At 40.6% G+C, this 233,095-nt stretch overlaps 4 protein-coding genes across 5 annotated transcripts in view; 3 read left to right on the forward strand and 1 right to left on the reverse strand.

Moving 5' to 3' along the window:
- Positions 1-31,542: 31,542 nt before the first annotated feature.
- Positions 31,543-135,034, forward strand: col24a1 (collagen type XXIV alpha 1 chain). Its single transcript, XM_030083515.1, has 60 exons — positions 31,543-31,995; positions 41,111-41,181; positions 48,034-49,400; positions 55,499-55,552; positions 58,398-58,451; positions 65,363-65,416; positions 67,639-67,692; positions 69,804-69,848; positions 70,701-70,754; positions 71,239-71,283; positions 73,128-73,181; positions 73,846-73,890; positions 74,670-74,723; positions 75,410-75,454; positions 80,666-80,719; positions 82,024-82,068; positions 82,316-82,369; positions 82,938-82,991; positions 83,933-83,986; positions 86,178-86,231; positions 86,324-86,377; positions 87,138-87,182; positions 88,493-88,546; positions 89,976-90,020; positions 93,875-93,928; positions 95,531-95,584; positions 96,824-96,877; positions 97,529-97,582; positions 101,223-101,276; positions 101,490-101,534; positions 105,137-105,181; positions 110,119-110,172; positions 110,854-110,907; positions 111,006-111,059; positions 111,277-111,330; positions 112,801-112,854; positions 113,084-113,191; positions 113,683-113,736; positions 113,828-113,935; positions 114,623-114,676; positions 116,455-116,508; positions 117,046-117,102; positions 118,058-118,111; positions 119,092-119,145; positions 120,253-120,306; positions 122,116-122,169; positions 122,592-122,699; positions 126,295-126,402; positions 126,519-126,626; positions 127,920-127,973; positions 128,073-128,135; positions 128,395-128,448; positions 128,662-128,697; positions 130,493-130,528; positions 130,807-130,833; positions 132,594-132,659; positions 132,794-132,962; positions 133,054-133,163; positions 133,981-134,217; positions 134,547-135,034. Exons 1-60 carry the CDS (start codon positions 31,943-31,945, stop codon positions 134,691-134,693), a joined length of 5,166 nt encoding a protein of 1,721 aa, XP_029939375.1. The 5' UTR covers positions 31,543-31,942; the 3' UTR covers positions 134,694-135,034.
- Positions 135,035-138,536: 3,502 nt separating this feature from the next.
- znhit6 (zinc finger HIT-type containing 6) lies at positions 138,537-174,087 on the forward strand. Its single transcript, XM_030083516.1, has 10 exons — positions 138,537-138,693; positions 138,941-139,006; positions 141,299-141,405; positions 141,550-141,635; positions 146,142-146,245; positions 160,432-160,500; positions 160,629-160,709; positions 163,019-163,099; positions 170,348-170,472; positions 173,396-174,087. Exons 1-10 carry the CDS (start codon positions 138,578-138,580, stop codon positions 173,830-173,832), a joined length of 1,272 nt encoding a protein of 423 aa, XP_029939376.1. The 5' UTR covers positions 138,537-138,577; the 3' UTR covers positions 173,833-174,087.
- Positions 174,088-187,380: 13,293 nt separating this feature from the next.
- ccn1 (cellular communication network factor 1) lies at positions 187,381-190,274 on the reverse strand. The gene is made up of 5 exons (XM_030083531.1): positions 190,037-190,274; positions 189,566-189,800; positions 188,842-189,186; positions 188,519-188,721; positions 187,381-188,400 (listed from the first exon to the last, which is right to left on the reverse strand). The coding sequence occupies exons 1-5, from the start codon at positions 190,082-190,084 to the stop codon at positions 188,098-188,100; spliced, it is 1,134 nt and encodes a 377-aa protein (XP_029939391.1). The 5' UTR covers positions 190,085-190,274; the 3' UTR covers positions 187,381-188,097.
- A 692-nt stretch (positions 190,275-190,966) lies between these two features.
- ddah1 (dimethylarginine dimethylaminohydrolase 1) overlaps positions 190,967-233,095 on the forward strand; it is an 88,102-nt gene continuing 45,973 nt past the window's right edge. Inside the window, exons 1-2 of one of the 2 annotated variants that reach the window (XM_030083121.1) lie at positions 190,967-191,588; positions 197,241-197,515. In XM_030083121.1, the coding sequence (XP_029938981.1) occupies positions 191,522-191,588; positions 197,241-197,515 (342 nt within the window). In that variant the 5' untranslated portion in view covers positions 190,967-191,521. The remainder of the gene's footprint in view (positions 191,589-197,240; positions 197,516-233,095) is intronic. The other variant, XM_030083122.1, reaches the window with a different exon arrangement.

Raw genomic sequence — 233,095 nt, forward strand, 5'->3', positions numbered from 1 at the left:
AAGAGAGAGGGAAAGAGAGAGAGAGAGAGAGAGAGAGAGAGAGAGAGAGAGAGGTGGAATTAACATGTGGATTCATAACATTTTCCCTTTAGAAAAAACAAGTGCTGCATATTTTATAAGTGGAAGAGGAGTTCATGTCACAACATGCTTTTTTATATTCATACATAGTGTGAGTGTACAGGCATTAGTGGAATTTACATATGCAGTAACTTGTTGTACCATCAGTGTTTCTCTACTTGAGCTGTCAAATGATCTTTTCCCTGAGTTTTGGACATATAGCACCTTATGCCACACACATGCACCTTTCACCACTGTTTTTTCACTGGTCACTCACTTAACACATTGTGATTTCAAACCTGATAAGTGGCATTCTTTGGCTCGTTACATTAACTCGAGGCTGTGTTTGCACCGTGGCCTGTTGGGGCTCGTGGCTGGAGGCCAGAACAGGATCCAACTGATGTGGCAGGAGAAGAGAGAAATTGAAAGGGGGGCGGGTTGGGAGAAGGTGTGGGAGATCTGGGTCAAAAGGACAGTTCTTGGGTGAGTGGGGCGGGATGTGGCGTGGGCAGGGGTGGGTGTTGGGGTTGATCATCCCCATCACATGTTCCACGGTGTCCTGCGGTGTGGATGGCTGTGGGCTAAACACACGCAGCACACTCAACCCTGTGCCCTTCCTGATGCTCTGATTTTCACTGCTCTCCTTCCACTAATACCCTGCAACCTCCAGAACATGCCCGCCCACACACACACACACACACACACACACACACACACACGCAGATCACAATTTCACTTTTTAACTTCTGTACTCTGAAGTGTGCATTCATACAAATTACAGATGGACACTTGTTAGGATTGTGAGTGGCACTCAGTCTTTATCCTCTGCTCCACAGGGCAGGATGAATGTGAGAACGATGGGTGTTGTATAAATTTGTCCTCGTCCAAAGACACCAAAAGCAAGAAAGAAAGAAAGCTGTGAAGAAGCCAAACATTTTAGCAGCATGTCTAGTGTATGCGTGTGTGTGTGTGTGTACTCATTTCAAAGGCAGTGTTATGGTATCAATTTGAAAGCCAACCTGTATAAACTAGTACTTAAATTTAAAATGACAAAAAAATCTGCGTTTTTATGAGACAGATTCAAAAGTCTTCTTCTGTCAATTTTTTTTTTAAATTGCTATTTGTGATGTCTTGTCATTTTTAAATGTAATGCTGATGTGTTACAATGGAAGTTGATCTGAGGGATAAACCTACATCCTAGATTTTATTCATTTAGGTGAGCTAATGGATAATTCATTTAATCTTTGTCTAATCCTTTCTCATCTGATCAAAACTGAGGCTCAAAGTTTCTAAAAGCGGAGCAAACACAAGCAGGCTAAAGCGTCTTCTATGACTTTACTGATGAGTTAGAAGGCTGTCTGCAAAACATATTGGTCACTGCATGGAAAAGCCTCCCAGCCTGTATGTTCTGCACATGCCACAGAAGAATGCTTTGAGCAGAGGCCAGCAGCATCTACTCTCACATGCATAATTCAAATGGCTCCATTCAGCTCTATCCGCCAATCATCTCTACAAACAGGAGAGCAGGAGGCTCTGTATCAAAGGGCAGGTAGCCACATTTTGCCTAAATGATTCATGGAAAAATATCTGGGTACATAATGATTTATTTTTTATTTTTTTTATTTTCAGTTAATTGAAAACTGCCTGAAGACAATTTGAATATTTAGGTTCAAAGATAACAGTTCATATAAGAACACATACATTCTTTTTTTTTTTAAATACCTTTTTCATGGAACCACTGAAGTTACAGCTTGTTTCTTTCCTAAAAAGTATGTCCTCAAACCACAGCTGAACGTCAAATGTAAGAAATAGTTTTACACATATGAGTACCATGTGCTAAAGGGGTTTTCCTTTTAAAATAACAATAGGAGAAGGCTGAATTTCAGAAATAAATAGAAGTACTTTATTGTAATATTTTGTTTTGGATGTCATAAAGAAGAAAAGAAGAAACAAGACAATTCTCCTGCTCTTGTGACCTCTCCCATTTACCAGGCTGAGGATTCTGAGTCCCTCATCACTTCACCAATGACACTTCACTTTCCACTTGTGTGCTGTGCAGGAAAAGTGTGTCTCGATGTCCTGTTCCCGGTTTCTCCTTGTAGTGACTTAGGGAAGAAGCAAACTAGTGATTGCATGCTGCAGGCTCCTTATAGTCAAGTGCCTCCAGAAGAGGCAGTGGAGAGCGCTGTCCATGGGTATTTTCTTTAGGATGGCTTGTTAGTGAGAAAGTGGGTTCCTCAGGGGAACGGTTTTGAGGGTGACGAAGTTTGGCAGGTGGTTGTGTCTTCGTCAGTGGGACAGTCTGTGCTTGAGGTTGCTCATAATGGAGCAGAGGGTCATCTTGGAGTAAAGAAAATTTATGATAAAGTTGGGAAACATTTCTACTGGCCTCGGTTGAAGAGAGATATCTCGGCCTTCATTAAAACTTGTCAAACATGCAAACTAACTCAGAAGCTCAACCAGTCCATAAAACCTTCCTCTCTGTACCCAGTTCCTGTTGCTGGTCAGCCATTTGAACACCTTATTGATTGTGTTGGACCCTTGCCATGTTCCAAGGCTGGTAGCACATTTTTGCTTACAGTGATGTGTCAGGCTACCCGCTACCCAGCTGTCTAACCCCTCAAAAATATTGCCAGCAAATCCAATGTAAAAGCTCTGACACAATTCTGTACCATCTTTGGTGTCCCAAAGGTGACACAATCAAATCAAGGCTCTAATTTCTGCTACAACATATTTCCAGAGGTGTTAGAGCAGCTGATTATCAAACACTTCCAGTTGAGTGTTCACCATCCCTAGTGTCAGGGAGCTCTGGAGAGGTTCCATCAAACACTCAAGTCTCTTCCATGGTCCAAGTCATGGTCCAACTCCGTGTCTATTGCACTGAGTTGGACCATGACTGGGAGGAAGGGTTGCCCTGGTTGTTGCTAGCAGCTCAGGAGGTTTCCCAGAAATGTTTAGGCTTTAGCTCGAATGACCTGGGTTTTGGTCACACAGTTTGTGGCCCATTTGCCTCCTTATACAGTGATTGGAAAGTTGAAGAGGTCCCCGAAACCTTGATAGACTGTGTGAATGGTTTCAGACAATGGTTGTATTGGACAAATAAATTGGCAAGAGAAAAGCTGCATGCAGCTCAGACTGAAGAGTCTATGATCGCCATAGCGAGCACAGAGAGTTTAGCTCGGGGGATCAAGATCTTGCCCTGTTGCCTTTAGCTGGTTCTCCTTTTCAGGCCAAGTTCTCAGGCCCATATGTCAGGTCACTGAAAAGTGTCAGGTTTGAACTACTTAATCTGAACTCCGGACCAGAAGAAGTCCAAGCAGATGTGTCACTGGCTCTAATTTTTGCATTGAAACATTTCAAGTTTTATGTGAGCAGAGGGTGCCACCGTTAGTGTTGTACACTCATCATTTAGTTTTTATTTTTATTTTAGCCTTTATTTAACCAGGTCAATCCCTTGAGACACAATTAACTCTTTTCCAAAGGAAGCCTGGCCAAGACAGTAGCCTAAAGTAATATTTCAAGGATTAAAACAGTGCAGAGGTCACATAAAATACAAATCAGACAGATCACAGTAATAAAGTCAAATAATGGGGTTATTATGTAAAGCAGGAGCAAGACTGATATGACACAGATTCCAGTTCCCAACAAGGTTTTTGAATGTTCCAAGACAGACTAATTCCTTCAGGTTGAAGTTTTTTGGAGTGAATTCATAGAAATTCATACAATTCACACATCTTAGGGAAAAAGGGAGGCTGAATTGCCTACAAATAACTAATTTACCCCAACTGAAGTCTTTTAACAGTTAGTGATCATCTGAGCACCATGCCTTTGTTTTTAGCAGCACTCAAATCTTATGTCTTACCGTATACAGACCACCCAATCATTTTAACCTTTTTATCAGCAAATTGCAGAAATTTTATCAATCATTCAATCTAAGTATTATGGAATTTTAATAACTGTATTTTTTAACCTGCATGTTGACAATTCCTCGGACCTTTGACTGCCATTCTCAGGACCCTGGCCTGAGAATGGTTTTAATCCTTTAAAGTGTTTGTCGTGTCACACAGCCGGCTCACAACAGAGGACACACCCAGGACCTGGCTATAACTCATGGAATTTCTATCAGTGTGTCCTCTGTCTGTGTCTCACCACTATTGTGAGGTTTTTAACATTACCAGTTTCAATATAACCAGCAGGCGCCCCTGGTGAGAACGGTGAGGAAACCCAACTTCTGAAGTGGCAGCAAATTTTATTGAGATTTTACTGAGCTCTCCTGTGGAAATTTTATCTGCACTGTGTGACTTTATTGTTGATCATTATAACAGTAAGCTGAAGTTGACTCTGGACTCAGTAGCTCCACTTTTAACTAAAACAATAAAAAGAAATCTAATACCTCTGTGGAGAAAAACAAATAACACAATCATTAATTCACAAATAAACTGCAGGAGTGCTGAGAGGAAATGAAGGAAATCAAAAATTAACTATACACTTTGAGATTCTAAACCACCTCAATTTACAGTAATGTAGTCAAACCTAGTCAAACTTCCCATTTTTATCAACTGACCTCAGACCATAAAAACAACTCCAGTTCCCCTTCTCCTACATTTCATCAGGCACTGATTTTAATAGAGTGCATCTGTTGGCACCTTAAAAATCTTGTGAGAAGTTTGCAGACCAATTCAGAACTAAAGTCATGGACATCAGGTCCAGTCTTTTACCTCAACACGTTTTATCAGTGAACACAGCTGAACCGTTGTCCATGCCTGAAGAGTTTTAACCAAGATGTGTGGACTCTTCGTTGAGTTTTCTCCCAATTAAAACCAACAACCTGCCTTTTAGATCCCACTCCCACATTACTTTTAAAATCATTTTTTTTGTGGATTCTTTGAGCAACAGTTTTTAAATATCATGAATTGCTCTCTTCAGACAGGCGTCTTCCCCGCTGTCTTGCGCCTTCTTATTCGGTAGATTGCTTTTTCCATATTGGCCCTTGCGGACCCGAAGGTCCTCTGGCAGCAGTCTATAATAAAAGCTAGAACCAAGAACCATGGTGAGGCAACCTTTAGACTGTCCATATTTTTAAAGGAAGGTTAAAAGCATACCTTTTTATTCAGGGTTTTGACTGATCTTTTAAATTCTTCTTACATTTTTATCATTATTTGTTTTAGTCTGTGTTTTTGGTTTTTAACTTTATATATCTTGCAGACCTTTTAACATATCTTAAAGTTTCTAAGTTTTTAAACTCCAGTGTTTCCTTAGAGGAGTCCACCACACTGGGGATTGCATCTGCTTTGCTGCTGGGGGTGCTGTTAGGCGTCCCTTTGGCCCAGCCAGCTGGTTGGGGGGCTTCCCACCTCAGTGTAGGGGGGTCTCCCTGTCGGTTGGGGTTAGGGTGGCTAGTGCCAGATCCCTCGTCAGTCTTGGTCTGTGACTGGATAGCATCAATGGTGGCGCTTTCCACAAACTTCATTGCCATGCTATGTCTCCTCACTGTTTGTGCGTGTGTGTGTGTGTGTGTGTGTGTGTGTGTGTGTGTGTGTGTGTGTGTGTGTGTGTGTGTGTGTGTGTGTGTGTGTGTTCATCTTGTGATATTGTTAATTGCTGCAAAGCACTTTGTGCTCCTTTTTTCAGTATGAAAGGTAAACTACAAAAAACCCTCGATTGTGTTGTACTCTTTATATTTTCGATGCCGTTTTATTCCATTGGAGTTAATCCGAACTGAATATGGTTCAAAACTGAGTATACTTTCACACACACACACACACACACACACACACACACACACACACACACACACACACACACACACACACACACACCAAACTCATACCTACAGTAAAGTTAGAGTCAGCAATTACCCTTAAATGCATGTTTTGAGACTATTGAATGACACTTCAATACCTGGAAAAAAAAAATGCTTGCACAGCGTGAACATGCAGTTCCATATCTCACACTTCAACAGGGGACTCTCACTGCCAGGCATGAGTGCTAAACACCTCACCACCGTGCAACCAATGCTCTGGTGTTATCTATAAAAATTTAGAGGCAAATTACTTTTGCTTAGTTACCTGTGAGATGCTTTTACTGATCCTCAGATAATTAATTGGAGATTAACAAATTCACAAAGTTTTTCATTCCAAAAAATCTTCTTCTAGAGTCTATTAATGAACCTTTCTCCCGAGATGGCTAGATGCTGGTTCTTCTAATATCAGTCCTCTCCTGCTGTAGGTCTGCGGTGTGATGGGGCATGTAGGAAGGGGATTGGGGGCACATTTCACACCTTGGGGGCAGCTAGGTGGGGGGTTGGCAGGAGTTTGATGAAGTGGGTGCACCTGGCTGAGAGCTGAGGTCCTACTGCCTAACTGGTACAGACATGGTTTACAGATCAAAGAGGTAATCCCTACTCTGTCCAGTCACACACTATTCCTGCTCCTCCTAAGCCTTTTCCTCCCTGAAGTCCTTGTAGTGTTTCATGGAAGTACTCTCTATGAAACAGTCCTGTGCTTGAACTACCTGTTTCCCCTGATGCCCATGGTGAACCCTGGAGCCCTGGCTGTGGGATTTTCTGACTCATTAGCTCTGCTCAGTCAAGTGGAGCAGCCTGCAGATTCCTTCCAGCCAAGTTCATCAGCCCAGCCAGTGGCTCTCACTGCGAGGTGATAAGAGAAAGGAGGCTCCAGCCATCGGTCCCCGCCGTGACTTTGTTTAGTGTGAAATGAGACGAGGAAGAGGGGGAGCAAGGAGGTGCGGGACGGCAGAAGATGGGAGTGCTAATAAAGGTTTGCAGATGGGTCGTGATGTGGTCAAAGATGAGCAGCAGGGCAGCAATGCTCCCTAATGCAGTGCAGCGTATTTAACACAGCTTAGCAGTGTAGTTACGGAAGTGTTAACGCCTGTCAGTTACTCGGCTACTCGTCTCGGCCGCAGGTGTCTGTTTGACCCTGGGTCTCATGTGCAGACGGTGTCCTGTTGACCTGCACTCTTTAAAGGAATATGATGAATAACACGGAAGAAGAACACCTTTTCACACCAACGCTATCAAAATGTTTACTCTTGACCCAACCTGTTTAAAAGGATGATGGTGTCTCTCATCACATGCTCCCTGATATTTGAGCGTTGGCATTCATGACGGGTATGACTGAAACAAAGTCAAACAAGCTGGGAGGTTAATCATGCTTAAGGAACAGGGAAGTGTGCAAAGCTTTGGAGAGTTTAAAAAAAAAAAAACACTTACCAGGTTTTCTGTGTCTTTCACAATGACCGATGTTGCCCCTCTGGGCGTTTACACAGCAGATATATTAACCAGAGCAGTCCTAGTTGTCTCTCTCATGGTCTTATCTTCTGACCAGCCTTTCTTCAAACTTAGGTCGGAATGAGTGAGGACTTTTCATTAAAGTTTTTAGACTTTAACAAGGTTCTGCTCATAAGCTTTATGAACTGGTTGAAGGGTTTTCAGCACTGATGTGGGCTGTTGAAGGGATGGATGACAAGCGAATTTGGGCAACCATTATGAAGAACCTGCCTATGATGAGAAGAAGGGTGAATAAGCTTTGCTGTTGTGCCCATTTTCACATCTGATTTGACTTGACCTTACTAATGAGGGCAGCTAACAAAGAAGTCGCCTTTAAGTAATAAGTAATATGCTCTATGGACCACATGACAGTGAAGAGGTTAACTCTACCTCTTTATAGTAAGCGCACCTCATTCTGACACTTTTCAAAACCCTGAGTGTAATTAAAATGACCCGTGGCCCTAAAACGGCTATCAGATTTATATACTTGTCAAGTCACAACATCTCTCAGGATTTTCTACTTGATCTCTCTGGTTTCAGGAGATTTTCAGGTGAAATTTCACAGATATCAAATCTTTCATACATATGTCCCAACACCAAATGGACATGCTTTTACTGATGATATTAATGATGATCTGTGTCCAAACAAGTCACAGCAATGTGAATCAGCAACAAAACTGAGAATCCAAATTAAATTTGTGAATATTTGATGGTATTCTTCTTACTTAAGCTTTATTGTTGAGGATTGTTGTTTTTTAAAAGTTGGCCACACAGTAAGAGTGGCATACCAAACATGACCAAACATATTGTTATCATACAGTAAAAAAATGACAGACTGATGTTTTAAATGAAAACGTTTAATATTTTGATGCTTGAAAAAACAACACGATGACAAAATGTGCCAGAGGATTTGCGCTACTTTGTATTACTAACATGATGATACTTTGACATAAATTGCAAAATCCTTAAATCACAAAATGGTCTTCAGATAAATCTGAAATGAGCAGATTTGCCTAAAAGCCAGGCTATTGAAGCCTGCATCACTTACATCTCTCTCTCTCCCCCCTTTTTTTCAGAGTGAATGCAACCTTTTCTCCTTTTGCCCCTTTAAGTTGTATGAAACCAAATTCACTTCCTCTTAGGTTTCTGGCTGCACATCATAAAGCATTTCATTGACTAAGGGTGGGCTCAGAAACAGGTGTCTATGTTGCAAGCAGCCCTTGCAGGAGAGTTACGATCAGTTGAAACAAACAAGTGCATCACTGTTATTCTAAGAAGAATTTCTGCAGAAGTGGTTTAAGCATTTATGGTAGTCAGAAATCAATCACTTATATATTTTGGTCAATATATTGCCTATGATGGACATTTGCAGGCAGCACATATAGCAGCGTAGGGCCCTAAGACCTTTCATATTTACCAGTACTAGTTCAAACCATAGTCTAGAAATTATTTGAAAGTTCCAAGTAAAACCCTGTCACATTAGTAAAGTGTTTTGTCTCCAAAATATTTGAACTGTCTCCAGAGATTCCACATTGATTTGATGATTCAGAAACAAGAAGTTGATCTCTTTATTTTTAAAGTAGCAGAACCATTTCACAAACAGGACCAAGGTAGAGAAAACACAGAATGTCTGTTTCCTTAAGGGAATACCGCCCAGCTTCCTATTTTGTTTTACACACTTCAGAGCTGTTCTTGTCCACAGCATTGCTCACAAATGTGTCCCTTATTTGACTTGGCAGCGCAACCATTTTTGTTTGAGACAAAAACAACAGGGCTTATACAGATATAGCCTTGTGAAAGGGGAAGATCAAGTGTCCTTGTCTCTGTGCTGTAAATAAATGCTGAAGAATTAGGGTGAAAAAGCAACCACAGTCTTGATAATGATGGCCTGGTTGTTTAGCTTTGAGACACCACAATGAAAAAAAAAAAGAAGCAAAAATCATGAGACCAGACATCAAGAACCTGGCAATTATTTGTTTCAGACCACATTTGTATCACATAACAGCTGTAAAGACAGTCATCTTGTTTCATTTAGACACATTATCTGCAATTTAGCTTTCGTTTCCCTTTGTGTTCTCCAGGAGAGAGAGCACTTAGTGTGTAAATCCACCAGCAGGCACTTCGCAGGACATGCAGGAGGACACGGGATAACTGGATGCCTTCACTGCATTTGTGTGCTCACGCCACAGGCAGCTCATTTAGAGGAAATTGTTCACAGATCATACCCCGATTACGGTCATGTTCATCAGAAAGGTCTCTCCCCATTTAAATCCATTTTGAAGCTCGTGTTGTCAGTCTTTTGGCGTTACTGTGTTGTGTTGGGACAGGCCAGCTTTACAATGTCTGTCACACATTAATTAGTCATTGTGTAGTATGCAAGTCTCCTTGAACTGTGGGAGTTAGAATTAGAAAGTTACCAATTTTCACTACAATGAAGTTATCTGAAGCATGAAAATTACTTGGAAAATGAATTTGGCATTAGTTGAATTGTTTTATCTCTTGAACAAGTGGACATAGCTTTATTGATATACTGCTGTGTGACTCATTTGTTTAATTTCGGGTCTGTCTAATGACTGATTGAATTACTACGTTCAACTGAAGTTTGATCAGTGATTTGGAGGAAGATGTTTCAGAATGTTAGAGGTTCACCGAAACAATACAAAGTTATGAACTAAAAACCAAGTGAACAGACTGTCATTTTTTTGAGACCTACAAATCAGAAGATGTACAGAAAGCAGAACTGAATGTGTGTGTTTTATTGGGTAGAAGAAAGAAACTGCGCACAGGCAAACAATGTGGAAAGTCATAAAAGAACAAGTAAAGATTTTCCTGTGAAACAACTACGTTTACCTATTTCAAGGAGAATTTATTCAGTCTCTTCATTACATAATGCATCCCCATCTGACATAACTACTTGTCTTGTCTGGTTAATGTTTGGGTTTCCATCCTGTCCAGTGTCCAGCAGAGCCAGTCAGCTCAAAACAGTCTGGAAGTCATGATGTTGTTGACCTCAGTTCCACCTCTGTCTAGACTGCCCGGAAAATTCAATATTCATTCTCAGGCTTTCAACAGAATGTTCTACTAGAAAATATCCATGTTGTCTTAATCACTGCTCCAGTAGGAGGGAGAACCACAGCACACACACAAAACATGTACTCATCTGTTCATGCGATATAAAGACATGTCGGGACGTCCCTCTGAGCCTCAACACCACTTACTCAACATAAAGGCTGTGTTGTTCCTCATAGTGCATGAAGATGTGTTATAAGTCATGTGCTCAGAAAATGTTTCTGTTTGCTATGTTAGATATTCACGTCTTACATTTTCAGATAGTCATTCACGCAAGCATTCCTCAAATAATGCTTTTGGACGAAGATGTGTCCATCCATGCATGCCAGTTTATTTGGCTGGGTACTTACTCCACAAAAAACTAGACAAAAAAAAAAAAATCTGGCTTCACCGTGGATAAGCCACCACAAAAAGGCTTCATATGCTACTCAGTTAAGATCCTGTTGAAGAGTGGCAGCACAAACCACATAACCACCAGGCTACCATTAACATCCATTTATTTGCCAGTGACGTTTTGAATGTCATTTACCACTTCATTTAACGCAGGAAAAGCTCCAGTTGAACTGTGGTTTCAGAACATAAATTGGGATAAATTTGTTTATCTAACATATTTACTTTAGATTAGAATTACCTTTGTAGATATCAGTAGATATTAATAACTGCACAATATACTGATTTTTAAGGCGTCAGTTGGTCACTAAAGATCACAAGAAAGCAAAGAGACTTTCAAAAGGCAATTATTGGAAGACAATATTGTAAATTAGCACGATTTAGATTAACATAACAAAATTTAAATTTGCCAGTTTTAAGGCTGACTGTGGCTTCATCCAACCCGAGCTGACAGCTGACAGGGTTCAGACAGGCACCCAGGCTATAACAGAACTAACAAAGGAAGACACACACACATTCACAACAGTAGATAAATCAGAGTCACCAATCATGGTAATAATTATGTCTTAAAAAATGGAATTATGAATTATCCGTCTTTGTAATTTTTATTTGTCAGTCATTCTAGTCTGATGCAACACAGCGCTTCCCTTGTTCATATTGCCAATGTAGGAACATCCATAGTTTTCCAACAGAGCACAATGGCTCTTCAGGCCTATAGAAATCCAAAGTCCAGCACTTGTGTCTGATTTCTTTTATATGGGAAGTCCTTTGGGTATAATCCAAGTATGCACAATTTTGCACTTAAGGGAATATTGTCATTAAACATTTCTGAAAGACATTTTAATACATCTTTCTAGAATGTTTCATTTCATGAACAATGAAATAGAGTGCTTTTTTCATTTAAACATTTTGAACAAGTGTCTGGAATTTCAGCTTGGTAGTGGAAAAGGAAACACTTGGAAGGAGTACAGGTATTGTGGTAAAATTGTCATTTTTATTAGACTTATTTGTCCTTTTATTCGATCATTGACATGGGTGCTGTGGACCACTGACCCAGTGTTTCAGCTGTTCTTTCAATCATGGGATCATAGTTTGTTGAGATCATATTATTTAATTCAGGAGTGATCTTGACACCATTATATTTAAACCCTTCAGTAGTTGTTATGAATAGAGTATTTACTTTGAGATTCTGTCTTTCTTCTTTATTCAGAAACACGAGTACTGATTTTGAGTTGTTGATTCTCTACCCAGAGACTTGTCCACAATGTTCAATTACACTAATTAAACTGGGAACACGAACTTTGAAATTGGTCAGGAAAAATATAATATCATCCGCAAATAATGAAATGCTGTGTTCCCTCCCACCGATGGTAATGCCAGAAATTTCTGTATGTGCTCGTATCGTGCTAATTGCTAACAAGGGAGAGTCCTGTCAAGTGGATTTTTGTGAGTTAAACGGTTTTGAGATTGCATGATTGGTTAGGATTTCAACACTTGTATTTGTATATAACACTTGAATCTATTTCAGGAAAGTTTCACCCAGTACAGAGTAACTTAAAGAGATAGTCCCATTCTATTCAGTCACATGCTTGGGATGTATCTACTGATAACATCGCTGTGTCTGTTGCATTACGCCTCTCGTGGAGTATGTTCATGTCCCTTCTAATGTTCTAATATCCCTGTCTTTTTTGTGTGAAGCCTTGTTGATCATCATTAAATAATTGGAGGAGGTACTGCTTTAATCTTTCTGAAAGTGTTTTACAGACTATTTTTGTGTCACATCCCATTAAAGTGATTGGCCTGATGAGCAGTCAGTCAGAGGTTTGTTTAGTTTTAATATCAGGATTATTAAAGCTAGTCTTAATGAATCTGGGAGAGTTCCTTTCATAAAAGATCCACTATACATATCAAGAAAAGGTTTAACAAGCTGTCTTTAAAACGTTTTATAGAATTCTATTGGTAATCTATCCGGGCCTGGACATTTACCACTGCTGAGGCCATAGCTGCACAAAGCTCAGTTATTGTTAATGGGCTGTCCAATAGCTTTTTCTCTTCCCCTGTTATTTTCTGAAATTTTGATTGTTCAGTGAACTTAGTTATTCTCATTTTTCTGTATATTCTGATTTATATAGCATCCAATAGAAATTATGAAAAATATTGTTGATTTCCAAAGGAACTGTATAATCAAATTGCCAGTTGTAGATTTTTTTTGCTGGTAATTGTTTTTTCAGCATGTATTTTCTTAATTGTCCAGGCTAATAATTTACCTGCTTTTTCTCCTTGATCATAATATGTCTGTCTAGTCCATATTAAGCTTCTGGCTACTCTATCTGAAGATAATTTGTCATAACTGGCCCTCATGATTATCAAATTATGCAGTTTTTCAGGATCATGGTTATTGTATAACGCAGTCTGAACTGTTTTAATTTGATTTCCTAGTATTAGTAGTTCCTGGTTTAGCTTCTCCTCTCATTTGGCTTTGAATGCCTCCCACCTAATGCCTGCTGTGGTTTCATCTGTGTTCAGTTCAAAATATATATAATTGCATTTTTCTACATGTTTAACAAAAGTTGGATCATTTAAAAATGGAGTTTGTAATCTCCATCTCGAAAATTGCTTAATCCTGCCCATATCAATCCTCATAGATACAACAGCATGATCACTGATGCCAATACAACTGTACCAGCATTTTTGAACTTTAGTTTAGTTTAGCATTTTTAGAACTTCAGATGAAATTAAAAAAAATAATCAATCTGTTAATGAGTTTTGTGTGAACTTGAATAGCATGAATATTCCCTGTCTTTAGGGTTTTGTGTCCTCCAGATTTCAATCAATTCTAGGTCTTTAATGTAATTTATCAATTGTTTCCTGGTTCCCATATGGGTGGTGTCTGATTGGGTTGCTCTGTCCAGCTCTGGCTCAAGAGCACAATTGAAGTCTCCTCCAACAATACTGAGACCCTCCAAGGTAGATACAGTAAGAAAAAGTCTTTCATAAAAAGATGGATTGTCATCATTTGGGCCCTACACATTTATAAGATTCACTTTATGTGAAAAAAATCTCCCCAGATAAAACAATATACCTCCCAAGCAGATCTTGGATAGTTTTAGTAACTTGGAATGACATAGATCTATGAATGAGAGTTATAACACCCCTTACATGAATTTTGGCCATATTTTAATCAAACATAGTATTTCCATGGCTACTACATGAGATACTCACTATCTTAGATCTAAGATAGTTTATTTTTTTCATTACTTGCTTCAGTTTGGTGAATTTTCTTATTCCCCTGACATTCCAACTTGACACTTCAACTTCCATATATTTTGTTTTGCTTTATCCTTAAATTGCCATGGTATTAAGTTATGTTCTAGTATTGTAAGGAGCCAAAAAAGGAGAAAGAAGAAAAGGAAAAGAAAAAAATAAACAACCCCCCCCCCCCCCAAAAAAAAAAAAAAAAAAAAAAAAAAAAAATTGATGCAAGTGTCAAATGTACCCTGACCCCCTTTCCCATAGCAACGCAGGTCGAACCTCGTACCAGCATTTCTCCATCTGAAATGCATTCTCCTTCCCCAGGGGTATCATCTCTAAGAGACGTTGGTCCACAGCTGTTGAGAAACAACGAGTCAACACGACTCAACCCAAATTCTCACCACAAAACCTATATGCACTTTAAACTGTAGTGTTCCGCCCTTCTGATCAAAATATTTTAGTCTCACCCCAATACCATAACATACACTATTATTTGTAAAGTGAACATGTAAACAGATGAAACTGTCCATTTATTAGATTTTTATAAACACTGTGATGGTCTGTAATTGATCAGTTGGCTCTCCACTGGAGTTCAGTGCGTCTCTGTGGTGAAGATGTCTCCAGCGGTGCAGCGTCCAGATCAGGAAGTCACATACAAGCTGAGTTTACTTTTGCGGTTTGATGTTGTAGAATTTTTCAGCGTCTTGTGGTGTGGAGAAGAGATGGATCTTCCCATTCTCTGCAGAGAGATCCTGTACAAATGCGATCTTGACCCCGTCGTGTGTGTTGTCGTGGAGCCTTGATTCCCGATAGACAAACTCTTTGTCCTGAAACTTCAGGAAACGAATGATGACCGCTCTGCTTTGGCCAGGTTTCCCAGACATGAGTGTGGGGTCCACCTGCTCCAGCGTGAAGGATGTGTTGAGATATCCCAGCCACCGAGGTAGCATGTTGTTACTGAAGTCAAAGAGTGATTTTTGCCCCTCAGCTCCCTCTCGTATACAAAACAGTTGTAGATTCTTCCTTCAGCCACTGCTCTCCAGGTCATCTGTCTCACTTCCAAGGTAATCGATACACTTGGAGGCAGAGTGAGAGCAGCTTGAGATTTCTGGAGCGCTTCTTTAGCATCATTCAATGCCTAGTCAGTGTGTGTTGTGTTGAAGAAAACATCTTGTTTAACTTCTGCAACTGTGCCTTCTAATGTTGCCAATGTCTGGGCCATGCCGGTGAGACGAATGTCGATGCTGTCCGGCTTATTTTATGAAGTTCGCCCTAAGTGCCTTTAGCTCACTTAGGATCGCATCTGTATTAGCCATTTGGCTAGCTTCGTGATCCCTTGTTGAGCTCAGGGAAGTTGTTTTGGATGTTGTCTTGCGTGCCCATGTAAAAATGTCGCACTGTTTAGCAGCTCGAGAGGTAGACATCCCTTCACAGATGTTGAATTTCAAAAGTCAGCTTTTCAGGGAGTGAGAATGAATCTGCCATCTTGGTCATGGTCACGTGACCCCCCCAATAATCTATTAATGCTTTTGGTTTCCACAGCTCACGTTGGCAATGTTGGTTCCTTCTCTTTGATGAGTTTCTTGTGTTTATGAGTTTGTGTTATGATTTATCGAGCCAGAGCGTGGATAATGTAGTGCATGTCCAACCAGTGGAAGAATTGAATGAGAGCATGAAAATGATGCTATACTATAGAAGGAAAAATAAACTGTAACTTGGGATTTTGGAATCAAATTTTAAGGTGCAGACTTGAGGATTACAATTGTTTCAGTGACCAAACTACATGTTTTCTTTACATGCTACAGCTGCTGAAATGTACAGGGCCTTTTTTTTGAGCATGCAAAAGCATATTAGATTTTTGCACTCAGAATGGGAAACTATTTGATCGACTTCGTCACAATCTATTTGTGTAAAAACAAGTACCTTCATATATCGGCAAACAAAGGTGATTTGGTGATTTTTTTTTTGATTTTTTTTTTTTTTACAGAACTCTTAGAAAGAAAGCTGAATGAGTTTTTTCAAAAAGCTACTCAGACTAAATAATTCCAAATCTTGCGTCCTTTACATCCAAAAAGTGACCTCAGACTTTTTCCTTCATGTCGGTGTGGTTGTGCTCATGGCCGCCGGGACAGGATGCACATATGAGGTAATGATTACGGGGTCTTTTGCTGCCGCAGCCACACCAAACCTGGCTCTGTCCCTGACAGCAAACACATGAGGTAGTGGTGATTGTCCATCTGTATCTGGAGCCTGACTTTTTAACCTGTGTTCTGGCTGACAGGTGGCACAGCTTTCCCTGAGTGGACAGTGTGGCTGCAGGGCAGGAAGTCTGGGCTATTTTTGCCCTGGTGACAGTAGATGTTGATACGGGACAGCTGATGGATAGAAAGGCGTCTGAACTTAAACCAGGCCTGATGTTAAGGGAGCAAAAGGTCCTAACCACCCACTCTGTCCTGTTTGCTGGCAGTGGGAATTTATAGCAAAACATTACTGTATTCCTGTGGCCATATAGGTGTATTTTATTTCTAAAGCAAAGTTGTGAAGGTTTATGAAAACTAAATGTTCGCAACTGCATCTCTACTTCAAGAGTTACTTCCAATAAAATGTGACTTGTTAATCGGAAAAGTACATTTTTGGTCAGTTTTATTGCTATATTAAATCGATCTGTCTTAATTTATTAATGAGTGCAAAGCTGTATTATTGTAGTATAACTTTACCATATTAGCTGAGCTGTCAGAACAATGTGGGTCAATCTGACTGATTTCCCATGAAAGTCCAGTCATTACTTTCTAGGAAGATGAAAAACAGATTGGTGATCTAATTTGACTTGACCCGACACTGTAGCTTCGCTGCATCTACTGTACTTTCCAAACAGCGAATATACTTTTTTTTTCTCAACACACAATTCGAAGCACATTCGATAAGCTTTGTATGATCAGATTATATATCTGAAACTATAACGTTGAAAGGCGCATTAGGGGTTTAGAGTGAAATATGCTCCCATCCAGTCTGTTTCAGGGAAAGCTTTGCAAATTTTAGTAAAGCAATGCCTCCATTGGAGCAGCTTGTGTTCACAGTAGAATAGTCCACATTCAACCTGCCTGCCTGCAGTCCACACCTTTCACCAAAAGAAGAAATTTGAACCATCATGAAATGAAAAAAAAAACAAAAAAAAAAAAACCTGATAACAAATGAATAGGATTGTTGAGCAGCTATAACCCTACATCAGACAAGAATGAAAAATATTTCTCTCACAAAGCCCCAACAACGGATTTTCTCAGTCCCCAGATGTTTGCCGAGTGTTGTTGCGAAGGGATGCTACACAATGATAAACATTCAGATGCCCCAGTTTCTCTGAGTTGCTGCTGGCCTCAAAGTCAAAATGAGGCAACAATTTCCATGCAACAGTGAAATGTCTGTTTCAGCATCGAATGTGTTGTTTATTTTGTATAAATAATAACATAGGGGTTTATATTGTTTGCAAGTTAATGAAATCTGTTTTAAACAGAGCACCCCGTCATTTTGGTAAGTTTCATTGTATATGAGAAATACAGTTTTACAATAAAGGAATCTCTAACAAACCCACCTTTTTATAAATTACGACACTTAGCCTCATTTACATAATATATTTGCCTCAAAAACACAAGTATTTACACATGAAAAAGGACATTTACAGGGTATTATTATTAGTATTAACTTAACACAAAACCTGAGTATCACGAAGTTCAGATTTAACTGCTTTGCAGCAGAAACACAATTTGAAACATGCCATCTTTAAAGGAGGAATCTGAATCCTTAACTTTCCAGGTTTTGACTCATGAATGATAAATCATATTAATCTCACCAACATTTTATGTTTCAATTAGTTCTGGATTAATGAGGCTCTCCTCCTTCAGTAAACAGGGTGAATTAGTAACAACAATGGAGGAAAGATGAGCAATGGTGCAGATGCTAACAGTTTTCTAATTGACCAGCATAGAGGAGAAAAGCCGCTAGAACTGTTGTCACATGGGACAAAGCTAACAAGACTTCTTCAGTTATTGTAATGGCATTACAGATTTCATTACAATAATCGCTTTATAGATGCATAGCTATCACTGTCATTCATAATGCTGGTTATAAGTATAGTATGCCAACATTTTCACTCTATACCAGCGAACTGCAACCTCAGAGGCTCCCTGAAGCTTTCATAGAATTATACGTGAATAAATATCATACCCTTAAAGGTGCCTTAAGGAGTTTGCACGTTTTAAGCGAAACAGCGCCCCCTGCAGGCCTTGGGCGTAATGCAGCTTAGTGAAAAACTCGTCCCTGTGGCTCGCGTGCACGGAAGAGGGGGACTCCGTCTTCGCTCGTTTAGAAGTGCTCAAGTAAGATTTAAGTTTCTTTTACCTGGTGGAGTCTGTGTGGAGCTGTGGCAGTGCTAGAAGCCAGTCTTTTCTTACTTTCTGGAAGATCCTGCTCAGTTGTTGCTCACTAAGCATCTGGCGGAGTAATGGCGGACAAATCGAAACTTAACAAGCCGGAGCGCGCATTACGTCATTCCTTTCAAATTCTCCCCAAAAAAATGCTGGTGCCGGATCGGCACTGCAACTTTCAAGTGACAATTTAGCGCTGTTAGAGGTACTTGTAATGAATATGTCAGCGCACATTGTACACATCATTAAAAATGTGTAACATATTTATGGTGGAAAATAAGTATTTTTAAGGTTGTAAAACTCCTTAATGCACCTTTAAGATATATATATATATATAATTCTATCTATCGATCAGAGACAATTTCAAAATGACTCTCATCTTTCGGGTAAAAGGGGCTTTTAAAAGGGGCACCTCAACTTAAATGGGAAACTAGCTAAAACCACAAGAAATGGGAATGGACAAAAACAATGAAAGAAAACCCAAAATGACTGGGATTTTTATAACAAGTAAGACATGCGCTATTGATTTAGCATCACTACCACTGCTGCATTTGCATCATATTAAAGGTTGAGCATGTTTTGTGGCTCTTTTGGTGATAAAGGTCGCAGACCTCCGCTCTATTGACAAGCCAGTTAAAAGGTTTTCAGTATGTCTGCTTATATCTGGAAGATGCGACCCATGATTCGTAGTGTCTGGATCTGAAAAAATTGACACAATGGAACAACTCTCTTATTTATATCCAAATCGTCCTGAGATAAATCTTCTCTGTTAAAGTTTGGCCTCGATATTGATTCCTGTCTCTGTTTCCGTCATGTCTTCTTCTAATCTTCCTCCACCTCTCCTAAGGATGTTTTTGTGGAAACCAGGGATCACAGCAGGTCCTCTTCTCCTGCAGCAGCAAATGTATGTTATGCCCCTCTGAAACTGGGAACAATTTTCTGTGCAGTTGTTTCTAATCTGTGGCAGGACACATTGCTTTTGTGTGCTTGCTCTCCCACGAAATAGATATCATGTCTGTTTTTCATTGTTTTTGTTTGAAGTTTGGAGTGGATGCATTTGGGGCTTACAGCAGATTTGCATGGTTGCAGTTTTATGGACAGGTAGACAGAACTATCTGAGATGTCTCAAAAGAGGAAGATGAACCAAATTATGGCTTGGACACAGGCCTCCACAACATCATAGAGTGAGAGAATAACGACCGAGACACTCATGTAGAAGTCATAAAGTCTTTACTGAACGAAAAAAAACCCCCAAAAAACTGTTTTTTTTTCCTCTCTTCTCAGAGCACTCAACCACCAAAACCTCTGCCAGATAGTATTTTAACAGAGCACTTGTTTGAATCTATTTGGAGGGCCAGATGTGGAGTGTATATTCGTAGAATACTGTATTTGTTTAAAAACAGCTTTCCTCTCGGAGATCATCTGAAGATTTTTGGCAGTCAAACTCATCACATGAGTCACAGTAAGAATCAAAGTAAAATCAAGTAGAAGGCACTTGTAGGCGCTTCTTTTTGACAGACTCTGCAAAAGTGTCACGCAGGAGAAACCTAATGGGTCCTAATGGCGCCATTGTGGCTCAGTCCTGAGTTGTGACAGTTGACATAACTCTCTGAAAATTATTTATTCCTTATCGTAAAGGCCTTCTTTGTATCTTTATAGACCTCCTACTCTAGTGGTTTGCATTCATTAAATGATAGAAGCACACACAGCTTTTTGGTGAAAATGCACTAAAATAATGTATCACTGAGCCACTGTTTTCTAAAAGCTATAATTTATGTCATGAATTATTTGCAACAAGCCAAACAGAGATAGAGATATCTCAGCGGGTGATTGACCCAAAAGGTAAAGCAGGCCTGTGGTCAGAGCAGACATGTGAAATATTTCTGTTCCTCTTAAAGTGCGGGAGAGGCAGCAGCGAGTTGGTGTGAAGTCTTTTCTGGGTTGGACACATCCATCTGTGAACGAGGGACATGTATTGCTGAACCCCAGCTGCTGGTATCACCAAGGTCACTGTTGTGCAGCACTTCTGCACCCGTCTCCTGTTGTCACTCCGGCACCTGTGTCATCTCCTCTGACAGCTCCCGTCTGCCTGAAACTGGATCCAGCTACGACTGAAATCTACACTTCAAGTATCTCTGAGAGTTTTACTTTAACTTTTTTTAAAAAAAAAAAAACAAAAACCTCTTCAGATGCTTAAAAAGATATTGAAGTTACTTTCCGGGAAAGCTTTTACAATAATCAAAAAACACGTGGTCGTTCCAGCCACTTATACCAGAACTGATGAGTGTCCAGATAATACTTTCTTATCTCTTACCAGCTTCCAGCTGATCTTGTTCTTTGGATAGATGTTTAATCGGCCAAAACAGCTGTAGTAAAGTATGAGAAAATATTTTCCAAATCCTCCTTAGCATTTTATTTCTCTCTATATATTATCTGTACAATAATCATGTAAACTATGCACTACACTGTTTCCAAATGTTAGGTTTGTAAATTGTGTCTTGACAGGACTTTGACAAGGAAATCCATCTTGTCATTAGTAAATGCCAAGAGTGAAAAGAGATATCCCGTAGTGTCAAACCCAGGAATTACTAGGTCAGATGAAATTTCACAAACAGGATTTAGACACATGATAGATGCATCAGTCTGAACAAAATTACTCTCCCTTGACGGTGGGAGTCTCCATCGTGATCATTCAAGACATCATCCTCCATAAAGATTATCATCAGCAGCACTGGCTTCACTTCATACAGAAAATATATGGGATCAGGTCTAATTACTCACAGCCTAATGGTATCACTGGAGATAAGAGTGAACATGCCTTTCAAGCGGTCCTCTCAGCCCCCTCGAGAAATTAAAAGGGATTTTGTATGAGGAACATTGTAGTTAGTGAGCATAAAGCCACTCTCTGTTCCACAGCCAGCTCCTCAGAGAATTCTCGCCAGACGGAGGATCAGCTCCAGAGATGAAAGCGAGGTCAAGGTAGCTTTTTTCTTGTCCTCCCAAAATCAAGCTTCTTCTCTGGCTTCTCGTCTTCTCTCCTTTTTTCCAAAAAGAGAGCAGATGTGGTTCTGGAAAAACAGGGGTGTTGCTGTGTTTGCCAGTTCCTGGCTAAGCTAGACTAGATTGCTTGAACAAAGATATTTTACTACGCAGCATCACATTTGTTATCATGAACTCTAGTTCTCCAAGTGTAGCGCTTTGATCCTGATTTTTTTTTTTTTTTTTTTTTTTTGCTTGATAATGCTGACAAGCAGATTTCTGTGGAAGCTGAAAAGATTACACAACCAAGTAATAAAAAAACTGAATTTTTCTTTTTATAAAATGGCTTTTTCCCTGTATTGTAACGCTGAAATACTGTCAGATTAGTTCTGCTTTCTTTATATGTCTCTCAGACCTGAATTGGGTTCACATGCTAAAACCTGAAATGATATCACTTTCTCGGGATCTGTTTGGTACTCTGCATGATGAGGCATAGTGGTTAGGGCTTTCACCTGACAGCGAGAAAATGACAGGTCGATTCAAGCTGAGCACCCTTATAAACGGAGCTGGCTGATTCTTCCCTGTGGATGCATGGATTTTCAAAGACACCAGAGATCCTTTCTCCCCTCTGCTGTGACACTACAACCAGCTGCGCTCCAACAACATGCAGTATCCCCTCTCCAATATATAAATAAACAATTCCCAATTTCAGATTTACAAACATTCATTTACTCTACAATGGTTATTTATACCATTTCATGACATGTATGTATGCATATAACTTGCACTGTTTACAATTTTGATATCCAGACTTGCACTGCTTCTTAATGTGCTTTTTTTAAAAATGCAGTGCTTGCACGATTCTTTCTATGTATATTTGTTCATACTGATTATATATTTTTTTGGCATGTCTGTATCTCTGTCTAATAGCTGATGACAATAGTGTAAATTACTCTACCGTGAGATAAATAAAGGCACATCCTCATCATACTTTTGAAAACAGGTTTTTTTGGAAGATTTCTGATCCTCATCCTCAGCTTTCCATCAGGGAATCACCACAAGAACACACACACACACACACACACACACACACACACAGTCTCGTATTTCTATCCTTGTGGGGACCTTCCATTGACTCCCATTCATGTCTAGCCCCTAACCCTAACCCTAACCCTAACCCTAACCCAAACCACAACAAAGCCTAACCCTAAAGAAATGTTTTTGCACTTTTACTTTTTTCAGTAACAACAACATGGTCAAGAAAACACTGTTTCCCCTCATTAGGACCGGAAAAAGGTCCCCACAAGGCACATCGTGCCAGGTTTTCCTATCCTTGTGGGTACATTTGATCCCCACAAGTATAGAAAAACACACACACACACACACACACACACACACACACACACACACACACACACACACACACACACGCACGCAGATCACAATTTCACTTTTGCGCGTTTGTACTTCTATAGCTGTGAAGACATTCATTGACATAATGCATTTCCTAGCCCTTACCCTAACCTCAACCATCAAAAATAAATGCCTAACCCTAACCTAGTCTAAGCTTAATTCTAACGCTAATCAAAGAATCAAGTCTTAACCCTCAAAAGGGTCTTTTGGAAAGTGAAGACCAGCAAAAATGTCCTCTCTTTTGGTTTAAAACTCATTCTGGTCCTCTTGTGGTTAGTCACAAGCAATTGCAATAGTTTCAACATGCATCTTCAGCTTCATCAGGCTAGAATGGTTGGCTTTTTTTTTCCTGCTCAAAATGGTCCTGAATTCCAAGTACGTGTGGATAAGTTTTCACAATTATAACAAAAGACCCCAATGAGTCAGAAATTACAATATTTTTAGAAAGCTTCATTAACTGTCTTTATAACTCCATATGGCTCTCATCACCAGTTAAAACAGCTCTTATTTTAAAGCACGGTGATACCAGCATCATGCTGTAGGGTGACTTCTGATCAGACTCAAAAGGACAATACATGACGTAAAACAAAGGAGGATCCTTGAATTCCTTCTCCAAAAACCCGTTTGCCTTAAATAATGACAGGGACCCTTTGCAAACATCCACACTGGAGTAGCTTCAGGACAAGGCCAAATCCCAGACTCAACCAAACACCTGTGGAGAGACCTAAAAATGGCAATTGACAGATGCTTTCCATCTAATCTGACAGAGCTCTTGAGTCTCTGTCAGGAAGAATGGGACAAGCTGCCTAAATCCAGGCGAACAAGCTGACAAACACTTACCACAAAGAACATAAAACTGTTTTGTAACATAAAAATAGCTCTCTCAGAGAAGTGACCTCAACATTGTCTTTGGATAGCACATGTTTATTGTGGATGAAAAATTTTTCATCTCTTTCCTTTAAGATGAAAGAGGAGAGAACTTTCAGTTCCTTGGTATGGAGCTCTCTCATTTCAAAACAGGTGAGTTTATAATTACTAAGCAACAACAGCTGCTAAACACAACAGCAGGATGTCAATTACTTTCACAGCATTTGGTGCATTAACTCTACATCTGATACAGTTTCTTGTTTCCAAGTTCTCCAAGTCTTTCCAAAGAGCTTTTTTTCTTTAAAAACTCTTCTGGATATAGTGAATTCAAGTACTGAACTGATTCCCTAAGAGCTGTTAATTGTGGATGCGAAGAAAACCATAAATTATTTCACATTCACCCTCAACTTTTGTAATTTATGATGCTACAACATGTGATTTTGGTTGCATTCAGAGGATGTTATTTTTTTCTTTTCTTTTTAAGTTGACAAGCAGGGTTGTTTTTGTGGGCTTGGCTGACTTATGCTCAGCATATGCAATCCTAATTACAGACACACCAGCCCGTCGTCTGGTGCAAGCTTACAATCAGAAGTGAATGCGCAACCCTTTGAGGTGAATTCCTAACCAATAAATAACCTGTTTACACTTAATAAAGAACTATGAGTTCATCGGTTTTCTGTGAATCAAAATCATGTTTTGGGAAAGTGTTCCAACAGCCCATCAAATGAAGAGACATTATTTCAAAAGTCTCAAGTATACAGTCCATCTGCAGACTTCACAAATGATAATTAAAAGCCAAACATGAAACAGCACCTTCCTTTGCTATGTGTGTGTTCCTCCTCCGTGCCCCTTTCCCCTCCACATGACCCCCGAAGGGACTTTCACTTTCCATGCACACTCTGAAACTTCCTCCCTGCCCAAACACCCCCTTCACCCTGGACTCCCCTGGCTCCCCACTTCCCCTGCTTTCCCATGATCCCTCAAGCAAACCACCTCACTACGTACAAACTCTCACGCGCTCTTACATGGAGCATTGTTTCATCTATCAGCCTCTGCTCTGTATTTCACCATCTGTTAAGCACTCTCCCAGCTGTTGCCCACTTTCTCCACACTCGGCAAAATAACAGCCCTGTGAGCCCATGACATGCACACAGGACAGAAATTACACCGTGTCAGATCTGCTAATTAGAGGCCAGTGGTGGCCCTGAAGTGCAAGCCATATCGACAAATCAAAAACACAACAGCAAATAAAAAAAAACACAACAGCAAATTTAAAAACATGACAAAAAAAATTTAAAAATGCAACAACAAATGAAAAAACACAACTGCAAATCCAAAAGCACGACATCAAATTCAAAAACACAGACATTTGATCTACTGGAAGAGATGGGAACCTGCTAAGACAGAAATCTGGATGCTGACCCGACATAAGCATTGTCACTCCTGACTACCGCAAGTGGCTAACTGTTCTCTTTTCACGACAAATGGATCACATAGAAGCAGTCAATAAAAGCATAGTGTTTTGTCCTAATTGTGGAAAAATCTGTCCAAAAACCTCGAACTACCCAACTATTGCAGTAGTTGTGGCAAGAGCCTTTGAGAGATTGATGGCAATAAACCAGCTACCAGCGTTTCATCAGGTAAATTGGTTGACTTTGCATCATCCCAGTTGGACAAGTGTTTATAGACACCTCTCAGATCGATGGCTCCAACATGGAAAACATGTATTTCAGAACAAATTCTGGTCAAGGAATTGTAGAGTTACATTTTTATTTGCACAGAAATGCTGGATCTTTAAGGCCATTACCATGAAAGTTAAAAGGCCATGATTAAATATTTTTTTCCTTAACTCACGCTCTCCCTGTGCCTCACAGCTGGAGATGCTCTAATGGCAATGGAGACTGAAGGGGCTTGGGGCTCTTCCCACTAGTGCAGCCGAACACGTCGTGTCTGGGCTTTGTTCAGAGGCTGACAAGTTGGAGGTTTCGCGAAGAGAAGCCCTGGTGGGGATAAGTCCTCACCGGCAACAGTCAGTTCGGCCAGCTCGCGGTCACAGCTGTGATGCCATCAAGGCTTCTCACCTTAAACCTGGTCTTAAACCTGGTACCTGTTCAGAGTCTCCTGGAATTGGTACTTTTCACAATGCTGCCTTGTAAACATGGATTTTCACTGAGATGTTTTGACTAGAAAGCTTGTCCCAGAAAGGTTGAGAAGCTTTGCGGTGTCTTCAAGAGTCGTTGGTCCAGCAGAACACTCAGGTCTCTGAACTGCAGACTGGAGGTTTCTGATTCTAACATCTGTTTTGATCGTAAATCACATTTTTTTTTCAGATTGCAAGCCAGAGATAACATTCGAGCATTTAATTCACATTAAAGGAGAAAATCTGGTCATAAAGTTCAAGTTGAAACAAAAAAGTCAAACATTTTCACTCTTTGTTGTATCAACATGTTGGCATGAAACTGCGATGAGTCACTTCCTGTCACACTCCTTTCTCCTACTCTTCCTTCTCTCTCCTACTCCTTCCTCCTCCCCTTCTTCCTCTTTCCTGTTCTTCCTCTTCCCCTTCCTCCTCTTCCTCCCCTCTCCTACTCTACTCTTCCTCGCCCTCTTCCTCCCCTATCCTATTCTTGCTCCCAGTTCTCCTACTCTTCCTTTCCCTCGTCCTCTCCCCTCCTCTTCCTCCTCCAACTTTGCAAGAGGAACAGAAAACACAAGAAAGATTTAAAAAACAGGTCAGGCAGCTTTTCTCTGAAACCTAGCGATGTCCTTCAGAGCAAAATACTGTTCTGAGGCTGCAGTTGTATTTTGTTGCACGGGAAGTGGAGAGTAGTTGTGTGGTTTGTACAGTCCAGCTTCTTTTAAACATGCCTTCATTGTACTGAACATACTGATTGAAACTCCATGATTAGTCCTGAGTATATCCGGTATCACCTTGTACGTATGTCCTGCTTGAAAATATTCCTGGATTGTGGGAGGTACGTTTGGTTCACCGGTAATGGTCATGTTTGGAAATATGCGTGACAGAATAATTTTTTCTTTAAATGATGAACAGCAACATCGTCCAGTCAGCATCCAGATCTTGAATTTGCAGTTATGGTTTTTGTTTTGTTGTTGCGTTTTTGAATTTGTTGTTGTGTTTTTGAATTTGTTGTTGTGTTTCGTTATGATTCACAGTTAAATTTTGATGGGTAACCTTTATTTTTTGGTGCCATTTTACTTGCGGTGTCACAGTTCAAGTAATATTGGTCTGCCATGTTACCTGAGCTGCATTCCATGGCCATACAGTGACACCTAGTGGTCCCAGATGGAATATTTTGAAATAGAAGCTGCTCTTAATACATGTTGCATGACCATATAAACAACTTAAATAAGCAGCCACATGTAGTCCAAAAAATACAGCTATTGTGGCTGAGTTAATAATTTCACAGTAATACTGTTAATTGAAAACTCAGAGTTCACAACATGTAGCTGTTCTTTCTATTATTTCTGTTGTTCAATGGCCATCCTGACTGACCCTGTGCTGATGGTCCTGTGAGGATCGAAATTTCCATTCTCCCCACGTATACAAGCTGAGACTGTAAGATGGAAATGATAACCTGAAAGACAATATGTGCTTCCATCATCTCAAGAGATTTGGATAGACGACTTCCAATCGGAAGCTCTGCAACAAAAATCAGTGAGGAGACATGAGGGTGCAGGTAGGAGTATGCACATGCAGCTCCTGGGAGTCAGACCAGCGTGGTCTCCAAATGGAGCACAGACTCAACGATATGTCATCTTGCCAACAAGTGCAAGAAATAGAAGCAGACTCATAACTTTATGAAATTCTAAACAACAAAACTGTTTCTTATCGTGTAAGTGATGTTGAAGTTGTTGTAAGCTATTATCCTTTTTATGAACTTTTTTTTTCTTCTAACAACATAGAGTCAGCATACAATAGACATGTGCTCTTTGTACATTATGTAATATGAGATCATATGGAAGAACTTTGTCTGTGTGCACATGCTGCTGTAATCTGAGCGATGTCTGACCTGTGTGTATTTCTACACCTCTGCAGACACTCTCCAAAGGCACTGGTCTCTATTGCAATTTAGACTTCAGCATAACACATTCACTGCACTGGACAATTTGCTGGATAAGTTATGAAACTGCTGGAGGGGAATACCACATGTTTGGGTGTGGGGGTGGGGGTCAGAGGACACTCATCTGCATCTGCCCATTTCTTAAGCGAGAGATAAAGGAGAAGTGATCTGATTCTGATTATAGGACACCAGTCATTTTTCTGGGGTTTACATTTAGCTATTCAGGGCATCATGAACTTATTAATCGACATCTGGACATGTGAAAAAAAAAAAAAAAAAAAAAAACAGAAGAGAGATGATTAATCTTGAAAAGGTTTACTGTAACTCTCAGCATATTATGCTGAAGACATTGTAAAGGGCAGATATGTTCTGCAGGACATGGATTCAATGATTTCATCAAGGTTTTAAACACACACACACACACACACACACACACACACACACACACACACACACGCACAGTCTCGTATTTCTATCCTTGTGGGGACCGTCCATTGACTCCCATTCATGTCTAGCCCCTAACCCTGACCCTTACCCTAACCCTAACCCACACCACAACAAAGCCTAACCCTAAAGAAATGTTTTTGCACTTTTACTTTTTTCAGTAACAACAACATGGTCAAGAAAACACTGTTTCTCCTACTTAGGACCGGAAAAAGGTCCCCACAAGGCACGTCGTTCCACGTTTTGCTATCCTTGTGGGGACATTTGGCCCCAACAAGGATAGAAATACGAGAACGCTCATATGTGGGTGTGTGTGTGTGTGTGTGTGTGTGTGTGTGTGTGTGTGTGTCTGTGTGTGGACAGATATAGATAGACATTTATAGATGCAGATATAAATCCAAATTTTACCAAGACGCCTCAGTAGATGGCAAATGCTTTTCATCCCCACACCCCATATGAAAGATATTATTTAAGACACCAGTGTCTATGCCAGTTCTGTGCCACTGAGCATTCATGTAATTATTTGTTCACAATGTTTATTCATTGTGTTGTCTGAGAACCAGCATCTCGACATTTTTGTTTCCTGGAAGTGGAAGAAAACATCTGGTCAAACTATCCCGAGATGCTGGCTGATGGCAAAGCCAGAGAAAGAGAGAGAGGAGTGCAATCCGTGCACATGCTTCCTCCTTGGAGACAACTGTGTTTGATGAAGAGGGGGAAGAGAGTTTGACCCACTGCTGCAGACCCACTCAGAACTTTGGAAACCTTGTTTGCAGGCATGAAAAAAAAAAAACCCTCTATTAACCTCATTGTTTATGGTGGCTGGCAGTGCTCACTGAGGGTTTCCATGTAACTTTGAACCTGTCTTACATTACTTCTACTTTGTGCGGTGTAACTGTTCACTGTAACTGTCTTTTATGTTGTTTTCAGGTTAAAAAACACAGTGAGCACCACCACCTGGGAGTAGCGGCAGGAACTGCTCTGTCTCCTAGTGGTGTCCCCCCAGTTCCCTAAACTGCAAACCATATGGAAGCCCACTCCAGTCTGACTGGGCCGAGGTTGTGGGGATCGAGAGGAGGATTCTGGGGTGTGTGTGGGGACGGGCGGGGGTCTGAGGGACCTACAGAGACTGGTTTGTTCTAGGTTAATGGGTTAGTCTGGATAGGGGATGGTGGAAGTAGGCTAAAGCCTGTTTGTTGGTGGAAAGACAACAAGAAGAAGGAAATGTCATTTTGGAGGGAAAAGTGTTGCAGTATTGTATTACAGTATAGTCATAAAAAGTCTTGTCCCCACATACATTCAGTGTAACAACAAACATGATAGACTCTGCTAGAGTGCATACACCCAATAAATGTTTCTGTAAAACTCTGCAGATGGATTTGATGCAAAACATAAAGCACTAATCTTGTTGAGATAAGTAAATTAATAACTAAAACTCAGATTTCTTGATTTTAGATCCATTTGTGGTCAGAAAAACAACCAGTTTTATTTTTGTAGAAAAGACTGAAAACAGCTGTAGCAGTTTTGGCGTTTCTATCAATACCTCAAAATTTAATTCAACAAACTAAGTGTGTAGTGTTACACAAACAAACAAAAAAAATCACAGTTCAGCCTCAGTTACAAGAGTTGAACTCTTAAAAGTGTTACCACAGTTTTGTCTAGATAAGTTGTTGCAGAAATTCTATACAAACGTAACATTTTGGAAATTTTCGTTTAAAAAAAATTCACACAGGGTGGGCCTTCCTGGTCCTGGAGGGCCGCAGCCCTACATGTTTTCCATGTCTCCCTGCTTTAACACACCTGAATCTCATGGCCAAGTCCAGCAGAAAGCCAGATAACAAGCCACATTGCAATCAGCTGTGTTGAAGCAGGGAGACATGGGCTGTGTCCGAATGTCCACACTCTGCCCTAACCCCTCAATCACTATATAGTGCTGGACTACATGTTGGACTTTACAGTGCCCTGAATCTGTTGGCGATCCGGACACGCAGCTCCCTACTTTTTCCCTCAGCGCTGATCACGTGACCATCGGTTGATACCATGGTAACCAGACGCACCGGCTCACGAAGACGTAATTCTATGAAACAAAAAACATTTGCAATTTTTTTTTTAATGCACTCTTATTCTGCATTTTAATTTCCATGTCATCTTTCTAATCATTGAAGAAATTCAATTCATACATTCATCCATACTTAGATTCGCAATGCCGATTGAGCCATCTTGGGACCATCGATGCTCACTACTTTTCAAGATGCACTGTGGGAAATTTCAAGACACACGTGTCTTGTGCGCAGATGCGTGTGGATTTTGGCCTGTGGGTTGCATATTTGATCTCTGATCTACATCGACAGACATAGAGACATATACTGGAAGGTTAGGATGTATATCTTCGGAGCTTTAAAGGGTTAACATCCAGCAATCCTCTCCATGTTTAGCTCAATCTTGAGTGGACTGTAAAATGAGATCAAAGTGATGACTGCGAATTTTCCAATTGTTTTACTGCAAAGATGTATAAGGGCAATATAAAATGTTTTGTTTATTCTATTAAATATAGCTTTAGTTTTTTAGGACAAACATAAAAATTGTATTTCAGTGATGCCTTCAATTTAAACGTGGTGCAATATCACACAAAAAATGTGTGTCCAAGTCTGCTGAAAGACCTAAATTTGTCTCCCAAAACATTTCTCTAATTTAGACCAATAATAATTGATAACATCCATTAAAGCTGTTCTTCAGGAAGGGGAAGTGCATTTACACCACTCTCTTGATAGATAAAACTAGCCTTGATATGAGCTTCTTTATTCTGGATGACAAATATTGGCAAAACAGAAGAGTCTTGAGCTGCAACACCTGTAAGATTTGCATGTCAGCGAACAGCTTGAACTGGAAGCAGCTTATCTCCTCCATTTGTTTTTTTTTTTTTTCTTCTTTCTTTCTGGCATTATGTCTGCGTGCGTGTGTGCGTGCGCATCTGTGTAAGCAAATTTTGTGCTGCCCTTTTCACATGCACCCAACAATGCTAAATATATTGTGCTGCCTGGCACAGCACCAGCAGCAGAGTAATCCAGTAGTCAAAATAGACAACAGGCAGCGGAGGGCTCGAGCCAAAACCCCGATCCGTGATGTCACGACGAAGTAAGTGGTGAAATCCAACACCACCAGCTGGTAGGAGTTGTGATGGGGTGAATGCGGGTCCCCTTGCATCAGTGCAAGTCAAGGCACATAGCAGAAACCACCGCCTGGAGGTAAAGACGCACAGAACTGTTGTGTTGGAGACTAAAGAGGAAGAAGAAGAAGAAGAAGAAGAGGAGGCAGACTGCTAATTCTCTGAATCCCTCACAGCAGAAACTGCTGCAAACTCTCCAAGCCGCTTCTTTTCTCTCTCTCTCTTTCCTTCTCTCCAACTGTGTGCAACAGTTGCGCGTCTCCACGTTGGATAGAAATAGCCTGATCACTGCGCGCCGCAGAGCGCAGAGGATCCGAGGCTCAGGTTTGAGAGAGTGGGAGAGATCCCTTCTTCCAACGATGAGGAAACTCTGAGGTGGCATTACGACTTGTCCACTCCGTCCACTTTGCGCGTCCCTTGGCTGCTTACCAAAGGGTTAGCCCATGTGCAGGTACCCCCTTGAGTGTGATTCTGTTTTCACCCAGATCTCTGCTGCCTGGACAAATGCATACAAATGCATTTAGGAGCTCAACGGACAAGGAGTGGACACGTTTCCGCGGCAGCAACGTAAGTGGACATTTGGTTCATACTGTGTGCAGATGTCAGGAGCGACTATGCGCCTTTGCGCCGGTGGCGAGGCTGCTCCCAGAGCAGGGTTTCACTTGAAATGGCTTCAGCGGTTACTGTGGAGGTTTTTCAGCGTCTGTTCCTGACAGGGGCGCCAGTTTGCAGCTGCAGGTCTTTTTTTTTTTTTTGGGACCAAAACTTAACAGAAACTATTCACCACTGGAAGACACGAGTGGTCTACTTCGGAGATTTCTACTTTTATTGTTTGCTTCACAGGATGCATCCATTTTGAATTTAACTGCAATCAGTCTCAGTTCTGCAGACGTCTAATTTACGCTGCTTTCCAGCTGTAATTTCCTCTGAAATTTTGCATCTGGACATTGACCGTGCTGAAAATATTCTTGTCAGATTTTGTTTTGTACATGACAACTGATGTCTTGGTTATGAACTCACCACGTGAGCATGTAGTTTGATATCTCCCCCATTATTGTTTGAGCACCATGTGGTCTACTGTGGAACCACCTTCTTTTTATTTATCTTTCACTAACATAAACACTGCAGCATGAAGAGAGGACGAGAGAGAGAGAGAGAGAGAGAGAAGTGTGTTTGCGTGAGAGAGAAAGAATGAATGAGGATGTCTAGAAAGCTAAGATGCTTATTCAGCAAGTACTAAATCATCATATTGTAAAGTGATTCAAGCAGTTAAGCAACTGTGTTCTGTCCAAATACTAGTGAGTGTATCAAACCAAGTATCCAGGCTCTGAATGAGTAAAATCTAATGAGCACCATTAAAGCTAAACATTCCTCATGGAAGTGTGCATTATTGGCCACTAGCATGCAGGTTTTGTTGTCTTGCTAAATTCAGCTGGGTATGTGAACATCAAAAAATGTGCATACCCTCAGAATGTATTTAGCAGGAATTATCATTTATTTTCTTATATCAGAAGTGAGTCCAAGTTGTCTGCACTCTATTATGAATCCCTTCCAGATAAGATCTTAAAAAAAAAAAAAAAAGTTGAGATCACAAAGCATTCTGTTGTTTTCTGCTGATAGTGTCTGTTCAGTGAAAAACAAACCTAAGACTCTGAGAAATTCGTTTTTTTTCCCCCCCACATCCTTGAAAGTAAAAGCGAGCCTTATGGGAGAAGCGAGTTGACAGAGAATAAACGTGGCCTCCCCTGAATTTGCAGGCAGAGTTAGAGTGAATGCATCAGTGGTTAACTGGCTCCTCAGCTCCAGACAATCACCCACTGTTGTAGACATTGCTGGCAATGTTTGAACTGTATAGCTGCAGAACTAAGCGCATGCCGTCCCCTGAACAGCTTGAAAATGCAAGTTTCTTAGTATGTGGATTCTCCACGTGGGATGTGTTATGTAATATAAAGTCTTGTTCAATATGCCGGTGACGCTTATCTTTTTGATAGCAATGTTCAAAGAGATGTCTGTTGTCGCCTCATGTTCATGATACACTTGGCGTTTCCGACCATATCCCAGGATGACTTTGAGTCTGATTGTTTAACTACAGCATTTTGCAGATCATTAAGTATTGTGCAATGATTGTTGTGCTTCCATAAACCTGCTGAAGAGATGCACATGTTTTCCGAATATCTCTCAGCAGCTTTCACATATGAGAGCACATGCTTGATGAGTACAGTCCTGATTATATGGTCATATTTAATCAATACACAAGGGATGATTCTCTTTCTGTGTTAGTTTTACTTTTTTTTTTTTTTTTTTCAAAACATGAACAGATGATGTAGCTCTCCCTGGGGTTACTATCACATTCAAGTATTATAATTACTTTAACATGGCATAAAGCTTTTGTTTCCTCTCTCTTCTGATTAAAGTACTGCAGAAAAAAAAATCTTAGTAATAGGTTACATGTTTACAGCAGTCCCATAAAAGTCATGCTAGGTGATGTTATGGGTTATTGATATGCTGTAAATTATATCCTTTTGGTTTAACGTCATAGAATAACCATAATAATGATCTATTTTACTGTGTTTTTTTTCTCCCCGTTGAGCTGCTTAGACTTAAATCTGTGACGATGCAGCTGAAGTGATTTTAAAGAAAAAGAGTAACACTTCACATGTAGTTACTCATTTTGTGAAGATGTTGTGTTGAAGACTGTAGCTAAATAGTTGCTGCTCCTGCTGAGAAATGACAAATTATTGGCTTTCGGTGAGGTCCATCAGGTCAACTTTTGTCCCTTTCCTTTCATTATTATTTTGTTGTGAGCTCCCTCACTAACTGTGACTGCACCATAACCTCTCTACCTGTTACTGTAGAATACTCCCCTGTCATGCCCCTCATACTCATCAAACTCCTTCCTTTGGCCTGTCTGCGTGAGTGAGTGTGTGTATTAATCTCTCTCAACATCTGTAGGTCCCTCCACATCAGGAAAAGGGCAAACCAATAAAGGCCCGTGGAAGTTTACTCACAGTCCTTTGTCTGCTCACTGTCTTGTGGACTAAGTCAATCTTTACTCTGGTCTGCAGTGACCTCTTGACTCCGAGCACCAATTGAGTGAGCTGCTAACGTTTGCACTATGTCCAAGAAAAAGCAGACAGACAGGACATACCGATTTGGAAAAAAAAAAAAAAGCTTAGATTCATATTTTTCATTCTCGAGTCACTTGCAGTAGTTTGCAGTAGTTTCATTCTTTTAAGCCGTGCCAAATGAATGATTATAAATAGACACGTGAGTCTTGGAAAGTTGCTGGGATGCAAATTTTTGCTGCTGGCCATTTATCAGAGGAGGAAACAACCTCACTTCGTTCTTTCGTAATTAAGTCATTATGATCTGAATATAGGTACTAAAACTGAAACGCAGCCAGCAGCAGCAGGTATTGGCAGTGGATGAGTCAGATTTACCCATCCAAGAATGTTTTTGTTCAGATTTGGAAGCAAAGCATGCAGGAACAAAACACCTGATTAGCAAAAAAAAAAAAATGTAATGTTTTCATTGAGAGGGTTACCTTCTGGGTTTCAGCACGACGAAATGTGTGTGTTTTGTGTGTGATGCTGTGACTTGACATGACTCAGCTGATATTTATGAGATGCACAGAATTGTTCAGATGTCTCATGTGCCTCTTTCAAGCACCATGTGATTTCATGTGTGTCCACAGTACTGCTTTCCTTCTGTTGTGAATTCCACTTTTTCCTTTTTTTGTTGCCAAGGGGGCATTTAATTGAAGAGGTTAGGAAAATGTTTCAAGGTCAAGCTCTATAAAGAAGTTTCGGGGCAATGACTCCACGTGAGAGCACTGCATGCAGCTTCCTGGTTTCCTGCTGGCTGACGCAAACATCAGCTTGTAGTGGGGGCGAAGTGAGACAGGTCAGTCAAGGTGACTCCCATCAGGTTTGGTTAGATGGTCCAACATGTCCTTACAAATCAGAGAACCGTTTTTGCCAAAAGCAAAGAAAAGACGAGCAGCTGTTACTTTTACACATTTTTTTTTTTTTTTTTTTTTTACCCCAACACAGTTCACAGTAAACGTGCAGGTAGATCATTCTATGTAATCCAAAAGAAGATGTTTAACTTTTCCTGAGCTATTTAGATAGATTAACAGCTTAGTATGCTTTGTTGCAACTAATGGACTTGGTAAGAGGCCTGTGAAATTAGACTTGTAAACGGTGTACTGTGAATGCCACTGTTCACAAAACGACCTGAGAGACATCAGCGGTGAACGTGGGGAAATTGTTTCCCCTTTCCTTATAAGGACTGTAAATGAACTTAAGTGAGTTTGTTTCTATTTGCCAAGTCTAATTGAGCACTTTGCCTCTCCGTTTGCCGCTCAGCCTTTTCCTCACTTGAATGAACCATTGTTAGCGATCCAAGCTAATTTTACGGGGAGAAAGGCAAGATCTGTTAGAGCGGGAGTGATTCATTGCAGAGGGGAGTTTTAAGTTGTGATTATTTATAGTCTTGACATGACACCCACTCCCCACATAGTGGTATTTCCCTTAGTCAACACAGCCCTGTTTGGGGAGCTTTGTCTTGTGTTCAGCAGTCTCTTCCATTAACTGCTTGGACTGAGAAACATGTCAAAGCATACTGTCACTGTATGCTCTGAATTACTTCAAAATCTAATGAGGAAATTGTTAAAAACTGTTTAATCTACATTTAGTGTATGCTGCCTTAGATCGACCACTCTCACTCGTTTGTTATTGGAAAATAAAATGGTTGAAATATTTGTTTTTAAAAATCCAATGCTGGGATGGGAATCTGTGGAATGGTTGGAGTAAGGTGCTGGAAAATTCCCACCTCTCACCATAGATGTGGTGCGTCAGTGACCTGAGTCCGTTTGGTGGCCGAGCCTGGGGGTGCTTTAAATAACCCACAACAGGGAGACTGAGAGAAAAAAAGAAGCGGTCTGAATCAGCATCAGATGGCCCCACACACTCCAAATGGGAATGTTAAGTGTTATATTTAGTTTAGTTGTTTTTTTTTTTTTTTTTCTTCCCTTTGGTGTACTTTTAAAAGCTGCCAGCCTCTAAGCAGAACCAGCTCCTCATTGGCCCAATAAATGTCACTTTTATTCCCTCTCTGCAAATCAGTGATTGTATTCCTGCAGTATATTCCCCCACTCATTTCCCTTTATCAGTTTCTCCCGCTTTGGACCTACAGTATGTTCACGGCTGAGGAATGTCGCACCACTTTCTCGATGGGGAACAGGTGACAGGCACCGTTCAATGTGTTCCAATTTAGTCCCAGCTGTCTTTTCTTGTTGTCCGCCTAGTTTTCCTCCTCTCTGCCTTTCATTATATTTTTCCTCCAGTCTGCGTTATTGCGCCGCGAAAACAAATCTCGACTGAGACTAGCTGGCAGATATGGGTCTACAAAACACTTTTGGAAGTGGTCGTCCCTCCCCGTTCAGTTAGTCCAACGCTCAGAGGTCACAAAAAGATGTTTGTAGGACATCTATCATGCTGTGTGGAGCTATCACACTGCACACAACAATCCCTGAGGGTTTGAGGTGTGACAGCAGCCTTTGATTGATGGCACTCCTTTTAGTCTCACACAGCTGCATATTAAAATAGCAATAGACTACTGTCTCCTCGTGCGCTCTGTTGCAGCCACCAAACAATGTAAGTGTTGAAAAATTATGACAGTAGTCACCAGAGCTACTTCAAGTGGTGGAAGCAGCTGCTGCTTCGAACAAGGCTGCTGATGTGATTGATTTGGCCTGAAAATGCAGAGTATGCTTTGAAGCTTTACTGTAGATGATGAAATACTGTGAAGTATGCTGCAGAGTACATGTACAAGTAGTCTGGAGTACTTTTTTTTTAATGTGATACTAAAGACAAGTTCTGATATTCATGTAAGAGAGAATATTTTGGAAAAGTTTTTCATTAATATATTCATTCCAAAACCAATTTGCATTCATCTTGAACTGTTTTCATTGACTAGATTGTCGCTAACTTCAGTATTTCACAGAGACAGCTGCCAGTTTAAGCAATTCTTACATTGTATAAACAAGAACGACACTATAGACAATGACAGCTGAAAATATGGAGGCCACAGCATCTTCTAGACATGAAAATTATTACATTTTGTCCAAAATGCTAATGTTAAATTCCGAAAATTTGTGAATTGTTTCAAACAAGGTAATCTGATTTCACCGAGGGATCACTCCGTGACTAAGATAAAACATAGCACATTAAACAAACAAAAAAGCAGACCTCATCTACAAGACACACAAAGACAATACAGGAACAAAACTGTCACATCATTCATGTTAGCTTCTGAACACCACACATAGGTTAAGTTTAATATGTTCTAATGTATTTTCTTCCCATCATGAAAGCTGGAACAACCTTTCTTTGGCCTGTCTCTGATCCTACAAAGAACTGTATGTCCTCCCTCTGCAGCTGTAAGGTGGGCAGTGCCACCTAGAGGTGGGGTCAGTCAGGGTCAGAACAGTACAGCTGCATACATTTATGCAACCTGCAGTGATGCTGACGTGCAAGTACATGCTGTATCTCACTGTGAGATTAGAGGATTTTGAGCCCGAAAAACAACTATGAGGAAGAAAGCATTAAAAAAGTACTTTTTAAAGACTTTAATTTTTTATTGTTTTTTTTAATGATGACCATATTGTGTTTTACACATACCCTCTTTTTGCAGTTTGACCATTACTTTTGTGTAGACAGTGTTTGTGGCTTTCAGATTATGTAGGTCTTTTAATGCAAGAAGACCTTTGGGAATGAAGAGCCATTGCTTTACATCTTGGGAAAAAAAATCCTAAAAGACAGGGGGAAACACTTGTTTCTGTAAACTTTAGCTGGGGCTTTTCCCTCTTTGTGGTCATAGCTTTGTTGAGGCATGCTTTCATGGACTGCATTAAATTGTTATTAACTGACTATGCCTTTGAGACAAAATCCATCACAGTCTGGAAACAATAAAACATGACACAGAAATGCTCTCTGCTTGGCTTTTCACTACATTTCAGGACATAAAAATGTCAAAGTCAAATGCCTTCATAAACACAGAAGTCAGGTTGTGTTTTAAAGGGCTCCAGGTTTCCCTTTTAAATGCTCTAAGTGCGGGTTTCAGCTGTTAGGGTTGCAGATAATGACGATTCATTCAAATGACCATTCTTCAAATTGTTTATCTGATTCACTCTTCAATTGTTTATTCAAGTCAAAAGTTCTAGATGTTTGAAAAAAGTCTTTAATTTTGACTTGCCAGCTTCATGTAACTTTAAAATAATTTTAATACCCAATTATGGTCAAGATGCTTCATAATCCATTTGCATAGTTATAATATGCACATGTACAACTCCACTCTTACTAACATTTTAACTAAAAAAAAAAACAAAACAAAAAAAACTTAAAATAAATTTATATTTCTTGAGTTTTACAATTTCATCTTTGAAGACAGTTTCCAGTGATTTTGAAAGACCTTTAATAATCGATCTGATCGTTAGGTGTTTTCTAATTGGTCTTGCTTCATGATGACCTGTGACCTGTGATGACCACATCTGGAAACGTTTACATTTCATCTGGTCTCTTCTCAAGTTTTTATCCATCTTTTATATGGCCAGACTCAGGGAACATCCTGGACTGATCAATACTTCGTCACAGGACAAACACAGACGGGAAACTCAGTATGAAATTTAATCAATCTCGTCACAGAATTTCCCTGTTTGAGACCAATAAAGTAACGCTCTACTCAAACAGGCAAGACTAATCCATCCCATAAGACTGGATAGAAACACCATATAATGCCTAGTGCAACACAATGACTGCTCTGTTTAGGATATCTGGATTTTGATTGATTAATTGATTTTCATAATAAAAAAAAAGATTAAAATTAAGATGAGTTCCCAAAAATTGTAACACTGCATTTTTCCATGTGTACATTGTGTTCATAAAATTAATGACAATGATGGTTTGTCTATTAATGTATATCCAGTGTATACAGAGGGTTGTATTTAGATTTCTTTTTTGGGACGAGAAAATAACATTAGATACAGGACAGTGGAAGCAAGGTAGAAAAAAGGATATAATCTTTTATTTCTGTGACTTGATGCCATTTGGAAATAATTTAAAACCATAACTTCTGAAATACATTAATTTATGATTAGTTTTGCATTCTCCTGAAGATGCTATTTGTAACTGACAGTGATGATGATGGTGATTATGACATTTCAGATGCTTAAATTTAACAAAATTAGTCTTGAAAATGTCTTCAACGTGGTTTAGTTAGGTAACCATTCATTAACTATATCTATATATATATATATCTATATATCTATATATATATATATCTATATATATATATATATATATATATATATATATATATATATATATATATATATATATATATATATATATATACTGTATATATATATATATATATATGTATGTATGTACACATATGTATATGAAATGCATTTCTTTAATGCACTGAACATTTCTAAATAGAGTTTTGAACAAATTGAATATTTTGTTTTCAAGGAATCCTTTCTGAATAGTAGTAGTTGTTTTGTTAACAGTATTTTTAAACACTGAATGAGATCAACCTTATCTGAAGGGATATGAGGAAAATGTTCTATATTGTGCTTGATGAACCTAAACACCTAATCTAAACAGTTATCATTAGTAATTGAGTGCATCCATGAACTTTCTGTCTTGGCAGAGTCAATTCAGATTGTTTCACTGGATGGTTTTTATGTAATTTTGGCTTCTCTCGTGAGTTAAAATGGTTTTAATTAATTTTTTTTGGCATTCAAGTCAGAAAGGATTCTAGGATAATACAGAAAAAGGAAAGCATCAGTACAAAGCTGTTATATTAAAATATCAGTTGTGTGCCTGAAAACACGGCCGTTAAAACCTGTTGTCCCAGGGTAAAGTTTTTTTTTTTGTTCTCAATAGTAGAAAAAAACCCAAACAGATTTTGTGTCTGAATGTAAAGAGACAGCCAGCTCGAACATGAGTTGTAAAAAATTGTGGACAAATGCACAAAGTTGTTAATTGAAGAGTTCACATGCATCTTCCTGTTTCTTCGCCTCAAGGCCTTCGTGACAAATAGTGTAGCCTGTTTGAACTCCGGCTTTGAGAAAGACAGCCTTCTAAGGTGGATGTATGTTCATTGTGAATGACTCCTTTTCCAGTCACATTTATCCACATATCATACTGAACACATTTCTGTCCTCTGTAATTCACCGTATACAGAACCTCAACCGGAGGTTTGCATTTGGAAGGAAGATTTTCTTAATGTGTGCGCTGTGATTACACTCCTCGGTGTATAATAACTGTGTAGGCAGGGAGCAGCAAACTGAAAATATGTCGTTTTACGTTGTGCACTATGTGAATGCTTGTTGTTTTTTGTATTGCTTAGCTCAGTTGTTCAATTTAGTTTTTTGTCAATGATAAGTGATATACTTGAAAAACTAATACATATCACGAGTATTGGTGTAGTTTCTCTGTGCAATACAAAAGGGGAATCAAGGTTCTTCGACCTACATGAGATTTTGTGGTGGCCTGAAACTTGTCTTTCAACTACATTTAAAGTAAAATCATGAGCGTTGCACAGCTGTTCAACAGTCTAGCTGTCAAACTTTGCTAATTGCTGATCTTTGATTTTACTTTGTTTGTCCTTTCAGGTGGAACTTTCTCCTGCTCCTGTCAGTATGCTCAGCAGTACTCAATGGAGAAGAAGACTACCTAACTCGAGGTGAACAGCAAAGTCCTGATGCGTTACTTAATGCCATTATGGAAACTGATTGTTCTAAATCATGATCTAAGATATGTTTTGCTTTGCCTGTATCATTTGCTAAGAAAAAAAACCTGGGTGAAAAAAAACCCAACATAATGATATACATAACGTGAAATAGACTCATGAAACTTGTTCGATAAACTTTTTGATGAATTGCATTCTCCCATGCTTTTACAGAAAATGCAAATAGTCAATGACGATGAGAGCCATGCCAGGTTAGCACACAACACAGTAGCAGTAGTTACTGTCTGTACTGTACCTCAGCAGTAGGGTGACTTCCTGTCCCAGTGACGCCTGAGCACAAACGAATTGTCCAAACCCAGCCAGCCAGCCTGCTCGTGGTTGAGTTGACCCGCTCACACTTGAACACCACCTGGCGGGACATAGTTACACCCCCAGGGACGGTTGAAAAGAAACCAAGATGCTGTCCGTCCTGGACAGAACTGACAGGTGGCCACCCCAGTTGTGCTACACCACTGAAAAAACAAAAGAAAAGAGGCAAATGAGTGGTTCTTAGGAAGTAATGACAGAAGAAGCAGGTTTCTTTCTTTTTAAAAAGTTGAAACAGTTGTATAATGTTTATCGAAGGCAGAAAATAGATATTCCCATAAAACTTACCTTCTGCTATCTTTAAATCTCACTCAAGAGTAACAGAGAACTTTCAAAATGGACAAAATAGTGATTTTTTTTTTAAATGATATATATATTGATGACTGAAAATAAAAAATAATGATCTTGACAGGACTTTTTCCATGTTGCCCAGCCCTTTTTGTTAGCTTTAAGATATGTGACAGTTTTATCGTGTGTGAGTTCTAGAATGCTGGAGAGTTTCAGAACATTTGATAGTTTTAGAATGTGTGACAGTTTTAGAATGTGGCTGTTTAAAAATTTGTGACAGTTTATGAATGCGTGACAGTTTTTAAAATGTGTGTGACAGTAAGACAAGGTGTGACAGTTTCAGATTGTTTGATAGATTTAAAGTATGTGAGTTTTAAAAAGTTCGGAGACCCTCTTTATACTAAACTGCCAGTAAATACATTTAAAGCACACATATTTTTGGTGAATGGCACAAATAATTAATATTGCTCATTTTTATAAAGAATGAAATCATAGGGAAAGACTTTCCTTTTTTAATAACCTTAAATATAATTTTTTAAATTTTTTTTCCCCACATATATGAGCTGCCATCTGTTCTGTTCTTAGCACGTCGTCTGTCTCAAGCCTGACATCCATAATAAAGAAACCATTTAGTTGAGCTTCAGGTCGTGAGCTATACAGCTAGTAATTATAGGCAATCAGGTACAAAGATATATTGGAATGTTATAGTGGCACTGACACAAAACTTGAATTTATTTTGCTCCTCCTCTTCAGATGGTAATGTTGCATACTTTTGGAAAGAGCATTTTTCAGGGTGACATCCAAACAGTTAAGTTTGTTAGGATTAATAAAATATGTATGCATATATAGAGAATTAGTTTCTGCAAACTGGAGCTTCCCTTCCTTACAGCCTTTGTTATTTTTACCGTTTCTCCCAGCGTGCCTGGTCTTGCCCTCTTTACATGCATAAACAGCCTCTCAACCTTTGTTGGCTCACTCTTTACTTGTCTCACTCTGGTCCACTGGGGAGGACTGTAAACATGTCAGCTGCAGACATAATATGAGACCCCATGATTAAAAGAGCAATACACTGAAAGCTACACCAATCAGCCAGAAGAGTAGAAAGAGGAAAATATCACGTAAGGCAGAGTATGTTTTAGCAGCTGCACTTCAGCTGGACAGATGCTGACGATAAGGTGATGCATATCTGTATTCTTAAGAAAGACATGAATGAGAGGAAGCAGAGGTGAGAGGAGCAGATGCAAGGAGGCGATCACAGGTACTTTATTTACTAGGAGAGAGAGTTTCCTCACAGCAGTTAGATAATTATCATCACAATGTCATTTTGCTTAATGCATAAATGGATTCAATGAAAGAGTGAATTTTGTGTAGTTATCTTTTGTAGAAGTGACACATTATGCAGTCACACATCATTTGAGCGGTATTGAACACTGCCAGTCTGCACAGAGAAAGTGGAGCGCCTCAGGCGTCCCTTCTTTTCTTCCAGCATGCATTGTCGTCTGCTCATGTATCTATAGAACCGATCGTACAGAATAAATCCATCATAATGAGGGGAGGAGGAATGCACACAGAGAGCCGGAGCAGCTTGTCTTAACATATGAGACAGGTTAATTGGAATCTGGGTTGATGTTACCGCAGGCAAAGAATGTCAAGGACATCTCAGAGCGTGCTTAGATCAGCTGCAGATAGACACTTCTTCTATGACGGAGGAACGTTTGGAAAGGAGGAAAAAAAAACCCTGTGAAAGTTCATTCAGAACAATATACTCTTCTCATTTAAATTTATTTATTACTCATCAATTTGTTTTTTTTTAAACCTCTCTAAATCCAAACACAAAAAACAACAAGCAAGCATACTTAAAACTGCAAATGCTGTAATTTCCTCAAGAAGCTAAATTGTAAACCTTTATAAATTTTGCAACTTTGAAGTGTGAATAAACTGACATTATTGACAGTATTTTGCAGAAAATACACCTGGTTTAGATGAGTAACTCATTAGCTATATTTAAAAGTTTCTGCATGAAAATGAGCACCACCCAAGATCCTATTATGTAATGTGTTACTAAAAAAAGTCTCCTAAATGTGATAAGTATTTTGGACACTTGAAAGAGAACAGTTGAATTAGATTTGTGTGCCAATGAATACTTTTCTTATCATTCTTTCACATTTTCGAGTTAGATGCATCAGTGCATGAGCACTGACAGGGAGGAAGTCATGCTTAATGAAAAGCCGAGGGGCAAAACAAAGCTGCATCACCTTTCTCAAAGTTTAGTAGAACAGCTCTGTTTTTTAGTTTAGTTGAACTTTTTCTGTAATTTGGCACATCTTTACAGTTTTTAATTCATATGAAATGTACAAGTCATCAAGTATAATCAGTTTGCCCAGTAAAGCAGTAATGAATTATTCCATTAACCATTGTTATATGGCAGGAAGAACATTTACGAGCCGAGGTTGCAAACCAGATGTTTTACAGGTGTACGGAAGTCAGAACGAGCTTCGCAAAGTTAACATAGCATACAAAACCTGTGATGCCACATCTGAGGCAGTTGTTGATATTTATCAAAGTATATTTATCTAGATAGGTATTTGCGATAATTGATTGTGATTCGTGTGCCTATTAGCTGTGACCATCTTTTGGACACGTGGCGTATGATCTGCAGTTGTTGGATCGGCTGCTCCTCCGCTGAGCCAGAACTGATCAAAGGGAGGCAGATATTTATCTGATTTCAGGCCGATGTGTCGTGTGCGTCGACGTGATTCTGTATTTTAAATCAGCTCAAGCCACCATTAGGTGCTACAAACTGTTTGTCATCACTGACAAATAGTTGGGAATCAAAGATTTGAAGTCCTCCTCCATGGCCGAGAGTATTAAGTCAAGAAACATATGTTACAGTTAGGAAAGCAGACAAATGATGTGACATGCTCTTGTTTGAAAAAGGTCGTCCATAATGGCAACAGAACAGCGTCCCCAGGATGTGAGTAAGAGAAAGGCAGCTGCGGCCCAGATGAGCATCATACTAAACCGGGATACAGGAAATCAGTCCACACAGGCTTTTTGAATCAATCTGCCACCAGAGATTCATGAGAGCAGCGGTCCTGTCCGGGTTTTCTTCTGCCTGGACACAGGTAATTTTTACAGGATTTATGTTGGCTCGGCTGCCGACGGGGGCTCGGTTGGACAAAAACACTAAAACATGAATAAGAGAAAAAGGATATTCTGTGCAGATTTAACTTTTATTCCAGATCAGTAGAAAGACCACTGGCCAGAAGGGCAATGTGTCTCGTCCATCGTGTTTCAGTCCTCAGTCAAGACTGCAAGGGAAAAGTGACAAAAGACAATTTAAGTAATTGAATTATATGAACGAAACAACAAAACTTGACGTGGTGTAACTAAATGCAGAGCACAACACAATTTTGTGTGTGTAAGTGTGTGTGTGTGTGTGTGTGTGTGTGTGTGTGTGTGTGTGTGTGTGAGAGAGAGAGAGAGAGAGAGAGAGAGAGAGAGAGAGAGAGAGAGAGAGAGGGTAAAAAAGTACAATGTGAGTAGATGTGACCATATGTAGGTGCGTCCACAGGTGTGTGTGTGTGTGTGTGTGTGTGTGTGTGTGTGTGTGTGTGTGTGATCCATTTTTGTCAACATTAATCCAGTTTACAAGCACACTCCAATTGTGATATTTTTCTGGTTTCTTAAGTGCACTAATCTTCAGAATATTCAAATATAAAATCAGTTTTAGTATTATATAAGATATTGGCATCATTTGAATAAAACAAATAAAATATCCATGTTCATGTTGAACAGGAGAAGAGCAGGTGTTTTGACAATGATGAGAATTTTCTGTACTTCATACATAGTCAGAGTCAGACCAAAATCAAATAATGGACAGAAACATGTGAGACAGGGTTTTACATTCATTGCATTTGTAAATGCATCAGATTTGATAATTATAATTATATGATTACTGCCATCTACCTGATCTTTATGTCGTTATGAATGACCTTACTGATGCGTTGTCTTCAACAGAGTGGTGTGGTTCTGCAACGCCCCTGCTTTTTGCAATAATGTTCTACTGAATTGTTATTAATGTAAAATTAATAGTGCATTTTAATTCACTGAAGTTTCAGTCAACTCTTTTTGACCTACACAAAAGGAGCAACATTCATGTTGTTTCTCTTTTTACTCCCTTCGCTGTCAGATTTCGATTTGCCAAAGCATTTCTCTCACACTGAACTCCTGCTGACTGGGGGTGGAGTGTCTCTTAAATACAGTACTGAGTCAACTCATGCTTCCCAACTGCATCCTGAGTCAAGTGTGTCACTTGAGTGTTCTGCAACATTAATATTAGCATGTGTCCACTGTAGGTGTGGTGCGTTCAAAACCTGGGATAAACTTTAGCTCAACTTTATGGGTCTGTCTGCATGTTTTTCCGCCGCTTCCTCCCACTTCGCTTCATAAATCATGTTCTTTAAAGAACATCTGTTATGCTCAGTTCCGCATGACTGCCAGGATTTGTTTCCACACTTACGGGGGTGAAAATAGTGGACTTTAATAATGACTTGAGATTTATTGACAACAGATTAACTCAAATACACCAAAATTAACCTCTGTGCTACTTGAACTAACTTCAACTGAACTTAATGAGTGGATCAGTCTCAAACTGAAGCACACAGTGCTGACAGCTCAGCTGATGTGTCACAGAAACACTGTAGTACAATTCCTAGAACCAACCAGCTGAAGTGCACATTTCATTTTCAAGTAAGATACTTTTTTTTTTTTAACTTGTAGAAAACACTCAGTACTTTTTTTTAGTAAGTAATGTCATCAGGTACTCATCTTCTGCACAGCACTGGTCTTTAACAATTTTCCCATCTATAGAAAGTGCTGCGCAATTACATCCTTGTACTATCTGAAATAGATATTTATATACACTACTATTTAATAGATTTATTGGTGGAGTTATTTTATACTCTACACAAAATAGTGATCTGTATACTAGAAAAGATTAATACATTATACCCGTGGACATTTCCAGATACTTTAATCACAGCCTTGTGGTTAATGCCAACAAAAGAGTTGTGTTTTTTCAACATTATTTCTTTTTTCTTTTTTCTTTCCTAGAGTTGGATCTCTATCTGCTCCTACCCATGCATTGAAATATCTTTAGCCAAGACACTGAATACTTCAAGTCTGATCCACTAAAGTGTTAAAGCGCCTAAAAAATGGGTACAAATGTGATCCTGCGCACAAACTGTACTCTCTAATGATCTTTTTCATTTTTAATGATCTTTTGACTCAGCTTTGCGTACTGACAGACATGTGTTGACACAAACAATATCTATTTAGTGCACTTACCGTCAGGAAAATTCCCACATGTGAGGAGTTTGTGTTTTCATGTTCATAGGATTGTATATTATTTCTCAATTCATGGACATGAGCTACACTGCAGGTTGTTTCTGGCAAAGTGTGTTTGATTTCATTCATTCATACTGAATATCAGGTGTGTGCTCCAGACTGCTCAAACAATACTGGGATACTATTAACCAATTAATGTAGAATGCACATTGTAATTGTATCTGAAAACACCTATTTTGGTGCAATTGAAGAGATGATGCAAGCTGGTCAGCAAAGATTCTGCTGTTGTGGTGAGAAACATTATCTCGGCTGGCTTAACACAATTTTTATTTGATATAAGAGATTTTCTGTGCTGTACCTCATATTTGCAACAGATTTTCTCTGAAGTTATGTATTTTCCCTAACACCTCAGCACTTTGTGCATTTAAGTTATGGCTAATTGTTCTTGTGTGAACACCAACTAAAGTATGCAAAACCCTCATTTAAATAGTCATGAGATCATTCTGACCAACTCCTCCTCAAAGTAAAAATGTAATGTATTTGGTGTGCCCTTTAGCATGGTTTGTATATGATCTTAGTAGATTAAGTCCTTTGCTACTCCCAGAAGTGGCCAACCACCTTCCTTTACTATTTCTCCCGATTTCCTGTTTTCTTTTCTGAAGTGCAGAGACGATTTGACGTGGACATAATCCAGTCTTTTGTCAGTTTTTCTGATGCTGAACACAAGCTCGATCATTTCACAGTTATAATGGAAAGCTTTGAAAGACGGATATGACTTGTAAATTTCAGCTTACCTTCTGTATGTTTAATATTAACTTCATCCATGTGTCCTTTGTCCTTCAGGAGTGGATATTCTTCATCGACTGGGGCTCACAACTCACAGCAGCTCACACAATCCTTACGAGAGGACCAGTTCGCCTCCCACCGCTCACACCGACGCTCCCTCACCTGTGGACGCTGTTTCTGGATATGGGGTGTTACTCGACTCAAACTCCCTCTATGAGGCTCCAGCAAGCAGTTTGTTCCCACCTGAGTTTGGCGAGGAGTTTTCCGTTGTGGTCAGCCTGAGCTCCTGGCGAGCAAACAATGCCTTTCTTTTCAGCGTTACAGATGGCAGGGACAGGCTGCGTTTTGGCATTCAGCTGTTGCCACGTCGCGTGGTGGTGTACACCGCCGAGAAGGCCTCTATCTACTTCACTTACAACTGGCAGGATGGGCGCCAGCACCCTTTTGCCGTCTCCGTTCGCGCACGTTCAGTGTCTTTCTTTGCGGACTGCGGAGCGGTGCATCAGCGGGAGCAGACTCTGGGCAGATCTCAAACACTGGGGGAATCTGGGGGTCTCTTCTCTCTCGGGAGGATGAACTCCAAGTCCGCGCCGTTTGCCGGACAAGTCTGCCAACTAGACATCTATCCTTCGGCCCACGCTGCCACACATTACTGCAGCTATCTTAAAAAACAGTGCCGGCTGGCCGACACTGACCGATTGCCTTCACCACACTCTGGTTTGGATATTGAGGCCAACGACCCCCCTTTAAGCCATTCGACAATGCCCCCACCTGGAATAGCAGCTACCCATCATGCACCTGTTATATTCACAGCAGTTTTGTCTCAAGGTAGTTCGGACACACAATATTCCACACTGAGCCCACCAATGCAACCTCATCTGGGGGACCAGGACTACATCTCCACATTGGACCCCCGAGCCCACCTATCCGCATCCTCGCTTCGACCTGAACACTCGACCCTAGCTACACCGAGCACGCCGTCAGCTCTGGATCTCGCCAGCAGCCCGACTGTCACCACTAGCAGTGACATGTTGGCAAAAGACAGGCGTCCTCAGGGGGACACTGACCACTCAGAAAACAGTACCGAGAAAGAAAGCAGCTCTGGGAGTCAGCAGACACTCGATGTCACCCCAGGCCTGATTTCCCCAGTCAGGCAAAGTCGAGTGAAGGAAGGACTCAGGAACAACTCCAACACCAGCTTTACGGACTCTCGCTCAGGCCCTCATGTCCCGGAAACTCATGTGAGAGCCAACGGCACCACTCTGTACAGGGAGAACCAAGTTGACACTTCAGAAGAGCATGATTTAGATGGCAGCTATGAAAACGTCGACATCGGAGGATACGATTATGGATATGAGGATCCGGACTTCTTCTACGACTACGAAGACGGTTTCCGTGGCCCCAAAGGAGAGCCAGGTCCTCCGGTAAGTCACTGTATCGATGAATAACAAGTAGAGCCCTCAGGGCTTTATAGTGGGGAGATGCAAGTCAATGCATTGGTAATCAGAACTAATTTATGGCCGTTAGGCTTTGATGTTTTGTGAAATTTGGCTTCCTCACATATTCCGAGGGTATATTAAAAAAGTTTTGGCAGTCAGTGTACGGTAGTGATTTAACGGTGGCGACATGTCCAAGCACTGTTCCTTTGTCGTGTATCTGCAAGTTGTTAAAATAACACGTCATTCTCTCACTGAGAAGCTGCCAGCCACTTATGGGAGAGCGGAGAGCTCATCCCAGGTCTGAGGATATACCCTGGAAATAAAAAAAACCCAAAACTTTCATTCAGTCCTTAGATGTAAACTATCTGTCAGGAGATCTTTGACTCTGTGAACTCGCCTTCACAGTTTATAAGTATTGCTTATGTTTCCACGAGTGAGATATGTCAGTTTGTTCCCCTCTGATCTGTTTAAAACTGAAGCGTCTATATAATGATGTAAGATGTCTGGACTCCTCTTCTAGTTTCCATCGTGCTTCTCAGTTTTCAAGTATCTGCAGGCCTGTTGTAAGGCCATAGTTACACCTGCGTTGAATTATTGCTTTTTTATGTTCTCATCCCAAAGCCTGCCATACTGCAGTCTAAACCACTGGTTCTATTCAAATAGATCACCGTTTGGCAAAAATGAACTGTATCTGTTCATGTAGAATGTTATTTTCAACAGTTTGTATGTCTTAACTAATCTGACCCATTAGCCGCTTCCGTGATTTGAATTTTGGGTCAAATTGGCCAGTGAAATAAACTACTTCATTGTCTTACAGCAACATAAACAAAACAAATACACCAGTTGCCTCTTGTCAGAAATTGTTCCGTCATTAGTATTTATATTTTACGCCCATTTAAATTAATGTGACCCAATGCAGCACCATAGAGAAAGTATTTCAGCCAGGGAACAGGACTGACCTTCCCACTGTGCTCTGCGGAAACTGAATAAAGCACAGGAGGGAGCGTCTCATTTTTCATTATCTAACTCAACATTCCTGACGGCAACATAAAATTGTCCGAGTAACAGTCGTATTAACCTGTGTTCATAGAATAGACGATGCATTAGGAGCCTCAATAAATGCCGTCCTACCTTCTATTGTCTTGTCTTCTGCCGTTTGCATGTTTATAGTTGATCTAAATTGTTTAACTTCAGTTACTTCCCATTGTTTTTAGTTCATAAATCCATTTTGTTCAAGAATCAAATGATGCGTGAAACACAGAGCGTCTTCTTTCAACTAACTGGTGTATCTTTGGGTCAACTTAATGCGTGAATCTGATATTGGAAATTTTCTATTTTCACATTCAATGATGTGCTGATCAGTACCCAAATATCGATTAGTTTCATGAGTGTTTTGGGATTGATTTTCAAGTTCTAATGTTGATCTTTAGAATTCCATTACTATCTATAGATACAGATGATTATTATGGTAGGTTTGTGTTCCTGAGTGTATAGGTATTTAAAAAACATATAGCCAAAGGAGCTTTTCCAACCGAAACAGATTATAACATGAAGATTACAATGTCAAGACATCAAATGGGCAAAATTATATCAATAATTACAGATGTTATCATTTAGTTAAACATTTAAAGAAAGGGATCGAAAAATCAGCACAGTGTGAGATTTACCGGGATATCTTCATATAATTACAAATATTTTCACAGTTCTTCCCTGAAAGACGCCACAAAAAAATGTAGCATTTTGGTATTTTCAATGAAATTCATGTTGATGTTAAATTGTTTATTTCTGTGGCACATTTACTAGTTCAGAAATGAAAATGATGATTAAAACATGAGGAAATCTATTAATTGCTTTGCTGTAATGTGAAAGAAAATGGCATTAAATCCTTTCTATAAACACATAACCTTTGGGTTACCCTCACCTGTACAAAGTACCAATAGCATTGGTGACAGTGATAGCTTCTCTGGTTTTTCTTGGTATTGGATCTGAAAGCAGATCATATCACATCATATCACAACAGTTGTACTCGTGATTATGGCGCAATTTACTTCAGCTAGTAGACCAAATGTTGGAGGTTGAATCCCCCTTCCTGTGCATTTGTCAAAGCACCCATGCTTCAGACACTCAAACACAAATTGCACCCGCTGGGAGGTCAAGCACCTTGCATATGAGCCATCGGCATTGGTGTGTGATTGTGATTGAAAATGTAAAGTGATCTGAGATGCTAAGGCAGTATGTGGCATTTTCCGTTCATCACACAAATGATGAAATTGAAAGTCTAAACTGTTAAGAAGGACTGCTAAAGACCTCAGACAGTCAAAGCTACTTGATCTGCAATTATCAGCTGTAGTGGATCACATATAGTTCCATGGGAATGGGGTAACAGTGCATGGGGTGATTTAGCTTGACACAGTGCAAAAATGACTCATTCTGTCCCTGGATTTGAAGAATTGACCTCTGTCTTTTTAGCATGAAACATGTGAATATTATCATTCTTCTGCATGACTGCTTTGGCGTGTTTAGACCCTGCTGTTGTGGTGAAGGCGGTGGTGTGCTCACAGTTTCCATGTGTGTGTGGGAGTCCAGAGGAACAAACAGATGTTTCTTTATTCATGTCCCCCTCTGTGCCTACTTACTACTCTGACAGGGGATAGAGATGCTCCACAGCACCCCAGCATATTCTTCAGCAAATATCAAGGCCTTTCTCTGGGGACGGCTTAGTGGTATTTGACGATGGAAATTGTCATTCAATAATGCAAGCTGTAGTCCATCTCTGTCCTCGTGTGATATGATATAATAAAAACACAGATCCAAATATTAGCGTCTGTTTTGGGAATTAATCACGTGTCCAAATATTTTTCTCAAACACTGGAGGTTTATCTGGATTCCTCAGCTTCCTGCTAAGTGTAACTGTCCACTCATGCAGCTAGGAACTTGGAAAACTAACAGGAGAATTAGATTTTTTATTTATTAGCATTCACATGACAAAGGGGAAAAGACCAACAAGTCACACCTGCAGATGTGCAGATAAATGACTCCAGTGTCACTGCTGTCATTGACCTATACACACCAAAATACGAAACAAAGTTACAAGAGATGGAAGTGCACATTTACACAAATAGATTACATTTTCAGTTTACATGTGTTTTGTTTGTGATCAGCTTTCACAAACACAGAATGAAATCTGATGCTAGAATGAAATGGATGATGTTCTGTTACAACACATAGATCTGAATTTGGCTAAAAGTGTGGTTCAGATATTTTTACTCTGACCTCCAGTATGTTTTCTGATTTCAAGTGAGTTTATTACTGTTATCATTAGTGATCCAATAAAGCAAAAGACATTGTTAAGACATGAATGTAAGTAAGAGATATCGTTTGTAATTGCGGACTCATGATTGACTTATCTTTTTCAACTACACATGCATTAAACACATGTGGCTCTGGCTCAGTTTGTTGGTCTGATCTTAGCGTATTGAAGCTTTTCCCAGTGGTGTGTGAGTTTAATGCATTTTCTTTGTGGTCAAATGGGCGAATGAAAATCATCTTGTAAATTGTGTGTTGCGACTGCAAAAGCAGTAAAACTGCATGCTTTAAGAACAGTCCACTGACCTTTTATTAGCCTATTCAGCATCTCATTTCCAACATGATGAACTCTGCTTTAAAAAGTGTTAGTGATTTATTGTTTGTTTTGTTAACTTTTAACTGGTTGTATTTGAAAGCCTTTTTGAAAGGCTTCCATTGTCCCATCATTCTGACTTTGGATGAGAACAGACATGCCGGTGCATTTTTAGGAGCTCTTCAGATAAACTTTGGAAGCTAACCACTTGAGAGACACCTTGTAAAATGTTTATGTGGAAATGTTCTGGTGAGTAAGCCAGATTTTGTCAAAGTACAAATGAAGTATCTGGCATTTACCAGTCGTTGAAACGAACATAAATTATATTTATTTACTATTGTACCTTTGTGTTTTCACAATGAAATATGTTCATTCGGTTGACATTTGGGAAGAGAATGAAAATAGGTAATGCACATTTACTCTGTGGACTTTAAAAAGGTTATTTCTGTGGATTCATAGATTTATTGAGAGTTATTAGAGAGGGATATTAGGTAATAACCTCAGATCTGAATACATATGGATTCATCACATCAAACAAAGGCAACATATAAAAAAAAAATAAATCATATGAATAAATGCGGACCAACCAAATCATTGACCAGTGACAGTTGAAGAACATCACATCTCAGTGGTATATCTTTACTAAAAGTTTGTGGGGTCATGTGGGATTGTGCTAATTAGACAACTACGCTATAACGTCTGTGGAACTGTAGCTTCCGTGAGGCTTTTCTGGTGTGAAATGGCCAAAATTGATTAAAATGTAAGTAAAATTAAAAAAGACCTGGTGACAAGATTGTAGGAGGCGAGGTTAATAATATCAGTAAAGAGGGACCAGGACGCTGGAATTATGTTGAATTCTATCAACCCTGGAGTCTGCTCTCGGTAAGTATTCAGATATTAATCATTTCTGTAAGCTGTAAAGAGAATGGACATAAACAAAAGGAAATGTGAAAACAGTAACATACCCGTAGCCACACGTTTACCAACAGACCGACAAAGCTGCTGTTCAACATGATTCATTGTTATATTTAAATCATTGTTAAACTACAGTATTAAAACAAGCTGGAAAATTAATGTTACAAATGATTTAGCTTTATCGGGATATCATAATGAAACTGAAGGTTGATCTTTATCAGTTGAAATATAAAAAAGTCTGAAAATGCCAAATCAGTGGTGCAGTGGATGAGGTACCTCCAGAGACCCCATTGTGGGTCAACAGGCTTGTGTACAGTGATAGATTGTGGTGTTGCATTATTGTATTGTAATTGTCTATTCATGAGGTTTTCTTCCTAAAGGTTTCCTTTTTTCGTTTTGGTGTCAGAAGATTAGGTCTGGCTGTTAATTGTGAGACTCTCTCTGCTCCTCAGATGAATAAGAATAAAACCCAGTGCTTCTTGTAACTCGAATGTGTGTATCTGGCAGAAAACTGGTTGACTCATATCTTGTCTCTTGTGATAACATTTTTGAAGAAGTCCAGTCCTTCAGTATTGAACTCATCCAAGGGTCACTTCCTCTGACATTGAACATTTCCATCCGTTTGGAAAATCCACTAGGCACAAACTTTGAGATATCCCTCTTGTAATATAACATAGTCAGTGTTTCTACACTGTTTAGGCACACGCCTTAATACTGAATTTAATGCTTCAGTCCTGCTTTGGTGAAATAAAAGTCACTAATACTTCCTCTTACCATCAGTAGTCATTCAAAGGAGAAACAATAAGATTTTATGGGAATAAATTGGATTTAAACAGAGACATTCAGACAACTAGAGACAAACAGTCAGTTTTGGGATACGGTGCATCTAAGTAACAAACATGAAGACCAGAACAACCACAATGCAGCATGTGATTTAAAAAATACAAAGCAGGGTCTTCAGGTTTACAATACCTGACAAGTATATTATGAAGTCTGATGGCAGAACAAATACACGAGTCAGCAAATCGTCCCACTGAAGGCGTCAGCATTATTAAGACTGCTAATATGAATGCTCATTTATCTAATGAGTTGTGTTTATGTTCAATAATAAAAACATAATTAAGGTTGAGTTGTAATAGTATTAGTACATGTAATCCACAATCCACCATATTATGTCCTTTTAAAATAACTGAATTAATTGCACAGGTTGAGCAAAAGGCCGCTGGTGTTTGCCTTGTCCTAAGAATGTAACTTGACCCCTCAGCTCAGAGCTTTCTTAATAAAGCTTTTAGCTGAAAACACTTGGCTGCTTTCTTTGAACTCCATAGCTGTTACATAAATATAGCACATACTCATCATTGCAGAGGCCTGGACAGTGAACTACAAGTTATTGCTTGCCATTAACATACTTTATCTGTCTTTCCTTTTTTTCCTCTTTCCTCATGCTCTCTCTCTCTCTCTCTCTCTCTCTCTCTCTCTCTCTCTCTTTCTCTCTCTCTCTCTGCAACATTCCCTTCTTCCTCTCCTTGTCCCTCTGTGTCTCGTTTAGGGTCCTCCTGGTCCCCCTGGCTTACCTGGTCCTGCAGGAAAAAGAGGTTCTCGGGTGAGTAATCTCTACAAAGGCGATGGTTCACAGGCAGTATGCCATAAAGTGGGTGTAATTCTTCAGAAAGCACGTTTCTCCAGTGTTTGCATGTATTTTGCGATCGTGATACTGAACATGCCAATAATTAAGAGCAACTGCAAAATTAGTTTTATGTTGAAGACGTATGTTATAAAAGTGACTGTTTTAAGAAAGTGGAAACATAATCTTTTTAAAAGTCATGTAATGTAAACAAAACTTTTACCAGTATCAAATGGATGAATAAATGGATGGATGGATGGATGGATGGATTTCCACTTTAAAAACCTTTAGATACTCTGTCTCTTATGTCAAACATCGCTCATTTGTGTTTTACCAATATGTATACTCCCATCAGAGACTGCTGGGAGAGATGCTCTGATATGTTTGTGGTTAGTGTGATTAAACCCAGGAATAAGGATTTGTTTGTGAAAGCATACCGCTATGAGATAATTTTCTTTGAGAATGGTGGAGATATCACCAAATTGTTCCAGCTGCAAACGGCAGCAGCCATTGATCGCACCGGGTATGTCTCAGCTCTGATCTGCAGGCTGCTCTGACTGCAACCGCCAAGCCTGTCATGATGCAATGCTGCGATCATGCCACAAGGCCTCAAGGCATCTTTAAACAGAACAAGACACATTTTATTAAATGAATACACATACCACATGTGTTAGAGGGGCTGTGTGTGTGTGTGTGTGTGTGTGTGTGTGTGTGTGTGTGTGTGTGTGTGCATACGTTCATTGTCGTGGCTTTTATGCTCCCTTCACACCAACACCACCACGCCTAATTTAACTCAGGGAGTGTAATACCCCCAACATTTCAATGAAAGACATACAATAAACCTGATTATGCATGAAATTGTAGGTCTGAGAATGTCATCCCAGAGCCAATCTTCAGTGTTAGTGACAAGTGATTATTAGTAGTGTGGCAACATAATGGTTTACTCTCTTTGCATCTTGGAAGCGTTTTGTATTGGGCACCAAAGTAAGAGAATATGTTTTTGGTAGATTACTGTTTGATTGTCAGGATTGTCTCTAAAGTTCTGCCACTGTAGTGTTTCGTGATGTTCAGCAGAGAAGTGTTGTGCTTAAACTTCTGGGCCAATGTCATGAGTTCAGTCTGCAGATTTCTGCATGGTTATGTTTGTTGAAATTGGTGATTTCCTGTCTTTTTGTCCTCTGTAAACCTTTATATTGTCTTTTTTCAAAGTGTGTATTGTGTTGGCTCAAAGCAGCATGCAGATGAAGCTTTTAGTTGTTTTAGTGTTTCTTTCCTTGTGAATAATCAGAGCCCTTCAAAGCAGAGGAGGTTGCATTGTTTAAAGTGCGTGTGAAGAACCAGTGAGACAATATGACGATGATCCAGACAAAACAGAGTAATTTTTTTGTTAATGATCATCAGATGCTTGAAAACCATACAGTGGTTTGCACCAGACAGGATTTAATGATTCTGGTAGACAAGGATTGCAACGTTAACGGGAGAAAATGTGATGGTCCCTGTGATGGTGTTTTATTGCTATTGGGTTCGTCTTTCTTTTACTTTTTTTTTTTCTTTCTTTTAAGCGAGATGACGTCACATCAGCTGCAGAAAAACTTGAGCAAGATTTATGCTCATGTCCAGCTGACCCTGTGTTTTTAAGCCCTTGTGCTCGCTGTGCCAACAGACTGGTCCCATTAAAAATAAGAGCACGGCTGTCTTTTGTTTTCTTTTGTCCATCTGCCTTGTAACAGAGAACATGACAAGCATGCTTGAAGGCAGGCAGACAGGCTGGTAGACAGAGAGATGTGGCATACGGTAAAGCGTGTCTCCTAGTAAAATGCTTTGGAAACACATGACTCTTGCAGAACATAATCTTAACCCCATCGGCTAAGTCATAAAGTGGAAACAGAGTCAGGCCTGGGATTATTATGTGGTGGAAAACTGAAGGCTGGTGAACTGGGGCTGTGTCTGCTGTGTCAGCACAGAGCAGCAGGCTCATTATGATGCTTTAAATTGTTATTATTATCTGACTTTGATCCTTTAAACCAAGGGCCCATCATTTGATGTGAGACAGACAGCCTTGCTTTGAACGTTATTTGACTCTGTATCTGGTGAAAGCGGCAGAATACATACAGCGAAACCCTTCATGGAGGTACGAGCTGCAGTTGAACTCTGCTTGACTATGTTCACAATTCACAATGGAAAAAAAGATGATTAAATATCTGTCAACCACAGAGATTTGCTCAAGTCAAGTCAAGTCAAATTTATTTACGTAGCACATTTAAAAACAACCAAGGTTGACCAAAGTGCTTTACAGTTCAAATAGGAAGGAAAAAAGACTGAAGACTGTTACATCACACTTGATACCGTCTCTACCAACACATTCGAAAATGTGAATTTTTTTTTTTTTTTTTTTTCTCTTCCTGAAGGCAATTGGCTCCAATTTCTGACATTTAAAGTGACAGTGAAAGATTCTGAAAGTTCTCGTGGTGCAGAGCTTGCTTGGCTGGCGAGCTGCAGGGATGCAGTTGTGCAGGAACGCAGCAGATTTATGGCATGTGTTTGTATGTTTGCAAATGCCTTTGCTCAAGTAGGTGTAGGCATGTGTTGTACATTCACAGCTTGACTGTGTTGCTCACAGGTTTTGCATTGGGCGTAAACGTCATACAATAAAAACACACTTCATTGTGAAGTCTTTGTTTATGCAATCCAAAAGGATGCTAAATCTATAGCAGCTCTTGCTTCACCAGGATGCCTCCATTTAGCAGTTTTATAATGGATCTTAAAAGATTCCAGAAATCTGTGAGCAGTAATTTGACATGATGTGTTTTTGCATGTCTTGTAGGGTCCCCCTGGTCCCAACGGAAACCCAGGACAGCCTGGACCACCTGGGCCAAAGGTGAGTGTCTGCTGATGAAACATAACCATCTCCTATTAGCTTGTGTTTGTGCAGTGGTCAGAATCTGAAAGCGTGCCTCAGAAAGGCTAACACTGGTCAGGGGTGATACATTGAAACTTTTCTTTTACACTCATTTATTTTTCGGATCAGACTCTTTGTTGGTGTGAGTGAACATAGGTGCTGGATAAGACTGAAAATCAATGATAAGCTGCTGAAAAGCGTTTGCCACACCTGTACTGTCAGGCTGATATTCACGGCTACAACTTTCCATTCAAGCAGTATGCCCCCCCCCCCCCCCCCCCCCCCCCCCGCTCAGACGGTGTGCTCGTCTTGGGCTCGAGTAGGGCGCCTAACAAGCCCGGGCCGGCTCTGAGTTGTCTTAATAGTTGCTGTAAGTTAATATTGCTTGTAAAATTACTGTCAGCTGACTTTGCATTGTGTGGTTCCAAGGTTCTATACTGATATATCTTGTGATATATTAACTAAGCTATCCACACTGTGTCTGCCAGTCCAATGAGTCCAATGAAGGAAGATGTGTGAGAGAGAGAGAGAGAGAGAGAGAGAGAGAGAGAGAGAGAGAGAGATGCTTGTTTACACCTATGAGAAATTGTGCAGAATCTTACCAGGAATCGTCCGTCCTTACTGCCAAACCACCATACAGTGCCTGAATAAATCTAAGCTTTTGAAAATGTCCAGTGTGAGTAATGGGACTCCAGTGGAAAAAGAAGGAAATCATTTCAATAAGTAGTCATAAAAGAAATCTTTCCTTGTTGAATTTATCATGCATCGACCTCTGGTGCTGACATGCAGGCATAGTTGTAGACCACAGCAAGAAGCCCTTACAGCTTGTGTTTGTCTCCTGAGTCAAATATTTCAGTGATGCCAGCAAATCATTGAATAATCCCTGAAATCTCTGCACTCTTACAGCAGTCTTTTGTGTTGCAGTAAAGATGTTTTACTGGATGGTAAAGGGCTTCAATTAAAGCGTCTGAAGACACTGGTGCTTTGTGCCGGCAGCGTTGAATCAAACACAGCCAGATGTAGGTGGCGTTTGATGATAACGGGTCAGGAATTTGTCACAGTGCAACTCGAATGGGCAGGAAGAGACAAGGGTGGTCGGATTAAATTATATACCCCAAGCCTCTGTTGTTATGACCCCGGCCGTCACTACAGGGCAAAAACATGCTGGTCTTGCGTCATTAGCCCTGATGTTGATATCATAAAAGGCGGAGAAAGGAAGCATTTAGAGAGCTTTTTTGCAGCAAGGTACCAGATAGAAAATGGGAATCTGTAAGTGACGTGGAGACTCTTCCCCCAACGGGCCTCATAGGACACGTAATCAACATGCTGTTCGAGCAGAAACAAAGGACAAGCGAGTGTTCAACTTTTTCCCCGTCATGATAGGATGTGAAACATGTGGATACCCACTCAGATTAGTCATACAGCACACTGACATGGGTTTGTTCTCCATCACCCCTGACCCTGTTCATATTTCGCTGGGGTTCACAGCTTGGCTGTTATGAAATCCTAAGCTGCCTATCTGTTTCTTCAGGCTATACACCCACAAACATTTGGACGAAAACAAAGTGTATCTAATACTGCAGTGACCTGTCGGTGAGTCAGCCTCAGCCCCCAAAACCCTTTGTGAGGGCAGGAAAGGGATTGAGGGGCTTTTTGTCTCAGTTTGGGAAAATAGCTCTTGTTGAACTGTTTGGTTTCTAGGACACATACAAAGGGATATAGTCCCCGATACTGAGCCTCAGCTCAGCCTGAGATGTTATGACGATGTGCTTGTTACTTTTAAAGGACCTGCCAATCTGTTCCTTGCACCGGTGACTGTTATTTCAAACAGGAAGGGACTTGGACTTTATGTTGTGGTTAAATTTCTGCTCTCTCACCCTTCATCCTTAGCATGCCTTGCTGGCTGTCAGTCAAAGCTATGGAAATATAATGCTCAAAATACCAAGAAGCAGTACCTGTTTGGAGTGAGTATGGACAGCTGTTAAAGAGAATCTGTCAAACATGCTTAAAAATTCATTCATCAATTCATCTCTTTTCTATACCCGATTCATCCAAGTTTGATCCTCAAGGGCTGAAATTTGTTTCGGCAGATGGACAGTACTAACGACAGACAACTCAGAGACAGAAAGCATGTGCTTGAATTCAAAATATAGAGAAAAGAAGGAGTCTAGCTTAATTTTAGTAGGTGTCATGCAGTGTAGTGACAGACAGAAATCACACAACACCATTATAATGTGAGGAACAAAAATCACAAGTGTTCATTATGTGTTTCTTGGAGATTTTTGAGGAGATGTGAAACTGAGGTGTCTAAAAAGAATGAACTATAATAAAAATATGAATCCTGGGTTTTATATAAAGCTGTCTGCTCTGCAACTGTTGTGATGAATTTGGAGATTTTCATGGTTTAGCGTCTCTTCTTAATGTCCAAATCCTAAGCTTATTGAAGTTTTACTGGATGACATACTTTTTCTGGCCCCTCCTTTTTAACCGCTGGCATTAGGAAACTGTTCCTCACCACAATATTTAGTGTTGACAACAGCGAGTTTGATCACCAGATTAAGCAGCAGTGCTGAAATTATTTGCCGGTCTTCTGGCAGCGTGGCTTCGACACTCCATAAAACTGTGGACGCTGCACTGGTTGGAGTTCAAACTTTATTTTTAGCCGGATGATAGCGGAGAGGATTTTTTGTTCCTGTGTTCGATGTTTTATTGAGGAAAAAATGTCTTTCCTCTGGATGTTATAATGTATTGATAGTCGGGAGGAAAAATAACGTGGAGTTCAGCTTTGTTCCAACACTTTATTTAGTGGTATCACCTTGTTTCTCCAATAAAGAAGATTGTTTTTCCTCTTTTGCAATTACACAGGTATTATGGAAAAAAATCTTAAGAATAAAGAAAGAGCATGACAGAGATAGTATCTTAAAGTCCAGATATAATTGTTGGTGCCGGCTGAGGAAACAACAGCCGCAGCTCTGCTATAGTCTGAGCTGATTCACACCTCCTTCTCAAATGTGTTCTCAACATCGCTGTCACATTTTCCAGTGTTATAAATGACATTCCACATTTCAAATTGACATATATTTCTCCAAGTAGTTTTAAATAATCTCGTAGATGCAGCCGATATTCCATTTTCATGAAGGCGGAAGCACTTCATGGATTTTGGAGTCGTTCTCTAAGCGCCTCAATTTCCATTCGTGTTTGTGTGCAATACCAAGTTTTTTCCTGCATGTAATGATATTCTTATTAAAATCTGTACATTTACAGCTATTTTTCTATATCTGCAATACAATTTGCACATATACATTGCTATTTAGTAACATTTTCAGCAGGCATCCAAACTTTTGAACAATAGACTCTCAGGGCTCTAAATTGACGGCGCAACTTGGCGATGATCAGCGGCGGAGGCAGCGCATTCCTATTTTCGACAGGCGCAGAAGAGGGTGTCTGGCAGGTCCGCTGCACTTGCGCCGAGATGGGCGTGGCGGCGCACCAGGGGGAGGGGTCGACAGAATCAGCTGGGCGCAGTGATAGTTTCGTGCAGAAGGTGTGAGCAGGCTGGGGAGTGGAGGATCTAATGACACTGACAGCTTGTCAGTGTCATGAAAGATACACACAATCACTCATGAACCACATAATTGTTTTTATTATCTTCTTTAGCACTAGAACATCCAAGACAATCTGACAGACCATTTGGGTTTTTAGAATTCAAATAAATCTGTTAAAAATAATTCCCCTGTCCTCTAATTCTTTGACTTTTCCTAAATATGTGTCTTGTATGTTTTTCTGAAGCAAATAAGGTCCTAACAATAACACAGATAATATTACAAAGCATTTATACCTCCAAAGGCCAACAGTGGTCTGTGAGACTTATTATTTATTTATTTATTTATTATTATTATTATTATTATTATTATTATTATTATTAGACTGATTAAAATGATGCACTTCACGGGGCTTTTTTTTCTTCTGTGATTGATTTGTTTTGGTTCATGCGCGCATCTGAACAGGGGGCTAGCTCTGACAGCAGACAATCAGACAGATGACCAAAAATATCAAGCAAATCCCAAAAGAAAGATAGTAAAAACAGGCATAAATAAGAGATATAAGGTGGAAGAAGCTTTAGCAATGATACAGGAGGTCAGTGAGGGGGAATCGGATGGCGGAGACGTGTCGGACATCAGCGATCTTGACTGGAGTGAAGAGGAGGAATGTTCTGAATCAGAGTCAGAACAGTCGCGGGACAAACAGCGAAACAAATATAATGCTGCTGCCCCAAAAATACCCGACCGACCTCCAGCTGCTGTACAGTCCAGCGTAGAACCTGCAGTGGCGCATGGAAGCGCTCACGCGTCACCTCCAGGTAGAGAATTACTGTAGGCTGCTGTCAGTTTACAACTAAATAATAATAACATAAAATGGTGTAAAATTATTATTATTATTATTATTATTATTATTATTATTATTTAAACTAATGTAATAAATCTGAGCACAACAGTGAACACGGTATTGACAGCAGGGGCACTGCAGCGTCTCCAGATGTGCCAGTTACAGATTCAGGTAAAATATTATATCCTCCATTAAAGTACAGCAAACCATGTATTTTTCGTTTCCAAAAATTAATTTTAGAACGAACATATTTTCTGAATAAATACCTTTGTCCTGTTGAGCCTGCAGTCCCAGAATAAAATGAGCAGGGTGAGGACGGGTCGGTGTGGGAAGGTGTCCGTCCTGGTGCGCAACCGGGGAGACTTATTTTACTAATTTTAATATGTTCTTGATTATTATTGACAGTTAATAATACAACTATTTTGTGTGTGTTGGCGTGTGTGTGCGTGTGTATCAGGGAAACGAGTGCGCGGAGTGTGAATGAGAGGTACGCTGCGCAAATGCGCACTGTAAAAAGTTCAATACATTTTAAAACCTGATTTTAGGCATTAATAAAGCAGATATGAGGCAGACGTTTTGCTGATCCACTTGATTTAATATTTTGTTTCTTTACCTTAATTTCTAATGCATTAGATTACAGAAAAGCAACCTGTTGGTGTGCTCCTGCGCAAAAACACTGCATATGACAGCCTGGCTGACCATAGTGGCCTTTGGAGGGGGGTAAGAATGCTGGCAACACGTGAAGCAGAGTGGAGGACGGAGCAGATAGCAGATGTCGCCACCATTCTCTCATAAATGATTATCCTTCGTCTGGGATGGCCGGAATGCCATGTGTGTGATAGGAATTACAGGGAATCATTTCAGAGGACATCGATCTGATGACAACTGAACCAGCAGTCCTAAGTAGACTCACCCAGCTCCGCTGTGCAGCTGCGCTGAGTGATTGGCACCTGTAATTCTTTGTGCTTTCCCAAATGTATCTTTAAGAGTTATGATGCACACAAATAAAAACAGATTTTCCCTTTCCCTACAAAGTCTGTATGTAGCCGCTAAATGCAGGGTGTCTGCATTTTTATTTCATTTGTCTGGCTCCCCAAGCTCTACAAGAGATTATTTATTTCAAAATGCAGTCATATACATTGTTGCTTCACTATGGTTTAGTATTGAGGCCAGGAAATAAAATGTATTTCATCATGTTAATGTAGCAGTGTCCTTCTTTGAAAAAAAGGAGAGGTGTTCATTTGATTGGTCAAATTGCGCTCAGCTGGGTTAAACCCACTTTCTCTCCTCTCTCTTGCGCCACCTGCGCCGGTGGGCGGGATGGAGGCGTGACTGCGCCTGGTTCACGAAATTGGGACAATTTTCTGGACACGCCCCGTTGACTTTATCCGCCGACGGCGCACTTTGCGCTCCGCTGACAGCGGGCGGATTCGGCGCAGTCAGCAAAGTTAGAGCCCTCAGTCTGCTCTGCACTCCCGCTGTCAGGGCGTAGGCTCTTCACTCACTATCATACTGCTTGTATTTATCATTCTTAATCTTAAGTAAGTCTCATTACATCAGTTTAATTCTGTTCTAGAGTCTCACTCTTATATTGTATTTGTGTTTGTATTTTATTGTTTTTAATTACTCATTATCAATGATCGAGCGCTCACGAGAACAAAAGAGTTCCTGTATAGTTGTAACACAACGTGGTGAAAGAGGAATCGTGATCTTTTGACTCTTGGTGTGCATAGTGAGATTTGTGTAAGAATATATCGACCTGTAAGTGTCTTCTGTCTTCACCTCCACCTCAGGCGCCAGTCCCTTGTGAGGCTGAAGTTTTCCAAGTTAATTTAGCTTCTCTTCCCCGGTGACAGAGCTTTGTTTGTAACACAGGTTTTATTGCTCTAGGAAGATCATTGTCATCAAAACTAATGTTCTGTTTGTAATCACTGAGCTCTAGTACTCATAAGGAATGCTTAACTAGTGAGACCAAAGAGCGTATAGCTTTACAAGCAGGAGCCTTTCCGTCTACATCGCTGTTACAGGAAATCCTACTTTTAAATGAACCTCTGTCATCACTGAAGTGCAAAGTCAACTGAATGAGAGGATAGTGTAAAGTGAGTGGCGGACAGGGACGTACAGATTATGGTAGGCACGCGCATGTTTTTGATATGCACACATCAAGTAATGTAGAAAATGTATTTTACGCATCATGATTCTGATGGTCCGTTTGTTAATGTGTTCATTGGATAAATTAATTATTTCGGTGTGACTGTGATTAGGAGATTCACCTTAAAGTTCAAATTAAAGATAGTTTTTTTTCTTTGCAAAATTCACGTCAAGTGAGAGTGTGTGATGTCTGTTTATACAAGTATTTAGAAATACCTGGTGAAATAATGCTGCTGCCAAACGAATAAACATCCTGATGACGATCGACACGTCTACATGTGTAAGAACAGACAGTAAAAGTAAAAGTACGTTTTTTAGGATATCCTGACGTAGTGACTCTGCTTGTATTCCAGGGTTCAAAGGGTGACCCCGGACTGTCACCAGGTCAGGCTCCGCCAGGAGAGAAGGTAAGAAAGCTGAAAGTCTGGCAGCTCTGTCTGGCTTCCTGCTCGATGATTTTCTCAACATTTTTACTGTATGTATGTACTTTAGTCCATTACACTGCATCTGTCCTGTGGTGCTCAGTAAATAATTGTACTATTGTTGTATCTCATTTATTTCTTGCTGTCTGGCAGAGGTTTGTGTCTAATTTAGTTTGCAAATACTTTCAAAGGCTTAATAAAGGTTTACTATAATCCATACAATATAATAGATATAAATAAGTGATGGATTATTATTTCGTTGTCTTGAACTTGTTAGTAACTTAACAATGGAAAATTTATATTTTGATTTTCACTTGGAATTCTTTTTTTTTTTTTTTTTTTTTTTCCAAAATATGAATCTTTTACGGTGCTTTATCAATAAGCTGCAGGGTCCAGAGGTTGGCCTCCCTTTCAAATCCTCCAGAATCTCCCCCTGAATATCTTCTATTTAATTCTTACCCCTGCCATTGTAACTGAATAGCTTGGCAACACAACAGCTGGTCTCCTTTTCTTTCAATCCATGCCAGGGTAATGATTTTCATGAGCCACACTTTTTACAAACTCTTGAACTAATTAAGAACCAAATGTGTAAGTTTGATACACTCTTAGGAATCCTCAAAGAAAAACATATGAGAAAGTAAACAGCCTTCAGATGTTTTCTGAGTGCAGCACATTTAATATTGAAATTCTCTTGGACTCTAAACCATTTGTGTGAATGCAATATGCATCCCGAGGTTACACGTGAAAGTGACCGTCGACCTGGTGCCGCTTTCCCTCATTCGCCTCTTTATACAAATATGGAAAATACCTTCATAAGATCTAAAGGACAAATACAAAGTAACAACAGATTTGTATTTAAACTAAATTATTTAACTAAGCTACTCTGAGAATATAGACACATGCTGCTCTCACATAAAGACAAAAAAGAAAACAAACCACAATTTTTCTCAGTTTGCATGATTTGACTTTGCCATAAAACTTCAGCCTCGATAGAATCAGCAATAATATTTTAGTCCAAGCATGTGAAAACTATTTTGAAGGTGTGCTCTTCAATTAAAATCACAAAAACAAAACATTGTTCCCCTGAGAATGCATTGACTTCTCTGCGCTGGAGTTGTTAACGGCATGAAATAAACTTTCTGGTTTTGTTTTTTCGAAGTCGTTAATGGGGAAAGGACTATCATCCAGGTTAAAATAGAAAACAACAGGGATTTTTCCTCACTACAACAAGCGAATTGAAAAAGTAGCAGAAAGTCACTGGACGTGGAAGGGATCAGGAGCACTCATAATATGAAACCCCAGAGGAGCAACAATCACTTGCTACCAAATGAAAAACACGTTGAAGCACATATTTCAAACCAGTCAGTCGTCTTACTGTAGTAAGATAGATGTGAGAAAATGTACATTTATTGTACAACATGTAAAATTGGGGTTGCATCTGAAGCAATTCAATTTAGTTTTATTTATATAAAACGAGGTACAACAAAGTCATTTCAAGCCACTTATACAGAGAAAACCCAACAGATCCACATGAGCAAGCATAAGCGACTGTGGAAAGAAAAATCTCCCTTTTAAAAGGAAGAAACCTGCAGGACCAGGCTCAGAGGTGGCGGCTTTCTGCTGTTCCGGTTAAGGTGAGGGGACAGAAAGAGAGAAAAGGAAAGGACCAAAAAAACAGAAACAATTAATTTTTGAGAAAGCATATAATGTATTTCAGTATTAACGCTTTTAACACTGAACAAAAAACGTGTTTTCTTATTTTATGTGAATAAAGTCAGCAGTCAGCAATCACTGGGGCTTCTCAGCTTTTTTCATACTGATTTCTGTCACGTCATGACTTTTCAGTATACATAAATATTGTTCTATGTATTGTTTTTATTTAAAAGAGTAATTTTTATTGTAAATGGATTAGTTAAAGGTTAAAAAAGCCTTTTGACGTCTCATCTCGCTCGCCTGCTCTGACAAACGTAAATTGTTTTTTTTAACCTTTTGAATCATTGCTACTCAGTAATCATCTGAGATAGACACAAGAGGAGAGTAACTTGGTGTTAAGCGAGTTACACCAGAACACTCTATTACCATCTGGTTTGTAATCACCTCCATGTGCCCTCATTCATCAGAAGATAGTATTGTAGTGGCTTTTGTCGCCTTCATTTTACAAATTAAATGTGCGTGAACATTTCTCTCCCACATTTTTGTTTCTGTAGGGTGATAAAGGCCCACCAGGTCTGACTGGACCGGACGGGTTTCCAGGTCTGCAGGTAAGATTTTGCCTGTAAAGCTGCTTGATAGAACGATATTCACCACAACACAGAAAAAAGAGACGCATCGTGAGTTGTCAAACCAAATTAATTAAGTGTTTTCAAATAAAGATGAACCAATACAATAATCATAATTTCTTTCCTTCCTTTTAAAAACCTTATAATGATAACTGTGTAGATATAAACCCTACATATTATAGATATGCTGATGTGCTACCTGATGGTGCAGTGGTTAGCACACAGTGAGAATATCCTGGTTTGAGCTGAGGCCGCCTTTCCGTGTAGGATTTGCATCTTAAAGTAATGGTGAAGTCAGCCGTGTTTGAGCTTCAGGAGTGAAAGATGTTTATGCAGGTATTATGTCAACTGATGTTAACATGCGGCTGTAGAATCATTTCATGTAGTGAGGCAGTGTTATGCTTTTCCTTTCGCACAGCTGTGAAGCAGTCCGTCTCCATTCAGATTTCACTAGGAAAGGTTTCTCTATGTGGGCTCTAACTGGTGATGCGAAGGGGTTTAAAATTAAAGTATTCCAGTTAAAAGAGCAATAAATGAATTGTGATCAAGCTTCTTGAAAGACAAAGGTTTACAATTTTATATTTTCATGGAAAAATATTGAAAAAAATGCAACAGTATCATGAATGTTGCGTAGAAGTAAAAGCACGTAATTTTTTTTTTTTTGCACGATCAGCCACTACCAAAAATGCATATTTTCTGAAAAGATGGAAAATACAGATTTTAAGTAGAATTTACTGTCTGACGTGAGGCACAGTGTGTGTATGTGAATAAATCAGTGTAAGTCATGTTTCTCCATCGATTTGTGTGTAATAGTTCTGGTTTAGTCAGAGCTGCAGGTTATATTTTTCTGATGCTTCGTTCACTTTAATCACAGTATCAGGAAGCTACATTTTATTTTCCCTGTGGTAGAGCTATAGAAGGAGCGGCGTCCAGCTCAGTATGGCGGCATTTCCTCTCTGTCCACGGAACGGTCACTGAAGAAACCTGTTTCTGTGATCGGTTTCACTCACAGTTAGAGATCAAACTTGCATACCTTCATCTCTTCACTTTGTGTTACTGCACCTCTTCTCTCACTCCGAGCGTCGTAGCTCATGTCTGAGATGTGCCGCTGCTTTGCTTAAACCTGATAGGCTTTCAGGTCAAGGTCAAAGGTCATCTGAAAGTGGAAACCCCCCCCCACCCCCACCCCCTGCCTGGGGTCAGGGTGTCAATGACGTGTGTAATATCCCATGCCTCCTCTGTCACACCAGCAATTGTCATGCCTATAATAGGAAAATTTCATGGACGCTGCTTCCAATTAAAGAAAAACCGGTAGCTTTCCCTCATCCATCAATATAAACGCAGACCCAAATCTTCAGGACCCCTGACTTCTTGCCTCACATTTATGAGGCTCGCTTTTTAAAGGGCCATGCTGCTATTTGATATGTGTCGAGCTGTTTCACTGAACTCATGATCTCGGCTGAACTTTGCACTAAAAACAGTATCGACTTCAGTCCGCCGCGCGCCGGCTCCAGCTATACAGTTGTCCTCTTACTGAAATTTTTTAGTCTGGTATCCACATAGCTGACCTTAACCTTGCCTCCCTGGAGGCCACGCTAGTGTTTGCAGTAGCCGAACATAATTTACCAAGCGCATGAACTGTGCCCCAGCAGGTATTTTCAGAGGAAATGACTGGCTCAAGGTCTGTGCTCTTTACCCCCATGTGGGCCTTTTATTGAGTGTGAAGGTCCATAAGTCACAACCTCGGAAGTGCGAGATAGAGTCCGCGGTTCTGCTGGAGGAGGTCTTGTGTTGCCTCCCCCCAAAAAAAGATGCTGACCAGGCCCTGACCTAGTTTTATAGTTGTAAACATCTGTTGTTTGTAATCACGTCAAAGCGAATAATAGGAGCAGGTAAGCACCACTGACACGCTTAATTAAGATGGTGAATGTGGCGCTCGCAAGACCTGCTGAATGTCAATATGCTTGCATCCGAATAGTAACAATTAAATTTTCGGCACCACCTAAAATTAAAGCATTTTAATTTCTTCGTTCTTTTATTATGTTACATATGATCAAATGTACTAAAAATGTTTATTTTATTAAATTCTGAAGGGAGCCAAAGGTTATCCAGGTCCACCAGGACTGCCCGGAGATCCCGTAAGTTTTTTGTGTGTGAATGTGTGTTTGTGGCCTGGTTTTTCTCTCTGTCACTTATCCTATTTTCCTGAACATTTTGAGTTGCCGATAAGGAGAATCTGGAGGACAGCGTTTTAAGGGAAGCTTAGTTTAGAACAGTAGCAGTTGCTGCTCGTACAGAGTTGAAAGTAAGTCTGTAAGAAACGGATGTAACTGATACAAAGGCATGAAAACACAGTGCGAGTCTGCTAATGTGTGGCCCAGTTTACCTATACTGTTGTGGAACTGAACTTGATTGATGGGATTGCCTCCGGGGGGGACAAAGATGGCGATTCCTGTGAGGAGAGTCAATACATTTTTAGGTAAAGACGTGTTTCAGGGTCAGGCTGTAGTTACGTTAGTGTTGATTATGGGCAATGGTTGGGCAGCCAGTAGTTATGGTTGAGTTTGGAGTAAGTCTCCACATTTTGTGGTATTGTAGTTGCACACATGCTTGTACTATTTGCACCCAGAAACAGGAGCCAGATGGACGTTAGCTGTCCTGTCTGGTCTCTGGGTCCTTGTCCGTTGGTCTCTCTCGGCTTTTTGAAGAGCTAAAGAGTAACGAGTCGCTTTACAGTGGGCTAAAACAATGGGTGGGTTTGGGTGGTGCAGAAAGCCACAGTTAGTGGACAGGGTGGACTGGAATGAACAGTGGTTGTTTTATTCCTCCAGCAGTGCTGGTCGAAGTCTGAGTTTCTCCTCTTTCACTTTATCCATCCACCTAATCTCCCTATTCACTGTTCATTCATTCTCTCTCTGCCTCTGTCTCTGTCTCTCTCTCTCTCTCTCTCTCTCTCTCTCTCTCTCTTTCTCGCTCGCTCTCCTCTGCAGGGCATACCAGGATCTCCCGGGGAAGCTGGGACTGCAGGTTACCCTGGCAGGCAGGTGCAGTGAAAAACACAAAAATAATTTCTCTGACATTTTTTTAATTGACTCTCAATTGCTAAGAAAATGAATAAATAAATTAAAAAAAAACTTCCAAAAAAACAAGAGCGTGCACAGCCAATCATCACAGTGCTTCCTGCTGTTGGATACACACACATGCTCATGTTTGCTTTGCATTTAACTGGTCAACAGTTGCCAACCATCCTGTACTGGAAACTGAGTTTGCAATGAAGTGCAGTTCAGACTAAATCAGGATATAAAACTGTAATTGCATTTTTTTTTTCACTTCTAATAAAGTCAACAGTGAGAAAGCAGAAACAGTAACTTCAAGTATAAATGCAACATACTTTCTGTAAAGCATCATTTGAATACATGCGGCCAGCGTTTCCTCTAATCAGGTCTGAGGAGTTCAGTGTGCAGATTGGATATTCTGCTGGATGCTGTGTCAAAGGTCCTCCTCACCTGAGTCTCTCCTTTCTCACAGGGCTCAGCTGGACCACAAGGCAGCCCAGGGCCTAAAGGTGTCAACGTGAGTAGATTCAACTCTCCGCTTTCATTCTGCCCAGTTCTCATCAGCAGCGCTCGGTGGAACGCTTTATTTTTCCTGAAAGGGTTGGAACAGCAACGGGTCTTCGGCCTCGCTGCAGAGAGCGTAATCAGGATATGTCAGGATATGACTTGTATTTCTGACATGCTGCCTCACGGGAGTCTGCTTGTGGGGGCTGGTCCAACTCCGCATTGTCACAGAGAAGGCCGACTCGTTCTTCTCACCATGGTTCATTCCTCAGCAAAGGAATGCCCTAAAACAGGCAAGCAGAGGAAAGAGTGAAGGATGAAAGAAAGAAAAAAACACAGGCGAGAGAAAGTATAAAAGGCGAAGGTTGGAGGAGGTCAAATAAGTTATTGAGAGAAGGGACTTAAGTGGAGCATTGCAGCTGAGAGAAAGAGGATAGGTGGGATTATTGTGTCAGACTGAGGCTGGCGGGGTGAAAAGGAGCTACAAAGACACACAGTGTACAGCAGCAGGCCGAGTGTGTGAGAGAAAAAAAAGTGAGAGAGATGGAAGGAAGGACAGAGATGCACAAATGAGTCATACATACCTTTACTACAACTCACCTGAATGCAGTCAGTGTAATGCTAACCAATACTGGAGCCTGCATCCTCTGGATTTATATATATATATGCATAAACACACATCTAAGCATGTAACAGAGTATGGAAATATGCAGCAGATTAGGGACCTATGAAGTAAACAAAAAGGTATCAAACAAGCCAGAATATGCAAGAAATTAAGACAAGAAGTCGAGGAAACAACCTCATGGAGCTGATTGAGAAATGGAATGAGTAAACACAGCTGTCGTCAAAGCAGAACATCTAAAATTTGGAGAAAAAAAATGGAGTAACACTTCCCCACTCACCACATCATATATATATTAATTATTTATTCAAAGGGGACAATTGTGGCATTCAGAAAGGTTTTGGCTTTGATATGTCATCGATTTTAGAATATGCATCACGTACTACCTGCAAAGTCGTCTCTCGCTGTGTAGATGATTTACACTGCAAGAAACATCTCTGAGGTTAGATTTGCAGATGCTGACACCATGAAGAGAGGTGATCAACTTTAAGTTATGCTGGATAACAAACAACTCCACGCCACAACACTGCGTTCTACATTAAAGCTCTATCACATAGGTGGAGGAATAATGCTTGAATCATTGAATGAAGGACGTAAATTCATTGGATCGGAACTTATGAGTCCAGTCAGCGACGCCAAATCTCTATCCAGCGGATCCTACACTTTGCCTCAGTCATGAATGTGGCAGAAATCCTTCAAGTGAAGAGCACAGGCAGTTTCCTGTAGTTTAACTCACCATAGAGCGAAAGGATCTGTTATTTCCTTTGTGAGGCCTTCACATTAAGAGTACGCTACTGTTGGCCAGATCGCGTTAACATGATAATGGAAAACACTCAGTTCCGACCAGTTTTTAATTGTGAGTCTTTTGTCCAGCATTGTCAGTTTCAGGATGCCTTTTCATCTTAAATCTACATCGATTAATCATGACAGATAAATAGAGCATCCATCAGCTGTTTGCGCCAATCCACACTGGTTCACAGCTGTGCTCTTGTGCTTGTTCCTATTGTTGTGCCTTTCAGTTCTTCCATGTTTGCATTGCAAGAGTTTAGAAGGAAATTGTGTGATTGCTTTGCCAGCATAGGGCTAAAACTTACATACCTAATCTCAAGTTTTGGAAAAAAGATTAAAATAAAATGAAATGCTGTTATCCTCTGAAAAAAATGTTGTTCTCTTTATTTGTTTAGACAACATGATATCTAAATCTTGTTCTTGAATATAAATATATTTGTTCTTAGGGTTTTATTGGACTACCTGGCGTTGCTGGGCCACTCGGCCTGGAGGGCGAGCGAGTGAGTAATGTTTATTGATATAAAGTTGATATGACATTTGAGCTTGGTTATTTATTTTAATAATGCTCATTATCTAAAGTCGGCATTTTTTTCTTTTTGCAATTTACATCAGTGGATTTCCCTATTCTTTGGTAATTTTGTGTCATTATTCCATGCATTGTTTGTGTGAAGTTTGATACCTGTAAGTTTTGTTTCAGCCCTTTGCAGTAATCAACATCTGTCAGTCTGGTGTAGAATTAACAGCTCATACTGCAGATGTACATCAGAAGCTTTTTCACTTAACTTAGTTTTTGTAAAAAAAATTCACTGTCTACAATATTAGATGGTCCTTGACTCATTAATATGAGACTATTGTCTCAAAGAAGGATATTCACTGCTGTATTTGAGCCCAGGATGTAAAAGATTCACAACATAGAAAAGGTTAAAACAGCCAGATAACCTTGGTTGTGTGACAGGTTGTAATGAAAACCTCTGTACTATTTTGTAAGATTGCAAAACAGCTAATATTAGACACTTTCTGAACTATTTTCAGAGGAGATTTTATAACTTGTTACTACTCTACAAATGACTCTTCAGAGTTTAAACTTGCTGAATTGTTATTTTTTTCTCCCCCAGTATGACATCCCATATCTGAGTAACCTACCCACTTGTTTTTCTTCTTTAGGGCATTCCTGGCCCCAGTGGAAAGCTTGGCCCCAAAGGAAGACATGTAATAATTAATCCCTTTTGGCTCCTGCTTGAATTCAGAGTTGGCTTGATATGTTTATTTATCCATATAGGGCTGAATGTGTTGTGGCTGAAATATGTTGTTCACATGGTGAAATATAAGGAATTTTATACTAAAAACATTTTATACTCATATCTTAGTAATGTAGCACTTGTTTTGCTCAAAAACTTCATCAGTAACATGCTGTCCTGCATGTACTGCCGCAGCAGGACCATGACGGTCCCTGGATGCATTTTTTAGAAACCAATGATAAATTAGACATATTTTTTACGTAATTCCCTTATATATTTTGACACAAGTCCTGCTGAGTTTGCTCCAGGGTGGCACTGAAAAAAACTGGTAGTTAGATTAGGTAGAGACAGAAGGAATGTCTGGGTCAGGCCCCCACACTGTGAAAAGTTAATGTTTTAAAAACAAGTCTTAGCCTCTCTGTGTTGAAGTTGCCAAATGGGCAGACAGCCCACTGTCTGTTTTGTTTAAAACATATTATTTTTCTTGTTTGGAGAGCACTGTGACTGATCTGTCTTTAAAACATTTTTTTTTTTTGTATATTCACATGATATTCATGCTGATATTAAATTTGTGTACTAATTTGTTAAAGCAACACATAGATTGATATCAATCATGTGAAAACTGTCTTAAATTCTAGACAAGTTGAAAGAAGTACAGAATGAAAAGGTAAATTGTGCCATAGTTATGTTTACATGTGAGATAAAGAATGTAATTATGTTCCTCGAGATGAATATACACTTTCCCCGCAGGGTGTGGTGGGCGATGCAGGGGAGAGGGGACCTCCTGGTCCAGATGGCAATGAGGTGAGAAGCTTGTCCATCTCCTGATGAATATCGTTATACCTTTGTTTTTCACTAATCTGTCTGTAGTGGAACCTCTGGACACACTGTTAGCGATAAGCCACAAAATATTTAATGTCTTTAAATCTGTATCCTTATGACGACACATGGCTCATGTTATTGTTTTTTTTTCATCAGCAGTAATCTTTAAAATAGCTTGTAAATATGTCTATATTGTGGAATGTTTCAAGCACAGTTAACAGTTATGCTGTTGTTTTTAATGTAGCTGTGAATGTTGGTTTGTGGAAATTGAATGCAAATGTTTCTGTCTTGTGTAAAGCAAAAAGAGGGAGAAAATAATGAGGACACTTTTACAACCAATCCCATGCAACTCTTAAAATGAACATTATTATATTCCTTTAACATTACAGGGAAATGTGATTTATGTATTTAGGTTCTCAGTCATATCAGTAGGTGTCATATTATTCAGCTTTTTATTTCATGTTTTACCTTCATAGTCACATTTTATTTATGCATTTGTTTGGTTTGTTTTATCAGCCACATTAGAGGGTTTATGCATTTCTATGTGGATACAAAGATGTGCTTTATGCATCACAAATTCGCATTTGTCCTCTTCATCCTTGAGATGTAGGAATTTCCTCCACTGTGATCGTCCAGTGTACTCAGGATGCTGCTGTGGTGTTTTGCAGGGACCTGTCGGCGGGACTGGCATTGGCGGCTTTCCAGGTCTGAGGGTGAGTCTGATATTTTGCGGTGGCAATTTTTTTAAGTTTTATTTTTTTTTATTGGTGTTACATCTCCCAAGCCCATTAGGGCACTTTGTTTGATGTGTCATTCACTTGGCTCACACCTCTGCCTCTGTCTGTTCCTGTACTCGATTCTGGAGTGTTTGTCGGCCGAGCCTTCATTCTGCCTGTTCGTCTTTCACGGTTAAATTGTGGTTTGGATGATTGATCACAGGCTGCACTGTGTTGCTCCACAAATGATGAATGTGATTTTTTTTTCTGCTGTCGTTTATTCCTCGTTATAATTTCCATGTGACTTAACCCAGCATTTTGCGTTTTTAATGACAGCAGTGTGGTTTTTTTTTTGTTTTGTTTTTTTGTTTTTTTCCTGTTGACTGACACTTGTGGAGTCCGGGGGCTGTGCAAAGTATTTTCTGAGTTCTTGTTGGCCGCTGGTAAGGGATTCACACAAAGATTTCATAGGAGGACATTCAGGAACTAAACAGGTAGTGTGTTATATGAGTCCACACATTAGAAACAATTCACAAAGACACGCAGAAACCAAGCGGAAGAGGATGAAAGAGAGCTTTAAACTGTCAGTATATTGCAGCTGCTCCGATGTCTGACAATAAGTGGGTCAAACTTCTTACCTCCACTAGGTTTTACCTCTCAAGTCCATTTCACTCCATTATTAATCAGACAAATTCCTGGTGGTACACCAGGTGGCCAGTCCAAAAATGGGACCGTATGAAGACAGGCAGCTAACATCTCAAGTGAAACCAGACGCATTGATTTGATTATCTGAAGTCTGCATTCTTCCTTAGAAGAACATAAAACCCCATGAAAACATGAAATATATCTCCAAGGAAAGCAACACCTTTTAATCTTGCTTTCATTGGCTCTCTCCACGCTTTCTTATCACTGGGCAAGCTGATGCTGTTGTGATGATAAGAAAATTTGACGTACAGTTGGACAGACGCATGTCAAGAGTGAATTGTGGAATTCAAGGAGAGATTGCAAAGCTACACAACTGTGTCCTTCAGCTTCAACACACAGGCAGAGTGTTTTAAAGCCGAACAAGAATCTAACCTTATTAGCATAACCACCTGGGAGGCTGCGTCTCTACACCACTGGATGTTTTTTTTTTTTTGTTTTTGCCAGATCATTGAATTGTCTAAACCCTTCAAAATAAAACATCAACAAAAGTGATACAACTGTGCATGGCACTTTCACTGTGCCATCCTTTGAAGCATTGTTTACACGGCATTGTGGTCCGATAGCAGTGGATTTATTGGGGTGTCTTCGGGGGTCACAGTCTGACACGATGCACATCTGGAAATATGGGATTCCCTCACCCTTCACCTCACATTGAGGCTGTAAGTCTTCAGGAATACTGACTGTCAGATAAGAAATAAGCTGACTCTCTTACATTTAAATTTCTTTCTTTTGTTTTTTTTTTTTTGTAGCTTGTCTCTTCAGAGTTGCTAACAATGCATTGATTCTGTTGTGAATCAGAACCGGCCATTGTAGCTTTCAGCAAAAAGCAGTCAGCGTGTTTTTAATTTTGCAGTAAAGTGTGTGTTGGTTGTCAACAGTTCAGCATATCTGACTGACACTCTTCAGACTCAATTCAAATCACTGTAAGGCAATATTGGTTTCTGTCCTTGAGTCCCTGCTGGGGGTATCAGAGGTCACAGGGAGCTGCGCAGGTCAGTCTGCTCTCAGGTTGTCAAAAGTAGATGTACACATGCCAATAAAAACCCAGGTTTGGGCTTAGCATCAAAATAATCTTTGGGCTAATCAGAGAAGTTAATTTGAGGAGCCTCTGGTCTGTAGAGAAGCGGCATGTTTTTGAGCACTACAGTGAAGATAGTGTCTTAATGGCTTTGTTCAGCTCATAAACTGAATCATATGTCAGAAGGCACCAAAGCCGCGTGTGCTCAGAGTCTGCTTTGACTCACTCAGTTTTACAAGTGTTGTTGTTCAAGGCATGTCCATTTTTCTTCTTTTCTTTCTTTTCCTATGATTCACAACTTTAATTGACTCCCCAAAACATCGTGAGATGTTTTGAATATGTAGGTCAACCCCAGAAAGCAGGAGCGCAGGTGGCTTGCAGCTGATTGTTGAAAAACAGCACTCATTCAGTTATATTTGATTTATGTGTATTTTTAGAGTTTTTGACATGCCTTAACAATCTGAAACTCCCCTAAACAAGCACTAATGATGGGGCTTTTATTCGCATGTTATTTCCGGTAATGTTGAGTGACAGTGTCAATTATTATATCACAATATTTTCTTCCTCTTTAAACAATGAGTAATAAAGAGATTTTCAAAATTAGAGACTTTATCTCAGTAAAACATGATCCATGTAATATATTATTGCTTTACAGTGAACACTGAGTCATATTATATAATCAGTTACTCAATTTGCTTAAAACCAAGTTATTGTTGGGTACCAATTAAAGTAATATACTGTAATCAAAATTATTGATGGCCTTTCAGATTTTTATTCAGTTATTTCAAAATAGTTTAGAAATTATTTGATAATCTCACCTGTGAAGCTAATATTCCTAACTGACAAAATCACATTCTTTATAGAGATTGTCTTTGCACATAAATCATCAAATCTTTTGGATAAAGGAAATAGCTGAAGAAAAATGAATGACTTATCCACTTCTTGTCTTGTTGAAGCTGCTCATAGTCCGTATGCGAGTTTAAGCGATCAAAATAAAGAGCTAAAATACTCATCACACCTCTCCTTACTCCGCCTCTGATGTAATCCATGCTTCAGTCGGCTTTCCAGCAGAGTGATTTTGACACCGAGTTGGTCTCACAGTGACGTTTAATTTGGCACCAGAGCCTCGTTTTCGCTTCCCGGTGTCAGTCACACTCCTGAGGCTGGAGCGGTGCGCCCTCATTTACTGAAAGGCGTTTACGTGAGATTAGACCTCCAGTGGAGGAGTCAGAGACGGAGCCGACGCTGAAAGCGTTCGTGCTGGTTTGTCTCCACCAGTTGGCGACTCAGCAAATTGTGGTGCAGCCAGACTTTTTCACAGCCTTGAAGTTTAGTGAAAAACCAGACCTCTATTGTAACTTTATTTTTTGTTTGTTGCTTCTAGTGTTTTTCGTCTTTTTTTTTTACGTGTTCACAAAGTTATTATGGGATCTACACAAACTTACAACCCTTGTTTGTTAGTTTGTTGTGCCCAAGTGGCTTATCTGCGTTACTTATAGTGGACTGACTGGTTTGGTGAACCCTGATAATCTCTGACAGTCAGCTGGAATCAGCTCCAGCTCCTTGTTACTCTTAACTCACACAAAGTGCTTAAACAGGAAGGATGGATGTTTATTGTGATGTGAGAAGATGGTTGAATTGATTTAAAAGTAGCCAAATAATGTTTCTAGGGTTAGATACCGTTCTACTGATGAGAGGACATTACACTTGTGTTTGGATGTGGAACCTTTATGCTGGACTGCAGCCAGAGAAAAGATATGCCATGTCCAGCATTCCTGATGCAGAATAATGCATTTATAAATAAAATATATGTTACATAACTAGCATAACTTTAAGTTTTTGATGCATTTAATGTGAGGTTGTGCTTGTAAACCATGTAGTCATTTTACCATTTCTATTCATGGTTATGCACTTCATTGGAATGTATAAATAGTTATATTCACCTCAGAACAAAATATCAGCATCAATATTCTATGAGCCAGTTTTATCCTACACTTATTCATTCATTTCCTCTTGAAATTTAGAGGGACAGAAGAAAAGCCGGACAGAAATCTGATACCTGAACAGTGTCTCTTTTAAAGAGAGACAACCTTCTCCAATGATTCCTGCAATTAAACCAAACTATATGGCACACTCTCAGTTGGAAAATCTTTTTTTTTTTTTTTTTTCATATTATTATATCTAAAACTGAAAGCTGCAAGCTTGATTGGACTAATGAGAGCATCAGCAGCTCATTTTTGGGTTGTCTGAGTCCACAGTGGTTGGGTTGAAATGATATTTACGGGAATATACCAATCTGTTTTTTATCAGGTCTCGAGTCATTTTTCTCCTCATTCTTCTGGCAGAAAATGGTTTGGGTTGACGTCTCAGCACCTGGCAGTCAGGCCTCGTCCTGACAGTCTCTAATCTGACAGTGGGCTGGTGGAGGACCAGATCCCCCCAGCTGGGCTGGCGGACACCAGAGTTTTAGGGAAAATCTTTATTTCTTTGCTTTTCTCTTTGCTTCTCTTTGTTTTTGTTTGTTCAAAGCACTTCTTTGATGCACGTGATTCGTTTGCATGCCGCTGCAATGCCCCAATAGACACTTTGCATCAGGCATGGACCTTGGAAGGTTCAGATGATCTTCCAGTCTGAGCCTCAGTCCCTCTCCTGCTTCTCTATTCCGTTCATTGGACAGTTGACAGATTGATTGTTTTTAAGGTTTCTTAAATTGTAAAAGTATTAAAAGCAGATGTATTATTTCAGTTGGTTTTTCTTTATATGCTTGGATTTTAACTGTTCCTCATTGCTTCATTGTGCCTCCATATGTTGGGACAAATTCTGACACTTTTAAACACTCGAGATATAACGAGTTTTGGTCCCTTTAAGGTACATTTGACTAAACAGTACCATGCCTTCAATTAGGACATACATAAACAAACGTTTATGTTACGTATCTTCTAAACTTGAAACCTCACTACACTGCTTGTAGGTACAAACACACACCTATTATAGCTATTAACCATTACTATTACTTCTATTAGTATTACTTCTTTCCCCACACACACTCATTGTTGTGGTAACAACATCATTGCTACTGACAGTTACTACAGGCATGGTTTTAAAAAAAAAAGAAGAAAAAAAACCCCACCTCCTCATCGGTGAACCTGTCAGCTTGCAAAGGTCCAGCCACACTTTCTGGCCAACCTCACCTCGCCTTGTCAATTAGCGAGGATGTTGTGAGCTGGCAGAAGCTGGCAGGACAAAGCTGATGCAGTCAACACAACTGGATGCTCTGTCAGCACCACTTAGTTCAGCTGTGCGGTTGTGACCAAGAGGAATGCTCCGTGCAGCAAATCTACGTCTGGAAAACGTCAAGAGGAGATTGGAAGTGTTTGGTGTGAAATCTTCTGGTGTCGGGGGACAAACCATGGAAGAGAAGTGTTAGTAGACGTGACTCTGCACATTTCTGAAGCATACATTCCACTGTGCTCTGTTGTTTTCAGGGGGAACCAGGGCCTGAGGGGCCACGAGGACTGGCTGGTCTGGTGGGGCCTCAGGTAGGCTAGCTATTAGCTAATTTTATAAACAATGCTGTTAACTCATGTGACTGAACCAAATATGATAACTACCTTTGACTTTCAAGTCACTCACTTAAAATCTGAACAAATTCATTAGTTTGCTAATGATGATTTAAAGGTACAATAAGTAAGAAATTTCCTACAAAATTAGTTAAAATCATTCCCATTTTTCACCTTTCCTTGAAGAATCATGAGTATGTTATGTGATGTAATACTACGTATTGCAACTTTAATATAAAATGGCATGATTAGATAATGAAGGCCCATTAAGTCTCCTTTCGTGGATGGGTGTTGGTATTCCCAACTCACACATCCAGGAGAGCATAACGCAATTCAGGGTCGTGTAGACGATCAACGATCCTCCCAACTGTTTTTATGGTTTCTTTGTCCCGATGTCCAGGTAACATTGTAGGTCTGCTTGTAAACCTTGCAGTCACACCTTCTTTCCCAATATGTTGCTGCTTTGTAAATTTCACTGATTGCACTGATATGCTGTGTTACACTGCCCCCTCTGGCCATCAGTGGGATTACTCTGCAAGCTCCATGAATAGTGTCAAAGTACATAATGAAGTCGGAAACAGGCAGATTGAGTTTAGATGAGTCTTTGAGGTGGGAATTCCTGAGTAGGTGGAAGGAAAATTACTCACCTTTGGTCTTCCTCTTACGTATTTTCACTGCAGTGGGAATAAAATGTATTATTGGTGCAGCAAACTGTAATCAAAACACACGAAGAAATATATTTTAAGGTGTAAGTAACCCAAACGTCTATTTGTCGAAAGTTAAACTCACTTCAGGCTGCAGATCATTTGCTTCACAGCAAGTTGTGTATTTCAGTTGAATTCCTGATTGCCTGCATTTTAACATTTAATGATAATGTAGTGAAAAACCGAGCCAAAAGTTAATTATATATATTTTCTGTTGATGAGTACAAGTTGAAGGCTTTCCCTTTCAAAGTGTATCCCACAGTAAATCTCCACAACTTAGACTCCTGAAATGCTCCTTTGATATAGTCCTGCATTTTATTTAATCTGCAATTAAAACACGACATTCAAAGCACTGTTGTCTTTGAAATTGTTGTGAGGTCTTACAGCTTTGTGTTTGTCTAAATTGCTCTTTTTTGTGTTGTCCTGATGTTGCCCTCCTGCCACCATACCAGTTTCTGCTTTACTCAGAATCTGTTGCCTGCACATGTCTGCCACAACAGATCAGATTCTCACATTTCAATCGGCGTCCTTTTTCCCATTCTCTGACACTCACTCCTTCCTTTTCTGTTCCTCTTCTAGGGCCCAGCAGGACGAGCCGGCCCACCTGGATTGAAAGGTGATAAGGTGATCTAAATATTGTATCTCAATATATATTACAGTGAATCCATTTGAAATGTGTAGATAATAAGACATGGCCTTATAAGAAAGCTTAACATCAAGTGGTTGTTTAGAGTTTCGATATCAGCTTTTATGACAGTTTGGAATTTGTTGAAATTCTTGTCGCATGTAGAGATTCTATATATATTTACACAGTGATTTCTGGAGCAAGGTGGTGTTGTGTTATATTTCTGTATGACTCTATGATATTTAGGGTGACGTGGGACAAAGGGGCGAGCAAGGAGAGATGGGGTACCAAGGTGATAAGGTCAGTCTCCTGTCTCGGCAGCATCACATTCTATCTGAAACATCTGCTGTGAAGCAATAGTCTAAATGCAACGGCACTGATTTCCCCAGATCAGAAACTTTGCTTTGTGAGTCCCCGCACAATATGAAACAGGTTTTATTGGAGACATACGTGATCTAACAGTGGCTGTAATTTTTTAAACGTGTAGCAGTGGTCTTTGTTTTTCCTCCTATGAGGACAAATACATGGAAAATAGCAGCAATTCTCAAAACAAGATTTGTCTCAGCTAAATCGAAAAAAGATGACTCGACATAATTACACAGATGCAGTGTGTGTGTGTGTGCGTGCGCGTGTGTATGTCTGTGTGTGCGCGCGTGTGTGTGAGTGAGAGAGAGAGAATAAATGCAGATTCTGGGTCATTAATCCCAATAAAGTCACCACATAAAGCTTGTGTAGTATGAAGAAAGGTTTGCACACATATGCACTTCCAGACCTGCATTCTGATATCTGAAAATGGATTTGATGAATTTAAAAGAAGAAGAAGAAATGCACCAAAGAAACAGGATACCAGTGTATTTTCATCTTTCAGGGTGCTGTTGGAGCACCTGGTGTTACCGGGCCCAGAGGGAAACCAGGACCACCGGTATGTTTGATTGTCTGTGGAAACATTTTACTGGGAGTGTTTTTATATGTGCATTTGTGCTTGTCTAATATTGTAGTAGCAGCTTTGTGGGGCTTTTATAGATAAAGCCAAGTAAACAGAGAACGCAGTGACATCTGGACTGTTTGGGCTTGTAAACTAAAAGCAACATTCCAGTTTTTTCTTACAAATTGTGGGTCTACAGGTTCTTTGGAAAGAGGGTGAAGTGAGACAACGTGTTCAGACTGCTGTTTGTTTGCTTATCTTCGAAGCTAAACCAAGATTAGGACGACAAGAAAAAACAAAAAGAGATTGAACATTCAAAGCTCACAAAAGAGGTTAAATGTTCAAAAATCTCCGACTAATTCTAGGTGAAGTGTCAAATAAGGAGTTTACAGATTATTAACATAAAACTAGAAGAAAGAAAGAAGCTTCACAGAGAGTCAAATCACATTTGCTTCACCAAACTACTTTCAGTTTACCAATGCAGTGTGCAAAAGAAGCTCCTGCTACATAAAATGCTACCAAAGCTTTTGATCCACTGAGTGGTACCTGCTCCAGCCTGCACTGCATGTGGCTGCTGTCTTATTACGCTGTCTGTCACTTCAGATATTTAGAGATGAAATCCTGACTGGGCTGCCTGAAAGCTGACATTTAGTAGACTTAAACAAGCCTTATGTAGTCATAGAAGAGGGATCTCAGATGTTTGCATTGATTTTGTAGTTTGTTGAGTCATACAGATTTTTTTTTTAAGTAGGCATAGTTGAAACTGGAAAGTCTTATTTAACATGTCCTATTTGCATTACTAATTTAACGGTATTTATTTTTTTATTTAACTTTACCTGATTGCACAGCTTCGGTTCAACTCAGTTCATAACATGTTGCACTCGTATAACTTGTGAGTGAAAAATAAACCTCTTGAATCTTCTTTTATTTTGAAACAGGGTAGAATTGGAGACATGGGCATGCAGGGACCACCTGGGCCGCCAGGACCAGAGGTAGGACATGCACATAAACATTTTCCACTTCTATTCATTGTCGGTCTTTGTGTCTGTAATTTGTGGTGAACTATTCTTCCTGTGTGCAAAGAAACCTGAAGAGAAAACATTACAAGAACAATAACCGGTCATTTTTACTGAAGAATTTAAAGCTTGGGATTTGGTTTTAAATGAAAACACATCTTTAATGCTATTTCTATCTGTAGTAAATATATGAGCTCCAGTACATATTTTCTGAATATCAGTTCTGAAATGTGCAGGACTAGTTCTGTTTTAATGCTTCTGTTGGTCGGCCACACTTTAACGCTGAATATGCTGTATATCAAATTATTTTTCCCTTCACATTCAGTAGTGTCAATAATACATAGATTAAACTTGGTCAAGATCTCAGGGAAAGAAAAACTAAGTCATTACTCTAAATAAAGTCAGAGACTGATGATGACACAAAACCTGACTGAAAAGTCGAAAATTCGAAAAAATAAAAATGAAGTGATGACGTCTGAGGACAATATTTTGGGCCATAAAGTCGAAGGAGATTACAGGTTGTGACTGTAATTCACATTAGAATCAATACTGAACATATGCATCTAATTCTAATTCATGATGCCAACAATAAAACTGAGGAGATTATTTATTTATTTATTTTTACTTACATGGCTGCAAACGTGATTGTTTTGCAGAAGCGTGCGACCGTGAGGCGGTAATTATAGCTTGTTTCACTGTTTTACGTGTTCCTCTTGGCAATTTACTGGTGCGGGAAAAAATCTGAAATTTACTGATCTTATGTGTAGCTGCACAGAAGCATGATTCAGTAAAAAGGTGAGATGGTAGAATAAAACTTTTATATAATTTTTTTTCAGAACATTGTAGTAAAATAGAGAAGGATGGAGCACAAGCACACTCCTATAAAAGATAATCATCTTGCTGGTGTTTACTTTTCTATACGAGTGTGTAATATGTGGGCACAAAACCAAGACAGAGCTTCTTTTGTAGCTGCTCCCAATAAAGAATATCATCAAAGACATTAGTTTCAAACTCATGGTGGGGGTGGTAAAGTAGCAGATAGCAGCTGAAGAATGTAAATTTCACGGTGCTGCACATTCAGTGATTTAGCTGTTGGCTCGGCTGACTATTCAAAGATGACGACGAACACATGGGGACTAGTGGATTGCTTCCACCAAGGCGCACTGACATGGTGCACAGTCAATATCATTACAGTATTATAATTTTATTGACAGTGATGCCATCAAAATATGCCTAATATGCACTATTTGTGTGTCGTCATTTTCTAAAAACAATAATAAACCTTTTGTAAATATCACTATCTTCAGTATCTGTGATGCACACTGATCCAAGCATTTATAGACCTTCACCTGTTCTTTTTATAACGTCCTAAATCCACTTGATCTTAGCTTTAATCCATGATCTGATGTCTTGGAAAGCAGAGGAGGAATAAGCATTGCCATTTACTATGGCTGTAGACGTCTAATCTTAGTGATTTGTCCAACATCTGAAAATCTGTTGGATGAATAACAGTGAAATGTATCGTCTTTTAGTTTTCTAATAAGTCGCTACTGACCTTTAACAGGAGTGGCTTTTTCCTTCTTTTGCTAATGATGTCTCATTTACCCAAAACTTTACAACGCATATCTGTGTCATCAAAGCTTCCTGCTCTGTCATATTCATCCAGCAGTGTGTGTTTAGAAGTAGAGACGATTTCACCTTGTGGCAAATGAGTTGATGCTGCTGCGAAGTACGTAAAACACATGGAAAATGTCAACGGCGCTGCTCTCAGGAGTGCTGGTTGATCAAAGGTCACACAGGCCACAGCCAGCAGGCATGTTTTCTGAAGTGAATGATTGTGTCGTGGCAGGCAGGCCTGAAGGTATTTCGATTTTTGGAGCTTGGAAGCAATCTATCACTAGTTTTACATAAATTTTCTATAAACCCGCCTTCACTTAAGAAAGGTTCGGTGTCTCTCTGATACAGATTTATGCAGGAGGCCTTCAGTGATGTACAAAGAGATTGTGCATCAGAGCACAAGCTGGACAGTTGTTTGCTGCCATCCTATCTCTCTTACTTCGTTCCAGGAAATGTATAGAGTCAAAAAAAAAAAAAAGAAGAAGAAGAAGAAACTTTTAAGAAGTGATAATATCACATCATACTAATGAACCTCTGCTGATTTTGTAAGGGGTTTCCTGGAGACATTGGAGTGCCAGGACCCAATGGCCCACCAGGACTAAAGGTACAGCAGCATCTCCACCTTCCTCTCATTCCATGCATTTGTCCAACCATTTGCTCCATGCAGCTGAGATCTTGTCTCTGATTGTCTTACAGGGTTTGCAGGGTGCAAGAGGACCTCAGGGTCCACCAGGGCCACAGGGACCACAGGTAACTCAATTTCACACCCAACTTTCTTCCAAGCGTCTGTGCAGTACTTGGTCCACAGATACTGGGAAGTGGAAAATATGACTCATTAAGGGATTTCCATTCCATCGTTTGCACAAGACCCGCTTAATCGTCGCCGCACCTCCCGTTTCACATCTAATCTTATCTCAAACAGTTGCAATTCAAACCCCAGTGGGATCACCCCCCCCCCACCCCCCCATCCCCTCCCTCCCCTCCCTCCCCTCCCCTTGCCATATCTCTTGCGGCATGTTCCACTGGGTGAAGTCATGATTCACCATTGGGTGCTTATAAAAACAAGACTGAAAGTTTTCCAGCCATGGAAAAAAAAAAAAAAAAAGAACAGGAGCTTTTGGAAGGCGTTCAATTTTTTATTGTGCTGAGTGTTACAGGATTGACTGTTCTGGCACCTGTTCAAAAAAGTGCAAAGTTGGACAACTTACTCAGTTTTCACACTTCAGATACAAGCATTGTGATTGTGACGCCCAAAAGTCAAGAAAATTGACAAGGCACATTTATACGTTCAGATATTTTTATACATGTACATCACTAGTTGTGTTTCAGAAACTTGAATGCAAAATTAAGTTCTGTCTATCTATCTATCTATCTATCTATCTATCTATCTATCTATCTATCTATCTGTCAGTGTTTGGGTGTGTGTTGTTTGATGTGGCAGCTGTATTTACTTGGCGCTCAGGATTTCAGGTTTTGTTGTTGTCTGATGGACTGCTGTGCATTTTTTCAGGGTGATGAAGGACCGCTCGGCCCACCCGGCAGCGCTGGCCCTACTGTAAGAATTCCCGGACGCGTATACTTCAACATACACAAACATACAAAGACAAACATGCACATGAGTTGGGAGTCCTGCAGGTTGTTTGAACAGTACGAGATGTGATAAACACGATGTGTCTGTGGAAAGCTGCTCATTTGATAAACACAGATTTCTATCTCTGAGTTGACAGAAGTCACAGATTTTAGCTTCAGAAGAGCGTTCGTTAACTAGTTCATTCATCTCTCGGTATGTTCACTCAGATTTATGCACATGTGTGAAGACTGTAATAAATCTTTCATCAATGGAGCGCCATTACTACGATTCACCATGGCAACCGCCACCCCAGCTGGAGTAACAGTTTCAATACATGTTTATGGAGAGTATGAGCCCATTGACAGAATAAAAAACAGCTGCAGCAGCAGAAAAAAAAAAAAAAAAAGGGGGTGTGGGGGTGACTAGTGTGGGATAGTATCACAGCTCCAGTTGATGTTAAAACTTTCATGTAGAATTAAACAATTTAACACTCTTTCTTGAGAGCATGGTCGAAAAATATTGAAAAAGAAGCTATTCAACAAAAATGTGTTTTCTTTCATCAGATTAAAGGCCATGAAAGTGAAACATGTATGGAAGGATTAGTGCAACTATCACAAGGTTAATCCATGAGAGAGAACAGCAGTAATTGTGCGAGATCAGTGATTAAAAGTCAGTAGAAGTGTTTTTGTTGTTGTTGATCATTTTTGCTGGGTGTTGTTGTGGCCTCGGGGAACAAAGTGTGAGTGAGTGTAGAGGTGCAGGTTTGACTGACCTGTAGCGCCTGCCTGAGGTCAGCAGGTCAAGCAGGTGTTGAGCTGGTGGGGAGAGGTCACGCAGCCTCTGGTCCTCCTGGGAAAGCCAGAGAAGTTTATATTTCTTCACATATTTTCTATGCAGTTCAGAAAAGCAGAAGTAAGCCCAACAGCGATCTATTAGAAATACTGATTTGTCGTGTAGAGGGCAATAGAAAAAGAAAACTTTTATTCCAATGACCAGTTCATTGAGTGCTTATCAGAAGCTTACAATGGAAAACAATTGGGGTATTATAACACATTTGATGGAGTTCTCTATACTGAGCCTGGAGCTGTTTGAAGGAAAACAGATTCAACACCAAGCAGATTAGAGACGGAGCGACTGACAGCTCGTGTCTGACGGCTGGTTCAGTCTGTTGCTCAGGAGCAAAAGAGCAAAATTAATGAGTTTGTTGACTGCCTCATTCACTAAAGAGGTTTCAAAGAGGTTTTGTTGCCTTTTGATCATTACTAGTGTGTCTGTGCTTGTATTTGTTTCTGTAGGGGAGACCTGGTAGAAAAGGATACCTTGGTGAACCTGGACCCGACGGCTTAGAGGTGAGTCCAGTTTACAAAACGTACTCATTGCATGTGTCAGTACGGTGCTGTATGATCACTAAATATAAAACATATACTTTTAAGATAGTTTTTGACATATTGAGCAGACAACTTGTTTATTTTCTGTCTTAGAGTTCAGTGAAAGGTGTTTGCATAATTTACTGTCCCCATCAGGATACATTCTCTGTTTCAAAACCCGGGCTCTGCCTCCTTAACATCACTTATGATTCCTTAAAATCCAATTCTTAAGTCTGTCCTCCAGGACAGCATTACCCTTCACGGCCATCCATATCCCAAAATATGATTTAGTTACATATTTATATTGTACTCAAGTTAATTTTTGTAGGTATTTGAATTTTAGCATTTTTCCACTTCAACTCCATTTATTTTAGCTCCAACATCTGTACTTTCTGCTTCAGAGTTACAGTGAAAGGAACAGGTTATCTGCAGTTATTGATACTGAAGCTGCTTAAGTTATTCAATTCAAAAGTGATCAACTTACATCGATCATGTTGTAATACTTTCTTTTTCCAAAAAGTCGTCCCGCCTCAGAGCGGTGATTTGCATTCTGATAGTATTACATAAACAAGAGCTTTGCTGTTTGCATGTATGTGCACATGACTCCTTCCTTAATTTCATACTTTACTTTGACTTATATGAACTTTTACACAGTTAATACTCTTTTGCTGAAGTAGTTTGAGCACTTTTGCAAACTTTTGAGGGTCACCAAAAAGACATTACATTCCTCTGTTCTCAATTTGGGATATGAAAAAAAAGTTTTCTTGGGGACTTGTCTGAAAATACAGTGTAGGTCATTTCATTACATTAAATTACTTTTTAAAAAAAACTGTTTTATTCAAAGTTGTGAAAGAAATACACCCTGACAATGTGTTAACTTTAAATGTCTTTCTTTTTGCAGTAATTAACATTTCCTTCTCAAGCATTGGCTACATTTTAGTAGTTACAGTAACTAACTACAGCATTTCACTTTGAGTGTAAATCTTGTTTTTTCTCACATTGTCAGTGTCATCTTTCAGTTTTCACTTCAGGTTTTCTCTGGCTGTAAGTGGCCTTTGAACTCACCACAAATGCACTGTCATGTTTCAAGAGTTTATTATTCTAAATTATGGCTTAGTGCTCACCTCTGAGCACCAGTGCCTGTATATTAGCCGCCCTGTTATTGCGTCGACTTACTGTGTTGTAAACATGCTCCCAATTGGCAGAGATATGTATTTTGTTCACAGCCATCATTATACGTGGTTAAAAGCCACACTAACAAGCAGCTCCAGAATAATCCCATCAGTCAACCATGTGTGTGTTCCTTTTTACACTTGTAATATCCTGTCAATACTGGGGGCTTTGTGGTGTCTGAGACCTCTTTAATTTGAGGAAACTAACCAGCGCCCTGTTTGATGTGTACTGTGTGCAGGGAGAGAAAGGGGACATGGGAAACGTTGGAAAAAATGGACCACAAGTAAGTTTCTTTTACACTTCTAATGATGAGAGCTAACAGCTGTCATTCTGCGGATTTGTAGCTTTTCATTAAATCCTCATCTTTCTGTGTTAAAGTAGATCCTGTGGCGAGATTTTAATGACCTCCAGTTCCTATCTTTACATGCTTAAAATATGTCAAGAAATTGAATTAAGCTACCGATAGGATGCTTAAAAAAGGCAATGGAGCTGCTGTACTTGTGGAGGAAGTTACAGGAGCACCTATACTGACGTCTTCCTGTTTTCCTGACCCACTTCTTTTAAGTTAAGAGAAATCTGGAAGATCTGCAACCACCGAATAGTGTTTTAATCCCGGAATTGGCAGAAGATTGCAGCAGAACAGAAGGAACACCAATTATAGGTCCTCTGTGGAAGTGACCTCATTTGAGTTGCACATTAGTTTATGGCTTAAGGCCTGCAAATGTGCTGCACAAGAATCACACTCACAGTGGCATGCTATCAGCGCTGCTGCAGGAAATGCTGATTCAAAAATATGACAGTTTTCGTCCTTTAAGTGACCTCGCAAATACCCCAAAACATCTGTCTTGAGATTGTTGCTGAGGCAGTCAATTCACGGTTTTATATGTCTGTCTGTATGTTTTATGCATCGCTTAATGCTTTTTACCCATAACAGATCGTCCGGAGAAATGCCGGGATATGTATCCCCTCTTGTAAAGTCCTCTCAAACACAAGTGCTTTGAACATCCAAAGTATGTCTATCCTTCCCAGAGGCCCCTTAATGCTAATATTTGCATTCTGTGCATAGTAGAGGCAACCAAGTGGGCCTTGTTGAACTGCAGTGTTGCTGCAGTGCACATATGAGAGGCATTAAGCAGTTACTGAGTTGAGGGGCCTTTGAAGCCAAACAGGAACCATGGGGCTATGCAGAGGGAAAAAAGAAGAAGGAAAAGAAAGACTCCGAAACATATGGAGGCTCTAATGAACGCCATTACATCACTGTTCAGATAAATTGAAAGTGTAAGAAACAGTGAGACTCCTGACCCCGGGTTGACGGAGTGAGCCCTCTGTCCACCTGCCTTCACTGAGTGCCCACCTTGAGGCCTCTCACAAGCTGTTACAAGTAAAATTTTACTGGATGTTTTAAGAGTCTAGGGTATTTTACCCAATTTGGATTAGCCGCGGAGTGCTCCATTTCCATGTCACCCTCCAATCTTCAGCTAGTAAATGTCAATCTATATGCTTTGATTTTCATGTCAGGGACTTAGTGTGTGCTTACGCCAGTGTAGGAAAAAAGAGACATGTGAGGGAGTGGCTTCATACGCTTAACGACATGTGACTCGGGCTGTATTTCTTTCTTTCTTGTAAGGTTAATGGCTCCATCAATGCTCTTGTGACCTGAGCTGTTATAACTGAGAAACCAGATCGCCTTCAAAACATGACTGTTACGCTCCCATGTCAAGGGCCTATCATGTGGAAAACCCTTTAAAACCATTTCCTTCTGTTAAATGATACCGGGTACCACACTGTCCCACTTCATGTCCCAATTAAGGGATTTGTGGTCAATTTAGAGCTCCCGTTCCCATGTCTGCAGGCTGTATCCCGTCACCGACACTCTGCTACTAAAGCGCAACTCAGCTGCTTTGCGCCCGTTCAGCGGGATAATACTCTTAAGATGATGAGACAAGAGCAACACATTAAAGCTGTCTGACGTTTTTAGCCAAATTAGGAAGGGGCACACGGAAGAAAATCTTTCTTTCTTTCTCTTTCTCACTGAAAAGATTAATGATCGGGGCAAATGTAAAAGTGACTTTTAAAATTTGATAGAGTTTGTGTGACGGCATCAGGGTTTGGATTAATGCAGATTTTTTTCAAGTTTATTCTGCGTAAAGTGCAAGTGGTCCTATATAACAACAACAACAACAAAAAGTTGTAGCTTAACCATTTCGTGTTTGTCCATTGTGGTCTATATTTTTGTGAAGTAGTGTGAAGAATATTACTGACTCTGGAAATCACTTAGGTTCAGAATGTCCTGGTATTTTGCTTAGTACGTTTGCTGTAGTGCAGTGAATTTGTAGCATTGTGGTCTCACGTCTGGCTTGTTTTGGTTGGGTGTCAGTGCATCGCCTCTACCCTCACTGCTTATCGTCTCCTTTCAGTTCTTGCATTCGTGCTCTCTCTGAATTTTGTTTTACAAACTTGACAACAATGACAGCATTTTATGCAGTTGCCCTTTGCCTCAGCAGTAAATCTCACTGTCAGTCTTAAACTCCACGTCGTCCACCACAGACGCTGGCCCGGGTCCAGACCAGAGCCCCTGTCCCAGATGACTGATCTGGAAGTGATTAAGTACCACTGATAACTCCCACATTTAGATTAGCAAGTATTTCCCCATAAGGACTTCCTTACAAAGATTTTTTTTTTTTTTTTCCTCTGGGTGGGTGGGTTGAGGGTGGAAACTCTACCAAGTTTCCATATGTTGTGACATTAAAATCTAAGTTGTAATTCCAAATTGTTACAATTGAGTAAATTGCTGAAGTATTTCAGCTTCATTTTTTGTTTCCATTCGTCTTTGATTCTTTTTGAGCAATAAATAATATTCATTATACAAAAGGCTTGCACAGAACAAAATCAATAATTCAAATACTTGAATAGAAAGACAAATAAACAAAACAAAAAATAAATACATAAGAAGCCCATTCCTTTTTTAATTCTACTTGAAAAGGAGTGGGAAGAACAGAACCTGTTTGATCCCACCCCAAAGTCCTCATTAGTCACTTGATAGAGGATTTTTTAAATACTTCCTGTCGTTAACTAAAAAAAAAGCAAGAACAACGACATCCGAAGTGCAATGGCTCAAACTCAGAAACTCGATGTGGAAACAAACAAACACAAGGCAACGTTTCATGACAGATTATTTATGTAACATGGTTGTTAGGACCCTCTTTCTTTATATTGTGACCAGACCATTTGCTTATAAAGCAGCTTGAATCGGTGGATATTTTGGCCTTGCGTGTGTTTTATATCCAGGCTGTTCCAAAATTTACCTCCACGTACAGACACACGAAAACCTCTTTGAGTGGTTCTAAATTAAGGTACTGTAAATTTCCGTATCCCCCATCTCACCTGTATCGTGATTAATTTTTGTATATTATGTGGTAGTAATTTGTTAAATGCTTTTGATAGAACTATAGATGCATAATATTGTACAAGATCATGGAGTTTTAGTTTTGATAGTTTGATAGTTTTGTTTGAATAAACAGATTATGAGTGTGTTCTAAGAATCCAGTGTTGTAAATAATCTGTACTGCTCATTTCATTAATGGTGGATTAATTGTGAATTGATAACTGTTTCCCCAAACTTCAACAGCTTGCCTTCTTTGCAGACAATTGTTTGGTACCACGAGTCATTACAAAGTTGCAGACATTTCTAGTGATATTCTTACATTATGACTTCCATATGGGGTTGCAAAACAGATGTGGAATTCATAATGTGTGTGCCAAGGTCACTGGCAAGTGTTGGTGTTTGCTTTTGTGTTCTTTTTGCTTCTGCATCTTGCTCTGTCTGGGTATTTATTTTCATCCATGTGAGACGCACAAAAATAGCAAAATAATTTCTATTTCTAGTCATTAAAGTCACAATGTAAATGTGAGTGAAAGTAAGTAGCTCGTGCGAAATTGTTTTCACTCTCGGCGTTGTTCTTCTTCTCTGCAGCAGCCTTTGCTTTCTGCTCGCCCCAAGCATTACGCCGCTGTGTTGTTTGTGACGCTCCAGCTGTTGAGCTAAGAAGTAGACGAACAAGCATCAGGTTTATTTATTGTCTTCTGATGTGTCTGTGTTCATCAGTATTTGTTGTTCTCCTCTCTCCTCCTCTCCAGGGTCCGCTCGGCCCGATTGGGATAGCTGGGGTGATGGGCGTTCCAGGTGAAAAGGTAAGGGGTCTGTGCGTCTCTGTCATTACGCTGTCAGACAGCATCAGCTGCTTGCTCGTCAGTGGCAGACCCCTGTAATTAAGTCTGTGTTAAGCAGCCATAACTTGAGGCCCAAGAGGCCCCCCGGAACACATGCTTGCATAAACTCTCAACACTCTCACATCCACACCGATAACAATGTCAAATCCAGACACTGGATCGCCGTCAGAGCCACTCGCTTCTAACTGCACTGCGCCGTTGAAGCAGCCGAGTCAAGAGAACTTTTCATTCACTCGACGGTGTGCTGCTGCAGCAGACTGTAGTTCTTTGCTAAATGCATAAACTGGAGCAGCACCAAGCAACACAAATGTAAAATGCTGTTCAGACGTGTTTCCTCATGCATCCGTTCAAACCCACAGGAAGTGCATCTGGAGATTGTGAAATGATTTTCCATGTTGCTTGAATATTGACTATTGATAGTCCTCTGAAAGACAGATTTTATTGTTTCCACCATTGTTCTCGTTCTCTGAGAACAGCCTGTTGTCGTTCCCTTCCTACCCAGTAGACCCGCTTACAGGCCATCTGCCTATCAGATTATTGCTCGTCCCTCCGCTCCTCGTACTAAAAATCTTGCTCCTTTTCCAACCTGTCAATCTGTCCTCACCAGGAACACACTGACCACTCAAAAAAAAAAAAAATCTCATTATATTTTATATTGTATATGTAGATATTAGGGATGGGACGGGATCTCGTGTCACAAGATCTCGCGAGATCGAAATGCCGCGAGATTTCTCGTCCATGCGTTGAACGATATTGAGTACATTTACATGCAGGCAACAACCTCTTCTTAACTGGAATATTGACGGAATAATACATTACATGGCGCACAGCCATGTTAAAACATGCAAAAACCCGAATATGCTCATATTCATATTTAAAACCCGGTCGAAAGGGACATGAAATACTGTTCTGCGCATGTTCTATCCGCAAGGAATCTTGGTCTTTTGAGTACACAAACTACTTGTGATACAGTTCAATTGCTACTAAGTAAATAAAATGTGCAGAAACGATCGTTCAGTTCTTCTCTTTTATTGAAAAAACGGTGCATCGCATCATTGAACATATCACCACGTTTTGCCGGCTCACACTCTTTTTCTCACAACATGCAGAGAGAGCCTGCAGCAGCTGTGGCGCCCTTCTTCCTCTGTGGTGTCTGTGTAAAATAAGGTTGAACATGCAAACAGCACACCTAGTGGCATGAAGTGCAAATGCAGCCATGGTGTCGTCTGTGCGCCGCGGTATGAATGGGGATATCGCTGACCATGTGAACGTTGAAATCTCGTCTTGTCTCGATCTCGTGGACTCAATCTTGTGAGACATCTCGTCTATTGGAATTTGTCTCGTCCCACCCCTAGTAGATATAGATATATAGATAGACAGATAGATTGATAGATAGATTTGCATTTACCATTCATAGTACCACCAACATGTTTCAAACCACCTGCATGTAGTAACTGCTTTCTGCAGCTGTTGACCCACTACATTTAAGAAGTTGGGGGCTTTAACTGTTGAGGTTTTGCATGAGAGTTTAATTTTCTAACTTTCTCTGTTTTTGTTATCCAGGGCGACCGAGGGCCGCCGGGTCCAACAGGTCCAGTTGGAGAGAAGGGGCCAACAGTGAGTGTCCCATTCAATGCTCTGCATAGCTTGACAAACTTTGTTGCAGTAGTGTATAGTAACTATGACTTTCCAACAAATCAGCAATAATACAACCACTAAGCACCGCTTGAATGCTCAGCTCTGTAAACGACTGTTTGAGGTTGATGATTATAAAACTGAACCACGAGGCAGTTTTGGCTGTAAGTTTTGGCAGATGTTCTTCGGTTCCGTGGTTTAGTCGTGAAAATGAAGACGCATCCACTAGTTTCCCAATTATTTCCTTTATTCTACAATATTGTGACTTTTGTATACTTGTCCATGCAAATCCTTCCAAAACTTAAGCTGCATCATGTCATTATGGTTTTATATACTGTATGTCTAATAGTGAGTTGATTTTGCAGTTTTAGCCCATTCACTGATGTGCAGGATGTTCATGAATGAAAATTATTTTGGCAGTTGAGCCCGCAGAGGGAGTAAGAATTTCTGCTGCTGCAGAAACACTGATTCTGCATCATTTTTGACCTTGAAAGAGAGTCTGGGTTGCATCCTTCCTTGTCCCTGGCTTGGATTTGCTCCATGTCTGTAGCTTTGGGCCCCGGTCTGGCTGCAACAAGTGACTGATTGGCTGGCTGGAGGAGAGAGTGACTAATCTGGTGGCCGGCTGAATTGTTGGCTGCAAATGTGTAATTGATTGAAATAGAGAGAGGGAGAGAGGGAGAGAGAGAGATAGAGAGAGAGAGAGAGAGAGAGAGAGAGAGAGAGAGAGAGAGAGAGAGAGAGAAATGGAGAATTTCATGACATGTGTAAAGAAATATGGTGATTTGTTTGAACCAATTTGTGCTGTAGTGTAGCCACATTGATAAAGACAAACACAGAGTCTTCAGGCTAATTATCAACGAGAAACATATGATGGCTTTCTGCTTACAGATGATCTGCAGGCATTAGTATGTTTCTGCCAAACCTCAATTCACTTTAACAACACCGACTTTTTTTAATGTCTTTGAATTATTCCTTTATAGCTTATTATCATGTTATAATGGGTGGTGATGAGACATACCCAGCTGTTGTTTTATTCCCTAACACCTTTGAGCACGTGTCAGGACTATATAATCCGCATTTAAAACCAACAACAGCAGCAAAAAACAATGCTGCCAACTCTGTGCTGTACAAGCTCTAGCCGTACACTGCACCACAGTGACATGGTTTGCTTTTTTACATTTCTGTGTGTTTTTTTTTTTCTTTTTTTTTTCTTTCAAGGGGTATCCAGGGTTGCCAGGAAGTCCAGGAGACATTGGAATGCAAGGTGCACCAGTAAGTGTGTTACCTTCATTTCCCACATGAAATAGTTACGTTGTTGTGCAACACACAACCTGCAAATTTATAATAGCATTAAAATATTGTACTTACTTTTTTTCTTGTTTTTTTTCTGCATGCATAGTTTTCTCAGCATTTCCATGTTTTGTTTTGCTTTGTCTTTTTTGTTCAGTTGCCATTCTCATTGAGGTTTATCTGATTTTAATGATTTTCTGTGAAGCTGGAATCTCTTCCTGTTCTCTGAGCTTTGAATTTCCTTCATTGCTAGATTTACTCTGATCATGAAGCTTAGAAAAATCAAAGGTTCAATTAGATATAAGGTCATAGTTTATTAGTATATTAATAATAGTTAAACTTAATGTCACAGTGAATCTATTTTCCACAACTCAGCACACACAGTGCACCTTAGCAGCTGATAGTTAAGTCTTTGTTTTCCTGGCATTTGGTTCATTTAACAACTAATAATGCTGATTAAAAGATATGCGGTCAGGTTCAGGCTGGAAGTAGTTAAAATAAAACTGACACTTCTTTGTGATTTATTCATATAGCTAATGGCTACTATTAAAGCATTAAAGCTTTGTTCACCTTGTATTTCTTTCTGTTTGTCTCACTCTGTCTTCTGTCTTCTATCTCGTTTTGTTCTCTCAGGGTCTGCAGGGGCAGCGGGGAGTTCCAGGCATCGCCGGGCCAAAGGGTCGAACAGTAAGAGTGGCTTTTACCTTCAAGTGAACGAGTCCCTGGTCTAATTTTGTGTGTGCCTGCTTCACTTCAGTAGCGACCTGGGAAACTTCTCGGATCAGACGTGGTGTTTGCCTGTTTCACATCAGATTAAAGCAATTAAAAGACATATGGATGTCGCTGAACTCGACCTCAGCTCCTTTATGGGGGCAATTACAAGATTTTTATGATCCCAAAAATGGTAGAAGACATGAAGGAATGGCAAATGGATGAGGTTTGGTAATACTGGTGGGACCCCGTGTGGCTGAGAAGAGAAAGACAGCTGCAGGAAAGAAGGAGAAAATCCCTGATTATGACCTGAAACTTGGTCTCTCATGCAAGTTTTAAAAGTCAAGAAAAGAGGGGAAAAAATCAAAACTAGATTTACATGGAAGATTTTTCCTCAACAATCTTATTAAGCCCTGAAATCGTAAACCGTGGATACCCCAAAATGTACAGACTTTATTGAAACAAGATATGAAAATAATAGCATGAAATTCAAAGTATATAAAAGTATATATTAACTTTAGATTCGTCCAGCTTCTGGACCTGCTTTAGCAAAGGCAGGGTATCAGAGGGAGCTAAAGCTAACCCCAGCTGACATGGGACAAAAAGGCAGAATGCATCATCACACACACACACGCACACACACACACACACACACACACACACACACACACACACACAAAACATGTGAGAACATGCAAATTTGACACCAAAACCCTGAAATCTGCAGTCGTGCCGGGACTCTTCTGGCTGTGAGGACAAAATGCTAACTACTGCATCTCTACCCTGTGTGAAGTCCCGCAGGTCGTATTCCGCATTATTACTCCCAAACTTTCATCTCCCTGAAGAATACTTCATTGTCTTTTCTGGTAAAGTCTGTTTATTGTTAGTACTCCGTCTGCTGTCAGAGTAATGCCTCCTGTTTGTGAGCCAGACAGTCAGGGGTTTGAACCATCTTGGAAAGTGCTGCTCTCCTCATTAGTGATAATGGTCTCATGGGGGATTACACAGCTCTGAGACAAGATCCACCAATGTCTCTTTAACTTTGTTACAAACAGCAGCACATGTTGGACTTTTTAAAGTGTATTTTTTATTTTTTTGCTTAAACCCATTTTCCACAAGTTTCCTTAATCTAATAGTTTTCATCTGCTAAGCTCCAGCGCCGGATTGCAAAACAACAGCATATCCAAAGCTTTCTTCTTGAATGTGTGTCTTTTGTCGGCATCTCGAGGAAAACAGTGTCAGACAAGTGAGGAATAACTAAGACGCAGACAGCTGCGGTTCTCATGCATCGTCACTCTTCAGCAGTACCTTCCATTGACACTGTGCTCATGTATTTTTCTGCAGCTCAGTATTTTGCTGAGTGGAACAACATGTGGTAACAGTTAACATACTGTGACTTTTAGTGTTTACTGTAATCCACACGTGTCCGTTTGTGGTCACGTTTCCTGCCTTGTTGAGGTGAGAAGCACCTATCATCCAAGCCTCCCACCTTTTCATCTGTAGGTGGCCCCCATTGTTTAAGACACAAGCCATCATGAAAGAAGTAAATTTGAAAAAAAAAAACAAATGTGGAGAATAATCTTTTTAGAGAAAGTTTCATATTTCTGGTCAAGATGTTTTTTTGTTTGTTTGTTTGTTTGTTTTTTACAACAAGATACGAAACAGTGAATCTCAGTAATGAGTATTTAGCTGGTTCATGCCCAGTTCCCAAAATAATATCTTTGTGTGACAATGGTTTATCAATCCATAGATCTAACTACTTTCTCTTGTAACACAAGTGTCCATAACTGTTAGATCTCATACTATTTTATTTAACATTTATTTATTTATAGAGGAGTAACCCTGAAATTGACAAAGTTGGTTAGGATATCAATCATCAGTTAAATGTTTTAAGTGGATTTTTTGGAAAGAAGCACAGGTTTTAGGTGAATTTGAGCTCCTGATTTGTCAGACGATGTCTACCTTAAGATGTCCAAGTTTTAAAGCAGTTCTCTAACACGTGGGAAATGGTTCCTGGTTTTGTAGTTTTTCCTGGTTCTGTGTTCTTTCTACACTAAATTGTTCTGAAGAACATGGAAATAGTCAGTGCTCTTCCTCTTTGGCCACTTTTATGGGAAACAGCTCAATTTTTGCATTATTGCCAACGTCTGGCGAGGGGTGAGAGGAGTGAGGTATACAGTGTAGCTAATCAAATCAATATTTAATGGGAGAGAAAACATAGAAACTCTGTCAGCCTGAGGTAAAGGCAACAGCTGTGCAGTATGGCTATTGCTAATATTTACAATTATTAGTGATTGCAAAAAGTGATGAAAACTCGACACACCCTGTTATTGTTTCAGATTACACATCCAGTGTCTGTAATGACCTACTTTGTTTTGAAATAGCCCAAACCACACTGTTTCCATCTGGCAAACTGTAAAGCAGAATAAAGCAGTTATATAAAATTGTGATTTAATCACAGCTCAAACTAAAATTACTTGAAGACAGCTTTCATATTTGCATTGCTGCATGTTTTACAGCAGAGATGCTCTTTGATCAAACAGTTCTACTCTTGTCAGGGGTAATTGTAGCACACGGAAACTCCACCCGATCCATTAGTGCAGTCGCTGATGCTGTTGTGTTGGAAAAACTTTGTGTATCTCTGTATCACAACACATCATCAGTAGGGTAAAAGTGACCTGTCTCACGACGGTCTAAGTAAATGGGCTAAATGGCAAATGAACTACACTTACAAAGCTACTACTTATATAGCAAGATAATAATCGATTTTGTCAGACAGTTGCTCTGTCACTGCCTTTTCAATTGATGAAGAGTACCTCCTAATTTGTATCCACGGTCTAATTAGCAGACTAATTTACATTCACAGTGCTTATTACCTTTGCTTTATGGTGAAAATGTCCTTGAATCTACTTCAGGTATTGTGGGTCTTTTTGTGCAGAATTTTCATGTTCTCCATGTTTGTGCATGTTGTGTAAAGTATTTGTTGTCTCTGGATAATCGAGTTTGACGCACAGTCCAAAAATTTGCATTTGAAATCAATTAGTATTAGTATTATTAATTAATCTGCAGTCAGGTTTGGTGGGGATATAACATCAGTCTAAATAAGAGGTGAATACAAATTGGAGAAAAAAAAGCTATTAAAACTGTTAAACCGTTAACCAGGTGGATGAGCTGTTCTTTATGCAGGTACTGATTATCTGAAAGTTTCCCAGTAATATCCATCTGAATAATGTTCAATTCAAAACTATAGGAAGGCATGAATAGGAAATTAAAGTAAATGCAACTTCCCTGTGACATAGATTTAGTGAATTGGGTTTCTTGCCATTTTAGACCCACCACACACACAATGCTCGTTAAATATAATCCAACATTTTCTATTATTACAGCTGTCAAAAATTTCGGAACTTTTTTTTCTTGAAATATTTGTTGTGGTGGAAGTTGGTGCCCTAATAGTAACCACTCAAGCTAAAAAAAAGCAAAAAAAAAAAAAAAAAAAAAAATCGGATTAATTTCTTTATTTTTGTCTCGATCTAGTGTTACTATTATCTACAACATGGCAACTTCAAAGTAATGATTTTGATTCTAAGCACATTTGTATAACTGTCTTGTTCTACAGGGGCCCCGGGGTCCAGATGGCCCACTGGGAGAACCAGGACCGGAGGGCATCAGGGTAACTACAACATCACTTTGTGGAAAACAACACTGTCCATTTGTTATAATGACAAACGTGTAGTAGGCTTTGCAAAATATTTTGCTAAATATAGAAAACTGTACATTTCATTCATTCATTTATGAGTTGCCTATAGACTATTAATATTAAATTTTAAAAGAAAAACACACACACACACAAATGAAAATCAGTTTTGTTTTGGTTTTCTTCCAGGGTGAAAAGGGTGAGATGGGACAAAAAGGAGAGCCAGGATTCATTGTGAGTAGTCTTTAAATTCCCCAGAGACTCAGTGTACACACATTTATGATACATAACTGTATGCTGTTGTTCATTTTGAATGAATGTTTAAGTTTCTTAAAAACAATGAAGACACATTTACATCAATTTTATGTGACATATCGAAAATCTGAAGATAATGACTCTTAAAACAGTCATCCTCTGCCTCAGCATGAAGACCACATTCCTTTTGAAGATCCATATTCACCTCATGCAAAAGTCATTGAAGCATCCAGTATACCCCTTGGGCCTCAGTGAAAGAACAGTGGGCCTTTAATCAGTTTGTATTTGCATAGCAAGCCTTTGTCTTCTCTCCATTGTATCAAATTATACCCGAATGAAATTTTCATGTTCTGCTGTCAGCTTGTAAGAAAACCTGAGCCTAAATATGTGTAGGAGTGGCAGGATAAAAGTATGCTGCACTTATCTGCATTGAAGGAAACAAAAGAACTGTGTTCTCCATGGACTCATGAGATAATCAGATATTGCATCAAAGTAAACCAAAAATTTGAGTCAGGAAGAACCTAAGATAGGACAACATGACCATACAAACTAGAATCAAGAAGAACCAAAACATGAACTAGACATTACCCATAAGAAACCATGAAACCGTAAGTAAAAACACAAATCCACAAAACAAGACAAGGAAAATAGAAAACGGAATCTTCCAGACCATAGCATTGCAAATTCTTAAGGATGAATTCCAAACATTCCTAAAAAAAAAAAAAAGTGTTAAAGAAACAAAGCTAGGGTACAGAGTAAAGAGCCTTGCTACTTCGGTGGGCAGCCTGGGGACTAATCGACTACTGTGGCTGTTCAGGGGTTTGATCCAGGCCAGAGCGGGGCCGCTTGGGTGGGTGACCTGCAGATACTGCAACCAAGCAGGGGGACTCAGGGAGCAGGTGACAAAGTCGCTCCAGGGACTAAACAGAAGGTCCAAGAGTGATACATTTTCTCCAAGGATGAGGCATCCTGGGGTGGGACTGTGTAGGTTTCCCTGAGACAGCAAACTCCCCTCAGGGGGCTGAGAAGGAGACCACATGTCATTGAGCTTTTGCAGGTGCCCAGTGAAAGATGGAAGGGGACAAAGGTTACCAACACAGAGAAGCGTATGCAAGCAAGGCTGGGCAGAGACGGTAAAGATGGTGGCAACAAAGCCCGTCCCACAACTAAGTCACGGCGGTGACTGATCAGGTGGCCAATGGCAACAAAGCTTCTCAGAAATTGGGCAAGCAATCACGATGCTCAAGGACTTGGCCTGGGTCATGCAAGGATGACCCTGTCACGTTGGAGTGATCACGGGCAACAAATGAAGGCCCTCAGGGGGCTAAGCAAAAGACCAAAGGTGACAAAATCCCTCCGGGGACAGGGCGTGGAGGCACTGCCACTCAGGTGGACCCAGCAGGTCACATGGCGAAAGGTGACAAAGCTGTAGCAGGCAAAACAGCTTAAGGGGTTGGCCCGGACGATGGAAGCCTCTCCGGAGGCAGGCTGGAGGAGTTCCCTATGGGGTGCCAATAGAAGGCTATCTGGCACAATACCAATGGTGGTGAACGGCTGCTCGGGGGGGCAGCCTCTATACAGAGTGTGCAGACGGAGCCCCTTTGGAGGGGCAGAGCCATGGCCGTGATAAAGCCTTTCTGGGTGTAAACAAACAGGACATGCAGGCAGGGCCGCCTGAGGGGGCGGCCCACGGACAGAACCAGTCCATTTGGGGCAACTCGAGCAGCTCTGGCGCTGAGGTCCCTCTAGGGACGGAGCAGGTCAAGCAAGCAGGACCACTTGCAGAGGCGGCCCAAAGATGGGATGAGCGAACGAAATAACTTGGGGCAGCTCGGACAATGGCAACTGCACAAAAACAAATGCAAATGTGCCGCTCTATTGAGTAAAGCAGGAGGCTGAAGGTGACAGAATCCTTAAGGGGATACGGCGAGGAGGCGGAGGTGCTCAAGAGGGAAAAGGCTGTGGCCAGCCTTTGGGCAATGGCAGTAAAGGCCCTTCCAGTCCAAGCAAGAGACTGGCGGCTACAGAGTTTCTTTGGGGTTCCAAGAGAAGGCCAGTGACGATGGGCTGTGCAGGAAGTCGATGGCAATGTAAACCTTTTCGGAGCACAGCAGGAGGTCAATATTTAAATTACTGAAGGCAGCCAAGTCTGAGCAAGGCAAGCTGGCAGAACTACCCAGGGAGTCTGCTCAAGTAATGATGACAAAACCCCCCCAGAGGGCCTGAGCAGGAGGCTCATGCCGATCGACTCCCTCTGGAGTCCAAGCAGGACAGTTGTGACGAAATACCTGGAGGCAGCCCAGAGACAGAGCAACCAGGCCGTCCAGCAGATAAAGCTCAAAGGCTGCTCAAAGGGCAGCTCAAAGGCCTGCTCGAATTCCTTCTGAGGCCTCAACACCTCTGGAGGCTCAGCAGAAGATTAATTGCAAAAAATTCCCACTGGTGGTTCAGTAGTAGACGAGAGGCGACAAAGCCCCTCTCAAAAAAGAGCAAGATGTCAAAGGTGACAACGACCCTACCCTCTAGGAAAAGGCCAGCTGAGTCTTTTAGAGAGATATTGGAACAAATGGGAGCAGGCCCTTCTGAACACCCTTACAGTTAAAGTCTGGAACAGTGTTAGTGACTCTGCTGGACACTGGCTCAAGTGTGACAATGTTAGGGACAAACCGGGCAGAAGGATAGCTTCTTTATGGTCATACTGGCTAGTTTGTACTTTTTGCAGATAATGGAAAAGGAGCAAAGCTATAGGCAAGGATTTAAAATTGAGTTTTAATTTTATCTACAGACCACTTTATTTAATACAAGCAAGACAACAGCAACAAAACAAATCCTATCAAAATTATGTAAAAATCATATATTAAAAAAACAGAGAACAACCAATAAAAATAAATAAATGGCAGAGCAAAAAACAAAAGCAGGTAACTTAACAAACTGAAAAGCAGAATGATACAGACGCGTAAATGGACGTAGAGAAAATGTGACACAGATGGCACGAGATATGACACATAGGAAACTATCAAAAACATGAAAGTCAACATCATGAAAACTTAAAAAAAAAAGCAAGTAAACATAAAAACATTAAAATCTAAAATCCATCAAATATATTTGGACAGATTACCATCACATTATTGACGAAAGCTTCTCAAAGCATTAATTAGACTTTAATGTTTGAGTTCTGGACATGAGCATGAACATGGCTAAAATACTGCAATTCATACATCACCTCAAAAGTAACTAAAAATAGGCTAACGCTAAATTCATATGTTTATAATCTACTTTGGTTGAATCACATAAAACACAAACATGAAGAAAATCTCCAACCATCAAAGCATATGTTGCAAATACATATGGTGTAATTTGACTCATTTAAAAACAATGCCTGATATGCATCTGCATCTGCAGGTTAGTTACATATAGCTCAAGGACATGCTCACAAATCTGTCACTGACTGTGTCTCGTTACAGTCCAATGCATGAGAGTTGAAACCACCAGACATGAAAAGTGATGTGTAATAACACTGTTGCCATAATTAGTTGATTGTGTTTAAACTGCCTATTAATTCAAATATTCCCTCTTTGAAGGGCATAGCCGGTGGTCCAGGAGAGAGAGGGCCCCCTGGAAAGGCTGTAAGTAAAATTCAACCTGCTGTCTTTTGTCTGTTTGCTGTGTGGTATACGTGTGCTGGAGGTTTCCAAACCTTTCCTCACAAATTTAAACACATGAAATTTTTCAGTGGCTTGATTACATTGTTTTGTAACAATCGAAGTGTTTCTCTTGATATTTGTAGATGACTAGTTAATTCTTTCTCCAAAGAGTTAAGAGCAATATGCAACAGACTTTCTGAAGTGTCTTATTCTGTGCAAGTTTAAAAGCAAGAGCTTTGATTGGTTGACTCAATTGATAATTTCCCAGTTTGTTACACTATCATGTGTCCAACAGGAGTTGAAAATTTTGAAGCTGCATTTTTTTTTGTCCTGCTTGTGCCCTAAAAAATTCCAACGTTTGTTGAGCGAGTGTGGAAGCTGTATAAAATCAGTCCTAGGACTGGACTTTTTGTACATGCCTGACGAATATGTTTTGACTCAACATGTTTGTTTATTATTTCAAAACGTACTATCATCCTAATAGTAATCATCCTAAATTAGATTAAATAAAAATGTAATGTAAGTCATGATTCTTAGATCTTCAAAACACAGATACATGTGTCATTTAATCTCAACTCAACTGGTTTGGATGCTCCGTTTTTATTTAGCAACCATGCTAAAATCACTTCATTTAGACCTTTAATAATCACAGCGTTTATACTGTCTTGCTGTCTTACTTTATATCTGGTATATTAAGAGTTGTGTGATCATAAGCTCTTTTTGTAGAAATTTTCAGCTACAATAAGTAGACTTTCAAAGAATTGTGTCAATATTTCATCACTCGGAAGATAAAGTAAAGCGCCGATAAACTGTTTGTCACACACAGCTGCATCAGTCACTTCGCCAAATTGTAATAATGTTCAAAAAAGTAATGACAATTACAAATATTGTTACAGAATTAGGTTTTCAGATCTTATAATGATTGGCAGTCCTTTCTCATGTAACACTGTATTCAAGGTGACGGTACAGCATCTCAAAGGTACTAAATTTGCTCAAAAAACAAAAATCTATGTAATTAGTAACAGGTGTAGTGGCTTGATCACTTTTAGAAAAACTGTGGGCTGATATATGCAGAGGCACACACTGAGCTCTTCACTTCTCAAAATAATTACTTTTCATCTTTTATCTTTTAAGGAAAATAAAAAAGGAAGCCAAGCTGTTTTGCAGACACTATCATGCAAACTTACTCTAGGGCTGTAGTGAGTGGTTTTATTTGATATAATTCATTTTCCTGCTAACTTACATTCTGCTCAACAGACAGAACGTGTCATCAATTGTGTCTGCGTAGATTTTTATTTAGAAACATTAACCTGTTCACAAAAAATATGACCCAACTATTTACTAATAGCTGGACAAATTATGTAATTACAAAAAAATCCTCTGTTTTAGTCCAGACATATCTTCATGCAATGTCTTTTTCTTCTGATTTTTTCTTCTATCTTCTGTTTATCAGAGCTGTCCTTGTCTTCAAAATTAACCAAAACCGTTGTTGACTATTAAAAAAAACTGACTGTAAAGTTTTTATCCGAAGACTCTCATGGAACCAAGCGTCCACTGAATGAATAAATTGTCATGTATTATCCAAGAGAGGTCAACACACTGATGGTCCTCAGATGATGTAGTCAAGAAAAAAGAGATCATGCAATGCAAATCCTAATGCACATAAATGTGTTTTCTTAACTATCAAGTTATCACATCACAGTTCCACAGAGGTCAACATCACAGACTGTGTATCACCTGCACGCTCTCACACTTTACTGTAGTTGGATTTATCTTATTTACTCAGTCAGTTGAGCTCATGCTTTCACACATTATGTATTCACTGCACATTTGACATGTCACGATGTTTTACTGATTAGTCTGAATACACACACACCACACACACATGCAAGCCAAGCAAACACATTCAAGCACATGCTCTCATTCAGAACTGGCCATCTGTTGTTGTTGTTTTTTTTTAACGTTTGAAGAGTTTTGAGCCCTCCTCAATGTGCAATCCTCTCAACAGCTTGACTTGCAGCGCCCTCTTGTGCCTGAAAATATGTCTCCACAAAGGGTTTTTCACCCAGTTATTGAGTTCTGTTTACAGCAGTGAAAGAGTCCCAGAAATGTGGTCACAAATCTAAATAGCATTTCTACAACAACAACAAAAATACAAACATTATAGAATGATAACTATTTTTCTAAATTAAAGTTGCTGCATTTATTAATAATTTGTCATAAATGCAAATCCACATTCAAATTGTTGGTGTCCCCAGTAGCAACGTATACTTGAGAATGAATAGAATTACATCTTTGTGAAAAAAAGCTGAGTAATGTAATTATATTACTATACATGTTGTAATTAATTTCAATTTTATATTTTAGTTAACTGTTGATCATTAATTGCAAGACATTAGATGAACCCATTATAACAAATTCTGAAGACATTTTTAAAGAGTAATGCTGTCGACACTCATGTTTATTACAATATCATAACTGAGGTCTATTATTTCAGTATATCTTTTTCCCTCCGAAAGCTATTCCCTGTTTTATACTATGATAAATATTTTGTTGAGAATTTTTTATACACTACCAGTCACAAGTTTGGGCACTCTTCTCATTCCAAGTTTTTTATTTGTTTTCATGACTATCTTTGTAGATTTTTGCTGAAGGTCGTCAAAGCTGTGAGTGAGCACATGTGGAATTGCATATAAAGAAAAGTATGTAGCAAAACTCAGAACATGATTTGTATTTTAGGTTCTTCAAATTAGCCACTCTTTTACTGCTTTGCACCCTTTTTGAAATTCTCTCGACGAACTTTATGGTGTAATCACCTCAAATGATTTTCCGATTGTCTTGAAGGATTTCCCAGAGACGCTGAACACTTGTTGCGCTTTAGCCTTCACTCCAAACCATCTGCACTGGGTTCGGGTCAGGTGACTGGTGAGGCCAGATCATCTGGTGCAGCACTCCCATCACTCTCCTTCTTGGTCATCTGGCCTTTTCACAGTCTGGAGGTGTGTTTGGGGTCACTGTCCCCTTGAAAAACACATGATGGGCCAACTAAATACAAACTGGATGGGATGGCATGTCACTGCAGGATGCTGTGATAACTCTGCCGGGGCAGTGTGCCTTCAGTTTTGAAGAAATCACCAACAGCGTCACCAGAAAAAGCACCTCCAGGTTGGAGCCATGCTTGCAGAAAACATCTGTTCAGCTTTTCCTCAGTAGTGGTGTCCTGGCAGCTACTGGACCATAAAGGCCTGACTCAGGCAGTCTCCTCTGAACAGTTGATTCAGAGATGTGTCTCCTACCAGAACCCTGTCTGCCTTCATCTGGGCTTTAATCTGAGGTGCTGTTAACCAGCAGAGGTGACTCTTGGCCTTTTACTCCTGGCGCGATCCTCATGTGAGTCAGTTTCGTTGTAGCGCTTGATAGTTTTTGTGACTGCACCAGAGGAAACATTCAAAGTTTTTCCACACTTTGACTGACCTTCAGTTCTCGAAGTATTGATTGACTGGAGTTGCTCTTGACTCAGCTGATTGGTTTTTGCCATAATATGAATTCCAACAGTTGTGAAAAAGTGGCTGTAAGCCATGAATCAGCCTGATTTCTGTGGATCAGGACTGATGTCCCAACCACATTAAGAAGACAAGAAATTTCACAGATGAACCCTGAAAACTTACATCTGTGGAGTGAGAACCGTTTCCAGTGACTTCCTCATGAGGCCTATTGAGGAAAGGCCAGGACTTTTCATTGCTGTCAGCACCGAATAGGGTGGCGACTTGGAGGAATCTAAAATTTAAACCATACTGATGAGTAATTCACACTTTTGTTTCCTACATATTTCCATTTGTGTTCATTCATAGTTTTCATGCCTTCAGTGATAATCCACAATGTAAATAGTGGAGAAAAAAAACCACTAAATGAGAGGGTGTGTCCATACTCTACTGGTATTGTATGAGGTGTTGTCTGTTATTGTTCATTTGATTTGGAGGTCTTTAAAGACATTGGTTGTAGATATATGAGAAAGAGTGAATTAAAATCAAAGTGAAGATAAATCTTGTTCTTCACTGGCGGACAATTTATTCCTTAACATACAGAAAAGCTCAACAACAGAAAAGCTCACATTACATTGTTCAGAAGCAAAGTAGCAGCAGGAATAAGTCTGAGTGTTTTGCAGTTTAGCACAGTGTATATGTGGCCTGAGGACAGCTCTCTAAACTGAAAGGTGACGATCAGGACGACACAGACTATCTTCAAGATCTTTTCAGTGGCTTTTTAGGATTTTTAGGGTTCCACCTGTCCATCTTCCAACAGATTGTTTTCTATCTTCAGGAGTTAATTTAAAGAAGAAAACAGCACTGCTTCAATGTGTTAAAAAATAAAAAATGACAATGTCTGTGATGGAAATACACTCAGTGTTGTGCTTTCTGGGACTTATGCATCTTATTAACCCTGTCAAGTTTTTACAGAGGGTAATTAATGTATCACTTCACAGCACATAAAGTAGTTTATGTTTATGCTGCTGAATTCTTCACCCTCTCAGAAAGTTCTTGGCAGTCATTCCTAAACTTCCTCCACTTCTGAAAGTAACGTCTCCTGTCAGCATTGGAAACACGGCTCCGAGTTAGAGAGGCTTGTTCGAACTCAGCACCGAAGTGTTTGAACTACAACAAAGAGATGTGAGATTGCAGAGGAAACTTGATCCGTCCGTGTTGCTTCAAAGAGTCTCTGTCACTTCTGAAGGTGTCGAACGCAACAGGGCTGAAATATTACTCACACTCATGGCGTGTGTGGTTACACTGGAAACTCTGATGATGATGATAATGATGATGGTCGTAATGACGACTTCGACCAGGTTTTCTCATGCCTGCTCTGTATAATTGCACAGATTAATGAGGGCAGCACTGCTGAGCTGGTTGTTGTGTTTTCAGGGTAAAGCTGGTGTTCCTGGCAGCGCCGGGGAACGAGGGCCTCAAGGTGAACCAGTAAGTATGCTGTCGTCTGAGCGCCGCATTGATGTGGTTGTTTCAGGAAACTGCAAACAAAACCACACAGTGTGAAAACCGACTTGTCTGGATTGTGTAATGACTGCAGGGAGAATGTGCAGAACCATAATTGCTTGAAAAGGTTTCTGCAGGAAAATGCTGTCAGGACTGAAATAATTTGATTTCTGAACACGTGAGACGCTCCAGAAGCTGTTTGAGAAGAAAAGACGTGCCTGTAATCATCCATATTCTTCCTCTTTTATTGCTTTCTCTCCTTGTCTTCCTCTCACCTGAAAACTCCTTTACCTTGCGCCTCCCTTCTTGCTGGTTTTCCTGGAGAGCTGCCATCTCCTCAGGGACACGAAGAATGTCAGACCATCACACACACACATATTTATTGGAGTGAGAGCTTCCATTAATGCTGGAGGCACAGTGCATTTTATGGGTCTCATCTTGTGTTTGGCTTGTCGTCAGTCTTAATATTCCAAACCTCCTCAGCTCTCAGTTTTCTTTCCCTGCAGCCCTGAGTGTTGAGATCTGTTTGCGTTGCCATTATATGCCACAGTTCTGGTGTCTCAGTGCTTCGTTTGCCATGCTGAGCACATCCAATAATGATATCATAGCACTGTCACCTTTGTGTTATTTAAGCATTATGTGAAGGTGTTTTTTTTTTTCTTGCAGGGACCCAAGGGACCTCCTGGAGATGCTGGTCCTGATGGAGAGCAAGGGCCTGAAGTTAGTAATCCTGTTTCACAGCTTGCTGATTCTGAGTTAAGAGCTTGAGAGTTTATTATGCAGATGAAGTACTGAGCTTCTCTGTGTCGTCTCTGCAGGGCGTGCCAGGTTTAGAGGGCGAACCAGGTGCCGCTGGCGAGCCAGGGTTAAAGGTCAGCATGAACACTGCTTTGGTTTTTAGGAACTTCAGTTCCTCTGGTCTTGCAGCCACGTGCATGAAGCGCTGTGGAAATGCTCGTCCCGGCTGGACCCGGCGTCAGTGTAGCTTTCAAGCTGAAATCAGTAGTTGAGTTGTTACATTATAGCAGATATTAGTATTGTCGTTTCACGTCCAGATCCAGTCATTTCTCGCGTTTCGTCCTCCCGCAGGGAGAAGTCGGGCCCCCGGGAGCTGAAGGGGAGCTGGGACAGGAGGGAATGAGAGTGAGTGACCGAAAACAATCCACTAATCCCTGACTTCCTTCCCAGTGTTTGGATGAACCTCAGCCGCTTGTATATTTACTCCCCTCCATTCAGACGACGACGATTCGTCTCTTGACCGGAGGAATGGCAGCAGGATGAAGCTGTTTTTGTCAGATTATCTATATAAATACATTTTGAACGGCTGGAATCTTACACTGAGCTATTGTACTGACATACATGCATCATTTCTTTGCTAAATATGAGCGAGTGGTGAATGACTGTAGATTGGTCTGAGTCATTTTTCATTGTTTTGTTTCATCTTTTATAGATGGGCTAGAGAAAACTGGATCATCTCAGAAAATAGTCACAATGCTCAATCACTTCAGCACCTTATTTCAGATCTTAGGAGAACTTACTCATTTTTGTAGTTGTTTTTTTAAATATTTGCTTTTGGTTGGCTTTTTGGAAGTTATTTTACTTTATCGTTTAAGATAATTATTATTGCTTAAGTGCTTTAAATTCTGCTTCATTGTTCAGATGTTTAAAATACACTAAATAGTTAAATGAATAGTCTCTGAACATATTTGTCATACAACTTTGGGAGCAACTTAATAAATCCTCCTAAATTAAAACCTTGGATTTTACCAGTGTCAGTTGTACGCCGCTCTGCAGTAACATGCAGACGGACTTGGCCAAACTCTTGCTTCCCTGGAAACTCACCAAACGTTTGTGTTCGGTGAGTTTCCAGGTGCGTTAGTTCACACACCTGCAGCCACGTGCACGCACACGTGCATGTGTGATGCTGGCTGTGATCAGAAGTGAATTTATCTGCAAAGTTAGCAGAAGTAAAAAGACAGTTTATCCAGAGATCTTGCTGTGGATTATTGAGGAGATGTTGACTTAATAAATATGTGTGAATTCTGTGTGGGATGAAAGTAAAGACTTATAAATACTTACGTTTCTGTTATTAGTTATTAAATAGTAGTTAATTTATTGGTATTTTTTTAAATTGAATTTTACTCCTATTTTAGTAGAATTTGCATTATGCAATCTGCTTCACTACTGCTGTAAAGCTGAGTTGTATTTCAGTGTCTTAACCATTTCAGTTGCTGTTCAGACCCTTCGATCCGCATTTCTTCCCAATAAGTTTATTTTTTAAGAGACCCTGTTTACATCTCCTCTGCAGCAGAAAGTAAATTTCTTTCGTGTCGTACTTTACGCTGCGCTGTTTGTCTGAGAAATGTGTTTTTCACATAAAATTCCCTCACAGGTATATTGAATGAACTGCACACACTGACAGTTGACTTTACTTACTATGGAGCACAGCCGAGTCGATACTGAGTTCAGCTTTTCGGCCCGTTACAGTCTTTCACACATCACCTGCATGTAGAAATGTCAGGTAGATCAGATGCTTTGTTTCTAACTTTATATGTTGCTGAATTTATATTTTTAGATTTATTCATACTAATTGTTTTTCTTATTTTTAATCAGGGCGCTCCTGGTCCCCCTGGTGAAGACGGTCCTCAAGGGAAGGATGGAGCTAAGGTGACCATATTTACACGCAATTAGTTAACCAAAATGAGATTATTTGTTTGTTGTTGACATTATTCCCAGATCAAATCATATTTATTCAGGGAATAAAACATAGGTCTGTCCACTGATCTGTATTTTAATTCTGAATTATGTTGCTCACTCGCCTCCCTGCTGATAACAGAAGTCAGAGATAATGTGAACGTATGCAACTGTTTTTCCGTTGTCGTCGTCACACTGCCAGGGGGAGCCTGGCGAGCGTGGTCCGATTGGAGAACCAGGAGACAAGGGGATTGAAGGTGACCCTGGAGCTCCTGGACCACCTGGCGGGCCTGGAAAACAGGGCTTTCGTGTATGTTTTTTCTACATTTATAAATTCAGACTTCAAAAAATAATAATAATAATAAATATAAAAACTGCTGTTCACTCTTGACAGTTTGGTTAAGATCTGAAATGCCTGCAGTCGCTGCTCCTATTCTCCCGTATAATGCCTCCTGTATCCCAGTAGGGGTCAGCCTTCTCTTCAACAAAGACGTTTTGTTGCTGGTTCATTAAAAGGTTTAGTGAAGAAAACCTCAGGATGTGTACCCTCGTTTGAAAACTGTCTGTCAGAAGTTTAAAGACGCAACTTCAAGCGTTTTCACACGATGAGAGGCATTAAAAGTCACTGGTGTTGAGTGAGAAGGGTACATCCGTGCACAGATACAGAGCCCGGTTAATACTGGACGACTGTGGGAATGTGTCCCTGATGATCCCTGAAAAGTGAACTCACACACAGTATGGTGCTTGCAGGGTTGATCAACGGCGGCTCACAATAAAGTTTTAATTCGTCTTGCTTTACAGGGGCCGGAGGGAAAACTGGGTCCTCCAGGAAAGAGAGGAAGGCCTGGAAAGAAGGTAAAAGCCCCAGTCGTCTGTTTTTTTCTCCCTGAAGGTCAGAGATAATGGGATTGAATGTAATTGTGCTTGAATCTCTGAATCCTTCCAGGGAGAGAAGGGCCCTCCGGGTCTTGTCGGCGAGGTTGGCAGCCGGGGAGATGTTGGCCAGCCGGGCGAGCCGGGCCTGAAGGGCGCCAGGGGAACTCGAGGCTCACCTGTTAGTTCCTAGTTTTTCTATATGTCCCCTCTGTCCCCAGATCAGACCCACTTATTTTGAGTGAAAATCACAACTGTCCTGGTTGACAGCCACATTCACACTGTTGTTTTGGAATATATATTTTTTTCTATGTTCATTAAGGATGAACATGTTTTCACGTCGTAGTTTGTACAAATCTCCTCAAATTATGAACATAAATGGTACGGGCATTTAATCTGACGCTTTAAAGGCATCTTGTCTTTTTATGTTATGTAATGCTTATGTGAAGCCAGCTGTGCTCTGAGACAGAAAGCTCTGTCAAATTCATGCTTCTGTATTCAGAGCTCTGAAAACAAAGCAGCAGCCTGAAAAAGAGAAGGCCGAACTCAAAAGGAAGGTTTTCATTTTTCTTCCTTTTAGACACACACACACACACACACACACACACACACACACACACACACACACACACACACACACAATTCCCTGTTCTCTTGTCGCAGAAACAGTAAGATTGTGTTGCGATAGCTGTGGCTATAAGATTTATATCCTGCCATAAAACAACTGTGGTCACAGAATTCAGTTGCGCAGGTCCTTTTGGGGCCAGCGCTATACTTATTGAAACTTCTGAAGAAAACAAAAGACTACAGGAAGTGCCAGGACTGTGTCAAAGCCTGACTTGGTGTTCACTTCCTGCTCTGTTTCCAGGGTCAGCCGGGAGTCATGGGACCGGAAGGGCAACCAGGACTGGCAGGATACCCCGTGAGTTTTTCCTCCTGAAGTGTTTCGTGAAGTGTCATATTTGACACGTCCTTTCATATAATGTGACAGAAAAATCACTCACAAACACAATATTTGCACACATTTTCCAATTGCAAGGTTGGTGGTCCAATCGCACATTGAATCCCCGATCCATATGTCAGCGCATCCCAGAGCAAGACACTGAACGCCAGATTGTTCCCAAAAGAGGTGGAGCAGCTCACATGGAATCAGTTATCGTTGTTGTCTGTGTGTGGAAAGCATGAATGTAAATAAGAGTGTGTTGTAGTGTTTCCGAGCAGAGATCGGATTCTTTGAAGAGTTGTCCAAGGGAAGAAAAGCAGTGAACAGATGACAGGGTGAAGGGCTGTGGATGGATGAGTACAGCAGACAGACAGCGTTAGTTCAGTTCGCTACATAGGACATTGCAGTTTATTGTGTGTGAGAAGCAAAATGTGGGTCTAATCGATACTGAACAGGTTGTTATAATGTTCTAGCTGATTGGTGTATTCTCTTCTCTTTCCTGCATTTTCCCACCGCTTCACCTCTTCCTCGATGTGTCCGCCTTCCTAAAACTAGTCTGTTTCATGTTCTCCCACGCTGCATCAGCCTTCTCATCAGACGTTCTTTTCCATTTTGCCTGGTTGTAGCATCCGCAGCATCCCTTTTCCCTTTGTGCCGTACGTAGCTACCATTCCTGCTCAGACCAAACCATATTGAGCTCGTCTCTCACTTTCAAACCTAATTGTCCAACATGAACTGTTGATCCAGAGATCCTCTCTCAACCTAGCCAAGACCCTGCAAGGAGAGGCCACTCCTGGCACTTGTCTCCATCCTTTCCACCCTGACTGTAATTTCTTTAATCGCCTCTGTTACAAACCTTCCACTGCAATGGACAGTTGGGACTCACGTTCTCTCACTCCGGTCCCTTTTGTTTCTTTCACTGACGGCATCCTAGCTGAAATTGAAAAGATTTCCCACACATTTTTAAACAAAGAAATGTCTCTGGGCTGAGTCTGGACTCTGTTTTGGCTCAGCACGTCCTGCTGGTGATCACCAGGGGCTGCGTCTGTCGGAGCAGGATTATCAACTCGTTGAGATATGCTTTGTGATAGATCGTGCTTGGCTCCTCTACACTCAAGAGCATAAGCTAAAGTGTAAAGAGCTGTTTTGCGTTTCGTCGTCATTCCACCTCACAGAGCTTTAGACACAGATCTCAAATCAACACAGCTGTAGGACATGATTCCAGTCGTTCTTCCCACAAGTCTGTTGCCAAATGCAATGCTGGAGACATCCTGGAAGAGAATCTGGAGGATATTACTTATCGTTCCTGCTATTTTAATATTTCCCATTACTCTGAGCTGTTATCCAACACAAAATACCAGGAAAAAGCCTTTTACAAGCAAAATACAAATAACAACAAGAGCGAGTGTTGGATGTGGGCGAGTTCGCCGACAATGTTCTAATCAACTTTACAGCCACACAAAAGACTTTGGGTTTGTGTGATTTTAGCACAATTGCTTCATGTTCAGTTCATGTTTGCGCCATTATTTGCATGTGTCCATGCAGGCGCGTTTATGATTCCCTCCTACAGGGATCCAGGTTGTAGAGTGATTATTGATTCTGAATTAATACGTTGAAGGGACAGGATTCACCACAGTGGGTTTTGTTATGTCGAACTTTGATTAAACATGCAAACAGCCTTCATATTTTGAAGAGAAACACGTTAAAGCACAGTGTCCTTATCATGCACATTAATCAGTGACCTTTTTTTTTCATAGGGTCATCCTGGAAAACTGGGTCCAATTGGACCTCCAGGCCCTAAAGGGGAAAAGGTAAAACAACATCAGCTGACGTAGATTTTAATATATTGAAATGTCTTTGGGTTATGATCATATCTTTGTTTATGCATTGCTGCTGTCCATATATGAGACAGATTTGTTTGTAGCTTGGTGCTACGTTAGTGCAGGGGTTCTGATGAACTCCTCTCATGCATCTTTTACCCCATTGCACCCAATCTCTGTCATGTTATAAAACATTAACATTAATGGCTGTTTAGCTCTACAGACAATAACACAAGTATTATTCATCTCATGCTAATTACAGATCTTTAATTTAAAGTGAATGGACTTTTAGCATTTTGCAGGCATTTTGTATAATCTCCACTCTGTACAGTATAATCCCACTGGGAAAATCCACTGACACCTGATATCTTGAGATCCTCTCCTTTAGTGTATTCATTTCATTCTCTTACATATTTGCTGCAATTTGAGAGGCTAAAAGGAACTGTGTGACAGTGCTGTCTTGTTTCATCGTCCTGTGGCTACATGGTAGGATGTGTGATTGTGTGTTTTAATTTTGCTGCATTTCAGGGTTATCCAGGAGAGGACAGTAAGACCCCCGGACCTCCAGGGCCCTTAGGTGAACCAGTAGGTCTTGCCTTCCTTTAACCTCTCCTCGCTCTGTTTATCCCAAATCATTTTAATGCCGGATTGACAGTGAAAGTAGAAGTTAATCCTGATCAGTGCTGGATTTTAGCACCATGCACTAATATCCTTTACAGCTGAATCAGCAGTGATGTGGTAGTAACTGTTTTCATGAGTCAGTCGTGCTCATGAGCCTGGACAACCGATTGATATACCACAAGCCGAACATTTCAAAAAGTGTTTTAAAGGTGAAGTTAAACCTTGTGTTCATACTCTGTAGTTTTAATATTTAGGAGACATTCATCTAAAACTACACACAGTGCATCTGAGAGTCTCACAAACAAAAGTCAGTGTTACAAATTAAATTGATTTTATCGGAGTAAATCCATAGAAAACACTGTTTTCTTTGACGAGTTTTCCCCTGAGGAATATTATTCTCCTTGAGTGACCTCAAGCGTTCTGCCTAGTCCGCAGAGTGCCCAAGAAAACAAAGTAACTCTTAGACTAATATCAAAAGAGGATCAGGACGTATCAAAGCATCTTAACAGCTTGGGAACGCTCACAGCTATACAGTGCCTCGATTATTTTGCTCTTTCAGACACATTTTCCAGCGCTGGATGTGACCGCTTAGCCCTGACTGCATGAGCAGTCAGGGTCAGCGGCTGTCTGCAGGGGCAGAGATAGCAAACCTGCCATGAAAAGTATTGGATTATCCACTTGGCACTGAACTACAGTACATAGTTTGAGCAAAACAATGGTGTTCTCTGTTTTTGCTGCAGACTGGCTGAAAGTGAGGCTCGCAGGTTACTTCTATAGAATAAGTTTCAGGGGTGTTGGTCTCAGGAATGACTGTCTTTAAGTGGCAAACCGGTGCAATTGAAGCTTGGCAGCTGGGCTGGTTTAAAAAGACAATATGCAGTGTATGTGTGCTCATGTTGGCGCATTCGTGTCTACACAGGGGCCCCCAGGAGAACGAGGAGAGCGCGGAGAGCCAGGAGATGAAGGCTATCAGGTAGACAAATCCATTAAACCTCCAGCAGACATGTTGTGCCCTCGCCACTCAGGGTGCTTGCTCCCTTGATTGCTGCTCATGCATCTGTTGATGCCCTGTTGAAACACCGCTTTGCTCTCAGATAAGTGCAGACCACACAGGCTGAAGAGGATTACTGAAATCCTGCTGATAAGGCCGGGAAAATCTGGTGTTTTTGTCACTTTCATGCTTCCGGCTTTTGAAATCTCTGCTCACAGAATGTTTACAAACAAATGCTCAATGCAGGTCAAATTACATCTGGATTATTTGATTTTGTAGGTGTCTGAATGCAAATGTCGGTTATATGTTGAAGGCGTAAGTGCAAAGTTTTTAGTGCAAGTTTTTAACTGCAGAGACCCTCTCCAGACTTTCCTTGAATATAAAAAGAGAAGTGATTTTTGGATGGCATTGTAGGTACTGAAACTCGGTTGTATTTATGACACAGTTTAGCAAATAAGTACCTCAGTCTGAGGCTGTTGCACAACAACTGTATTATTATTCAAAGTAAAATCTTGGAAAGAATCAATAAAAACAATGTTTGACTCCTTTCCAGCTCCAGCACAGCTCTCAAATCATAAAGTGCAATATGTTTCTTTCCATCACTTAAATTAATTGCCCTTATAGGTCACATTTGGATTTTGTTGCAATTTATGCATTTGGAGAATTAATAAATCCTGTTTAGCCGAAACCTCCTGTGGCCCGTCCTAAAACTATACATAAAAACTATGGCTTAGACACTCAGGGATATTGTTTTGTTGCCAAGGAACCTGTAATTCAGTATTTCACAGAATGTAGTAATGGTGCAAACCCGTAACCTGCTTCTGAGTGTTTCTCAAAAAGTAAACAAACACTGAACATGGAGATGAAATGTGTTGAATGTGTTTTGGAGATTTGGAACTGGTAAAGATTTTTAGTGTAAGCTAAAATCATCATTTTAATTCAGTGTTATGTATTTGTTTCAGGGCCATATTGGTACCACCGGACCTCGTGGGGCTGTTGGACCTCAAGGTCCACCGGTAGGTCATTGAATGTTTATCGTAGATTTGATGAAATGCTGAAAAACCGCTGGTCTTTGTATTTAGTTTACATAGAATTGTCACCTATGCCTTTTTGGGAATGGGATGAAAGAAAAATCAGTTGATAGAAAGTAAGAATCCATTCATCCTGCCTCTGGAAGCAGTCCCAGTTGAATGAAAGTGAAGTTTTACGCACTGGACAGGCTGTCAGTTCCTCACAGAGACGCTGTTATCTGTTCTCTTACTTCGTATGTTTCAGATTAAATGCATTAAGTTTGGGTAACGTTGTGGTGCAGTCTTTCGCACTACCACCTCACAACAAGAGAGTCTCGGGTTCTGCACGCGCACACCCTGGTTTTCTCGGGGTACTTCAGTCTCTTCTTGCCGAGGGGTTTCTCTAATTTGCCTGAAAGTGTGAATGAGACTGTGTTTGACTCCCTGTCTCAAAATGAGGTGGACTGGTGACCGTTCCAGTTCTCACGACAATTATATGTTAAATATTTCTAAATATCAGGCATTCCGCCAAATGTCTGCATTAATCTTGATAGGTTCACTCACAATGCTTGAGAGGTGACAGCTCTGCTTCAATCTTAAAGAGATTTACTTAAGGTTTTTTGGATCTACTGGTAAAATGGCTCTCATCACCATGCTGGGAAGATGTATTTTATCCCTCTTTGCAAATCACAACCTGGAAATATCGAAGCAGTAAACACTGCTGCAACTGTTTTGAAATTGTTAGGAAGGACAGAATATACCGATGACTGCCTTTCTGAGACTCTTTGTCTATGGTGAGGCTCTATGAGAGAAATATGTAAATGTTTTTAGACTGAGGTGACATAAGAGGAGCTCAATCCAATGTTTTTATCCCCTTAAGAGCCTGAATGTACTCTGCATAGGTCACTGTCTATTAGATTATGAGATATTTGTGTGCCAGATAGACATTTTGTACTGAGATTCATGCAAAGGAAAACTTCATGGGATCTCCAAAATGTACATACTTACTCTAATAAGCACTACAGATAAGTGGTAAATCCCTTCTTTCCATTACAGCATCTGTATGATGGGGTGAATATAGCTTTTCATCACATTCTTTCTTGTATTGTGCAGGGATCACCAGGCCAGCCTGGCGAACCAGGCCCGATCGGAGAGAACGGAGCTCCAGTAAGTTATTACCAACACGTATACTGCAGACAGCTTTTCTACTGACGTATATCTGTATCAAGTAGGAACAAAAAAATAATAAAAAAAAAATTCAAGGTTTTCGTTTCCTTTTAAGTTTGACAGCTTTGTCAGCTTTGTTCATGTTCACCGCAAAAACCGGTCCAGCAGTTTTCTTTGTCTTGCCTGATGACTGCAGCTCAGCTGTGGTTAGATTTCAGTTAAGGAGAACAAATATGTGTGAACTTTACTCCTCATGTTGAGGATATATGGTAGAAAAGGTCTTAAAGGTGCATTAAGGAGTTTGCACGTTTTCTGCGAAACAGCGGCTCCTGCAGGCCTTGGGTGTTACTGTAGTTTAATGAAACACTCGTGTCTGTGGCTTGCGTCCGTGGAAGAGGGGAACTCCTTCCTCGCTCTTTTAGTAGCACTCGAGTAAAATTTAAGTTTATTTTGCATTGTGGGGTCTGTGCTGGAGTTGTGGCAGTGCTAGAAGCCAGTCTTTTCTTACTTTCTGGAAGATCCTGCTCAGTTGTTGCTCACTAAGCATCTGGCGGAATAATGGCGGACAAAATGAAACCTAACCTATCAGTCCAGCGGGAGCGCGCATTATGTCACATCATCTCAAATTCTCAGCAAAAAAATTATGGTGCTGAACTGGCACTGCAACTTTCAAGTGACAATTTAGCGCTGTTAGCAGTAGGCTACTTGTAATGAATATATCAGGGCACATTATACACACCATTGAACATTTGTAACATATTTATGGTGGGAAATAAGTATTTTTAAAGTTGAAAAACTCCTTAACGCACCTTTAAGTCTTCAGAATGAGGAAATGGACAACAGGAGGAGAAATTCAGCTTTTCATGACCTCCGTGAAGGCAGCACTCAACCACCTTTTTTTTTCCTGTTGATGATTATCAAGGAAATTGTTTGGTTCCTCTCTGGCTTGGTTTGGTCTCTCTTTTTTTTAGCGGTCCCACTCGTTTTAGGCCTTCACACCTCACACGTTACATAACCTAATTTTCCATGTCAGAAAAAAGAGTCCCCCTGATCAAGTTGCATTAATTCTTCTTACTGGTGAAGAATCACTCGTTCTTCAGATACCACTTATTTTATTCCACACGCAAAAGAGCTTGTGAGGAGGACTGACTATATAAACAGTCCTTATGCGATAGGAATATATGTTACGCTATGCATTCAGCCTGATGTGAGTTCAACCAGAGTTTGTTCAGTGTTTCAGCATGCACCATCTGTTCTTAAAAAAAAAAATGATAGCAATCAGCCCCGGACTATTTTGGGGTCTGTTGTGTGTCTGTTTTAGATTAACAGCTCTGGTAAAGCGCTCATGGACGGATGTATTCCAGTACATAAATAACTATGAATGCATACTCTGCATTTTATGGTTTTTACTGTAATGTTTTGGCTTGAAAACACGAATACACTGTTTGCATAGTGAACATTTGCTTCGACAGTGGTTAGCAGCTTGGGATGTGGGTTGTAAGAAGGGGCCAAGGCTTTGCATGCTCTGAGGATGATAAAATCATACTTACATATATTAAACAGAGTAAGACGCTTTCTCCATGTACAGCAACGTTTGTGAGAGTGGGAGTGGGAGCCACTGCTGGACTTCACTGTAATCGTTTAGCAAATCAGATATCAGGGCGGGGGTCCGCAGACTTTCTTAAAGAAAAACAAGAAATACAGATGTGGTTTATTGAAGGAATTAAGAGGACTGTAAGATATATATATCCTTCTGTGATTTTTTTAAAGTCCACATTCATTGTATTCATTGTCTCTGTGTCATTTCAGGGACCAGCTGGAAAGAAAGGGGCAAGAGGTCTAAGTGGAGCTCCTGGCCTCGAAGTAAGTATCACATCAATTCAGTCAAATGCGAGTTTTGAAGGAGCACACACAGCTTCGTGTAAGTAGAATTATTTATGAAATATGTGTGTTATGTTGCAGTTTGACTTTAAAATTTTCAAAAAGGGGTCCAGTCCCAAAGTTTTACCCTCTCTGCAGTTATTACAATTACAGTACAATATTTAAAAGAATGCAATATTAAAACACTATCTATAATCTATCTGGAAAACTTAAATATCTTTTATATTAGGAGCTCTTGGTTTTGCATCATAATGGTAAAAAAATGTTGGGAACCTCTGAGATGAATGATCGGGGGTTTAGAAATGCGGGACGGCCTTAAAAACAGTAATCTAGCAATGTTAAAATGAGGAACAGTTGCTGTGAATGTTCTCAAATAGATATAAAGAAATGCTTCCACTTTTTAGGGGCCCTTTGGTCTACCTGGACCTGTGGGAATGAAGGGGTACCCAGGGCCTGATGGCCCCCCGGGTCTCACCGGCCTACCAGGACTACCAGGAAAAGAAGGATGGCAGGTAAAAAGTGAAACTATTCAAATCCTGCAGAATACTCGGCTGTGTGTTTTCACCGTGTTCACCTCCAGTAATCAGATATCTCACTTTGCGCCTGAGGCCTTGCTCACTAGCTAAAGGCTGCTAGCCAGGCTCGTGGCCATTTGTGGGATTTGCTAAACATATAAAAGGCGGTTCACATTCTTGTTGTTCATTTCCATGAAACAAAGTAATAGAAAGAGTGAGACGACTTACTTACATAACATATCTGTCAAAGGGGTATTTCCCTGACTGTCAGCAGCATCAAGCATCTATGGCAGATTTGTGGTTTGTATTAGAAGGACTCAGAGAAGCCAGTGTGGGAAAGGAGCAGTCCACATGCAAACTGGCGGCACATTCAGCGTAATCAACCAAAGACAATCACTTTTTTGTCTTTGTTTCCTCAAACCACAGAGTACACCTCATGAAACACTCTGTACCTCCAGTAATTATTCTAAGCTTTACCACATTGTCCCCATAATGCTGTCTTTTTTAATTTTTACTCCTCCTGAGTGGCTCCAACTTTACTTCACCTGCTTCCATGTTGTTTTAAGACTCAGGCTGATTACATGACCCAATCATTATATGCCTTATTTGATTTGATTGGCTTCCTCTGATTGCACCACAGTGGGATTATTCTTATACAATAACTGTGTGGCCAGAGTGTTTTGGGATTTGCACAAGCATCATTGTTATTTTCTGCCAGGAGTTAGAGAGCCAAGCTCTGCTGTCTGGCTTTCATTTACTTAGTTTTGTCTGAAAGTCGAGTGATTCTGCTTTTTGCTCCTCATATTTATCAAACTGAGTCAATTAAGTGATATTATTCTTTACTGAGCCGCATAGCTTTACATCCAGTAAATTGTTTTTTTTTTTTCCTTCATTTTTTTCACTATATTTCTTTGTGTTTGAGGTATTCTGAGGTAACAGTAGCAATAGTTTCAGAGGACTTCTGCTTTTAGGAAATTCTCTTGAAAAAAGGCTGATGACCAGTAAAGAGCATGGTATGCTTCACATTCCCTGCAGAACTGCCCTAATGGTTCATTTTCATTACATTCAATTGTCCCATGATAATGATGAATGGGTTTTTCTTATGTGAACGGAGAAACAGCAGTGAGCGACGTGGAAGCGCTGTATCATATGTTCTCCTGAAACCAAACTTACAAGGTTTTGGCCAGGCTCTCGGAAACCAGACTGTTGTTTGGCAACTTAAACATCAGGCAGGTTTTTTTGTTTTTAACTCAGTCATTAAGTCGGTGGAAGACATGTGACACCGCTCAGGAAACCTCGAACACACTTTTTGCTTTCATTCTGGGAATTTGTGTTCAGCAATGCTGTTAACAGCTCGAAGTTTGAGTGTCTGACACGGTCCCACAAATCGAAAATAAAATATAGCACTAAAAAGAGAACAGTACTGCAGAGACATTTCAGAAGAAAAAACAAACCTAATACTTAAAAAAATCCATTTGACATGCAGAGAGAATGAGTAGGGTTATACGACAACAGTATAAAACGTAAGTCATTTACGTTACAGGAGGTTAATTCAGTCAATAAGTCTTCATAGATGAAAGCAGAAGACGACATGCAAGTACATGTATGTGCAAAACCTAAAATGATAGTAACGTTTGTTTAATGAACCAGCTCAGTGACTTACTAACGAGTTAGAATTTGACCATTAAACTGACCTAATAAGTACATTTTAACTAGCTGAGGCTGATTGGTCTCTATAAATGGCCTGTAGGTGTGGATCTAAGTGTGTGTGGCCATTTGTCTCTATGTGCTCATAGTCAGACGGGATCAACAACAGCCCTAAGTTGGGTTTTAAGATGATTAGACAATAGATGGATGGATTGTTGTGAATGACGAGCTAAACTATAAATTAAGTTAAAATTGAAAGGTCTTGCTGATGCTACTCAAGCTGTACAAAGTCAGCATCACATCGGAGAGCTCACTCTCTGCACTCCACCTTTATCAGCCTCAACTATTTAAAATCTGGCCTGAACTCATGTTTTTGATGTGTTTGTCTGTGTAGCCTCTAAACCAGATGTGAATATCATGCCTTTTTTTTTTTTCCTTTAGCAGACCTGTTACAGCATCTGTTCCATCTTGCTGTAAAATGTACATACATGTCTGCAGGGACTCTGCAGGAAATTTTTGGACTGTGTTGAAAGCTCAGCAGCACTGCAGACTATAAATACATGAATGATCCCTGCTCTGTTTTGGGGCTTCAGACCGGCTCTGTGTTCTTGCGTGTGTGGTGCTTTTGCGTATCCGTATGTGAGAGAGACCATATGTGAGGGATGAATGGGTCAGTATTAATTGAATATCTGAGCGATCTTGTTAAGCTGGTGGGCTGCTGCATTTTCTTATGCAACGGTTTCTCAGCGTCTGCAGTTCACGGCGAAGCCCCCGATCACCTGGTCCTTGACTCATCGGCTCTCCTTGCAGTGATTGAGGAGCAGAAGCCATACTTGAAGCAACAGTGCATTCAGCCTGTTTTTCTTATACCACTGACTTCCTTTTACCTCAACACGCTGCTGATGGAGCAGAAAGCCACTGTGGTCTGTGCCCTCTGCCATGTGAGAGAGCAGCTTGACATCAGGCAGACCGTTTTATCGCTACTCTATGAATATAGCCTACACTAAGAAAGAATGCATTTGGATTTTTTTAAAATACGCATTGACATTTGAATTTATTCAAAATGTGTCTAATATGAATTTATTGCCAGTCTCTGTTCTGCACCCACATTTTTTTCACTGTATGTCATGAACACATTCACAAGCACACTGAATTTAAAAATCTAGTGTTCCAACCTCAAATTTACATGAAATGTGTATTTTTCATTGTTGATCGGGGTTTTAGTTAGCAGGATGTTGCTTGTTTCAAAAATAGATGCATAGACTGTACACAGAAGACTTCTTGCTTTTGTTCAGCAGTGAAACTGCTAACATGTGGAGACAACGAAAAAAACGAGGTGAAATAAAATTCAAATATATGCCCTACATACAGTATGTACTCCCTATTTGGGTATGACTGTTTTCACAGTGTGGGACTTGAAAACCCATGTGTTCACTAGAGAGTCTCAGAGTGGAAATAAATGCAAAAAAGTAAAAAGTAGCCTTTTCCTCACACAAATTACTTTTTGTAGTTCTTCAGAAAAAAATAACGGGCAGGGGAAAAAAAAGGCTGCTCCAAAAAAATATTCAGGTCAAAGTATGATGTTACAACTGAAACAGTCATTTTGGTTTTAAGTTTATTTTAAATGTAAAAGGAGAAACATTGAAATTCTTGAAGACTTTATACCACAAAACTTTAGGCACCACAGTTTAGTCATTTTCTATATAGAGACTTTTAAAATCTCAAACGCATAGCTTTAATACAATAGTATTTAGATATTTTATTGTTGTTGGTCCTAACGGTTTACAACAAGTCAGTGTTACAAAGTGACAAACTTTATAAAACTTGGTCTAAAACTAGATATTACTACTGAAGAAATGTCATTTTGATACAGTTTGTGTCAACCTGTTTAGTCAATTTTTCATTTCAGAGAAGGTTTTCTTTAATATGTGTTTTTCTGGCGCAGGGTCTTAAAGGCTCGGTAGGACAGGAGGGACCTGCTGGTCGCCCGGGTCCCAGAGGAGAGCCCGGATTTCCTGGGTCGCCTGGAGAAAGAGGACCACCTGGTTTGAAGGTGACCATAATATTAGTGGACAAGATAGCAGTCATTCTAAATTGTTGTTCTGCACCCTTGCAAAAGTCTCTCTGGTGAGAACTTCCTTCTTTTTAATTTCCTCGTGATGTGTTCAGGGCGAAGTTGGCCTTCCTGGGGACAGGGGAGCCGCTGGAATCAAGGGCGTGGAGGGGACAACAGGTGACCAGGGAAAGAAAGGCGACCCAGGCCCCAAAGGACAAGCAGTGAGTATATTTTGGCCATTTTTATTGTATATAGGTTAGAAGTCTATGTTAAGACAGAACCGAGTCTCTGCTACGAGTGATTTTTGCTGTAGTTTTCATGTCCAAGAACCGAGTTGAAGATTTGTAGCTGAAGTTTAAATTTAGATCAAACTGAAATGCATATAATAATAAAAGAAACATTCCTAAGCCAACACGTAACATAAAACACACAAAATGCAATTCCTTAGATAAGTATATAAATTCATTGGAATAAATAAAATAAATTAAGCACTATGAATGTAAATATAAACTATTTTCTTCAACTCATTTTGTAACAATACAATGACGAGATGCATGATTTAAAGAATGCTTCTTTTTTATCCCATACCCTGTTCTTCCTTCATTTCCTCTCTTTGCATGTCACCATGTTGTCTTTTGGTCGATGCACATTTTTCCATGTTGTCTTTCACAAGACAAAATAATCAAGTCATAATAGTGGAGGTTATTAAATTTCACTCCATAAATTGACATAGTCCTTAGGGTTTTTTCCCTCCAATAGGGCTTAATAAACCTAAATACAATCTTTAATACTTGTCTCTAAATATATCTTCAGGGGGGCTGTGTAGCCAATCTGTGGTGGGTTAAAATGTGTGTGTCTGACGCTTTTCCACCATGAGCAGGGATACAAATTATCTGGGCGAGACCAGGAATGGAAACATTCCTGCTGGTAAAGCCAAGTTATGTAAGATCCTCACACTCCAGAGACCTGAAAAAGAGGTGCTCCACTTTACTTATGTAACTTTTGAAAGAAGAAGAAGAAAAACGAAACAACACCCGATTCCTTGCCGTCTCCATCTCCATTGATGCTCACGAAACAGGAGTGGAGACTCGGGCCCTTGGGTTGGATCTCTTTGCACTTTTTGGCGAGTAGAATTTCTCGGTCGAAGTCGCCGGTTTGAAAGCGGAGCCGTGAAAGGATGTGAATGACTGACTGTGCAAACACAGTGTCTGCCATCCTGGATGACAGCCGGTGTGCAGACATCCATCCCGCTGAATGTATGTCTGGAGAAGTGCATGGATGTGTGCCGGGGCCACTTTAGGTTCAGACATAAAGCCTGGTCTGTTTGGCCCTTTTCTTTTGTGTAAGAGTCCTGTTTGTGTCTGGAGCTACGTTGGAGTGAAGATCCAATAAAAACACAGAATTATCCTGAATGTCAAAGTTGATCATGTAATAAGCTGATTTAATGTTAAAACTTATACAAGACAAAAGCCTTCTACTCTGATGGGATTCTTTGTTTGTTTGTTTGTTTCAAGGGGGAATCTGGAGATGTTGGAATGGTTGGTTTACAAGGCTTTCCAGGGCCAAAGGTAATGGACTCAATACTAATCGTTAAATGTGTAACAATGAAAAAAACACCACCTAAGTGCCATGAAGTTTACAAAACCTGTTTTCATTTCTCCAAATAGGGTCCAAATGGTGAAATTGGACTTAGAGGCTTCTCCGGCCCTAAAGGCCCAATGGGTACAATGGTAGGTTTTATTAAAGAAAATGGAGTCGATAGCCCAATCAAAAGCTTTCTTCTCATGTGTGTCAAATTAATTTCAGCTTGAGAAAAACTCTCCAGTTTCCATCCACTTTATGCGGCACCCAATAAAACACTGTCACCTCATTTAGTTTATTAATGAGACACCTTTGCAGCTGATTAATGTTTTAAATCCAAAATATAGGAGACACACAGATCTCTTTGCACATACAGTGTGTAATATCACTCTGTGTTGTTTGCTTCAGGGATTCACTGGACCTGTAGGCCCTGAAGGAATGATAGGCCCTCTGGGAAAACCTGTAGGTTCCACTCACTCTTTGTGTGTGTGTGTGTGTGTGTGTGTGTGTGTGTGTGTGTGTGTGTGTGTGTGTGTGTGTGTGTGTGTGTGTGTGTGTGTGTGTGTGTGTGTGTGTGTGTGTGTGCGCCCTTTCTATTCAGAAACTCTCATTCTTCACTGAGAAAAATATTGTTAAATATAAAAGTTGTTGTTGTTGTTGTTGTTTTTCCCACAGGGACCCAGGGGCCCAAGAGGAAGCAATGGTGAAATGGTGAGATTTAATTCAATGAAGTTTTCACATTTCAAAGATACTCACAGCGTGCATGATCACACACTGTATATCTGTATTATTGTTGCACCTGAGTAACATGTGGCATGCAAACGTTCCTCAGAGGGTTTTTGGGGCAATCGATCCTCACGTGGCCCTTCGGAGCAGGTTGTGTTCACTGACATGTGCTTGACAATGACAGAAGCCGTGAGGAAAATCAATGCAGGCTGGAGTTTATTAGTAGTTTTGTTTATATGAGTTTCACCAAGTTACACCTTGTATTTTAAACTCATCACTGATGAACTCATGGTTTTCTAACTGTGTTGGGCATAAAATTAAAACATTTAACTTCTTTACTCATTTATCCGGGGTTAGATGGGGCCAGCATAGCTCAGCCGAGGTCTAGGGATTGTTAGGGTACACTACAGTGGCTGAGTGGCAGTGGTGACATTGGCGTTAGTAAACACAGCTCATGACCTGAAGGTTAGTTTTAGTTCTTGGATTAGTAAGACTTTTTGTTTAAATGAGCCACCACTTGTCTCAGTCTTTATTACAACCACCGAGGGCCATTAAGCAAGGCCCCGAAAACCCCAAGTTCCCCCTGTGACTCCCAAATGTTCCTAATGGATGATTCAGAACAAGGAAATCTGCCACCAGTTTTCTGATTTGTTGTTCAGCTAATACAAACAGACAGACAATCCCACCTACATGCCATATTTTTAATTTCGGAAACCCAGCACAGAGCATGTACCTTATCAGTCTTGCTTGTGTCTGTTTGAATCCTGAGCCTCAAATCCATTTGTTCAATGCTTTTCCAATAACTACAGGGATTTCAAAAATGTCACTTTCGTATTTTTTGCTACAGCTAAAAGATTTTCACCTGCACAGCTTCTTTCATGTGCTCATAAGAGGTTTCATGGTCAGTAGGTTACCGTCAGATCAACTGGAAGCTGATATCATTCAGTTGTCTGAATGTAATTAATTACCTGTTATTACATTTATTTGATTTTATGTGTGCACGTGAGCATGTGGGTGTGTGTATGTGTGTTGTATGTTTCTTGTACGTAGAGATTTATTAGTTTTATAATGGAATCATTTTCAAACATTAGATCCTAAATGTCTGACCACAGCATGAACAATGACAATTTGTGGCACGTCTCACCAGGGTAAACAGCAGTCTCTCCCAAGAACTAATGGAGACATTTCATCTCAGTGAGAGACGCTCAACAGGACCTTGAATTTACATTGACTGCGCTGGAAAACCCTTGCGTCACTCACAAACGTGTGCTCCAGTGCTCTCAGTCTGTCCTGTTTAAACACTGTTGAAGAAATAACCTTGTCAACATCTTATCATGGCAAATGATGGTGCAACTGTACGCTGTAACGTCTCCGTCTGTGTTCCTGGTCAGCGGAGTTCAGTTTGATTGTCAGCTCAGCCTAAATAGCTGTACAATTTACACCATCAAGCACAAATAAACAAAGTGTGTCCACAATGTGGCCCTGATTCAAGCCTTCCTTTCATCACTGATGATGTCAAATTTGTGCATATTCCTACAAGCTGTGTAGCCGCATGGACGACCTGAAGTCCCACCAGCAGACTTAATAGAGTCCAGCTGCCACGACAGTAAACACATGTGGGGCTCCGGTCAGCCACAGGGGGCAGTAGGTGACCACATGCGTAATGATGATCGTCCTGGTCCTGGTCCACACAGAGGCAGGCACGCCAGAAAATCACTGGTGTTCAGTGCATTGCTAAGTTTTGCTATATTAACACTTTTTTGTTGTTGTTTTTTTTCAGGGGCCTCAAGGACCGCAAGGAAATCCAGGACCCAGAGTAAGTGTTGAATATCTTTAAAGTGACTGTATGAGTTTCACCATAACCTTAAAAAGTAGCTCTTCAGTCTTCTGTTATTTTTATTTTCATATGTTTAATTGAAGATTTTTAATGATTTTTAAACTGCAGTTTGCAAAACCTGCGTTTAATACAGCGTCTTTCTGTAACACAGCTCCACTGGGTGCAATAATAAAAACCATAATAAACACTAAAATGACATGACACATACCATGCCATGCGATTCATTTTGTTTTTTTCCTTTGTTTCTGTTACTCCAGGGACCCCCAGGTGCTCCTGGTCCAACAGTAAGTGTTCCATGTCAGTGATTTAGACAGAGACTCTTACCTAGACATCAGGTTTCTATAGGAATGGTAAATTATGTAGGTATGTGGACTTTCAAGAAAACAATATATACCTGGGAGATCTTTTGGTCGATCTCATTCCGACTGGGATTGACATCTCGCTTCCTTCTGAAATCAAAGATGAAAATTGCTGAAAAGCTTTAATTAATTCAAGAAATGACAAAGCCTACTTTCTGTCTTGCTCTTAAGCAACCTTCAAATGAGTAATTTCTGACAAAGTAAATTATTATTTAACCTTTTTAGGCCCTTTCATGAAGCACTTTTATGCTTTTGTTCTTGAACTGCTGTGTTGCTTCTGATGTAGAAGCTGGGAAGTCAGGAAGTTATCAGCTGGTAAAATCCCAGTGATGACCTCAGCTACTGACCCGATAGTCATATAAAAACAAAAATATGCCGATAAATTACAAACAGTATTATTCTCACACATTCAAGGCAAAACAGATGATTTTGTTTGAAATCAAATCAATAAAATTCATAAACTTTGCTGCTATGCACGTGGAAATACTGTGCTGCTTTTTGTATCTCAAAAAATGTGTTTTATTAGTCTGTGAAGGCCAGACAAATGTTGTGAGAGCTTGTTGATTTCCATACATCATGGTATTTTTGTTAAAAAACAAACAAACAAACAAACATTTTAACGCATAGGAGGCTTATTTAAGATGTAATTGAAACTTTAAATGGCTCCTCGCGGTTAATGTGTGTTACGCACATTTGAAACCAGACCTTTTGTTCCAATATAGACAACATAAAGCATTTGCATTTCTGTGGGATGCAAATACAAGTCATCTCTACTTTGGCTTCACAGGGAGTAAAGAATAATGGAAAAAACATTTGTTTCACTGTGAAAAAGACCAGATCCAGAGATAACCAAAGAATAAGGGCATAGATCAAAGGAAAAACTTTTGACATGTATCGCTTATGTTAAAGAGATTTTAAATACGCAGATTAATTTTTTTTAGAATTTCACAAGAATTGGAAATGTGCAAGTAAATGAACACAGTTCACATCGATTCTCACTGACGGACTCTCTCTTGTCTTTGTGCTGTTAAGCAGGATTCAGTCTAGTCTAGTGGCGCTGCACTATTTTTGGTTGCAGAAACAAAACCAGCGGTGAAAGAAAAAAAGACAGCGCTATTTTTATATCTGTCGGCTGATAAATGCCACCGTTGTGTAAAAGTACAATCACACCTGAGGTCATGTTGTTGTACTGATTGTTATCTTCACCTGGCCAACGGCTTCATGCCTAAAACCCTAACCCTAAAACAAACCAAAGTCATGCTGATATTCAGTAAAACATGACCTCAAGTGTGATATAATTTCACTCTATGAATGACCTTTTCTTCTTCAAGACACTTCAAAAACCCAGAATAACAACTAGAGAATATCTGATGTCCTTTTTTGTTGTTTACACACATTATGTGATAACTGTGGTGTTTATACTGACTGGAATGTGTTATTCTTCCCCCACACTGAAGTCAGGAATGTAGTGGTTTATTGATGCAAGACTTATTTTACTGCTTTTCTCTGGTATTAAAGTGTATTCTGATTCTATTAAAGTTTTCTCTGTAAACTTAAAGCTGCCATGTTTTCTGTTGGTCATGAACAAACCTGCAGATTGAAATCTTTTGGTTTAATAATGAGCAAGGCAGTGACTCTGTCGTGGTTTTTCATTGAACTAAATATGTTGATTTTTGAATCCACAGAGACAGATATATGATGACAGAGCAGTGTACAGTGTGTCTGACTCCAATGCTGCCCTCAGGACAGAGGTAAAGTACCGAAATCAGACGATGGAAACGCTGATACAGCCGAGCGTTTGTTGGAATTACTACTCTAAAGAAGTCGCTCACTGTCATATGTTATTCTGAACCTAGACAGTATTATCTTCTCCATTTTTAACCAGAGTTTCCAGAACATGGAGATAAGCCTGCCAGACCCGAATACAGAGATACTGAAGACGCTACACTATCTGAGCAGTGTGATTGAAAGCATTAAAAAGCCCCTCGGCACCCGGGAAAACCCGGCTCGTGTCTGTAAGGACCTGATGGACTGCCAACACAAGCTGAAAGATGGTCAGTTATGTCACACGTGGACTAAAACATTGGATTTCTGTTTTGTTGCGTGTAGAGAATGATAGTATCTTTGTTTTGGGGGTCCTCTCAGGATGGTTCTGGATCGATCCGAACGTGGGCTGTACTTCTGATGCCTTCAGAGTCTTCTGCAACTTCACTGCAGGGGGACAGACGTGTTTACATCCAGTGGCATCTAATAAGGTAAAAAAAAAAAAACAATTAAAAAAGAGATTAAATCCTCAATGTTGTTTGATCAGTTGCTTTCTTGAAGCCAACTTAAAGTGCTGTAGCCTAAATAAACATTTCATAGGCCTTCTCTGAGGATGCCGTCACTGTAGTTCATCTGGGGTGAAAAGCCAGTCGGATTTTCTCATAATTTTTAAAGCTCTGTGGCTAGCAAAACTTCATTATTACAAGAATTTGTTTTGAACAATTGCACAGTTTTGACCATTTTTTGTCTTAGACTTATCAGATTTGATAAGCTCATGTTGGTTCAAAACAAACTTTGTTCAATCATGTGGCTATGATCACAATTCATTCATTGCTAATTTCATAGAACTCACCTCCACTGCAGAGGTTTTCATCTTATTGTTTAAAAAAAAAACCCAAATACTTGGAAATTTGTAAGCTTTCAGAGTAACTCAGTACATATATAAAATGCTGTGAACCAATTAGTCATCGTTCTGTCTCAAACAGCCTCTGTAACCTGGCCACTCCCGCCTCTGTTCTTTATTAAAGCGAGCAGAAATGACCATTATGGGTGTTCACGAGCATATTTCATCATGTAAAATCAAGTGGTGAACTGTGCTGAGTGCATGCCGAGCCCAGGCTTTACTTTAGACATCTAGCTAAAACTCGTTGAGTTAAAAAAAAAAAAAAAAACTATTCTAAATTGGAACAAGTAACAATGAGAGGACTGTGTCAGACTCTTTAAAAGTTTGATTGACAAGTCTTTTTTCTGCTGTGGTAAGGATGACACGGTGTTCACAGCACACACTGTCCATGCTTGCTCCCACAGATGGTGTTCGGTGTCGGGAAAGTCCAAATGAAGTTTCTCCATTTACTGAGCACTGAAGGCAGCCAAAGCATCATGCTCCACTGCCTGAGTGATCCACCCTACGGCACCGCAGACAGCCTGAGCCACGCCGAACCTACACACACAGAGAACAGCCGGCTCCGATTTCGTGGCTGGAACAAACAGATGTTTGAGAAAGACACACTACTTGAACCACATGTGCTACAAGATGAATGCAAGGTGACAAACGAGCTCAAAGTTTCTTTATAGTCTACATGAAACGGGACTTAAGACATCCCGTAACTCTTAACAGGGACGCAATCCTGCAAATGTCTGCACATCTATGTGTTCCATATATTAACGGCTTGTTTAATGTTACTGAACAGACTTCATTAAGTTACTGCTCTGTACTTGCATGGTTTTTCATAAAACAGATAATACAGGAACAATGCTGTGATAAAACTGATCAGAATTTGGTTTTCATGTTTCATTCTCTAGTGAATTCGTAGATCGTGTCTTAAGTTAATCACATTTCTTTCTTGTGCTTCCTCCACCCGTCTGATTTTCAGATCCAAGACGGCAGCTGGCACCAGTCACATTTCTTCTTCCATACTCAGGACAGTCGTCAGCTACCTATCGTAGACATACAGGAATTCCCCAATCCACAGCTCAACAGTCAGCGACGCCTCGAGATCGGGCCGGTCTGCTTCCTCTGACACCGACGTCACCGTCCTGTGACCCTTTTACATAAGCCACTTAAATCCACAGACATTTAAAAATGAGTTCCCCCACAAAGAGACACTTGCCAGCTTGCTGGAGTCAGTGTCCATGAGAGTTTGTGTTTGTTGGAGAGCTTTAACGGGACTTTGTGTGAATAACAAATGCCCTATGTCCAATCGTAGGCAGACGTCCACGAAAGAACTCAATCTCTGTGGATCATCCAGGCCAAGAATGCCAGAGAAGAGTGTATGCCGATATTTATCAAATAAATGTGTAAAGTACATTTTGTTTGCGTAACTTTCAGTCAAACGGTGCTTAGGTTTGCTGCATATGGACCCAGATCACTCCCTGATCACAGGTTGGGCCTCACAGAGCAGCGGCCTTATCGACTTCCCTAACACCCCTCAACCCAAACACACCCAGACCATCCGAAGCAGAGGCCCAACCCGAAGGATCGTGCCAGGCCTCTGCAGAGGGCACTGTCTAACTAAAGGTTTATATGAGTGCAATAGCATGTGGATAATGTGTGACTGCTTTAAATTTCAATCAGAGGCTATATTTTACATTGTTTTCATGATATTTTTGTCTTCGGTCCTGTCCAGTCGGACCTGTACATCTTGACAGATGGTGCTCTACCTCTACATGCTTATTTGCTTTCTAGAATAGTTGCTAATGTCAAATTAGTATTTTTTTTTTTTTTTTTGGCTTTGTGTTGTATGTACCGGTTACATCAAGATTTGTTATGTTGTATAAGTACTTATGTTGATTTGGTCATTTCTAATTTATGAACCATTTTTTTGATACACTACATATTTTTGTAGCTTTTCCTTCAATGTGGTAGGTTCCTCAGGGGAGATCTATCATTGGTGCTGCAACAAACAATGAGTCATCAGTGACATTACCTGTATATATTGACATCATAGTGTATGTTTATTTATAATCTTTTATTTGTTCACTTTACTGTACCACAGTAAGTTATACTCTCAGAGAACTATTTCCACAACTCAGTCGTAAGAAGTATTTATGTTTAAAAGATGTGCTTTTGCGTTCCCTCCTGTGACTGTATGTTCAGCAGTTTACTGTTTTTTTTTTTGTTTTTTTTTTAAACAGTTGATGCAGATGACTGGCAGCAGCAGCAGGTCAAAGTCAGAAAACCCATTAAACAGCTATATTTCCTAAATTATGTTACCATCAAAAATTTAAAAACTACAGAAAGCCTGTGAGGACAAAGTTGGATGCAAATGTGTAAATAAAAATTTTACAAACAAATAAATGGAACATGTTACCCACAGTTTGCTTGTGTGGCTGTTTTGTTTTTTCCTCATAAAAAGTGTTAATGTAAATGTGACCATAACCACAGAAATTACCGTTATCAAGGTTTTTCAAGGTTATCTTTATTTTACTTAGAACGGTGAACAACTGGAGCTGAGTCCAGCAAGTGGCAAGGTACACCATGGACAGGACCCCAGTCTGTCACAGGACTGACACGGACAGATAGTCTCATATGTTCACACTAGATTCTCCAATTCACCTAACACACCTGTACGGTGCTGAGTGAGTAAGCTGCAGTCAATGCTGAAAATCTTTGCAAGCATCATTAAAATGCACAACAAACAGAAAGGCTACTGACCCAAAGTCCATCTGTGGCTCCACATTAGGAGCAAACGCAAAATTATTCAAGTCAGGAAGAACCTGAAAACCACATATGTGATGGTACTCATCAGTCAATTCAACACTCAAGATCAGATTTTGGATGGCATTGGATTGGTGCCAATTTAACAAAATGAATTTGTGTTTTCAAAATTAAGCAGGACTGAATTCTCTCCAAAATTTTGACATCTTGACATACTATATTGGATGTTTTTTTTTTTTAATTCAGGTGGCAAACACAAACCACAGCAATTTAACATGCTTTGGATTGCATCTCTCTCAGCACACAACTTTATTCTGACACATTTATTCCACCTCAGTTTCACATCGTTTAAAATTCTGATACACCTCATTCATTTCAGAGAATTTCTGAATTGCTATCTTCATAGATGTGTGTCCCTTCCCTCTCATTTTTTAACGAACATCACCAGCCCTCCCTGAACATACAAGAATGCAGTGTATTGAGTGTCACTCCCTTCTAGGGCAGGGAGTACCCTTCAGAGAAATTCAGTGTGAATGAGTTCCTTTGGAGGTTACTTTTCTGTACAAAGTATTTGTACTTTTTGCCTGACTACCCTTTTAAGGTAGCCCACCTGTAGTTATATTATTTATTTAGGACAACTGTTTCATTTCACACCCCACGTTTAAACACAAATGTCTGTCACTTCTCCCTCATACATTCAGTACAGAAAGATACTTTGACAGTTGGTGACATTGTGAAAGAATCATTGCAGATGATCATAGATAAAGGTACAGTAGATACATCTAGTATCATACCAGTTATCATATACTCAGGGTAGACCAAACAAATGGATGGATGTACGGACATTCTGCAGTTTCTGACTGAAAATTTAAATCTACAATGCAAGCTGAATTTTCTTTGAGGATATTGTTACCATTTAAGCTGTTGTATTCCCCACATGCTCTCTCTGTCTCTATGCTCTCTGTCACACACACACACACACACACACACACACACACACACACACACACACACACACACACACACACACACACACACACACACACACACACACACACACACTACTTTTACTAAATTATCTTAAAAACAACAACTAATAAATCATATGTACATATGTATTTCCAGTCTTGTATAAGCACTTTGTTAATGCACCTTTGGATTAAATTACAGCCTTTGGTCTTGTTGAATATGATGCCACCAGCTTGACATGTTGATCTTTGGGCAGTTTAACTAATTCGTCTTTGCACCATCTGTGAAGTTCCATAAGGTTGGATGGGAAGTGTTGGTGAACAGCCAGTTTCTGATCTCTCCATCGAAGCTCAATTGATTCTAGTATGGGCTTTGGCTGTTACCCGAGGACATACACAATGGTCCTGTGACCATCCCTTTGATAGCTTAGCTGTGTATGTTGTTTTTCATTGTGGAGTCAACATGCAACACATGTTGACTCCATAGCACATAGCAAACTTCATATCCAGAGTTACTGGATTCCTGTCATGCAGTGTAGCTCACTGTGAGCTTTTGTGAGTGTTAAAATCATGCCGCTCTGGAGCAGGTTTTCATCTAGGATGTCTCTGTGCATTGCTGCATTCATTCTTTCCTTCTACCCTGACTCGTTTCCCAGTTCCTATACAAACATCTCCACAGCATGATGCAGCCACCACCCAGTGCAACTGCGCTCAATGAGACCTTCAGTTCAGCAGGAAATTTTCTGTATTCTTCAATGGACTTGTTCTGTGAGACCATGCTGTTTCTGAGGTCTACAGACAATTCCTTTGATCCAGTGGTTAGTTTGTGCTCTGTCAGCTGTGTTTACCAAACCATGTCTAATCAGCTGAATTTACCACAGGTGGACTCAAGGTAGGCTGTGGAGACATCTCCAGGATGATCAGTGGAAACAGGATGAATCTGAGCACAGTTTTTGGCATTATGACAGAGGCTGTGAGTGTGTATGTATGTACCTGTTTCTTATTGCAGCATTGTGTGTAAAATTTAGGGGGAAAAATGATTTAACCCGTTTTTTAAAAGGTTGCAGAGCCGTGAATATTACGGTATTCAATGTAGCGTAGACATTAATCACTCCCTCGCAGACTGCCTTCATGAGGTTCTTGCAGTTCCGGTCCGCCAACACTAGGAGGCGCACGCGAGCGCGAGCACACATCGGAAGTGACCCTCACACGTGCATCCACCGGCAGGAAGACGAGCTTTGATTTCTGGTGCAACGTGCAGCTGATCTGCTCATCAGCGATGTGCTCAGTTATACCAGCTTCAGGTGTGATGGAGTCGTCTGCGGGGAGCCCGGGAGGCGGCGGCGGCGCGGAGACAGAGCGGAGAGGCGCCAAGAGGAAGATTTCCCTCACGGAGTGAGTCCTTCACACGCCGGCGTCCTCCAACTGCCGACCACCAGCCTGCTGAGTGTTGACGCTCTGCATGTCTGTCCTGTTGTGATAAACACTGTTTACTGCCCGTCATATGCTTGACTGCACTGCTTCCCCCGCTGGTAATGTGGCGGATTAGTGTTTGGTTTACTGTTAGTCGTGATTTCTAGGCGGTTGGTTCTCACTTGTTGACATGAGAACAGTCCATGATGGCGTGTTGTCTCTCCTCCAGCTGCGCTGTTTGTGGATCAGATGAGGCCAAGTACAGATGCCCTGCCTGTCTGACGCACTCTTGCAGGTGAGGTTATTTAATTCAGATATTGACTATTTGATCTCGGTGAATATTGCTGCCTACAAGATTTAGTAGATGATGAAATTGTTAATTTTTTTGTCATTTTCTCAGGAGGGGTTTAAAGAGGGTGATACTTCCTCCTCGATGGGATGTCATATAGTCTTTGATGAATGATTAGTCATCTTTTTAAAAAGCCTATGAAAAAGAGAAACTATAGAGTCAAGTGAATGTGAATCTGGAAAATAAAATAATGTTCACGTTTACATTTTAAGGAGCTACTCTAGTATTTTGGCTTTCTAGAGTTAAAATCTTTTATTTGGCAGACCTTTTGCATAGTTTTGAAGGGTAAAGTCATTATTTGACCCAAGGCAAATACCTCTTTCAGTGAGTTTGATTTATTTTTTATTCTTTCAGTAAATCCCAGAGGATTTTAATTTTGATCAAAATGTTGAAGAATTGGAATTACAAGCAGGTCAGTCTTAATGTCTGAATTCAAGACTTTTTTAAAAAATAATTATTTATGTCTATGAAATAATAAATGTGAGCGTATTATCATAAATTATGGCAACATTGAACAATGCAGTTGAACATCACAGTTTTCGGAGCACAGAATGACTGACACGTTTTTTTTCTGTTTGGCACATTTTAAATTTGATTTGTGGATGAACTGTAGTGTAGCCCGCATTGGCAAGATTCTGACCTACAATTAAATGTTGCAAGACCAGAGTTTTAATTTCTTATGCCAGATCAGGCTGTAGTATGGTCCGCTGGCCACATGTGGCTCATTGGTCGTCCCTGACCGGCCTGCAATGATTCAGTAAGCAATTTTTAATTTATTACACGTGCATGCAAGCATTGCAGCTGCTCTGCCTTTTTGTCAGGGATTGTGATTTTATCGTTTCCTGTCTCATGCTTGTGGGTGGTCCCGCAGTTCATCTTTCCTGTGTTTGTAATATTCAGTTTGCACCACCATTTTCAAATAAAACGCATGTAAATACAAGAAGCTCCGTTTCTTTTCGAAACCACGTGCCATACTGTTTTTTATTAAGATATTGGCTCTCAGCCCTGACCCACGTCCAAGATTTTCATGTGGCCCCCTCATGAAAATCAGTAACCCACCCATGGCTTATCTAAAACTAATGCAAAACAAATTATACTCAATGGAAAAAAAGAAAAAAACTGAGTCTTTCAGAAATGTTACTTGTTTTTTTGTCCTTATTGCTATGCGTCCAGGACAGCTGGTCATCCTACTGTTAACGGTTTAGTTTTAAATATGTCTAGGTTACAGTAACTTTTGTGATGGCACTAGTGAGATGTGGAAAAATACTCGGCAAGCATTGAATCGAGTGGGTTTGTATGAAAGTAACAGTTTATAATAGTGCAGTGATTCTAAAACTGTGACCTCCCTTTAGTGGTGTTTGAGGTAAGTCATACTAGTAAATATATATTTTAATGAAATGTTATCAAAAAATCGAAATATCAAAAATTACAGAAGTTAGATAAATTTAAAACATGGAATTTCTCTTTAGAATAAGTGTATCGTCAATAAACTTAAGCTAATAGAAAGATTTCACAGAGGTACCCTACCAAAGGGATCAATAAAGTACCATCATGGTAACACTTGGCGAGCTCAAGCTTTTCTCGGGTGGTACACACTGAAAAGTTGAGAACCAACAGAGGAAGTCATACAGACAAGAGGAATGAAAGTTTAACTTTTAACTCTTCACAAAGATTGAACCTCTGAAAACGTGTTAGATAACAAGACACTTTGATTTGACATTTTGATTGATCGCATGATGTCAGAAATCGGCGTGAAATTCTACAATTAGAAAATAGCTAAATTCTCCACATTTCAGACCTTCTCCATTAGGCCTTGTGGTTTCAGAGTTGTTTCATGTTCTGTGTGAGCTCAAGCATTCATAGCCTGAATGGAGGGAAGTTGAGGACGGATCTTATCTGTCTGTCGTCTTTCTGGGTGTGTTTGTGTTCGATTTTAATAGATGAATTCCTCACAGTTGACAATTTGGTGCAAATACTCACTTTGTGAACAACTACCACTGTTGAGTTGCTTTTATTATCGACAGGGGTTGCTTTCATTCCTGTGTGAGTTTGTTTAAATTAAATGCAGGTATTTAAGTTTTGGCCCCTGAAAGCCTTGTTTGACCGTTAACGGTTCTGAAAACCTTCTGTCCTCAGATGTTTTGATTTACCGTCAGTTTGTGTGGGGACAAAATGCACTGAATTTGCCCGAAGTTATGAAGTATCACTAATCATATGGTGCTCTGTGCTTCTTCGTAGTGTTTTGTGTGTGAAAAAGCATAAAGAAGATTCTGGGTGCAGCGGAGTCCGAAACAAAACTGCTTTTTTGCCTCTGTCACATTTCGATGAAATGGCGCTTCTTAATGGTGAGCACTGTCTGTCTTGACTGCAAACGAGATAAATAATGACATCTCACTTCAGTAAATTTGCTGTGCGATCTTATATGGATGCCGATTGGGTGTCTGTCCTTCACTTTAACTTTCCTGGTTGCGTTTTCATTCCTTCTGCAGACTACAGGTTTCTGGAGGATGCTGGGCGGTTTGTTGATGGCACAAAAAGAGACAAACTTGTCCTCAATCCCCGTATCACCATGAAAGTGAGTATTCTATTCACTCATTTGTTTATATAACACCAGGGTTTTTGACACAGTGCAAGTTCAATAAAGTACAGTTAAAATGAAGTGACCGCATGCAGTCAAAGCAGGCTAAAGTCATAGCAGTAAAACAAATGAGTATAAGATATACTTCAAAATAAATATTTTTATGCCTAAAAAATAAATTAATCAAGAAATTATAATATAGATATTTACATGCTCAGTGTTGCCTTATTTTAGTGTATTAATATATATATTTTTTTATTGTCATAAGAACAACCTAATACTGCTAAGCATTTTTTTCCAGTGATGTTCATTTCTTGGCTTTGAGATATACGTTTTCTAACGTTGCAAACTAATGTACAGTATCACTGTTATAATGAAACTTAGCTTTGGCAATGCAGATGTTGTTTTTCTTTCTTAAATGAAAAACATTCATAAAGAAATGGAAATTTTTATAAATACAAACCTTATTATAGAACTGAAATGTGTGTATGTGTCCTTTTGGTTGTGAAATGTAGTTCTGTTTCTTTATCTTTGAGAGACTAAAGCATCTCTTTTGCATAGTTTCTCGAAAGAGCACAAACAATTTTTATTTATTGAGGAAAAAAATGTTTCTTGTTTGCCAATTGACAATTATCTTGATGGACTTTTCACAATTTCCTTAACCAAATTTAATCAATTCTGATCATAAAATTATCTTTTTGTAATTAGTTTTTGATGTTCGGATTAAATTCAGTTTCATGTTTGAAAGCTCCAGCAGAAGTGGAAGAGCAGCTCAAAACTAAGCTGCAGTCGGTGGCGCTGTATGAAAATGCACACATCTGAAAGAGTGAAAATGTCATGGAGATGTGCATTGTTGAGTGTTTTGCTTTGTCAGTTCTTGTCTACCAAAGTTTTTTGTTTTCGTTATTTTGGGGATTTTAATCATGATAATTATGGCTTCTGGTTAAACAGTCAAAACAAAAACATCCGATCTCATGTGATAATATTTATTCACTGTTGTTGTGGTGTAATCAACAGAGTTGAGCTTTATAAGGTGTTTTCCTCATTTCGCCCTCACTGCCTCACTTGTATAATCCGTGTCTGCAGTTATGTAATCCTCGCCGCTCTTGCTCCAGAACACTATCATACATTTCATTTGGAGTTCTCATTATTACCTGCAGCGTTGCTACAATACAGCCCGAGTGGCATTTGATAGCTCCGAGTAATTTGTGCTGTTTTATGAGATTTTTAGAGGCTTCAGCTGCTTCGCTGGTCACAAATCAATCAGAAGTAATGGTGCTCATTCTGAGCGAGGCATGTATGCTTGGCACATGATGAGCTTTGGGATTTTGGTTTCCTCCAGAACATTGCGAGTGCAGTAATCTGTTACTCGCCTTTTTTTTAATAAATCTCTTTTATTGTCTCTCACGCCACTGATAAAGGAGCCAGACAGGAAATGCTTGTCCTTTCAGATTTAGATGAAGGCATTAAGGAGAAGTTCAAGCTGCCTTTAGTTTAATTGTTAATGAAACTTGCACAGCTGGGTTTATTGATATCCTCTTGTTGACTTTCCAACTGTGCTGAAGCATCAGTGTTGCGTAATTTTTCACTGAATACTTATTTTTGTTTGAATTCTGCTCCCTAGAAAATATCTTGGTAATTGGCAGCTTGTCTATCAGTTTAAAGCTTCAAGAGGGTTTTTTTTCTTAAATTAGTTTTTTGTGACTGAAGCGAATGTTTACCTACACACATTAATTAAATATTGATTTTTCAGTCTCAACTTGTGTTGAGTGGCAGGACATACTAACAAGAGATTTGAAGACACTAATGGACTAAAATGTTTTGTGCATTCAGTCCGTTTAAAACAGATGTTTGAGTTGAGGGTTTCTCGAGTGGTCTGGCTCTGGAACCCACCATCACTCCTCAACGGTGAGCCGAGAGCCAAAGCAAGAAAATATTCAACTTTTTAATTTCATGGAATTAAAACACGGTACAATATGAACCTGTGTGAGTCGTTTAATTGTAGTTTAATAGAATAACCAGCAAATGATTAAGAGGGAAATAATTCTTTAAATGCTTCTTTAATTATTATTATTTAGCTAAAACCAAAAACCCTCAATTTCAGTTACATCAGCCTTTTTTTAATGGACCCAACTGTGTTTTCATTCACAAATATAAAATAAAATGGTGCAGTTTCAAAATGTGGGTCATAATTTCACGTCAGTTTTTGTGGCCTAATCCGTTTTTGTTCTAACCATTTAGAAAACACAGTTTTTATCATGAAAAATATATCGCATATCGTATAATGTGTGTCTTACCTGTTTTTCCCTCCTGCTAAATCACACATAAATAAAACATCCTGAAATGGCCTGTTGGACAAAACTGGTACTTGATTGTTATTTTAATGTTGTGGAATCAGAGACGAAGTGAAAGGACTGTTCTGGTCGAGGTTCGGGAATAGACAGAAAAGAATAGGACTGAGACTTAAAGCCAATAGATTGATTTAAAGTCCATGTAAAGCAGAAATAAATTTGTTATGAGTTTGTCACACTGCATAAACATGTCATTAACCACTGAGCCAAATTTGAATGATTAAAAAAATTGCTAAGTATATAAAATAAGGTCTCAAAATCATGGAAAAACAAGCACTTCTCTCTGCTGTGAAATGCTGGGGGCGTTTCAGCCCCGCGGCCAACGCGCCTCCGCCCGGGAGCGGAGATCCGGAGCTCTCCCGCTGATGGGAGAGCTCCAGCAGCCGCGCCTCGGCCCGCGAGCAGCGCTCCTCCGCCAGCCTGGAGACCTCCGGAGTCTCCCGCTGACGGCATCGTTACCCTGCACACTGTGGCACCCAGGAAAGATGCACGAGAGACGTGGAGGTGACATGCCTGGTTAGCTGACTGGCTGACTGGTTAGCTCGCTGCAAACTGTCGTACGAGATGCTATCCGAGACTCGAAAGCAAGCGGGAAAACCACCGATGCTAATGCGCTAGATGTATTTATATCGCTTCAGCATCTGGGGTGTGTTTATGCTAATGAGGGCCTCGCTACGTAACGCGGCCCTCATTTCTGACCTGCCCATTAAATCCTGAACACAGAGGCGCTGAAAAAAGTCTGAAGTCTACCTCCAAAATTAAATCTTTAATGGAGGAATGGCTTTTATATGTTGTAAAGAAATACATTTATGACCTATTTAAGGTGTTAAGAAGAAAATGGCTGATTTTGCTTTACACGTACTTTAACAGTGTTAGTTGTATATTACAGAGAGGCAAACAAGCCCTGGTTGGTCGGGGGGTGTCACACAGACAAAAAGTACCAGTGTCATCACAGGTTTAGAGTAATGTTTCAAGAGAAGTAGCGTTTGTTTCTGCTACAATCAATCCACTCTTGCTTCACAACAATCGTCAAGGCTCAGAGCGTGAGAGCTGCATTGATAAAGTGACGATCGTATTGTTTTTTTCTCGTAATCAATGTAATGCAATATGGCGTTAATAACATGTAGAGCTTTCACTCGGCACATTCTCAGGAACGTTCTCCTAGTTCCTCAGATACTGGGATTCTAGTATAAATCTGTGGTGACAACCTGGTTTAGTTCAGTTAGCAGACCTGTTTGATCTCAACAGGCCAGGATCAATAAAAATGAAGCCGGTTAATAACCACGACTACAAGTCTTTCTATTTGTTTCAGTCTAAAGACGTACGAATACATCCAGGCGATATACACGGACACCTTGCCACAGTGTTTAATTTTTGAATACTGCTGAGGAAACTTGTCGGTTCCAAAAACACAAGATTCCTGCATTGTTCATGTCTCGCAAACGAACCCTCATAGTTTGAATTTGAAGTGAATAAAATTTCACTGGCAGGAATGGTAATTGGCTTCTACGGCATTTCATTGCAATTGGCTGTTTACTTCTTGGTCTCAGTGTTTTGTTATGTCTGCTTATGAGAGTCAAACAATGTTGCCCACAGTAAATAAGTCAGGATTAGTATTTACTTTTATTATGGGGAGGAAAAAGGCAGGAGATGTCTTCTTTGCAGAGTCTGACGCATGTGTTCTAACTGATTTTTGTTCGGTGCCCACATCAAGTCACGCTTCTGATGGCAACTGGGTCAAACCGGCATAGAGTTAACTCACAATTAACAGCAATTCCAAATATGTCTTCGATTTCAGCGCGCAAACAGTGCAAAAGCGCAAAAGTACAAGTTCAACCTGGAAAACTTTTACACAACCTAACTGTATTATTAGTTTCAATAAATGCTGAAACCAGTTAATTGAAGATATTGTGTATTGATTAATTGATAAATTTATGAAGCTTATGTTGATTGAATTCTCTTATTTAATCCACCTCCAAGGTGCTTAAAGTAAAAAAAACAAAAAAAAATTTGCTAACAAAGACTAACCGATTTTACTGCAAGCATGATCGTTGATTGATACTGTGTTGTTAGTGAATTAATAAAACTCAGCTGCAATACTGCAGAACACTTTTGTAATGTGTTTTTCTGTCTTTGATTGTGTGTTGTTCAGGCCAAGAGGATGATCATGTACGCCCGCCGGATGAACATCACGCTGAGAATGCTCCCCATCGCCTTCACCAAGAGCCGAGAAAACTCCACCTTCTTCCTCAACAGGTATGAATACAATAACTAACTTCTTATACAGTTATCTATGTTTAGGACTATGCGTCATTTTAGCCTGTGCTGTTATTTCTGGATTGTAAATCAAACGTTAATAAAAATCGCATCATAAAAAATCGTGTGGGCGTCAAAGTCAGATGTTGTTCCATGTGCAGATGTAACTACATCCTTGATCGGCCTCCAGCATCTCTTTCTTTTTGTCGACATTTTGTTTGCGCTGTTAGTAAAACAGAAATCTAATGTTCATTGTTGTTCTGTTTTTGTTTTTCCTGTGGTATTGTAGCGGCATTTCTCTGTCATACAGTGACATATGGTGGTCCCAGATAATTTTGTACCATATATTTGTGAGACGTTTCTTGCAGACAACTTCTTACAGTCTGACTTACAGTACCAGCAAAATGGTATCATGGTGAAACAGATTCTTGTATATTTGAATTCATCCTTTAGCTTTAGCATAATTGATAAATGAAAAAGAGAAGGAAGATTAGGGGTGACTTGTAATAAGGCCACCTTCAATATGCACATTTTTACTTTTCTTGAGTATTGTACATGGTTGTCAAACTGTAGTGAAAAAATACCAGTTTGAAGAGCAATCACAAATATAGTAATTTTAAACGTAAGTTTTCTGCTTGAGTAGTAATTGTAGAAATTATAAATCACAACATGCTGACAGTAGTTATTTTGCTCTGTGGGTGATGAGCCGAATCTGCTGCAGAGTGAGTCTCTGATTAGTGTTGTTGCTCTTTGCCACAGGATGGCACTCTTGTGAAGCTCTAATAGTAGTTCAGCAGCATCGGTCTCCGGCTTCCCTCCGGTTCTCTGATGGCAGTGTCTGATGGTGAAACACAGACTTCTGCCCCAGAAATATACCTGAGGCAGTGCAGGGACTGTTGATAGTCCCAGCCATCTTTGACATGTCAAGAATAGTGAAACCGCAGTGAGTTTCTGGTGTGATTCATCACCTGAATGCCGTCACAATGAGTTTCTTGATGAAAAGGTTGTATACTTTCAAAGGGGATTTTTTTTTTGTTTTTTAAAATAGATCTTATGAAGAAAAATTGGATCAAAGAAATCAGTTTGAGCATTTCAGGTTTTTTCCACCAGTGTTGTGCTTAAATTGTCGTCATAGCTGACTGTTTTCAGAGTTACCCCTGCTGTTAATAGAAATAAACTAGCTACCAGTTACTGTTGTTCTTTGTTCTCCTTCATTTGGATGTGTGTTGAAAATGTACTTGGAGCTGTGTGATTGTGGCGCGACGCACACTGAGCTCAAGACGTTCAGCTGAAGTCACCTTTTGGAAGATGCTCTATAATCTGGATGTAGACAATTCTCAAGAGTGCAGTGTGTGTTTTTAAAGTTGGCGTCTGTGTGCTGTGCTGTAGGAGCCCAGCTCATCCAGTTTTGTGTATCCAGCATCAGGTCCGTCTTTAGTCCAACCAGAAACATGATATATTGGTTAATAAACACAACAGATTCTGACCAGACTCACTGAAACTGAAGAGCAGCTGGGTGCCTCAGCGACTCACTGCCAACTAATGATAAACCATATCACAAAAGTGCATGTTAATTTAAATACTGAAGTTTTGGGGAAATACATGAACTCAACAAAAGAAACATGGAAAGCCATGAACGTGCAGACAGCTCTTAGGAAGTCAAGCTGAAGTTTATTCATGGCTGCTTCTGCAGATAAAGACTAATCTTAATGTAACTGGTGGCCGGATGTTTTTGTTACTGTCAGATGAACTGAAAGAGTTCAGGGATTAATATTTCCCTTCAGTAAAGATGCAGTTTAGAGAACTAGTAACTAAGGTTATTCGTGGTCAACTAAATCCTAATTTTGTACTGGCTCGTTTGAAAAAAGTAAAATATACCAAAATACACAAATACTTTGAAATAAGAGGTCTTTGGAGTCTTCAGTCATAATTTTCAATAACTATCTGGTTTTAAATGCTGTTTAAAGGCAATTTAAGTTCGAGGTGACATGCGGTACTCTGGAGCTTAGCTCACTGTCGTCCGCCAACTTAGTGAAGCTTTTACCTCTGAAGCAAATCTTGGGCAAAATAAGACCTTCATCACCTTCCAGATCCGCCACTGGCAGTGACAGCCGCTGTTTAGTGGGAGTTATTATCAAGATGTTTGTGATGAATGGGGTTGCTCGTCATTTTGTTGGAGCCATTTGTTTGTGACACAGCCTGCACGCTGCCTTGTTTTAAATTTGTAGATCAGGGCTTCCATAACGAGTCACAATCCAACGCGGCTACGGGACTAATTTGTGTTTGTCGGCCAACGGTAGAATGAAATTCCTAACTTTTATTACATTTCTTTTCAGGATTAATTGAAATATGTTCATTGTAGCCTGCATAATTTAAACTAAACAAAAATCCAAGGGAGATTCTCAAAGAAGCTGGATTCACCAAAGCAGATCATGACATTGAGAGGCCTGTTTGTTGGATGTTATGAATTACTGAGCAACCAAAGCCTTAAAACTATCAGCAGCATCGAGATGTTCACGGCTTTTTTTCCTATTTGATAGTCTGCTGTTTTCTTTAACGGTGCTTCATAAATGCACAGTTGTTATGTTAAGGTTTGGTCCTGGGAAGTTGCCACATTTCTGTTTTGGGGTTTTTAGTTGAAAACCTTTAGGAACATTATTTGTTAAACACAATATTCATGATGCCAAGTAGATCGCGGGGAGACGTCTGTTGCTCGTGGCGTTGGACGGTATTGAATCTTGCTAGTGTGAACGGACGTCTTGGTGAACTCGACGGAGAGAGAAAGCAGCCCTCCAACTGTATTTGTGTTCATTGGTGAATCTACTCCAGTAAATCTAATCGTGTTGCTCATTTCATTATTCATGATTGGTTACTAACCTCTTTACTTTATGACACATTACAACATGGAGAATGACTCCCCACATTTTTGAGCAAGACACCTTTTATTGATACTGTGTTTCTTCCAGCTTTAAACTTAAGAAAGAAGAAGTGAGCATCAGTAGGTTAGTTTGTCCTTAGGGTTTGATGCCACCAGTAATCAAAGTGACGGTGCCTTTTTCCCCTGATGTGTGGTTACATTATTAAGTCACGAGTGAGAAAGTGTCAACTGAGTTACCAGACTTGTGGTGAATCAAAGGCTGCGGCCCAATGCTTCTGTAAGACTCTTAATTGGTGAGTAATTCTTTTACACACTCTCCTGAGCCTCTCTCACTCCCTGGACAACCCCCTGTCTGTCATTTTACCATTTCTTTTCATCCTGAGCTGTGCCGCTCTAATCCCACATTGGAGGGAAAGTGGAGGGAAAAAGAGCGTGGTGGATGGTTATTGAACTGCATACTTAAGTGTGAAATGCCCTGGGACACCATACGGTGCCAATCAGGATTGTCACTAAAAGAAGCCTTTGTTAAGTCGCTCCAGCTGGTTTTATGTTGTTACTTTCCCTTTCACCACCTCCTTTTCCATGCTTTAAGCCTGCCACCCTGTCATGTCTGTCTCTGGCCTTGCAGGTGGCGATTCAAATGCGCACGTCTCGGGATGAGACGACTTTATGTCCAACCTCACGCGCTCCCAGTTTCCAGTTCAGCATTTGTGAAATGGTGTCTGAAAAGTTTTCTTCGAATGCCCGTTGAATTTCAGTCTAAAGTTTTGAGGTTTGCCACCCGGGAAACTTTTGAAATTCACACAGCTGCGCCGGCTGAAGATACAAAAAGCTTTATGCTTTTGTTATTGTCGTATCTGTAGAGAAATCGCCGTCCCCATCCAGCTGCACAGCCCTTCTTTGTTTAGTCTGGTTAGTCTCACCATGTCTCACTGTGGAGATTTTTTAACTAACCGCAACAGTGTCCCATTCACACAGCCGCAAATGGACACGAGGGATGGGATGAAAGGTATACGATAAATAGAAAGGGAGCGAGGGAGAATGTGCTTCAGAATGTACCAAGTACATAATATAAAAAGCAGATGTGAGAGCAGTGTGACTGCAGCTGGTTAGCGACATATTCATGCTACGCACTCACACTGCCAGAAAAGGATCATTACTGGCAGACAGCTGACTGGAGGGCTTTCATGCTGTGTGTGTATGTGTGTGTGTGTCTGCGTGCGTGTGCACGTGTGAGCATATGTGCTCGAATGTGAGTTGGTGAGCACGTGTTTCTTTGATTAAATGTTTGTATTCAGAATAATGCCCGTACAAGTACTTTCTTTCCACCTCTTACCAATGACTAATTTCAAAAACAAGGCACGAACAGTGAAGAGATTGACAAAAAATTACAGGCTGCCTCTTGGTCCAGCCCTTGGAGGGTAAGTATATAATAGCTGGCATTTGGCAGAACATTGGGAGTAGTTGTGTTAGGGTGGAATTATGTTTTCTACAACCTCAGCCTGGCATGGCAGGGCATTTTCCTCAGAGGCAGTTTGAGTGAACTGGACAACACATTTCAGGAGCAGTTACTGTGTGTAATAGCTGAACATATTTCTATAATAACCCCAGATCGTTAGTAATATGATCCGCTGTGGTTTGGTGCCCTGTATATCACTTTTCTCTATCTTGCCAATCGGCGATTACAAAAAAAAAAAAAAAGAAAAAAAAATTCTTTTGGTATAGAGGAGGCCTCTTTTTGTTTCCAGTATTTGACAGGTGTTTGTAACAACTCCAAGAACTTGTGTAACTTCAGAACTTTGCAGGGGGTGCAGGGTCAGTCAAATTATGCTATCGTTAGAGTTCATTTTGTATTCCACGTTTTGTGGCGCGTTCAAGAACTATCGTGTTGATGTAGTTTCGACTTCCTAGGAGGAGGTGCATGTGCAGGGGTATTGAAAAGGTTTGGAAGATGTGTGAGAGCTTTAAAAACTCAGTTGTTAAAGCATTTGCTGATTTCCTACATGGAAAGTAAACATGTCATCGTCATTTTGAGACTGGATTAAATGATGATGAACACCAATTCACATTTTTATGTCAAAAAGCACAATTTACTAAATGAAAACGGCGCTGAAGTGAAGCTGTCCAGGGAAAATAGACAAACGGCGATTTTAACTTCTGTTGTCATATGAGTTGTTATTCCTGACTTACATCAAGAGTTGAGTTGAGGTGTGACTAGTTAGCTGTTTTGATGAACTGATCACATGTACAGATTGTAACCTGACCTTCGCTCAGTATTAGGACAGGGATCCAAACTTAATGTCCGGATAACATTAGACGGATAATAAAGATGCATGGGTAATGAACAATGATTAGCAACATTTTTTAAAAAAGGCGAGGGAATGTCTCAGTAATATTCCCAGAATCATTGTTTTTTTGGGTGGCGTTTATGGCTTCTGGTGAGGTTGTGGTAGTTATTCTGAAAGAGTTTGAGGATTGTTCATTTTACCTTATTCTTTTTTTCTTTGGTCCCAAATCGGACTGTTTCTATTCCAGTTACCTGGATGCCAGGCGGGCTCAAGATTCTATGAATCAAGTAGGAGCGGCTTCTATAGGAGTTTCTCCTCAAACTGAAAGAATGAATAGAAAATGCTCATGTGAAGAACATGCCCCAGTGAAATCTTGCTGTACTGAGACCATGGAAAAGCGCTGAAATCATTGTGGCTCCATCAGAGCAATTAATGCATTTTGACAGTGCCTCACTGTTGCATTGACATTCATCACAGGTTTGCAGAAACCAGAGTGGAGTGTGAGCTGTTGCACATGATGAATGGATGCACAAATGGATTAAAGCAGAAAGATGTGTATTTCAGCCCAGATTTCGTTGCGGGGGACGACAATTCATCACTCCACGCTCATCTGCAGTGCAACTTCTACTTTCCAGAAATTAGGTTCAAATGAAACAATCAGCAGCTGCTTTACTCAGAATTTTCTTCTCTTTTTTTTTTTTCTTTATACGTGGAACAGACAGGCTCTTGGCTGTCTGAGGCTTGATTAACCAGTGCTGATGCGGAGCAGAGTCTGTGCCGGCTGCCACCCGAGGCAAAACCTCGCATCAGAATGGCAAGCAGGAGTTTCATCAGTGTTACGAACATTGTCATCACGATTGGCTGCGTAACTGTGGGCTACACGCTGCTCTCTGGCTCTGAGAGAAATTCCAAACTTTAAATTAGCCAGAAACTTGATGTTGCTACATGCAGTAGAGATGCATACCTCTTACCACGTGCAGATTGGTTTCCATGTGTTCTGCAAAAGCAATCGTATCATTTTCTGTCTGGGAGTTCATGTGACTTGGACAGTGAACCCTGTAAAATCAGTACTTTAAAGCATTTCACTTGAACACATTTCAAAATGTTGTCCCAAATGTTACTGGATGTTCTCAGGATGCCGTTCTTTAATCAACTTCTTTATTCCAGATGGATAAAATGAAGAATTTCTCATCGTTTTCCTTGTTCAACATGCAGGTCTATTTACCGTTTTGTCATTTAAAGATGAAGCTAATGATGGAACACCAAAATTGGCATTTTGCCCCATTTGTGATATCAGTAAAGAAACAAAAACAAGTGTTTCAATATTTTTCTGTTTTCCAACATCTTTATATTGAGTTCAAATTAAAGACCTTCATTCAGCTTTTTTCTGACAGCTGGGAGTGAGTTTTCTTCTGTAGTTATGCAAATGTCTTTAGAACCATGTTTGCATTCATTAACTTTTCAAAAGAGTAAAATCCAAGCCTTGATATGGCAGCATTTTTTTGAAGAGTTGGAGTTCAAGCTGGAACCTGAACAAGAAACCTGAAGTTGCGGGCTGGAGTTGTGAGTGATGTTTCCTTACAGCAAGACGTACCTTGATTGATTTCCAAGCGCATGCTCTCTCTGTTTGCATGTATTTCATGAGTATTTTTCAAGTTGAATTTCCTCAGTTTTCTGGTCTCTCATTTTGCAGTCAACAGCAGTGCGGGCTTTGCATACCGGCTCAGATTCAGAGCTGTGTAACAGACGTGCACCGTGACTAGACTAATAGAGCCTTGCAATCAAGTCTGTGATACTCCTCTTCTGTTTTAATGCGTTTTGGAGAGGGGATTTTGTTCTAATAGAGACAGATTTTTCAACATAATATCACAGTACCTCTTTGAAAAAGACCTTGCTTATAGGCTGGGAATTTGTCCTTTTGTGTTTTCTTTGTAATCCTGCTTCATCGCACAATCCAGACTATGCTTGTAGATTAAGTATTGACTCTAAATTACTTGCAGAAGTGAATGTATGTTGGTGATTCTCTGTTGAAGTGCTGTAAAGCACAGACAGCATGTGTAGAATATACCCTGCCTTTCACTTGTATTTCTCCATGACAATGCTTCTCAGACTTTTCTCAGTGAGTACCGCCTGAGAAAATATGGAACTCTACATTATGTTGTACATTATGGCTGAACTGAACATACAGTAGGCTTATCCTTTGGGTTATTGACTTATTATTTACATGCTTATTTCAGATATAAATTTGAAGTTTTATATTTTGATCATTTTAGATATTTTTCCCAATAAATTTCATTCAACGATATATATGTATGAATTGCCCCCATGTTCCACTGTAAGCAGCTCAGTTTGAGAATCGCTGGTTCAGTACTTTAACCTCCAGCTCCTCATGACCAAGCTGGATATTGTATAGGATGGAAGCATTTATACATGAAGTTGTAGTTGCTTCTGATGTTCTCCTGCCCTGCTTCTTCCCTTAGTCTCTCTCTCTCATCGTTCCCTCTGGTGTTACGGACTAATTCTCTGAATTTTAGTTATCTTTTTTTGTATTAAAGAAATGGGACTACATGATGTGATCTTAGTTCACCAGCACCCACTTGCCACCCAAATTCTGGCATCTGTCTCTGATGAGCAGAAACACAAGACACGTGTTTTTTTTATTATTTTTTTTTTTTTATGTTGCACCATTTTTGTTGGATCTGTCCTGCTAATCCAGCCAGATGGATTTCAGCTCCTACTGCCAGACCACCAGTCAGGCTTTATGCTCTCTAGTGCTGGTGGCACAAGCAAATCCACTTGCTCACTTAATCAAAAGAGTGTGTTCCTGTTAATGAATTCATCCCTCTTCCTCTTGGTCTGCTTCATGTCTCTGTCTCTGTCACGGAGGCAGACAGTTTAAGGCTTAAAGTGGCGGCCAGAGTGTGTACTGAGACGCTAACTAGTTCAGCATGCTTCAAAAACTTTGTACAGCATGCAAAAGCTCCATTTCAGCACAAATAGCAACCGCTGTTGGGTAAAGCTCTGCCTTTCTTTGCACACCTGGTGAGTCTGTGTGTGGAGTGGGCGTCATTGTGGAGCTGTCTGGCAGAGGTCAGTAGCTAGTTTCGCCTGAAAACATGCCTGTTTGAAAACCTGTTAAGACATTTGAAACACGCACACGCACAGATTCAGGCTGAAATTAGGAGTAATAAAGTACCTGCTGCTTTGCGTGGCCAGTGTTAAAGAGCATATTCTCCCCCAGGAGGGAATATTCATCAAACAGCTTGCTGAATGACAGGTAGCTTAACCAGATGAAATAGGTTTGGCACACAGCCAGAATATAGTGAAACTGTGGTACGCATGTCGCATTATAAACGGTGTGCCAGCGAAGAAACTTGTTTTTGGAACATGTGAGTCCATTAACTTTAGAGATGTCTTCAGATTGATCTAGTTGTTAAATGCGGTGAGAATGTTTTCACCTCCAAAAAGATTCCCTGTTGGAAAAAGAGTGCAGTGCCGTCAGAACAGTACAGTCCTAATAGATGGATTTCAAATTCACCTTTGACTCGGACTGTTTTGTCAAATCTGTGGAAGAGCAATTTTAGCATAAGCTTAGGTTTGGATTTCTGCAGTGCTTCAATTAATATTTCATTTATTTTAAATTTCTTTTGTAATACAGCTTATTTTACAGGTTAAACATTTCTTTTACACTTTCAAAAATGTGCCCTGCATGTTCTCCCTGTGCATAGATTTTTCTCTAGTTTCTGCAGTTTCTCCTCACAATCCAAAAACATGTATTTCAGGTTAATTGTTGTCATTAAATTCTTCATGAAGGTTTAAGTGATTGCTTACTGCATGAAGAAACGACAACAACCTATCTTGGGTCTCTGCCGTCATATCCTATTCTCACTGAGGGCTAACTGTGGCCCACCTGCCCCCCTCCACTGCAGTGGTGAGTTAGATAAAGCACACACACACCCTAGTTTTAAAGCGAGTCCGGGGAAGTCTTAGCAGTTTCTGATCCGATAACCTCAGGCTTCAGCCCAAGCTGTAGGGTGTGATTAAGCCTTTGATGTAGATGGGAGCCTGATCGTGTAGGGCTCGGAAGGTCAGCACCAGGATTTTAAACTGGACACGGAACCCAGCAGTGAGCCAGTGGAGAGATTTGAACACAGGTGTGATGTGGGACCTCCTGTTGGTGCTGGTCAGCAGCCTCGCAGCTGAGTTTTGGACGTACTGAAGATGAGCCAGCTCTTTCTTGTTGAGGCAAGTGAACAGGCTGTTGCAGTAGTCCAGCCACGAGGATATGAACGCATAAATGATCATTTCAAGCTCATTCTTAGACACCGTGGGTCTGAGCTTAGCAATATTGCGCAGCTGGAAGAAACCGTTTCTAACCAGTTGCCTTGAGTGATGGTCTAGTGCTATGGCGCTGTCAAAGATCAAACCAAGGTTCATTCCTCAGTTCGGTTTTGTTTGAGGGGCTCATATCACCGAGGTGCTGCTTAATATTGGGGATGGGGCAATGATGACAGCCTCTGGGTTTTTTTTTTTTAATTGGAGGCTGTTGTCACTTTATAAACTGTCTGTCACTAACAAAGCAGTGGTTAAGGAGCTCAGTTTGTGAGTTCCAGAAGGCTTGAAGGAACAGGACAGCTGTAGGCCGTCAGCAAATTGGTGGTAGGAGACATCATTGAATTTCTGGATTATCTGACCCAGAGGAAGGACATACTGTATAACAGAACAAGAGGGGTCCCAGAACTGAGCCCTGTGGCACACCACACTGTATGTTGGCTGGCTCAGCCATAATGTGGTTGGCTGGCACACTGAAGCTCCTCCCAGCCAGGTATGAGGAAAACCACTGGAGCACTGGACCTGACGGTCCAATCAATTCAATTCAATTCAGGTTTATTTATGAAGTGCCAATTACAACATGGTCGTTTCTAGACACTTTTACAGAGAAAACCCAGCAGATCCACATGAGCAAGCATAAGCGACTGTGGAAAGGAAAAACTCCCTTTTAACAGGAAGAAACCTTTGCAGAACCAGGCTCGGAGGTGGGGCTCCCACAGCCTGTTCATCAGCATCTGGTGGTCAACTGTGTCGAAGGCTGTGTCTCATTGCTAGTACTGCATAACTGCTAATGCTAGGAAGCAACATCAGAAAACTTCTAAACTTCATTTTCAGTCTTCACTGGCCATTCATGAAGCCATTTCACTCAACAGAGCTTGGTTACACAACAGATATTTTCTTATATATTTGAGGAAGCTACCTATTATTTTCCTGTTTCTTGCTACTGTTGTCTTCTTTCTTGTCCTCTTCTTACCAGGTTCTGATATTCAGAGTAGTCCATCCCTGGCTGTTGAAGCTTCTGTTTTGACTTTAATGCTGCTAGTTCCTCTTTTTTCACGACAATGAATGATAGCTGTTATCCCAGGTATGCACTGTGGTCTTGCCTAAAATCATTGCAAGGAATCTGTGGCCAAGCCCCTTTTTTCCATTGAAAGACATAGTTTCCATTTGCTGTAATGACAGAATAATGGCATCACACCTGGTGCTCCACCCTCATTTGCTTGCACGCACAAATGCATGCATACCTGTTTGCATGCACCCGTGCACACGTTGACGCACCAAAGATGAAACTCAGCCAAAACTAAGCAAACACATAAATTTCTCTGACTAAGGTTGTTGGGCGCCTCCCACAGTTGCGTAGGAAATCCTCTCCCACCCCCTTGTCGACGCTTCCAACATACCCACTGCTGTCGCCTTCACTACATGCAATTCTACTGCCCTCCTTGCAGCCAAGGGGAAACTTCTAACCGCCTTTCATTATAGTATGTTCTGAACATATTTTTTAGTCTTTTTTTTTTTTTTTTTTTTTTTTTTTTTTTGTTTCTTACTGACCTCATTTTTGCTTCCAACAAATGAGTTGGTTAAGCTGCCATCTGGATGCCCCACAAAAACACCACAGGTCACAGACATGCACCTGTTGACAGAAAAACACATTGAGTTCAGTTAAACTGGGTTAGTTTTGGCCTTTGCTTGACTTTGAATTTAATTTAGTTTTTTTCTTTTTTTTACCCCCCAAGTGTCTAAGGACAGTTAAGCTGCATTTGTCAGATTTGGCCGTGTACGACCAATTACCAGTGGGTTTTAATGTGTTTTGAAAGAGTGCAATTAACTTCATTCCGAGAATGTTCCAAACATTCAGTTACTAAATAACAGCATATTGACTTGCCTTGATAGATTGCCACTGACAAGGCCAAAACATTATGATCACCTGTCTAATTGTCTAGTTTGTTCCACACGTGCCAACAGAGAAATCCCGACTCGTCGAGGCATGGCCTGTACAAGACCTCTGATGGTACCCTGTGGTATGTGACTCCAAGATGTTAGCAGTTGGATTCCAGACTCGTTCCACCACATGGAGGCCGAAGTAACACTTGTCACATTCCTCCATGAAAGGGTACCCCCCCCCCCCCCCCCCCCCCCCCCCCCAATCAGCTTAAAGCAGATGGGATACCCTTCGTTGCCTTTGTGCATTGAATAGCTTTGGCATCCATCAAGCTGACTGCATCTTTTGGTTCATCTTTCCTTAAATCTTTGTGGTTGCTTATCTGGAGCACTCTGGGATCAAAGAGGTTTCAGGGATCCAGTCATCAACGCTGCATCGTGAGATGACTTGTTAGACCTGATTTGAAAACAAATGCATATTGAGGAAAATCCAAGTATGGCATGTCTTAGGTCTCACAATCGTGGAAGTGTGCTCACTGCCTTCTGAATTCTTTTGAGCGCCAAACAAGAAGACTGAAGCTCTATAAAAGGCATGTCCCAGTCCACAAACTTTGGTGTGGTTTGGTTCAAGTCTAAATGCAACATGAAAGAAGCTTTGATAAGTTAATATTGTATCGCAGCAAATCTTATTGAATCAGACAGTAGAGGGTTTTACAGTTTCATACATTCTATGTAGTGATAAGTTCTTAGCTTGTTAATAATCCTACCACAGTAATCCAACTTGCATTTCCTACGTACAGCATTGTTATGAAAGGTATTTTGCGGAAGATACGCCACTACAGCTGTCCTGCATACTTGTAATTTATTTACCTGTTCTGGTTGGATATACTGACTTACTTCCATTTTTTTCCCCTCAATTTCAGGTTAATTTAACAAGTGTGAACACTGCCTTCTACTGTAATAATCCTCAAATTTCCACATCTGAAATTAATCAGCTGTATTAGCGTTTTCTGTGAGCCATTGTGAGGTTTCTGCTCAGATGCATAGTTAAAAAAAAATTCTATTGCATACAGTCTGTTCAATAAAGTATCTTGGGTTATATCAAGTATATATATATTTATAACAAGTACTGAAAGAAACGTCCATCTCGTGCCCTGAAATTCTCTTGGTGAATACCAAAAGCCCTAATAACAAGGTCTCCTGTGAGTGCCTTTCAATTATGTTCTGTGCGTTTCTGAGGGTGTGTCTCATCTCCATCGTGAAGCTCTATCAGGGCTTCTGCACGTTTTCTCTGATGAGGAAGAGCTTGATGAATCAGCTCCATCTTCTTACATGGTAAATTCTGTGGTCTCGGTCGACACGTCCTTGTAGTTATGTTCGGCTCTCAGCATGGTCGCTTTATGAGTCCAGAGGGAACAGCCTTCGGAAACTTGTGCCAGTAATATTTCCTATTTCTTCAGGACAGTGGCACACTTTTAACACTTTATTGATTTTGTTAAATTGAAATAGGTAGTTTTTCTTTTATCAATACATTTGCATAATATTGACAAACTTGTGTATCAGTGGTTATAGATTGAAAGTACAATGAGGTTGTGTTACTAGTTGGCAGAGACTTACGGGACTCTCAGTTTGTCGTTGATAAAAAGACATGGAATTTGTGTCATTTTTCTGTGCATGTCACAGTTTGAAGGACAAATTGTGATCAGATCAACAGTGTCTTTCTGTCTACTTGTTTTTTATGTGATATCCCCCAAGGTTTTGGGTGACTTGGGTAATGACAGTTGTGAATGAAAGCGAAATTTATCTCATCATGAAGAGAGGTTACTACATGATTTTCTGCAGGGATTGAAGGGCAACTTCCTCATAGTATGTCTCTGTATACAGTCTGCACCTTTTGTACCTGTTACCTTAGGGTGCTGTGTTGTAACTGCATTTGTAATATGATTTCCTGGAGTTTCCACTTCGTTGTATAGTTTTAAACTTGTGGTTTCTTGTCTTTATTTATTGTTTTGAAATCATGATGTTCGCTAACGTTTTCCAGGAAACTACACCGCCTCCCTTGGCTTTCATCATGAATCACACCCTCCAAGTATTATCAAAGACAAGAAAATATTCCCAGTAACCCCCCCCCCCCAAAAAAAAAAAAAAAAAAAAGAACCAGAAATTAAAGACTTCTGTCGGAAAAAGAAAAGAACTGAAGAGGTTTTCAATTGCGGTCATTTGTCTAAAAAAAGAGTGAATCTATTATTGTAGGAGGAAAGAAGAAAGCTGAATCACATTGTACTGTTTTCATCCACACACCTTTTTGATATATTACATTTTCTTGGCTGACAGTAGTGTGTGTGTGCGTGTGTGTACACTGCAGCTGTTTGGGGAATAAGTGTTTGGTTGTAGAGCACGCCCAGCAACCCAGGAAACCCAACCACATTTAATAGTTACTGCCCAGAGCATTACCCCAGAAGAAGTGATTATTATGTGATGTCCACCAGCTGGTGTCCTACTATTGAGTGTATATGCCATAGTCTCCATGGTGACTCTTTTTTTTTTATTTTATTATTTTTCTTTTTTCATTCACACACATGCAGTCACACAGATGGACAAAATCTTGGAAGCAGCCAGGCGTATTGTCTTGGATAGATTAAGGCTGAATCCATTTTATGCTTTGAATTTAAACAAGGGCATTTGTGTTTTGCTGTGAAGGGAATAATATGTGAGCATAAATGAGCTCATCTGTTGAAAAACAGACCACAAGCACTACTGTTTCTGATAACCTCCATCTAAAAATGAGTCTCTCTGTGTCTCATTAGAGAACGGCAATTCCTGTGGCACCTGAAGCTCATGTTTCCTCAATGCAGCTCAGAGTTCAGTCAGATGAGGTGAGTTACTCAGCATGTCCTCAATAACAAGCAAATTAAAATCACTGCAGTCTCTGTGTTTAAATAATGAAAGAAATGCTGTTTTGGGTTGTTGATAGGTTTCTAACACCATCTCTCTGTTTTTGTAGGGTGTCTGATCAGAAGACCTTGGAACAGATATTGACCTTTTACATTCACCCTACAGAGTCGAATCCTGTTGCACGTCAAAAGTGAGTTCTGTTAACGGTGATTCATACTAAAGTCTATGTTGAATGCTGGTTTTGGTCATGTGTTGCTGTGCAAAATTAGCACTTCCATAGTGCACTTCCATGTTTAAGGCATTAGGGTATCCCATTACTTTTACCTTTATTCATATATCATCTTCGCATTGACTGAGTGAAGCGCTCTGACGTAAAAGTGATGAAAGAGTTAGACCAACACGATGTAAGGGTTAAAAAAAACTGAACAAAATGCTAATGAAAGAACATTTTAGAAACAATGTAAAGGTAGTCAGGTTCTGCAGCCATATCTCCTGGTGTCCTGTTTCATAATGAAATGATAAATGTCAGTGAGTGCAACTTTCTCAACACAGTTTTATTGCCTCTGTCAAGATCAAATTATCGCTGATCGCCCTCTCCTAATGATCGTTCTTGACCAGCAACAGTCATATGAATTAACTAAAGTTAGTTCCGTACATCAGCTTTATTTGCTTAAAGCACAGACATTGCAGGTGTAATCTTTTATAATTTTTAGAAATAAATCAAACATTTTCTGTCAAATGACCCTCTTATTGGAAGATCATTAAAATTCTAATAATGGCATACAAGACACATAACCTGTAACAATGTGCATTTTCTCTAAATTACTATTTTTGCTTACATTCAAATAGCATTATTAAGATATGGGCTAATGTGTTCATCAGCATTTGTTCTCAGTTTTATGTATTTGCTGTAGCCTTTGCTCATTTGTGAGTTTAGGAACTGCGCCAGACGTATGTCTGCTCGGACATTTGTAGGTGACTCTAAACAGCCGGAGTGAAAGCTGTGCCCATTATCTTGGCGAATGCACAAGGCCTGCGTAAAGCGTGGACACATTTGTCACCATGTTTAATTCATTTCTTGCGTTTGCCGACAGCTTCTCTTGTAACCTCAGACAAATGGACTTCATTGAAAAGACAAAGTATATCAATCGCTTGGCTCACTTTAATGTATAATAGGGGAAAACTCACATGTGGGGACAATGGCTGCTGCTCGCCCCCATTATATTGTCTTAAATAGTTTGAATGATCAGTTTTATTGTTTGCCGCAACTGTTACGTTTGTACATTTTCACAGAGGACGACTGTGGAAAAACAAATCTAAATGAATCAGTCACGGTAATGACTCCTGACATGCGCTTTTGTGCATCTGTAACATGGTTTCTCATTGAATGTCATCACCACTTTGGCTTATATTGACTTGTATGTACTTAAATACTACTTGTCAGCTGCGGCAGAAAAACACAATGTCTGTTGCTAATTAGACTTCCCTGTTGAGCACACGGATCATTATTTGTCACTACGACTGCAGGCTTACTTGTGGTGACCTGAAGTAGGTTCACTCCCCCCTGACGGAGCAGAGCTCCTTTAATTGAGTTTGGCAGCGTTATGTTTTAAGGATTATAACACAGCTATGGACCAAATGATTCTGCATGTGTAAGAGCCTTGTGGAGAAGGAAGGAACCATAGCCTCAGGTATAGCCTTCAACAGGGACCTGCTCATAAAGTTAACAGTATTTTCCTCATTAGCATAAGCACGTTTAAATGCACTCCTGCGTAATATAATGTGCATTATTGATTTTACCACGCTGAGGATTTTTGTCATCAAATTGTCAAAGCTAATTTCCTCTTCTAATCCGTCACACCAGCCTCAATATTGCAGTTCCACTAATACAGGATTGTGTGGGGTGTCCCCAAGTGCTCATTAACTCTCACACTTATCTTTGTAATTCTGCTCTTTTATTTCCCCAAATTCATGATTCTTCCAGCATGAACCCGCAGTCTTTGAACAAGGCAGAGTCTTTTGTTGCCAGAACACTGAGTACTTCTAATCTGAACCCCTAGCAGAACAGTGATCTGACTCCCCCCACCTGACCTTTTACACTGATAACAGTCAGCCGTAATCGGCCTGCCTGCGCTCAGCTTATATTGTAGACAGGTGTACTTTGTTAAATAGATACCTGTCTTGGTTCTGTGCCAGCCCTTTAGACATAGACTCTGTCTGGGAGTCAAACGAGAGAGTACTAACCCTGTATGGCTCATTGGCCAGCTGTTTATTGCGGACTCGGGTGCTGTGGATGTCAGGAACACAGAAACCTTCGTATACGCATGTAATCTTGGCTGTGCTGGACTTACTCATTGAGTTCTTTGTGTTTCTACCCTCTGTAATTCGTTCAAGCGAGTGACAATTTAAAACCATCATCCGCTACACTTCTGTGCTTGTTCATGTCTTATGAGTGACGCTGCAGCTTTTACAGTCCTAAATGCTGATTTCTGCTTCCAGGTTAATGCTATATGTGCGCCCTACATTTGACGACGTGAAAGTCTTCATGAAAGTCGAGGAGGATGAGGCAGACTCTGTAAGGTGAGGCTTGTCTCGCTTTATCTTGTTACCTGGCAATTCTTTAGTTTTCAGCTGCCATACAGTATATTCAGGCTTTTCTTCATTTAAAAAGGGAGTACGATTTTGAAACACAGATTACAGTCTGCCAGTGTTTACAGGGTGTAGGTAGTTATTGGGTTAATCCAGTTTAAAATAGTTAAGGTAGGGCCCCTCAGTCACTTGGTTTTTTGGCCTCTGAGCTCAGTTCATTTGATCTCACTAAGGTTCAGTTTTGTCGTGCTTTCAGCAGGTGAAAGCTGCAGAGTGATGCATGTGGGGTAATAATAGTTGAAGTGAAACAAAACTTGATTTCATTGAGAATGCATGTTGTCAAACAACTTTTAAATGTTATAATAATGTCATGTTAATGTGCAAGTTAGGACCAAATCCCACAGATGCACAAGTAAACCTAAGCATAAGCAGGTTTAACCTAGAAATAAATCGGGTTCTTAGAGCAAGACTAAACCTCTGCATGTGAACCATGTATCCCAATGGTGGGTACGGAAGACGCCAATGAATGAAAAATACACCTCACTGCTTTTTAATGTTGTACTTTTTATTTGTATTTGGTTTTTCTTTTTGTTTTGTTTTTTTTTTTTTGTTTATTATGAGCTTCACCAAGTAATTGTCCTAGAATCTGTGATTGTATTATTTCCACATCCACGACCCTCCTCGTCTCTTCTTGTATTTTATCCCACACTTGAGAATGGCTGTACCCAATGATAATCAGGGGTGTAAATAGAGTTCTGATTAATAAGTAATGATATAAAATCTGCCTGTAATTAGTGACATTAATTTGAACAATCTGAACTTGTCATTAATACAGAAATCCACAACTTAATGCACAGAATTGATCATTTTTCTAAATACTGTGAGAATCCTTGATATGCTCTATGAGTAATTTTAAACATGATGGTAATTTTGCACAATGACTTTGATCAACTTTCACATAAGATGCAGATACTTTTCTGTGATCACCTAACTGGGTCACCTTATTTGACATGTTTTTAACTTCCAGTATTGACACAATATTGGAATCGCTCTCCCATCCTCAGAAGTGTGTCAGGGTCTTGTCATTGTGCAGGCATCTGGTTCGTGTGACCTTGCTGACTGTGCGGTGAAGCTTGCCAGTCACCAGTGATTTATCCAGCTTTCAGGAAATCTGCACAGTTTGTTTATGAACATGACTTCACCGGCTTGTAAATTCCTACAAACATACGCAGACTTTTGGCATCGGCGTCGTGATGGAAAGGTTTTTCTCATCGAGGATGCCACTGATCAAGAAATTTGTCCTGTACTTTTATTTTCACATGTGCTCTCTCGCCTCCCACTATTTCTCCCTCTCCATTTTCCCAACGGGCCCAAGGGAAGGGGCAGAGGGGTAGCGGGGTGATGATAGCACGAATTAGCTTTGCCTACTTTTGGATTCTCTGGCTGACTCCCGTCTCCACTTAGTTGTGGAGTGAATGATGATTCCTGGAGCTAATAGGTCTGACCCCCCCCCGGCCAGGATAAGACGTCATGAAGCTTCCCATCTTTCATCCCTGTAACACACACACACACACACACACACTCACACACACACACACACACACACACACACACACACACACACACACACACACACACACACACACACACACACACACTTTTTGTATCGCCGAGTGTGTTGGATTGCCACTTTTCCCAAGCAGATAATTTATATTTTATGAGTGGATTTGAGGACATTTACTGACACGTGAGTGTCGAGCCGTCCATTAGTCACCTTTTACATCTGACTGCACTAATTAGTCCTTATCTCTGATATCACACACCTTTACAATGTCACATTTATGATGACAACTATTGCCGACTTGTTTATGACTGTAATTAACCACAGCTTAGTAATTTTTATTGGTCTGTCATGTATATCTCAAAATGATGAGCTTTAATTGCCTTTAAAAAGCCCAGTGCAAAGTAATAAATTTACACCTTAGGTTGAGTATTTAGAACTATATCAAATATAGTACTATGTTTATAAGCACTTACAGGTAATTGTTAAACAACCTTTTCCCCCTGCAAACAGTGGCGATGTTAGAGCTTCTTTCTCCGTACCATTGAAATGGACAAATGGAGCAGACATGCCTTCTACTACTACAACTTCTTATTTCTGTACAATCAGTACATATGGTAATCTTTGATGGGGTTAGGGTTGTGCATGCCATGTCACCCCATCTGTAAATCATCATAGTCACTCCCCCAAGAATGGCTAACGTGCATCAGTCAGCAGTTCCCATCGTACTTTCAGAAGTAAGCAGACATCTCCGCTAAAACGTGGAGAACTGTTCTGCATTTTAACGGCATAAACAGACGCGAGAAGAATTCAGACAGATGGTTTTAGGGTCTGCTGCTTTAGAAGAGAAGAAGTAGAAATTAAATGATGACTTTGAGGATTCTAGGTAACTGTACACAGAGAGAGATGGTGAAATGAAAAAAAAAAAATACAGGAGGATCCTGAAACCTTGATTGTTGTAACTTCCACAGTTTAATACCAGTCACTACCTATATGATCTCTTACATTAAGATCTTATCATGGTAAAATCTTCTCATCAAGCTGAAACAAAAACCGTCCTGCCAATCCATCATGCTGGTTGGACCATTCTGTCGTACTGAACCTTACCAGCTGAACTGTTTTGTCAAGAAAGCCACCAGATCACAGAGGACCCTGACCGTCCATTCCACCATTTATTCGTCGCTCCCATCATGCCTCTGGCCATGAGCACATTAGAGGTCTTTCACCTCCTCTGCATTGTCTGCCCCAAGTTGTACCAGGTAGACGTTGTATAACCAATCTGCCAGATGTTGTTCCTAAAGTGTGTTTAAAGGTGTAACTTATCGCAGAAGATTTTATGCTGCTTTATATGAGACAATCCAAAAGGTTTTTGATCTGAACAATAGTCTGTCTTTCATAGTGACCAAGAGAATTACCATACACTCTGCTGTGTATTCCATAAATGCATGATACTTATAAATAAGGCACCGATCCAAAGAGAAGTGAATAAACTTCCACAGTGTGTGAAGAAACATTTTTACATTATAAAAATAATCCACTGAACATTCTTCAAGTTTTTTTTAGGCTTATTGTGTTTAATCTAAATATTACAAACTGCTGTGTGCCATGTTATTACACAATTTAATAATTCCTGAGTATTTGGGCACATTTGAACAGACGAGCCAGAATCGTCTAGTGAACCGATGAATCCATCAGTCAAGTCATCAAACCATTGGATCAGACGAATGACTAAGTCCAGTTGACTACATTCAATTTGCTTTGACACACATTTAGACACTTGACTGCAGCATGTTTTATTGCGTGCTTTGTTTGTGCGCCTCTAGTTGTTTTACAATTTCTTTAGAAGGGCTTTGCTGTGCAGCTTGTACTCTTATTTCCTGCTCTGGTTCATTTCCAAAAGAATGAGTCACAACAGTTGGTTGCGGTGTTAGAGTGGTATCGATTTCTGGGGAACCGTCTGACGCCTGATACACAGCTTAGTTATTATTTGCTTCGTATAGTCATAGTTTCAGATCAGACAGGGAAATCTGCTTTTGCCCCAGTCTTGTTTGGTTGCTGGTAATAAGTAGTTCAGAAGTATAAATCACTCTCACATCCTCCCACACTCTCTCTAGTAATCCTTTCCTGCCGTGCCATCATACCTTTTAGTATCAGATTGCGTAACATCAGCCTGTTAGGTGTGTGATTCACCTTTCATTCAGTGTTTGTCAGCTTTAGGTGAAAATTGGTTGAATTTGACAAAATGAGGATACCCTACCAGTTGGTTGCATAACGGAACCAGATGTAATGAGAGTAGAGGGCCCACTTTTCAGGGTCCTAAATGAGGTCAAAGCATTTCAACCGCAAACAGACCTCTTCTTTTTCAGTGATGCCGTCCTGTAAGAAACCCTTCATTTTGAGCTGTGTCATTAATGTTATGAAGTCTTGGTTAGTTGTAGTCATGGCTACTCAGAGGTAATTTGCCACGTGTAACACAAAAGGGTATGACTGTGTTTTTGTTGTTGGATGTCTACTGGAATATCAACCCGTTCCACTAAAAGAGCTCCTGTTTTAAACTAAACATAGCCGTATGACCAGCATCCTCTTACTGGAAAAGACACAGGCTGCATCAAAAGAGCCATTTACACACTTTTGGATGTTTGTGTTTTTTTTCTAACATTTAGTTTTTTTTTTTATTCTTTCCACTGCTGTGGCTGCCTTTCCTCTCTCATCCCACAGACATCCACACCTCGCAATGTGTTTTATATAAAGATGATGTGATGCTGTTTTTAAATGTTTAGCCAATAAATAAACTTCTGTATGTGCCTTGTGCTCTGTTGCCTCACCGGTGAAGTGGCTGGTAAGACAGTAGTGTTTCTCTCCTGTCCCAGCTGTTACTTTCTCCCGCATACTTGTGGCAACCCTTTTCCTGAGCTCTCCTGAGCTGGTCAATCTGCTCTCCCTGAAGCTACATTAAAGTTAGTTTCTGCTCAGCAGATGCTTCCTCGGCTCTCCTGCAAAGCTGGACTGGTGTTCTGTATTGTTTCTAAAGTGGGAGTGCATTCGCTGCAGCCGATAATGACATTGTTTGGTGTTATTGTCACTCACACTTTGATTGTATAAAGTCTTATCCGTATTTTGTTATTATGAAGTACTGAAAAAACAACTCCAAAATAAGCTTTACTATTCTTCCTTTGAGGAAAAAAAAAAGTAGCACTATTTTTCAATGTTTCGATGAATCAAAAATAAGGAAGAGGAAGTGAAACTATTCAAACTATCGTTGTGTATATGCAGCTTCAACTGGTGAAACTGCTTTTTTCTTGCTTTAAGTGCATCTTAACAGATCCCAGGCTGTGTAGCTTTTTACAGTTTGACTGAGACGGGACCTGATATTTCAGAAGCCTCCAATTTTTTTTATTTTTAATTTTTTTGAGATGTGTTAATTGTTTTTTTTTTGTATGAGGGTCAAAATCACAGTTTGTTCTTATCTATAACCTTTCAGGTAGATCAGCTGCCACCGGAATATGCGGTGTTTGCTTCTGCTCGGAGCTAAGTGAACAGTCTCAGTGCCGAACTGTTCTTGTTCTCGCTTCATTTCTGAGAATGAGTTCGCAGCTGTACGGAAGACAAAGCGTTCACCAGTAGTGCTCTCTTTAACGGAGGCTGAACTAATGGTGTCGACTTGGTGCAGCTGCAACTGTCCGCAACAAATATTACTGGTGTTTTGTTTCCAAGTGAACTGCCCCAGTCTAACTGAAAGTTTCCAGTGTTATGACCCACAGAGGGGTCAAATCAGGTCTGGCCGGGGACCAGGCCTCGCGCTGCACAGACGGAAACCCAAACCTCCATCAAAGCATTTTTAAAAATGTGACAAAGGAGTGCAGGGCTGATGATTGAAAAAGCATTCTGCCCAAGTAGCATGCGACGAGAGCAATTAAGGACGTTGAAGACACACAAATTGCCAGCGTGTGGGGCAGCTTTTGACAGAAACGTCCACCGTGGGTAGACAGAAACAACAGCTGGAAGAAGCTGGTGTCTGATTCTGTAGGTCTCACCTACAAGGTTTTCAAAGTCTTGACACGCTGCCGCTGTGCAGGGTTTATTGTAGTTCAGATGACAAACTGGGTCACCTTCCAGTGTTAAGTTTGCCACTTTGACGCTCATCGCTGCCTGTTTGTCTCAGCTCATTTTGCTCTCCGTTTCTGAATGTGTGTGTATGGCCTTTTGATTCTGTCTGATCAAGCATGCTGTATCAGTTAAACTGTGTTTCATGTATAAAGTTCATTGACACAAGTTGTGTGTTTGTGTAATCCAGGTTATGAATTCCACTAAACAGACGTTTAAAGCTCCGGCAAACCCATAAACCTCTTTGAGATGTTTTCAGTGACCCTGGTCCTTCACACAAACCTTCATGCAGCTGCCAAACCAACATGGATGAAGTGCAGAAGAAAGTCTCATCCTACAACAATCGCTTCAGTGACAGTTCTTAGCAACAACAATGGGGGAAAACAACAAGAACCTCCCTGAAGAGAACATCAGTCTTAGCCTATTTTCTGTTCATTCACTAGAACAGTATATAGAGACCAGATGTGTGCGTGTTTCTGACTGAGCCACTCATCCGTGTTTCTAGAATCGTCCAGCGCTTTAACAGTCCCGTCGACACCACAGGGAGCTGCAGTGCGCTCTGACATCGACTCGTCTTTAGCTGTTGTTTAGTCACACATGTTTCAGTTTAGCATGTGTATCCACTGAAATAGAAAACATCCCTGTGCGTTCATTATTAAAAGTAAGACAGAACAACAAATAACATAGAAACAGTGTTTTTTCCTGGTAAGCACATCACTAATGGATGCAGCCCTTGTAAATTCTTCTTCTTCTCCTTCTTATTTTGCTTGCTGAAGTATGTTCTGGGTTCAATTTGCTTTACATACTGGTTTCACTGCGTAGCTTTGACTTTAATTTTTTCTCTTGCCGCAGCCCATATGTCCACCAAGTTCAACCACATTACATAAGCCAATTATTCTCATTTGCTCCAAACACATGCATTGTCATTTTTATTTATCTGTTATAGCACATTTGTGGAGTAATGCAAAATCTAAAACCTAAAGTATGTCGACGGCTGCTTAATTTCAATGCTGTCACGGACGTTTGACTGGTGCTGCTCATCTTAGTATGTATTCATACCTATGCAATCAGGATGTTTGGTATTTTTGCTTTTGAGTACACTGGATGAATCGGTCATTTCAAAGTCAGAGCAGTCTCTCAGGAATCCAGATAACTGTTTACTCTGGTGAATTATGGCCCTCTCCAGTGCATGATAGAAACACTTTGAAACAGGACTAAACTGATGTCATCCAAAAAAAACAACTGAAGGAGGGTTTTCACGTGCTCCTGAGGGATGATGTTGATTCTTTCTAAAGTCCCTTTTCATTTAGAGACACAAACACTAAGCAGGAATTTCATTGCCAAGCCGAGATTCAATTCTCTCATGGATCGCCAGTTTAAGAGCTTCAGCAGCAATGACAATATTTGTTCCGTCTTTTCCTGCTACACTCCACGTGCTTAAATACTTTAAGATCGCCTGCAATGGACCCAACGTCGTGCAATCCACTCAGTATACTGGAATCTTGATGTCTTGTAATGATCACTTTGTCTTTTTTTTTTTTTTTTTTTTTGTGCTTTTATTCTATCTGAAATAGGTACCACGAGTTTGAACTGAAGAAGAGCCTGAGGGAGAACCTAAGCTACACAACACTGGTTGAATATCCTGAGCTGCACGTTGTGCTCAAAGATCAGTGGGAGAATTATCCGACAAAAGCACCAGGTAAATAGATAGCTGAAAGTTTTCATCCGTTCTCATCCAGCATAATCCTGCTGACAAGAAATTATTTCTCAGTCGCTGTATTGAGAGTAATGCCTCCTGTAGCTGCTTTTCTGCTGATTTCCAAACTTCTGCTTTTCACTGCTACACAGTAAAGTCAGTATGAATTGAAAATGAGCAACCCCAAAACCCAACAGCACAAAGTTTTTCTGTACATAAAATCCTGTGAGGTATATTTCATGCAAAATGTGGTTAATGTAATCTTACACATGTATTTATTTCCCTTACAAAAGATTAGAAGATGCGGTCACCGCTCTATACATAATGGACAGAACCCTCGCCTCTAAACAGATTGAGTCAACTAAGATTTGATTTAGATTAATTTATCTGTAACAAAGCCTCTAATCAGAATACGTGGCGTCAACTCATCCCCATTTAGTGCTGTATTGATTATTATTACTGTATTGAGTATTGTCTACCATATAAAAGTAATGAGAGTATGAAGGTATGGTAATTATACTTGATATAAATGTGATAACTCATTAGAAGGTATCATGTCTTCATGAGCTCTTCAACAGGATTCAGGTAAAGAATAAAAATCCCGAGTAACCCCAAAATGCCAACTTTCTCCACTCCCCCCCCCCCCAATTCCAATAGCATTGTATCATGTCCTGCTTTCTCTCGCTGAGGCTTTGAGCCTCTCCGCTCACTTATTTTTTCACTATGGCAACATGCTACCCCAACGGAAATGAGCGTGCTCTGCTCAGCATCACACACACCAACTTAACCTCAACAGCAACTGTTGCCAGAAAGAGGATCAAACACGGCTTACTGTCGAACGTTGACCTCATGAGCAGAAAAACGACAGAAGATGAGAAAACAGCACATCAGTCCATCTCTTTCTTGCAGGTTGTCAGTTTTCTTGCAGAGCCACATATTCAGGGTCAGGAGGGATCAATATCCCCAGACTGGGGTGTATAGTGTCGCTCGCTCATCAATTTGTTTGTGCTCAGACGGGGGTCAAAATGAATTAATAGCAAGAGTGGCAGCAGAACACAGCATGGGCCCAGTATCAATACACTGGCAGTGCCAGACTGGCTGAATGACCAGTGAGGTAATTTTAGTCTGAGAGAGAGTGTGTGTGTGTTTTCAGTGATAAGGCCTTGGTGCCATGCTGTTTTCCTATAATGTTCGCCACAGAAACATCCTGATAATTACACATGCCATGGCCTGGGAAGCTGGGCTGGAAGTGATAACAAGCAATAGGATACTGTGGCAGCAGCATATCTGCTGAGGATAAAGTAATGTTGAGGGTCTGGCAGGCTCCAAACATGCAGCGTGCAACCAAGAGGATTCTGGTTTAAACTGCATTCAGCCAGTCGAGGCCGACTCTTTATTTACCAGCCTCACTGTCCCTGAGCCAACACCGCTCTTATGGCTGTTTTCCTTTGCTCCTATTGAGGTGAATATGTGAAATGACCTCTGAATATGCTCTTACCAAATATGCAGCCCTAAAGAATCCAGCCTTTTGCTGATTTTCTGAACTCAGGACAGAAAAACAAAACGAACATCTAAACTGATCAGTTTTCACGACAGCTGCTTTGACGTCTCAGTTTTGGATGCGAGAAGTTTCAGTCACATGGTTGATGGCTGTTTTTGGAGGCGTACCTAAACAGTGTTTTAACTACGGAACAAACCATTAATTAAGAAGTTATGAAGACTTGGTTATATTTTTCAAACAGTGGCTGGAATTCATTTGACACCAACCACTTGAAGTGCAGAATTTAACCTAATTTAATCAAACCCTAACCCTTTTCATAAACAGATTGAAATTGATGCATTTTCTGGAATTCACCAAAATGTCTGCTTTACTGGGGGAGGAACGGTTTTCTCTGAATGACAACTGGAAGATCATGCGAACATTTGTCAAGAGGTTCAATGCAGTGCTCTTATTCAGTCACAAAGTTCTTTAAATGATGAGGAGTTTCTCTCTAAAGATTATTGGTTTCCAAGTATATTTTTAATTGTAATAATTGATTTTCTAAAAACATACGTTATTGAGATGACCTTCAAAGTAATCAAAGCATCCTTAAATGCAAAAAACAAAAAAAGTACACTAAACATCTGTCTCTAATCTTATTAGTTGTCAAATTTATTGTAAATGAACTGCAACAATACTTCCACAGTAATCCTGCATCACGATTCACAGTTGAGACCGTCAGTGTCCCTGTTGTTGTCTCATGACAGTGCTAATATTTTTATGGCCTTTAAAATCTTTTTATCCATTTCAACAACTTGTGCGAACAGCCTCAGTACAGTGTTGTCAGTGGGTTTGAAATACATCATAAATATTTTTTTTGTTTTTGCTCAAAATGTGCTCAGCACCAAAAAAATCTTCCAGGCTCATTTTGCTTTTGTTTGTTTTACAGAGAATCAGAACAGTCTTTATTGTCGTCGTCGTAAAATAACAGCAAGAACCAAATCAGCTGAAACACAGGATGTCCCCGTTTTTTTTTAATCAATTTTCCCCACAGCAAATGTTAAATGCTCTTAAAACACAGTCCATAAATCATTCATGGACTTCATGGACTTCATAATGGACGTCATTGGTTTGTTTTATAACTCATGTTGCAGAATACATACTTATTTCACGCTCAGTCATTTTATTTCACATTTCTCTCACGTGTCCATCCTACTTTATTTCAGAATTAAATGCTCGTCATGAACAGTAGCATCATAGTTCTGAGACCACCGGCACTCACGCTTTTTAACTCGCTATTTCAGGACAGAATGGCTCCATCTGTGTGCTAAACATTTCTGTGCTTCCCCTTTCATTTGCTTATGCATATGTTCGGACATGTAAGAGTTTTACTGTTGATAGAATCTGTGCTCGATCATGTTTAAAGACGGGGTCTTCTTGTTGCAGCCGAGCCTGCACCAACCCGCAGTGGCCCTGCAACAAAGAACGCTGTGGTGGACCAAAAGACTGGGGCCGCGATCCAACCATCGTCCTTACCACCAAGGTCGTGCAGCCCATGGGCAACCAGACCGAGGCCGTGCAGCTTATGGGCAACCAGCCTGCCGACAAAGAAAAACGAGGGAGGGGGAGAAGAGAAGGAAGAAGTAGAGGAAGGGGAGATCATAGGTAGTAGTGAGGAGGAGGAGGAGGAGGAGGAAGAGGAAAATGTGTCCTGTGATAAGAGCTGTGGTGATCCCAAACGTCCTGCTGGAGATGCAAGTTTGAATACAGATGAAACGGCAGGTTGTATCGAGCAGCCTGAGGATGCTGCAAACACACAGCGATCAGTGCGTAGGAACATTACTGGAGCTGCCGAGGACACTTCAGCTGCCAGAGAGCGCTAAGGTCAGCATGACGGAGAGGGAAGCCGTGCAAGAGGCCTGTTCATACCCATCCCTGTCGAGAGGGTCGTGAAAAGTCTGGGGCAGGGAGTTATTGTTTTTTTTTGTTTGTTTTTGTTTTTTTCAAAAGAAACATTTATTTTCAAAGAAACATTTATTTGCTGTCATATTTTATTAAGAAAAATATTGTATTTGAAATGTTTGAGTCTGTGTGATAATGCTCCGTTTCTCTGAACACATAATGTATTTGAAATTATTTTTTTGTACCAAGTAAAGGTTTTGCTTTTCACAACATTTTATTTGTTTTTCATTCATGAGGATATTTTGATAAGCTTTAAAGCTCTATAATGTCCACTAAATGAACTGAGTTAAATAGGGTTTCAAGTTTGGTTGCAAAGTTCGTGCTTTTTAAACTTTTTTTTTTTTTTAAGACCGAATAAATATCAAAAAACATAGAAACATTTGGGCACAGACAACTTCAGCTATTGAGCATCATATGAAGAGGGAAAGAAACTTTCAGTTATGTTCTGGTAGGACGTGATTGTGACTCAACTTAAAAAGTTGAGACTCCTCATGACATCGTTCTGAAATATGCTGCATTTTTGTTCAGCACTCGGTAAAGTGTCCTTCGCTTGGCTGCAGGTTTAGTTTTAAAACCGAGCATTGGCCAAAAAACTGGACGTTAATCAACTTTGAAACTAAGCATATTTCATCTGCCAAGCTTCAGGAAGGCCATTGGTCTCATTTTTCCATCGGCTAATAAAAATTTCATGTTGACAAGCTAGATTTTCTGACACCTCTGGGGTTTCTGTGGGAACATACGTATGTATGCACTGCCTGTGTGAACCGGGCGCTCGCTGGACCTCGGCTCATTACGACACCACAGTGCCAGTAATAACTGATGGTATAGCCCGCTGGTGGCTCTGTGTGTTTGGAGGTGTGTTTTTATAACTCCTGCTATCCTCCTCTGGACATTAACCCGATGGACGGGTGCACTTTGATGTGGTGCCTGTGGTGACGCGCTGTCCAGCCTTTTGCAGTCCGGGACAGTGATCACTCATCTGACTGTGCATCACGTCTCTCACTTCTGAATGAGTGTTTTTATGTCATTTGTCTTTAAAATCCACCAGTCCCAATCCCAAGACCTTGTTTACCACCAAAGATTTGTATTGACCATTTGGTAATGCATTTGGTTATACTAATATGTGAGTATATTGGATAGATACATCGGACATTGTTTCGGCAGCATACACAACAGAATATGCCCAATATTAGTAGTAGGAAAATTAATTACTGTTGAATACAAATAAAGAAAAGGATGTAAAAAGTATATTATTTTTTGTTTATATTTTAATTGGTGCGTTTGAGAGTTTGTTGCTGACGGATTGTTTTCTTCCAGCCTCTGATAAACTACACGCTGCTAACCTCAGGAATCACATTTCCAATAGATTATTGCTTTGATGGAGCAATGCTTCTAAAAGCCAGACTATGCCTCTTTTGTTATGAACATGCATTTGGATGAACAGCAGCGCGAAGTATGAGTCTATTCAATTTTTCATAATTCATCAGGTTTGTGTCTGTTTACATTAGATCACATGTTATCAGTTACCAGAAAAGACCGAAGGGGTCACATCATGATTCTTGCCATTCTGTGTCTGCATAACGATTCTGATGATAGTGATGGAATATTGATGACAGTTAATTTACATTAATACTTCAACAGACTTTTCAGAGATTTTACAAGTTGATACAAAGATCAATTATGTTTGGAACAACTAAAAAACAAATGCGTCATATGGTTTTATAGCCTATGTAACCTTTAAATGTGTGAAAGTAGGTAAGTAGAGTAACCTGTGCCGCCTGCACATCTGTTCCCTCGCCTGTTATGGCTTTGCCTGTCTTGAATTACCATTGATTTTATGTTCGCAGCTCTCTTAATTTTCTGTCTCTATAAAGTTACTCAGTGTGACCACACGAAAGCTGTGCTGTTGTTTCTGCCTCCTGTTAAAAGTAAATCTGTGCTGTTTTTAGTCTGTGGACAGCACAGCCATTGGAAATAATGCCTCAAATTTAGCTAAATTGCCCTTTGAAATTTCTCAGCTTGGTTTGCACTTAATTTTTCTTCACTTGGTGGCCATGCTGCGTGCAGAGCTGCTTTTTATGAGGCCCTCTTTAGAGACATAACTGCACTGTGGTGACCAGATTTAGAAACTGGGAAGGCAGGTATTGAAGCACAAAGTCATGTTGTTTCCAAAGCCTGATGTAACCCGTTTTCTCACGGCTCTTTGAGAGGTTGTCATTAAGCCAAGGGTCATTTATCACGCACAACCCGATACCTCGGAAAGATTTTGAGTGTTGAAAATCACGCACTTTTCGTATATGAAAACACTTTTCAAGTTTTGAGCTGATGTTCAAATGACATTAGGCTTTAAAAAAAACTGCATCTGCATCTTTAAATAGGCCTCTCCTAATTCTCTTTGTTTCTCGCCACTTTTCTGACATTTTGCATCATTACCGTCATGGATTCCTGGCATACGTTAATTTTGAAGCTCACATTTATTATTAAAAGTTGTAATTAATCACAACAAGCTAAGTAATTCATTGCATAGCAGTACACGCACATTAAATTGGAAAAAAAAGCAAATTTTTTGGCACATAATGTCAGTTCACATTCTAAATCATCATTCCTCATTAAATCACTTTTTGAGACACACACAGAAAGCAGTCCTACATTTTGGGATATATGTCACAAACAAAGCTCAAAACAAATGCGCTGACAGTGTTGTCCTTCTTCTCTGAGATTAAATTGGGTGCTGGAAGTGATTCACTCCGTCTTGTTTACCTGCCCTGTGTCAGTCTGACATTTTCAACTAACAAATCTGGTTTATTGCCTGTTCTTCGTCTGCCTCCAGTCATCACGGTCAAATTCATTTTTCATGCTTACCAAGTTTTTTTTTTAAGGATTTGTGGCACATGGAATATTTCTTTATCCCACTTCCAACTCTGTTGATTTGTACAAGTCCAACCCAAACAACTTGAAACTCAATTTTCAGAAGCTAGTGAGGACACCAGATCGATGAATCCAGCCAGCAATGGCCTCAAATGAAGCTCTTAAAGGGAGCACTCAGGACGAAGGGCGACACGCTAGTATTCTACAACTATAAGTTTGAGCTGTGAGTGACTATCAGATGCTTTAAAGCTCAAAGTGACTATTTGTCTGTCTTAAGACAAATTCTATGATTATGGCTGTTACCAGTGTCTAGTAATTTACCCCAAAATCCAGTAATTTTGAATCCCTTTTATGACGCTATGACCTTTGTTTCCCTATGTCAATAGTTGTTTAGTTGTTTTGTAGTGATCTGAAGTTGAACGAGTCTTTACACAATTATACATGAGACACAACATACATAGCGGCAGGATGGGTAAATATGACAGCAGGGTATTGTGACTGTGTCCGTTATGTTAGATGAATGAAGTTAGCCACAGAAACGCTGCATTTGCTTCACAGTTCCCAGTCTGGAGCTCCAGCTGTTGGTGTCACATCTGCTTCACTACTTGTATAATAGTCATTTTAATGCTGTAATTAAAATTGTCACTGAGCAGTGCTAAAGCCAGAAAAGTCATTGAATTCTTTCAGCTCATTGTCCATCCATCCATACATCCATCTTCCACCGCTTGTTCGGGACCAGGTCGCGGGGGCAGCAGTCTCAGCAGAGATGCCCAGACTTCCCTGTCCTCAGACACTTCCTCCAGATCTTCCAGGAGGATCCCAAGGTGTTCCCAGGCCAGCCGAGAGACATAGTATCTACAGCATGTCTTAAGTCTTCCCCGGGGTCTCCTCCCGGTGGGACATGCCCGGAAAACCTCCCCAGGGAGGCGTCCAGGAGGCATCATAAAGAGGTGCTCGAGCCACCTCAGCTGGTCCCTCTCAATGCGGCGGAGTAGCGGCTCTACTCCGAACTCCTCCCTGGTGACTGAGCTCCTCCTCCTATCTCTAAGGGAGCGCCCAGCCACCCTACAGAGGAAGCTCATTTCAGCTGCTTGCAACCGAGATCTTGTCCTTTCGGTCATGACCATAGGTGAGGGTGGGAAAGTAGATTGACCAGTAAATCGAGAGCTTTGCTTTTCGGCTCACCTCCCTCTTCACCACAACAGACCGATACAACGACCGCATTACTGCGGCCGCTGCACCGATCCATCTGTCAATCTCGTGCTCCATCCGTCCCCCACTCGTGAACAAGACTCCAAGATACTTTAACTCCTCCACTTGGGCTAGGGTCTCTCCACCAACCTGGAGGGGGCTAGCCACCTTGTTCCGGTCGAGGACCATGGCCTCGGATTTGGAGGTGCTGATCCTCATTCCTGTCACTTCACACTCGGCTGCGAACCGCCCCAGTGCATGCTGTAGGTCCAGGTTTGACGGAGCCAACAGGACAACATCATCTGCAAAAAGCAAAGATGAAATCCTGTGGTCCCCAAACTGGACCCCCTCCGGCCCCTGGCTGCACCTAGAAATTCTGTCCATAAAAATTATGAACAGAACCGGTGACAAAGGGCAGCCCTGCCGGAGTCCAACATGCAGCGGGAACAGGTCCGACTTACTGCCGGCAGTGCAGACCAGACTCCTACTCCAGTCATACAGAGACCGGACAGCCCCTAACAAGGGGCCCCAGAATCCGTATTCCCGGAGCACCCCCCTCAAGACACCATAAGGGACGCGGTCGAACACCTTCTCCAAGTCAACAAAACACATGTGAATTGTTTGGGCGAACTCCCACAAACCCTCTAGCATCCTGTGGAGGGTATAGAGCTGGTCCAGTGTTCCGCAACCAGGATGAAAACCACATTGTTCCTCCTGGATCCGAGGTTTGGCTATCGGTCTAATCCTCCTCTCCAGTACCCTGGAATAGACTCTCCCAGGGAGGCTGAGGAGTGTGATCCCCCAAAAATTGGAGCACACCCTCCGGTCCCCCTTTTCAAACAGGGGGACCACCACCCCGGTCTGCCAATCCAGAGGCACTGTCCCCAACTGCCACACGATGTTACAGAGACGTGTCAGCCAAGACAGTCCCTGCACATCCAGAGACTTAAGGTACTCGGGGTGAATCTCATCCACCCCCGGTGCCTTGCCACCGAGGAACTTACCGACCACCTCGGTGACTTCGGCTTGGGTGATGGACGAGTCCACCTATGAGACCTCGGCCTCTTCTTCCTCCATGGAAGACGTGGCGACAGGATTGAGGAGGTCCTCGAAGTATTCCTTCCACAGTCCTATGGTATCCCCAGTTGAGGTCAGCATCTCCTCACCTCCACTGTAAACAGTGTTAATGGAGACCTGCTTTTCCCTCCTGAGGTACCGAAAGGTTTGCCAGAATTTCTTCGAGGCAGACCAGTAGTCCTCCTCCATGGCCTCCCCGAACTCCTCCCAGACCTGAGTTTTTGCCTCCACAATCACTCGGGCTGTAGTTTGCTTGGCCTGCAGGTACCTGTCCCATGAGCCAACAAGACTCGATAGGACTCCTTCTTCAGCTGGATGGCAGCCCTTACTTCCGGTGTCCACCACCGGGTTCAGGGGTTGCCGCCACGACAGGCACCGGAGACCTTACGACCACAGCTCCGAGCAGCTGCTTCGACAATGGAGGTGGAGAACATGGTCCACTCGGACTCAATGTCCCCAGCCTCCCTCGGTATATGAGAGAAACTCTCTCAGAGGCGGGGGTTGAAAACCCTGTTGACAGAGGGTTCCGCCAGACGTTCCCAGCAGACCCTCACAACACATTTGGGTCTGCCAAGTCTGTCCGGTTTCCTCCTCCGCCAGCGAATCCAACTCACCACCAGGTGGTGATCGGTCGACAGCTCTGCTCCTCTCTTCACCTGATCTAAACACCACTCGGGTTCAGATCAGGGAGGCCATGCGTCCCAATCACCCCCCTCCAGGTCTCACTGTCACTGCCCACGTGGGCGTTGAAGTCCCCCAGTAGAACAATGGAGTCCCCAGTCGGAGCACTGTCCAGCACCCCTCCCAGGGACTCCAAGAAGGCCGGGTACTCTGCACTGCAGTTCGGCCCATAAGCCGAGACAACAGTGAGGCACCTATCCCCGACCCAAAGGTGCAGGGATACAACCCTCTCGTTCACTGGGGAAAACTCCAACACATGGCGGCTGAGCTTTGGGGCTGTAAGCAAACCCACACCAGCCCGCCACCTCTCACCGCCTCTCACCACAGGCAACGCCAGAGAAGTGGAGAGTCCAGCCCTTCTCAAGAGATTGGGTTCAAGAGCCCAGGCTGTGTGTGGAGGTGAGCCCGACTATATCTAGCCGGTACCTCTCAACCTCCCTCACAAGCTCGGGCTCCTTCCCCCCCAACGAGGTGACATTCCATGTCCCTAGGGCTAGTCCCTGTGTCTGAGGATCAGGTTGCCGGTCACCCTGCCTTTGGCTGCCAGCCAATCCACGTTGCACCTGACCCCTACGATTCCCTTGGCGGGTGGTGGGTCCGCCGGAGGGTCAGCCCACGTCGCCCCTTCGGGCTGAGCCCGGGCGGGCCACGTGGGCAAAGGCCCGGCCACCAGGGTGGGGCCCCGGCTGCGCCATACCGGGCGATGTCACGGACCTCAACTGTAATGTATTCATAAGGGCTCTTGAGCTGCCCTTGTTCTGGCCCATCACCCAGGACCGGTTTGTCATGGGAGACCCTACCAGGGGCATAAAGCCCCGGACAACATAGCTCCTGGGATCACGTGGGCACTCAAACTCCCCCACCATTTTAAGGTGGCAGGTCAGGGGGGAGCAGCTCATTGTTGAAAAGGTAATTATTTATTCCCAAATTATTAAAAAAAAAAAATACTGGCTGCAATTCAGCCATGTACAGTATAAGCAAAACCTTGAGAGTAGAAGTTGATTCAAAGTTTGACGAAAAACACATCTTTAAATTTTTAGAGAGTTAGGCCTGACCTCTTATTGTGTGGCATATTTCCTCCACTAACTACCCACTGTTCAAATAGTCTTTAAAGTAGGTCAGTCTGGTAGATTTTGGCATATTCAGGTGCATTTGCACACACTTTGTCCTGAATGTTGTCTTTACTTACTTTAACAACTCCTCACCTCGCTGCAGTAACATGAAATCATTGTGGCACGGGATAATGTGCACTTTCCCCTTCATACCTTCATAATTGCACGAGGAACAATATTATTTTTGGTTTGAATATGACAAATAACTGATCAGATCTGGAGAATTGTGCACATCCACTCACAAAGCTGGTGTTATATTTCCTTTTGCATACTGTCACTGCATTTTTGCATCATTCTTTACTGTAGTTCATAATCATACAAACATTAAATGGCACGGAATTTCTAGCCAGGCAAATGTAACAATATGTTTTAGTGTGTTTATCCTGGTGTTGTTTGATTTATGCTATTTGGTGCAGTTGTGACACTCATTCTTCCCTCAGGATTAATAAAGCATTTCTTATCTTATCTGGCCCATTTGATCCTCCTTTTGGCTGCACTTTCTGCGGAGGTTAAGTTGCTGTCTGGTCATGTCCTGGGGTAATGTCTGAGTGTGAAGCGGTTGGAATGAAACTCAGTCCCTCCCAGTGTCCCAGATGCTTTCTCGCCGTGTGAAGTACTTGAAGTATGAAGGCAAGATGGAGCGAGGTATCTGGCAGGGAAACCGGCATTTTACTATTATCCATTTACAGTTCAAGGCTCATTTGTTGTCAGCAATCCAACGATAGCGTATAAAGCCTGAGCACAACGGGAAGCTCAAGGCGGAAGTATTGCTTGTTTGCATTTGAAGAAGCAGATGAAGTTTAAACGTTTCAGAAAGCTCAGCAGGGTGCCACATAAACACCTTTTTGTGAAGCAGTCTTTGACACATGGAAAGCGGTTATGAATATCTTTGGAAAAATTCCACCTTACCTGGGATTTGATGATTAAATTGATACTGACATGCATGATACGTGCTGCAGATATTTGCATTTCCATAAAATATGCATCTGGCATCTGCAGGAGTTAAATGTCATTTTTCACTCTCATCTAACATGAACGTCATCATTTTCATCAGTGAAATTAAAATCCCAAATTCAAGGTCACATTTAGGTGTGTATGCATGTCTTTATTGATATTTACGTCTGTTTTAATGTGTTTGCTTAAATTACCAGTTTGTGACAAATGCAGGCCAGCAGGCAAACTTAAGTGCAAGAAACATTGAGTCACTTTTGCCACTCATTAGCTACTTTTCCATGGTACGACTAAAGTTAGTCCCAGAGATCAGGGGATGAAGGAAAAAAAAAAATCTGAAATTGTATTACAAGGGAAAGTGGGTGGTGATATAATGACTATGGTCTTACTAGCCTTTATCCCTTCACAATGGAGGAAACCAGGCTGCAATTACCCAGCATGGGGGAGACAAAAGACTTGGAAAATACATCAATCTTGTTTCTGTGTTCCATGAGAGCATCAGGGCTGCCCCAGCTTATGAAGTCTTCAAACCCATAAAGTTGCTGTATATGATAACATTCAATGTGGTGCGAGATTAAATGTGACTAAAGTGAACTGAGTCGTACAAAAGATGGAGAGCAGGTCAGTGTGGGGTGGAAGAGCAATTTATACGTACACCTGATACAGTGTGAACGCAGACCTGCAGATACATTCACTGACACTCAGTGACCAGCATGAGGGAGAAAGAAGGGGAAGCAACAGATCATGACTACATAAAAATAGTCACTAGAAGTGTAGTGGCATAGATAGGTCAAGAAAGACATGAAAATCAGACTGCAGAATCCCTGAGCATTAGCAACATGAGGTGTGCTGCAGAATTAGTCTTGGGGTTGAATGCTAAATTCACTTTACTTATAGAGCCCATTTACTGCTTTAGTGGTCTCAAATCTGTCACATTTATCCATCGGCAGACCACTGATGATGGCTGAAAGGCACGCCACTGGGAGACCCTCACATTTCAGAGATCAGCCCGGTGAAAGATCGAACCTTGAACCTCGAGCTGAGGCCATAACAACCATATGGATCATTTCGACTGCTGTATGTCAACATCATTTCAGTAGACAGATGCATGATGGGCGAAAGGGCAGATCTGTGGATGAATGAAACATGGGAAATGGTGTACTTGTGCATGGGAGGAGAGATGATGGATACACACTCATCTGGGAGGTGCTGGAGGTATTAAGGCTTGTCACATTGGATATTTATACAAAGCATCGGTGGATTCTTGAAAAGAGTACTTACTTCATATATATATAATAATAATGAAATTATTGTTACTCCCAAAGTAATATTTTAGAAATCATCAGACATTTTTGTGAGATATGTTTGTTCTTTTAAAACACAACAGGAACACCAACCAAGAATTAATATATTCGAAAAAGTATGCATTTGTAGAGAAGCATTCAAATTAGGCGAATATATCAAAAAGGTACATAAGAAAAAAAAACTGGACTGAGAGAATAAGTAACTAAAAAAGCAGTGGACTTCTGTTTTTTTTTTTTTTTTTTTTTTTTTTTTTTCCAGTTGTTCCCTCCTTTTCAACAGATGCACAAAGAAAGGCAGAGGCCATAAACACGAGAAGTCAGCCAAGGACTGAGCGCAGCACAAGGCACAAAGGAAACTGACATCTCTTTGAAACTGAATGAGACCTATTAAATTAAAACGGACAGAACCCAGTTGACTCCTGGTAAACCCTTCTAGAGTATTGATCAGCACATTCAGAGGTCTTCAAAGACAAACAGCCAAATAAAACAACATCATTCTGTCTACTAACAAACAGCTCAGCAGAGCACAAAATCAAATCACAAAAAGTATGAAGGCATCCAAAAATATGAAACAGCATTATTTGCATGCGCATTTCATGAGCTTTGTTTAATAGATTAAATTAATATTTTACCAAGTTTACAGCAAACTATATCAAAATATGCATCCCCACTTGATCCATTATTCTTTATGGCAAGTCGAAGTTGGATAACACCCATGAGCTGTGTTTATTATATCAGTTTTGCAATTCCACAAAGACAACTATTGATTAAATCTTTCTGCCATTTATGTTTAACAGCAGATTCAGCCTTTATTTAATTCAATCACACATGAGAAATCAAAAACCTTTTATCCACTTCAACAGGCAAACTGTAGTAATAAGAAGCAAAGCATGTTGTGGGGTTGATGTTTTTCACATTTAGTAGGAAATAAAGACAGCGGGCCCACCTATCGTTATGCAGAGAAAGTGCCCTCACTAGTTCAGCTGATGGTTTGTTCTTCCCTGGGGATTACTTCGAACATTTTGTTACCATTGGGTTGGGACACCCAAATACTGAGCTGCTTGCCTCTCCCATTATTGCACAGTTTGTTTGAACAAATAATCACTGCAGTGGCCAGCAGAGCTCTGGGGACTGCCCCAACGCTCCAACAGCCTGGGAGAGAACCGACTGATTTCCTGCTAAGCCTGTTCATCACTTATCCTTATGTAATTGCAGATGGAGATTTGATGGGTGTGTCAGAAGACTTACATCACTGTGTCTTGCTGTGTGTGTGTGTGTGTGTGTGTGTGTGTGTGTGTGTGTGTGTGTGTGTGTGTGTGTGTGTGTGTGTGTGTGTGTGTGTGTGTGTGTGTGTGTGTGTGTGTGTGTGTGTGTCCGTGTCCGTGTCCGTGTGTCTGTCCCCACACTGCAATGGCCCCACACCCTGGGAGGATTTGGCTGAAAGACGTCTTTACATCACCAATGTAGAGTAAGAATTTGAACATATTGAACATACACACGTACCTGCTGCATTTGCTTCTCTATGTTCGGTTAATTCTGCCTGCTTCTTCGGCCAAACTGAAGTTTCAAAATGTGGCAGGCCTAACCAGGTGTCGCGGTATTGATCAGGGGTGGGTTGAGGGCGCCACATGAAGAATGTGGACAACTGTGGCAGGCTGAGCTTTTAAAGAAAAGCTGTGTGTTGCATGATATTTACGAAATATTCTGTTCTGGCTCCGCACACTAAAGTTCTTGCATTTTTAAGCAGTTTTGTCTGATAATTAAAATAATGACACATGATCCAAAAACACAGCTGCTGGTTTTCTACATGCATGCCTTTATCTTTGACTTCACGATATAACTATGCAGATTATCATGTCTTGTTGAAAACTTCATTCTTGTTCCTTTACAAAAAGCCTGTCTATTCGACGCAGTAAACATAGGTTAAAGTACAATGACAAACATGAACTGGGAATATGGAGAGAAATAAAACTGACATCTTCAAAATAAAACCAGAGCAGCTGTATTGGCTGGACCGTGCTGGCTGGTTTTCATTTGATTCACAATTGACCCATCAAAGGTCAATTACAGACAGCCAAAGAGCTCCGGGTGGCTCAGGTCACACACATCGCCTCGGACTGGAGAGATGGAGAGCATGAATGCTGTTTCCTATTTTGTCCAGTAGATGGTACTTTACAAAACAAGTGGCTGCTGCTGTAGTTTGTGGACAGACTCTCATCCTTCTGTCTGCTTCATTGCACCTGTGTTCCTAAAAAAAAACCTTGAATATTCACCTGCAAAAACATGTGGCAGGTCAGAAAAATAATTGACAGCAATGATCATCAATACGCAGAATGTTGTAATGGTTGCTCTCAATCTCATAAGCGTGCAGTTGTGCAGCATGACGTAGGGGTTTATGAAGCTTTAATGCTTATGTCCTCCTCATATAAACAAATTTTGGGTTGAGGGAATGATGTAGTCGTTGAGTGATTTGATTGCTTGGACGCCTGTTTGTAAGAGCCAAGTTTGTGTCTGAGAGCCAGAATTTTATAGGTGTGTGCCCTTTTTGCTCCACACATTTTTTTTTTCATCTTGAGAAGTCAAGAAACTGTGAGCTTACTTGCTTGTCAGTACATCATAAAGGAATTCTACAAATGAATGAAAGCATAGCTCACATAACATACAGATGCCATTACGTAACCAAGTAAGCTGCATTTTGTTATCAAGACAAATGACATTGTGACTGCAGAGCAGTTTTCAAGCTATAGACGACCAGTTGGAATTGTTCCTCCTAGGAAACATTAAAAAGAGAGAGGGAGAGAGAAAACAGGGCTCCTTGACAGTGTTTTGACTGTAAACTCTGGCTGCAAGGGGCAGCCACACATCTTTGTGATTAGGTAAACCTCAGAAGTCTTTCATGTGAGCAATCTGTAAAACCTCAGTGGGCACATCTTGTGCGGTATTCAGCTCAATCAAAGGCAACGTGTCCTGCTCAACCTCTTATTAAATACACTTGATTAAGACTTATTTCCAGCAGCTATGCAGCAACATTGTGCAGAACTGTCATGTAGCGTCAGATTAGACAAGTCTTTATAGCTGTGAAGAGATAAAATGCATTTTGTGGCTACAAGTGAGCACTTGGGTGTGTTTGTGTATATTAGGAAAATCTTCTTAGCTAAAGTGAACATGTTGCTCTGAAATATTTTCCAACATCTGCCGCCCATCAGGATGTCTGCTTTCTGAGCCACTACTGCATTCCTGAGCCGCTCCCTGTACCTGGATCAAAAAAGAAACTCTCCCCTGTCGTTGCCCCTGAGCTCTGCTCTCAGTACCCCAGTTCAAACTGTACTGGTGGTATTTGGACCAGGTGCAAATCTCAGACCCTGTGAGAAAGAAAAATATCACAAATACCTTCTCAGACAAATACTTGATATGCTCCTTAGTCATGCATATCATTGCTTATGGGTATCACAAGCCTTGGGGTCATGAAACCTGCAATTTTAAAGCATACAAGACCCAATTTTAGCTAAGGAAAACAAACAAAAGCACTCGACTGAGAGCCAAGAAACATCTACAGAACACAGTTTTAGTGCCTCGAAAATTGAATTTGAAGGTACTCTGAGCATAGACACAACTATTCAGTGGCATAATATGCCTTAATGCATATTAAACCTAGACCTGGAAGGGAGACTTAAGCCCTCCCTGTTCTGCAAGGCTGTTTACAACTATTTAGCAGACCCCCGGAGTTAAGAGTCTGCAGGAACCAGTGCAGCTGATTCACTATCAAGGGCAACTGCTAATGAATTAGGTCAATTTGTGAGCACTGTTTTGTTGCTTAAAAAAACAGCTTACCCATGAATGCACTGGTGGTATACAGCTCATTGCATAAAATAATAGTCATTGTCCTTGTTGCATGGTGTCTAATCCCAGGCCATTCAGAGCAGCACTTAAGATTCTTGGCATACTCCCATACTCATTGCTACTCATGGACTTAATCTCCCCCCCTTCTCAGAATCAGTCAAGTGTATGGCTTAGCCAGATCAAATGAAAGCAAGCTAGCCTGCTGCAGAATGACATTCCAAAGCAGAGAAAGTCAGGAGAGAGAGCCTCCAAGGTTGTGTTATATAAGAACAGACTGACCCTGCACATTGTCTGTCTGAGACTCTGTTGGGTCTGCACAATGATATAACGGGAGGGGATTCTCCCACAGAAGTAGCTCAAAATATCCTTATGCAGCTCTGTGCATACTTGCATTGTTTGTTTCTGTCCTGCAGTGCACTTCAAAAAAGACTGAACTCAGGCAGTATCATATTTCATAAATAAATCAGTTTTATTGTAGCATATAAAATTAAATCATTTTACAATTTATTCCAGTATGACACATAATATCCAAATAAAGTAGCTACATTTTTGATAAATAATATTAATAAAAATAATAAAAACATTCATTCATCCTTTTGACATGTTTCGCTTTGTCTTTATCATGAAGGGAGTTCAATAGCTGCCACAAAACATGAACAATAATGCCCACGTCAGGAAGGAATGAAACCCCTCACCTGTTAAACAAGTCGAGAGGCAACATTTCATTGTCTTGTTCTTAAAATACAAGATGGTATGCTAATTGAAGTTGCACATGTGCATACCCACATATGCACACACAAGTCTACAGTTTGGGTCATGTCTGGTGTAAAGGATCTAAATATACACAGTGAATTGATATCAGCAACTAACATAAATGTACAAATATTAATTACATCTTGCTCCATAACGAAGCTACTTCGGATGCTCCATTAATACGAAGCAGTTCTTAGGAAGAATGCTGATGTAGTCCCAGCAAACAGTGCACTTCATTTAGTCCTCATGATGTAAGCCCACAATTCCTTGGGAATCTAGTTACAACAAGAAGCTGGTAGTTGATTGGCGGCCTATTTACACCCCCTGCATTCATCTGGACTGCCACTGGCAGCCAGAGATGCTGCTGGTCGTCTGTCTCTTGCTGAGGGGCCTGGATGTTTTTCACCAATCAGTCTCTGAACTTGTGGATGTCGTTGGAGAGGCGGTAGAAGGGGTAGGAGGCTTCGTTGGCATGGGGACAGTTGTAGGTGCACTTGCAGGACTCGATCATCATGATGTTCTTGTTGAAGGTCTCGCCATCCTCGCAGCGGAACGTGACCGGGATGGTTCTGGTCTCGTGGGGGCTGCAGCAGCGGCCGTCCACGCAGGCTCCACAGTATCTGGGCCTGTACTTCTTCAGGCTAGAGCAGCCGGCGTAGGTGAACTTCACCGGTTGGCTAGACTTCTTGGTTCTGCTGCACTTCTTTCCTTTCTGCAGAGAAATAACCGTAATAAAGATGATTAGGTGTTTGTTGCTCAGTCTGACTGGTAGTGATGTATTTACAGCATCATGCAAACTCCTGCAGCATACTGTAGTTGCTCAGGCTTACCTTCAGACTGGAGTAGGGTGACTGGGTGCATGGTCGCACTTCACAGATTCGTGTCTCTTTGACCAGTTTGCACTCGCTGTTGTTGTTGGTGACTCTCGTGGAGATGCCAGTTCCACAGCTCTTGGAGCACTGGGACCAGGGTGTGGTTTGGACGATGCACTTTGGGCTGTCGAACACGTGGACCTCAGGTGGTGGTATGAATGCTGAAGTAAACAAAGACATCAACACATTAGTCATTCGTAACAGCTAACATTATAGGATCCCTCAAGAATATATATTCAAAAACACAGAAGTATTCTAAGAATAATGAAGTGCTGTCTTACCAGCAAGGGATTTGGATCTGGTCTTGACATTAGCAATAAGCTCATTCCTGTTAGTGAGATCTCTTTCCAGCTCGTCGGTCAGTGTGTCTTTTCCAAAGATCTTCTCCAGGATGTCTGTCTCCTTGCCATCGTCACACACCCACTCTTCGCAGCACTGGCCTGCTACCTTCACCAGTCTTGGGTTGGCACAGCCCAGGTTAGGCAGGGAGAGCTCCTGTGGACACAGCGGGACACATCCCACTGCGCCATCGATGCATGTGCACTGGTGTTTACAGTTTGGCTGGAAGCTCTCTCCGTTCTGGTAGATCTTGCTGTTGTACTCGCAGGGTCTGCCCTCTGACTTGGCTGCAGCGGGGAGAAAACAGAAGGAAAGGAATGTTATTCTTTCCTGCTCTGCTCAAATACTTGTGCTGAAGACATCACATGGCTGCTAGATAAGGATCAGTTAAACTGTGAAATTCTTCAGGCTGCTTGAGGAGTCTCTTTCCCTCCACAGTGGGCAGTCTGTGCTTTGAGGTTTAGACTAGTTTCCTCCTAACTGCATTCCACAGTGTTGAAATCACACAGGTTCCTAGACTCCTGAGTACTATCCCTCCTCTCTCTCTCTCTCTCTCTCTCTCAAAAAAAAAAAAAAAAAAGAAAGAAAAAAAAAAGAAGAAGAAACCCTTCCAGAGACTACTTCATAGACGTGCACATCTGGATCTGGACAGTCTTTTGTACATACCTCGGCAGATGCCACGAGTGGTAGCAGCAGCAAAGCTGGCCCCAAAGTTACACTCCAGTCCCTTCGTGTGGTCGCAGGGCTCGGTCAGGCTGCAGTCCTCGTTCAGCTGCCTGGCGCAAACTTTGCAGCAGCCGCAGCCGTCCAGGACGACGCTCACGCCGGGTGCGCATTTGGGCACCTCCAGCGGGCACAGCGGGCACACGGAGGGGCACGAGGAGGAGGAGGAGGACAGGACCTGTACAGCCAACGATAAAAAAAACCCCAAAAAAACACCCGGTTAGAACTTCTGAAAGTCACCCCAGCGGCAGTATCTCAAAACAAATGTGGATCTCAGCTTTCCGTGCAGTCAGAGATAAATTTACGCATTTAAATAGACTGGACTGCAGGAGCAGCAGCGTAACAGCTGGAGCGTGCTCCTTTAAGAAATAAATACAGTGAAAAGATTATTAAAAAAAAAAAAAAAACACTCACCAGATTGAGGCTCCCGAGGAAAGTAACGACAACAGTAAGCATCAGCATCTTGGATAAATGTGGTTCAAGAGGAATCCTGTTGGTGGTTCAGTAAAAGTCTGTCTTCGGAGGAGTCCTTAGGTATTCCCTCGCTCAGTCGTTCGTCTCTCGGTTTGTTTGCTGGTAGTCTCTGGAGTAAAGAGGCTCCTTTAGAGTAGATGAGGCTCTTGGTGAGGCGCTTGCAGTCTGCTGAGGTCCGGCCACCTCCGGACTTTTATACCGTAGTGGGAAGCTGACGTCGTTCCTGGGCTGCCTGCTGAACTGTTCCCAAACTATGCCAGGAATGTTTCTCGGCGCATTTTCCATCCAAGACCTAAGCTCCACCCTGTCTAAAGCTTTCTCTTTTTTCTTTCTCAAATGGATTTTTCCCCCCTGGATCCCATCTGAACACACTTTTCCGTCTCACATTTTTCCCTTCTTGTTTTCCCCCCTCTTTCATTTTCTTCTTCTGCTCGCTTCTCACATCTATCAAGTCAGCTTCAATGGACTTTTTCAGTGTAAAGAGCCGACTTTTAAGGAGTTTGTCTATGTTTTTCAGCAGATGGATTTTGAGGTCATTCTACACGTTGTCCGTTTATTCTAAAGGAGGGATGAACACAAACAATCCAAAGCATCCTAAAGTGTTCATCACAATAACAAGTATATCCAGTGAGCAGAATTTAGGTTTTCACAGGCTAAATAAATTATATATATATATATATATATATATATATATATATATATATATATATATATATATATATATATATATATATATATATGAAAAAGGCATGCAGAGTGGCCACGTTCAAAATAAGCAGATGTACGTGCGTGTGCGTGTGTGTGTGTGTGTTTTTTTTTTCTCTGAGTTTTAAAGGTGTGGGCAGAAATACGTTTAACAGCGTCTATTTCTGGCTCTCCAGTGCCTTTATTCAGAAGAGCTAAGCATTTCCAGATGCGCACCAGAGCTCAGACGTAACAATATTGCCATATTTGGTATGGCAGTAGCCTACATTATTAACATATTTCTCTCCCTTTGGCCGGCATTCCTGACAGCTTAAAGGCTTGTTAAATATGTTCTTCATGGCGGGAAATTCCTTCGCATTCATTCCTTGGGGCAGTTTGACTTTTCACGCAATTTGTCCACGTTTCGTGGGGGGAAAGAAAGTGGGTCCTGTTGTAGGTGAAGTGATCTGATTTTCACTCAGGAGATGTTGTGGTGTTGTTGGGGGGAGACAAATACTTGCTCCACCACCTGACTTTTTAATTTTTTTGTTGATAAAAACTTTGAGCAGGTGGACAGAAAATGCGTGAAAACGCATTTTAAAGCGTTATTATTACCATGAAGTGTTCGCAGAATCCAGAGAGGATATTTTTTTTGCTTTAAAGCTGAGTGTTTTTGTTTGTGTTAGGGGAAAAAAAAGAAAAAGTCGGACATTTCAACACTTCTCCCTCCCTTGTAGCCTTATGTGTAAACTTAGTATCGATACAGTGAGACAGCAGCACTGGACAGGACGGCTGAAGAGCCTCTCCGGTGAGTTTGCACTTTATTTTACATTCGACTTTGATGGATTATGAATCAGACAAGTTTGTACATCTGTAAACATAAACCAATGCCGGTAAAGCCATTAAAAAAGAGCATTTACACAAAAGAGATTTCTGAAATTACTCAAAAAGTTAACATTTGTATACTCGAACCTGAGTTTTTTTTCTCTCTTTTTTTCCCGTCTTCTTGAAGCATGACTTTCTCCACACTGACTGGAAAAGTTTGTGTGTTGTGATTGCACTGCTGCATACTTCCAATTCAAGACACTAGATGGTGATGTGTGAAGAACAACCTGCTGTTTTTAATTCAGACGTTGACCGCTGTCCAAAAGTTGGGAGTCACTCCATTTCCAAAAACGAGAAGCTCTTATTCATATGATTTTACCGTTGATCCGTTCAGCCTCTTACTCATGTCTGTCTGGGTATTTGGACTGGAGGTGCGCCGGTGTGTGCAGCCTATTTGGACAGGGGGTGTGTCTTTGTGAGCACATGTGCACTGCTGTGGCGTGCATTGCAGGGTCTATTTGGTACAAATGTGACTTCAGGTTTGGCTATGCACATGTCCATTTTTAAACTTTGACTTCACTTGATGTTCACTTTGCTTAAAATAGATTTTTCTATTAATCTTGAGGGGACTCTAGGCAACCTTTACAAATTCAACATCAGTGTTGTTGTTGTTGATGATGATGATGATGATGATGATGATGATGATAATGATAGCAACAACAGTAGTGATTATAATGGTAATGTGTGTGTGTGTGTGTGTGTGTGTGTGTTGTAGTGACAGGAAACAATGTTTTCATTGTACGTCATTGGTGAATAAAATGTCATAATATTCATACCATAATTACCTGTTCAGTTTTAGGATACATGCCAAGCTGGATTTGTGTGTGTGTGTGTGTGTGTGTGTGTGTGTGTGTGTGTGTGCGTGTGCGTGTGTGTGTCCATGTTGTAATTGCTCTGACATAATAGTTTCCACTAAGGTTATATGAGAACCTCCATCATGCATACAGTAACTCACTTTCCTCTGCGCCTCAGTAATGAGCTGAAGGCCCTCCTCATTCATAAAAAAAAAAAAAAAAAAAAAGATGATTGCATTGTTCTTCCTGCTCTGTAATGGGACTGTCTGAGCAGTTTCACAGTCACTAGCTCAGATGTTAAAGCACTTCCACTGCTGACCTTTGCATGGGGGAATGTGCATTGTACTGTGGGTCAGAGCAATGGAAACAGATTTCAGATCCCATCAGGACCTCTATCAGTTGAAGACATGGCGGCTCCCTGATGGGAAGTCTTTTGTCCCAGACCCGTCTCAGCCTCCTCCAGTAGTGTCCAAGTGACTTGTGGGAAAGAGAACAGGACAGTCTTTCATGTTTAAACAACAGATTCCATTGTAGTATATCCAAGACAAATGTCTGAACTAATATGCAGTGTGTACTCGCAACGCTTCCTTTGTCTGTCAGCTCGTGGAGCAGCAGGAAGTGTGATAAGTTACGACATGCTCTGGTGTGAAAGTCTGCCAGAATGAATCCAGGGATTAAAACACTGAGTCCAGTTAGAAAGAATTATTGAAGTGGAGACATTCTGAATCTGTTTATAGCTGAGGTAAAATGCTTACCTTTTCATGTAATCATTACTTTACTGGAAAAATCTTTTGAACTAAATATCATGAGATATAGAGCCATTAGATAAACATGTGGTTGTAGCCATGGTGCTTGTTGTGTGCTACGGTTTATTTATTCCAGTGTTTAACACCTTTTATCTTGAGGCACACAAAACAGAATTGTTGGAAAGAATGCCTGCATGGTTCATGGACATGGAATAATGTACAGATAATATTAATAGTCAGAGCTGCTTTCAGTGATACTGTAGAAAAACAATACTCTACCCGAGATCCTTATGTTTAGTTAAGACTTACGTTAAGATTTTCACTTTGTTCTGAGAGATCTCATTTCTTTTCTTATTTCAATGCCTTTATAAATTTCAATTCCTGACATGACTTTATCCTGAATATGTTGGTGTCATTTTCATGTTTGTTTCATCACAGCAAAACAATTACACTTATTCTTAAAGGTGACAGTAAATTAGACATATTATGAATGCTGTGTGTGATCATTTTTAAAGGGTAAGACATGTAGTTCAGCCTGACTCCAGACTGGCTAAACTGGCCAAGTCATATTGAGATTTAATATGAGAGTCTTGGTTAAAATGACTTTAAACTCTTTTAAGCAAAAATGCAACAACACTTGGACCAAGCTGGCTCAATTGAAAAGGCCATTTCTTCGTTTCATAATCGTATTAAAGCACAAGTGCTTGTTTTCTGTTTTTCTCTTCCAGAGGTTTTTTTTTGTGGGGAGTTTACACTTTAATTAGTCTATTCCTCATCTGAGCTTGTACAATCTGTCTTTGCGATAAACCACAATCCGATCAGCGGTTGAACCTGGCAGACTTCAGAGCAAGTGATAAACATTTCTGACTGTTGCAGTCTTAATATCATGTCATATGGTTTGAAAATTAATGTGCAAGGAAAAGAACATGATGATCTTTGTGAAGTGCAAGCAGTTTAACATTCACACGCCAACTTATTACTGAAAAAATCCGAAGAAAGTTAACAGCTTGACAAATGAGAGGGACTTTCTCTCTGTCAAAAGCTTTTAGCAGTAATTTAAGGACACATTTTCCATTAACTGTCTACCACAGGGTTATTATGAGATGAAGAGGTATTGTCTGATCACATGAATTAGCATAGCAAGCCCACTAATGAGAAACATGGCAGGAACAAATGGTAATATTGAATAATTATAGTATCTCATGAAAAGACTGATGTTTGAGTTGGATACATTACCTGACGGTGTGCAGGCAAGGGGAATTTCTTGAAAAGTACAGAAGAGTCTTACATACATGCGTGATTGTTTCTGTTGAAGAATAAAATATGAAGTTTAGCAGTAAACAGTTTAGTATCAGCAGCTATATTACCTTTGTGATTCTTCCCTTGTGTTTTGGGAGCGGCGAGTTCTTTCTTACCACTAAATCTATAGCAGTCGCTGCTGTATTTTGATGAAATCGTCATGTGAGGTCCGTGTGCTTAGGGGTTCTTGGGCAAGACGTCGAACCTCCAGTCTATGCATAACCGATTTAACTCTCTAGCTATCTTGTTACTCCTCTTGTAGATCCTTCATGGATATCTAGAGTCCCTGCTGCTTGATCGGTGTTGGTGATTGTGAATTAATTGACAAACAATTTGCTGAAAATGGAATATGTTTTGAAAGTTGCCGTTGAATGTAGAGGGAAAACATCTCGTCTGTGGCCTTGAAGCTGGCTCGAAAAGCAGAACGCCTTCTTCTTTCCATTTAGATACTATATCGATTTTTTTGAAACTAATTTGTGACTGATTGTGTACTTAGTCTGAAAAGCTTAACAGTTGAATATATTTCTTGCGTCTGTGCAATCGTGCATGTTTGTGTCACTTCAAACTCTGAAGATCTCATGACAAGTCCAATCATAACAGACAGACAAAAAACACAAAAAAAACAACAAGAAAGAAAGAAAGAGGTGCTGTTTAGGGCGCAGTTTTTTTTTCATCTGCAGCTGGGGACCGTGTCTGCTTTCACTGGTTTGATTTAGTAGCTACACAATGTACCAGCCAGGTGTGTGCCTAAACTATGAGGGCTTTTCCTTCATATAAAGTAACCTAAATTCCTCAGCTCAAGTGAAAAGAGAAAAGAAGGGGTCTTTTCTTGGGCTAAGTCCATCCATGATGAGGAATGATGGGTGGAAAAAAAAAAAAAAGAAGAAGAAGGAGTCTGGGTGGGGGCAGGTGTTCAAGGAGGGTGGTGGTGGTTGGTGATCTTGGCTGGAGTGGAAAAAGGAATGTGGGGCTCCTGGAATGTACTGGAATGTTTAGAGCAGTCGGGGATAATTGAGTGAATCTGGAACAAGAAAAGACAAACCGAGGTCCCTCAGTGGAAAAATGTGCTTCTGGGACGTCTGAAGAAACATTCCATCCATTCAGACCACTTCACCGGGCCCAGAATCTTCCTTAGATGGCACCGTGGGGAATATAACACCCCCCATACACACACCCACCTACCCATCATTCCTCTCTCTCTCTCTCTTTCACTCTCTCTCTCACACACACACACACACTGCTTCTCTTTTCACACTTCTTCTGCATGACACTTCTCACAAGCAGAAATCCCCCTGTTCAAATGTATTCCTTGCACTTGAAGTTTGTGTACATTATTCGGTCTGCCAAGAGCAAAGCGGATACATATGTCTTCAAAATCTCTTGGTTTGGGAATAGACGTGAACTTTTTTCATATGAAACCAACATCAAAATACAGAATTCAATAGGAAATGTTGCTGTTACATGTGTTACTCTTCTGTTTTTTTATTTATTTTTTTACTTTTTCCAGGTCCACACGTGAGACTGGTTCCATTCATTTTTTTTCTTTGTACATTTCACTGGAAAACTTCAGATTATTCATTCCAAGTACATACTTTATGGTTCTGCAAGCTCTAATTTTACTTTGATATGATAACATTCAGTACAAAGGCATGTGCATAAATTCCACCCTAAAATATCACACTTTTCCCCAAAATTTTATGTGGCAAGATGTAGGAATTGGCATTATTCCTTTTGGTCCATTAAAGTACTGTGCACACCAAGACTTGATCAAGGTGTAGGGTGAACCCTTCCTTTTCCCATAACTGGCTCCTGTCCCACCATGATAAAAAAAAAGGATTAAAGACAGTAGAAGGACATATTTTATCATTAGATGAATCATTTCCTAAAAGAAAAACAATAATAAAATTGTTTATTATTGCATATAGCAAATATTTTCCAGAACAATAAAGTCAAGGACATAAATGCCTATAAATCATCACGAAGGCTTATCAAGAACTGATATGAGAACCATATTAAAATAGCTGGGGGGTCTTGATACAAGGACGACTTGCTTTCTATCTGATTGCAGTAGTATTTTAAGGTATTTTTAGTTTATTATTTTAAGCAACAATCTCAGTTTGTTTGAAACAGAAGCCATAAGGATATCTCTGTGTGTGTGTGTGTGTGTATATATATATATATATATATATATATATATATATATATATATATATATATATATATATATATATATATATATATATATATATATATATATATGAGAGAATGAATGAAAGGCAGTGTTTGCTGGATTGATTGACTGTCACTGTCTGCTGCTGCCTTGGTGATGCAGTGTAGAATTGATTGAGCCACGGGGCTGACAGACAGTGTGTGTGACTGTCACTTGTTGGGTTGCGCGCCTCGCCTCGCGGAGGGCTGACAGACTCGTAGGCTACACGTGATGGTCGGTGCGCGTCACCGAAGCGCTGCTGTCGCTCTCCTGGAGACCGGAGCGGGGCTGACTGACACCGTGCAGCAGGCGTTTGTAAATAAAGAATAAAAACCCAACCAATTAACGGGGAACAACAAAGCAAGCCAGGCGGCGTCGGGTCAACTGATTGTACTTCCTAATTCATTCGCTGAGTTGTCTGTTGGGGTGTTTTTCCAGTCCTTTTTTTAATTTTTTTTTTTTTTTAAAGAAACAGATTTGAGCGTGCCAAGTGACGGAAAAGCAAAACATGGCTGGTCTGATGGCAGGTTTTGGTCATTACACCCACGCCGTTGTCCGGGGAATCCCTGCGTCCCTGGCCGGAGAGGCGCTCCGGAGCGTCGAGGCGGAGGTGGACGTGGCCAAGGCGCGGAGGGAGCACGAGGCGTACGTCGAGGTCCTGAGGACGCGGGTCGGGCTGGAGGTGATCGAGCTCCCCGCGGACGAGTCGCTCCCGGACTGCGTGTTCGTGGAGGACGCGGCCGTGGTGTGCGGCGACACGGCGCTCATCACCAGACCCGGGGCGGAGAGCAGGAGGAGAGAGGTAGGGAAGTGTCCGCATGGTTCAATACTCCCGAAATTAAAAGAAGAAGAAGAAGAAAAGTTTGATGTGAAAGTGAAAAGGAAAGCGTCCACCCCCCCATCCCACACCCCCACCCCCAACGCCCCCTCTCGTTTGCCTGTTGTGCGCAATTGGCATGCAATTAATAAGCTGTAGGGATGTGAAGGATGCTGCACCGACAGATAACAAGCTGCTTGGTCTGACTAGGATATTTGAAAATACCAATTAATGATAATAACAAAAAAAAAGCATGTATCAAGTGACAGCATGGTCGTCCATCAATGTCTGTTTCAGCTCATAATTAACTTAAGTGCTTTCCTCCATCACCAGTGCCAAATAAAACCATGTGCAAAAATGGATGAAACTTTAGATTTGGGAATATTTACTTGGCAAACGGCCTTTTTATTGATGCAAAGCTGCATATTTGTCCAACTGTGCCATATGAGATCGTGTAATTACCATATGGAGTGTGAACCAGTCTGTACAAAGCGATATGCTCATTACTTAGGCACAAGGAAAAGCCCATTTGAAAGGAAATACCTTTTGAGTACAACTGTATTGGAGTGGCACCAAAGAAAAATGATCGTTTGAAAGTTAATGAGCTAGATGTCTCCTCACATTTACTGGTAGTTTTTGTTCTGTTTACTGCAATTTGTCAAAACAGATTGTCTGTAGTACAACATCCTTGGACGTACAACTTTGTAACTCACTCAGTTATTGTCTCATCAGGACCCAAAGACAAGTCCTTCAGAGGATGAGATAGAAAAGCTGAGACATGCAGTGTAAGAAGTGAAAGGCTTCACAACTCTGCAGGAATAAATGAATGGAAACAACTTTCGAAAACAAAACAACAGCTCTTGGTTACCTAGTGAAGGGGACGGCATTGTAAGTTATTTGTCCCTCTCTCTGTGTTCACGCGTGTGTGTGTGTTGGAAAAGTGTTCGTGTTTGAATGACAATGAGGGAAACGGTGGGACGGATTCTGTGAAAGCCCCTGTCATTTCACATCACTGTCACTTTACTTGGCTCACTGGTGCTAATGGTCCCCAGCCTCACTGGCGGCAGGGATATTGATTGAAAAGCTTGCAGCTGCTACCTTCAGCTTCTACTTTTATTTTTTTTTTCTTTATGCTACATATGCATATACGTAGGTGTGCATTAGCACTTTTACAAAAGATTTTATCGCATTGAACCTGTAAAATCAATCATATGCCACACATAGACGTTAGTGCTGTGATGAATTAAAAAAATGGAAATGCTTGAGGTACAAGAGCATAAATTATATTTTGCAAAAATAGGGCTGTAAAGTCACTGATTAACTCCTGAATGAATGAATGCTTGACTGATGTATCAACCAGAATTGTAAATGGTTGCACTGAAGTGGGTACTTTTATTCATAATGAGACATTATTTTCAGTTTAAATAATATTTTATTATCACAGTATGGATTAAATTGCTGTGAACCACTGGATGCTTGGATAAAAAAATAATTTCACATTGAACTGAGCAGAAGTTGTATTTCTGACAATCCCCCCACCCCACACACGCACAGTAACTGACTACGCATGTCGGACAATCTTCAGCCCCCATAAACATCACTGTAAATACCTCTGAGCTTTGCTGTTTTGTAATTTTTGTAAATTACGTTAATTCTGAAAATCATCCCCATGTTTACTGTTGTTGTTATTGCTATTGTGTGATTTGTTCGTGTCTTCATTCCTCCTATTTATATTTTATACCTGTGCCTTTTTAAATCTGCCCCTTCCTTTGTCTGTTTGCACCTCCACCAAAACAAATTCCTTGTATAGGCTCCTGTACTTGGCAATTAACCCGTTTCTGATTGTGATTCTGATTCTAAAGTCAAGGTTAAGAGGCGCTACAACAACTCGCCCTAAGGGATGATGCATTTGTTCATTGACGCTTCAATGTATCTGGACTGTTTACATTTGCAGACAGAGGACATTTATCATTGATCTCATCGGGTTAAATGACTTTTTTGACATTGATGTATGAGAGACTGAAAAATGGCCTTTAAAGCCGCTTCAAATCTCTTCCTCATTTAACACCGAGTGCAGTAAAGTCTATTACGATCGCATTAAAAAAAGAGCTTCGTAATACAATATGATCTTGAACTCATCTAGAACTACGTACTGAAAAAAGACTGATCCTTGCCTGTACTCATGCTGATAGTACAAGACAGACCCTCTGAGGCTCGCTCAGCAAAGCTATAAAGACACGCATCAAAGTGTAAGTACAGTTCAGTTTTAGTTGTGTTTACACACACACACACACACACCTTGTTTTCAGCTGTTTCATTTATGAATCTACAGCTCGTTTGATTTGTTTGGCTGTATGTCTCAGCATTCAGTCGGTTCTGATGGTTTGAGTAAAGAAAGGCCTTCTAACTTCTTAAGACAGATAATTTGAGTAATCCAGACATCAGTGTTGCAACTCTCTTATCTTGATGTGGTTACCTTATCAGTAACCTGGATGGCTATTGCTTGTGGTCACTTGGACTTTGTGAAGATCTTTGGACTGCCAAGGTGGAAAAAAAAAAAAAAAAAACCCTCAATTTATGATAAGACTGTGGGAAGCAAGAGTGCACCGCTGCCTGAGAATTGATGTGGGAATTCGTGAGTGTGCTTATCTAAGCTGAGGCGAATCGCTTGTGTTGTTTGTTGCTATTTTGAATGCTTCAGGATTTTTAAATCGATTTTTCCATCTTCCCTTTGCTTCTGCTCATCCTATCATCTTATAAAGGCCACGAGAGGGGGATTAGAGAGTTGTTTTATATCGTCTCTCTCTACTCTTTAAGTGTAACACCATAATTTTTTTAAACACAATATGCTTTCTAAAAGTTTATACTCAATCCTGAGGTGACCCCGCTAGTGAAGCATTGGGTAAACTCTTAGCTCAGACTGTCTGGGTTTGGGGTTTTAGGTCAAGTCAGGTACGGTATCGGGTAATAACTAATAACTAATAACTAACCATGTCTATTGGGCAAGTTATCATGGTTGTTGTAGTGATCCCTATAAAAGGGATCAACTGAATAGACAGTGGTTCTGATTGCATCAAGCAACACAATAGAACAAAAAGAGCTGTTGGAATCTCTATTTGGCTGTAGCTCTAGTAGAGAGGGAAATGCCTGCCTAAACAAATTCCAGTGAACATTATCTTGTCTTGGTAATTTTTTTCTTGAGATTAAACATTAGTCTGTTAAAGCCCATGTCCGGAGTTTCCGTTCGTTTCCAATGTATGTATCATTTATTCGCCCAGGCAGAGGTGAGTTAACTGCGCAGCAGCCGCCCCACTTACCTCGGATATATCCATTGTCTGCTGAACATCCAACGTAAACAGCTAAACGTGTTGGATGCTGTAGGACTCGGAGGCTCTCATTTTCAGCCTACGGGTGATGAGCGTGGGCAAGGGGTGTGGCTTGGTCGCTCATGAAAGCAGAGGGAGGGCGGAACCTCGAGACGTTGGATTAAAAAAACTCATTCTTTCAAAACTTCGGACACGAGCTTTAAGCTGAGATCGTTCTGCAGAGATGCACGCAGTCAGTTCAGTTCATACGTTCTTTCTTGCTTTTCATGGGACTGCTTGAGAATCATAACAAGAAAGGTCATAGCTATTTTCAGATGAATACTCAGTTCATCTGTTTGTTTTGTTGTTTTATTAATGTTAATAACAAAAAAAAGCAAATTTAAAGGTGGTCAGGAACATAATTTCTAAGTTAGCATCATGAGGCATTATTGCATTTCCTGCCTTGATAGTTCAACAGTTCTGGATTTGACTTCATGCTTCAGTGCACTTGTTTTATTGCTGTATAAAGCCCCTTTGTATGGTGGCATCACATAGTACAAACATTCTGCTTCATTAAATTTTATGACAGGTAATAAAGAGTAGAGACGCTTTGATATGCAAGCACTGTAGTATTTTCAACTACTGTGATTTTCTAGGTGACTGTAGTTCTTTTTGTCATAGGCAGTGTTTTTTTAATCAATATCTGTGTTTTTCTAAGATATCTTTTAAATTCATCTAACGGTAATACACAATGTTAAGAAAGCTGATCAAAAACAGTAACTGAATATTGTTCATAGGTACTTCTGTTAAAAGGTTTTTAAATTGCTAACGGCAAATAAACAGTTGTGAGATTAACTCTTCCATAGCTTGTATTGTTGTAATATTGCAGTGGCACATCAGCTAAACTTCCAACAATTTAAGAATCAGTCTAAAATCTGAGTCACTGCAGAAATTTCCATTGGTGTTTCTGAAACTATGAGAGTGAGAGGGAGCAGCAGTCAGCCTGGTGAGCAATACAGTGAGAGACAGCAGCTCTCCGGCAGCCCTCCGTAACCCTAGCACTTATACTTCCACATTTCAAAATAGTTGATATATATATGAATATAGTTTTTCCAAAAGCATTATGGAGTCTTATCTATGAAGTGTTTTCCTCCACATTAGGACTAAAATAGTCTGTTTCATAATAGCATCTTGTCTTGAACAGTTTTCTCTTCCTCACTGGGTAGGTTTTGTTTTTCTTCGGATAGTTTTTTTCTTGCACATAGTTCAGTGTTGATTGATGAATTTATGCAACGGTGACGGTACCGAGCAACAGAGGGATTTTTCATCCATCTTCAACATCAACAAATGAAATAACAAGGTTGACTAAGTTGAGTGAGTAGGTCCACAGCCCCGCCCCTCCCTGCACGCTCACACCGCTTATTGTCTCGATTAAGCTTAAGAGGAGGTGTTTGGCACTATTGGGTGATGGGTGGGCTCTACCAATTGCTCTGTGCAAGTAATGGATTTTTAATTGGCGTAAGACTGGTGAGTTCATCCATCTGATGAGGGAAACGCCATCTGCAGAGAACGCAGAAAGCATGTTTTGAGCATAAGTCCAGCATTTCCTTCATGTTCTCTGTCTTTGTGGCATTTTTCGTTGCAGCAGGATTGAAAGAGGCGTTTTGCACCAAGATACAAATTTTAAAATTGTCATGGTGTTAAAAATCATGCTTATTTTGAATATGTTATACTTTCATTCTGATTATTTGCACACACAAAAAAAAAACCATTTGGATTAGTGGATGTTTGTGCATTGTTGAGCAGTCATTTCACTAGTCTGATCCAATGCATGACACTTTTTTCAACATTTTTCTGGAGAATTCACGTGTTAATTTTTGTGCAGCTGGTGGTTAATAAATGTGCCACGTGTTACAGTTTGTTGATGACCAGAATTGTATTTGTGGTAGAAATGTTACCGAGGCAAACAGCATCTTGAGTTTATATTATATATCACTATTTTGAGAAAAAAATATTGAGATATGTGTTTAGGGCCATTTCCCCCACCAGAAGCACAGTGACAGTCTTCCCTCAGTTGCAGAGTAACAGATGTTCTCAGACTTTGCTTCCTCTGACCTTTACTTAGCAATTAGGTTACTAATCTATAAACCAGAATAGAAGGGAATCAAACTCTGATTAAAAAGGTCCTCGTGCATTTTTTTGCTTGGCACAAGGGTAAAAGTCAGTGTATGCCAGATGTGGTGTGGTTTACAGATGATTTCACTGTTGAATTTCTTGAAGACTGTTTTGGAGAGTGTTATTGCTTCTCTGTGGAGAAACCCTATTTCAGGATTTGAAGTGCTGGCACTCCTCATGCCAATCAAAACTCACATGTTTTTACTTGCTTACATACTTTATTGATAGTTTTTCATCGTTAGCTCAGGTAAAGAAGTTCATTTTTAATGGGACAGTTTAAGGTTCACTTTAGTTTCTCTGGTGGTGATGAAGTGTAAGTGACGTTAATAAAGCATTCTATTCTATTCTGTTCTATTAGTTTCTATTCGTTTAAATAATTATTGATGTTTATGGGGGTGGATATGATCATACGATAGTGATTTCTGTATGCCAGGTGGGAAAGATAATTTCATAAGACAAATATGAGCAAATTGGAGTCACCAATTTATCAAAAGTAACCAAATTCCAGCCAACAAACTCCGCAGTGAGAGTGATAACCACAACCAACGGCCCTCACAACAGCATCCGAAACTGTTGTGGTTGTACATTCGAAGGGAACAGAGACAATTTCACCAAAAAGTCTTTTCTGTACAGTATATCTGTTTTTCATTGTCTGAGACAGGGTGGATAGCAAAGCGATCACATTCAGTCTGGTGCGCCTTCCATTCACTTCAGCAAAGTTGGGTGCTAGCTTACAGGTCTCATTCCACAAGTTCCTTTGCTCTTTGGTGATCTGATAAATATGTTATGCCTGAGATACAGTTGAAAATACAGTAATGCTCTGACATAAAAACAGTATTAAGATGAACACAGCAAATTAATGTTTGTCATGCAAATTAAAAGTGCAGCTGCATGCCATTAGAGTTGGAGCATTACACCAGAACCTCTAGTTTGCTCAAACAGAAATTTAACTGTTATGTTACTCACAGTCATGCGAGCGGATTGATTAGAAGTTCAACACAACCTCGGACGCACTTGCATGAAGATTGCACACTTGGGAGAGAAATGGCCCTGCAGCAGTATCCAGCCTTGCATGATATTAAGGCCTAAAGACACATACGTTCTTGGGAAAACCTTTGCAGTATTAACCAGTGGTGATAGCTCAGCAAACTTGTAATTATAGTACATTGAAAATGATATTCTACAGATATGTGGTTTCTCCTCCTGAATCGGAGAGGGATGGAGCTGCTGTCTCACAGAGATGCTCCTGCAGGATATGGGGGACTGTCAGGGTTATCAGATGCTGCATGTGACAGCAGAAATCTCTATCTGATAGCAGTAAATATTTGCATTCAGAGTTTCACAGATAATGAAATTGTCATTTACGTTTGCTGGTTCAAATCTTAAAACCTTTGGACAATTTATACAAAAAAATATCAACCCAGATTAAAAAGCTTGGGCCTTATATCACAATTTCCCAGAGTTCAGTATGTCAAGCTGAAAGCATTTTTTGTAAGTGCTTCTGTGTTTGGGCCAAGTGCGGTATTTCTATTTTTCCTGGAACCTTTTTGATTCCGTCCAGAAAACCACAACAAGCAAAACAGTTTCATAGAGATTTATCTGTCTCACGGTAACGGCTTTTGTAGGACTTTTCTTTTTCAAGTATTACCTATTTAAATGCTGTGAACTGCTCAGTCTGAAATCAAAGCTAATTAACTATAAAGAAAAATCCATCTATGATATTCTTCTTTCTCTTTTTTTTTTAACCAAAGAAAAAAGACTGAAGCACATAACAAATGCTAAAAGTGGGTTTATCAGCTCAGTCACCGTGTGTTCAAAACCTCGACGAGAAAACTCCTGAACTTCCTGGAAATGCTCCGATAGTGACGACTCCAGCCGCCATCAATGGTCATGCGGCGTGCACTTAATATTTACTGTGCCTTATAATGGTATACTACTGTAGCCACTTACTGTAAGTTCAGCTTACAGAGTCTGGAAAATAATGGTCATTAAAAAGTGCTAAAATCTGGCGTAACAACTGTAAAAGTTTTAGATGTCTTTAGGTCTGGAGACAGGATGGAAAATTTTGCTCCGCAGACCTAATATTTAGGTCATGTTTTTATAGACGTAATATTTAGGTTTAGTCCTCGCAGTTTATGTGTCCATGCGGGCCCCTTTCCGGTCATGCCTCACGTAGCTACTCCTGAGCTAACAGCAGACAGCACAGAAGTCTTATTTTGACTAGACGGCCAGCAGATGCTGAGTCCTCGGCTCAGGCCCTGCTCTTATATGACTTCCCTAACGGAACCGACCTGGTTTCCTTCAGGGGGACCTGACATCCGAGTGCGAACGGGGAGGGGAGGGAGGGGGGGAGTGAGACACCTGGAACACGCCACTAGCATGTGGGATAGGGTCAATGTGCCTTCCCCAACTGTCTGCCACATTCCTACCAAATTTAACCTGCCCTTCCGCTCACTGTTTGTCTGTCTGACTCTCCGTCTGGCATGTTCATTCGTAACATCTCGGCGCTGCTGCCTCTCCCATCCTCTGTGTCTCTCAGTCATTGTGTGTAAGAGGATATCGTCCAAGCATTAGGTCTGGTAAGATTATTCACAGACGAAAACTTCTAGACAATCAGGATTTTCACAAATTGCTCACTCATCAGGACAGCGGATGGGTTCACCAAAAAAATATGCATCCCTCCATTACTGGACAGTGTAAGTTAGCCTACTTTCAGTGCAGGAAAAATGGATTGTATTTCCAGGGATAGTATTATAATCATCGTAAATTACTATGCTGTTGAAATGTCTTTTGCTGGCATGAAAATGCACTCCTCCTGAAAACACATTGAGAACCAGCAAAATTCCAAAATAGAGTCCAGCTCTGAAGCAGGCGTCCTCTGGTGACTTCAGAGAGAACCTCAGCAGTTCTCCTCTGACCTTCACATACCTGAATTATGCTCGATAACAAACATTAAAGCAGAAAATAAAAAATGATATAGCCAGTAGAGCAAGAAGTCATCACTGCATTACACCACGTGTTCCAAAGTATTGACTCAACACTTTTCAGAAGAAAGTATTTACTTTAGATTGACTGAACTCTTGATTGCTTCTTTGGTGAAGTATAATTGAAAAGGGACGAACGCTGCCACTTAAGTCCTGTTCCAGGAGCACAGAAGACTTATACCCTCCTTCCCAGAAAACTTTGTGACAGTTCAAGATGTAAGAATGAGGCAAACAGCAGGATGTGACAGGAATGCATCAGTAAATCCAACAACCAAGAGGTTGTTTGCGAACAAGTGCCTGAATTAGACTGTAGTCTCAGGATCTCACCTCAACACACCAATAAATGACAAATCTATATAGTTCATTCGTTTGCACTTGTAATCTTTCCAGCATCTTTATTTATAAGTTTATTAATGTTTTCAGAGTCACTTTGAAAAGAGAACCTTTCTCAGAGAAGCAAAGTGCAGTAAATCAAATCAAAGTTCAGACAAACATCTGGGATTTAGTTTGTGGTTTTGCTAAATGTTACTCTCATATGTCAAGCTCTTAAAATCTATTTGGTAGATTTAGTATTTAAGATAATCTCTGGTTAAATCATGCAGTTGTCATAAAACTTTAACTACTGACTCAGTAGTTAAAGTTTATGACAACTGCAGTAGTACTGTGTAGTCTGTGTGTGTGTGTGTGTGTGTGTGTGTGTGTGTGTGTGTGTGTGTGTGTGTGTGTGTGTGTGTGTGTGTGTGTGTGTGTGTGTGTGTGTGTCTACCTATCTATTGATCCTCACAGTCATTACCGCATGGTGTCTCACCCTAATGCCACCCTAGTATTTATTTAGCTACTCATGTATTGCTTTATAAGCAGCTGTTATGTAACTATTTATGGTGTTTTTTTGGTGATTGCACCAGTGCTTGATTTGTTTATCAAGTTTCCGATTTTATATTACATAAGTATTGATGGTAGAAACAATCTCATTAAATCTCATCTGGAAATCGACCACTTCTTGCATGAGTTTGCAGTTATACACTCAATTTGCTTTGTTTTCAGGAGGACATGAAATTACTCCAATGTTTTCTGCTTGTTTTCACGCCATCACAATATGTTCCCCATCTATCGGCACGCACGTGCCAATGCTTTGCCTCTCGTGCGTCTGGACAGAAGTGCAGACAGACCCCCACTTCCCACCCGCCACTCCGCCTCTCCGTCCGTCCCGCCATCACCTTGGACTCTGCCCCCTTTTGGCCCCGGGTTCACCCACCACATCCCCTCCAGCGCGGTGCAGTGCCGGCCTGCGAGACAGCTGCAGGAGACTCGCGAACAGGAACTCCTCTCAGCTTCACAGGATGACCCGGTCACGCTCAGCCGTCACCGTGGGTGTGTGAATGTCTGGTTTGGTACGTGAGACGGAGCAGTGGAAGACACAGGAAGTGGGCCAGGCATGGCGGTGCTGAGAAAAGTCTCGCCGAGGTCAGAACGGGTGCAGCGTGAGTGGAGACAAACGCCCTTTTTTCACTTAAGATTTGGGGTGAAAAACTTCATTTGGAATCACACACACGTTAAAAAAATTGACAACCCTATTTTGTTAAAATTTTGTCAATGGAATAAATTAAATCACTCTAAACCTGAGTAAAATGCCACAAGTCACAACTGTGTTTTTAAAAGATTCAAGATTCAAAGATTCAAAAGTATTTATTGTACCCTTAGGTAAATTCAGTTTACAGTGAGTGAGCTTTCCCATTTCATAACACACCTAAAAACAACACAAGACGAGACAAAGTGACGACAGTGCTACGAGATAGCCCCTAAGTAAAAGCATAAATAAATAATAGATAAAAATGGCTGAAAATATGTCAGACCCCCGCTAGATAAGAATGTGCCATCCATGAGATTAAGATGAGAGGAACAGTTCAAGAAGTAACTATATTAGTCATATCTCAGGTCCTCTCATTTGTTTAAAGCACAAATTGCCGCTGGTACAAAGCTGTTTTTATAAAGTTTAGTTTTCCAGGCGGGTACCCTGAACCTCCGACCTGAAGGAAGCAGCTGAAGTTCACCGCTAAGAGTTAGCTACCCTCTGTAACTGTTTGGTGTACAGGAATTGTGGGTGAAGCTGAGACTGATTAAAAATGTGCTGAAAAATAGAGCTCAGTTCCTTTGCACAAGATTTCAACAAGCGGCCGCAGATGTTATCAGGACCAGTTTGGTTTGAGGTAACAGAAGGATTTTTCAACATCCTTCAAGCAAATAAAAAAGTGCTGATCGTCACTTACTTCATGACTCACTTCCTGTATTTCCTGACTAAAATCAAAGGCATCAAAACGTGTGTAAAAACAGTCCAGTGCATTTGCAAATTCAAAGTCTGACTGAAAACCATCTATAGAGATGATACCACTGGTTTTGGAGTGTTGGAGGCCTACAATGGCTTTCATGCTTGACCAAGCAGATCCAAGATTGTTCGTAGTCATCTTGTTCTCCAGCTTCTGTTTGTAGTCCTGCTTTGCTTTTATCATCCCTATTTTCACCTCCTTAGTGGCTGTGTGCCGCTCGGAGGCTGCTCCTTGTTTAAAGGCCAGTCTCTTAGCCTGTATACAAGCCTTAACCGACTTGGTGATCCATGGCTTGTTATTTGGAAACACTTTTACTGCAGGGAATGATCATGTCTCTGCAAAAGGCGGCATATGAACAAATGACGTCGGCAAGTTCATCAAGATCCTCGCCACAGGCTTCTTTGAACGTATCCCAGTCAGTGCAATCATAGCATCCTTGTAGGCAATGTACAGCCTCCTCAGTCCAGTCCTTAATCTCTCTTGTGTGGACCTTTTCCCTGTTTAACACAGTTCTGTATGTCGGCAGAAAGAAATGTAGGTTTTGCCACATTAAAATAATAAAGTTTACATTGTTGATCTGGTAGAACTTCCTGGGCTTTGTTAATTTGTCTGGTAACATTAAACTTGGAATTCTTCTGCAAAAACTGACAAATTTCAACGTAAGTGAATCAACAGCAGCTCACTTGTTGATCTTTGACCTCAAGTGGTGAGAATCAGTACATCAACTCTGTTTTGCACTTCTACTTAATTCCATTCAATTAAATTCTATTGCACCAAATGCAGTGCAGTCATCTGCAAACACTTTTACTAAAGAAAACCTTGCAGTTCCATATGAACAAGCATAAGTGATGGTGGATAGGAAGAACTCCCTTTTAACAGGAAGAAACCTTTGCAGAGCCAGGCTCAGAGGTGGAGGCTCTCCGCTATTCCAGTTAAGATTAAGGAAAAGGATGAAGGGCACCGAGACAGACAGCAACAAGCATACAGCCGTAAAGCCACTGGCTAAGATCACACTTGAAGAAAAATACTGACTTTTTTTTAAGGTTTCATGTTTTCTCAGAAATGTTTCATAATATAAAAATAAATTCTCATGGTTACACAAATAGGTAGGAGTACTTTTAAGTTTCTAGTTGGTTTTGGTGTATAGGTTTTATTCATATTCTCTCAGGAAATCTGGAATCTGACAGATTATGCACCAGCCGCATTCAAGAGTACTAACTCCAGAAAGATATTTTCTTGTTCCCAGTAGTGGCTTATCCGTAACCAAGCAGATATTTCACTTGTAATACCGTGATTGCCTCTGCCACATTCTGCTACACCCTTTAGAAACCTCAGAAATCTGTCAGAACAGCTGATATAAATCTCAACAGTCTCTTAAAATCTTTCTGTCTACTTTCTCCTTCCGTCACTCTTTTACTTCTCACTCTCACCTCCTCCCTCTTGTTTCCCTCTTCAAAGATAACACACTCCCCGAGAGATACAAACTGTCAACATCAGCTTCATTGATTGCTGGTGATGTCGAGCCAAAAGGAATACTTAAGTCTTGCAGGCAAGTAGCCATCAATCTTTCCTGTCAGTCCAGCCCACAGTTGTGGTTAAAAGTTTTCTCTGCTGACACCGAATAGCAACAGTTTATAGCTTTCACTTGATCTCAGCATCTGTCGGCGGGATTTTTGATTTCACCACCTCTGTTGGTCAAAAGAATTTGTGTGTGTGTGTGTGTGTGCGTGAGAGAGAGAGAGAGAGAAGAGGTGTAGGAGCTCCTGTTGCTCCTGCCTTGCATTGGAGAACATTGAAGTGTTTACTGATAAGACCCTGCTGTGATTTACATTATTTTCCCAGCTGATGTATCGATGCTGGAGCTGACAGAGATCACCTGCCAGTCAAAGCTTGTTTTCCAAACCAAACCCGGTTCTCCACCGTTCCTGAAATCTATGGATTCACAGTGTCTCATAACAGCAGTTTTTTTTTTAAATGAGTGAATTATCTTGTTATTTTATCTCCACAAATGTAGAAATCCCATTCTTTGTTATTAATTGAATATTCAGACCATTTTATATATGTGTATATATACATGTATTTTTGTCACTTTTTGCTCTTCACTTTTACAGCCTCATGAGAAAGGCACTGGAAAGGAGATTGGAACCAGCAACGAGTCAAATAGTTTGTTGCAACCTTGTTGTGTAACAGGCCAAAAGTTCATAAATCATGAGCAAATTGTTGTTATCATTGAATTGTTCACAGTTCCTTTACAGCAGGCAGGCAGCGCCATGAGCCACATACCCATATACAAATACTTGGGTTGTGAAGCAGAAATACTGTTTTACAAATATTGCTGAGCATTACCACATGACACAGTAATGCCATTGTCGTGCTCACCTCACAGCAAAAACAAACATGGGGCATTTCTTCGGTAAGGTTCATGTTTCTTTTGAGTACTCAGACCGTTTCCTACAACCCAAACACAAGCACATTTGGTTTTTGTGTAATTATTTGCTTTTACGTGTATTACTGGAAACCTGTCCACAATCTGTTTTGGCTTTTTGTGTTTTGTCTCTTATCCGGTGGGATTGGCTTCCTGATGTTATAGCTTTATTGAAATGAGGAAAAGAAGTAGAAGAAATTGATGCCTGGATAACAGTTGACACAGAATCAGTGTGAGGATGAATATCCGCAGATGTGGCAGTATCCAGGTAAAAAAAAAAAAAAAAAAAGTGCTGGTTTTATTGTAGCTTTAGAGGAAATTTGGAACAAGAAGATTGTGTTTCTGCTGCACCGTGGTTTATTCAGATTGATTTGTGACTCACTAAATAGTTGTGGATGTGAATGCGATGGTGTGTGTCTGTCTCTGTGATGGACTAACGATCTGTCCAGGTTGTACCCTACCTAGTTCCAAAATTGTTCAAATACTGGATTTATTTCCGGCGCCGAATGACTTCAAGGTATAAAAATTTGAATGGATGAATTTTGTTTCTAACAGTCAGTTCATTAATTATTTAAGCAACTATTTTGCCGCATATGTGGTAAAAAGCTCCAAAGCTGCTTCCACACACTCAAGCGTGTGTACGAAATTTCATGGAAATTCTGGAGTGGTTATTTATGAATATTTTGCTTGAAAACATAATTAGCTTTCACACAGCCAAACAGCAAGTGTGTCTAAAAACGTCCTTTTGGCTATTGAATCAGACAAAAATAAATAATTTTCAGACAGCAGATTGACTGATAATGTGAAATAATCATCGGTTGTAGCAGTAACTGTCTGTTCGCATGCAGACAGATAATTAACCGTTTGACGAGGATGACTGCGCATCGTCTATTCAAGTGGCCTGAAATGTATCTCGGCCGATGAAATGTGCCGCGCCTCCACAGTGGGTCTACAGGTGTGAGCCTGTCAAAATGCTTTTCATATCCTGCTTGTAATTATCACCAGGACGGTGACGTGATGGTGTTTTTCCCCCAGTTTGCAGTTTAAACTGTCTGAACATCAAAGGCGCCCTCCATCAGACTGCTTACTTAAATACTCTTCTTTCCAATGAGCTCATGCTAGCTGAAATAATCGTATTCTGCACACGATCAGGCAGTGAGTATGCAGACGTGTCGCGAAAGCTAGGCTCGGCGCTGTGTTGAAAGAACATGGTTGAAACTGTTTGGGTTCTGGCACCCTGTGTCTGTGTGAAACTGTGCAGTAGTCCTGGCTGCTTTCAGCTACAGCCAGAGTGAAATAAGTGGTGAAATATCAACCCCAACCAATTATGTCATGATAGTAAAAACAAAGGGGAAATAAAACAAGTTTAATATCATCTTGGAGAATGTGAAAAAGTTCTTCAAGCCCTACCGTGACAGTAGGCTTTCCACGTGGAGAGCGCTGACCTGAACACACAGAGCAAATTACAAACTCCTCGCCCCTTTGCCTCACATTACTCAGAGGCGGGTGCGATGGTATTTACATGTAAAGAATAAGTCAGTGATGAACCCGACCCCTGACACATGATACACCGCTGAGATTCCGACATCCGTTTCAAACCACGTCTTAAAATAGCCTAACCCTTCGCACTCTTTCAAACAGTCACAGTATGAGTCGTCTTCACGCAAATGGTGGACAAGGAATATGAGAAACTCACTGAGTTTAACCACAGTGGTATGCAGTGATTCAAAAGTAGTGTTTACAGTGACTGGTTGAAACTTTTTAGAATTGCTTCACTAGTTAGCTCACCTAAACTGCTTACTCTGGAAACTGACAGGCTACAGGCAGGTCCAATCCAATGTTATTTAAGACTCCCAATGTTTCACTGGTACTGTTGATAAAGACTAAATGTAAGGCTGCTTAGCTGTCTGACTGCTTTCATGTTACTGTAAGGAAGAGTTACTTTAGGATTTTTCCTCCAGGTAAGCAGGAGTTTAGTAAAACAGTAACAGAGCTGCTATAAATCGGGCAGAACCATGTTATCTCAAAGCCTCAGTGAGCGTCTCTCATAAAGCAGCTTTTGCACGAGCCACCGTGTCTGCACGGAATAGCCTATCCCATTTTTTACCCCATCAAATGTTTTCATTGACAGATGCACATTTACTCACGTCATATTTAAAACCTACAAACTTGGAGTTTACTTCAGATTTATAAGGATTCTATCTCAAACATGAAAAAGGATCCCTCTCTGTATGCTTTTACGTGTTCCAGAATCAGAAACAGATAATATTTCATCATTACGGTGTCACAGATGCATGCCCCCTTCACATCATTATGTCTGTTTCTGGATTAACGTCCTGCTGCTCCCAGCCTCTTTGGAAAGGCTCTTTGATGAAAGTGATGTATCTCAGGTGCTGCGCTGGCCCCAGAACAGTGCACTCTGAGTTGGCATTATTTTCTTTGTACTCCATTATTCAGTCTGACTGACGTCGTTAGTCAGCAGCAGGGATTTAAATTACGCTGCAGCTCGGGACGCTCTCAAATTGAAATTAACAGTTGGTGAATTTTGGCCAAACCAATGAGAGAATCTCAGCTGTTTTCCCTTCGTCTGATTCATTTTCATGTCTCCGTGCACGGTGATGCACAGATTATATTTCCCATAGGAGATATTACATTACACGCCTCATTCGGTGAACAGTTTGGAGTAAGTGGGATTAACAGAGGTCACGCTAAGTACCAAGTGATTCAGAAGATTTATCGAGGTAGCATTCATTATGCAACATGTCATCCTTACTCTTTGAACTAAAGCTCTCAGTTGGTGTGAGCTTGAATAATAGCTCAAAATTATTTCCATTATCAAATGGCTCACATGTCTGCGAACTGAGCTTTTAACTGTGTGTGTCTTTGAGTAAGACCTCAGTGCTTCCCCTGAAATGCCGTCCTCAACCTTAACGGTCTGGAAATATAAAAAGTGAACATCATCTTTTCTGCTCTATTATTTTTTTCAAACTGAATGTAAAGAAGGCCTGTTACTCGAAACAAGCTGATCTCACAGGTTTTTAAGAGGTTTAGTAGTCTTCCATAAAAGTAACAGCGACAAATTGTGGCCTCATTTTAATCTCTTTGTTGAATAAACATAATAAGCTTCAAAATTCCAAGTCAGTATATAGGCTTTTATTTATATTTTTTGATATAGGAAGATTGGATTTTATATTTTATTGATGAAATTATAACTCTACAACAAAATGTTCCAGGCTGTTAAAAGATGAAAAATATAAAAAATTATAATGATAATTTTAACTATAACAATGACTTGAAAATGTTTAAGATTTTACAACATACTAACCATGGATGTTTGTCTCAGAAAGGTCAGCTTGTCTTCGCATAACAGTTATTTTGTAGTAGAGCAGCTTTCATTTTTCAGCTATTATAGTGCAATCATTGCTAAAAAAGAAAATTTCTATTAGAAAAGTTCACACTGTGGAAAACAATATGAGGAAGTAGTTTCGATTGCTGTTTATCAACCTTAATTTTCCTAATATTACAAAATGTGAACAAATTAAGAAACATGACCAATCTATGCCATAAGATTCATGGAATAGAACTCTGTTGTTATCACAAATTAAACAAAGGCAGTCCATCAACATTATTTCTTTATGTTCTTCACTTGTAAACAGATGTTGAGCCTAATTTAAGGAATCAGTATCTTTCTCCTTTCACGTCTGCAGCTCTGGAGCAGATCTTCATCCCACTGTCTGATCATCTGTATAGATTCCTGTGACTGTGTGCGTCACACAGATGTGATTACTATGTGTATGCAAGTCCATTCATTGTCAGAACGAGGAGGCGAGACTTCAGGGTCGAGTTTCCACATGAGGGTGAGTCAGAAGACTCTTTTGTCGACTGGGTGCCAAAATGTTCTCGATGTGTCAGAAGGAGGCCGGAGGCCACAAGAGAAGAGCTCATCTGTTGCATCGTTGGCACCGAGATGTAGTTTGTGCGTGAGCACCACGGTACGTCTCAGTTGCATCAGTTGCATGACGAGCTAAACTTCCGTCTGCAATTTTACACCTTTCAGGTGTGCAGGGATTTCATGGAGAGACAATAGAGTCACTTATCATCAATGTCCACCGTAAAGAAACGTTCTCAGCCAATCCAGTCGTGAGCCATGTATCATTAAAGATGCTAGACATTAAAACACTTTCAGTAATTACTTGATCTCTATTTTAGGTTTCTGTGTGTGAGACGTGCAAGAACAGAGACCTGACATTACTTCTGTTTCTTCAATTTATTGAACACATCAACACTAGCAGCACCCTGAAATTGAGTAGTGTAGTTGATTTTGTACATATGTTAAGACATCAGATTTCTTAAGCATATTTGTTTTAATGAAGTATTGAAAGTGGCTTCGGATTGCTGTTTGTATCCAGGTGATTAAAGCGAAAGCCTCGCTTATCATATCATAAACAAATTGGCTCACATTTAACCTACATCTAAATAAAAACTGGGGCAGGAGATACAGAAGGGTCTAAAGGCCACAGAGCGTGTAGCAACCATTCAGGTTAACTGGTAGCAGATCTGTTACATTGCTGGAAATGAAACGAGTGTTACTGAGGCGCCAAATCCTCCAGAGTCTTAGATAATTCATCTGTGAAGCACTTTGGCTCCAGTTGGGCATTAAGCCTCATGTCACCTCAACATTGGAGGTCTGGGCTCCACTGGTGTGTCGTGGTTCGCACTCAGCCTCAAAACGAGAATGTTCAGGCTGAGGAGCCCTGCATCTGCAGTTTGCATGTTCTCCCTGTGAGGTGTGTTTTTTTCAAGTAGTCCAGATGGATGGATATTGAAGGTTCCACCACCTCCAGGACACAATATGAGAAAATGATTCCGACCATCTCAAGAAGTCACTGGAGATCAGAGGCAAGGCCAAAGGTCACAGTAAATCAAGATCAGATGTTATTCTCTAATGAAATCCACTACACCTGCCCTGGACCACTTAGAGAAATCATCTTTTGTGAACACATTTATTTTCCAAAGTGTGTGTGCGTGTGTGTGTGTGTGTTTGTGTGTGTGTGTGTGTGTGTGTGTGTGTGTGTGTGTGTGTGTGTGTGTGTGTGTGTGTGTGTGAGAGAGAGAGAGAGGTGCCAGAGGGGCAGGGCAGGTAGCGGGGCTGGGCAGGGAGGTGTGTGTTGCCTCCCCTGTCTGCACTCGGCTGTCACAGTGTGGTGTGATGTCCGCTCTCAGTCTGTTCTCACGCCAAGGATCATACTGAAAACACACACTTCTTCTCTGCAAGCTTTTCTCCTCAGTCACGCACAGAGCATCTGCAGAGGCAGCAGAAATGTATCAGTGCTGAAAGGATTCATTTATGCATTCATCTGAAAAAGAAAAAAAAAAAATCGATTCATTAAGGGAGTCAGGCCAAATGTTTTGCAGGTTGAACCTTCTCAGTTTTGAAACTTGCTGTATTGTTTTACTTTTTTAAATGTATGTAAAAACAATGCTATTTTTCCAAAGATATCCTTCATGATGCTAGACGTGTGGTTGGATGAACAGATAAATTAATTGGACATTGATTGCGGCAGCACAGGGACTGTAGGTGCACAAAGAAGAAGATGAGGATGAAGCATTCAAGAGCGTTTTAATTCAGCTTGTTTTAGAAAGTTCGGTTACGATGTCTTGCAAAACACTTGTTCACATATGTTGCTTTTAATTTTGCGGCCTTCATTCATGTGGGCCTCCGACACCACATCAAGCGTCCACATACTTTTATTTTCAATTTCCAGAATGATCAATATCGCCTTGCATGATTCGATGAGCACGAATCACTGAAGCATGTAACATTCAAACCATTTCATTTCTCTTATTTGGAGACGAGACAAATGATCTGCTGTAAACACAAACTGCAGTCGTCAACAGTCTGTATGTGTTTTTACATTATCAATAGATTTTTCATTGGTTTGTACTTTTATCCATCAAACTGTCCATATGTCCCATTCATGTCAGGCTTCTGTTATGATCTTCTACCTCAACTGAAAAATGTAGCTGAATTGGTATGTTTCCTTGACATTTTGCTTTATTTACACATTTTAAAACAATTTCCCTCAGAGACCAATTATAAATGTATAATACTTGTATTCTGACAGCAGACTGCGTTTCTCATCTGTTCTAATATAACGTGCTGTGGAGAGAAAACACAATACTGAGTGAAAAGATAAATATGGCCACAGGCACTTTTCATAAATCCCATAATGTTAAACAAATACGGGACATCTCACAATAACCCTGATAATTTCACTTTTTGGGAGGCCCTCCGCGCCTCCTCCATCTGTTATGTTATCATCAGCAACATTTGCCCCCTTTCCCCCAGCTTACAGGGGGCTGCTCACCTACTGCTGTTTTTCTAGGGATCATTCACTAATCCTGGTAGATAGAGAGAGAAAACAGTACATGCTACATGGCAGGCTGGTTTTTGTGGATAGTATGTGTGTGTATGTACGCATGCGTATGTGTGTGCACAGGGGGGCGGGGTGGGGGAGAGATATTCAGGTTCAGGGCCGTGAAAATTGTTACATTTGGGCCATGGCGTGGCTGGTGTTGGTTATATAAGACCCCCTTTCCATTGTGTAACTGTGTTTATTTAGTTTTCCAGCAAATACTTTGGTAAAGAGGTGAATCTCGTGGAGAGGTTCAGGAGGATACACAGGCCTCTGAGGTGGAGCAGATGAAGTATTTTGTTGGCACTGCACTTGGAAAAAAAGACATCAACAGTGTTGGGAAATGCTCTGGGGACTGCATGGGGAGGTGCACAGATTTTTTTTTTTCATTCATGCAGAGAATGCTATGCTATTGCTCTGACTGTTTATAATGTTTTTATGTTGCTTGTGGAAAAAATTTTTAGAATTTCACCCCCGTGTCAGTCTGTGGTCAAAAGCTGTGCCATTGTTTGATCCCTTGTTGCCTCTGTTGGTATCTTTTGAAGCTGCTGGATGTTTATACAGACTCCCTCTGTGGCCTATGAATACCTACAACCTCCCACAGCATTTTGGTTGTATGATGAAAGACTCAGTAGCTCAGTAAATATGACAGGAGCCTCAGAGTTTTTTGCAGCTGACCCATTTCTAGTCAAAATACCTGCTGTCCTCTGTATGAATGCAAAAAAAGTTTTGATCTCAGAGTAGGTTTTATTCATTTGAAGCATGCAAGAGAATTCAGCTGAGAATCTGTGGGTTTATCTATAGATACATCCCAACCCTGCAAGTCCCCACCGGTCCGTCCTTACCGCGGGAAGGCATCAAATACAATCGCCTCCAGCAAGCATGTTTTGGCTCAGATCACTTCGCAACAAACTGCAGTTACAGGAAGTAAAAGCTAATTCACTGCAGGGTTTAAAAATTCTTCCACTTCCTTCAAATCTTTCTATTTTTTGTTAAACATCACCCCTGTGGCCCACGTCCACCCTTGGCAGCCCCGAGAGGTCGGCATTTGCAGCTAAGGGGAAATCAGCTCTGACAGAATGACAAGGTTCTCCGCTTCTTAGCGCTTACCATAAACTCATCTAATTGCTCTGGGGCTCCAAACCCACAATAAGAAGTCATCCGCTGGGGCCCTGAGCAGTGGGTGGCTCCGTCAGACTTCCGGAAAATTTGAAAGAGTAGAAAAAGTTCACACATGTGTGCACTCACACAAGCAGTGTGAACCTGTAAGTTTATCTTTAACAAAACTGTAAGTTTTTCCTCTCACGGCTTCTTGTTCATGAAGACACCCACTCCGTGTTATTGGCCGGTTTTGCTCATGTCTTCCTCTCAGCAAATGCTTGATGGCAGAGAGGAAAGTCAGCATGTGTTTCCCTCGAAGTGCGTGTGTGATTATGCATGTGTTCCCCTGTATCTCTGTCATAAGATCAGGTTAATAATAAAAGCGCGGCAGGGGGAGGAATCACACCAGTCTGGTCAGTCTCTCACCTCCGCCTGGCTTTGCTGGAAACAGTCTTGGCAGGTGATCACAGGCCAGGGGCCGCGGGGTCAGGAGGCAGAGCGGTGAACTGGAATCCTGTTGGCTGGTGGAGGATGTGGCTATCAGCTGGTTAGCGGACTGGATCTGCACATTAGCGCCGTAGGAATCTTGACTACCAGTGTCGGCTTTAAAGGTCGCAGAGTCATATCACAAATAGATGTTTCAGAGTGCACGCATTTCGAGTTTAGTGTTTGGCTGTTTTTTTTTTGTTTGTTTGTTTTTTCTGTTTGGTAGTGAATAAATTACATTATATGTTAGATTTTTTTTTTTTCTAGAGCAAATGCTTGAGAGCTCTATCAAAAAATGTTAATTATTTTACATTGTTCAGTTGATTCCATCATATAAGCCCATCAGATATAAAACACAGTCATCAACCTTTATTCAGTTATTTCTACACTCATGCGATATGTTTACATTATGTAATGTTCACATTTTATTTGTGATAGTTACAGCCTCTTTTAAAGGAAAACATACTATGAAATATGGAATTTTGAGTTACTGTATTTTTCATTTATTCTTGTTAGAGCTGTAACTATAGTGTCCCCCAAGGGACATTTGTCTTTGTGCTCTGGTCAGGGAGTTTGTAAGCAGCATGAAATACATTATATTGAACAAAGAATTTGCAGCGATAATAAGATAAAACTATACAAAACTGTTGTCATAAGATAGTTGGTGAGATGGCTGGTTGAAATCTCAATGTTGCTCATTATATAATATGTCAGACCTTCTGTTAGGTAATTCGGCTGGCAGTAATATTTCAATCTGTCTACGTGTAACCTGCCACCACACCAGGTACTCCCAGTGGCAGCTGGGAAATCTCTATTCTCATGAAAGTGGATTTTAGTTTTAAAGTCCTCCTAACAGGTGGAAATAAACACACTTTGATAGGATATTAAAATATAAAACTAGGGTGAAGAGAAGAAAAAGTAGTGTCCGAGGCTTAGCCAGGTGAGTATGTCTTTAATGTTTTAGCCTGATTATAAACATTGTGTGTCATTCATATTCAGTAATTATTAGAACATTGAAGAGAGATGATTAGGATATTGCACATCACAGCTTTCCAAGAGTCAAAGCTGATCTCTTCAAGTAGCATGTTTGTCTGAACCCATTGACATTCATACCATACAGTTGCAGCAGACTCTGAAAAGCAGAGATTTCTCAAACTTAGCCCCTACAAGTTTTTCTTTTTTCTTTTTAATGATTTTTACTAAATTAAATGGTACTGAAAAATATTTATTTAGCTATGAAGTAACCCACTGTTGTACACCATTTTCCAGGACTCAAATCATCTTTGTTGTTAATCTCAGAATGTGTTGTGGTTGCATTAGTGAGCCCAGCGAGGTGCTAAATGGTCTGATGGGCAGGATCGCCACTGCGGCTGAGAGAGATGTGGAGCCATATTGCGCTGCCATCACTGTCAGAGGTAAAAAGCCAAGGATGACTCAGGAGGATTTGTTAATGGCTTGAAAGGCACTGACGATTCTCAAAGCCTGAAGCCAAATAAGCATTGAAAGGACTGAATTAGCTTGTTGTGATCTTTTAAGCCCGGAGGTTGCCTTATCACAGCGTTAAAAATTCTCTGTGGTGGCGGGGCTGAGTGATGGCCAAGTCGCTCCAGTAATGTTTTGGAGGCGGTACAATACCGGGCAGATGCCAGGGTCATTACAGCAGAGCTATTAGGAAGAATCTGCCATCCTTTCCTCCTTCTGAATGGGTGCATTTCCCTTTATGCACACTCCACTGCAAAGGTTGAAGCACATGGGAGCTGTTGGATCACATACATTCTGAAGTCATGCTTTTGCACACGAATAGAAATACTTTGCTGCGAGATAATTACATGATCCTGGCAGTTACATGGCAGCAATTGTGCTACATCAGTGTGTCAAACAGTGTTAAGCAAAAGGCGTCTCTAAAACGGTGGCATCTGTTTCACTTTGGTGGAAACATACAGAAAATGTGATCACACGCGGCTGTCTCCAGTCATCCATTGAGTATTAAGCAGTGAAACGTGTTTCAGGGGAGAACGACATGTGATGGAGAGGAACATGCAGGTCATATTTTGGGTCCCGTTTGCCAGAGATTAAGTGAATGAATTGCAGAGAGTTTCAATTAGCAGTGTCTGCAGCAAAAAATAGAACAATAATTCAATAATAAATGGGTAAATTGATTTAAAGTCTTGACTCAGACTGTTTGCATTAGTGGAGGAGTGTACAGTGCAGCTCTATGCATAGCAGAACCTCTTTTTCTGTGGTGTTGCACATAAACGTGTTGAAACCCCAGAAAGCAAATCTGGAAGAGATGCAAAAGCAAAGGAAATGTTGAGGAAAATGGTACAGGTGTAATATATAATCAACATTATCAATATTAGGCCCATCGAATGGTTAGCAAACTCAATGGAAAACACTATACAATGTCATATTTTTTAAATACCATGTTGGAAAATATCTAAACATTTGATCATATGACATCAAATGGGCAATAACCAGTGCAAAACCTTTGAAGTCTTGAGAAATGTGTTTGAACTAGTAGTTAACCAGAAGTTAACCCGCCTTCAGAGCTTTACTGTGTTGACACTCACACTCAAGTAAGCAATATGAGCTAAAAATGGCAAAGTTTTATATCTGTAAGTTTGCTTTTAAGGTTACACTGAGAGAAAAGACATTTATAGAAGATGTGTGCTTCTTCAAGCAACAGTTTCAAACTGAATTTTTCTCTTTGTGATTTGATTTTTGTTGTTGTTGTTGTTGTTGTTTTTGTTTTTGCATTAACGTTTTGCATCCTTCAAAAAAAATGTGAAATTGAGATTAAAGGGTGAATTGGAGATGGAAGTCCATAAAATGTCCTCTTTACAGCTCCATCTTTTACAGTCAAAAAGCCTTGAGGGACAGTTCCACTGGGCAGAACTCTGATGAACTGAAGTGATATGAGTTACAGACACAGGGTATCAAATGTTTTACAGATGGAAGTATTAGCATTCTGCTCATGTTCTATTTATCCTGCTGGATAACTGCAATAATCAACCTTGGCACGTGCATCAGTTTTGTCCTTGCATATAATGTGAAGTTGATGGGTCGCTCTGTTCTCCTCAGCGGAGACAGGAAAGACTGAAATGTTCTTGATAAAGTGGACGGTGCTCAGTGACAATTCGATAACATTCTGTAGATAATGCAGTTAAACTGTACTTGTGTGTGGTGCAGGATGCAGCCAGCTGAGGTCTGCTTTAAGGAGAGGCTTCTGCTTTATAAACTTCATTGCAGATTACAGACCAGAGGCAGTCTTCAAGGATTCAAAATGTGATGAATGGAGCAACACAGTTCCTCTTGTTCATGTGTTAGATGAGTTTTAGCTCACCAAACCAATGAATACACACAGCAAAGCCGGGATGCTGGTGCACAAATACATCCAAAGCCAGACAGATGCAAGAAAACACTCCAGAGCAAACAGAGGCCAAGGACGACAAACACTTTGAAAAGCTTGTTCCATTTACTGAAAACACATAGCGGTACACACGGACATCCCTTCCAGACACACACAGATATGCGCCTGTCTCTGAGCGTGCAGCAGTGAGCCGTTTCCTTTTGGCTGAAAGCTGCTGCCCTGTTCAGCCATAACAGACCAGACTCTTCCTTCTATTCACTGCTCTGCTCTGGGAGGTTATTGATTGACCTTTTTCAAACAGGCGTGTCAGGTCAGCTGTTGTTGAGGCATCTTTGTGCACCCATATGTGTGGTGTGTGTGTGTGTGTGTGTGTGTGTGTGTGTGTGTGTGTGTGTGTGTGTGTGTGTGTGTGTGTGTGTGTGTGTGTGTGTTATGTGCTGAAACAACCATCACCTGAATAGAAATTCATCTGATCACCAGCTTTCTTTGTGTTTTCTACATTTCTGCTCAGTGGAATGAGCAGTACCCATTCCCTGCTGCCTAATTAATTTGCTTCATTAACTCTGACTGTGTAACAGATTGTTGCGCTGCAATCTGTAATGCGAGTGTTTTTGTAGTGGTCAAGAAACAGCACAGCAATGCTGAAGACGATTCAACAACTCAATGGCAAATTGCTGTTCAGCAAACGTACTGGAGTCGGGTTATTTGATGTTATTGTCACGTTAACCTTTAATTTATTTAAGCTGACAGGTATTTAGGCACACACTAATGGTGTGTGTGTGTGTGTGTGTGTGTGTGTGTGTGTGTGTGTGTGTGTGTGTGTGTGTGTGTGTGTGTGTGAGCGTGTGTGTGTGTGTGTGTGTGTGTGCATCATCTGTCTGTAGTTTTTTTGTTTTCTAGTGCACCATTGGTAATTATTTCCAAGTACACATGCAGACACATTTCACACATGACTCAGGGGTCATTGAGCAGAACTGGCTTGGGATCGGAAGATAATACCCATTTTACAAGGCTCAAATATTTAAAAAAAAAGTTTTATACTCAAAGTGTTCCTTAAAAAAATAAGAAATTGATTTTATTCTTTAAAATGAATAAAAACACATGAAATTAAGAAGCTGCTGTCAATATCAATAACTGAATGGGCCAGAGGATCAATAAACCTGCAGCTCTGGTAGGGTGTTCCCCATCTGCACTGGTCAGTGTCTGTCAGAGGTTGTCCTACGAATGAAAAGCAGTGAACCTGAAACAGGGTCGGGGCGGCCAAGGCTCTGCGATGCATATGGGAGAATGCAGGCTGGCTGCTGGGATCTGATACAACCGATGAGCTGCTGTGGCTCAGACTCAAAACTTCTTCTTACTTCTTCTTGTCACATCAGTTTTACATCTCCCTAACATCAATCAGCTGTCAGTTCTTGATCTAGCATGGAGCAGTCGTTACAGTTTTTTTTAATTATCATTAGGACAAAATGGCTCATGAGAACAGCTTGTGCTTTGAGAAATACACAACCACCTCTTAAACAAAAGGGACACAAACAGGGAAAAAACAAGGTACATAATCAAAACCCAGTGATTAGATGAAATAAACCACTTATTGTGGTTTAGAGCATGTTCTTTTTTCTTTTTTTTAAGTTTTAATGCTATTTCATTGCCTTTGCTGTGTCTTAGCTGTTTGAAGATGCTGTAGTCTCACACAAGATGTTGCTTCAGGAAAAGTACATGGATTTTCTTCTATTTATTTTTTCCCCTGGTGGATTAGGTTTATTATTTTTTGACAGTTGAAGACCTTGTACATGTAGTGTGTTTGTTGATCTGTTAGCCGCTGTACAGCTCGCCACAAATACCTGCAGGTTGCCCTACTTGCTACTTGAGTGGCCGTGTATTATGGCCATTTTCGCTTGAGACTGAGTGTCTTGTCTTTGTGGAGCATCTGAGTGCACTTAAATATAACTGAGAATCTACCTGTTACGCTTTCATACTGTCAACAATTTGGTTGAAATATCTTGCCTGCAACACTGAGTTGTTGATGCCAATTGAGAGTTTTGAGGTTTCAGAAACAGTGAAACACACTTTCCTGCCATTAAAGTTTATTCAAGTTTAATTTGTCAGTCTTAAATGTTTCAGTGGTAAACACAATACAATATAGGATACTATTTGAGGATAAAAATGAATTTTGCAGGCAGACTTTCACTAAGCTGATTGTAATAATGCTGCTTGCCACTGTTTTACTGTCTACTCTCTCACCCGTTTCATTAAAATCATGACAACTTGTGTTTATCAGTAGTTTTGCTGATATTGCATCCATACCTTATGTGTGTGCTGTTAGTCTAAACCGGCTTCCTCTGTTTAGTCCAATTCTTCTTGCGTCCGTCCTCTCGGGGGGTTGTAAAGCCAGCTTTCCTTTCATCACAACATGATTAAAACCTCCAATGTGACTTTGCCCAGACATTCAGCATTCACTCTGCCATTCCTTTATGAGAAGCGAGAACAGTAAAGTGCATAAACTGAATGGCTTTGGTGCCAGTAAAGGTTTTGCATCTGTGAATACTAAAAGGGTAAAAGCAATGCTTTGCGAGCTCTTTTCTTGGAGTTCTGATCGGAGCACTCGGGGTTTTCAAGCCGTCCTTGTATTTACTGAGATGTTAATAGATGTAAATTAGTGAGAAAAAAGGTTATGATAGCAAATGTCCTTTTAATCTCAAGGACTTATCTGAATTTAAAGCTTATTAATGCTCTGTAGTTCTAAGATGAACCGTGTGTGTGTGTGTGTGTGTGTGTGTGTGTGTGTGTGTGTGTGTGTGTGTGTGTGTGTGTGTAAAGTCCTAAATCCTAATGTGTCTGTGTAAATAATGAATAGGTTTTATGTAAATACCTCCAGAGGGTGTTGCTGATATGTTAAAGATTTCAATTCTTTTCATAAAATGTTTATCTGAGCTTTGAACTAAGTGCAGCCATTACATCAGCCCCCCGTTCCACTCAGCCCACCAGAATTCTCTCCTATAAACAGGCTTTCCGACACACACCAGCAGGCTCTCTGCATGCTGTCATGCACTTCAAATAGTGCTTCTCCCCTCATGTATATTTAGAAGAGGTCATCGGTAAAGTTACATCAGTGTTTGCCCCCTGAACTCCTCGAGGACCTCCCCAATGACTTCATGCTCACCCCACCTCTCACTTCATGCCTCTTTTCCTTTACTCACACCATTATTGCTTGTCCAGCGTCTCCTCGTTGAGGGATATTACATCAGTCTCATGTCTGCTGGAGGAGAAAGAGACACTTCCCCTGCACCCAGTGTAGACCAAATATCCCCCTCCTTTTGTTTCTTCTTCTTTCCTTGTTTTAGCCTGGTCTCCCCATGCCTGCACCTGATTAACAGTCTGAATCTGGCTGGCAGGAACTCAGCATACAGCATATTAATGCTGGAGTGAAACAATTTTTTAATATATGTTAATACATTCCAGCCCCTTTTCTGTGTTTAAAAAGATAATTGAAGTTATTTATTTGATTTTGGCTGTTTGGTAGTCGCAGCCATCATTCACATTGCTACACAGTGCAATCTCATTAATGCAAGCTATTTTTTCCTCTTTTTTCACTTAATGCCTTTGTTTTTATCTTCAGACATTCATCGACCTGACGTTGCTTTCTATTTCCTTTATATTCTCCCTTTGTCCTCACCAAATAGGATTAGATGGGCCACCTTTTTGATGATAATAAATCATCAGTATTGCGCTCAGGTTTATAGCAGAGCTCTGGAAACTTGGTGATATCGCAGAAATGAAGTCACACATGGCGAGGAGCACAGTCAGACCCTCATTCAAATTTTAAATGAAGCCCCAGGTGAGTCGCACATAATATGCAAACTGAAAAGTTGTGACCTGAATTGTCCTTTCTAATCTTCCATCGCACATTTTGAGATGTCTCTCCAGTCTTAGTTGGTTCACTGCGCCATCATGGTATATTTTATCTCCCGTCATTTAACTTAGATTCACAACAAAGTCGTCTTCCAGCACCTGACGTTCTCTTCAGGCATTGGGGAAAAATACCAATAAATCAATCAGAAGCCTCCAGAGCAGTCACACTCCTGGAGGAGGTACCTGCCAACTGTTAGAGGAGATCGTAAAGAAAGAAAAGGACAATGAAGCTCCTCGAAGCAGGAGCCATAGATCAAGGAGTTATTCTAAACTGCCAGAAATCCCTACAATTTGTTTTAAAGCAAAAAGAAAATACAGTCTTGAAGAGAGACACGTGCAGATGGAGACGAGGAGAACCTGTGCCAAGTAAGGCTTCTCTGAATCACAAACAACATAAGGTCTGCATATTAAAGATTTGACATACAGTATTTCACACAACAGCAGCTCCTATTAGATTTCTGAATTTAAATATGCTAATACTTTATCACACATTTTACCCAGTTAGCACTTTTGACTCTTTTTCCCGGTTTAACTATTTAAGCGGTTTTAGCTTTCTGCCATTTTACAAAGTGGTTTTAGACATTTAAATGATTAAATCACAGCATTGCAAGTTAGAGTCAGAAAGTATGGATGTGTCTGAGTGTATAGCTGTTTCAGCACTTGCCCCCGTTGAGTATATAAAAAAAAGAAATCATTATCTTTGAAGGTGGCGAAAGTTTACGTTTGGGATAACAATCTAAACAGGACAGGGTTTTTAGTTGTTTTCACTTGAAGTCATGCAACCCAGACTTCCAGGCTCTGAGACGGACCAGACTGTCTTGATTCGCTCAGTGTTTCCTGGTATCAATAAAAAAATTCAAGTAAGCACAATGCTATCATAACAGTGTTAAAATGCCAGAATTTTCCACAAAGAACAGAGACTCAAGTTGTTGCAAATCAACATATTTCCTTTATTCTTCACCGTCAGCTTATTAGAATAACTGATAAGGCAAACAAGGTTCAGATAGTTGGAACTGTAAAAGAGTAACAACAGAAAAGCTTCGGTGTGCGCTGCCCTGAAGTTTCGGTACCATTGCTACTTTTTGTAGGAAAACAGCTCGACTTTCCTGCTGGACAGATAAATGGATACACCAGCCAGGGGCATGATAGACTAAACGCGGTGATCAGACAGCAAAGGGAAGTGGAAATGAAAACCAATCAGACATAGCTGGGGTCCAGTCAGGGAAATAGGGTCAGAAAAGCTCGGAGTGTTGTTGTTGCTGCCCCCTCGTCTCTCTATTTCTCCGACTCTTTTCTCACTCTCTGGCTCCCGAGCAGCCCCCAATCACAGCACCTGCTTTCCCCATCATCCCTCTGCAGCCATCCCACTCGGTGCAAAAAGCGAGTGCTCTGCTGTTCTACGGCCCGCTGACTTCAAACATGAGCTACTCCAGGAATGATAATGACAGAAACACGCCTGGAAAAACAGAATTGTCCTCCAAAAATACACTCTGCTCTTTGTGTTGCAGGTCTGACTCTTTTTTCCTTGTTACGTGTGTGTGTGTGAGTGTGTGTGTGTGTGTGTGTGTGTGTGTGTGTGTGTGTGTGTGTGTGTGTGTAACTGGCAGCATTCGGGGTCTCTGCGCTCTGAGTGATTGATGGTTGTGTTCCCTTCTACCTGTTTACCAGCGTTTGCACGTGACTGATTGGACTATGAGGCGATAATAAAAGGCTGGCCGGGCAATAACAGAGATCGTTCTACCCCAAAAAGCACACCTGTCCCGTGCCAGACCTGTGGACAGACACACACACTCAGATAGAGACACACACACACGCACACACACACACACACACACACACACACACACACACACACACACACCAGGAGCTGAGAGACATTCCCAGTGTGCTCCGTTTCACATTCCAGTCCTCTGACAGCATGTCTGCCTTTATATGATTACATTCACGGTTTACAAAAAAATAAATGACACCTTTCATTTTAAAAGACTTGTTTGTTTTTCTTTGACGCTTGGGCTATTTTAAACAAAACAACCTTTCCTGATTGTTACTGATTTTAACTATTTCACGACCCTCCTTGCAGATTAATCTGAGGCGCCATTGATGCAATTCTAATGATTTGTTGTTGTTTTTTTTTTTTTTTAAAGGGATGATTTTATGTCTTCAGTGACATTTTGCGGCAATTAGTTGGGTCGCTCAGAGAAATCCTGGGCAGACAGAGTGGAATATTGGAGAAGAATCATAAATCCTCAACCACAACTTAATGCCCAATTTCACGTTACAGACTCAAGTACAATTGCTTTTGACTCTTTTAGTGCAGTGTGCAATTCAGCCCTGCATTACATAATGACATTACAGGCAAACTATATACTGTTCTGCTGTTTATCTGATTCAGTCCATCCTGAAGCAAAGGGTTCATGCATGTTCTCATTAATATGCAAATATAATCCACTTATAAGGGCCATATTAAAGATAACAAAAATGGATAATGTAACAACTAAACAAAGACTTAAAGAAGCTAGAAAGCTTTTCATTAGCAGGATTGGTCCATTGAGGAGGTGAAAGTCAACACATATTTTCTTGTAAGTAATGTGATGTGACAATGGTGGTTTCTTTTGGCCAAACCAGGAACTTTTCCTAAATCCAGGCAAGTAGTTTTGGGGCTGCAGCCCAATCACACTGTGACCACTTCAGAACATAGCAATGTTTGTTTTTTTCTTGCAACCATGATCACAAATGGTTTTTGGCTTTTAGAGTCTTAATCTTTCTTTGAAACTACCTGGTGTTATGTAAGTAAAATGAAGTTTTGATCCTGCAAATGGCATGCATGATATTATATGTTTGAGATCAATCAAGCATGGTGTAGTGACTAGTAAGTGGCACTGCAGCTTTGTTTGTCGGTGACTTTAAGACATGTGAATGTAGTTATGTTGGTTTCTTGATGGACTGAAGACCTGTCCAGGGTGTGCCCTGTCTTTTGGATGGGGCATACTCCAGTCTCGAGTGACCCTGCTCTTGAAATGTGGAAAAGAAAAATGTAACTCTTTTTCAAAGCCTGTTTCACAGTAATGCTCTGCCTACCTCCTTTCAGCGGTCCACAGGAAGTTCTCCAATCAAGAAAGTGGGTATACTGTGGTCATAGATTGGTTAATTGTGCAAGAAATTATGATAAATCTGTGTGTATCATATCCACCAATCTATCCTCTGTATGATATTGTCACTGCAGCATCTTAGCACTGGGCCTAGGCCAGGAAACAATCAATGGTTTATAATGTAATTTAGCAGACACTTTTGTCCAAAGCGACGTACAACAGTGGGGGCAATTCAGGGTTCAGTGTCTTCCCCAAGGACATTTCAACATGCGGACAGTGTGAGACAGGAATCGAACTCACAACCTCCAGAGTGTGGGACGACTGCTCTCCCCACTGAACCACAGCCGTCCCTGAGCAATTAACTATAAAATATTTTAATGATTGCAGAAAGCTTGAAGAAAACCACAAACACACACATGGATACTAAACCCTAAATCTTGGTCCTATTGCTGTGTGGTAGCAGAGCCAGCATCACACCACCATGCACTCCCTCATTTTATTCAGAGTATGTAACAATTACACACCTTCACAGAACTGTGAAACCAGGATGTGACAGATGGGAATTGTACCTGGTGTGTTAATAAGTTTCTGATAACTTCCCTAAGATTAAAAAAATGATTCTAATGGGTTAATTTGATGGTGGAAGTTTATTCATGGTTCGAATGAAACTTCAATCTGCATAAAGTTTTTATCTCTTCCCCAAAGTTGAGTTGACCCTTAATCATCGTGTTATCATCCATCCGATTGATGCTATTGCTAAAAGCATTTTGGTGAGTTTGGGTCTTCGCACAGGCCTCGCTTTGTTATCTAAAGCTTGTAATTTAATCTTGTACTGTGCGCCTCTGACTCTGCCATCAGTTATCTGTGTCTTGAAGGAATCAGAGGTAAATGTCCAAAGCAGTTATGCTGAGGGGCCACCTGCTGCTGGCCCTGACAGTCTGGTCATTTGATATCGCCACATCTGGGGCCAGTGACTCAGCAGGTGTCGAAACACACAAGAACGGAAAGTTAACATCTAATGGGAGTCGGTGCTAACATTGGCATGTCAGGCTAAGCAGCTTCCACTGTCTGACTGTAATACAAACACAATGAGGGACAGATGGTTTGAATCTCAACACAACCGCCACTATGTGTTCTTACTGAAAAGAGAAATAAACATATTACATTTAAGGACTGCGCTGCACTGGGGGAACTCACAGCTGGTCTCCCAACCGCTGGAGTCGCTATGTCAAAAATAATAAGGGAAGTTCGAACCTCAGTTTGATTGTAATATATGCAAATGCAAAGCTTGGAGTTGTCACAGAGACTCTCAGAAGTACAGCCTTCTGGTTTTATTTTATTTTTCCACAAATTTGGTGATTATAAAAAGATTACCAACTGAGTCATCTTTGCTTGAGTCATACACCAGTCTTGACGTCTTAACCCCCCCCCCCCCCCCCATTCATGTCTCTCACCTCTTCTTGGACTTACATCATACTTGTCAACATGCCTGCCACATCTCAGATAAACTTGCAAACAGATGGAAAGTCATGCAAAGAGCCTGCAGGCGTATTCTTGTCTTGGCGGCGTGGCATCAAAGGTCCTCTCAGGAATGCCACAGAGCTCTGGACCGTCAGCCGCTCTGGCACGAGTCAGCACGTCCGGGCGACGCGTGAACGGAAAGGCTGACCATGTATGGCCCTGGTGCCAGTATGGAGCATGACTCAGCGCTGCATCTATGGCAGGCTCGCTCAGACTCATGGATTAAGAATGAGAGGGGATGGCACCTGTGATTTCCTTGGTCATTTTAGGTCAGTCATTCTTTAACTTTTATGTCTGTTGACTCCTTTAATTTAACCCCTGATCATCAGAAGGTGCCCAAGTGATTTAAATTCTGATTATTTATACACTGCTTTACTAATAATTGAAAATAAATCTATTAATGTGCTGAAAAATTATGAAAGCCTGTCACCTCATAGTTCAGTTTCAGGCTGTATGACTTATATTTTATCAGTACCCTTTGAGGGAAAATGTCAAAATTCAGAGGATTAATGCTTCAAAAGCTGCAGATAAACAGCTAAGAGTGGACTTCCAGATAACATTTTCCTGTCACCTGCTGCTTTCAAAATTAAACATGAGCGTCGAGGTTTAGAATTATGTTTTATATTTTGTATTTAAATTATGTTTTAATTCAGTTGTCGGGACGGGAAGAAAAACTTCTGCCAATTCAAACGCATGATTGGCGACCGCAGAAGGGAGCAAATGAAATGCAACAGAGCTTGAACTTAAACACATTAAGGCAGAACTAAGAATCTCCTAAGCTTCTGAGACCATGGAAAGTGTCTGAAAATGAGAAGGAACAAATAAGACATTGATACCATCTTTGTGGTAGAAGTTAAGCTGCCCTCTCAAATTGTCACCTCTTGACTTCTCTCAATGTTTTTTTTTTTTTTTTTTTAATAAATCACAGACTTTTACAGGGACAAGTCCAAAACATTACAGCATTTGTCCTCTTGCTTGGGACCAATAAGCAAGGGTAAAAGCAGTGCAGATGAGTATGTGTGATATATTTAGGGATCTATCAGTATATGCAGCCAATAACAGCAAGAAGTTTGATCTTGAAATGTTTTATTTTGATATGCTTTAGTCAAACAGATGTCACTCTGAAAGAATTAACCCTGACTGGACAGGAAGAAAGGAAATCTGTGTGGCCATATATAGTGTCAGGGAGTTTGCAGTAAGAGGATCTGATAAAATTGGCAATTCACCAGAATGAAACATTTGGAATGTGAAATATGTTCTCTACAAAGAGGAGCATACGTCCCTCTTGGTATTTGTCATATGTTTCCCTCCCTGGATCACTCATCCGGTCTGCCTTTGTCCTTGGAAATGCTTTCTGCTTTTAAGTTGTTTGCTGAAACTGGGATGTAATGGGACTGGAATTGCACATTATGAAACTGTTACGTTCTTCCACCTCGATTGTGAATCCCATTCAAGGACAATGACTAATGGAACATGAGAAAGCGAGGGCCTTGCATTGATTGTCCTGACGCAGTGTGGCATTTCGTGTGCGCCCCCTTCCATTGTCTCAGACTGCTTTCTTTTTTGGTTTATTTCCTTGACGCCTTTAGGAAGAATGTACTCTTGTTGTAGGAAATACAACCACAGTCCTCGACATTTTCAGTGGAACAATTTGGTGTCTGTCCAAACCATCTTCGTAAGAGGGAAGAGATTAACGCGACGCCAAATTTCTTTGTCATTCTTCCCATAGTTTGTCAGAGGATTCCACATTTTCCTTACACTAAAACACAGTTCATCTCTTCCACCATGTGCGTGATCCTCTCAGATCTGGTCCATGACTTCACCGGCTGATAACAACATGGGACCCTGCAGATTCTCGGGGAAGATTCCTAAACACATTTGGCAAAAGAAAGCATAGCAAAGTTTCGAGGATTTGGAAAGGTTTTGCAATGATGATCGGACAATCTGTCTGATGCCTCTCTCAGATCTTTTTCCTTTATGGCGACTCGGTGCATGAAAACTTTGTGTTCCTAGATTCCAGTGCTTATAGCGAAAACGACAGAGCTGATCATGCTTAGCTTGTCAAGCCTGTGAAGGGGTTCACGCAGGGTCTTTTATGAATGGAGCTGACTATACAGCCTGACTCGTCACACACCCTTTTTGATCCCCTTTTCTTTGACTATATTTGAAAATCACTATATATTACTGACCTTCATGTTCGCTTTAAATATCAACCTTTGCCCACCAATAGTTAATTTCACAGTTTACATCACACTATTTGGTTTCACCTTTTAGTATTTTGTAATCTACTGTATTATGCAACCATGGATCAGATTCTTTATGGCGTCCAGCTGAGGTTTTCAGTGTCTTTGGAGACAATGATGGAATAAGTGGAACTGAACCAGCAATGTCATGATTAGTCACAGGGATGAGTTACGGTCTGAACTCATCATTTCAACCATCTGAAGTGAGAGCTTTAGC

The sequence above is a fragment of the Salarias fasciatus genome, chromosome 23 (assembly GCF_902148845.1).
Source record: "Salarias fasciatus chromosome 23, fSalaFa1.1, whole genome shotgun sequence".
Taxonomy (NCBI): Eukaryota; Metazoa; Chordata; class Actinopteri; order Blenniiformes; family Blenniidae; genus Salarias; species Salarias fasciatus.

Coding starts and splice junctions, on each gene's coding strand:
- col24a1 (XM_030083515.1), top strand. CDS start 31,943: ATGCATTTAGGAGCTCAACGGACAAGGAGTGGACACGTTTCCGCGGCA. Junction 101,535..105,136: donor AAGGAGAGCCAGGATTCATT/GTGAGTAGTCTT, acceptor CCCTCTTTGAAG/GGCATAGCCGGTGGTCCAGG. Junction 118,112..119,091: donor CAGGAGATGAAGGCTATCAG/GTAGACAAATCC, acceptor TATTTGTTTCAG/GGCCATATTGGTACCACCGG.
- znhit6 (XM_030083516.1), top strand. CDS start 138,578: ATGTGCTCAGTTATACCAGCTTCAGGTGTGATGGAGTCGTCTGCGGGG. Junction 138,694..138,940: donor AGGAAGATTTCCCTCACGGA/GTGAGTCCTTCA, acceptor TCTCTCCTCCAG/CTGCGCTGTTTGTGGATCAG. Junction 139,007..141,298: donor TGTCTGACGCACTCTTGCAG/GTGAGGTTATTT, acceptor GCTTCTTCGTAG/TGTTTTGTGTGTGAAAAAGC.
- ccn1 (XM_030083531.1), bottom strand. CDS start 190,084: ATGCTGATGCTTACTGTTGTCGTTACTTTCCTCGGGAGCCTCAATCTG. Junction 189,801..190,036: donor TCCTCGGGAGCCTCAATCTG/GTGAGTGTTTTT, acceptor TTGGCTGTACAG/GTCCTGTCCTCCTCCTCCTC. Junction 188,401..188,518: donor CACCCTACTCCAGTCTGAAG/GTAAGCCTGAGC, acceptor ATTTCTCTGCAG/AAAGGAAAGAAGTGCAGCAG.